At 34.2% G+C, this 288,358-nt stretch overlaps 2 pseudogenes across 2 annotated transcripts; both read left to right on the top strand.

The window, feature by feature from the left end:
* Nucleotides 1–56,458: 56,458 nt before the first annotated feature.
* LOC147069493 (glucose dehydrogenase [FAD, quinone] pseudogene) lies at nucleotides 56,459–61,208 on the top strand (annotated as a pseudogene).
* Nucleotides 61,209–111,080: 49,872 nt separating this feature from the next.
* On the top strand, nucleotides 111,081–255,395 carry LOC147069492 (glucose dehydrogenase [FAD, quinone] pseudogene; annotated as a pseudogene). Of its 2 annotated transcripts, none has more exons than XR_015071164.1 (2): nucleotides 111,081–111,402; nucleotides 253,177–255,292. The product of XR_015071164.1 is annotated as a glucose dehydrogenase [FAD, quinone] pseudogene, transcript variant X2 (transcript). The 2 variants fall into 2 exon arrangements; XR_015071163.1 differs by lacking the exon at nucleotides 111,081–111,402 and adding an exon at nucleotides 251,128–251,236 and having other exon boundaries at nucleotides 253,177–255,395.
* The last annotated feature ends 32,963 nt before the right edge of the window (nucleotides 255,396–288,358 follow it).

The raw sequence follows: 288,358 nt of genomic DNA, 5'->3' as shown, positions 1-288,358 counted from the left end.
TCACCCTTCGCCACTTAATTATAATATAACAGATGTATGTTTAATTTAATAGAAAGGCTTCCCATGATAAAAACATAATACATATACCCTCACTGTAATGTTATCCCGAGTCGAGGCCAATTGCCGCCATATTACAGCACCACGTACCTGTAAAGAAAAAAAAAGAAAAAATTAGGATGTTTAAAAGTTGTATAAAGAATTTGATCAGCGTAAGGGTATGCATGTATCCCCATCTTTTTTGTTGGAATATGCATGCCAAGGTAATATTCAAGTAATAAATGACCCGATTTATAAATTTATTTCGCCTGCGGTGCTATACCCTGGTTGTTCCAGATTCACTATAAAAAATCATTTTTTTAGAATAACAGAAAACATTCACAATAGAAACAAACATCACATGCGACTTTGCCAGCACCACCACCATACAACAGTAATTCTTATCCTGTGTGCCGCGAGGATAACTCAGGGGTATTATTTTCGAAAACTATAATAAAGTGCAAATAATATGTTATTATGTCAAGAAACACTTTACAATTTAAAAAAAACTGTTGCTATGATTGTTTCGAAGGATACTGTTGGTGTCTGGTGTGGTGTCAGAAAAGGGAATAAATTAATCTTAAAATATACTTGAGAGGAAACGTCTGATGTATTCTACTTTTTAGGTTTACCTCTGTTGAGAGGTATGTGCAGGAAGCCTTCATTCAGCAATGGATAGTAAAGAATCGTACATACAACTTAAGCATGATTACACACGTATGATAATTTATTGTAATATAAAATGATATTTAGATATGTATGAAATTAGCTGAATTCAGAAAGTGTTTATGCATGGGAAAGTAACATAATAGGCACTGACTACAAAACATAAACATTAATATACAAAAATAAGAGGTATAAATTATATAAAACTTTACAGATTCGGTTATTGTGGTCAGCAGCAAATTTCTTCGACGCAGATCACGCAATCTATTGGTCAGAATATTTATAATGGTGCCACAAAACAAATGAAGTATAAAAAAATTACTCAAACCATAACAAAATCCTTGCAACCATCAACCAAAACCCACCAGTCTCTCCAAGTTGGCTGCGTCGAACAGTATGTCCAAAAAACTGCAGAATATGTCTTAAAATACCCCGTAGAAAGTCGTTTCTTTAATGCTAGTCTCTGGATGATTGAATTATTCGTCCAGTGCCAACACCACATTTCAAAGGCATTAATTGCCTTCCGCTCCCTTGTTCTCAAGGTCCATGACTTGGCAGCGTATAAAAATATGGAGAACACTAATGTTTGCACAAGCATAAATTTCGTGGCAATTGAAATTTTTCGCAATCTGTGTGAGTCTTCATACCTAAGCTTCACATCCGCCTTTTCCACTAATATATAACTTTATCACATAGATACATAACTCGAAGAAGGGACAATCTTTGGACAGATTTAGTCATCCAGTCGTATCCAAGAGGTACAAAACGTCTACAAGGTAAACCTAGAGGCCGCTGGACCGATGAAATGATAAAGTTCTGCGTAAGTACGTGGCAACGCAACGCACAGGACCGAGAGAAGTGGAATCAGCTCGGAGAGGCCTTCGTCCAGCAGTGGATAGATTCAGGCTGATGATGATATAACTTTATCAATAGCTAGATTGATTCAATGTTATACTAAATTTCAAGTTTGTGATTTTGTCGTTATATATAGGTTGAATGTAGTTCGTGGGTGGCCAACCTTTTCAGCAGCCGGGCCAGATTCTAACTGAGATATCCTACCGGGGCCGCTCAACCGATTTTTTTTTATTATACAAAACAAAAAAGAAATATATTATATATATTAATAAAATAAAACAAAAATGAAAATCAAACATATTTATTAGATTAAACTTTTTTTAAATATTAAAAAACAAACAAAATAATATAAAAATAATAAATTTAAGTGAGAAATTTGATTTTGTGTGGCAGAATTAAGTGCATCAATATCGATATCGAGTGATGTTGTTCCTACACGCAACAGTAATGTTTTCCAAATGCACATCAGTGATTCGTGTTCTCACTCGGGATTTGATATGCTTCATCCGACTAAAAAACTGTTCACACGTGTAAGTGTTCCCAAATAGCGAAGTCATCATTAGAGCATGTTTGTAAAATGCAGGATATTTCTCCTTGTCCAAATATGTTTTGTAAAACTCTTCCAAACCAACCTAATGGAATTTCTCCTTTAACTGTTCATCGCAACATATTTCACAATGTTCCATTTGTACATTTCCCGGTAATAAATTCACGTCTACGGAAAATGGCGTTGCAAATGCAGCAAAAAGCACACGGTACTTTTTAAAATCTTGAGCCAATATCAAATCTCAATTTGCGAAATTAGCACATCTAGCGGCAGCATTTGATATTATTTTTATTTTCTTACTGCTCCACGGGCCACAAGTTGACACCCAGTGGGCCGCCCATGAATTGTAGTTTAAATATGTTTACTTTTTAAATTTACGCGATTTTTGAAACTGAATAATCAGCATATTATGATAAATGAAATGCACTTTCGTTTCAAACCGGTTTAGTAAAACACACTATGAAATTATAGAGCCAGATGAGTTACGTAACTAGAAGCATCTGAGTGCACCAGTCAATAGTTAAGTGGGTAAAGTATATTGAGATAATAATTCTTTCTCCTATTTCGGTGCAGTTATTTCTAAAATTCGTACAGCAAAATCTTTTGTCTTTCCAACACGAAAAGTGTTTAATTTTGCTGTTTTGTCGGTTTTCGTATCAGTGGTTGCGGCTGCTTTTTAACGTTTCCGGAAATTTGCACGTATTCTGTTCGCCGTATCACACTTCATCGTGAAATGTTTTATCGGAAATAATATATGGTCGTATATTAAAGACCTCTTTAGGTCGTATAGTACTGATATAAAATTCATGTCTAACTAAAACATGGTTCTTGTCGGTTTATACAAAGCCAGCGGCAAATAAATTTTGAAAATAGCCGATATATTAAATTATTTATTAGGTTAGATTAGTTTTTTATTCTTGAATTCATGAATTTTGCCAAAATTGGCTATGTTATTATTCATATTGAATCTCACCGTAAGTACCTACGGTTATCTCTTTACGATAGAAAGCTCACGGCGAACTGTATTATGGTGAAATGTTGTAGGTACAATTTAAATGTAACCACTTTTAAGACCATTGCACGTCTTCGATGTTTAGGATTTTAATGTAATATACTCGTAAAACTGCATTAGAAACCATGAAAATACCTGTCTGTGTCTTCTAATATCAGGCGCGTACACAGAAGATTAATTACTTACCTATAATATTTTTTTTAAGGCGGCGGGAGGGTTGTGTTCACAAAATTTTGCAGGTGCTACTGATTTGCGCATTTACCCCGCAGACCCTGACACTTTCCATTGTACATATCCCTTACCTAGACACTCCGCACATTGAGTCTAGCCTACAGCTATAACGATAGGTGCTCACCTACGAGTTATTGCGACCTATCGCATCGCGAGTGGTTATTGAATGCGCGCAGCATATCTATTCTGATTTAAATGTTAAAACTTTGATTATTTAAGTAAATGTGTTTATTTCTTATTTAGTTCAAACAAACTTAGCGATACACAATGAAATTTTACAATTTAACAAATATTCAATGCAGACAATTCTGTTCATAATTGAATTAATGATTAATCCCAGAAAGGGTAAATCGATTATAAGACCCGATAAAGGAATTTTTAATTATGTTTTTATTGAAACAGACAAGGGTTTGCGATGTAATAGAGTTCGCTAAAGGCCTCAAATGGAAATGAGCTGAACACAATAGCTCGGTGGACAAATGTAGACATCCAGTGGTACCCAAGAGGTACAAAACGTCCGCAAAGTAGACCTATAGGGCGCTGGATCGATGAAATAAATGATAAAGTTCTGAGGAAGTACATGGCAAAGCAACGCACAGGACCGAGAGAAGTGGAATCAGCTTGGAGAGGTCTTCATCCAGCGGTGATATCTAAAGAAAAGACCTTTCTACATCGAATACAATTATTAATAAAAATCTTGAAATTTTTAGATGTTTTGCTATGGATTTAGGGTATCGATATCTTGATAAAAGCATATAGATAGGTAAGTAAATATGTGTCGCTACATTCCATGTCCATAATATATGAATAGGAGAAAAACAGCTTTTTGTTTTCTCAAGTACATAGTCACGAGGGTGAAAGTTTATATTATTTCAAATATAATTAATAAGTTCCACATTTCGCTAATCCAGAAATGTTAGAAAGCAGTAGTTCTTCAGCAATTCACAAAAAAGTCAAAAAAGGTGGACTTGGCTGATTTTGAAATCTAGCGAGACATATATTGTGAATATAATCCCATCGTAAATATGGCACAGTATTTTATTAAGCCAGATCTGTATTAATTCCTTTGAGAATTAGATTTTTTTCTTTCAAGGAAACAATGTTCATCCCCTCCGGTATAACAAAAAGGCATATCTCAAAAGTGCTTATATACAAGTGAAAATTGACCGCGTGACTCAGTTATCTATTGCGCGTGGCGGGGAACTATTGCCGGTCGGTCGAGTCGATTCAAACTTTCAGTGTTCGTTTAGTTGTTCGCTGTTTCGTTCGGCTCGTGACCGAGAGAGTGAAAATTATCTATTAACAAGTGCGGAAGTGGTATACACTTATAATACAATAATAGCATAACACTTTTTTATTGTTTTTATATTGAATTGTTAAAGACAGCGGCATATATTTCGTACGGTTGTGATTCGATTTGCAAACTATTGTTTTTAATTTTTTCAATTACATATCGAAATAATATACTGGTTGATATTATTTTAGTCTAGTCAGGCGAAAGGTAGAGATAGGCTGGGAATCCGTGGAAAATAGTGCACACTGTGTTTTTTTGACTGTGACTCGCTATCATATCGCTTCTTCTCTTCTAGAAGGGGATTCTGTTAAAGAACTTTACAATATTGCAAAGCTCTTCCGTCTTACCCACCGCCAGGGCACCTTTCAATTTGTCGACATTCTCAAAGATATCCGCAATTCGCAGCTGTACTGTGTCGTTCATATTTAGGGAATTGTACAGCTATATGTACAATGTCATCCAAAACATCACGTTCATCGCAGAGCTGCGAATCGCTTCTTCCCATGAGGACATCAAATTAGTTACCCATTGTGTGACCTGTTCTTAGCCTCAGTATCAGCTTATGCTCATTTCTCTTCAAATGAGACTCTACAAACCACACTGTGTTAGTGATACTTATATTTTATTTTCATTGAACTTAAACTACAATTAATTTGCAGATGGATTGCTTAAAGCAGTGTTTCCTAACCGGCGGTCCGTGGGCCGATGCCAGTCGAAAAAAGTAGTTGTCGCCGATTAAAAAAACAATAAGAATAACCATCTCTAAGTTACAAATTATTATTCGTATTTAACACTGCGTGTTCATGTGAAAAGACTTTTTTGGCCATGTCAATAAAAACGAAACAGATCAACCAAATGGACGTCAATGCAGCGTTTCGTCTATCCAAAACAATACTAGAGTCACGGTTATCAACTACTCCAGCAAAGAAGTAGCAGCAGATTTCGCACATATTTTTAGGAATTTAAATATTGATTTCTCAAAATTCCATCAAACGATTATTAAACAAACAATACTGATGGGTTTCTGATTAAGTATTTGAACTAACGATAGAATTTACGTATTATATATTTTTTTGTATTCGCAATCAGACTATTACATCTGTTATAATAAATATTATTTTAAAAACTAATAAACAAGATATGTACTATTTAATTAAATAACAGTTTGTATTTATGCGTTAGCGGGCTGCGAAATATTTTGACTATTTTCACCGGTCCGCAGGTATAAAAATATTGGGAAACACTGGCCGCCCTAAGACAGAATATACATAATTTGAAAACATCTCATATATAATATACATACTAGAAAAAAACGAGGCTCGAGGAGACTCGAACTCGCATCTACTGGATTCGCGCCAATGTGTTTTACCAATTGAGGGTTAATTGAATTTAAAAAAAAAACTAAGCAAAACGATCTGCAATTGTCATTCTAAATTCAATGAAAATAAATAAGTATGACTAACAAAGTGTGGACTATTTGTGTATGATCTCGACAGCTCGACAGCCTGCCTCTGATCTTTGCTATTGATTAGGTAGGTACTCAAGTAGGATCAGTGGTCATCGTAATAGCCCCTAATAATATTATTATTAAACATAAATTGATCCTAGTGAGGAAACATAATATAAATAATAGAAAGTGTGTAGCTTTTCGGATGATACCATAAGAATGTTTATATCTTGAGTGTGGAGAAATATTGACGAAACTAATAAAGATACTATCAACAAAATAAAAATGTCACGCGCACGGATTTTATAACTCTGGCTTACACGATGTGACCCAATCAATATTGTAATTAATTACATCTGTGATCCAAGATAGAAATCCACAATGTATGTACAATAAGTATGTAGTCCTTGACTTTCTGACAATAAATTCTAGCTTTCGACAACTTCAGTGACTGTAAAAAACAGATTAAATGCCAGATACATTCATTTCAAAATGTGTGCCTTGTAACTTTCGTAGTTATTGGGATGTACATGGTAGAATTCAATTTTAATGGTTAAAAACAAAGATATAAATTCTAAGATATTTGAATCATTTTATGTTCACGGTAATTAATCATGACAAGAAACCCATCTTCGGGTCGACACTAAGATAGCTCTAAATCTGAACGTTTCAAAATACCATAATCATCACAGAGTCAGTCCTTCACACAGCAGTGGCGTAGCTTTTTTTTTAATAATATTATTTACGTGATTTTACTAGAAATGTTCACTTCCACATACATGAAAGTGTGAAACAGTTTTAAGAGATGGACTCGTATTATGCAAGTTTACATATCGATTCTAGAAAGGAAAAAGGACGTAATCCATAAAAATCAAATTTTACAGGAGGCACAAAAACGTTTTTATTATGATTTTCGGTCAAAGTGAAAATACAAAATAGACATAACTGTGAAATGCGAGAAAATTATTAATTTATGTTTCTAATCTGATATTATTTGTTGAGTTAATTAAATAAAAACCAATAAAAATAATGGTTCAAGTCGTTTTTCCCACCTCTTTTTTTCGCCGCCCCTAAGCAACGATTGACCTGCCGACCAACATGGAAAGTCACTGAAATATCCCATTTTATAGCATGTTTATAAATCGAGCGTAGAAAGGAAAAATTATGACGTAATCCAATTTTACAGCAGGCACAAAAATTTTTGTTATGGTTTTCGGTCAAAGTTAAAACACAAAATAGACATAACCGTGATGTGCATGATAATAATTAATAAATTGGTTTTTATATACATACCTATTCTGATATTAATTAAAAGAAAACCTAAATAAAATATGGTTATGTCGTTGTTTCGAGCACTTTTTTTTTTAAATTGTCAGCTAATTTTAGATAATAGCTCGGCATTTGCAACTTACATCCTTTGAACTGTATTTAGGCATGTGCAACGTTATTATCCAATATAACCTATTTTGAAAAACTGTGGGTTACGTCATTTTTCTTTTCTAAAGTCAATTTAATATTAATCAGTGAATTTATCATGCATTCATCTCAAATTACTCATTGTTACATAAATGAACACAGGTTTTAGTTCTGTTTGCTCTACCACACCGGTCAAGAGATGTTAAATCTTCATAAAATAACTCCGGTCCACATTCCAATAATTATCACCTCATAAGTAAACCGAATACGTAACATTAACAGCATCAAAAACCAATGCAAACATCTTATGCAATATGAATAAATTAATTCCGTATTAATTAATTAATTATCCAAGTCGTTGCTCAATAAGTTACTTAACGGAAATATATTATAATTACGGTGACTATGCGTATAGGAGACAATTCGAACTGTGAATTGATTTTTCTTTGTTGGAATTGGTGATTGAAAATAGGATTTCTAGTAGTCATGGCCCCCGCATCCTGAAGCGTGCCCCCTAGGCTAGGATCTTTGGCGGCCCCCCTACCTATCGCTAAGGATAAAGGCAGTGTGACGCTCTACAGTAACGTTTTCCAAACGGTGTACGCGGTAAAATTAATGTGTATATTTAGTGTTTTTTTGTATAAGTTAATACATCCATTTAAATTATGGAGTTTTTGAGTATCGCTCGCTACACAATTAAAAATTGTATTGAACAAACACATAATTTTAATTAATAACATTAACGCCACAGGCGACTTTTTTTGCTATTAGAGCAAATTTGTGATATGTCTTTATCTTACTTATCGAGCCCGGGCCCCAGGCTAGAGCCCTGTCAGCCCCCCCCCACCCCTTGTGGGGTCATGATAGTAGTTCAGCTTTAAAACTAGTTTAGTTCGACAGTTGCTAAATTATTTGACTACAAACTGTGTACTTTGCGAAGAGTGGAGGTAGGCTGCTGCAATATAAATAGTGTACGCAAAACTTTACCAGTCGCCTGATAAATGAAAGACATATTTATGTTAGAATCCCACTCGCCCAATTTTTGTTTATTCTGAGGCTTTTCGAAGTTTTCGAAGTTATGATTGTTTTTTGAAGAAGTCTTTAATATTTTGTAAATTCAATCTTGATCATCAACATAGTTTAATCACAACGTAATATTATGTCAGTGGCGAAGGGTGGAGGTAGGCTGTTAAGATCCGATATAAATTGTGTACACTAAACTTTGTCAGTTATACGTATTTGTTTTCATTAAACTAAAATAACAGTTTACAGCTAGTGTTGATTAGTTTTTCTATTCGTCTATATACATAAAAATGAATGTTTGTTTGTTTGTCTATCTGTCCCGTATGCGTTCCTATACCATTCTTTCGATTGCGATGAAACTTTGGTGAGTTGTTGTGCGCACACCCGCAAAGGTTTCTGAGTTAGTACAACCATCTTCTTCTTCTATTCATATTTCGTTCCTATACCATTCATCCGATTGCGATGAAACTTTTGTCAGTTGTTGTGCGCACACCCGCAAAGGTTTCAGAATTAGTACAATCATCTTCTTCTTCTATTACATCTTCTTCTATTTGTACGTTTCTATGCTACTCACATGGACAGTGTATGTGGCCTGCTCACGCGTTGGAATTCGTGTACGCATCAGACGAAGAAACAAAAAATATTGTCTATCCAAAAGCACTTCAATAAACAGAATTAAAACACAAACAAATTCTTTCTTTGAATGGCATTGCAACGCATGCCGGGTACTCGCTAGTATAATATAAACCATTCTGTTTTCTATTCAAGTAATTTGTCCTTTTTAGAATTTTCTCCAAAAATCTCCCATTTCGAGTGGATCCGTTATTTGTTTCCATTAAACTATGGTCACCGTAATAATTACAACCCATACTATTCACATAACTCATCAAATAACTGCAAACGTTTCCGATAAATTTCTAGGCTAAAGATCTTTCCAACACATTTTTATGCTACACACGTAAACCTCTACAAGAAAACAAAAATAACTTGAAAAAGTAAAATAATTTGTTAAATATTCATGAGAGTTAAAGTTAATACATGCGTCAGAGAGTGTTTTATTTAAATGTGAGAAAGTTGTGCCAACACACGAACGGCGTTTCAACATATTTATTGACCTACCATTTTTTTTTCGAATTCTTTTAATGTCTGCCAAAACTATTATTTATATGCAACGCGTATTGTTAGGTTGTGTTTTTTTAATTCGTACACGCCTTTTTTGGTATGGAAAGAGGAGCATTGTTGAATCTATTAGCCGCATGTGTGAATATTAATATGTATAAGCTTGTCACATGACAGTGGAAAAGTAGGAGCAAAGCCTACGTGGTATTTTCGCTCTCAGAAGGAACATACAATAGCGAGGGCTGTACGACTGGACAATGCACTCCCGAGAGATGTAGACATTTTTAGCGATGGATTTTGTATTCAATTTTATTGTTTAATATTTTTTTATTTTATTTCATTTCTATAAAATTATGTTTTGCTTTGTACTTTTTCTCTAGTTGATTTACTTGTATTTTTTATTCTAAATGTCACGTTGTGAACGTCTTGAATTAATAATTTGTTATGTGCTCATCGTGTCTTTAATAAATAACGAAATTCCAAGGTGGGGGGGGGGGGTAGAGTTAAGGCAGGGTTGGTGAATGTAATAATCAAACTTTGGCAGAGGACGGTGTATATTTTACAAATCTAGACAATTTACAATATTTCATGTCAATAAATTATTAATGTAAATTTTCGAGAACTAAAATCAAGTGGACTCACCCCGGTTAGGGACGAGGTACGAATGCTCTCAGTTACTACTGCCTGACAATAAGATCTCGTCGATAACAGGGAGTCGCTGTAGTCGCATACAGAAAACTTCTCAGTAACGTACCTGTCATGGCGGCAACGCGTGTTTAAATAATGTATTGAATCTTTTTTTAGGTGCGACTCCTTTTCTTCTTCGCAATAAAATAAAAATTTACTAATAATAATACTAACATCACTTCTGATCGTTTTAGACATATTTAAGTAATAAAAAGCATCAAATTACGTAAATTGAGAGATCCGTACACCACGGAAGCGTAAAATGATATGATAAATTTGGGGGCGTTCCTCGTTTGAAAATAGAAGTGTGATTAACTGCACAGGAGGGGCTTGTTAGTTCGCAGTTTTAACACGTGGACAGGAAGTTCCAGTTCGACAATATTAACGTCGCACAGCGTTACCTGAACGTTGTTTTCTAGGAAAATGGGGCCAGTTCTTAGACTATAGATACATCTAGACGCCAACCATTGCATTGCTAAATAAAACTGAGTGCCGTGCGTTTGGCTTGTGGGCGAGCGAACGCATTCGTATACAAAATAATGTTCGACACCATAGACTATTTCGCTAGTGCTCACCCAGAGCGCTCGCACTAGACGCTCGGAATTAAAATATATAATAATATACAAATAAATTATCACGTACGTATCAACTTACCTAGGAAACGTAATACCATCTTCTTGCTTATCAGTACGGCTACCACATTTTAATACAGCACACAGAACCATCTTTTCTACTTAATTAACTAAAAATATTTACCACTGACTTTATGTTTAACACAAAAAATATCAATTTTAGCAACACGCGCTCGCAGGTTATCTACGTTTAGTTAAGCAAAAAACCAAGATTTGGCGGCTACGCCGACAACTAAATCTTCTACACATCTATAAACCTTTTATCTTACTCTAACGCGTGTCGCAGAGATTATAATAAGGGTGCCGAATACTTTCTCACTCGCACATATGCATCGTTTTTGTTCAGGCCTTGGGCCAGGTAAAATGTTTATTACACAAATTTTATCTAATTATTGACATTTAGAACAGTATCTCAATGCAATGGGAACAATAATTTAGTAGATGTCAGTAGGCACGACAAAATAAACACGTTGAAGTGATTGTTATTTCAACTACCATGACGTATCCCAAAATTAATAACAAGAAAAGATATTATTTAACATGTTGTATAATTTATGCCTTGATACACTAACTACTTACTTAAAGTCAAGAGTCATCTCTGTAAACGTTTGTGGGAATATGTTTAACCATTTTTAAAATTATTATGCATTGTTTTATTAATGTTTACACCGCGTGAAAGCATTTCCCCTGAACAATGATAATTATAATGTTCACTAATTGCTTCAGAAGAGAATCGGCATGCTTTATTAGACAAGAACAAAAACGATTTGTTGAATTGCCGCGTGAATACAAAACGAAGTGAACAAAAAATTTCTTTTGTGATTGCGTAACCTCAGATGCAGTGATATAATATTTTTTCGTGCCTTATTGAAATCGAATTTTGTTATGAATAACGACGCTTTGAAAAAATCAAGGAAAAATAACAAATTTTTGTAATTTAAAAAAACTTAAAATCAATGATCTGTATAATATTTATATTAGTAGGAAAGGTTAATATCATTTTAATAGAAAGTCAAGCTTCATAAATAAAGATTTTACGATATATATTTTTTTCAATAGTTACGACATTTGTACCGTAAATATGCATTCAATTTTGTCGAGGAAGCGAATCGCGGATTCAATATTAGTAATTTATGAGGAGACTCGGCGTGCTTTATGTTTCTGGCGTATTATAGCCTGACCGGTATTAAATAATATAGTGACCCCGGCTTCATTACCTCGTGGTTGCCTGTAAGTAACCTCATACGACTTTTCGGAACATCGTCACAGTTTGCCAGAAAAAATCTCTTACGCCCCTCCCTTCTTTAAAAGAAGTCACATAACGCTTTTGTAATATATTATATATTAATTATATAAAATATATTATATTGTAAACGACGACGTTTACAATATAACATATTTTTACTGCATTCATATTAAGAATGATGAAGGTTCGAACGAATCAGGTCGGGGTCACCACTTTTGCAGTAGATGAGGTGTGTGAAGATAAGATCGTTGTTGCTTGGTTGTTTTGAGAGGAGAATTTTTTTGTTGATACTAAAGATGATAAAGCTGACAGCGTGTTTTTATAATGGGGGAATGATGTACTAGTGAGATCGATGTGATCAAGAGATTGATTATATTAATGAACTGAGAAACTTGATTCGAGTGGAATGACGGTTGACTAGGTCGAGTGAGGGACTCGTGATGGACTCTGAGTGAGTGAGGATTCATGGTTGTACCCCAATATATACAAATGCATTACATATATTACAAGATATCTTATCGCAATTACCAAATCATAACAGACCCTGCTGATCTAGTTATGATTGAGAAAATGCTGATGATCATTATCGCTCTATTGTTTAGTTTAACAACAAAACATATTTATTAAAATGTGTCACTCGTTTAATGCTGACTGGTATGATTGCTACAAATAAATTTTAAGTCCTCATCAAATGTTAAGTTGGAAGATGAGAAAAGACAAGGTATTATAATGACGTATACGTATTTCGTATAAAGACTATAAGTATACAGATTATAAAGATAAAGCTCGAAAATAGCCCAAAGAATTTCTGCTTTCAAGTTAATTAGACTGATAATAATTGTTACTGAAAAACAGTATGAAAAACAATAAGAAAACCATTTTATTTATATACCAAATTGGTGTTTACTTTGGAAAATTCTGCTGCAACAAATTATTAAAGTCAAGTGCAATATAGTCTTATAGTTTATTTTTCATATATACGGCGAAGGTTCAAGACGGATTTCCTTTTACAGTGAAACTAAATATTATTAATAATGACAACAAAAAACGTATTAATGGTCTACTGAGGCCCTACCGCATTTAGAAACGCTAGATATCTCACAGTAAGTAAACCACGGTCAAATTTTAGGCCTACAATATCAATGATACGATAATACGTCAACCAGTGATCATAAGTTTGACGGTAAGTGTGGGGTAGCCAAGAAATAACTTGTGCAAAAACTACGATTATTTGTAATGTTAATCCTTCATGGAAAGTAATTATAAATACATAACTAGCTAATGAGACGTACGTTATCAACAAGTAATCAATCAGCTTTTTTATTCGAATTCTTCAGATCTTTATGAAGTTTAGTTATATTTATCCATCTTCTGGGAGATCTGCTATGCCGACATCCGATAAGTGGGATCCTAGTTTCACCCGTCCTTTCCACGTGTGCGTTTCAAAATATTCTTAATTTCCGTTCTCCTCTGACCACATTCTCGACATTTATTGGGTATGTTCACTATTTATTGTGTTCCCTGGTAATTTTGCTTACCGTCTTGTACAGGGATCGCAACAGTCATTTGGTTTTGACAGTCTGCTCTAACCGGGATCCTATATGTATATGTCATGATCGAGAACAGGATAAATACCCAAGCACAAAAAACCCCTGAATAAACATAAAAAATTACCCAATTAATGGTTTTACAAAATAATGAACACAAAAATTTACTTGAATCTACTTCAATATTTTAAAATATTTTCTTATTAAATAAAATATTTATTTTCTCTCCTCTCTCTATCTCTAATATGTGCATATTAGATGTAAGGCCATGGCCCCCACAAGGGGAGGGCTGACAGGACTTTAGCTTAGGGGCCCGGCGTGGCGAGTCGACCAGATAAGTAAGATAAACGCACATCACAAATTTGCTGTAATAGTAAAAAAGTAGCCTGCGGCGCTATTTTCCTTCAATGATATTATTATTTAAAATTATATGGTTGTACGATACAATTTTTAATTGTATATCGATACTCGACAACTCCATAATTCAAATGGATGTATTAAAATATACAAACACTAAATATATTAATCGTACCGCGTACACCATTTAGAAAATGCCACTGTAGAGCGTCACATTGCCTTTATCTTTAGCGATAGGTAGAGGGGCCCGCCAAAGATTCTAGCCTGGGGGCCCGCTTTAGGATATGGGGGCCATGACTTAGATATAACTTTCAATTTGAATTCATATTTTTCTGTGCCAAATAAAGTTTTGTATCCATTATTGGTTCTGTTAGTGAAGTTTATATTTTTATATGAAGGTTTTAGCGGGGGGGGGGGGTTAATCTCCGGAGTGTTTCCACCCGGAGAGGATTGTTTTATAACCGGGCTTTATTTACACTAGCTTCTTGTCTGGTAGTTTTTTAACTGATTGACTGAGTTTTAATTAAACTGACGATTGATATCAATTTCAATTATTAGGCCTATAAGAATAAGTACTTATTCAATTTTAATAATATTTAATAGGAAATGTAAAAAATCCAATTTGATACTTTAATATAATATAATATTTTGTTTGTAATCACAGTGCACCTGAAGTGAATCGATCAGAAAACTTGAGAATAATATGCAATTTAGAAAACCGTAATGAAAACTTTCTTGGAAAATTGTCCACGGAATAACAAATTGATTGACAATCATAACAAAGACATTTCTGTAATCATCGAAGCGATCGTAATTGATTACGTGTGAAGCGACCCGATAATATCGAAGTCAATGTCGTCTGAAGTGAAACATATCGAGTGAAAAGTGAGAGTACATTTACAATAATTTGTTGCAAGTACCGACGGCGAAAAGAAGACGAAATTGGTATCTGGAGATGACGGGAGAATAGCACATTTTTTCTTTGTGTTGCTGGTGACATCCTGAAGAAGATATTATGACAAAGGACCTCATTATACTCAGGTAATAATTAATAAATAAAACTGTTGACTAAATAAATCACTTAAGGTATATTATACTAGATTGAATTTGAATTTAAAATCTAAATCGTTTTAAATTTTATACTGGGAGGTAATATTTCAATAGTTATGATTAATGTTATTTTTAAAGCATTTTCGTACGTTATTTAAGTGTATTTTATTATAGTATTTTTTTACATAAATATTATTCATTTATAAAGCGTATACTTTACCTAGCTCCACGAAGCACTTAAAAAAAACTACTTTAAGTTTAATTAATATAAAAAAAAATATGACAGGTTAAAATGAATGAACGAAGAAATAAAAAAACAACACTAGTCATACTAGTTTTTTGAATGTGGAAGCAACCTTAAAAAAGTTAATTAGTGTTTTAAAATGCACTTGGTTTGCATGACAGGTTTCGAAACCTAATACTTAGAGTGAAACCCCGATCCACCGTTCTCGCATAAAGCGTTTTCCCGCATGAATCGTTCCCGCCAACACCCATGAGAACAATGTTAAATAATCCTGCACTAACCGTTCCCCGATTTACCGTTTTCCTCGATCTATCGTCTAAATATTATGATCCCGTCACAAATATTATCCCGATTGACCGTTTTCGTTGAATATGTTTCATTTCGCTTTCGTAGAATTGTTTATGATACATACAGACCTTTCAGTCGCATCGCTTTGTTTGCACAGGTCGGTCGGCGCTCAGGCATAAATTCAAGATATCGAAAAAAGTCCAAGAGAAAAACGAGTTTAAAAAAAAAATCATATAATATCCCGATTTTATCGTTTTTAGGGTCCCTTGAAAACGGTAGAATTGGGGTTTCACTGTCATGTGGATTTGAGTAGGTTTAGAATGTGAATTCTGCATACGATGACGTTTCCTTCAATGACTCTCATTGGAAAAAAACAGAACGGTCATTTTTGTTTCTGACGTCATCCAAACACAGAATCCATGACCAGTGTACACAGAATCAATGAAACGAAACAAAAAAAAAATATGTAGGTCTCCATAAGATGAAGGTTCACAATATACTCTGCTGACTGCTAATGAGCGAAAATGATAATTTACTATAAAAAAAAAACAAAACGGCCGTCATTTTATGTGCCAACGATGATTATTGGCACGCCAAAAGTTTCAAAAATTAAAGACAAGGTATTTTCGAGAGAGAAAGTAAGTACCTCCCACGCTCCAGTTAATCGATCACTCAATACATACAGAAATATATCACTATTTTACGGATTGTGAATACATGACGTCACGATTAAATGAGGGGTCTGATATAATATTGTGATGATTTGTGACGTTGGGAATAGAAGGGTGGGTAGGGTGTATAAAATGTGCCGTCACAAAGATTCATTTTCGTCGGAGAGTAAATTAATATTCCTTGAGTATATTATATACTTACTGAAAACATTTATTTTCAACGATATATGTATTGTAGATAGGATAGGGTGGTAAAATATTTTATAACAAAGCTTGACGTTGGGAGTGGGGTGAGGATAAAAAAAATACCGAAAATTACGTTACGTCATTTATAAAGGACTAATTAAAATTGACTTATTAATTAACTATTTCTTTTATTCAACGAATAATTCACAAGATATAATGCGTCAATTACATTGAGCTACTTTACGAACTGTTTGTTGGCGAATTTAATAGCGGGCGATTCAGCTACTACGATTATAATGATGACACACAAAACTTTCCATTCGCTGAGAAGCCACAAGCCAGCGACTATTTTGACAGAACGTAGTTCGTTTTTTTACCGGGGGTTGCTACTGCGCTCTACTGCGCAGACGCAGTAGGCCCACACGCCGGCGTGTAGCGTGCAAAGTTGACCGGCTTTCAAATTTCTCGGTAGAGTGTTTACAATCTGCTTGTTAGCTTGTTCGATGATTACACTGGGCGACTTTCCAGGCAGATTGTAAATTCGCCAACAAACAGCTCGTAAAGTAGCTCAATGTAATTGACGCTTACGAATGTACCATTCTATATCTCGTATTCTATGTTCTATATCTACTCAGGTTCGATCCTGCCGGGTGTCTTACTTTTTTCGAAAAAGATTGTTTCTATTGATTATAATAATATTTTCTCAGAAGTGTTTTTTAAAATTATGTATGTATGTTCAAAATTGACTTAATTTATAAAGTGTGTATTGAAACCACAGAACAGACCCCTGATTCAAACATTTCAGTTAAAACGTAGTTATAAGGTTCTAATAGATTTAACTTTTGTACTATTCCATTTGAATAGTTTTTGTGGAACCCGGGTTTCAGCTTTCGGCATTTTCACGCACCAATGGTAAATACACACTGACAGCAAAGTTAATTCTAACGTATATAATAGATGAATACAATAAAGTAGATAGAAACTTGATCACCTACCTATTAAGTCAAGGATCACAATAAAAAATACAACACATAAATTATGAATAGTTGAAGTATTTGTAACTATATACATGTTATAAGAATTAATTAGCATGAATCATGGGAGGATAGGTAGCTTAAAGGCGAGGGCACTCGCCCGTAACGTGATAGATGTGACTCGAGTCACACTCGCTCCAGCGTAGATAATATTTTTACGGATTATGATACACCAAAATTTTGAACAACATTAAAAAAATTACTTTCAGAAACGAATTTTAGTAAAATATTTTTTTTTTCATAAATTCCGTTAGACCAAATTATCTAAGTTTCCTAACACATGAGGGATAAAATGGTTTGTTAAGTCTTCAGTTTAGAACATAAACCGGACGGTAATATTACTAATATATTGTAGTAAAAATCCATACCTAAAAACTGTCAAAAGAAGACACATTATCAAAGCATTTCAAATGTGGTCATTAGGGTTAATGATATGACAGCTGACATGGCATGGCGTCGCACTAAAACAAAATGCTTGTAAGTAAATTACAAAGTATATTATTACTTCTAAGTGTTTACGCTGACAAAACATTACTAATAATTATTAGGACTTTCAAAACAACATTTAGAAAAAGATAATAATATTTGTATTTATACATGACACAGTTATTTCATCATAACTAAAGAATTTCAAACTAATTCTTCATAAAATGTCTCATTAAAAAAAAAACAATAAACTCAAATGGATTTAAGTTTTGTACTATTACATTTGAGTAGTTTTTTGCGACCCGGGTTTCGCCTTGCGGCATCTTCGGGCACTATATGCACTCACCAAAAGGCAAATACACTCTGACAACGAACACAGTTAATTCTAACTTATATAACAAACTAATACAATAAAGTAATTAAAAACTTTATCACCCACCTATTAAGTCAACGATACACAATATAAATAGAACCAACAAATTATGTACGCGTATAGATACATCCTCAACCCCTAACAAAAAATCATTAAATCATAATCAATAAATACTACATTCAAAAGGTCCAAGAGATTCAACATCGTAAATACTAGGAATTTAATGAAGTTATCAAATGAGATAGAACAATAATACCTATCAGTCTTCACACATAATATTAGACAATTTTTTTACAGGGTTTTAACAAATCCAAAATAAGCACACAAACATACACAAATACATACACTATGACTATATGGGTCTAGGACGATTTGGCGCCGGGACAATTGGATTCCACGCAATTCGAAAATAAATAGACGTTAGGTACTTATACGTACTTTAAAAAAATATTTAATATTATTATTTATATTTAAATTATTATATCATGATTTAATAGTTCGTGAGAATTTAAATTTGCACACATAAATAATGATTAAATCATGGGCATAGTGATTCTCAATCCGCAATAAAAAAAAAACATTATTTTAAGAGTAAACTGTATTAAAACTAAGTAGTATATAGAAACTGATTAAAATTCATCGTCTACGTTCTGTTTGCGTATCTACAACAGTGCGGCGTCCAATTGTCCTGGCGTCCAGTTGTCCCATTCTTTACTATATAGTGACTATACCATATATATACTTATAGTTTTTTACACAAATACATACATACATATAACACATCCATTACCGGGTCCCAAAAAACGACTCAAATGGAATAAGTACAAAACTTAAATACATTAGAATAATATTTGTATTTAAAAATGACGCACAGTTATCTTATCATAACTAAAGAATTTCAAACTAATTCTTCATAAAATGTCTCATTACAAAAAACAATAAACGTTAAGTAAAAATATATTCAAGTTTAAAAAAATACTTGTTTAAATGAAAAATAGAAAACGAATTTGCGCACGCTTCAAGGTACGTTAGCCGCGGTAATGAATACGAATTTGGTAGAAAATTTTGAAGGTAAGAAGTACTATGTAAATGACAGGAAAATAAAAAAAATATGCAGAAAACTAGAATGCACTAAAGAAGACAAGTGACAATGGATCACAGTTCAACTAAGGCCATAAAAATCTTTCAGTTGCATTCATTATAATGTATAAATACACATAAAAAGGTCAAGGTATCCACTTACACACCATTGTTTTATTTTTAAAGTCTTGAATTTCGAGCTGTAATTGCTTCAAAGGAACACAATGTACGGGACAGATTACAATATAATTTCTGAGTTTACTGTGTGAAATAATTTGACAATTATTTATTTTTAATGTTTGTTGATCTGGTGACAATAATACTTATATTTTTTTCCGATCATGTCCGATTCTAATAGGATCATATGGGTCTCCACAAGGTAGGGGTTTGTATTAACAGATTTATTTTTTTACGAGAAATGGTTGTCAGCCACTTGCTCAACCTATTAGGTAAATACCCTGACACACACAAATTGTAAAACAATACGTGTACTTGCCAGACCCAGGATTCGAACCTGAGACCCACGGCGTGATAGTCCAACGCTTAAGCTGCGCGGCCACCGTGGGTGTACTTATGTTAGGTGTTACTTATAATTATTTAGGTATTATCCGATATATCCTTCCTAAGACCGGCGTAGAAACATTTACTCATTATTATTAGTCTTAAATATTAAGTAAGAATGACTATTATTTAAAAATGGTAACTGTCAATTAAGTTGTCAAATGGTGGCTATAAAATGTTCTTAAGTGCTAGAAATCGATCCTGCTCATATTACTGTGAGTCCGCCCGAAAATGGTACCGGCCTCTTATAGGTCTCCAGAGGAGAATAATATAATTTTAGAAAATAAGAAACACTATCTACACGTCTTAGTTCAATGAAAAGAAACACGTTTGACTGATAAAGTGTAGTGTGCACTATGTATGTCAGATCTTATTAGCCTACTTGACCCTTTACCACTCATTTAATATACTCACTGTTCTTTTCACTTCCACATAGTTAGTTTACTTCCTCCAACAAGCATTACCTACACCAGAGTTTCCCAAACTATGTTCCGCGGAACACCAGGGTTCCGCCGAACCTGAATAGGTGTTCCGCGACCATTTGGAAAGGTTTTATACAATGCAACACATTTAAAGATCTTCTACTAAGTAGAAGTAAAATAAGTAAAACTAAAATAATTAAAGAATCTACTTCATATTGAAAGGCAAGTGACGATCAATCTCCACTGATGTTTATGACGTCAAGTATCTAGAAAGGTCATGGCTCCCACAAGGTGGGCTGATAGGCCTCTAGCCTGGGGGACTGGGCTTACGGGGGGCCCGGCGTGAGAGATCGACCAGGCAAGTGAGATAAACACACATCACAAACATGCACTAATAGTAAAAAAATGTCACCTGCGGCGCTGTTTCACTTCAAGCATACTATCATTTAATAATATGTGGTTTTGCTATACTTGCAATTTTTGATTATTGTCGATATTTGACGTGTCCATAATTGTGCATATCAACATAAAAGTGGGTGTATTAAAAATACAAAAAATCGCTAAAAAATACCCTTAATTTTACCTCTAACACCATTTGTTATATGCAACTGTAGATCGTCACATTGCCTTTAACCTTAGCAATAAGTAGGGGGCCCCCCAAAGATGCTAGCCTGGGGGCCCGCTTCGGGATGTGGGGACCATGATCTAGGTACAGGCGGAGGACCATCTTTTCTCACACCGTACGCATGAAAAAGATGGGGTATATTGTTTTTACCTGACCGGCTGACAAGTCCTGTCAGTTTAACAACAGTTGCCAAAATTGGCAGAACGGTTAGCTGCGCTAATAAATAACCTAGAAAACAAACTAAGTGTTCCGTTAAATTTTTCGAGTTTGCGAAGTGTTCCATTGCAGAAAAAGTTTGGGAAACCCTGACCTACACTATAAATCGCGAGACTGTTACGTGATTATCAAGGCACATAACAAAACTGCAATAGGCCTGACCACTCCACTTCTTATCGCTGTCCGCTGTTGTAATTATGATACCTATTACAAAACGTTCTATGTGCATTATCTCATCATCAAAGAAAGGTCTCAACGAAAAAGTCAGTGGTTTCCACAATAATAAAGATGCACAATAAAGGTATAATAGATAAACGTAGTCATGGCAGGTGAAAGGGAAATAATTATACCGCCTCGAAGGTACGATTGTATTATTTTTGCAACAATACGAATGCGTACCTACAATAGTACGTTATTTTAATTTAATTAAATACTTATCGAGCACAAAGGTTTAGTAAAAAATGTTATTAATGAACTTTTTGAAACATTTTACTAAATGTCGATATTTTTATTATCACACGATGAGAAATGTCTGTTGAAAATTCGTGATTATGTGTACAACTTCGTTGTCAACAGTGAATCATCGTTGGAGTCAACTGGTTTTCTAGGAAAGTTACTTACAGTAACCAAGGTGACAACAAAGCGCATCGCCATGTCAAACTAATTTATTTTACCTGACGCTATCAGTACAGTTTAAACCCGTGGGAACATCTATCAACATAAACTAATATAACTAACAATTTCATACGATAATTAAGTACTCGTCACTCGAACTTATCAATATCATAATACTTTGTATTCTATATAATGATGAATCGATATCATACCTTTTAATCGAGCAGTTCAAAACTAATCTCTCAATTGAATTATCGTTCTTCGCATTCTGTGTGTGTCCGAGAATGACGTAAAACTATTAAATACTCAATTCATATACTAAGATAAATGTGGGTTTCATAGTGTGGTGGATGAAGAAGTCGAGATTTGGTGGTTACTCCGATGGATCGAGGAGCGAGTTTTATATGCAGCGTAAATAGTCGGTACAAGAGTATGTTACAATACTTATGATATTGTTCCGAGGTACGAGTCTCAGTAGAATGAGATGTTGTGCGGAGCGATACAGAGACTGAAATACTAACAGACCGGTAACTTATATTTGAGTGAGATGTCTTATGAATTATGATCCGCTATTTATTGACGTACTCACAATCAAAATAATATGTTGAAAAGAATATTTATGATATAATTATTATAATTGAGTCAGCTACTCTATATGGAGTGTACGTCATTGGATACTTATGGCTGACTGTGGAAAAATGGATATTGCGGAAATTATAATTGCAGTAAGCTATTTACTGAGTTTTCCATAATTGGACACTACGGGAAATGGATATTAAGGAATTTATGATTGCGGTCAGCTATTTATTATCGCCGATTAATATGCTAACACGGATTGAGTTGTTTATCCCCATTTAACTAAATTAATATTATTTAATATACACTTCTTCAAAATGTAATAAAGTGTACAAATGCACAATAAAACAAACAATTATGTGTGTATTAATCAAATATATATCCATATAAAATTAGTAGTTGGATATCATGCCAAATTAAAATACCAAGCAACTACAAACAATATTCGTTTTGATTTCTTGTTCGACATTCAACAGTCAATTGAACGATTAAAATCGTTACGCGTAAACGCGAGATTAGCGATGGATCATTTTCAGTATGGTGTCATAGCACGTTACACAGTAAAAATAAATAGTTGTAAACAAAAACCTTCTTCGAAAACCCAATACTTACTATTAGATAATCTGTGATCGATGTGAAATTCTGTTAAAGAGGCTGCACATACACGGCAATTCGATTATAAATTATATACGTAAGAACGTAACATATATTATAATGTATTACATATTATAATTATTATACTATAGGCACGTTGCAATAAACATGTAGTTGTATGTAAAAAATGTTACGCGGAAGCAGTGCAGTGACTATTGCGCAATGGACAGGTTGTAGTGGACTGGGCAGCGCGCCGGAAGTGCAACATGCAACGGCGCGACGCCGGAAGAGAGGAGCACTAGAACTGTGCTAGCGTAAACAGTGAAATAACGCGGGAAATTAAAGCGATATAATCGTACTTCGAATATTCGTTGCGATCAGTACCTATTAAACTTATACTTTAGAGCAGTTATTGTAGTACGTTACAAACCGCTCGCGGACACTGAGGATAACGATCCGTTTGTTCGGTTATAATTCAAAAACTACTAAACTAGTATTGATGAAACTTGCACAATTAATAAATGATATTCTTGGTAAATTTTACCTAAAATTTTGTCAACACATGTGTCTTTAAGCTGACTAAAAAAATTAAGAGCCGAATATTAAAAAGAGTAACCCGCCCAGGTGACAGACGAGATCAAACTGCGAGTGTTTGACGTTCTCTGCGTGGCTATGCACCTACGGCCTTGCCTTCTAGGAATTTGGCCATGTCGCTCTCCATTCGACAATCGTTTACAAAGGTCACAACGAATTTTGACATACATAAACGTATAAAATAGAACGTAACATTATTAAAAATTGAAGTATTCCCAGTTATGAGACTGCCAGAAGCCGGTTCAGGCCTAATGTCCAAAAGGCGTTCAAACTATTCTTTTTCTTTTTCTTCGGCCATAGCCGCTCCTTAGTTGGAGCATATGGACACCACGAGGCGCCTCCAAGAATCCCTGTCGCTCGCCAGTCTTCTTGCATCGTTCCATGTCAAACCAGCATCCTGTGGCGTATACACTCTATAGATAGTATTTAACGGCCTTCCAGGACGCCGGAATCCGGTTGGCTTGAACAGGTAAGCCAGGTTTAAATTCTCTTCTGGTATCCGCAGCACGTGGCCGAGCCAGGTCCAACCTCGCCTCTTCACTCTGACTGTGATGAGAGGCTGCTTGGTGCGATCTCTTATCTCCTTGTTGCTCCTATGACTGCACACCCAGTATCTGTCGTAAACATCCGTTTTCGAAGCTCAGTAAACGGTTGCTGTATTGCTGGTAGTGCATGTCAAACATGTTATTGTTAATTATTGCCTACTAATACACGCAAATACAATCCTGTATGAATGTTTTCAAGCTATGGTATGTGATATAGAATCATAAAAATTATGTTAGATGAAAAGAGAATCAAGAATTGATTTTTACGGCATCTATTTTGATTTGTTTCAAATTTAAAATTAAAATTGCCCGTTCGAAATCAAAACAGTGCGATAACAGAAAGTAAACAAACACTTTTTTTTCGGACCGGTTCGCGAATTGCCATTCGAAGGCGTGCGATCTCCGCTTCCGGTGGGCCAATTCTAAACCGGTATTCGCAAATTTTGCCACAGGCATTTCATAACGCATGATAAAATGAATTCATTAGGTAGGTACACAGCAATGTAGTCATATAACATTCATTGTTTGGTATTGAATATATAATTTGTATAAAATGCTACAGTACCTACTCTTTTTAATAAGCATTTGAGCAAGTATTTAGCCACTGCTGAATGTAGACCCCTCCCCAAAGTGAGAGATAAAATAACAGAGTAGAAGTACAGTGTCTTTATAATCAACATCACTTGACTGTTTAAATCTATCGCTCGATAAAGCCCTCGTCAATCATTCACCACTCTCCTAAATTCCCTTTTCTTCGCTGCCACGTACCTACTACCTAATTATTTTTAAATATTTATATTTCCTTTGTCATTTTTTGTGTTAATTCACGTGATCAATGAAATTTGACAGCTTGTAAGTGTGTAACACAACAATTATAGCTTGACGCGCAGCATGGTGAAGCGATGTAAGTACTAATTTTACAGATCACCGCAATCTAAGTCCTATAACTCACTCTATCTATTTAGCGCCACAGCCATTGTTGGTTGGTTCACCATACTTACGGATCCACATACCAGAATTTTCATAAAATTCGATGGCTAGATATAAAAAAATCTATATTGTGTGTTAATATCACAATCGTAGCTCTGCAGTTTTCCGTATAAATGGCAATACTAGTATTGATAAGACATCAAATTGAATGTGAATCATGTCCATTTTGACAGTTCCTTCAGCAGTATAAAGAAATATTTGCTAAGTACCTACCATTAATTTGCAAATATTAATAAAGCCTGAATATACTTTATGTTTCGACTATTTATTTAAATTGATCCAAGTACTTAAAAATATGGTAAGTATATAGGTACCTACAGTGGAAACATTCCTGAATTTAAAAAAAATGAGTTTTAACTTTAGGTGCAAATATATCATGTTCCATTTTGATGGACGTAATCCATAATTATTGTGAACCACCCATATATTATAGTCAGACTGAGGCAATAAATTGAATTTTTCGATGATAGTGATATTTATTCATTGATTTCAAGGTGGTAACTTGTTCGAAGTAAATGAAGAATTTCGATTGTATATATTGTTCATTTTAATTAAAGCAATCATCATTTTCTAGAAACACTTTACCTTATTGCAATTGAACTATAAACAATGAGTTGTAATTCGATCGAAATTCACTGCTTCTTGCCGCAGTCGGAATATAGTGGGCCTTGGGTTAGCACGCTACTGGGGCTGCCATTAAGAAACGTTAAAATTGAGAGTTCTTATCTCGGGATATTTAACTCTTGGAATGCGAAATAGCTTTTTTATCACTATTATTTCGTTACAGTTACGTGTTATGCTAGAATAAAGCTGTAGGACATTCTTAGATAATGTAGCACTATACGTATAGTAAGTTATTTTGCGCTATCATTTCATATGAGTTAAACTTTTTCCGATGATTTAACTGAATTTCTATAACGCAATGACGTCAACATGCCGTTTCGCCGGCGGCACACGAAGTCCGTTCGCAAATGTTGTAATTCGGAACATGCACCCGATATTGAATCGCTTCAACGCGTCGCGACCGACGAAAGTGGACGCAGTAAGTCGCCGTGACGTAAGACGCAGAGTCGCGAAAAAACATACTTACCTACTCTCGAACGAAAGTGTGACGCGATCGCATTCCGATCGTGATTGAAAGGCGCCAAAATTTTAAACAATATTCGGTAATATTAAATTCAGCCGCCAGGTGTAGCTGGACCACTATCGTATTAATATATTAAAAGGAGAAAATGTGTGATAAATAACACACCAAAACACTCTGGCAATATCGTGTCATACAAAGTAAATAAACAGATAAATGCAGATGAAAGTGATATAAAGTTATGTAACTATATAATAGATTATAATACAAATATAAATGTGAAATCCGATCGCCATGGACAATGGTTATGAAGCATTCATTTTATTACTTTAGGGCTTAGGCCATTAGGACATAACACCAAAAGATACCCCAGCCGGTAGGGAAAGCCAGTTCTAATAAATTTTGTGTTCCCTGGATGAAAATTGTAATAAGGGTTAATTTGCAAGATGTGTAATTTTCAGACGTCATTGTTGTTTTGTATCTGCCAGATGTTTGTTAAAAATAAATATCGTATATACCTACGTACTCAAAACTGAATTTTACCTACATGGCAATACGGGCACTTTTACAGATAGAAGCAAGTAACACAAAAATATTGTTAAGTGCATTAGCTTTTGAATATGGTTGTTAGAAGGTACGATTCCCAAATGTGGAGAAATATTGGATAAACTTATACCTTCGTATATTAGAATATATACACAACCTATCTTATTTTTTACAACGTTTTTCTTAGCTCGTATTCTTATTTGTCCGGTGGTTTTTTGTCCGGTAAAAGTCTTGAAATCTATTTTTAACTAACTTCCCGACTAGCTAGACATTTGAAACTTTTAGAATATATCAGAACACGATACCAATGCATTTTTTAATACTTTTAGCCATCTTTAAGTAGAATTGAATTCATTTTCAGTTAATTCTGTTTTGTATGAAAAGTTATTTCGACACCATTATTGGTTGCTAAGGGTCTGGAGTCCTAGCAACTAAATTAATAATATATACGTGCGTTACTATGGAAATCAATATGCCATGTCAAGTACAATTTTTTTGATCGTTTAAGCTAGTCAAGTCAAGTTTATATGGTAGAACAGAAAATTTAAAAACGTTGTATATAAAAAGTTCTTTTTATCTAGTAATTATTAATATTTACGTCGAAATCATAATATGTAGGTATTAAAAGTTTGTCACGCAAACGCGACGAGAATTATTTGTTGGTCATATTTGAGGACATTCAGGGGATCTCTTATAAACATTGTATTTAATAACATGCTCTTCATTAAATCATATACCAAAACTGCCGTCAAAATCGTAGTCTAAGGCTCCTGGTTTTGGTATCTGTTATGTTATAATAATAACGGTAAATTTGCACAAGTTCGCCATGTTTGTTTTGTTTATGCCCAACATTTCGGTAGTCGAACGCCAGATGTTTATTGTAAAAATAAATATTGTATGTAGGTCGGCTACATTAAATTGAACACTGCCAAAATTGCATTACAAATTTTGAGCATACGTAACCTTTTCTAGAAATAATGATGAAGCAAAGACCGTCCTGGCAGTGGTCGGCCTCTGATAAGGCTTGGCACGAGGACAAACTATAATATAAAAAAAATCTGTGTGTGTACTTATGTACGCGCGTTAGAAGTTATACTTCTTTGGCGTAACAAAACAAAAACAAGACTTGTGATAAACTAGATTCTTTGACTAGCTCTTAATTATCTTGTTAAATTACACACTCAAGAAAAAGGACCGCTTATTGGAACGCCGTTGATTTATTTCTATACACTTTAACTTATATTACTAAATTATATAATAGTTTCTCGTTGTTTTTATTTATAAAGTAGCAACTTTCCTCTGACGTTTAATCGTTTGTTTACGTAAGGAATTGCAAATGGCCGACTATAATAAATTCGCTGCCTAGGCAACGGAACAATTCTATACTATAATATTATACGGTATAATCGTCACGATTGCATTATCATACAGTGGCGTAAAGGCAGTGCGTTCGGCTGATAACCGAACAATCGTGGTTCAAATCCAATCGAGTGCGATTTTTTTCGTGTGAAAAAATAAATTATGTGTTACATGTCACACGCCAAAAATACACTCCAATCTGATTTTCCAAACGCGCCTAAAGAAATATAACTTCAATAATATATAATTTATAATCACAACACTGAGAACGTAGAGAGTGAACGTATCATAATGATATGATGGTAACATCGTGACCAAGTGACCGGGTAACTCAATTTAATGTCTATATTTGAACGAAAATTCATAACAAACTCACTAATCGGGTTTTTCCGCTTACGTAAACATATCAGTGGAATAGAAGTGCATTGGGACGGTATGGAGACATCGACGCGCAGTAAAACGAGCAACTTTCTTTCAATGCTTTTTGTGTAGAGTCCTCGCCACTCTCTCACCGTCACAAAACGACCCACGCAGAGATAGTCCGATGATATATTGTTTTATATTATAATTGATGATATATTAAAAATAATCCAGTTTCAATTCAAGCTAGGCTTTCAACAAATACGGCGTAAACCTAAATAAGTAGGTACTAAAAAAGCAAGTACATATTGATGACAGAATGTGCGAAGAATAATGTATCAGGTAACACTGGAGCAGTGGCAAAGGGAGCCTGTTAAAGGTAGTTAAGCTGTGGTAGGTAACTGAAACAAAATATTATGGTAGACATATTATTATAGGACTTGAAGTTGAAATCAGTATTTTACAGAACAAAAATATTATATTTTACAATTTATGAGTAATAGATGTTTCACGAATAAACTAATGTCCTACCGCGATTCGAACAGTCGAGCATTTTGACAAAGAGATCATTTGGCATCAATTTCGACGTGCGTAAATCAATGTAGGTAGGTACCCATATGCACGTGTAAATCAAAGTACTAAAAAAATCACGTTAGGCTAAAATACCTACAGCCTCAGACCACGCGATAGTATTACACTGGTTTTGACATTTTGTATGTGAGTTTTTTTACAGTACATTTGTAATCGTATGCATGTGTTGTATGCATGAAATTTTCCAAATTACGTGCAGCCTTTCTTTCACTGTATTAGTTCAATTAATGGACACGTCTTGTTAAGAATTATATTTATTTTTCAAAATATAAAATAATGAAGTTATTATTCAAATAAGTTAATAGACGATTGAAAATAAGTTTTCATAAGAATGTAGGCTTAATAGCCTAGTATGGAGTAATAAATTCACTCTGTGACTATAACTGTGACTAGGGATTCCAATCCCGGAATCCCGAGCTATTTTCGATACCTATGAATCTCGGGATTGAAAAACACAATCCCGAATCTTTCGGGATTGTTTTTTTTTATTAATTTTTATGGAAAATAAAATAAAAACGAAAATATAACAGAAAAAATACTTTTAATAACAAATAACTACATTAAAAATTAGCTGAATTTGAATGAATTTTGATTTATACCCATGTGTAAGTTGCCGATTCATTTTATTTTTTCGGTACTGTTCGGTTATACCGGAGCCAGCGGAAAACGCATTTTGAAAATAGTCGATAAACTGGATTATTTGTTAGTTTGGGTTAGTTTAGGTTCGGTTAGGTTGGGTTAGGTTAGGTTAGGTTAGGTTAGGTTAGGTTAGGTTTGGTTAGGTTAACCTAACAAATAATCCAGTTTATCGGCTATTTTCAAAATGCGTTTTCCGCTGGCTCCGGTATAACCGAACAGTACCATTTTTTCACATAAATTAATAAAAATAAGAAAGATTAGAAAAAAACAATTCTTCGCATTATTAACAAAGTAATTCCACCATGATCTCATACGTTTTACGGCAGTTTCATATTTGGCTGACTAATTAGATTTATGAAGCGGAAAGGCCATAAGTACACCATGCTTTGCTTTACTATTTTAAATCTCGCGAACCCATTCATTAAGTCTTTACTATCAGAAACAGCAATCTCATATTAAATTCACAATATTATTTATATTTCAATATTATTTACTCCATTAAACTTATTTATTTCCAAGATTGAACGTATGCAATATTAACAATAAATGTCTTAAATAGTATAAATTATACTAGATTTATTTTTGACCGATTTTATCAATGTTATTTGTAAATATAAAATTTAAAAAAAATGCCAATCCCGGGATTGTCAAATTGTAATCCCGAAATCCCGGGGATCAGAATTTTGGCTCGGGATTGGATTCCCTAACTGTGACCATACCGTTGTACTTGAATGCCGAATGGAGAAGGCCAGAGTAACGGAGGAAACTGAGAATGGTAAGATGTTACGTCTTTTTGGTCCTAATTACTTGATAATAAATATATTAAAACGGAAAAATATTGGCAAATTCATATTATGAAAACATATAAATTTGCCAGATTCGAACCCGAGACCGCCTAGTTCCGCTAGACCACCGCAGGTATACATGACCCACAGTAAAATAAGGGTCTAACGTTATCTATATAACCATATCAACAACAATATATAACAATGTATAATATTCAATTGTTTACTTTTTGTTATAAAACTATGAATAGAGTTTTCATAGTTTGAGAAATATACACAAGATGCAATCACACTGCAGTGATTCACTTAATAACGAGGAAACGATCGCCGACGTGCATTTAAAGATAGCAACGTTATTAATGTTTCGATTGTGTGCAACTAATAACAGACATCGAATTGAATGCACGTGTGCATCTTGAGGTAGGCTGAATGCACATGGCAATCAAGGGAAGAGAGAAATAAACAGCTCGGCCATCCACAGACGGAAACCGTATGTGTTTTGTACCGTGGGCAATACTTAAGTTAAGATTTCTGTTCATGGAATTATATTTACACTAAATTTACAAGCATCTGACCGTATCCGTTTATATACCGTATAAATACACACTCAACAACAATACTACAATAATACTATACAATAGTTAGCATTTACTTGGTAGAATTCCATTTTACAAGAAAGGAAAATATAATTATATTAAATTCTACAGGTTTTTAAAAGGTTTGTCGATAGATATTTCGGACTACGTCTTCGTAATGGTGTTACAACCGAAATAGCTATCGACAAACCTTTTAAAACATGTAGAATTTAATATAAATATATTTTCATTTCTTATACTTATTTGTTTTCATTGAACTGATAATAGAAATTGCAGATGTTGCTAAGTTGGTTTGTCAAATTCAATTAAAGCCTTCCTAACCAAACCATAATAGTTTGGTTATGCTATGGGCGATCCGAGAAAAATAGTGCACACCTTTTCAGTCATACTTATTTGTTTCTGTTGAGTAAAGAATAGTTGATAAATATTGCAGAGTTGGTTAGATATTTAAAAATATTAAGCCCTGCCTTACCAAACCATAATCGATATAGGTATATTCTTATTAAATTAATAAATAACCTAATTCTAAAACTGACGTTTTAATGGCACAATTTTAGATATTTTATTGATATATGGATATTTTATGACTATTATCTATATATATAGTTTGCTTGGTTACACCAACAATATAATCTGCAATTTGTAGTCTTAGTTCAATAAAAACAAGTACTTATGAGTGACAAAGTTTAGTGTGCACTATTCATGTCGGTATTTAGCAGCCTACTTCCACCCTTCGCCACTGGTGAAAATTATAATGACAGCAATTGATGAAAAAAAATACATGTGATAAAAACCCGAAATCAAGTCATATGTGACTTTAAAGATTGAAAAATGAACCTATAAATATCTTTTATTGTGTTACTGTCAATTCATGGTAGAACTGCATTATATTACTGACTAATTTAATAAAACGCAAATTTGTTTTTAGTAGTTATTCCACTTTTAATACATAAATCTGGAACGGTTTCGTCTGCCTCAGAGGGACACTATCAACTGAATAATATTAAACAGGTATTTACCAAAAAGAAATTCAAAAGGCGACACAAATAATCTACTAATACATTTCATTATAAATACGTTGTTAATAACAATTAAATTTAAATGAATGCGATTGGATATTATCTATTTCATACAATATCATTAAGGAAACTAGAAGAAAAAATATTCTAAAATTATTAACATAACAAGAAACAAAATATGAAGCAAAAAAAAATGCGTTTTATTAAATTTATCAAAAAACTATAAAAACATAATGTGAGTGAGCAACTCTCTTTATTTTCGAAAGTAATCGAATTAAAAAAAAAACGATATTGTGGAAAATGTGGGAAAATATTTTTTATCTTTTCTATAAACTTCAAACGCAAGTCAAATAATTTCATAAAAAGAATTTTCCACGGATGAAATTACTTATAGATGCTTGTAGATAATAGGTAGTAGCTACGCTTGCGCTTAAGCCCAATATAAATTCGATTAAACAAATCAATTTCCATTATATTTGCTCCACCAAATATAAAATTTGTAAATCAAATCACCGTTTAGTAATGAGTCTGCAACCGCTTTGTAGTGTAGTAAATAATTACAAACATTCCCAAATTAACAACGACCATTATTAGGTATATTAATAATTAAATGTTTATCTTGCGTGACGTATGAATCTGTCATTCTTAATCCGATACCAGACAAAACTGCACGCGAATTTAAATGCATATTCGATTCTCACTCCATCTCATCGCACTATAACTGCAGCCTAGATGTAACGAGAGAAAAAAATAACTTTGGGAAATGAAAACGTTATGTTCCGAGATAACTTTCGATAAACGTTAACACTTGAGTGACATCATTTCGACCCAATGCGGATGTTATTGTTATTTTCGGTCAGATGTGGGTCATCTCTCTTCTATCACATACAAAGGAAATGAAAGTAAGGATTCGCAAAAATAGTAAAGTAATTATATACGTAGCGATATACAGCTAAAAAGATATATGATTAGAGAATTATAACGTGTGGGTAATAAATACACTCTCGTTTTCAGTACAAAAATTACAAGAAAAGAATAACATTTTATATACAGCGTTTTTAAATTTTCTGTTGAATTAATAAATTATGCTCAACATGCTCAAACTTGTACTTGATATGAAGTAAATAAAAAACAAACAAATATAGAATACTGAAATTTCATTTTGATTTCCATAGTAACGCACGTATATATTAATAATTTAGTTGCTAGGACCACCCCATGCAACAAATAATAGTGGATTAGATTACGGATTTCTTCCGAAATAACTTTTCATACAAAACAGAATTAACTGAAAATGAATTCAATTTTGCTTAAAGATGGCTAAAAGTATTAAAAGAATGCATTAGAATCGTATTCTGATATATTCTAAAAGTTTCAAATGTCTAGCTAGTCGGGAAGTTAGTTAAAAAACGATTGCAAGATTTGTACTGGACAAACAACCACCGGAAAAATAAGAATACGAGCTAATAAAAACGTTATAAAAATCCACTACGTCAGTGAAACTCACAATACAAACTATCATTTAAGACTTAAGTAGTATTAATTGTGTTTATTAGTTTTTAAATTATTTAGTCTTATTTTATAACAAAATGAAAAGATTAATACAGGTATTTCGGTGGTTCACATTGAATACCGGTATCAAAACCGGTATTCCTTAAAAACATATGTTCATAGAACAACTTTTCTGCCCAAAATGAAAAAAAATTCCGTCCAGAAACCGACGTACTGTGCGCCTCTATATATTGACATCTACGTCATGGCACTGTATGCGATTACAGTATTACGCACTGGCGGTATTGCAACGGTTTTAGTTCCAGAAACGACCATTGAAGTCATTTTAAACCAAAACCCGCCACGCACCACAATCGGTCTTAATCGAGCGTATCACGAACGTATCCAGAAACGACCGTGTATGTTTCGATATAGAAACTGCAATCTAGATATATATATATTTGGCTCTTGCCAACTATTGCCGAAAATCAAAGCCGAATGATTTTTCGCCCAAAATAACTCCTATTTCTGACATGGATTAGTGATTCGCTTAAGTTATATGTTGACCGTTTCAACGATGGGTTTATAGCCTGAAATAGCCGTAAACGTAAAAGACTTAACAAGAGTAGAAGAAACAAGAATAACTTTGTTTAAACACCACCAAACTAATTGTTAATTATAGTGCAAAATCTCCTGGTCCGTTTATTCTAGAATAGTTGATAACCATGGCTTCCATTCGGTTTATATATTTAGTTTTTATTACCTACTGACAAGGTTGAAAAAGTAGTCTCACTTGAATATGCATGAAGTCGAAATCCGGACAATAATTTAAGTGTTTGTATTTATAATTGAACACCAGAGTGATATTAGAAGAAGAATAATATTTATATATAATTTTTTTGTTGTTGAATATTTGGTATATGCATCGTAAAATGCAAACACTGTACAACGCTACTTATCTCTACTTCAGCTAGCCACGCTTGGTAGAGATTAAAATATGAAGTGTAATGTTTACAAAAACCGATAAGTCCATAGCCATATTTGTGATAAATGGCGATTTGAAGGCTTTTGCAGACTTTATAATTGGTTGTAAAATTAATTTCTTTTTATATTATATCGTGTAATACCATTTGGAATGATTGAGCAATTTCATATACCTTGGCTCAAGCATCAATGACTCCGGTAGTCGCGAGAAGGAATTTAGGCGAAGAAATCATGAATCGTCTCACTAATAAATCGCAAGAACCACTGAAAATGATCGTTGAAACGCTGATATTTTCTATACGGTATTGAAACCAGCGGCGAAGGGTTGAGGTAGGCTGTTAAGATCCGCCATAAATAGTGCACACTAAACTTTATCACTGAAACATACGTATTTGTTTTCATTGAAATAAGACTACAATAATTTACCGATGGTGTTAATTAGTTTTTAAAATTCAATTAAACCCTGCGAAAACCAAGCCATAATAGATTCTTTTCTTTCTTTTTTCGACCATATCCGATCCTAATAGGATCATATGGGCCACCACAGAGTGGAGGTTTGTATTAACAGATTTTATTTTTACGAGAAATGGAGTCATCCACTTGCTCAACCTATAAGGCCATACTCTGACTCATACACAAATTGAAAAACAATATGTGTACATATCAGACCCAGGATTCGAACCTGGGACCCACTACACTATAGACCGGCGCTTAAGCCACGCGGCCATCGTGGTAGATAGTCAAAAATACTCGTGAATCTATAAAATATCTAAGATTATACAATGAAATCATGCATAACTTTGGATATCTCATAGATAGAAAAATATTTTTAGGCAGGGCTTAATGAATTAAAAAAAAATGAATCGACAATATGTGGGATGTGTATTATTAATCCAAGAAAAACAAATAAGTATGAATGAAAAAATATGCACAATTTTATCGTATCGCCCAAAGTATACCAAAGCTATTATGGTTTGATTTAGGCTGGGTTTAATTGTTTTGAAAAACTAACCAACACCATCTGTAAATTGTCATATTGCAATAAAAACAAATACGTGTGACTTACAAGTGTAATGTGCACTATTTATGGCGGATCTTAACTGCCTACCTCCACCCTTCACTGCAGGTTGAAGCCTGGAATTCGATAGAAAGATAATTGACGCCTTCGAGATGAGGTGCTGGCGGAAGATGTGGTGCTTATATACAGCCACATCTCAAAATCATCTCATAGGTTACGTCGATATATACCACCCATAACGATGTGCAATTGAGCTTGGACTTGCAAGCCGTCCGACATGTCCATGCGGAGGGGAAATACAGGATGCCAATCTGAGTATGTGCTCCGAACGAGAGGAAATGCTCAGGTCGGCCCAACCAGCTGTTGGACCCATCGGCCCGTCCAACCTGGTTGCTACTAAGGTCAATTATCTTGCTTGCAAATAATTTTCGGCGTCTTACTGCGGGCGTGAAGATCTCTTCACATAAATTTTGCTGTCCGTATGAATAGCTTCGTTCTTTTGATTTAATAAACTACGTAATTTCCATGTGCTTTTTCTCTCCCCGGCACTTTGCATTAGCAGGGGTGGGCAAACTTTTTGGATGGAGGGCCAAATTCAAGAATTCAAAATGAGCGGCGGGCCGCAAGTAAAATACCATTTTTAGATATACACTATTTATTATCACGAAAAATAAACATTTCAAAAAAATTAATGAGAAGAATGAAACTGTTGTACATTTTTTTTTAAATTCAGGTGTTAATTTTGTAGTTGATATTCTCAAAACTGTTTGTAAATGGGCATCGGAGATATATGATCGTAAAGAATTTTTATTGAGGTTCATGATCGAAAATGTTTGTTCACATACATAAATTGATCCAAAAATAACGAACATTTTTCTTGTATAATCTTTAAGTTGGTCGAATTTGTCTGAATTAAGGGCATTGTAAAATTTGGAGATTTCTTCACGACGATGCAATTCTCTTAAATCAGTGTCACACTGCAGATCAATAATCTCAAGTTGTAGCTCTGTCGGTACACTATCAATATTTATTGAAATCGATGTTCAACGTATAAAATAGTGGTTGCATAGTGTGAGACGAGACGCAAGGAAGATGTACTGAGATAATACATTTACGAAATAACAAATTCTTCAAATTTTAATCTATTGTCAATATTTTTTAAAAAATTATAAAAAAAGTTATTCGTAATCAGAATGATGATGGCGGGCCGCAAAAAAATACCCGGCGGGCCACATACGGCCCGCGGGCCGCAGTTTGCCCTCCCCTGCATTAGAGTAAACTCAGTCAGAGCTCACTCTGAGCGAAGTCTTGGGCATTTTCTCCCGGAACATTCCCAGGCCAATTTTTAGATGCTTCACATCACCAATTGAAGGGTCCCGTGATACTCTCGATTAAGACCGATGGTGGTACGGGGTGGTATTGGTGGAGGGCTTATAACTTCAATGTTTTAATGACATCATTCAACATTGACGAAAGTGCTCGCAAATAATTCGTACATAAAAAACACGTACTTATATAAAGTAACAAGCTGCATTTAAAACGTACGCATGGCGAACATTTATTACAAAATCAAAAGCGCTAACGGAAAACAAAAGAAGAAAATGCTTTTAAAAATATGAGAGAAAAAGCAAGGCCGCGCCAAGGAAAAGTAATTACGCAACCAAGATAGTCTGAATAATAAATAATATTTAAATGCCAGACGAGCGCGTAAGCATTATGCTCGAGCGAGCAAACGAAATCAAGAGTTGTTATTGAATTTATTGGTCGTTTAGTTCCCAGTCTAACATGGAAGCGCCGATTAACGTCATAACACCCGTAATGCATTAATTCTATCGGTGTTATTATGAAACTTGCGTGAAATTCCGGCGATTGGAAATTCACATACAATTCATGGCTATAATACTAATTATATTCGGGTGGCTCTCCTGTAATTATGAGTCAGGATCTGGATGCAGGGGTGTGCCAAGCGTTGGTGTTAGGGGTGCGAAACGTCTGTATGTTATTCAAACTTACGCGTAATTTCTTCAAATGCCGATAAAACAAACATGTGTTGCCAGATAAAGATGATTTAAAAATAATTTTATTCAATATTGATTAAACACAACATTTAAGAATGTTAAATTCTTGTTATTGATAGAGCAGTCAAACGGATCATCAAGATATGTAAGGTTCGACCACCGGTTGTCCATCAATTTTGTCTAATATAAATGTTTTCTAAGGTATTTCAAAATGATATGTACCTTTTAAATAAATTAAATATAAAACATTGTTAAACTTTGGCAATTTATATTTTCGCATGCGTGTCATATATCTACTATCCTTTTCTTTATTTAGATACTGTTGTACTTATATATTGGATTATATGTTGGAAATTTGATTTTCTCCGTGATTTTCTCAAAGCCTGGTTGTTTGTGATTGTTTAAAATTACTAACAACCACCTTGCACGAAAAAGCAAGGACATGGTTAATAATAATTTATTAAAAATTAACATATCACTGAACCTTAAAATCAGCTATTTATCCCGGGAAAACTGTCAGGCGTGATGTTTTTTAACACGATAACTAAGTGACTGAAAACAACATATCACATTTATTTTATTGCTTTTGGCGTTAAGTAATAGTCCAGAAGTAATATTGTCAAATAAAAATGGTGTCATCGGCTTAATCGAATAGGGGATGATGTTTTCTTGGAAAAAGCAATATACATCATTACAATTAAATCTTGCCTTCTTTTGCAAAATAAGCCTAACTTCAAACGAAATAAAATTTGCTGAAGACAAAATTATCACTTAATACCACGGTAATTAAAGTATAGCTTTACAATATATTTATATTATATAAGAGAGTGGTGGAGGGTAGGCTGTTAAGATCCGACATAAATAGCGCACACTAAACTTAGTCAGTCATACGTATTTGTGTTCTTTAACCTAAGGCTACGGAAGTCAATACCACCCGACCGAGGCATACCTGTTACCCCCGCGGTGAAGCTATGACGCTGTCCTATTCGACAACGCAATCGAGGGCTTTCAAGAGACAATCGGTAGGTTGCATAACAACTCCTCACGCGTTGGTTTGAAAATCAACGCGAAGAAAACCAACGTCTTGTACAACCTGCACCATGGTAAGCACCTGTCCTGATCGAGATTTCCCTCTTATTAGCGACGGACAAAACATCGAGAGCGTCGACAGCTTCAAGTACCTGGGGGCACACATCACGGGAGATGGCATTTTGCAGAAAGACCTCGCTATCCGAATGGGAATGACTGGAGCAACATTCAACTCGATGCGGAATGTCTGGGACTCACGATTGTACTCGGTCAAAACCAAATGCCGCCTATTCAACGCTTGCATTCTGATGGTGCTGGTGCAGCGAATCATGGCACCTTACGAAGGCTCAGAGCAACCGTATACTGAGCTTCGAAAACAGATATTTGCGACGAATACTGGGTGTGCGGTGGGATGACTTTAGGAGCAACGAGCAGATAATAGAACGCACCAAGCAGCCTCTCATCACGCTGAAAGTGAAGAGGCGACGTTGGACCTGGCTGGACGTGCTGCGGATGCCAGAAGAGCTTCAACCTGACTTGCCTTCTTCAAGCCGACCGGATTCCGACGTCCTAGAAAGCCGCTAAATACAATCAACAGAGTGTATACGGTGGAGCTACGGGATGCTGGTTTAACCTGGAACGAAGCAAGAAGACTGGCGAGCGACATGGATTCTTGGAGGCGCCGCGTGGTGTCCATATGCTCCAGTTAAGGGGCGGATATGGCAAAAGAAAGAAGAAGAAGATCCAACACCATCTGTCATAATAATATTATGTAGTCTTAATTCAAGGAAAACAAAATATAAGTATGACTGATCATGGCAAAGTTACAGTATTTATGTCGGATCATACCACCCTAACTACATCCCTCGCCATTGATATTAGATTATATGGGGGCACTAACGTGGTTATAGCACCTGATGGTATTAATTCAGCCCTGCCTGTAAGCGAAAGGACTTTCTTGAAATACCGTATAAGAATGATGAAAGACACTTTCTATTTCCGTTTACACATTTTCGCGGCATTTCTAATTAATTTTATTCTTTTTTTCAAAGAAAAGTAATAAAATTTCATAATTTAGTGTTTTTACTCAATGCGCAGTGTTGTGTTAATTGATTCGACTTTATATTATATTAACGGAAAAAAAACTAACGATAAAAGGGCCATGAAAATGAAATTATTAATCTGGACACAACTACGCTAATTAAAATTAATATATTTGATAGTTGTGTGTAATATCGCCGCAGGCAAAATATGTTTATTTGGACATTCATCATATTCATAACATAACACACCTACCTAATATACCTACATAGAATCTATTTAATAGATCACAGTAGATTGGTTTGTTTGAGTGTTGCAAATAGACATATCAAACAAAATTTTGTCTACATCAGAGAAGACACAACAAGAAGAGAATATTACAAATTATGAGTTTCAGACAGGGGACAGAAAATAATGGGAACCGTCTTAACACTGATAACTCATTTAGTGCTAACACCGTGACTGGCGCGTTTGGAGCAATTGGCCATTAGATATAATTAACGTGTTATTTAAATGTGGTAATAAAAAGGTAATTAAAAGGTCAGCAGTGGTTGTGTTAACCTAGCGGGTGTCGTATTGCAGGATCCAAATCTCGAGTGTGGAGAAAAAATTGGATAACGTGTTAAATAATAATATGCATTTACAAGAAATGAAAATATAATAAATGTTAAATTCTACAGGTTTTTAAAAAGGTTTGTCGATATTTTCATAATGGTGCTACAACCGAAATAGCCATCGACAAACCTTTTTAAAAGCATGTAGAATTTAATATTAATTATATTTTCATTTCTTGTAAAATGGAATTCTACCAAGTAAATGCTAACTCAATTAATAATATGCATTTAAGTTTGTCACGTAAACGAAACACGCATTCAATATTTGAGGACAGCCGGCACGCTGTGTGTTATCGCCTAAATAAAAAAATATAAAAAAAACGTTGGTCCTTGGCGACTGGAGCATGTATTTCAAAATAATGAGTAGTGAGTTGCATTCTGAGTGAGGCTTTATAAAAGTTGAATTAACTTACTTACGTTACTTAGCACGTGTTAAAGAATGTCACATTGTCAATAGTCACATATATCTCAGAATATGTATTAAGGTTCGTCACCTCAACGAAACGCGCATTCATTATTTGAGGACAGTCGGCGTGCTGTGTTCTTCGTGCGTTGTTGTGGCCTAAAACACACCACGAATTTTGTTTCTGAACATTGGTCCTTGGCGACCGGCGCATGTAGCGCGGGATGGCGAAGTGAGTTGCATTCTGAGTGAGACTGTAACACGGTTAATTGCTCGAGTACGGAGAAATACGGGATAAACTTAAACACTTCTTAATTTGAAGTAAGGATTAAAGTAAAGTTTATTACGTAAACAAAATGCGCATTCAATATTTTGAAAAAATTCGGGCGGGTTTTGTATTACTCAGTCGAATGTCCTGACCTGAATTCGTACACAACATTCAAAGCACTGACTGTTATATGAAATTTGAGTTTTTCACTTCTATCTGCAAATACTATACCTACACAATTTTTGTTTTTGACGAGAATAACGAAATTTAAAAAAAAAGAAAAAGAAAAACAGTACAATTATCGAAATAAAAATATTTTTTTATGACTCAACTATAAATTCTATCCAAATGATTTAATTATTAATAAATTTGAAATAAGTACCAGAATCAAAATAAATAAATCAATTTATATGAAATGTACAGTGTAATTAATTTTAACAGCTGGTCTTATATTTTGGACATTAAACTTAGAATTATTATGAAAATAATTCCAATTATTTATAGCCTACCTACGCGTACGAAAAAATAATTTAAATAAAATATTCCAAAAATAAATAACTGATTATAATCTCATTAAAATTCGTAGTAAAAAGCAACTTTCTTCGCTGTTGTATGTTTTTAAGTAGTCGGCGGTGATTCAATATTAGAAATGTTAGAATATTGTTATATGAAACAAAAGATAACAGGTAGTTAGATACTTATCTTATGACATAAATATCAACAGTTTGTTGTACTGACTAATTAAATACCTGCATGTACTTAATAATGGCAACACTTTGAGGCATGTATTTGTTTATAAACGGATCATACACGTTAGAATAACAATAATTGATTTAGTATCAGTAAAAAAGATAATGCCATAACTACTATCACGATGTCAAAATTTGTACCATTATGTTTGAGAGATTTGGCCAAAAACAGTCCGTTTGATTTCTAAATTCAAAACCCCCGCGATTACGAGACAGACAAAAATCGTCAAAATACCGATATATAGATGCCTTCTCAATCGGGGTGGTGATTCTGCCGCATACCTGAATAGGGAATATATCCATAGGGTATTTTTGGGGTGAAGTGATATGTTAGAATAATCCTACTATATTTCAGCCCAATGTGTATGTTGCCCAACACATTAAATTATACCAAGCCAATGGTGAAGCATTATAAATGACCGAATATGTTTATATTTGTCTATATATACACCAGTACATCGAGCTAGTTTTACGGACCCTGCGATTATCTGTATTAATGGCACCCAACTCGAGCAAGTCAGCAGCTACGTCATCTCGGACAGCAGGTGCCCATAGACGGGAGCATGCACGATGAAATTGCTCGAAGAACAAAGCTGGGATGGAGTGCTTTCGGACGTCTGAATAGTATCTTCAAGAGTGACCTACCATTATGTCTTAAGCGTAGGGTGTTCAACCAATGTGTGCTACCCGTGCTCACGTATGGCTGCGAGACGTAGACCCTCAACACGAGAGATGTCCAAAGACTAAGAGTCGCACAGCGAGCCATGGAGAGGTGTATGTTGGGCATCACGCGAAAGGACCGTAAGCGATGGTGCACACAGATCGCGTCGAGCGGGCGAAGTCCGCGTATGCAGAGTTTATTCATAACCATAATCACACGTCTCGTGCCGCGCATTACCCTTCACCTATGTAATAAGCGGCCCAAGCAGCACAAAACAATTATTTTTAAAGCGTCTCTCATAACAAAGCAATAAAAATATTATATTATTTCGGGGCTTGTAATAAATATTTACGACGGCATTATTCAACCAGCGATAAACTTGACACGCAATAAAATTAAAAAATGATTCTCTGTTATTAAATAATTGCTTTTCGCCCGTCGATCGACGAGGCCTCAAGCAGCGTAATTTTGGTAGCCGTGTTCAATGAATGGACTCCATTGTATTTTCTTTCATTCGTATCGCCGAGAAGCGGTGATTCGCGAAAAAACGATGATTCATGCGGCGGGCGCGTATAATGCGTCGTGAAATCCAGTGGGCGCTGGCGTATTTGATTACGTTGTATTTTCGTTGATTTACGCGCCACTTGTAGAAATTTTGCGCGAGCGCCGCACTCGCTGCGTCAATGGGCTTTATGCCTAAGAGAAACGAATGGGTTAGGAAGCAAACAGGAGTACGCGATGTAATAGACGTTGCCAAACAGCTGAAATGGAGATGAGCGGGGCACATTGCTCGCCAAAAGGACGGCCGCTGGTCAAATACCGTCATCCATTGGTACCCAAGGGGCACGAAACGGCCACAGGGTCGCCCTAAAAGCCGCTGGATTGACGAACTGGTAAAGTTCGGCGTAAATACGTGGCAGCGAACGACACAGGACTGAGAGAGTTGGAAGAAGCTTGGGGAGGCCATCATCCAGCAGTGGATTGACCCCGGCTGATGATATCGAGCTAGGATAGTAAGCATATGATACGCATGCGAAAATATAAATTATGTATGCCAAATTGTAAAATATTATAATGAGATAAAAACACAACGCACAGCTAAGCGAATTAAACATTTACTAAAGGCAGGTTGAGTATGTAGTTGATCCAAATATTCATTTACGTGTTATGCTAGAGTGTCTGAACGGAGGTATTAAACATGTCGATAGATGAGCTATTAGCAAGAGAATCAATTCATTGTTGAATAGTTTCCCTAGATATCGGATTCGTTCAGATGATAATTATGGTTACATGTAAGTTGTACGTATGCAGTTCATCGTGGGACACTTATTCGTGCGCCGCAGTACATGAAACATGAGTTCGTATAACATTTTATCAAATGACGAGTTCTCCACTGAACATTTCACCGTGGAATACATTTGTACGTGTCTTACAAAATACGGCGATAGTTTGCAAATAGTACTGTTCCAATTAGATTAACCCTAACCTAACCTAACCTAACCAGTAAAGACATCTCCACATGTTGTAACACACGTACAAATATACTCCACGGTGAAATGTTCAACGAAGAACTCGTCAATTGAATAAATGTTACACGAACTCATGTTTCATGTACTGTGGCGCACGAACAAGTGTCCTGCGGTGAACTGTTTACGTACAAATTTCCGGATACGGATAATTATACACCCTGGACTTCAAATTAAATTAAGGACAAACGTGTCGTATTTTATGACAATTTAATATGAATTTTACGATGTCGTATAATATGATAAATATATTCCGTGCTTTCATTGCATCGGTGGAGTAACAATCGACTTTCTCCTCCGCATAATCGACTGTTTCGAACAAAACCACGATTTGCATTCAAAGCTAAATCCAATCTGAATACTGTACTGTATTAAACGATTTGGACGTCGCCAACGACAGGGTCGGACAGGTAATTTAAATTCAACGAACAACGTTAATTATAATTAACAATTTATAAATTTATCGCAGTTTATATATGTTACGCCAATTGTGCTAAATTGACTATTACATGAAATGGAAATTTTTTTGCCTAATTCATGTAATAGTCAAGCCCGTTGCCTTATTCATGAATTAGGTAAATTATCTGCCGAGTGCGTGAATTTAGAATCTGAGTATGGAATTATTAAACTGTCAACATGACAGTAGAAAAAGTAAATTTAATACGGATGGTTTTATTAGTTATAATTGGACATAATATTATGTTATTATTATTAGGAAAGGTTAGGTTTTGTAATTCTGAATTCAACTGAATGTCCATTTTGAGGTCAGCTAACAAGTGTCAACAAACTATCAAATCATACTATCACAAACAAACAATCGACCATTGCACGATTGATACCCAAGCACGAATCAAATCGCGAAAATACCTTTTAATAAAATTCTCCCATTATCATAATTAATATATTTCTAGATTTTTTGGGCATAGTAAATGGATATTAACGCCGTTGTAGTTATCGATTGCTATATATTTTTATATAATCAATGACATTTGACACATTTGGTTAGTTTGATTAGTTGCAAAAAACACCACCGGAGCGCTACTATCTAATTTGCTCAATGCATGAACTAGGCAGAAAAATTACTGCCGTATTCACGCACGGCTTGCATTTTTCATGATTTAGGCAAAATTTTGCCGATTTCACGTTATTGCACATTCGACGTAACATATACAAGTCCACGTTTATTATAACAGGTAGGTACCTACTACAAGTGAAAATACCCTTTTTTTAGGACGCTATGTTTTTCAAATTCCAGTGAGTGAGAAATTCTAACATTTATATTGTTTATACATCCTCAAATATCGAATAAGCGTTACATATACGTGACAATATTACGAAAATGATATTAATAGCATATTATCACGTGTTACAAACACGTGTTTAAATCTATCCAATATTTTAACAATCAAAATCAGTAGTCTATTATACGAGGGTTTCCCAAACTATGTTCCGCGGAACGTAAATAGATGTTCCGCGAATTTATCAGAAGAGTATCTATCAAAGTGTGTCAAAATACGATATTATTGTTTTACTTTCGTTTACAGGGTAAGACATATTTATACGTAGCAGGATTATTTAAGTATTACATATTCAAAAACGAAGTCAAAGTCCAAGAACAGACTCGACGCCACACCAGCGCATGTATTCTATACACAAGGCAGCTATCGGCGGCTATGGAGGTTTAGTTAGGTATAGTTTATCACATTTATGTATTGGGGTATTATAATTGTTACAGTAAGTAAGTTAAAAAAGTTAGTAACAGCACCTTCTTGGCTGCGTTAACTTTTAGAGCGAGATTTGTCAGTTTAGACAGCTAACTTATTGTAACAATTATAACACCTCAACACATAAATGTGATAAACTACACTGTATAGCCTTCGATAGCAGCATTGTGTATATAATAGATGCGCAGATATAATAAATCTAATTTTTAATATCGTGGCTGATATAAAGAAGATTTGCAATTCAAGTACCTACCTACCCAAAATCATCGAAGACACTAAGAACTTCATTCACGTATACTTACTCTTATTATTATTTTTAAAATAAAAACTAAATAAATAGGTAATATTGTTTTTTTCTCTTTTTTTAATTTATTGATTATGTATTATTTTCCCATATATAAAATAAACAAGATGTTCCGTTAAATTTTCAAGATTTGCGAAGTGTTCCATCACATGAAACGTTTGGGAAACCATTTGTTATACCACACTCAGTAGGATACGCCAGTTCCTATTAATTTTGTTTTACCTGGGTCAGTCCACTGAGTTTATGCATTTTTAAAAACAGAAATTGAAAAACAAATGATTTTGTTTCAGCTACATTACTTACAGGAATTTAAACAATGATGCAATTCAATTTGATTAAAAAAACATCACGAATTAATCGCATAATATGGCCAACCGATAAATATGTTTACATTTCCTTCAGGCCTTGTTGTAAGAACATATTAAGTTAAAAATAATTACAAGATAAAAAAACTTTTTATATACTTACTACGTTTTTAAATTTTCTGATGAATCATATAAACTTGACAATTCTATGTATTAATAAAAACTTTTTATTGTACTTGATAGAAATACTGAATAAATATTATAGAATACAGAAATGCCATTTTGACATTTCATATTGATTTCCATAGTAACGCCCATATATATTAATAATTTAGTTGCTAGGACCCACTTAGCAACCAATAATAGTGAGTAGTAAATATTACTTTTACCGAATTTTTTCCGAAACATACAAAACAGAATTAACTGAAAATGAATTCAATTCTGCTTAAAGATGGCCAAAAGTATTAAAAGAATGCATTGTCGTCGTGTTCTGATATATTCTAAAAGTTTCAAATGTCTAGCTAGTCCGGAAGTTAGTTAAAAATCTTGGATAAACGAGAAAAAATTTCTACTGCACAAGAAAAAATCTTTAACGGACAAACAAGAATATGAGCTAATGAAAACGTGGTAAAATATTTGAAATCTTGGTCAGGTCTGTAAAAAAATAATCGATGTTTTTGACCCATCATAATGACGACTGCATCCGCTCCTGCCTAACAATATAATGGGAACCAATCTAAAGATTATGCTGGAAATGTCACGTACACATAAAACGCATTTTAAGTTTTATACTAATAACAATTTTTCTTATTTTGTATGGTGGCAATATCGTGGTTTCTAAGGCAAGATGATTATATTATATTGACTTGAGCCATTAGTACAACGTGGAAAAACGCGGTCGCAGCCAAAAATACCAAATATCGTAATCCAGTAGGTACCTATTTAGTTTTTTTTAAATAACCATAATATTATGATAATACGTTTTTATGTGGCGATTTTTGTCATTCAATTGTCGGTTTAAGAGAGATATGTTTTTTTTAATAATTTACAATTTCAACTGTATTAATTAATAAAAACAAGACAAAAAGAACTTTTAATATACCACGTTTTTAAATTTGTCAAACAATTCTATGTAGTATTAATAATTTATGACAAACAAGGCAATTGTCAACAAATCATTTTTTTGCTATTTTGCAACATACAAACAAATATAGAATACTGAAATGTCATTTTGATTTCCATAGTAACGCACGTATATATTAATAATTTAGTTGCTAGGACCACCCCCTTAGCAGCCAATAATAGTGGATTGGATTACGGATTTCTTCCGAAATAACTTTTCATACAAAACAGAATTAACTGAAAATGAATTCAATTCTACTCAAAGATGGCTAAAAGTATTAAAAGAATGCATTGGCATCGTGTTCTGATATATTCTAAAAGTTTCAAATATCTAGCTAGCCGGGAAGTTAGTTAAAAATCGATTGCAAGATTTTTACTGGATAAACAACCACCGGACAAACAAGAATACGAGCTGAGAAAAACTTGGTAAAAAATATGTATCTGAAAATATTAAAAAGATTTTTTTTCATATAAATAAAAAGGATTTCAAGTTATACACATTTATATTTTTTAAAACTATGAATTAGTCAAAAATCTAAACCGTAAACAATTGAAAACTTAAAAAATTGAATTTTAATAATAAATATAACCATAAAAATAATGTAATAATAACGTAACCTATGTATCAAATATGTGACAAATTCACATTTTTTTTACAATTGGAAGTTTATCTTTGTCTTAAAAAAACTTTCTTACTAAATTCATTTGAATCTTTTAGGTCAGACTACCTGGCCTAAAGAGTAGTTTAAGAGATATCACAATGTGACCAATTATTGCAAAACGTCTTACGTCGCATGTAATCGATTACACGAAAGCGTATCTCTCCTGAGTATGTATGTCACATCATGTAAAAGTAAATACAATCAACTGGTAACATTTAATTGCCGCGTTGGTAAGATCTTGAGACACCGCGAAATAGAGAAAGAGAAAATTGCAAGCAATATGTTGTAATAAACTCAAGATATTGGATTTGATGATGAAGTTTAGTAGGTAAGAGGTCACTCTGAGAAATAATATTGGCATTTCATATCTATCTATGGCACGCATGTCCGTAGCGTCGATCGTGGAATGGACTTTGTTCGATCGAATTGAATTGTGAAAATTTAAAAAGTTCAGTTTTAATATAAGATGGTTTCATTGTGATTTTAAAGTGGAAGCGATAACCATTACTATTTTAGTACTCTATCCAAGTAACGTCAAAGTCGTTTTCAAATTAACCATGATAGCCCGGATAACTCCGTCGTATCGTATTGATTGATTGAACTTGATTCGAATTGCATAGCTCACGTCTTACCGCAGGAGTGAGAGGAAGAAAATAAGCGTTTTAAACTGATGCGGAGTTTTCCATTCATATTTTATTGCCCTAACCATATTACGTGAAAGTCGTTTTAAAATGAACCATGATGAAGCCCGGGTATCTTCATCGTGTCGTATTGATTTATTGCACTTGATTCGAATTGCATAACCCACGACTTGAAGAGAACATATGAATCATGCGCTTTAAACTGATGCGTAATTTTTCCGTCACGCTGTAGGCTCTTTGTATAGTAGAATAATAGTTGGACGATGCGTGCCCAAAAGAAGACCAACGCTGAATTAAGAAGGTATTTTTTTGAGATGGTGTTGTCTAAATTGTAACGCCCCAATGTCTTCAGTCAAATAGATTACTTCCGCATGTTTGTGTATGGATGACGATGGAAGAGTGTGGTAGATCATAGCCTATTTTGATATTGAACAGTAGAGTGTGTGTTTCACAGCCTATTTAAGTTGTAGGAGAAGAGTGCCATGAAGGAAATACTTTTGTGCAAATTAAACATATTTTTTGGCTCCAATTTGGCGTTTAAAAACTTTGTATAAAGACATACGCTATTTGGGTATTTGATTCACTATGCGTTTAAAAATAGTTTCAGTTTAGTCATTTCATAACTGAGAGATTATAGAGGGGACAAGATCACATTGAAAGGGCCACAGAAATTGTTCATAAAAAATATTACAAAATAAAATATTATACACGCTATTACCTCTCTTATATTCAAAAATAAATCTGAATTGAGTACTATTTTCATCGTATAATATGGATATTCATACTGTAACATATTTTAACATATTCTTACGACAAATGATGTTAAGGCGTTCTCTTAACCCACTTTGTCCACGATATTGAATGAAATAAATATGTGAATTTGATCCACCGGTATGTAAATCAGAAGGCAGCGTGTGTTGCGGGCGTTAGTGGCATATCTAAAAAACGTTACTGTGTCAGGGTTAAATACCAGTGACGAAGGGTGGAGGTTAGCTGTTATGATCCGACATAAATAATAGTGTACACTAAACTTTGTAAGTCAAACGTATTTGTTTTCATTGAACTAAGACTACAATGTATCTCTTTTTTTAAAATTCAATTTAACCTTTCCTAATCCAAGCCACAGTAAGTAATAGTCAAAAAATATTCGTTTATCTATAAAATATCTAAAATAATGCCATTAAATCATACATCATTTTATAATATATATAAGCATATTATTGTGTTATCGATTATGGATTAGATAGGCAGGGCTAAATGAATTTTAAAAAAAACTAGCCAACACCATAATTAATGAATGTATTCTTAATTCAACGAAAACGGATATATATTACTGAAAAAGTGTGCACTATTTTTGTCGGATCGCCCAAGGCGAATCTAAAGTATTATGGTTTGGTTTAGGCAGGGTTTAATTACATTTTAAAAACTAACCAGCACCATCTGCAAATTATATTCTTAGCTCATAGAAAACAAATAAGAATGACTGTAAAAATTTTAGTGTGCACTATTTATATCCAATCAACAGCCTACCTTCACCCCTTACTACTGCTATATTGTAATCGTATCATTCCAAAACGTTTACACGTACACGCGGTGGCGTCTAGTGGCCTATGATGCCGGAACCCGATCAGTTTGAAGTAAAGGCAGGTTAGGCTACGACTCTCTTAAGGCATTCGTAACATTTTCTACCAGTAGATTACTCTAAAAACTGTTGTGTATAGCAGTAATGACCAATTTAAATTCAATTCAATGAAGGTATTGCCCGACGAAAATTATGAAATATTCAATGATGCCAACCGATTATTATGAAATTATGCAAGAAAATGATTTCTTTGCTTTTACGAAATTAGATTCAGATCTGGTCGGCCTTGGGAGAGAAACGAAACCGTCAATACAATCTATCTACATGAAATAATTATGCACAATAGTGGTGTACAACCTTTGGTAATATGCGAAACGTCTTGGCTCCTCAAACGCACTAAGAATCTGAGAATTTCGCGTTATTCACACGAGCAATGTAATACAATATTATAATTTGTATGTATTTAATAATTGTGTCGCCGAGTTTTAAGACCAGCTCAGGAAATTTTGAAAATCCGTATTTCAATATTTTAAAAACAATGCATAACATTAAGACGGTACTTCAGAGAAACGGCAAATAATTTTCAACTATAGGTGCGACGAAATTCCGGACTGGCTGGCATTCGGAGAGCAAAAGTTGAGCTGTGAACACGTCAATTTGTTTTGTGATGGCGACGGGGGAATTAATTCTTAAATTGTGAAAAGATGACTAAAAAACGTTACCCATTTACTTGAAAAAGAAAACATGTCAATGAATATATTATTATTATTAGTAATAGAACAATAAACATAACATTAAATGGACGCATGTTGACTTTTTATGACAAATTATGTTTTGTTCTGCACGCGACATTTGCATAATCTGCGCGTCGTGTAGTCACGATTGTTTTAGACCGTGCCCCAGCTGAAGTATAGCCTTAACTTGCAAATTGGGGGCATACGGTGAAAAAATAAATTTATTTAATTGACGTGGTAGGTATGAAATATTTTTTTTTGTGAGTTTCTTTAAAGTAGAAAAAGTCGCCATAGCAAGATTTATGACTCGCATATTTTTTTATAACAGACAAGCGATATCATGAAACTTGATCCGTGCGAAATACGGAAATAATTAGTAGGTATATAGATATACAAAATAGAAATTGGGATGTCTTATATACATTTTGATCAGCATTTTGACTACACTAATAACTATATACCTAAGAACAAATAGGTATTAAACTATGTATTTATTATCAACATACAAACCAATCAATATTAACGAGACTTGAAAAAGACTTTAGTTGCATAACTATTTGCTAATTTCGTTGTAATTAAGTATGGTGCGGATGGCTAAATCGATAATCACATTGGACAGAATCCGATGGATTCCTGCCCAGTAGCTATATTTTTTAAGATTCTTTCTAAAGGGCGTGTTTATAATGTTTCCTACCTTTATATACAATATGTAAGTATTTTAAGTTTTGTTTGTCAATAGCTATACGATTGTTTCGTTATAACTCAAAAACTACCAAAATAATATCAATGACTCAGTTTATAGTCTACATTCCTTATATCAAATTACTAGAGTTTCTCATAAGGATTTGAAGTTACTAGATAAAGCTTTTTGAAAAGAACTTGAAACCATTCATCACGAGTATTTTAAAGATAGCTAGAGTAGAAAGGTGGGGTGCGGATATAAAAGGGCGTATACCTATATTCAACCGTTGTCGTTCGCGCGGGTTTACTCGAGCTCTGGGTCAAGTGTGAGACTAAACATACAAAATCGTCTCGACTGCATCACGGTCATACATCAAAACTACTGGCAATGTTGCAACTCTCTTCCACGTTCTCCTTCTATACGACTTGTGCTGAGTAAAATTTGTTCTAAGCGACAGCAAATGTTCCATCCACACTGTGTGCGTGATGGCACATTAGGTTAGATGTGTTTTATGAATGCCATCAAAATCGCATCGATAAATTCAGTCGAAACCAAATGGTTTAAAATGCTTTTTTGATAATTCACATGCCTCGTGTTCCGTACAACTGTTTTCTCGAGAGTTTCGGTAATTTCCCCGTGTCCGAGAGTGGGTAAGTGGCGTCATCATTACGCGTGGCCCACATTCACAGAACCTGATCTGATCGACGCACGATCTTACTTTGCCGACCGTGCCCTAAAGTACCGCCTTTCCTCTTTCTCTATCGGCACTTGCTCATACGCAGTCGAAGTGTTCTACAATGAAAGTTATAAATCATTCTTGTAAAGGTTATGTACAAAACATAACAGTTGTTAATAGTACACTTGACACTAGCCAGATTTGGATTAGTGTTGCTTGTAGTAAGACAGTAAATTATGATCACATTGTGATACTAGTGTTTTCGATGCCTTCAAGGGTACCCATCGTCTACTAATATAGAATCTTTTGGGACTTTGGCACGCAAACTACTCTACTTGATGCTAATTTAAATTATCAATAAACGTGCCTCTAGAAAAAATATATATTATTGAAAATAATTCGTCCGACCCCGTCGAGTACTGGTGATTGAAATTCGTCTATGATCTATGAAACCACTTCGCAAAAACCCTGGAGCGGAGGCGATAGTGATACTGATAAATATTTTGTAATCACCTGATAATCGTATAGCAATTAAATGAAATGTAGTTTAAAAATAAACGTTCATTTCGACTGTAGAAAGGAAAAAGAAGTAACCCTCAGTTTTTTATTAGAACGTTGTACACGACTAAATACACGTTGCGTCGAAAGGGTGTAAGCTGCAAAAATGGTGATTTATTATCTAAATTCAGTTGGGAAAAGAAATTAAGTGGGAAAACGACTTAACCATCATTTTTGTAGGTTTTATTTTAATTAATATCAGATTAGGTATGTATATAAACCCAATTTATTAATAATTATCATGCACTCAAGATTCAGTATGTCTATTTTGCCATACCAAACCATACCAAAAACTTGTGCCTGCTGTAAAATTGGATTACCTACAACATTTTTCTACGGTCGATTTATAAACATACTCTAAAATGGAATATTTTCCGTATGGGTAGGCTCGTTATGCGTTGCTTAGGGGCGGCAAATGAAAGAACGAATACGAATCGAAAGCGGTCGTGGTAGACGATGCGGTCTTAATTTTTGTTTTAAATCATAAGGGAGCCTCCAAACTTGTCAACGCCACAAACCGACATGTAGATACTTAAAACCACCGCTGTATGAGAGTACAATTCGTGTAAAATCTCTTAATCTTCAGTAGATGATATCGTCGGTGTTTTGTAAAAAGGGCGAATCAACCATTTTGGCAAAATCGAGATTTTAATGAAAATACAATATGTACCCCACTAGCTTTGTTGTGTAAAAACGGCGAATTTTTATCTCCACAGGAAAGTACTTAAAAATGATAATCGACTAAAATTAAATTAATTAAAATTACGAAATAAAAAGCAAATGTGACATATTAGGCCTTTTAAAATATTATATAATAATACCTATTATAATGACAGTATTCTTTCTAAGCTTTATTATAAACTTGTTAAATATTTATAATCATCTACAGGTAAAAAACAAATAAATGTTAAAAGTTAAAAACCCTCCTCCTGTAAAGTAGCATTTTGGTTAATTCGCCCTTTTTACAAAACACCTACGATATGTATGTAATTTTTAAAATATTACTGTTGAATTTGTCAATTATTAATGGTATGTAACAACTTTGCTTGCAATATGCACTCAAGGACGTCACTGGATATGTGTCACGGTATTATAATGTTATGTTACATATTAATAATAGGCCTGATAGCACAATAAATAAAATACGAATAAGATAGAAAAATGTCCATTAAATCCCCATTATTTGAATATTCTTTACTATCGTATGTAGCCAGAATTATAAACAAGTAATATAATATCCGGAAATACACTAAAAAACAGACCATTAATCACTAAGAAAGAAAAATCGAAAAGAATATTATTACAATATATTTTATAATCCATTGTAAATTAATTTTTTTTTTATAATACTGGCCAGTTACGTACACAGTGCGTAGAGTTATAATATTACCTACTAGAAATCGCTTTTTAATGTCAGAATAATATTGTTAGATAAAATAAAAAAAATACGGAAAATTTCACAAACACACGGCATGTCTGTATTATAATATGTAACGTCTGACCGGCCGTAAGGAAATTCGCAAAAAAACTCGTTAAATATGTATGTAAACATTTTACAAGAATGCAACAATATAATAATAGTTTAATAATGCAGTATGCATGCGTTTTATAACCATAATATGATAAACGACTAAACGTGATGACATGAAAAATTAATACCCACTTTAGTCATGTACTAGGGTAGTGTTCTTCAACCTTTTAAAACACCTGCGGCCCAGCGAAAATATATAGAATTTCATTTATTATATCTTATGTTATAAGATTTTTGGTTAGTGAGATATCTGATTGTGGTACTTTGTAAGCAAATTTGATAAACATGGTTGCAATTTCTATATATTGGCAAAAAATATAATGAAATTTCATTATACATGGCAATGCTGATTTAGCGGTTTGGGATATGGGAATTCCCCGATTCCCTCGGTTCAAGAACACTGGATTAGAGCATCCGTGTACAAAACCGTACTAGACGTATTATGTTGTGTATAGGGTACGTTTGCACGCGCTGCGTAGCCAACGTCGACCACGTGCGACAAGGTCTGTCAAAAAGGTGTATATACTTTTTTACCGATACTTACATTACTATACACCGCGAAGGGTCTAGGACGATTTGGCACCGGACAACTGGACGCCATGGAATTCGAAAATAAATAGACGTTAGGTACATACATAGGTACTTTAAAAAAAATATTCAATATTATTATTTATATTTCAATGATTATATTATGATTTAATAGTTGGTGAGAATGTAAATATGCAGACGTAAACAATGATTTAATTGTGCATATGTTTAAATTACAACGAAAAAAGAGTTTTTTATTTTATATAAAGCCTTAGGCACGGTAATTCTCAATCCGCGATAAAGAATACATTATGTTAAGACTAAAATGAATTTAAACTACTAAGTAGTAGATAGAAACTGATTAAAATACCTCGTCTACACGTATCTACGACAGTGCGGCGTCCAATTGTCCGGAGGCCAGTCGTCCCATTCCCACCGCGAACGCCAAGCGGTAATGCGTCGGTTTATAATATTTATTAATATCTATTTCTCGTAAAAACAAAAATCTGTTAATACAACCTCCACTCCGTAGAGCCCCAAATGATCCTCTTTGGATCCATTTTATGTGTACGTCTTAAATAAATTTTAATTACCCTAAAACAGAATTAAGTGTGTTATTTCAAGATTTCTCCACATTTTGTTCACTATTTACATACATTAGCAAGATAAGGAAAATATTATTTAGTATACATATTTATTATTGATTTGTGAATTTCAGGTGCCGCAAAGTTAGTCGCCTCGAGTGGACTGGGGCCGCTTTGTGAGCAGGGGTGCCTGATGTAGGATGGTGAGACGAAGGGGGTTGCGGTCGTTACGGCAGGGAACCGACCACGCAGACAACAGCACAAGACCGCCCGATATAGCAGTTGACAACATCTGACTTCTGGTGACAGTTAATGAAAAATGAAGAGAGAAATATAAAAAGTGTATGATTGTACAACAGTCAGTAGTGAATAAGTAAGAGGTGTGGTTATACAGAAGCTATAAACACTAAGAAAAGAATAATTTTAGAAGACAGAAGATTAAATATTTAAAAAAGTGAGTCTCATATTTAATAAAAACCTCAATATTCAAAAGAAAATTTAGCAAGAATTAAATGAAAAACTTGAGGTTTTATAGAAAGCGTAATTAAAATACATGTACTAAAAAATTATAGACGAACTCTACTAAAAAAACGCAGCAAGACAAGAAAACCTTAACACCAGATTTAATGAACCAAATTAATATCGGAAAGAAGCGAAATGATCAATCGATGTAAGAGTTTAACATAAAGAAGTATTGCGAAAATCTCTAGCAAAGAAAAACAGGTCTAGACAAAAATTGTACTGAAGAAAAACGTCTAGTCAAAAAAATGAGACGTAGAATTTGTTTACAGAACGATTGTATACAACGCTAAAACACAGACAGAATAAAATTATCCATAATGGGTGTGGGTATCTTGATAGCATCGACTGCTCTGAAGACAGTAGGAGTGACCAGCCTCTGGTTAATACCTCTTCTTCTCGGAGCTCTGACGTTTCATAACTACGACAGCCACGATCCTGAGAATAGGGTCATTGACAAGCAGCCTCTTCTGGAGTATGACTTCATCGTCGTCGGCGGTGGATCAGCCGGCGCAGTGTTGGCGAACAGGTTGACTGAAGTGCCGGATTGGTCAGTGCTGCTGATGGAAGCGGGTAGGTTCATTTTTTTAGTATTCTAATACTTATTAGGTGATGTTCCTCAATTAAATCAGTGTTGGCTAAATGCTTTCCTCTACCATCTGCACCCTTCAAATAGTGTTGGAAGTATCTCAGAATAAACTGCTCTAGATACTGGTTGTGAATGACGTACACATGATTGCTGGTCCTGGTTTGACTTAAATTCTTACTGCTTCGGTAAAGCCTAGTTAAGAATAGATTTTCTGTCTCACTATACGAAGCCGAAAATTTACTAAAAGCGAAATAATTTCCTCTCGTAAAAATTAGATCGCAATAGTCAAAAAGCCTCTCTTCAGGTTCATGCGACATATGAGAACACTTCTAAATGATGTGATCAGCACCCTGTGATTCGCTACTACGTGGATGCTTTATCTTTCAAACCCCCCCCCCCCCACACCTCGCTCCATTCGCAATTTACAATGATGATAATATTACTTATAATATACACAAACAGAAGAGTTTGGTACGTACATTTGATAAAGTTTACTAGAGAACAAGGACGTGTCATTTCGAATAATTAATGTTCATTAATAGAACATTCTCTTTACGAAAAAAATAGGGCACAAAAAACCGATAGCCAGAATTAACGCCATTTCACGTAAAAACTACTACGCCGTAATTATATAGGATTCCCGTAGTTTAATTAGTAAAGCACATTGACGCGAATCCAGTGGTTATAGGCTCAAGTCTCATCGGTCGTCGTATTTTTTCAATAATTTGAAAGATCAATATAATGAGTGTTACATTTTCAAATTTTGTGAATTATTCGTTGAATAAAAGAAATAGTTTTTTCATTGATAGATTTAATATTTAATTATGGCGATTGCCGATAACCGTCGTGGGTCCCAGGCTCGAATCCAGGGCCTGGCAAGTGCACATATTATTTTTCAATTTGTGTATGTGTCGGAGTATAGACCTAATAGTTTGAGCAAGTGGCTGACATCCATTTCTCGTAAAAACAAACCTTCACTCTGTGGAGGCCCATATAATCCTATTAGGATCGGACATGGTCGGATATAATATTTACAACAAAAACTTGAAAATCATAAAACCATAACGTCCAAAGCATTAGGCACCTGACAAATCTTAAATTGTATTTTTCAGATAGTACCTATTCTTTACACTGGCTTCCGGTACAGATACAATTCCAATTTATTGTTTTTAAGATGCTAAGCATTTCGATAGACTTTTTTCATAATATCTAATCTTGTTCTCTAAGTGCATCAACCTAATCGACCTAGCACTTGTGCCCAGTGTAGTTGAACGGCATTGGATTGGTTGTCCGAATTTACGACATTTTTAAAATTCGTTTACCAGAAACCGTAACCAATGAATTGTTACAACTAAGTAAACGTTAAATTTCTTGAAATGAATTTCTATTGCCGATTCCTGTGACTCACGTGGTAGAAACTTACCAATATAGTACTTACAGTAAAGCAGTACAACACTGAATAGGTAATTCGATTTGAGAACAACATTAAAATTTGTAGATGAACTTTAGCTTAACAAGAAGTCATTACATTTCAGTAACAAGGTGCGGATGTAGGCTGTTAAGGTGACGCATCAGTGAAACGCCAAATAATTTTCAACTGTAGGCGCGACGAAATTTTGGACTCGCTCGCATTCAGTGAGAGAATGTCGAGTCAGAAACACGTCACTTTGCTGCGTGATGGCGACGGGTCAATTAATTCTAAAATCTTGTAAAGATGACTAAAAACGTTACCCATTTACTTTAAAAAGAAAACATGTCAATGAATATATTATTATTGTTACTAATAGAACAATAAACAGAACATAAAATGGACGTATGTTGGATTTATATGACAAATAATATTTCGTTTGACAGGCGTCATTTGCACCCGCGACCCACAATCCGCGCATCGCCTAGCAACGATCTTTTTAGACTGTGCCTCAACTAATGCATGGCCTTAAGATTCGACAAAAAAAGTGCACACTAAACATTGTCAGTAATAATACATCATTTCATTGAACTAAGAATACAATTTTTAGAATGTGCTAGGGTTAGATTTTAAAATGTTATTAAACCATAATTGCATATGTATCTGTCAAGAATAGTGCACATTTTTTCAATGATACTTGTTTGTTTTCATTAAATTATGAATACATATTACAGACGGTGTTAGTAAGTTTTTTTTTCAATTCGTTATACCCTGAACCTACACTAAACCGTAATCGATAAAAAATATTCTTTTATAATTCTATAAAATATCTAAAATTATGTATGGTTTAATAGCACAGTTTTAAATATTTTATAGATAAACGAATATTTGTTTACTAGTATCGACTGTGTATTAGGCAAGGTTTAATTGAAATTTAAAACTAACACTATCTACACAAATTATTGTAGTTTTAGTTCAATGAAAACAGATACGTTGAACTGACAAAGTTTAGTGTGCACCATTTATTTTTGTTGGGTCTTAGCAGCCTACCCTCATCCATCGCTTTGGGTTGGCCGTACTTCTTTCGACATTTAGCACATTAGCAAAAAATGCTACATATTGTGTTGTGAAAATCTTGATTTTGTAATAATTTGTAAAGTTCAGTATATGTAAATAAATAAATTTGAATTTAAATTTGAACGCCTCTACCAGTGGAATACATACGTCACTCATAAATGGATACAATCATCTGGGGAATGAAATCTTTGCTTAATATTATAATTATTCACTGTCAGTCGTTATCACAGTGTCACATGTACCTACCTACTATTACTATATAATATTGTATAGTAGGTAATAATTACCGTTCCATAAATTATCTGACCTTCCTAAAATATATTTAATTACTTCTATATCTCATACATAATAAAATATGGTTTCAGGTCCAGACGAGAACGAGGTGTCAGATGTCCCATCACTGGCAACGTACCTACAGCTGACCAAGTTGGACTACCAATACAAGACAGAGCCTACAGGAAAAGCCTGCCTTGGAATGAAGAAGGGGAGATGCAACTGGCCTCGTGGAAAAGTCCTCGGAGGATCGAGCGTCCTTAACTACATGCTTTACGTGCGGGGAAACAGGCACGATTACGAACAGTGGGAGTCTTTCGGGAATCCTGGATGGGGATACAGAGACGCCTTGAAGTACTTTATGAAGTCTGAAGACAACAGGAACCCATATTTAACAAGGACCAAATACCATGGCAAAGGTGGATATATGACTATACAAGAGTCACCTTGGAGGACGCCGTTAGTCGCAGCGTTCGTCCAAGCAGGGACAGAATTAGGTTATGAAAATAGAGATATCAATGGTGAAATCCAAACTGGATTTATGATAGCCCAAGGAACTTTAAGAAGAGGTTCCAGATGCAGTACAGCAAAAGCTTTTCTTAGACCAATTAGAAGTAGAAACAATTTACATATATCTTTGAATACTTTTGTTTTGAAGATTTTAATTCATCCAATGACTATGCGAGCATATGGAGTAGAATTTGTGAAGAATGGTAGAAAACAAGTTGTAATGGCAAGAAGAGAAGTGATATTATCGGCTGGGTCGATTAATACTCCTCAACTGATGATGTTATCAGGATTAGGTCCAAAGAAGCATCTTCAAGAGGTTGGGATACCTGTATTAAAGAATCTAGCAGTGGGTGAGAATTTACAAGACCACGTGGCTATGGGAGGTCTTTCTTTCTTAGTGGATAAACCAGTATCTATCATTCAAGACAGATTGCAGGCTTTCCCTGTCACAATGCAGTACGTTTTGAGAGAACGCGGCCCGATGACAACATTGGGAGGAGTCGAAGGATTGGCGTTCGTAAATACGAAATACGCCAACGAGTCTGGTCTTTGGCCAGACGTTCAGTTCCACATGGCTCCAGCTGTTTACAGTTCAGATGCAGGAGCACAGGTCAGGAAAGTATTAGGCCTGACTGAAGAAATTTACAACGAATTTTGGAGACCGATCACAAATATAGACGCTTGGACGATAATGCCACTTCTGTTACGTCCAAGAACAAGAGGATATGTCCGTTTAAAATCATCAAGTCCTTACAGGAGTCCAATAATAAATCCGAGATATTTTGAAAACGCTTTCGATGTAGCTACGCTAGTTGAAGGAGCAAAGATTGCGTTAAAAGTAGCTGAAGCAAGCCCGTTCAAACAGTTTGGTTCAAGACTGTACATGAAATCTTTACCGCCTTGTAAAAAGTATAAGTTTCTTTCAGACGCTTACTTCGAGTGTCAAATGAGGACAATATCCATGACGATATACCATCCAGTTGGAACAGCTAAAATGGGACCATCTTGGGATAATACTGCAGTAGTAGATCCAAGACTCAGGGTATACGGAGTAAAAGGACTTCGAGTTATTGACGCTAGTATCATGCCAACGATTGTGAGCGGGAATACTAATGCACCAACGATAATGATTGCCGAAAAGGGAGCAGATATAGTCAAAGAGGATTGGTCGCGATTGATGTCATACAGAAAACTAGAGAAACGGCAGTTTTGAAAGTGTAAATAAAACAATTTAATCAGTGCCAAATCGTAGTTAATAGGGCAGAACGGGTCTCGAACTAAATGTACTATTAATTAGGGATTGCAATACCGAATGAAAATGTGAATACCGGTTTTTCGGTTTTTATTATTGAATACCGGTATTTTTTAAACATTAAAAAAACAGAAGTAGGTGCTTATCAATAAATTTCGCTATTAAAATGTTTTAAATATAAATTTATAGCAAAAACCTACATTTATTATGTTGACATTTAAAATACATATTGATCATAATTGTAGAACTAGTGATTTTTTTACAAATAATTTGAATATATTGATAATTTTAACTAAACCCCTCAAAAGTTCATCAAGCGCAAATAAGTCCGGCTGCAGGAAAAGCTTCTTAAATTCAACGATTGTACAGTCATCAATAATTGTAGAATAATTGAACAATTTTGTCACGGATGTTTTATATTTCGAAATAATATTATGATAATTCATCGCGACAATTACTTATATAAATATATATTATGATGAAATATGTTTTATTCACCTCTGTTGGATTCACTCAATATATTTGCATTTTAGCAGCACATAACGTATAAGTAATTCATTTTCAAAAACGTAAACGAGTGTGCTTTCTTAATACCGACATTTCCGGTATTTCGGATTTTTAAAATCGGTAATTCGGTATTGATAAATACTGGAATACCGATATTGCAATCCCTACTGTTAATCAATTGGTTTCGTGTTTGGCTAAAAACGTTTTTTGAAGACAATAACAATTCATTAAGAAGCAAAAACTGTATTGCTACGTGTGGGAATCTAGTTTTTTCTTGTCTTTGTTTTTAATTGCTGTTATATAATTACGAAATGTGATTCGTGTATGATTTAATAGAACTGAAGTCACGCGGTCTCGTGAGAAAACTGAATTGTTGAAACGAACGATATTGAAGTGAGTGTGAGTCAGACAATTAAAAAACGTGTAATAAAATTATTGCCAGTATGCCATTGGAATTAGGTGTAATAAAAATTTAAACCTGTTTAAACAAAATATGAACGATAAATCAACGAAACACTGTGTAATATTAAAATATTTGTATGTATTTTTAGAATAATTATTAGTAACTATGTCAGTCAATTCTATAATGTAAGTAAGGGTTCAATCAATAATATAATCGTCACTGTTCTGGCAGAAGACACTAATTCGAAAAAATAACAAATTGAATTAGTTATACCAAAATGTTCCTTATTTCAAACATTACCGTCTGGAAACCTTCTTAATAAATAAACAGTCTTTATTTTAAAGTTATCCTTTTTACGATTACTTAATAAACTCACATGATAGACCATTTCAAACATTTTAACAACTTCAAAGTCAAATTACTCAAAACTAGTATTCTCCAGTTAGTGTGTTCTGCCAGAACAGAGACGGTATTCAACCCTCGAGAAAACTCTTCACTCTCGGTGCCCGCGGGAGGCAAATCTGCTGACGGTGCAAAAAATTGCGGTATTTAATTGAGATTATCTGGTACCCACTATTATTATAGTCAGTCTGTGACACAAAGCTGTAAACTTGAATAGTATTACTTATTATCGAAGGGTGGAGGTAGGCTATTAATATCTGTCATAAATAGTATTTGTTTTTGTTGAACTAAGACTACAATTTACAGGTGATGTTGGTTATTTTTTTTAAAATCAATTAAGCCCTGCCTAACCATATTTTGGGCGATACGAAAAATTTTTGCACACTTTTTCATTCATACTTATTTGTTTTCTTTGGATTAAGAATACATATTACACATATTGTTGGTTAAGAGCATACAAGCAAGTGAAACGGCAAATAATTTTCAACAGTAGGTGGGACGAAATTTTTCACTCGTCACCAATCGAAGACCGACAGTCGAGGTGTAAGCACGTCAATTTGTTTTGTGATAGCGTCGGAGGAATATATTCTTAAATCGTGTAAAGATGAATAAAAAACGTTACCCATTTACTTGAAAAAGAAAACATGTCAATGAATATACTATGATTATTACTAATATAACAATAACATAACATTAAATGGACGCATGTTGAATTTTTATGAAAAATTATAGTTCATTCGGCTCGCGTCATTTGCACAATCCGCGCATCTCCTAGTCACGATCTTTTTAGAACAAGCCTCAACTGAAGTATAGCCTTATTTAAAATTCATTAAGCCCTGCCTAAAACAAACTATAATGGATAAAAAATATTTTTCTATCTATAAAATATCCAAAGTTATGTATGATTTAATTGCATAATTACTATAGATATTTTATAGATAGACGAGTATTTTTTGACTCTGATCTATTATGGCTTGGCTTCGCAGGTTTTAATTGAATTTTAAAAACTAACCGACAGGATCTGTAAATTGTAGCCTTATTTCAACGAAAACAAATAGGAATGACTGACAATATTTAGTGTGCACTATTTATGGCGGATCTTAAAAGCTTACCTCCATCATCATTACTAGTTATTGCTCATACTTCGAATCCAATAATATGGTAAACTGATTGTAGAAAATTATGACTGTCATATTAAAATAAATAATAAAAATTTGAACGAAATAATATGCAATCGAAAATCTTTATTTATTGCGAACAGCTTGGTTATTGCATTCACAGATAATCAATAACTAGTAACTTCGTAATTCGCAATTCAGTACTGACAGTGAGGCGGCCCTCGTAGTCTGTGGCGCTACTCTGGGTTCGAGTCTGAATATGTGAGGTCACAATAAATGTATGTGTTTTCTCAAAGTCGGCGTGTTTGTGATTATTGTGTTATATTACTAATTACACTACTGTCATTGGGCCTCGTGTCCTGTTGAAGTGTATAAACAATAGTGAAATGATGATTTCAAAATCTGCTTTGATAAGTAACTGCTTGTTAGAATTTACCAAACACTATAATTGTATCATTGATTAATTCACTCGCTAGTGGTGTTATGTATACATCTCTGTGCAAAAGAAAACGGCAGATAGGTCTAAAATCATAAAGACTATTTTAAAATATATCGCACCCCCAGACCTACACTGACATAAGTCAAATCTAGCCATTTTCCAGGAGAGCCGAAACAAACTTTTTGAACCGTGTTTATGATACTTGATTTAATGTCTAATGGCTTTACAATGTCAATTTTTTTTTTGTAGAATTGGAAAAATATATTTATTTCTAGTGGCATTAATTTTAGAGTATCAGAGTTACTGGAGTGTTCTTCTCGATATTTGACTCAATTTATTTAAAATAACACTGGAATTAGGGGTATATCACGTTAAATATTTTTTTAGAGATACGCCAGTGTTCTCCTGAGATAGAGAAAAATAAATGTAATTGAACTGTTTTCATAACTCAAAACAGCAAAATTCAGACTGACGTCAGTGTAGGTCTGGGTGCGATATGGACTGCTATGTTCCTGTGTGAAATTTACCAATTCATAACATTGGTTCAACTCTTTCTTCCATTTATACATAATAATGGTAAATTCAATATATTCAATTCGTTGCACAATTTTTAAGAATCATTTCCATTTATTATTATATTAAATTATATATTAAATAATCTAATAATATATTAAATTATTTTTTTTACACACCGATATGTGTATTTACTATCTAGAATTCTAATCGCCAGCATTACCGACACACAGAAATTGCAGATAATTCAACTTTTATTGCTAATGGTTTCAACCTCCAAGAACTTCTCATTTTTTGTAACACTATAAAATGCCATGATATCCAATTATAGTAATGTATCCAGTGATATATAATAGTAAAATTAGTGAGCCACTCAGAGAAACACTCAGATTTAAGAAAAGCACACATATGTATTGTGACCTCACAAGGGAATCAAACTTTGAACCACCCAGAATGAGATGCCAGTGCTTTACGCAGTGTACTACGACTCGAGGGTCGTATTTATTTGGTCGATCAGAGATCAAAGAGCTGCTTCCCAATGGACTTATTGAATTAAGGAGGTCACGGTATATTCACTAGCACAAACCCTACGTGTCGCTGAATGCCAAGATCTATAAGGTCGCAAACCTTGGTCACAAGGTCCCGAAGAGGTAATGATTCAATTGGACTGGATTTATATAAAATAACTTAATTAGTATACTGCCATTACGAATTATTCATAACAGTCAAAAACGAAGATACATTATAATATCGTCAATTGAAAGTTGAAACTCACATAACTTAAAAAAATATCTTCATCAAAATTACAATTTGTGTTCACTGCATTAACTGCAATGTTAATACATGTCATAAATATGAGAATCACATATCTATTCACTACGATTTTGGACTCACATACAGGAGAAAACCATTAATTACTTTATTTTATATAAACCTACATGAGGAATAAAATAATGATGAATCAAGATTTCTCCTAAACATGAAAACACCATTAGATATAACGTGAGTTTTATATTTCAGTTGACGATAAAATGATAACTTGACAATGTCTTTGAATAATATAGCTACTGCCAAGACAAAGATTATATGAATAACTTCACCATTTCTAATTGTTGACATAGCTGCTTCAGTACAACAGCAAGACAAGTCAAAATATTTTTTTAAGATTTATTAAGTACTATAAGATGTAGTTTTTATTATTTTACTTACTTTAAGTGCAATATTTAAATATGCCAAAATAATTGTAAAAAGTGTTATTTTGTAAAATTTATTATATAACAAGCAATTTATTCATGTTATTTCTTGTTATATTGTTAGATTATCATCGTGCGTTCTTCTGCCTTCTTTTCACGACGTTTCGGGCAAGTTGCAGATCCATTCTCAAGAAGTCCTCTGCATCGAGCCGGAAACGGCAATGAGAGAAGGAGGAAGACACACAACTAATACGAAAATAAACAACTCTGAAAGTATCAAACAATACACAATCATATGTCGTGTTTGTTTTAATTTAGTTCATTGAGAAAACTGTCAAATTTTATGAAAATTTACGATACCAATCAAAAATAAATCAAAGGTAACTCTTATTAAAATTGTGTGATTAAATTTCTATTCTATTTTGACTTTTGTTAGTATTGTACCGAGGCAACAATATTTATTTACTTATTATTAGATAATAATATTCCGAAGTTCTCAAATTATATAATAATAAATTCTTCGATAAAACCTTTTTTTGACTTGTGTTGGTATTGCACCGAAGCAACGCTATTATATATTAATACTATTATATAGGTAGTTATTGAATTTTAGGGAAATGAATTCTTTAATAAAGTATAGCTCTTATAAATATGGTAGACGATGGCAGAGAAAAGATGTAACAACAATCATAAGACCTATATCATAAAATAGAAAAATATGTTAACAGTTGTATTTATAAAATATATGAATAACAATGTAAATATTAAATTGTAAATATTGTACATTAAAGGTGATACAAGTAATAAGTCAACTACTTAGGCTGTTTAGAGCTCCTTTGAACTATGTCATATTTTGTAAATAATTGATTATCAATGTTATAAAATTATCAAAAACACTGACTATCCATCTTATATAAATTTTAAAAGGGCGGTGTATTATATAAAAAAATGATTTCACGTGACTTGTTTCTATTGATATTACGTATCGTCGCCGCGCTTGCAAAATCCGCTATGTAAAAAAACACAACTGTTCAGGAGAAGGAAAAAACTGATTTATTCAACAATGACTCACGTTTTTTTCAAAGTAAGTAAACCGAAAATTAGATCCCTACTTCGGATTCAGTATAAATGATATTTTATAATACAATATTTAGCACTTTGGTCGTAATATTTTTTTTTGTGGCTGAAAGACACATAGCTGATTTTATTTGGGTCTTTTAATCCGCTTTGTGGTTGGGGCAGCACTTAGCGGATTGTAAGTACTTACGTGTATTTTAGACAGCGCATTTTACACCGGGTTTTTACAATGATAATTCCATAATTGAATGATGTTTGACTTTATGCGTAAAACATCTTTAACAAAGCCAATAGTCTGTTTTGAACAAACCTTTATCTTCCCAACCAAAATTTGACATATAAATAAGTAATTATCAAGTGAAGGGGGAATAAAAATATGTGTTCAGAGTGGGATGGATAAATAATTAAACAAATTTGACAAATGACGTTTTATTTATCGAAATAAGAAAAAAATGGTAACTAGTATTACAAACCAAGTAATATTCTTAAGCAACACAAGATACATAATAATCATCTTAACATTTTAACAAAACAAATCAACCTCTTAATAATGCCTATTAATAAACAGTCATAATGCCTACCTACTAGTAAACTAAACTTTATTCTTATAACTATTGTTATATTTTAAAAAAATAAAAAAGGTAAGTAGGTAGGTACCTAAGTTATTAACAAAATTAGTATTTGAGATTATCGTAAAAGAAATGATAATCTCGATGCATAGATAACTTTAGGGATTGTAATTTTTCAAACTTAGACTTGTCAATTTTTTTCGGTTCTGTGTAAATTCACACTGTTTTTATAGCTTAAATATTATTTTTCGGCGAACGTAAATAATCAACTATAATGCACTAGTGCTGCAAGCACAGAAAAGATATGAGTTCCCTGGCTGCAAATCACAACAAGACTGACCATAAAACGCGCGTTTTGAAGCAAGACTCGGCACGCAAACTCCGGTATGTGTCATTAACAGGCGCAATAGTAAGTTGTTTTTCCTTTAATTTAAAATGCGATATGTGAACGGACTCTTCATAGAGTATTTTGAAGCCATTTTTTAAATGAAAATACATAGCTTGTTTTGAATTTTTCTAAACTAGCTTTGATATTAGAAAACGGGTTTTACGGGCCTATCCGCTGTGTGTTGTTCTATCACATAGCGTAAAATACCAATTTTCGCAAAAAAATGTTTGTCGGATTTTGCAGGCGCAACGACGGTATGTACATTTTTTGGTCCACTAAATTGCAAAATTATACTTAGGTAACTAGAGCTCTTTAGTACCTACCCTTAAATCCTTAAGTAATTATACTACTGCGTTAAACTTATGCTGACCTGCATATGTAGAACGCACTTGTAGTAAGTACACGATACGGTTGTGCGTATGCGTTTTACAAATACGCAGATCGCATGCGTTGGACGCAATAAAGTAATTTTGTTTTCGTATCTGGGTGGGTAGGTACTAAATATTACATGCCCCTACATGAACGCCATGGCACTGACTTGGATAGTAAAACTAGGTATTCAATGGAATACTTAGAAATGTGCGCATTTGATATTTTTTAAAACAAATAATGTATCAAATAAAGTGTTTGTAAATAAAGTTAATAATTTTGAAGATAAATAAAGAATAAATATTTTTTCATGGTTATTTTATTTATTTATGTACCTATTATTTTCCTTTACATATTATACTTACTGTGACAAAATTATTAAAAGACTATATAATAATATATTAGGTTTGCAAAAAGTCGATATGGCAAGCAAAAATATTACTTGTATTTTTTTGTAATATTAATATTTGTAATTTTATCTGTAAATGTAAATAATAAAATACAAAATACAATCTACTGCGAGACAGTGACATCTGTGGACTCGGATTCAAACAAATATGAACGCACCAAAAACCTGGTGGACAAAGGCCTAACTAAGCCAATAAATAACGAAGAACAATTTTATTATTATGTCGTGATAATTTAAAATTTACATTTTATAAGTGTTTCAATTAAGGGGGAGAGGCATGCTAGCAGAGAACCTAGCGGAAAAATACAAAGCTTGCAATTTGAGATTTTTTTTTGATAATTTACAATTTTAACTGTATTAATTAATAAATATTATGCAGGATCTGAAAACATTAAAAAGATAAACTTACAATTGTAAAAAATGTAATGAAATGTGAATTCGTTGCGGGGTCACATCTTATTACATTATATTTTATGGTCATATTTATTATTAAAATTTAGTTTATTAAGTTTTCAATTTTTTGTCGTTTAGATTTTTGACTAATTCATCGTTTTAATATTTTTTATATTTATTTTAAAAAAAACATCGATTTTTATAAAAATATAAATGTGTATAACATGAAATCCTTTTTATATACATCACACATTTTAGAAACATGGATGATAATGATAATATTGTGATCACACCAATAAATAATTTCAAGCTACACCCATTTTCATTCTTAGGAAAAATCAATGTTTTTTTTTTATTTTGAATAAAATACATTTAATAAGATGATAACTTTTAATGAATGCAAATTTCATGACCTTTTTAATGTAAGTCTTTTTTTGACCATGTCCGATCCTAGAAAAATCTCATGGACCTCGTTTTTTTCAACATATACCTATTTGTTTTTCACGAGAAATGGATGTTTGCCATTTACTCTAAGGTGACTAAAAACAAACATTGAAAACAAGATATTTATTTGCCAGACCCAGAATTCGAACTTGGGTCCCATTACATTATAACATGGCGAGTTAGCCACTCGGACATCGTGGGTGTGTTAAGTAATAGTAATTTTACTTTAAAATGTAACAAATAAATACATTGCATTAAATCGCAAGTTTCTTATTCTGTCGTCAGAAGCCCATATAGCAGGCAGATATTTCTACCTACCAGCTACCTACCAGAGGCACCAGTGGGTCTATTCTATACTTATCGAACACTAAATTGATAAATAGTATCAAACTTAGGGTAGGTTTGTATCAAAATATTAGCACTTATTGTAACAATTACACGAAGCCGGTTTTTATTGTTGCAATAAGTGCGATATTTTAACAGCAGCAAGATAGGTGCTGTTAAAATATAGCACTTATTGCAACAATAAAAACCGGCTTCGTGTAATTGTTACAATAAGTGCTAATATTTTGATACAAACCTACCCTAAGTTTGATAATATTTTTCACTTTATCACTTTAGCGGTCGATAATCATAGAATAAACCCACTGGCGGAAAATACGAAGCTTGCAATTTGAGACATTTTTGGATAATTTACAATTTCTTTAAGTCAAAGATAAACTTACAATTGTAATAAAAAATCTGAATTTGTTACACATTTATGTCCACAGTTACGTTATTATTACATTACATTTAATGGTCATATTTATTATTAAAATTTAGATTATTAAATTTTCAATTTTTCCTCATACAGATTTTTGACTAATTCATAGTTTTAATATTTTTTATATTTATTTTAAAAACATCGATTTTTATAAAAATATAAATGTGTATAACTTGAAATCCTTTTTAAATCCTAAATATAATGTAATAATAACGCAACTGTGGACATAAATTTGTTACAAATTCAGATTTTTTTACAATTGTAAGTTTGTCTTTGACTTACAAAAAAAATATTTTTCTTTTTAATGTTTTCAGATACATATTTGTTAATTAAAATCTACAGTTGAAATTTAAATTATCAAAAAAATGTCTCAAATGTCAAACTTCGTATCTTTCCGCTAGGTGCCTCTGGTAGGTAGAAGCATCCCCCTTAAATAACATTGCGAATAAAAATTGGAGTATTGTAATCAGGGAGAGGGTATTATACTACGTAGTACAATTTAATGATATTTGGATTCAAATCAATTGGGTTTAAAAATAAATAAAATATGATATTCTATAGACTGTCAACATTGTGTAGTTTCGGTAACCCAATCAGTTGTGATTCAGAGGATATGGTTCTATCTAATATTTTTAATATATATTATTGACATGACATAAACTACCATTAACGCAGGTAGTAAGTAATATGATATTTATATTCAAAATAAAAAAAAGTTATAATCGTAAATAAGTAGCAATTAAAAGCAAAGATAACGACATCCTAATTTATTGTATATCGCCCACATAAAGAAATCTTTCCTAATAGCAGGTAATATATTTGCTAATTATAATATACATACGGAAAAGTTTTGTTTTTAACAATTAATGACTACATAATGATTATCAAACTTGTTTACTTAGGAATTTTGTCGTTATATAAAATAAAATAAATTTAATAATTCGTATTTCTGGTTTCGTGTCCGAATTAAAGACCTTAAAACGAGGGACATTGTGACATATTAACAACCAAGCTTATTATTTCGTCTGATTAAGGATGATTGTTTTAAATAAAGAAATAGGTATTTAAAATAGCCGAAATCCGGTTTGAGATGGTTTTTAGACTTTGCTTCTAGTAGCATCAAAAATAAACTATGATACAAAAACACGGTGAGTATTGGGGGTTACATCAGAAGGCTGGAGTGGACCCTTTTTGAGTTGCTCCGCTCCAGCTTCGCTCCGGGACCTGATAATTGCTCCAGCTCCGCTCCAAGGTCTGCTCAGCTCCAGGCAAAAAGTTTTAATATGTATTATATCGTCTCTGTTCTGGCAGAACACACTAACTGGAGAATACTAGGTTTCAGTAATTTGACTTTGAAGTTGTTAAAATGTTTGAAATGGTCTATCATGTGAGTTTATTAAGTAATCGTAAAAAGGATGACTTTAAAATAATGACTGTTTATTTATTAAGAAGGTTTCCAGACGGTAAAGTTTGAAATAAGGAACATTATGTCATTTTTTCGAATGAGTGTCTTCTGCCAGAACAGTGACGATATTATGTAAGTACACAAATGTTAAAAAATAAGTAGTTTTTAAACAAGGTTCAATAATGGTCCTTTTCATTATTAATTCTATTAAACAAAATTGTCAACAGCAAATCATCTTTCACTATCTGCCTCTTCTGTCAAAAAAGTGGGGTTATTTATCACTCGGCAGTGTTGCCGTATTTCAAATAATTCCAGTGTTGCAAAGTGTCGAATATAATATCGTCTCTGTTCTGGCAGAACACACTAACTGGAGAATACTAGTTTTGAGTAATTTGACTTAGAAGTTGTTAAAATGTTTGAAATGGTTTATCATGTGAGTTTATTAAGTAATCGTAAAAAGAATGACTTTAAAATAAAGACTGTTTATCTATTAAGAAGGTTTCCAGACGGTAAAGTTTGAAATAAGGAACATTTTGGTATAACTAACTCAATATGTCATATTTTCGAATTAGTGTCTTCTGCCAGAACAGTGACGATATTTTCATTGGATTTGAGGACGAAAACTTAGTACTTAATAAAAAAAAAACAACCGGGGCAGTGGATCACTACAAATTTTCGGCGCTCCGGCTCCGCTCCTTGCCCCGGGTAAAACCCCATTGCCAGTACAAATCTTGCAATCGATTTTTAACTAACTTCCCGACTAGCTAGACAATTGAAACTTTTAGAATACACCAGAACACGATGCCAATGCATTTTTTTAATACTATTAGCCATCTTTATTGAATTCATTTTCAGTTAATTCTGTTTTGTATGGAAAGTTATTTCAAAAATATCGGTAAAAAGTAAAAGACTCTTATTGGTTGCTAAGGGGGTGGTCCTAGCAACTAAATTAATAATATATAAGTGCGTTACTATGGAAATCAAAATGAAATGTCAAAATGACAATTCAGTATTCTATATTTGTTTGTTTGTTTGTTTTTTGTTTACTTCTTATCAAGTACAAGTTTGAGCATATTGAGCATAATAATTCAACAGAAAATTTAAAAACGTTGTATACAAAACGTTTATTTTTATCTTGTAATTTTTTATTATTAATTTAATTTAATAAAACGCAAATTTGTATAGTATGTACATATTCCATTTTTATTAATTATATTTGGACCGGCTTCGTCCGTCTCAAAGGGAAATTTTCAACGAAATCATCTTTAACGCAACAGGCCCAAATATAATTAATTAAAGTGGACTAAAAGTAGGTACTACAAAAATTTGCGTTTTATTAAAATAAATTAATAATACAATGCAATTCCACCATGAATTGACAGTTAACAGAATAAAAGAAATTAATTATTTTCTTGTCTGGTAACAACTAATAAATAAGAAATACGTAATTACAAAAAACAATGCAATTACGAAAAGATACATAAATATTGTATTTATTTATATTATTGGAATTATTACATTCTTTAGAAAAGTTCGGCATGATGATTTTGAAGCAAATCTGGTGTACTAGCTATTTGTGAAAAGTTTTAAGCTGTCAAAAAATGCTAGATTTGATGCCATACGCCAAATGCCAATTCTGCAAACTAGACGCCTGTTAATAATCCTATATCTGGCCAAAAAACGCTATGTAGGTACTAATACCTTTTTGAACTCACGTGTGTTGCGGAGTCCTTCATTCGGGTAGGTACTTCGATGTATTGGGGAGTGAGAGACAATATTATAACGGGCACAAATTGATAACACAGATATTTGGTTGTATACCGGTGAAAACCATTGGGCATTTACACATGGGGGATGAATATTGATTCAGTATAACTAAGATGATTGCGATTATTATGGGGCGCGTTTTTGGGCTAAAAAGTCTTTGTTTGTCGCGAATTATGGACGACGGTTATTTAAGGACACATAATAATTAATTGGTTTACACAGCACTGTCACTGAGGGGTTAATTAACCTTTGAGCATGACACTGGGCCGCACTTAATCGGGGTAGCACTTTTATTTATTTCGCTCTTGCGTGGTAGGGATTATACGATTATTTATTAACACGGTAACACTACAAGGGATATACCGATTTATAAAATCGATACAGGTGGAGTTTACTTTTTTTTGGTGACCCCCTCCGCAAAGACACAGGGGCGCGGGGGACGTGTCTTCTGGTTTCGCAGGCGAAATCGTACTACTCAGGGGTGAATTTCAGACTGACTGATTTTTCAAAAAGCGTCTTCCCGCTCGTAAGGTGCGTGAGAGGGGCTGACGGGGTGAGGGATAGACTTTGCAACTTTTTGGAAATCTAACGGTAGATTTTGGCTTGGTCTGTCAAGTTCGGATGTATCTTGCGAAGGGTACTCAGGTAGTTTGGGGACGCTGAGAAACCTCATGTTCGTTTGCGAAATATTTATTTTATAATATTTATTAGGGGTTGAAAACTGTTGCAGGGCATATAGTGATTTTACGGGATAGTAGTAGTCGTTTTATGCAAGCTTTCTGATATGGGATTGGCGACGTCTCTTCGCGAGGGATTGAATTTGGTATCAGTACCTACTACTTAGTATCGACCCGTACCTATCAAATATCTGATAATAATGGCGTTGTTATTATTGGATATTTGAAACAAATCAATGTTTAATTAAAGTTTTCATTAAATTTCATAAAATTGGAAAATTACTGTCTGCAATGATCGCAGGCGTTATTTTTATCTCAATGCTATACAGCCGTTTGTTTCCAGTACGAAAGCTAACCGTGAACTGTGATATGTCGAAATGTTAAACGTACAGTTTACATGTAACTTATTGGGATGGGAAACCACGCTACGTCAGAGGGCGAAAATGCATTAAAGCAGAAGTGAAATCACTTTATGTGCTTCAAGACAATGAAAAACGACTGATATCATAGCGTTTTCCACTTCCTTCCTTCGTTTCCTTATGCATTGATAAGGATCCACTAAATGTATTAACACTTATCAATTTATGTTAATTAAATAAAATCCTTGCAATTTGAAATATAGATAACTAACATAATCATGCAGTCACTGAAATAAATGAACATTTTTATATTAATGATTACTGTCTCGATCATTACATCAACACGAAATAATCACAGCAAAAAATGTGCAACAGACACATTATTTTAAATATGGCATTACTAAAAAATAGAATTTTACGCAAAAAAATATAATTAAAAATTTAAGGTCGGACAATGTGCCACATTGCCCAACAACAAGAAATAATTAAAAATGTTTAAAAACACATCTAAAGAATTACTTCCGAAAGAAATTACATATACAATACATAGATGTGCAGGTACTGTAAATTTATATTACAGATAATGGTTTGGTTTCAAAGGAACATCACAATTATTGTTCAGAGCGGATTAACCAAGCTGATAGCGTAGATTACATCGAAAGGGAACCAATATCAAAATATAATATAATATCATAGGGTTACTGTTGAAAGTTGATACGTGTCGAAATCGCATTATGGAGTAATTGCAATTTCAAAGTTTGACATGCCCTCTACAATCAGGGATAATCAGGGAACTTAAAAATAATGGGAACTGAAATACCTAACGGGTGTGGAGTAACAGGCAACCGATTTCGAGTGTGGAAAAATATGGGATAAATTTTTCATGAATGCACGTGTTAAGAATACGACATTCTAAGCTTGTTTTTCGTTCTAACACCTGCTCTTGGTTTATAGACTGACGCTCATTCAATATTGGTGTATTTGAAGATTGCAACACACACTGTTGCACGTCTATAATGTGTGTTTAATATTCATAGGATACTGACACATTCAAAACCCTGCTTCGAAATGTAGTAATGTATTTGAGGTTCAGCCTATTTGAAATCTATTTATTACTCTGTTCTGTGGACATAATGCTAATTTTTTTGTGCTTTATGTGCATGTTTTATTATCATATAACCCTGTTGTTTTTAGCATTTATATAATATAGACACATAATCGGTTTTTAACTCTAAATACCTAAATTATCGACTTAACAAGTTTTGGCAGCAAAAAATTATTATTCAGTATTAATCAGTAATGTTGTGCATACAACTGTTCTTAGGCAATACGCCACAATACGTCAAAACATTTTTCAGTGTTTTGTAAAAAGGGCGAATCGAGATTTTAATGAAAATACAATATGTACCCCACTGGCTTTGTTGTGTAAAAACGGCGAATTTGTATCTCCACAGGAAAGTACATAAAAACGATGATCGTAAGGGCGAATATCCATTTAGTATTACGAATAAAAAGCGAATGTGACATATTAGGCCTTTTAAAATATTATATAATAATGCCTATTATAATATAATGACAGTATTCTTTCTAAGCCATATTATAAACTTGTTAGATATTTATAATCATCCACAGGTTATCAACAAATAAATGTCAAAAATTAACAATCCTCCTCATGTAAAATAGCATTTTGGTTGATTCGCCCTTTTTACAAAACATCGACGATGTGGACATAGCGATAGCGTATAATTACATGCGACTTATTTTACAATTACTTGCGACATGACATCCATAGTTAATAATTTGAATAGAACCCAACCTGCAGACCATAGATAATAGACAACATTATTTTAGAAAATACATAATGCCAACCGCTAAAAACAAAAAAAACGTGATATTGACATGAGTCGTAGGCGTAGGCATGTCGAAGATGATTAAAACGTTCATGCAGGTGTCGATGCAGTGCAGTTCAATCAACGTGAGGTGACCTCATTGTTGTTCTGGTGATTTCGACAAATTTTGCTAACTGACAATGTTCGTTTAAAGGTTCAAAATGTGCTACGGGATGATAACATTTTAAATACCAAGAAAAACGACATTACACACTTTTTCCCGTAGTGGCAGCTGTGCCGTCACGTGATAGTTCGCGACATGCACCATAATATATTTAGCGCTTAAGAATCCTATCTAGAGTGCAAATTCTTTGAATATAGCCAATTCTAACGTGTCATATTTTATAATATGTACCTACTTAATATTAAGTATTAAAATGTATATTATAGTTTAAGTATTTTCAAATACTGTGTCTTGGCATAGCTTTAAATTACCTGTGTGTAAATGATAAATTAGCAAAACAAAAAAAATACCATAAGATATCAAACATGTTGAAGATAACCTGCAACAAAGATGGAGCATTAACACAAGAAATTGAAGGAAGAAAGGACCTCTACTTGTACAAAATTCATACAAATTCTGAAAAAACGGTGAGTATAGTCATTGCTTCATTTAAAAATGACACATAATATGACAAAATGAAACTTGCTTGAGCGTTGGTATGTGAAAGGCAAACCGCAGAACTTGAAGGCTCTCTATCTGGCAGGATTTCCTGCATGGCTCCTACAGAGAGGGGAGGGGTTGGGCCACTGGGTTTTAGACTAAGGGCCCGGTTTTAGGGTCGGCCAACTATAGCTACATAGCAACAAACAGTGACTTTATAAAATATTGACATAATTTCATTTTGGAAACCAGAACTTAATTTTTCCTTTAATTTACACCACCGGGAAACGCAAAACATCATACTACGCTCCAAAGCAGCTCTCAGTGCGTAAGGCTGGCTGTCACTAATATATTATGTATGTGATTTTTCACAAAGTTTAGGTGTTTGTGATCGTTTCACTTATATTAATAAATACTCTACTACTGTTTTACGACACTACTAACTTTCGTTGGGCGTCTTAGTATGTTATAGTGTTATAAAGAATACATGCATAATATATATAAGTATGTATATTTTTTATGAAAAAAAAAGCAAAGTATATTAAAGTCCTAATCATGGCCCCCACAAGGGGGGGCTGACAGGGCTCTGAAGGGGACCCGCGTGGCGCAACTACCTTATAAATGAGATAAAACACATCACAAATTTACTCTAATGGTCAAAAAGCTGCCTGCGGCGCTATTTTACTTTAAGAATAACATTTTTAAATATGTGATTGTGTGATGCAAATTTTGATTATTGTATGTCGATATTCGAAAATTTCAAAACTCAAGTGGATTGAAAAATACAAAAAAATGCTAAAAATACACTGAATAGGTACCCTTAATGTTACGTGGAACACCATTTGGAATTTTTTTCTGTAAAGCGTCACACGGCTTTTACCCCGGCGATGGGTAGGGGGGCCCGCTTCAGGATATGGGGGCCATGGTCCTAATCTAGGGTAATGTAGGGGACATGATGTACTGTTTACTAATCATTTTAGGAAGTAAGTCATCAGGGGGGCCCGCTTCAGGATATGGGGGCCATGGTCCTAATCTAGGGTAATGTAGGGGACATGATGTACTGTTTACTAATCATTTTAGGAAGTAAGTCTACAAGACGGGAATTTTTCAATTTCGGTATCATCAAAATTCAATATACATCTATGGTGTAAGTGCCAAATGCCTCAAGATGCCGAAAGGTGGAAATCGGTTCGCAAAAACGAATGTTTATGGAAAAGTACAATGTTCTTGTAAATGAAATTCGTCAGAATAAAGATGTGTAGAAGACTTTGAAAACGTCGAGAAATTGAAATGTGTGCTGACATTAGGGAAGACAGAAGAACTAGGTGAAACCATAAAGTTCTTTGACAAAATTGGAGGGAGTACCTGAACAACGGTTCCTCACTCGGAGGGTAAAAGGCGATATGACAGCAAGATCAAAGCCTCAGTAAACGTATTATATATCGTCACCTCAATGCTAGCTACAATACTAGGTACAACTAGATAATTCTGATTTGGTCATTGTTGGGAAAATGAAATTTAAACTTTACTTGATTAACATAAATCTAGGCTATAATTAATATTTAAAATAGAAATATAAAAATGTCCTTCTCTAATTGGGAACAATTAAATAATGTTCAATTGTATGAAAAAATATTTAAGATATATTATTTTATTTATTTAATGCATTTATGGTTTTAATGTTATCTTAATATTTTCAAACACAAAATTAATACAGTTCGCATTAACTTCGGACTTAGTTTTATCATTTTGTAGAGAAGGAAACGGAGAATCATATTCAATAGCTAACTCAAAAACAGTGAAAATAAGTTATCTAGTTGTAGTATTGGGGTGACGATAATATATATGTTACGCCGAATGTACGAAATTGACTATTACATGAAATGGGCTAAATTTTGCCTATATCATGAAAAATGCAAGCCCGTTGCCTTATTCATGAATTAGACAAAATATCTGGCGAGTGCGTGAATTCGGCAGTAATTTTTCTGCCTAGTTCATTCATTGGACAAATTAGATAGTAGCGCTACGGTGGTATTTTTTGCAACTAAACTAAATGTGTCAAACGCTCATGCATTGGTCAAAATGTACGTATATTATCTATGGTCAAAATAGATGGTCGCGCTCCGGTGGAGTTTTTTGCAACTAATCAAACTAACCAAATGTGTCAAATGTCATTAATTATAATATAAAAATATACCAATCAATAACTGACGTTCATATCCATTTACTATACGCAAAAAATCTAGAACTATAATATGATAACGGAAGAATTTTATTAAAAGGTATTTTCCTATTTGCTTCGTGCTTGGGTATCAATCGTGCAATGGTCGATTGTATGTTTTGTGATAGTTTGTTGACATTTGTTAGCTAACCTCAAAATGGATATTCAGATGAATAATTCAGAATTACAAAACCTAACCTTACCTAACCCAACCTAACCTAATAATATTATTATATTATGTCCAATTATAACTAATAAAACCATTAGAATTAAATTTACCTTTTCTACTGTCATGTTGACAGTTTAAGAATTCCATGCCCTGGCGAAGTCACGCACTCGGCAGAAAAGTTACCAAATTCATGAATAAGGCAACAGGCTTGACTATTAGGTATATGAATTAGCCAAAATTTAGCCCATTTCATGTAATAGTCAATTTCGCACATTCGGCGTAACATATAGGTATACGTAATACAAAATATTATTTGCATGATTGAAGGAGTAGGATTTCAACACACGAATCAACACGTGTACCTACTTCCAAACGTTTGCTCTACGGAAGGCGAAAATAAATAAATTTGAATTTTAATGTCCCAACATATCATCATCGATTTCGAAGGCGATGATGATCTGACGATGAAATGTCGAAGTCAGCGTATCGGTTAATCTGCAAACTATTTATTCACAAGTTATTTTCCAGAAAAAGACGTTAAACTACATTTTTGGGTTTTCTAATAAAAAAGGCACGCATGTGCGTAAATATGTAAACATAAAATCGAAAAGATAAAATCAATTATACAATGCAAATAAAATTTTAAACGGGTATGTAGATTGTATGTAATAAAGATAGATGTCAAGCTGTTTGGCCAAACATATTTTTTTATAAATTTATTGAAATATTAGGTACTTCAAAATAATAAATATATGTTGAGGAGTTCCTTCATAACCATTCCGATTAAATTATAATTAGTAATATTATATACAAACTTAGTGAAGCTAATGCGACGTCTATAGGTGGATTTTATAATGACATTTTACGACGATTGCTGTTGGTCAATTTTTCAACGTATTGCCCGTTTCAGACGGGACACAAGTGTCGCGCTCGAATTAATATGGGAGGCCTTTGTATTCGAATAAAGGGGTCGTTGTATTATGTTTATGAACGCCCCGTAACCTCTCAAAACGTATAGATATTTGGATGCGGCGACCGGCGATCCGGTATAGGAATGACCAATTCGTAGGTTTGTGTGCACTAATAGTGCTGTGATTATTGTTCACAGCACTATTAGTATATAGTTATAGTAGTGAGAACACGAGAAGAAAATAAGAAAATTAACTTAGGGCGAGGCACCCCCTTAGCCCTTTGGACAATCACCGTTCTATCAATGTCACAATCGAATGTTAGGTTAGGTTAACTAGTTGGACTGGCCAGATCAAGAATATCACAGGTATTTCACTAACAGGCATTGCATGTCACTGAATCTGAAGAGGGGTGGAGCCAAGACGTAGCTGATAGACACGACCCTTAGTCATAACGTCCCGACGAAGAAAAGAATAGTTATTAGACGTTTTGAAAAAACTCAATAAAAACATTTTCATACTTACTAATCAAAGGGCGAGAACAAAACGGTTATTTTGAAGTTCATATCGGGCATTTATTTACCTGAAACAAAACAAAAAACAGAAATTAGTACTTTGTCAAATGTGTGTATTATAATTATCAACCTGATGAGTGGTGTCCTACGGAAGTAAACCCTGGATAATATCGGTGAAGCTTGCGGTTTAATATATACTTTTAAAAGTAAGATTCTGCAGCACATCTATTTAGTTCTGAGATTCAGTGTGTCTTCAGAGACATGTTAGCATAAGCGATTCTGAGGCAGGGAAAAAATGTGTCTGCATGAGAAGCAATTCTAGCCACTAAGGGTCTCTAAGAATGGATAATACCAGGAGATCTCCCTCCCATCCAAAGCCAGTGATAACTAAGCTGTAAGGTTTTAAGGCCCGAAATGTCAAGGCAGTCATGGTAATCTCCTTAAAAGTGCCAAACCTTTTTCCTGATTTTTTAGCTGAACATTTTAGCTGTTATTATTGTTCAAAATTGATGATAAAAATATAATTATTAAATACATATTTTCTACAAAAAGCCAGTTTTTTAAAATTATTTTTACAATTATAGGTTTGCCAAATCATTTGCGCCACCCCTATATGTATAAGATAGTTTTTAAAAAAAGAACACAGTGTAATAATAAAAAATGTAGTATAATTTATTGTCTTTTGTCGTAATGACCCAAGACGTTCTCGATTAGTTCATAATTTTAAAATAAGGCGTGTCTGGAATTTTAAATAAAAATACAAAAATAGAACAGGAAAAATTCTTTCGCAATGAATAAAGATTGTGAAATATTTTGAGGAAAATAACCGGGAATCGCCACATAATTTGTCGCAGAACTGGTTATTCCAATTTGAATAAAATATTATTTACATTTTACACCATCAGTAAATCATTTGAAATGTATGTTTTTACACCCAGAACATATATTAATAGGTATATTGTGATATTAACAATGAATTACGATGACAGTAATTGCATTAATTTCACCATGATGTATAAAAACCAGATACGTACTTATATCTCCTCTTACTGGAGTGTTCGGATGCTACAGACTAGAGATGGGAAAACTGGTCGATTTTGAATACTAAGTATACTTACTACCGGTATAAAAAACACTTAAATAGAAAAAATACTAAAATACTAGTATAGAAATTTATTTCAAAATACTTACTAGTATTTGGAATACTATATAGAGCGTTTGGCGTGCGTATGCGACAAAAGTTTCATACTCAACTGAAACTAAAACCAACTCCTTATTAGTATTTGAAATACGTATCGACTCCGGGAACTCAGACTGTGTATCGGCTTCAATAGAATAGCTAAAAATACGCTAAGCCCCGCTTGTCGAAAAGTCCCATTTATCATAAAATTTTAAACACATTTTAAATTTATGAGTTGTTTTTCTATTAGGTTATAATATTCTTGTTAACAAAAATTAGTAACAGTGATTTTTTTAAAATTTTAAACATGTTTTGAGCGGTCATATAACAAGCCTAAGCCTGTGCGTCATCTCACCACTGTGCGAAATTTATGACCTATTATTCATACATTCGAACGCAATAGACTAATAAATTAAAATATACATATATTCAAGTGCTATCACTAATGTCAATAATGTTAAAAGTTTACCAACTGGAGAGTGCACAGAACAGCGACTCGCGATGATATCATCACAAGTTTTTTGGAATAAGTTTATTGGGCCACATATACTGAGTATTGGTAGTTTCATCCGAAACTTGAGTACACAAACTGGTGACAGTATTTCCAAATCACATCTAATTCAAAGCTGTTAGAGGCACCAAAAATTAATACTTTGAAAACCCTAAGTGGGTTTTTAGTGGATATCAAAATTTATCGAAAGTACAGTGTTCGAGTGCTTTGGTTATTTATTGACATTATTAATCAATTTAAATATTATTAGTATAATTGCACATTTAAGCACATAATTAACACAATTATACTAATAATATTTTAATTGATTAATAATGTCAATAAATAACCAAAGCACTCGAACACTGCACTTTCGATAAATTTTGATTTCCATTAATAACCCACTTAGGGTTTTCAAAGTATTGATAATATTACAATTAATAATAATTATACAAAGTCATAATATTGTTTGAACGAATAAGAAAATGTATTCTGTCTCTATCTATACATATAGTATTTAAGCAAACAGCCTATCTGAATAGTCTTGATAATGGTTTTTCAACCGAAATAGCTATCGATAAACTTTTTATAAAACCTGTAGCTAGACTAGTAAAAACGCCACAAAGTAGATGCCTATCGAAAAATGCTAGATTTGGCAATACAAACGTCAAATTAGCAACGCTGGAGATATCCCAATATATGGAAAGGCAGTTAGCAATCAGCATTGCAAGAGATTGAAAAAAATAATTGCCCTATCAACATTACTGATCAAATACCAAAGAATTTTGACAGTAAATAGAAGTAACCTTAAACGTTATTTTTGACATGACATTTGAAATTATTTAGCACACGCATGAGGCATATTGAAATTGGCATTTCAATTTTGTTACTCACAATGGCTGCGAATTTTTTAAATGTTCATTGTGATTACTTACTCGAGTGCAGTTATAAATAGGTTTATGTAAGTACACAACTTTTATAAGATTTTTCAACCGAATAATAATGTCCAATTATTATAATAATATTTCAATTCTAATGGATTTAAGTTGTGTACTATTCCAATACACATACACAACATAATACACGCAGTGGCGAAGACTCCATACTAGGCGATTATTTAAAGCCTACCTTCTTAATAAAATATTTTTTAATTGTTTATTGACATATTTATATAATCACTTCATTATTTTATATTCTATAAAAATAATTTATTATTAACGAGAGATGTCATATATGTAGGAATGTATTACACAGATTACAAAACAATCTGCAAAGGTTAAAAAAATATACCAGAGCGCACCATCCGTCTTGACGTAAAGAAAGGTCGGATTATGTGTGAAATAATTCTGATTTTTTTTTCATATGGACGCCACGCAACCTTCGCTAGTCTGTCGAATTGTATGAAATAAGGTAAGTTCCTATCGCAAAGCCTAAAACATTCGCGCATAATATTGTTGTCATGACTGCACTTTGTTCAAAATAATTAATAATTAGATTAGAATTAATAATTTTAAAAAAATATTTTATATGGCTTTTAATCAAATATTAATAAATATAGATTGTTTTTTAAAAATAAAAAGAGATTTTAACTTATGATTTTTGATGGGTATAAATGTTTTGAAAAATACGTCATTTAAACACATCGCTCAACTTTATGTCGTCGGTGAGTTTTTTAAGTTTCGTTAAATTAGTATGTCGTTGTCATTAGTGTGTACCTAATATCGTATTATCTTCTTATTATATCTGACATGAGTGCTCTTTTTATCAGATCTCCACCTCTTTTCAAAAGTCACCCTTAGCCACTGAATACACGTATATACATCCACATAAATGTTTTATATTAATGGCATTGCACCATAAGTCTCGCATGTAAACAATCATTTTATATGATTTAGTAATGGGCTATTAGGAATGGTAAGCTGATCATTCAGGATAGGTAGGCTCTGTAACTGTGATCTATTTATCTTTAATATTTTCTTGGAAGAATAATTATATTTGTTGTCATTGTGTCCATCCAATGCCACCGAGGTACACGGTGAAAGAACTGAAGAGTAGCTCTTGGATAAATGGTTGGAAATCCGTCTTTAATAATTAGCAATTCAAGGATATTCATAGATAGCTCAATGAAATCTACATCTAATTAACATTCGTACAGTGAATATCACTGTTGCATTACGAGAAATTTAAACGCCGATAGGGTAATTTTATCTGCACTTAAATAAATTAAAAAAAAACTAATATGTTACTCAATGATACTTTGTAAACAACATTGCCAGTATACTTGCCAACAATGAATACAAATAATCTAATTACTCAATTACAATAGAATACTGGCACAAGTAATGATTTCACATGCAGTTCCAATAAGAAGTAACATTGAGAATAATTGTCTTGTCGATTGCTATTTAATAGTCTTTTTTTATAGAACAATTATATTATATACTTAGTAATAACACTTAATAATGAAATATGTTCATTGAAATAGATTAACTCTAATCAATAACAATCAATGATCTAGTAAGTAATAATATATATTATATATGTTACATCGAATGTGTGAAATTGCGTATTACACGAAATCGGCAATATTTTGCCTCATTCATGAATAAGCCAACTGGCTTGGATTATTCATGAATTAGGCAATTTATCTGCCGAGTGCGTGAATTTGGCAGGGTATGGAATTCTTAAACTGTCAACATGACAGTAGAAAAAGTAAATTAAAATGGATAAGTACTAAAAAACAAATTAGGATTTTACAATGGAATGCCAGAAGTATGAAGCAAAAAAAGAATGATATAGAACTTTACTCAATAAGACGAAAAATAACAATAGCATTAATCTCAGAGACTTGGCTGAGGTCTGAATTAGACTATCTGAAATTCAATGATTACTCGATGTATCGAAAATACAGAGGGGATGGATACGGAGGAGAGCGATTCTGGTGCATAAAACACTGCGTCTAAAGAAGAAAGAAAGAAAGACGGAAGAGCTAGGCAAAATAATTATAAAGCTATTTAACAGAATAGGAGTGAGGACCTGATCGACGGATCCCCTTCTAGAAGAGAAGAGGCGATATGACAGCGAGTCGCAGTCAAAGCCTCGCTAAAATCACAAAAAAAAGTAAATTTAATACGGATGGTCAGGTTAAATTAGGTTAGGTTTTTTAATTCTGAATTCAACTGAATGTCCATTTTGAGGTTAGCTAACAAGTCTCAACAAACTATCAAATCATACTGTCACAAACAAACAATCGACCATTGCCTGAGACCCAAGCACGCATCAAATCGCGAAAATACCTTTTAATAAAATTCTTCCATTATCATAATATTATAGTTCTAGATTTTTTTGGGCATAGTAAATAAATATGAATGTCATTGTAGTTATTGATTGGTATATTTTTATATAATCAATGACGTTTGACACATTTGGTTAGTTTGATTAGTTGCAAAAAACACCACCGGAGCGCGACCATCTATTTTGACCAATGCATGAGCATTTGACACATTTGGTTTAGTTGCAAAAAATACCACCGTAGCGCTACTATCTAATTTGTCCAATGCATGAACTAGGCAGAAAAATTACTGCCGAATTCACGCACTTGGCATATTATTTGCCGAATTCATGAATAAGGCGACGGGCTTGCATTTTTCATGATTTAGGCAAAATTTTGCCCATTTCATGTTATACTCAATTTCGCACATTCGGCGTAACATATATAAGTATAATACCTTGTAATTATAAACATAATATATCAAAATTAGACATTATAGAAAATATGCCCAATGCATGAACTAAGCAGAAAAATAACTGCCGAATTCACGCACTCGGCAGATATTTTGCCTAATTCAAGATGAAAGCAACGGGCTTGCATTTTTCGTGAAATAGGCTAAATTTTTCCGATTTTATGTAATAAGCAAGTTCACACATTCGGCGTAACATATACAGTAAATCAGGGATTCCTAAATGATTTTTAATCTGGAGCACATTAATTATAATAAAAAAGGAAGAGGCAGGCGGAATTTTTCCAATATTCTACGCAGGGAACTGAAATACCTAACGGGGAGAAGCAGGCAACCGATCTCGAGTAAGGAAGAATACGGAATAAATTTAAACAGGTGTCAAGAATACGTGATACGTCTAATACTGACAACTGCTCTCGGTTTATGCATTGATACTCATTTAATATTGTTGTATTACACACACTATTACACGTATATTATGCGTGGTTCATTTTAGTACGAAACTCACACATTCAAAACCCTGCGTCAAAATTTACTGTATTGGTATATAGCCTATCGGAATCATATTTATTATCTATTCTGTGATTAGACGTATCGGGTTAGAAGCAAAAGGATCACTCATTGAAATTTAATGTTCAAATTAGACCAAATAACTTTATTATTGTTAATTTAAATAATGTCCAAAGTAGCTCTGTACACTCTATTAGTATAATATAATACTATAACTGTAAATAAAAACCCCTAAAACTGTGTCATAATTTTTATGCGTATACCTCAACCTATAAGTAGTATAAGTGATGGAGAGAAGCTGTTTTGACTTACACACATGATGATTTCAGCATAACATCATTTAATAGTTCAATATGATAGCAATACTAATATGATCATTAGATGGTGTGCAAACATATTTTATGTGAATGAAAACAAAAATGGTAAATAAATGAATTTGCGCCGCAGACGACTTTTTATTTTCTGATTTTCAAAAAACTTTATTATCACGAATGCCAAGATTTAGGACGAAAAAATTAAATATCTATATTGGATGGTGCAGTTTCCGTATAATGTACATAAAGAGTTAATGTATTGAGGCTTTGATCGTAATCAATAATTTCCCACGTAGTTGCACCTAGTTGTGAACATACTTGAAGAAGCCGGTCGTGATCAATAGTGTAAACGGTAAATTTAAAAGACTGTAATTAATAACACTCGCATGAGAAACCTATCACATCGCGACATTAGGAATGCGACAGGATCTACAAAAGTTCATTGGTATCGTCAATCCATTCACCTGAGTCTAGGGACGACTATAGGGATTCAAGGAACTAGAAACAATATGCAAGTGCTTTACCTTCGGCGTATATTAGTAACAAAGTTTAATTGTCGAGTGTGGAGAGATATATGATTAATTGAAACATGCATTGGATAAGTTATTTTAAAAAACAGTCACGCCGATGTATATGGTCACGCCTGTATGAATTAAAGTTTGTCACGTAATGGAAACTCGCGTTCAATATTTGAGGACAGTCGGCGCGCTTTGTGTTCCTTAGTTTTATAGCCTAAAGACCCTAAAATAATAAAACGAACCCTGCTACCAAAACTGCCAAGTCCCACTTCAACGCTTCAGAAATCTCCATGCCACCCCTATCAAAAACTAATTCTGAAAAAAATGTATTGCTTCATATAAAAAAATGCACATAGGCAATAATATTTTTAATTTAACTTTCTTATGAAAATATGTACTTATATTACTTTTTGCCCCTTTTGCCCCCCCCCCCCCCCCCCCAAAACATTCAAATTGCCCCCCGGTGGGGTGTACGCCCAACGTTAGGAATCACTGGTCTATGACGAATCGCTTGACGAAAAATGTCAAATGCCAAACAATAATAATACGTCATCACTATCAATTTAGTTAGATATTTAAGAAAATTTCGGAAGATTTATAGGTCCAGCATTTTATAACCGGTCCGTCATTAAGTCATACAAAACTCGGCTTCGAAATTTTAGAAAAAGCGGAAACCCATGTCATTGTGAAGACTGAATAAAATAAAATCTAAAACATCTGAATAAACTTGCATCGAATCGCTAAATTCTGACACATACCCACACCACCGTTAATTTAACATAATGTTAATATAAATTAAGAAATGTCTATTGTCATCTATCAATAGTTTGTTGCGGACACGCCGTTGGGAACTGTTGCACTATGTATCTACCTACTAACACGTTCACTGTGCAAAACATAAGACATTAATAATAGGTATCTTTGGCAAATGTCAATGTTCATTATTATAATTTCATTATGTATCAGGTTGTTTTGTTATAAATCAGAAGTGTCTAATTATAAGATAATTTGTGGTTTTCATATTTTTACTTGGAAGCTGCAGAATTGCGGGTAAACTGCGGTTTTTCTGGATTATTTATTGATCAAGGACTACATACAGATAAGGAGGCAAACAACTGCAATTGTTATCGTTATTAAACATTAACAAACTAGCAAATAATACTAGGTAGCATATCTTCTCCCTATCTCAGTCTATATCATACGTTTACGTATATATTCTGTCTAACTGTCTTTGTTCGAGTGTTTCAGATTCAATTATTCGTCTGTTAGCTGCTGCATCAGCCTAGCGGAGATTTTATAGTGTCCTTACTTTACCGAGCACGCCATCGCTGAATTCGTCCATTTGTCAAACGACGTCGCTTAGCTGATTGTTCTACCTCATCAATAATGTTTCTATTTTTTGATTGAATGTGTTTATTTCCTAATGTTGCGGTAGGTTACAACAAACTACCCCTATTATAATTACCTACACTTAAATCTATTGGATAACACACTAATCACTCGATATGAGAGCATCATTTTTATTTCTTTTCACGACCCAATTAAAATAAATGATTCATCCGATTTTCAAAATTTAGAATTTGCGTTTATGTTTAATATGTCTTCTCCCTGTCTCGCTATCTCTTACACATTGTTATGTAATGAGTTCTTTCGTGCGTTACAGATAATTTAATACATATAATATAAGGTAATATTAATAGATTCATTGTTAAAATTAAAAATAATTACAAGATAAAAAGAACTTTATATAAACCACGTTTTTAAATTTTCTGTTGAATCATATAAACTTGACAATTCTATGTATTAATAATTTAGGACAAATAAGCCAATTGTCAACAAATCATTTTTTGCTATTTTGCAACAAACAAACAAATATAGAATATTGAAATATCATTTTGATTTCCATAGTAACGCACGTTTAGTTTCTAGGACCACCCCCTAAGCAACCAATAATAGTGGATTGGATATACGGATTTCTTCCAAAATAACTTTTCATACAAAACAGAATTAAATGAAAATGAATTCAATTCTACTTAAAGATGGCTAAAAGTATTAAAAGAATGCATTGGCATCGTGTTCTGATATATTCTAAAAGTTTCAAATGTCTAGCTAGTCGGGAAGTTAGTTTAAAATCGATTGCAAGATTTGTACTGGATAAACAACCACCGGACAAACCAGAATACGAGCTAAGAAAAACGTGGTAATAATAAAATTATTTGTCTATATTTGAAAATTACTTTGAGTGACTGCTGTTTATTTAAAAAATGGAAAGAAGTCTTTTTGTTTCTAAACTATTCGATTAATATATTACACATTAGATATAATGTCAGAAAAAGGTTATTGACCATACTTGCCTTTTCCTTTAGTGATATCTCGTGAAATATAAACCGGGTAAGCCGGCTCGCACATCTAAACTCATCTCATCGTCAATACAGCCATAAATCAAGCTTTGTAGAAATATCGCATTCGTGTTGCATAGTCGACCGCGCCTAACGCCAGTGACTTTCGCAACACATCGAAACGTCAAAGTCGTCAACAAAAATTAATCATCATTGCACAAAGATGCCATCAAATGACGATACAGCGATTATTATAAACCGCATAAATCTTTTGGACTAGTCTCACCTGATATAATCATATGCACGGATATTTTTCAATCTCTTGGGACGAAGTAAATATTGGTGCGTTCGTCAGTCATTTTGAACGCAGGTAGGTAGGAAATACGCCGACCGATTAGTTTGACGCATATGCGTAACTGGAACACGGAGGACCAATGACATTAATATGGACGAAGCATCTAGAAAATAAAATGACACTCACTTTGTGTCGGGTCTGCCGGATGGCGAAATTCATATTTTAATATCGGTATCCTACGCTCAAATGAACATTCTGCTTGCAAGCGGTCTCGCGACACCGCTGGGTCTGCCCATACAAAATTTCTGACTGTCAGGTTTCGACTCCACCGTTATTATTGTGTTACAAAATGCCAATGTGCCAAGTTAAAAATTGTAAAAAAATCTACTAAACACTCCAAGAAAGATGGGATATCACTTTGCATGTGTTAGTATTATTTATTATTTATAAAATGCCATTTTAAGATATTGATGAATGTTTATTCAATGCAATTGAATGACAGGAGCCATTGGACAGTCAGTCGCCTGTGATTCGCTGCGCTCACTTGCGTCTAATCTCCGAGAAGTCGTAAGTAACCGAGAATCTGTTTCTAACGCAATGAGTCATGACACTAATACGCCATTACAATAAAGGTCATATTACTATAAATTCTCGAAGCTTGTATCGCATAATGGAAACGGATACGTCAATGGTCACGTGACATCTACCTATACATCTGTGAATGACTTTCATGCACATTTTCTCGTGCGCGCCGGGTATGAAGTGAGTCGTCCATTTAATATGTCATTGCGGAGGACAAACGACATGCGGCGCGAGTCGCGTGAAATGTGATTTTATCGACACCAGCGGGTCTATTCTTAACAGTTATCACTTTAGCGCGTTTATATTATTTTCACTAGTCCAAATTAACACGGAAGGCATTCCATACGTAAGACGGTTATCGACTGCTATCTACAATAATTGGTAAATTCATATTACGGCGAAAATTTAGGTTTGTAGACATGTCGGTCAAACTCGGGAATGTTGTATTGACACGTCAGACATATTAAGATAATGACATACACTTAATTTTCTAATTAATTTTAATTAATAATTAGGAGTAGTGCCTCCCAGCCGCTCGATCTGATCCTGGTAGTCAATGTACCACCGGTTAGATGATTACGACCCTCGACAAAGCAGAACAATATTTAATATATGTAGAAGTCCCGCAGTTTGCTCTGACAAGTCCCACCACTTCTCAGGGTGAACTGTGGAAGAGATAAGTCGGTCACAGACCATGTACATATAGGTAATAAGATAAAAGGATTAAATTTTGACTAAATATCATATGCTTAGGTAAAGGGTTAATTAAGATAGATTAGATATAAAATATGATTTGGTTGTAAGATAATTGGTAATGTATAATTGTAATATAATGGTTAATGAAATGTAATATGCAATGGGTTAGCGAAATAATAAAGTGGGACATATGGACGGGCGTAATAGTATATGGTAATTAATGTAATTTAAGTAATATTAATATTAATCATATTATGTACATCGATATCACTATATGTTTGGTTGATAGACTGACATCCGTCAACCTTATATAAATGTGTAGCATATGGCGGTATCGGTTTGAATGGGTAAGAAATACGACCACCCCTAACGGATAAAAAGGCAAGGTTCTAAAATCCGATCTTCAGTCTGTCTTGTGGATTCCGGGGGTCGCTTCGGCGACGCTTTGTTGCCCCGGGACCCACGCGATCTCGTCTGCATAACTAATTAGAAATAATTAAGTCAATGTTAAATAATTAGTTAATAATAATCAAGTTAATTTTAAAATAATTAATTAATAATATTCGAATTAATTTTTAATTAACCAGTAATAAATGTGGTTATTTTTGTGGACTTCGAGATATAAATAAATCGGACGTTTTCAAATTTTTTTTTTTAATTTCGAGATTTAAATAAATGACTTTTCATAATTTACTTGTGAATTTCGGATGCGAACAATTCAGACCTTTTCCTTTTGGATAATTGTGGCTTGTAGACGTTAAATAATTTCGACATTCGACTTATTGTGATTGTTTAACGAGAATCTAATTACATATAAACATTATTTCACTGACATTTGATTATAAACTTTTGAATAAAGGGTGACCATAAGTTAAATTGTGTAACAACATTGATAATATACCAGTTATGAAGTGTAACCAGTGTTTTTCTTGAGTTATCGACTTTCTTTCTCTACCGTAACTTCTTGGTTACTCCACGTCTATGAGATTCCTGCCTGTTCCTCCACATTAATGAACCTCCACTTCCAAGTGCCTGAGCTAGTCAGGAAGTCGGAGGCCTTCAATAACCTACAATTTTATTACTCATGCCATTGCGATTGCAGCACAGAATGTAATTGCAGTAAAACAAATATTATGTTACTACTAGCTGCTACTAGCCACTCGACATTTGACGTCTTGCGAGAAACTATAAAATAAGACGACGGCCGTGACGTAATCATATTTCAAAACAGTCGGACCTTGCATCTCAATTGTCATTATGTAAAATTTACGTACTTCTCGCTCTACAAGTCAACACAGTCGATAGAGGGACTATTTTTGACAGTTCAGATTAATTAAACGCCTGAATACGTAAAGTGATATCTATATTTATCACAATTAGCTCTTTTTGGATGTTAAGTGACATGTTAGAATAGGCCTACAGATATTTTTTTGGAAATAAAATATTTCATTCCAGCAGTATGCAGAGATCCATTAGCTGGCTCTCACATCTAAACTCGCGTCGTCTGCAACGTGTCGAGCCCCGAATATTGGTCGAATGCGACTGTTAAGTTTGAAAAAAATATTTAGTGCTGCTATCAACAAATCGCAGGTTTCTCGGGCTGCGAGTCGAAGACGCCAGAACGCATACGAACACCTACGAATTGGTCATTCCTATACCGGCTCGCCGATCGCCGCATCCAAATATCTATACGTTTCGAGAGGTTACGTGCGACTGTCGCTAGGTAGATGTGCGCGGTCTTAATATGCAACACCGGATTGACGTTTCTAGAAGGTTCGATTTATGGCGGCAGACGAGGCGAGTTCAGGTGTCAACAAAGTCGCATCGACACATTCGACGTTTTACAGTTGCGAAGAGTTTAAATGTGCGAGGAGGCTAAGCGCAGCTTAATATCGACGAATTATGAAGAGAGGTTATTCTTATTACTATAGCGACAATAATTGCACAAACCATATAAAATTACAACACGCCAATATCCGTCTAGTTTCAAAAAACGCGCCAAAATCGAAACAAAAAAAATGTATAATGTCGACATGTTATCACAATATAAGACGTTATAATTTATTATTAATAGTATTATAAACAAATATTTTATTTACACCTGAAATGGATGGATGTTGAAAGGATTACACCACGAATCGTGTATTTCAATGATAACTCATCCGGCGGATATGTGCAGGGGCGCTGCGGCTTTCCGCGCGATGTGTCCCGCATACGCGCAATTAAATTAAGAGGCCAGTCGAATATTATTGGCAATCATCGCGAATCTGAATATCAATATTAGTTATAAATAGGTTATTATAACACAAAGGACACCGCAATTCAATACAAACATTCACAAAATGAAAGTAAAATTTATCAACACGGTTGTCTCTTGTGAATTATTACACAATTAAAAATTTTAATTAACCTCTCGATGCTGTTAATATTTTTATTGATTTCTATGCATTCGTACTAATAAATTTTAGTCATATTTTATTCTAGCAATGAAGAATTTTAAGATTCTAACATTTCATTAATTAAAATGTCATAAATACAAGGTGGATTCTTTATAAATCTATAGCAGGGTTGGAGAACTTTTTGTGCTTACTTGCCAAAATATTCACAATAAGTGGCGTGCCAATGGCTATTCAGCATCATCATCATCATCAGCCTGAATCTGCTCCACCGCTGGATGAAGGCCTCTTCAAGCTGTTTTCACTTGTGCGGTGCGTTTCCACGTACTTCCGCATAACTTTATCATTTCATCGATCCAGCGGCCTCTAGGTCTACCTTCCGGACGTTTTGTACCTCTTGGATACCACGGGATGACTAAATTTGTCCAACGATTGTCTCTTCTTCGAGCTATGTGTCCAGCCCATCTCCATTTGAGGCTTTTAATTGACTCTATCACATCGCAAACTTTTGTCTGCTTCCTTATCCACTTATCCGATAATATTATAGGTAAATTTTAAAATAGGCACCACATTTTTGTGCTCATTACAAGTATTAATTAATTGATTATTATAAGTTTCCCCCCCCCGACCATTTCTGATCCTAATAATCGGTCATATGAGCCTCGGACAGCGTGGAGGTTTATATGCACGCATTTTGTTTTTACGAGAAACGGATGTCAGCCACTTGCTCAACCTATTACATACTCTGACGCATACACAAATTGAAAAACGATATGTGTACTTGCCAGACCCAGGATTCGAACCTGGAACCCACGACGCTATAGACCGACGCTTAAGCCGCGCGGCCATCGTGGGTGTACAATTATAATTTTACGGAAATATATTATTATTTGTTATTTCAGCGCCGCCGTCTCCATAAAGTGTTTACCGGGTTTACGGTCCGTCGCATTTACCAATATGCTACGCACAGGAGATGTAGGGTTCGATTCCCGGCCGGGGTGGCTTACTTTTTTCAAAAAAAGATTTTTTCTATTGGTGATAATATATTTTCTCAGAAAGTGTTTTTCAAAATTATGTATGTTATATATTTTTTTATTTTCTTCCTGCCGTCTCCATAAAGTGATTTAAAAACAATTTTAAATGCGATATTTAATGACATATTGGTGAAATTGCCGCGCGTGCCATAGGTACGCCACCGCTGCCACATAGCCCTAGTTATCGTACACTGTTTCAAGGATGGGTTTGCAGTCTGAAACAACCGTCAATATAATAACTCTAACATCATAGAATAAATTAAGGAAAAACTTTAGTTTTAATACATAGATACTTTATATATATATACATATTTTTCTTGAATCAATTGTAACGCATTAGAGTAAACATATGACGAGACAGGCAGAAGGCCCATTAAACATATAAAGCAAATTCTAAATTTGAAAATTTAAAATAAATGAATTGTTTTTTTTCAATCGGGTCAAGAATAAAAACAAATGACACTCATAATAGAAAGACAGATGCAGAGAAGTGCTATTTTATTATACCTACGATCTTATAATTTAATTAGTGACAGATTGACGGAAAGGTATAAAATGTCGGATTGTCGGATACGAAAGACGTTTTTCAAAATGATAATATATCCCCGATAATGTCCATTTCTATAAATGTATACTCGATTCAAATAGAAAAGATTTTAGGAGTGGATAAATAAAAGTGAAAGTGAACAGCAAAGTGGCGTTTAGATAAAAAAAAATAGTTTGTTATTGAATGCACAAGAAATAGAAATATTATGGATAAGTGTCAGAGTGGAAAGTTCAGCAAAGTCAGGCTTATACAGGAGTGCATAGACAAATAATTTAGTCATACACGTAAACGCACACGTATAAGAAAGAAGGAGATAGGAAGAAACGCATGAACATGTTGACAGGTGGTAATATTTTCCAGTTCTAATATACTTTACTTTGTCGTCGGGACCTTATCTGATGATCGTCACGCGGATGATTTGGTCGTCTGACAACATACTTTAAGGCTTAGCTCCATCCATATCGGCATTCAGCTGCAAACAGGCCATGTTTCAATGGAAATTTCGAACCATCGATCTGACCAAATATCAGGCGTTTTATCAGACTCCTACCCTGCAGGCTATATAATTTTAAAAAAAAAGGATAGTCCAGCGAAGGCAAGTCGAGGAATCTGTATCGAATCTGTAGTCAACTGTTTATAGAATCCTTGCTACGTTTTGCCGTCCACGAACCTCCAACACCACATACATTCTAGCCATTTCCTTTATCTGTCCTTTATCGTGCAAGACAGATGATCTTACTAAACGAATTTGTTCATCCATTTTTGCACCCAGCAGTGTATCAACCCTGGCTAATGACAATGCAATGTATGATATGTGTAAGTGCGTGTCCATAAACTTGTACGTACGTAGGAACGTGACATGTATTGGAAATATAATATTATGGCAGTGTATTAAAGACCGTCCAACCTCTTCGCGTCGTATTTCTTTCGACCATGTCCGATCCTAATAGGATCATATGGGCCTCCACAGAGTGTAGGTTTATATTAACAGATTTTATTTTTACGAGAAATGGATGTCAGCCACTTGCTCAACCTATTAGGTCCATACTCTGACTCATACAGAAATTGAAAAACAATAAGTGTAGGTACTTGCCAGACCCAGGATTCGAACCTGGGACCGTCGACACTATAGGCCGGCGCTTAAGCCACGCGGCCATCGAGGGTCGTATAGTACTTACAAAAAATTCATGTTTAAATAAAACACGATTCTTGTCGGTTTACACCTAGGGGCGGCAGGTTATATAAAAGAATGGTGAAGCAGGCAAGTATGGGGAAAAAGTATGGTGAGGCAGGTTGGTAATCCATTTGCGGCTAGATTTCCACATTAACATTAGATATATCATATGATTACGTTATAATGACCAAAGTAAATCCTCTGTGATGCCCTGCATCTTTTTTATCGGGTCGCTATTTCTCGTAAGTTGTCGGCTATTGTTGGCCTGCTTCATTTAGTTGTATGAGAAAGCCGATTACTTGCCCCTCTTTATATTTAATACCTCTATGGTTTACACTTTAGAGAGATCCAGTGGCAAACAAATTTTGAAAATAGCCGATATACTGGATTATTTGTAAGGTTGCGTTATGTTAGGTTAGGTTTTCATTCTTGAATTCATGAATTTTGTCAAAATAAACTATGGAAATTGAATTAATGTTCATATTGAATCTAATAAAATTGGAGACCGTATGGTATACGGTTATCTCTTTCCGATAAGAAAGCTCACGGTGAAATGTTGTACGTACAATTTACATGTAACCGAGTAAGTGACGCATATATTATTACACAATACACTTTCAAGGATAACAGGTAAACACGTGTCTTAAAAAGAATTTCATATTTTTTTATGTTCTAAATTAAATTATAATTATTCCTACAAATAGCTAAAGCCTGTTCTGTAAAATCACAATGTTACAGAGCATGTTGTCAATTATTGAAGACTTCTGCGAAGGCTCTGGCCTCTGAGTACGTCAATCTCATTATGTTGGAACTTCGCGCGAGCAATAATTATGTAATTGTAGGTGCAATCATGCAGAATAATTATTATTGTTCACCCCGTGTTCACCGATTGACCGGTGACGTGACGCATCAAATTATGGTAAATTGGATGGAAATAAAAATATATATTCGATTATTAAGAAAAACATGACGTAAAACATTTTTTCGTAACTAATGATCCTCTAAAAACGCGACCGTTTAAGTAGTTATAATCAAACTTAGGCATTGTAAATATAGGGTAATAAAATACGAAATAGAAAATTAAAATAAAACGGGTCTAGGACGATTTGGCGCCGGGACCACTGGACGCCACGCAATTCGGAAATAAATAGACGTTAGGTACTTATAAGTACTTTAAAAAAAAATATTTAATAATATTATTTATATTTAAATGATTATATTATGATTTAATAGTTGGTGAGAATTTAAATATGCAGACGTAAATAATGATTTAATCGTGCATATGTTTAAGTTCCAACGAAAAAAGAGTTTTTATGTTATATAAAGCTTTAGACATGGTAATTCTCAATCCGCAATAAAAGAAACACTATGTTAAGAGTAAAATGAATTAAAACTACTACTTAACGTAGATAGAAACTGATTAAAATTCCTCGAGTACGTTCTGCATACGTGTCTACGACAGTGCGGCGTCCGATTGTCCTGGCGTCCAGTTGTCCTATTCCCAATAAAACGGTGTAAGGCATAAAGCCCATTGACGCAGCGAGTGGGGCGCTCGCGCAAAATTTCTACAAGTGGCGCGTAAATCGTCGAAAATACAACGTATTCAAATACGCCAGCGCACACTGGATTTGACGACGCCTTGTGCCCCGCCTGCCGCATGAGTCACCGTTTTTCGCTTCTCAGCGATACGATTTAACGAAAATACAACGGAGTCCATTCATTGAACACAGCAAGCAAAATCACGCTCCTCGAAGCGTCGTCGATAAGACGGGCGAGAAGCCATTATTAAGAACAGTGTACGCTTTGTTTAGTTATTGCGAATCCGATATTTAATTACAAGCCCCGAGAAATAATATAATATTTTTATTGCTTTGTTATGAGAGACGCTGTAATAATAATTATTTTGTGCTTCTTGGGCCCCTTATTACACAGGTGAAGGGTAATGCGCGGCAAGAGGCGTGTGATTATGGTTATGAATATACGCTTCTTACGCCGACTGCGCCCGCTCGTCCGTCTTGATGGGCTTTATGCCTAAGATATCAATGTTATATTTGTGCACCATCTTGTCGGATGGAACCACATATCGTCCAAATCAAAATCATCTAATTCATGCCAGAAAAAATCTGTACTTAATCATGTTTCTTTAGCGTTTGACCTATCACAGTAATAATTGCATTGCCATTTTCGTTTTAAAAAATAAATACTGCCCAATTACACCTCCAGACCAGAAACCAAACCAATTTTTAATTTTTGTGGATGTAAATGTTTTTCAAGAATAAGCATGTGGGTTTTCTTTACTCCAAATGAAACAATCGCGATTATTTATGAATTCATTTAACCAAAAATTTGCTTCATCGTTGAAGATGATTTTTTCATAAAATAATTAATGGGTCTGTTTCAAATTGCTCTTAAGCCCGATCAACAGAATTTCGACACATCAAATAAATGGTCTTTCGGTTTAAGTTCTTGTATTATCTGTATTTTATGGGCATTGAAAGCAAATCTCTAAGAATATTATTCCTTGTAATAAGTCCAAAAACGACCTGTAAATTGATTGTTCTGGATTTTCATCCACACTTTGATTAACCAAATCGATATTGTCAGCAGTTGACGCGGTTTAATTTGCGGCGTCTTATTGCGGACGTGAAGATCTCTTCACACAGTTTTGTATGTCTTTTAGTGTAGTGTTGTTTTAGCTTTATTTTTATATTATATATACTTAACATTATATTTATTTATTTGTATGTTACTTATCCGTGCTTTTTTCTCCCATTGAAGTTCTTATTAAATAAAGTCAACTCAGTAAAGTCAGTCAAACCTCATTTCTTTTATTTTGTTAACTGTCAATTCATGGTGGAACTGCATTGTATTGTTGTTTTTATTTTATAAAACGCAATTTTTTTGTAGTACTTATTCCGCTTTTAATCAAGAGATTAGGATCGGTTTCGTCCGCCTCAGAGGGACATTTTCAACATGTCTACAAAAAAAAAATTGCGTTTTATTAAATAAAAACAACAAGTCAAACCTCACTTGAGAGCGTGGTGACCTCATTCTTGGGTATCTGCTCCTGATACAATATCATACGTATGTCGATGCTTCACACTAAACGTAGGACCTCGTGATACGCTTGAATTAGACCGAGTGTGGTTGCTTTAGAGGGGTCAATTTTTGTGTTGCAGGATGAAGGCTTCCCCTAAATCCCTTCACTATTCTTGGTTCTTCACTGCCACGTATATCCACCGAACTTTATGTGCTCTATCCAGAGGGTGTTAGGGCGTCCCTGTTTCCCTTGAATTAATCCAACGGTTATCCAATTCATTTCATTGGCGATCTCTATCACATTGCGTACTCTTGTCTGCCGCGTTGTCCGTTGATATTTATTATATTTTGTGGACTTTCCGCGTTACGCCCAACATTCACTTTCCCATACATCGTTGCGCTTCTTGAAATTTTTCCATGTCTCATACATTAAGGGCTCATGTTTCAAATGTATACTTGTGGGCAACAAACAATGGTTGAACACTTTACACCTAGAGCACAATGAGTCACCTTTGAAGATACTATTCAGGCTCCCAGTAGATATACCGGATACAAAATCATATGTATTTAATTGCAACATTAGATGTAATCAGTTTGAGTATGTTTTGTTGATTAAGTAGTAATTTTTTATCGTTTCTTCAGAACAGGGATCGCGAACGCAGCATCTAGTGCGGCCTATGAGGATATTTCATGTGTTTTGACTAGTCGTATCATTTGACAGGAAAAACTACAGATTTTATTCAAATGTTTTTGAAGTTATACTTCTTTTGGCGCGTTTGGGAAATCAGATCAGAGTGTTTTTTTGTGGGCTATTTGCAACTCCTTACGTAAACAAACTATTAAACGTCAGAGTGGCAGTTGGTAGTTTAGAAATAAAAACAACGAGAAACCATTATATTTTGTAATATAAGTTAAAGTGTAAAGAAATAAACCAACTGCGTTCCAATAAGCGGTCCTTTTTCTTGAGTGTGTAATTTAACAAGATAATTAAGAGCTAGTCAAAGAATCTAGTTTATCACAAGTTTTTTTTTGTTACGCCAAAGAAGTATAACTTCTAACGCGCGTACATAAGTACATACACCGATTTTTTTCTTAAAATACTGTAAATTTTTAAATAAAATTCTCTAATTTAAAAATATTTTTCATTTAAATTTCTCCTAATATACCTACACTTAAACTTAACTTAATTGAAGAAAAATATAATTATATAATGACATAATATGCATATGGCTATTTTCATATATTGCGATCTCCATGGGGAAAGGGTTTTAGATTTCAGGCTTTGAGACCACATGTATGATTTTTTGTGTAAGACCTGACCTATCATGCAAAAATCACTTTTCGCGTGCAAGAAATAATCGGCAGGTAAGTTTGCGCCCTCCATGGGGAAAAGGTTGCCAATCTCTAGATAGACTTAGTGACTAGATGTATGTTTTTTTTGCGTTTCTGACCTATCATGCAAAAATGATTTTCTGCGTGTAAAATATAATCGGCAGGTAGGTACTTACCTGCTCTATCTCAAGGTAAGTAAATAATTATTTTTTTGAGTAGATATTTGAGTATCCGCAATAATTACCCACTGTTCCGTAATAATTGGAATTAAGAAAAGCTTTTCTTTACATTTTAGAATAATCTGATTATTTTGATAGTAATATTTCGTATTTTATCAACACTAAACAATCGTAGAACGTATTAACAGATACATTTTGGTACGGATTATAAAGTCTTTTTTTTATATAATTATCTGATGCAGTAGTTCATAAACTAAACAACACATTCAAACGGTCCCACGAAGGGCTTTGACGCACAGGGAGGTCGGTGGAATAGTGAGTTTTACCCGCACTGTAGTTCAAAAATCACAGCACTTAATAAGTGATATAATATACGATATTATTATAATTTACTTACCTACTTAATTTCTACTGTCCTTCCCTTGTATTCCAGTAGTTTTATTGCGTATTTTGAAGTGTTATATTTATAGATTAATTTTTAACTCAATATTATACGGTTATATATTTAGGATTCAACAGCTCACGATAATCTCTATTTCTAATACGACTAACCGTAGAGGTAAAAATTCCAGACAGACATGCCAAAATCTATCCCGCGATCGACGTCTTTACGAATTGCCTGGGCTTATAGTATTGATACTGAAAATGAAAGTTGTCGGTAAAAAAAAACAATTATTAACATAAAAATAAAAAAAATGTTCAACTAAGTTTAACTTTTAGAAAATAATAATATATTACCGACACAAAATAGACACATGGGAGGTGTTTTATTAGACGCCTAATTCTAAGGTCGGAAGTATCGTTTTACAAAAAAGAAGTATATTTCACTGTTAGGCTCCCACAGCAAACCCAAATCCGTCAAACCGTCATGGCTCATATGCCGCTCGTGATGATTGGTAACATGGATACCCACCTCCGCGTTAAATATTCAGGATCGTTAGTGGGACGGGTGCCTGAGCTGGCTATTATGATGATGCAGTAGAGAGCAGATTCAATAATCAGAATTTTCTTGCGGGGAACGATATACATTTTACGACGGAAGATATACATTATAAACCAGACGTGGGCAAATGCGGCTCTTCGTTGGGTAAAGTGCGGCTCCCAATATATCTTGATGAAAATATAGGTAGGTACATATTTTCTTTCCGCATTATACATGTATTTTTGAGTTTTCTTTTCTAAATGTTGTAAGTGACAAGATGCGCGTATATGTATTTAATTTAATACTATGTGAGAACTTGAATATGGTGTGGCTCTTTATATGTATGAAAATCCAGAACGTGGCTCTCGTTGACTTAATGTATGCCCATTCCTGTTATAAATAAAGACCCTCCAAGCCAAACCGCCCCCACACAAATTGTTTATGCCTGGAAATATCTCAGGAGCAGTTTGCCATGACTGCAGTCACCGCACACTCAAGTATAATTTGACTGAGTTTACATATTATGTTAAGGGTATGTGCATAAGGGCGTAAATATCAAGGACACCAGATGAAAATGTATCATCCGACCATCTCCGATCCTAATAGGATCATATGGGCCTCCACAGAGTAGAGGTTTATATTAACAGTTTTTTTTTTTTTTACGAGAAATGGATGTCAGCCACTTGCTCAACCTATTTGGTGCATACCCTGACTAACACACACAATGAAAAACAATATGTAAACTTGCCAGACCGAGGATTCGAACCTGGGACCCACGTAGTGATAGTACAACGCTTAAGCCGCGCGCCCACCGTGGGTGTATAAGATATCAATATAAAACAGCCGACCGATCTAAGTGACATCGTCACTTAGTGGTAAGACGCCGAATTTTTAATAACAAAATTGGACTTCGTGACGACCTGGTCGGTCGGCCTAGTGGGCCCAACAGCAGATCGGACCGACTTGAGTAACTTGTGCATATTCCTAACAGAAATGTCCGTCCACAGTACACCGATTGTAAATTTTAAAAATCAACACAATATGCCAGCATATCTATCAAACTAAATGCAGTCGGTAAATTTTATACGGCACAAGTTTTTGCCCTTTTTGCGAAAACCTTAAATTACCACCCAAAGATGGCCACGTTTACTTGTTTGTAAGTATTTTTGCATTTAAGCGTATTTAAGAATCATTTATGTTCGTGTATGTAGACAATGTATATTCTTCGGCGCACATTATATTATATATTATTATCTTGATCTGGAATAGGCACAAAATCTTCGCGGTCTGAAGGTTGGAGACCGCTCATACAGCCGAATTATAAGTAAAAACTGGTAGAGGTTATAATTATTTTTTTAACTAACCATCTCCTAGTTATATAATCATATTTTGACACTCACGATACGTGTATTGGTAGAAACAAAACACTTAGGAAGAATTGTTAAAAAAAAAAAAACATAAACACTGACATAGTGCAGGATCCCATAGACTTGTCGTATACATAATATGCGGAACACATTCTGACAATTGGAATAGGTTTTAGGGGTCACCAAGATATATAATGTCGATGTTGCCAGGCGATATTAGTGGTCAATTTTTTTTTATTGAGGTTTTAATTTTTTTTCTTATAACCCACCAAAAATTGTTCTGAGTTCTTCAATAAAACCAATACGGGATCAGGGATTGATTGAAAATGCAATAATTGTACCATGACATCGGCATGGTCGTAGAACGGTCCGTCCCGTTTAAAAAAATAAAAATAGCGGGTAGTGAAATGTGTTCAAAATTATCGATTCTTAGGACCCTTCTTGGCTTAAATTATTTTATTTAGTAGCATTTTTGTATATAATCACCTAAATTGGTTTCTTTACTATATCTATGCATATGACATTCGTTTTAGTATTATGGTTAATCCAGAAACAGTGTAGGTTGCATATATAGGTAGGTGAATAAATGAAATAACGATAACCACTGACCACACTAAGTACCTACATATTTATTAAAAAAAAAGAAACAACAAGTCAAGTGTTCAAACTCCTTTAAGTATCATGATCACAGTTTTTACAAACACTACTTACACATTTGCACAATGATATACATGTCAAAGCCGATTTCTTATAACTACGTGATAATGTACGGCAGTTAGAATTACATTTGCATGGTTTAATTAAATAATTTGGTAGAGGTTCATTCGTCATTTGTCTTGGATACGAATTATTTTCTCGTAACTCATAGTCAAGTTGTAGGACATCAAGAGGCTCAAATAGTGGAACATATGAGCTTTCCCGTAAATAAACTTATGCTGAAGGCTTTAAACAGTGTAAATACAATGAATCATATGTGCCTATCACTCTTGACAAATTTAAACTAAATTCAATATTTTGGGAAATAAATTTATGCCGAAGCTCATTCGCTATTGGTTTTTGTTTATATAATAAGTAAGTGCAAACTTTTTCCAGGTCTTGAAACTGCTGTGGTCTCCAATAAACCATTTCCTAAAGCTGAAAGTGCATCCTGAACAAAACTCGTTGACGAGATGGTTAAAGCTTGTTTCTTTGTACATATGCAGTCACTAGTGGTGTCGCAGCCGGTTAAACAATGTAATGCTGGTATAATATTACAAATATTTTCGCCAAGAGGTTCAGCTGCCAATTGGCATTCTAAAACATGGAATTTCTTCTGAGATCCCTCAAACCATAATCCATGGCAACCAATCGTTGCAAGCTTATTCCAGAAATGAATGCCTTAAATTAAAACATCTGTATTGGGACTGTGATAATCTCCAAATTTTGCATTTTTACAGCATGAAATATATGACAGAACATTCTAGACTCCAGAGTCTGCTTCTAAATGATTTTGATTTTAAATCAATGGCGTCAGTGAAAATTGATCCCTGCAATTTAAACCATTGTGTGGGGTCGTCAAATCCACCACAATGTACAGCTCACTTTTTCCGTTGATTTTTGCAAATGTGGGAGCATTTTTGCAAATACATTTAACAAGCTGTAATTTATTTTGAGGGCTCACAAAAAAATCTTTGCAATTAATCCACCACATACCTACTACATACACTAAGGGACAATCTCCAAGGCTTAGATATTATAAGCATTTACACTGTTTAAGGGCTGCAGCACAAGTTTATTTATGGAAAAGCTCATCTGATCCACTATTGAGCCTATTGATTTCCTACAACTTCTAACAATTATGAGAAAATAATTTGTATCCAAGACAAATGACGAATGAACCTCTGCCAAATTATTTGGTTAAACCATGCAAATGTAATTCTGACTGCCGTACATTATCACGTAGTTATAAGAAATCGGCTTTGACACGAATATCATTGTGCAAATGTGTAAGTATTGTTTGTAAAAACTGTGATCATGATACCTAAAGCAGTTTGAACACTTGACTTCTTGTTTCTTTTTTTTAATAAATGTGTAGGTACTTAGTGTGGTTAGTGGTTTTCGTTATTTCATTTATTCACCTACCTATATATGCAACCTACACTGTTTCTGGATTAACCATAATACTAAAACGAATGTCATATTATGCATAGATATAGTAAAGAAACCAATTTAGGTGATTATATACAAAAATGCTACTAAATAATATAATTTAAGCCAAGAAGGGTCCTAAGAATCGATAATTTTGAACACATTTCACTACCCGCTATTTTTATTTTTTCAAACGGGACGGACCGTTCTACGACCATGCCGATGGCATGGTACAATTATTGCATTTTCAATCAATCCCTGATCCCGTCTTGGTTTTATTGAAGAACTCAGAACAATTTTTGGTGGGTTATAAGAAAAAAAATTAAAACCTCAATAAAAAAAAATTGACCACTAATATCGCCTGGCAACATCGACATTATATATCTTGGTGACCCCTAAAACCTATTCCAATTGTCAGAATGCGTTCCGCATATTATGTATATGAAAAGTCTATGGGATCCTGCACTAACAGGCGTTTAAGATTTAAATGCATTGATTAAAAAGTCAACAAAAACCATACACATCCTACATTGCTAATTAAATTCGTATAAAAAGTTCAAGAAAAACATAACGAATTTTACCTACTAACAATTAAAAAAATGAAAAATGATTAGAATTATTTGTTTTTTTTTTGTTACCTACTGTGTATTGTTCCATTTTTTCCAAACGTTTCATATTGCTACAGAGACAGTGAGCCCAGGACGATTTGGCGCCGGCGACAGGATGCTAGGACAACTGCACGATGGACGTCTGGGCGGCACACAAGCGAATGGAATGCGGGAAGACATACACGTACATTAGCAGCGATTGTATATGATGCAGATGACGCAATCGATTCATCATAGGATTTCAAAGGGGGCCTCGAAACAGTTAAATCCAGTCATACCATAATGAGAGTATACCAACATTTTAAAAAGAAGCGTATTTCTCACAAACTCAATTTCAATTATTATTCTGTATACACCCACTTAACATTAATAGCATAGCAATGATAAAATTGCAAAATTATTTTGCGATTACTATTCTAGGCAACTAAAATATCTACATTTATAAGTAGGTATATAAATAAACAAAATGTAAGTAATCATTTAAATATAAAGTAGGAAAAGGTAAAATAAAATGACCATACAGGCGGTCCTCGACTTTCGCACGTAATTGGTTCCTGAAAATATTGTGTTCGAATGTTGGATGTTCGAAAGCAGAGGGATGTAAAACAAAACATCGAAAAGTGTACATTAAAATAGGTAATCAAGTGTTTTCTTTTTAAACCTGTCAAGGGATATAATACCACCCTTTTACATATTTCAGAAGGTGGCGGGGATCGGAGGAGATAGCAGTGACTGCATGGAAGCGCACAGTTTTTGCCAGGGAACACAGAATTAATGGGAACTGAAATACCTAACGGATTTGGAGTAACAGGCGACCGATCTCGAGTGTAGAAGAATATGGGATAAACTTAAACACGTGTCAAGAATACGTCATTCTAAACTTGTCCTTCGTTCTGACAACTGCTCTCGGTTTATGCACTAATGCTCATTCAATATTGGTGTACTTGAAGGGTGCAACACACCATCGATGTATTACTAGCTTATGACCTATCTGATATATATTTATTAATCTGTTTTGTGTATAATTTTGCATTATTAAAAAATGTAAATTTTAAGAAACGTACAAAATAACGAATTGTGCGAAAGTAGAATGTTCGAAAGTCGAGGGCCGCCTGAATCAAAAATGAGTATGTAGGTACCGACACAACAAAAACGATAGTTTACTCTAGTGCTTCAGTGGCTGGACGGAGGTATTTAGCATGTCAATAAACGAACAATTTGAAAGTGAATGAATCCTTGGTATTAAAAAATGCACTGAAAAGTTTAGATGCATTTTATGTTATAAATATTCTTCACTTTTACTTTATATTGGAAACGAAATGCACTATCGAAATCTAGAATTAAGTTATTTGAATGAAACTCGTATTATTTAATTCAATTAATTATTTGAATACGGGGTCAACCTTTTGATTGCGGAATAAAATAATTTTTATTTAAAAACACACCGATGTATAAAGACAGTGAGAAACACTTTCTCTATATAGACGGCAACTATATAAATATATATTCGATTAACACTACAACAGGTCATGAGGTTCAATGACAGTAGTGTAATGAAACAATCACAAGTAAAACTAACTAAAAAATGAAATTCTACCTTTTGTCTGTCTACATTTTGGAAATATACGAGTAGATATCAGTAGCGAGGGGTGGGGGTAGGCTATTAAGATCCGCAGTGACGTCCCGTGGGGGTATGCAGATTGAGCGTCGCTTGGGGGCGGCAGATATTCGAAGGGCGGCAAATCGAAGAGACTCATTTGGTGTACTTATGTAGAAATAACTAAACTTATTTTGTTTACGAGTTGTACAATAATAGCATGGTAAAAATGGTGTGAAAATAATTAATCTGTGTATTGCTAAATGGTACAAACCAAACGTGTCAGAAATATCAACCAAATAAAACCTCAGCTCTGTTGATTTGGGTAAATGTCTAACTTATATTATGTTTATTTGCTTTTTATATCTAAATTTAATTTTGTATATTTTAGTGGTAATTAGGTATATATTTTGTTAGTATTGTATCCATACAACACATTTCTTAGATATTGGAGTCATGAAATGATGATAAAAAATACTGTATGAAAAATGGGGCAGCATTAATTGGCGCTGCCTAGGGGTGGCATTTTGTCTAGGGACGTCACTGAAGATCCGACATAAATAGTCCACACTATACTTTATCAGTCATACTTAAGTATTTGTTTTCATTGAACTAAGAATACAATGAACAGATGGTGCTGGTTAGTTTTTCAAATTTAATTAAACCTTGCCTAAACTTAACCATAACAGTTTAGGTATATTATGGGCGATTGGACAAAAATAATGCACACCTTTTCAGTAATACGTATTTGTTTTCGTTGGAATAAGAATACATAATATTACAGATAGTGTTGGTTAGTTTTTTTAAGAGAACGCACCAAGCAGCCTCTCATCGCATCGAGAGTGAAGAGGCCACGACCTGGCTCAACCACGTGCTGCGGATGCCAGAAGAGAACTTCAATCTGACTTGCCAGTTTTTCAAGCCAACCGGATTCCGGCGTCCTGAAAGGTCGCTAAATACCATCGTTAGAGTGTATACGGCGGAGCTATGGGATGGTGGTTTGAACTGGAACGAGGTAAGAAGACTGAGATTCTTGGAGGCGCCGCGTGGTGTCTACATACTCCAACTAAAGGGCGGATATGGCCGAAGAATAAGAAGTCCTACTTAAACCAAACCATAGCCGATAAAAAAAATCTTTTATCTATAAAATATTTTAATGGCATAATTTTAGATATGTTATAGTATTTTTTACTATTATCTACTATGGCTTGGATTAGGAAGGGTTTAGTTGAATTTTAAAATCTAACAAAACACTATCTACAAACTGTAGTCTTAAAATTACGCGTTTGATTGACAAAGTTTGGAGTGCACTATTTATGTCGGGTGTTAACAGCCTACCTCCATCATTCTCCACTGGAACATCATGTTTATCCTTCCAATAAACGTGATATCGAAAAATAACTACCTATGCTCGTAAAAATAAGACACATTAACAGTTTTTGTATGATTGTTGAAAAAATATGTCGACAATGATTAACAATAACATATTTATAGTATGTACTTATTAACCTGGCATTCAATCACGTACGTTTGATAATGGTATTAGGAATGTGTGGTTTCATTATCTCTTGATAAAAAAAAACTATTTAAAAGCCTATAAATAAGTCAATTCATTAAATTCATGTTTTATTTCGATAAAAAAATAATGAAAATGAATACGTGCGTGCTGATGCCCACGAACAGGTCGCAATCAACAGGTTAAAACTCGTAGGTTTTCATTTGCAAAACTGGCGCATAAAAAATATTCAATAAAATTAAGAAGTTTAAAATGTATTTATTTACATTCCAATATTTAGTCATATAGCTTCATCGATAAAATTGAAATGAAAAACAACATTGAAAAAAACAGGTACTTACGTAAAATAGAATAAAGGAAATGATGTGAAAAAATCATCATGATAGTATAGTGTTCCTGAAAGGAGAATGGGCAAATAACCTATTTTAACTTTAACTGGAGATGTAACGTTAACTATAGATTCACCAGTATAAGTTGTCCGCTGAGTGAGGGCGCCACATGCAAACATTTGGCATATCATTTAATACTTTTTATACTGTGGTGCGCTTAATTCTTAATTCGAACACCCGGCGATTTATGGTGGTATATCAATAGTAGTTATTCTTAGAGCGAAGAATAACTCATTGGGAAGGGCTCATAGTCGAACGCTGGGCTGCTCAATATAATACGATGTGTGTTATGTATTTTTAAGATGTCAAAGCTTTTACTTGTAGATGAACAAACATCGCATTTTAAATATCTTGTTTTATAAAATAAAGTTTATTTTTTATGGATTTAACGAGTCGTTGAGAAAATGTCTGCTCTAAAATATAGCGGTAGGCCGTAAAAGTTTGTTGACGCGATTTAACACCGCACACATTAGTGATGGGTGTCTTTCAGAAAAGTACCTATATAAGGGGTCACATTGTCACCTATTTCGTTTGATCTGTCCACACATCACTAGACACCAATGTCAATCGTCTCTTTAGATTTCCCATGTTATATTTTGAATGGCGGTTTCAATTTAATAATCACCAGTGAAGCTATTCTATAGGTACACAATGCGGCTATCGGTGGCTATCGACGCTAGTTTATCATATTTATGTATTCCCGACCATGTCCGATCCCAATAAGATCATGTGGGTCTCCACGGAGTGTAGGTTTGTATAACCAGATTTTGTTTTCACGAGAAATGGATGTCAGCCACTTGCTCAACCTATTAGATCCAAACTCTGATTCAAACACAAATTGAAAAATAATATGTGTATTTGCCAGACCCAGGATTCGAACCTGGCACCAACAACGCTATAGGGCAACGCTTAAGCCTCGCGGCCATTGTCACCAACGTTCACCGTCTAATAAAACTCTCAAAAAGTGCTAGGTATGTTTTAACAGCCCTTCTCTTGGCTGTGTTTTTAGAGCGAGATAGATAGTTTTGTCAGTTTAGACGGTTAACTTATTGTAACAATTATAATACCGCAACGAATACATATGATAAACTACCCTCGATAGCCGCCTTGTGTATAGAATAGACTCCCAGGAACGGTATTGTCCGCTTCAATAGTACATTCCCAATTAGACAAAATATATATGGTTGCCATATTGTGTAATTAATAATACATATTTTTGTATAATGTCTCTCCTAGGGGGTTCCTAGAGGATTAAATACTTGAACTAAAAATTGCATCGTAAGCCTTCGATGGTATGGTTCTCATCTGAACGACTCTGTGAAATATGTCACATTTCAATGCCAAGGCTGGACGATTCGATGAATCCGCGTAAAGGATCACGCACTAGACTCCTCGCTTGTTGGGCAACGTTATCTCGACTGGGGTGGGAATCAATCAGATCAGTGCGACGATGTCCACCACGCCGACAATACCTAGATGCGTCTAATTCGCCAAAATCGAACGAGTTAACGAGTCATCGCGAAAGAGCCAATTCGGCACAGCACTAATGATTAAAAATCCACACAATTAACCACACAAATGAGTGCGAACTAATACAATTGTCATTGTTGTTAATTACGTTTATTAAAAAGTGATTCGTTCATTTAATTAGGTAATTCAAAATTCAAAATAAAATCGATTTGACTACCGGTTATTGGAGTTTTTAGCGCCATTTTTTTAATGGCTGTGTTTTGAAAAGAAGTGTTAGCACGGATATTGATTAGGTGAGTAAACAAACATCCAAATAAAACTATGTACTCGTACCTACTTAAGTTCTTTTATTGCTAACATATTATTATAATAATATTAGCAATAAAAAATATAATATGTAAAACAGTGGCGTGTGATGGTTTATGCTTATAAGGTTTTTTTTTTAATTTTCCTATTTTTTACAAACACGTAGGGTTTTAATTTTAAATAAAAGTTATCGTACATTTATGAAATAATTCTTAAATATAATAGGGGTATGCAACAGTTTCATTTTTAACACTATTTTAATTAATAAAATAAATAATATTGCTATCCATTCGCATCATATACTGAAATAATATTTATTAATGTAATTCTACATACATATTATATAGGGGTTGTTCTTAAATCAATGGGGATCGTTTTGTAAAACATTAAAAAAATATTGGAAGGTTTTTGAAGATATTATGACCATTTAGATAACGTGTATTATTTAAAACATATATAATGGGACTTTAGACAAACTTATTCTGTTATTTATACACGAGGCACGTCCCTAAATTATATATACTGGGATACAGTTCCTAATAAATACGATAATTAAGATAGTTTGCCGTTCATCTTTGGATGGGGTTACCACCTGGCATCCAGTGACAATATAATCAGTTGTTTGTTCTCCCAAGGTGCATAAGTAACCTGCCACTGGTAATGCTAATTTGGTCGCCGATAATTGTGTTCAACCAAACCGCTTCGGATACTGATATATATTGTTGTTTTTATTTAATAAAACGCAATTTTTTTTATAGTACTTATTCCACTTTAATTAAATATTAAAGTGGAATAATTACTATAAAAAAATTGCGTTTTATTAAATAAAAACAACAATACAATGCAGTTCCACCATGAATTGACAGTTAACAAAATAAAAGAAATATATAAGTAGATATGCCACTTACGTGATGATGAGTTTGGGTGGACGTTGTTTTTATACTATTTTTTTCCAATACTAAATTAGTTCCATTGATATATTTTTTAAATACTGTCTTAATACAATTTCTTTATTTTTCAACCTCTTGGTTGCGTAATTTGTAAAGTTCACTACGTCATGTAAATACATAAATTAGAATTTGAATAATATTATTATTATTCATAATCATAATAATCATCACAGCGATCGAGTGGAACGGTTTTGTTCTCTTACTTCCTTTAAATTAAGTCGCTGCAAAATTAACCAGACATTCTAACTGGACGACTATATTATATTAGAAATTAGATTGTGACATATACACATGTGTTTTTTTATTTTTCAATAGCTATTCAACGTATTTTTCATAACTGTATTTAATATTTGATTATGCTTTCTGAGGCTGCCTGTTATTGTACATGTATAATATCACATATTGTACATATTATTTTGTGATTAATCCTGTTGGTTTAACTAAATTTAAAACAAAAATATATTTTGTAATTTATCGATTATATCTGGAAATGATCCACATGCACGCAAGCACGCTACTGGTGTATAATATGTAGTTAACGTGTAACTACTATGAATTGCAATATTATTCTATGCTAAAATTAATATAATTGCAAGATGTCGTAGGTATATGAGAGTTAAAAATAGATTTTAAAGACAACATTATAACATAACATTTGAAAACGGCAGTAAGATAAAAAAAATAATTGGATTTTTTTGCTAATTTGGTAGGTATATAATGAGTAATTACATATCATTGCTCGTGTCATATCATGAACACGGTAGCTGTGTGACAGATGAAGTACTTTTTTTAGAAATACAATTAACATTGACATTGTAATAAGCACAAACATAGTTTTTGAAATGTTGTATTGTTAAATAACTATTTTAATGCAGCATATCCGAGTAGAGTATATTATATTTGTATATTTTTTTTTTTGACCATGTCCGATCCTAATAGGATCATATGGGCCTCCACAGAGTAGAGGTTTGTATTAACAGATTTTGTTTTTTTACGAGAAATGGATGTCAGCCACTTGCTCAACCTATTAGGTCCATACCACTCACAAACAAACTGAAAAACAATATGTGTACTTGCCAGACCCAGGATTCGAACCTGAGACCCACAGCGTGATAGTCCAACGCTTATGCCGCGCGGCCACCGTGGGTGTTGTACATTGGTGCAATACTATAGAATGCTTATTATTGGCGCCAAATTTAATTAACCCCCGTTACACACGCAGTGAATATTATCGATCAACGTAAAGTCGCGCGCATTTTTTACATATTAATTATTCACGTCAGCGAACAATGGCCTCGCGATATTGCATGATAATAATTTAATAATATTATGTTCTACTACAATGATATTAATAATAATATATATTATAGCAATAAAACTCTTTCGAATCATTTTCATTCATCTGAGCAGTCGCTATTATGTATCTATCTATCGTCACTTTCGTGCTGGGATAACTATACACTATACATCGTAATCGTTTATTTTTCGAGTGCAAGCATAGAGTTTTTTAGTACGTAATATCTTTGAAAAGTACTTTGAAAGTTTTCAATTAAACAAACGGAAAACAATGCCACAGACATGCTACCACTTCGGCAGACTTACTCCGACTGCGTAATTACGCTATCATTTTCGTAAAGAATAAAATGTATAATGTCGATCATATTTTAGGTAGCACACATAGGTACCTACTTACTTAAATATTATTACGATAAAGTACCTATGTATAGTAAAAAAATATCCGATTAAAGCTTTCATTTCTTCAATATTTTGACACAAACTTTTGATATTTCGTTTGACATGACTTTTAATAAATTTTAATCATCAAATTTAAAATAATATTTAGCTTCTATTCACAGAAATGTTTTGAAAGATTAATAATTTGTTTTACACATTAGACGCGTTCCATGTGACAAGGGATTTCGAAATTTGGCATTTTTTTCCATTTTCCCATAGTGATATTAACAAGGTAAATTACAAATATCCACAGAAACAAAACAACAAATCACATCGTCAAGAAACGGTTAAGAATCACTAGAGAGGCACGCGGTAGAGCCTGAATCCAAGGAAGCTCTCTTTCTTCAGCTTGTTGGATAGCAAAAATCACCCAGGAATGGCACACAACACAAAATTATCAGAGGTTTTTTTTATTTTATTTTCCGCATGCGGAAGAATAGAGCAACTTATGCGCTAAGTGCGCATATCGGGTATTTCCGCAACGCATGCGGCTTATGTCCTCTTAAAGTAAATAATGTAAATCCATATTAGGCTATTGTGAGATATTACTCTAAGATTTATTGATAAATAAAGTTCATATGCTGCAAATACATTAATAAAGTGATGTATTAAATTATAATAAACATGTCATTATTTTTAATAACATACTATTTATATAGATAGTGGTTAAACTAATTCGGTAACACTTCTTGAAAAAATATGGTTACGGGCGTTACTCGACAGTGCTGTTAGGTTAGGTTAGGCCAAATAGGCAGGTACCTTGCTTGGTGGCTACGTGCTAGGTGGCATATCCTAGTGAACGAACGCACACTATTCTATCGCAATGGCCACACTGCACGCTTTGCGCCTCGCTACCTGAGTCTCCCGGCGAAACAACGAGTTGGTTATTTTTATTGTGTCACCTGGTGATTTTGCCATTGTCTATGGATTTTTCAAGATGGCGGATGTTTCTTCAGTATGACAAACGTCAAACAACGTATATTTTGAGGTTATGAATGGGCCGTAGTATGCCCATAGACGACAAAATATTGCGAGGCAGAGAGATGCAAAAGGATTTAACCACATTAATGTTACAACCAGTTCTTCCTCATGTGTTATTGAGCATCTGAAATGCTCATCTACCTTTCGTAACGTCTCTTTTAATATGATCAACAATAGATCAAATGTTTCTTGGTTCATCTTCAAATAACCAAGAAACATTTCATCGTACTGCCGCAATTCTTTATAGAGCAGTTGAAACTCTCCAAGAGTACTTCGAGATGCATTGACATCATGCACCCAACAACTTCGAATTTGCGAGTTTCGAAATTTTAAACTTAAATTCTCTGTGAGAAGTAGCTTTCTGGTTAGTTTTGAGAGTGACATATCGATGTTGACTTGAGCGCTTCCAAATGTCAAATGAATTTTTACCTAAGCAATGTGGCAGTAGTGCTAGTAGACAAGCATAGCATTTAGCTCAGGACTAGCGAAGCACCTGCCTATTTGGCCTTAGCCTTAACGATATAATATAATATATATTGTTCAATATATCATGTTATATTTTGAAATCTTTGGAATTATTCGTTGAATAACAAAAATATATGATACAGTAGTTAATTCGAATAATTTATTTACGATCAAGACCGGTTTCTTCCGCTGAGAAGGACCATTATTTATAATTTATACAAATAGGAAAGTAATACCATATACTGAGGATACTAAATGGAATTTGAATTTAAATTATAATTGATTTAAGTTTTGTACTATTCAATTTGGGTCGTTTTCGAGCGACCCGGGTTTAAGCATGTTTAAATAATTTTAACCTTCTTAAAACCTGACATTTTGATTGATGTATTCAATTTACAGATAATGGATTATACTTTAACATTGTTTAACTGTGATTTTTTTTATTTAGTAGATAGGTAGTGACATTTCTCATTATTAGCTAATTTTATTAAATTTTCAACGCGTTCCTAGTTCCATTATTTTACTATCTAACGTATCTACTACGGGTTTTTACAAACATTTCAAATATTCATAATTTGTTCATATAGGTACATATTATTTTATCTTTACTTAGTAGGTAATAAGGTTTCTACTTTCGATGCCTGTGTGCATTTACCATTTTTTTAGAATTATTATATTATTAATAACCATGTCCTTGCTTTTTCATACAAGGTGGTTGTTAGTAATTTTGAACAATCACAAACACCTAAGCTTTGAAAAAAACACATCAATAGTTTTTCCTGACCGGGAATCGAACCCAGAACTATCGGGTGGAAGGCAAGCGCCATACGCACTGCACCGCCATGAATTTACCATTGGAGAACGCGCATCGTGCACGAAGGTAAAACCTTTGTCGCAAAAAAGCGACTACAATGGAATAGTACAAAACTTAAATCAATTATAAAATACAAATAAAAACATTGTTATTTTTAGTAAGCACTAATAGAAAATAACAAGTTTCTAACATTAACCCAATTTTGACATAGATAAAGTAAAATGAACAGATGGAGTATTGTCACATACCTTTGAATAGTTTGCCAGATATTTTAAGCCAATTCCAAGAATCGTAGACGCTGAACACACTATGCTACTTACTACTTAAATTATTTTTTCAAAAGAGACGAACCGTCTTACGGCCGTGCTAGTGGCATGGTAAAAGTTACCGAGTTTTAATCAATTTATACTTCGGGTCTGAATACGGCTATAAATTGTTAACTATACTTGATCTAAATGACCACTTATTTTGAATTTTTGTATAGATTTTTAAAAATCTTATTTATTGATATCCTGATTCCCAAAGGTAAAAATAACGAAAGCCGATAGTAGGGATTCCAATCCCGGGCTATTTGTGATACCTATGAATCCCGGGATTGATAAACATAATCCCGGGATTTCGGGATTGATTTTTTTTATCAATTTTGATGGAAAATAAAATAAATGCGAAAATAAAACAGAAAAAATACTTTTAATAAAAAATAACTAAGTACATTAGAAATAAACTGAGTTTGAATGAAGTTTGATTTATACCCATGTGTAGGTTGCCGATTCATTTTATTTTTTCACATGAATTATTAAAAATGAGAAATATTGGAAAAAAACAATGCTTCGCACTATTAACAAAGTAATTCTACCATGATATCATACGTTTTACGGCAGTTTCATATTTGGCTGACTAATTAGATTTATGATGCGGAAAGGCCATAAGTATGCCATGCTTATTTGCTTTACTATTTTAAATCTCGCTAATCCATTCATATGTCTTTACTATCAGAAAGAGCAATCTCATATTAGATTCACATTATTATTTATATTACAATATTATACTCCATTAAACTTGTGTATTTCCAAGATTGAATGTATACAATATTAACAATAAATGTCTTAAATAGTATAAATTATACTAGATTTATTTTTGACCGATTTTATCAATGTTATTTGTAAATATAAAAATTTTATGTTAACAATGGAAAAAAATGCCAATCCCGGGACCAGTCCCGGGATCCCGGGATTGTGAAATTGTAATCCCGAAATCCCGGGATCAGAATTTTGGATCGGGATTGGATTCCCTAGCCGATAGGTACTCCGAAGGTCGAAATCCATACGATATGTGTACCTTTTGTCTGTCTTTACCAATATTACAGGAAACAGACTCAAAATATTCTGTTATTTTATTATAGTCTTTTATAAAATATATGTTTTTACAATAATTGGTAAATGCTTTATTGTAATTAATAAGTAATTAACCGCGCCATTTTAGAACTACATCTATCACCATCTTCATCTGCACTGTAACCGATGTGGGTCTTGGCAGACTTCAAGAAACGTCTCCAATCCCATCTAACTATCGTCGATTCCGTGTGTCTTTCTACACATCCCACACAACCTTCTTTTTCCTTCTAATCTATGGAAGATGTGTTTCTTCGTTGGTTGGTAGTCCTCCATAATTGAAAAATGTTTCGCCTAACGGAGTCGCTTCACTCTCAATTCGCTACCTATCAGTTACAGTGAAATTAAACATTAAAATTATGCATGCAGAAAAACCATGAAAACAATAAAATAACACATGCTAAAAATATTCGTAGTAAATTATTATGTAACATCAATCAAACAATTACAATAAATTAAATAATGAATCATTTAATTACTAACGTAACACGCAATAAAAACATAATTACACGCAAAAAATAATTAATACCCAATGAAAAAAATGTTTGATTTCGGTATTTATATTTTTTATATAAAAAAAAACAATGATTTCCTCGTTTATACACATATTATAATAATTGTAGTTGGTAATAATTAGTACATAAGTTAAATGCAAGTGTATAAAATTCTGGTTTATTTCATTGTCCTTCGCGGCAGATTCTGAGCGAAAGGGTACAGTGACCGATCTTGTTACCGACAAGGTTGGACCTTCAATGCGCTCCGACGAGTTTTGCAATAAGCTCATCAGCTGACCTTCGATAGGGGAAGGAAGCAAAAATTTAACTGAATAGTTAGTAATAGAATTAAATTAATGTCAATGTGAAAAAAACCGAAATATACAGTTGAATCCAGACGGCCGGACTCGGACAGATCTTGGGATACATTCACGGCGCACAAAAATAGTAGGTACCTACTGTACGAAAACATTTTCTTGGCTACGTGTTAAAACTGTGAACTAACATGTTCCGCCCATTTTAACCGCAATTCCATTATCAGCTCATCCCATTTAGTAAACAACAGCGCCTGGAAACGTAGCCAAGAAGATATTTTCGTACAGTACATACTTTTTCAGTCAGACATTTGTTTTCGTTAAATTAAGAATACATTTTATTACAGATGGTGATGTTTAGTTTTTTCTTTTTAATAACTCATTAAGTACTATCTAAAAATATAAAATAATGTATGCGTTAATGGCATAAGTTTAGATGTTTTATAGATAGACAAATATTTCTAGACTATTATCTATTATGGCTTGGATTAGGCAGGGTTTAATTGAATTTTAAAAATTAACAAACACTATCTACACTTTATAGTGTAAGTTCAGTGAAAAAGAATACGCTGACTGACAAAATTTTGTGTGCCACACCCTACCTACACATAGGAAATATGTAAGTATTCATCCTGATTCCTTCCGTCAAGACTTTTTTTAATATGTATGTTTGTTTTTTACGGTGCGTTTACATTAGGACAGTTCTATCGTGATATTTATGTTTTGTGTCTTGACACTAAATTTCATAGACTATTTACACCTACATGGTGTCTGACATAAATTCGCGTAGGTACACTTCTTTTACAAAATTAGTCTGCGCATATCTCTCAAAGGTAACAATTGCGATAATTATGAGTGGTATTACATTATGCCAATGCAAGTTATTTCCACACTAATGACGTACCTATACTTTCCACACATTGTGTCTCTACTCACTATGGGTTCAAAAAGGAGTCGCAACGAGTGCTATTAGAGAGTTTGTTGTCAAAAAAGGGAGAGAAAGGGTATATTATTGCATCAGTTATCAAAACTATGTTTTATACTCTTTCAAATTCACGTCCCATAGTTCCGATTTGAAATGATATCGTTCATTTAAGTCGTGAATGTCTGCCTTAAAAGACTCTTTCTTCATTATACCTATACTTTTCACAAAACAATATCAATATAAACACTCCTGTCAAACTGGCGAACCAAACAATGTGTCAAAGATTTGATATAAAAGTAGACGGTGGCTCACCTTTTGAAATTTACGTTTGCAAATTTGAACTTATTGCAGTCTCAGTATTGACATTTGAGCGTTAGAAGTGGTGAGACAAATATTAGGCAAGCGTCTGACACATACGATACAAGTGGTAGATACTAGACAGTGTAACTACAGTTTACACTCGTTGAATTCGGTGGCGAATGTATCAAAAACATACTTAGTTTATAAAAAAAAACAAATTATGTAAAATCGTCCTCAATAAAGCGCACTATTTGATAGAAATATGTGCCATACTAAAAACTTTATATAATAACTAGCTGACCCGGCGAACTTCGTACCGCCCCAGAATCAATAATCTTGTGTTAATTTATTAGCTGAATTGTATTCAGTTTTTTATTAAGTTAAAATGAATACTCAAAATGAATAAGTTCAATATATGTGCAAAAATCAAATCAAAATGAAAAGTATTTTAATTACATTGAACTGTACACACTGTATACCCACGATGACCGCGTGGATTAAGCGCCAGTGTATAGTGTCGAGGGTCCCAGCTTCAAATTCTGGGTCTGGCAAGTTCACATATTGTTTTCAATTTGTGCATGAGTCAGAATATTGTCCTAATACGTTGAGCAAGTGGCTGACATCCATTTCTCGTAAAAATAAAATCTGTTAATGCAAACCTCCACTCTGTGGAGGCCCATATGATCCTATGAGGATCGGACATGGTCAAAAGAAAAAAAAAGAATGAAATTCACGTGGCAGCAAGGCATTTGCTTTATTGCAGCGAATCGAAATAATTCGCGTAACATCTTGCAAGACGAATTGGAAATTGAATTCGTTTAATGGCATATCGGTTGGGATCATCGAAATTCTCCGAATGAGAACTTCCTCACCTTTGAACATTCCTTTGATTATCGTCGCGTGAATCAAATTTCCCATGAGTTTTCTCACCACCAAACGCGTTCCGTTACATAGTTTTGGTTGGTTCAGATTTCAAAGCATGATGACTACCGAGCCAACCTTCAGTTGTTAATTGTGCGGTGGCAAGCCAGGCAGATCCAATGAGTTTAAAAATTCAGTTGGATAGTTGGTTGCTTCGTCTTCGTTTGTTACACAGTCGATAGATTTTAAGGAATGCAGTGGATCAACGATTTCATTTTGAATTGTCAAGTTTAAGTGATCCACATCTTTGTTCTTTGCCGCAAGACTGCTCGTTCACTCAACCAATTGTAATTTTTGTGGTTAGCAATGATGTTTGGTAACACTTTGTTGATGAGTTCGACCTTAGTTGAGACGAAATTGCAAAAATTCAGCGGAAACGAAATCAATCCGTTCGATTCATCAACAGAAACACGGCCGTTACCGATAGGCAGCAATTGCTTGGAGAAATCTTCGGCAGATGGATCGTTTAGCAATACAACTTGCATGTTTGTCGTCAGTTAAAGTTTCTTCACATAGCACCACAGAGTTGATGATTTGAGGCAAGCATTTATTTCATCGGCAGCGGTCGATCTTGGAATGACTGGTAGTGTTTGGCTGAAATCGCCAGATAGTAGAATCACTGCGCCTCCAAAACTTCTTGAGTCATTGCGTAGATCTTTCATAGTTCGATTGAGTGCTTTCAATGCGCGTTTGTGCGCCCTTGTGCATTCATCCCAGGTGATGATTTTACTTGCTAACAAAACTTTGGCCATTACTGAGTGTTTCGCAATGTTGCATGTCGGTTTTTCAGACGTTGGCAGGTTTAAGGGCAATTTCAACTTTGAATGAGGCGTTCGGCATCCTTCTAGCAACGTGGCCGCTATCCCAGAAGAAGCAACTGCTACAGCATTTTCGGATCTCGCACGCTAAAATCAATGACATGAGGAATGTCTTCCCAGTTCCACCGAGCGCGTCGAGGAAAAATAAGCCACCATTTCCATCATTAATTGCCTTCATTAATGTATCGTACACTTCTTTCTGTTGGGGGTTCAACAGTGGTATATTCGTTCGAACTGATTGGTTCAATGCATATCGATCATATTCACGTTCACGTTCCAATTCTCGATTGAAAGCGTCGTTCAATCCACGATGTGGCGTTGGCATTCCTAAATTGACTAACAAACTGCCGCACATGAGGTAACACATATTATATTCGATCAAAAGCAAAGCCTGGTTATGTATCTCCTCATTCACCTTGAGACCGGGATTCCCTGAACTGACACGAATTCGATGTAAAATGTCTTCTGACATGTCATCCTTGTACTTGTTTCACAATTCAAGTGGATTCGATGGAAAGCATGTCGAAATAATGATAGCAAATAATGTGCGTATCTGATTTGAAGATGTAGAAACAATTGCTTCAGCGATTGTCATATCCCAATGAGTATCGTTTTCAAGGAAATTGAGCTGTTGACATGAAGCACAAAATGTTGGGCACACTACACCATTGACAGTTAGACATTTCGACTATCATACTTTCTTTTGTTTGTTTGTTTCTTGTTTATTGTTTCTGTCATGTATCAGAGACGGCGTTGTATATGGATTTAATTTTTTTGTGATTTTCTTTTATTTTCGAATGCGCGATTTTCATTGTTCAAAATGTCAAAATGTATGAGAAAATTAATTTTCTTCATAATTTATTTTTTCCGTGATTTATCCGATATTTTAATAGTTATTCTGCTATTCCGGGCGGAGACAAATCTAACAAAACAAAGATTATAAAAATCTGTCCAGCCGTTCTTGAGTTATAAATGGTGTAACTAACAAGACTTTGTTTTATATATATAGATAATAGGTATTATGCTGAATACAGTGTGAAGAAATTTATTAATACATAATTATAGTGCATTTTAAATTTAAATTTAGAAGAAATATTCTTTATGGCATAAGAAACAACTCTTTTGATGTACTAAAGAATTAATTAAATATTGCAAAATTCAAAATAATGGCAAATTATAAAACCAGTTTCATTATTATCTATTTTTATATTTTAATATTGATAAAGGTCAAGATCTCTTTCATCAAAACAAAACAGATAAATCATCATGCATGACCTGTCCACCCATCACTCATTCATCATCATGAATATGCCAGCTCACCTCATTTTTCCTCATCTCGGTCTTAAATGATAATGAATCTGAATATAAAACTGAGGATTTTAGGTGTGTATATACTATAAACAATTTTAGCGTAAATTAACTAAAGGTGAAGCCTTTACTGAGCCTTTTTTAAAGACGCACCTAGCGGAAAAATACGAAGCTTGCAATTTGAGATTTTTTTTTAATAATTTACAATTTAACTGTATTAATTAATAAATATGTACTTATCTGAAAACATTAAAAAGAAAAATATTTTTTATTTCAAGTCAAAGATAAACTTACAATTGTAAAAAATGTAATAAAATGTGAATTTGTTGAATCGGACCGCATCTTATTGTTACATATATTTTATGGTCATATTTATTATTAAAATTTAGTTTATTAAGTTTTCCAAGCATCGCCTAAGAGATTTTTGACTAATTCATAGTTTTAATATTTTTTACACTTATATATTTTAATAAACATCAATTTTTATAAAAAATATTAATGTGTATAACTTGAAATCCTTTTTATTTATATCAAATCAAATTTCACATTGTATTACATTTTTTACAATTGTAAGTTTATCTTAAAATAAAAAAATATTTTTCTTTTTAATGTTTTCACATACATATTTATTAATTAATACAGTTGAAATTGTAAATTATAAGAAAAAAATCTCAAATTGCAAGCTTCGTATTTTTCCGCTAGGTGCCTCTTTAAAAACGGTTCAGTAAAGGCTTCACCATAACAAGCTTTTTAGAATGATCAATTTTTGAGCATTACCACAGTCCCATGTCTTCAATACTATGGGGTGTCTTATCCAAAGATTGAAGGCACCGTGTCTGGAAATTTGTACGTATGCAGTTTTTCGTATCACACTGCACCGTGAAATGTTGCATCGGAAATATATGGTCGTATATTAAAGAACGTCGAACCTCTTTGGGTCATAATATAATACTGAGATAAAATTCATGTCTAAATAAAACACGGTTCTTGTCGGTTTACAAGAAGCCAGCGGCAAACAAATTTAAAAAATAGCCGATATACTGGATTATTTATTAGGTTAGGTTCGGTTTAGATTATAATATTACTGTCTGCAATGCTCGACGAACTACGCGTATTTTTTCATCTTGGTGCCATAGAGATGGGCGTATGTTTACGGTCATCTCTTTCCGATTAGAAAGCTCACGGCGAACTATGCTACGTGAAATGGCATACGTAATCACTCATTATTTCCGAAAAGTAGACCATTCCTCGGTACTTATATAAATATCGTATGTTTAATAATCGTGTCTCGTATAAAAATAGATAAGAAACAAATTTTGATGAAGAAACAAAAACCACGAACTGCCTTGAGGACAACTTTTTAAGGGGCTGCGGTCACTGAAAACTGGATATTTTGCGATGCACATTTTGCACATATAGAAGATGCGGCCCTGCTAAACTGCTAAATAGGGTGTACCATTGCCTAATCATCCTGAAACGGGCCCTCTGGCCACGATATTTGGAAGACCCCCAACCTATCGCTAACGTCAAGGGCAGTCTAATGTTTTTTCCCCAAATGGAATACCGCGGAACTCCAAGGTTGCGTGTATTTTTAGCGATTTTTGGTATTTTTAAATAATTCCACTTGAATTGTCGGCACTTCGCATCATATTATAGAGCATTGATCGCGATTTTCTTTTGTGATAGACTAGTTCTAGTAGAATGCAACCCTTCGCCATATTGGATAAACAGTCATTTTTAATAACACTAAAAATAATTAAAAAATAATTACAAGATAAAAAGAACTTTTTATATACCTACAATGTTTTTAAATTTGCTGTTGAAGCATATAAACTTGACTTGACTAGCTTAAACGATCAAAAAAATGTGTACTTGATAGAAATAATACTGAAATGTCATATTGATTTCCATAGTAACGCACGTATATATTAATATTAATAATTTAGTTGCTAGGACCCACTAAGCAACCAATAATAGTTTTACTTTTTACGGATTTCATCCGAAATAACTTTTCATACAAAGCAGAATTAACTGAAAATGAAATCAACTCTACTTAAAGATGGCTAAAAACATTTAAAAAAAATGCATTGACATTGTGTTCTGATATATTCTAAAAGTTTCAAATGTCTAGCTAGTCGAGAAGTAAATCGAAAAAGAAGAAAATCGATTGTAAGATTTGTACCGGACAAATAAGAATACGAGCTAAGAAAACGTTGTACTGTAATGTAATGTAAAATAAAACTCCATTCGTGAAATAGCGCCGCGGGCAACTATTTTTACTAGTAGTGCAAATTTATGGTGTGTGTTTGTTTATTGGAGTCAGTATCGAATGCCGTTTAAAAATGCAAGTTTAAAGCTCTAGCTAAACTAACATACCGAAAACCAAAGACCGCACTATTGAAGTTGCTTAATCAAAATTATTTATGTGAACATTTTGGCGATAAGAGTTTGAAATAAACAGAGTTAGCCTATCTGTAATAATGTTTCAACTATCTTTTATTAGGGCAAAAAAATACAAGTTACGAATTATCAATTAGAATCATTTGATTTAAAAAATCTATAAGGTGAAATGGGGGATCACCGATGCCCATAAAATACTTCAGCTAAGTCTTCTTAGTGAGTAGTAGGTATCAATCCGCCCTCGTGGCTCAGCGCAAATACTGTATTGAGGAGGGATTGCTTCAGGATTAACACTGATTATACAAAACTGAATAGTACCCTCAAAAGTGACATCCTATTGTGTCTTAAGCGTATAGTGTCCAACCAATGTGTGCTACCAACGCTCGCGTATGTTTGTGAAACATGGACTATTAATGTAAGAGAAATAAAAATATATGAGCAGAGCAACGTGGCATGGATATGTGGTTATTGGGCATAATGCGTAAAATATACAAAAGAAACCAATGCATAAGGAAGCAGGCTACGCAATGTGATAGAGGTCGCTAAGCAGATGAAATGGCAATGGGCTGGACAAGTCGCTCGACGAGTGGACAAGCGATGTATTAATGCCGTCATAGAGTGCTATAAAGGGCCACTAAAAGCCGACAGGGACGCCCTAAAATGTTGGTCAGGTGCCTCAGGAGGCAGACAATATTACGCGATGTGATAGAGGTCGCTAAGCAGATGAAACGGCAGAACAAACTCCGTCATACAGTGGTAGGTACCATGGCCCCCACATCCTGAAGCGGGCCCTCTATCAATCGCTAAGGTTAAGGGCAGTGTGATGTTCTAAATCCAACTGGTATTCCGTGGAACCCCAAGGTTTCGCTAGGTAAAATTAAGGGTATTTTGTCTATTCTTAGCGATACTTTGTATTTTTAAATAAATCTAGAATTTTATTATTGAGTTGTCGGCACTTGGCACCATATGAAGCATAGACCACGACCCCCTTTTGTTGTAGTCAAGTAACTTATAATATAAACGTTCATCACATTGGAAAAATAGTAATTGTCATTACTCATTAGTCATTAGCCAGGATATAGGTACACTAAAAATAACTGTAAAATAAAATTTGACACTTAATTATATTAATCATCATATTACACTTAATTGCATCGCAGTCATTTTAAATGTCAATATTATTTATGAATAATAGCTTTAACGACTTTTTTTCAATATGACAGCAAATTTGTGGTGTTAACTGGTCGAATCACCACGCCGGGCCCCCTTTAAGCCCGGCCCCCTAGGGGCACTTGACTAAACGATCACAAGGACGCTGTAAAACCCGCTGGATAGACGAACACATGAAGTTCGGTGGATGTACCTACGTGTTAGCAAAAAAATAGGAACCAAAAAGAGTGGAGGTCTTCATCTAGCAGTGGATCGACCCCGACTGATGATGATGCAAAACTGAATTATTGACGTACGTTAAAAATTACGAAGTTACGTATAATATGTGGTGTATTATAGTGTGCCCTCAAAGCGTGTGGAGACATAGGTATTAGGTACGTTAATAACACGCCTTATTGCTTATATAGGGATGGTGCACTGATTTCAGCACATTTAGAGGGAATTATTGAAGGGATCAAAAAATGCTAGTAAAAACGCCGCAAGCCAAATGCGTTTTTGCAAGCTAAAAGCCTATCGAAAAATGCTAGATCTGGCATGAAAACCGCTAAACTGGCGAAGTTGATCACAGAAGGTGCGTAATATGCCATACTTATTTATCGAACTGTTATATCCCTCGGGGAGGAATGTAAAGGAAACAGGTAGATTGGGTTGACAGGAACCTGGTGTGGCGTGATGGTATTACCTTTCCTTCGTCTCCTTATCAAAGACAATTTTGTGCAACTCCTGATGCAATACTCACTGATGTTACGTTTAGAGGCCGTCGTCTTGAAGGTGGCCGTAAGGTAATTTTCCTTCAAGGATGTATTTAGACTAGATGGCGAGAGTATGATCGGGAAACAATAAAGCCCGTTTCAGACGGGACACAGGACCTTTGTGTTATGTTTATGAACGCCCCAGAGCTAATGAGTCAACGCGTGTCCGGTACACTTTTCCGTCGGCCGCTACATTCTCAAGCCGCCGATACACTTGTTTTTATTACCGCAGCCAGTTTTATGTTCTAATTTATAACGCGAAATTATGCGTTGACTCATTAGCTCATAAACATAATACAAAGGCCCCTTTATTCGAATACAAAGGCTTCCTATATTATATCGAGCGCGACACCGGTGTCCCGTCTGAAACGGGCCTAAGCTTTGCTTTCACGGAAATTAAAACATAAATATTATTCAATCGGAAATGCAAGTAGATAAAACGGCGGACAGAATAATATGCGTTACAAAGACCTTGAAATAAATGACAAGAGCGCGTAGTGCTTGGCCCTTTTTATACATTTTTGGTGATAACATTTTAATTAGTTTATTGACGTCTCGCGTGGGAGATTCGGCGTGGGTGCAATGTCGAATGACTGTCTGGTGCCCTTTACATTTGTGTTTTTCAAGTTAGAATATTATGTAAGTAACTGTATCATATTAAATAGTTCATTAACTCACAACTTGTAAAGTTTAGTAGGTATAATAAATACTTGTATAACAGAACGCACGATTAATACAATAATTCAATCAAAAAAATCTAAGGTTATATTAATATTAAAAATAAATAAAACGATGTAACTGTCATGATTCGCAAAGAATACAAACTCCTACAGTTCGAATTTTTTCACCAATGCCAAAACGATCGTCAGAACTGAATGTGGTCGTTTTATTGACATTGTTTCAAATGGCAATATGATTGCGAAACAGATTACTAGAATGTGTGAATATCAATATTTTCTCGGCAAAAGAAATTTACATACAATATATCGATTTATTTTATATTAATTCACAAAAGCTGATCGATCAAAATATAACAGTCACATTAGGCATTAAATAAATATATATTAAATTAAATTATTATTATTATTTAAACAAAATACTGACGTTAGTTATTCATAAACAAGTATTTCGCATCAATTTGTTGACAGAATTTGTATACAAAAAAATATCAAGGTTAAAAATTTCTATGAGTTAAGTTTGATCTTTATTACTTACTTAAAATATTTTTTTACCAATGGATAAGTTCACAGGATTTAAGACGATACATCAGTGAAACGGCAAATAATTTTCAACTATAGGCGCGACGAAATTTTGGACTCGTTGGCTTTCGGAGAGGAACGTCGAGCTGGGAATACGTCAATTTGTTTCGTGATGGCGACGGAATTCTGAAATCGTGTAAAGATGACTAAAAACGTTACCCATTTACTTGAAAAAGAAAACATGTCAATGAATATATTATTATTATTGTTACTAATAGAACAATAAACAGAACATTAAATATACGCATGTTGGATTTATATGAAAAATTATATTTCGTTCGGCATGCGGCATGCGTCATTTGCACCCGCGACCCGCAATCCGCGTATCGCCTAGCCACGATCTTTTTAGACCGTGCCTCAACTGAGTTATTGCTTTAAGGTGTTGAATATTCATAATTTGGAATACCTCAGTAAAATACCGATCAATCATCATCATTTATGGCAATACAACCTTAGCGGGTCTTGGCCTCCTTCAAAACTTCCATCTTCCTGGACGATCCAGGCCGACACTCTCCAGTTGCTTTGACCGAGCATTTTTAAATCTCCCAACAATCTCAGTTTCGGCTATCCAGTCAAAAAATAACTAAATTATTGTTGATATCGCTATCTGAAAGAAACAGTGGTACAAGTCAAAATTTGTAGTTCCGAGATAATTGAACTTTAATGTTTGTTTCACACAAATAAAATCGTTAAATAAATGTTTATTTTGATTTTCTGTGGTTTATAAAATAAATACATGATAATATTAAGATTTGATGCGATTATCGCAATTGATACGCATAATTTTGACTTCGTTTTTTCTTTTCAGTGAAAAAGTTCTCTTTCTTGAATACTTTTTTTCATTGCAACTTATTTTTTATTGTAATAAAAAGTTGTTAAATTACAATAAAAAATATTTTTATTTGTGGAAGTATTTTGTATGAAAAAAATCATTCAAACTCAGTCAATCTCACTAAAATTAAAACGGAAAAAAAAACTTTATTTTTTCAAGTATCAAACAAGTACGATTATCAATCAATAGGGCATATTATTCTCCACAATTATTTATTATAATATATATCTCTAAAATGAATATCAAAGAAATGCACGACATGGTGCAAGAGCTGTTTTGGCCAAATTTGAAAATAGATCTGTCTGTTCATCGTGTATTTTATAAAGTTACGTAATAAAAATAAATAGAAAATATTTTTTTACTACTTAGTAACCTTTAACGGTGTATGAAAATACACGTTTTTGTTGGGAGAGGAAAAAACAAACCCAATGCCCTTAAGAGTGAGTTTGTTTTAAAGTTACATGTCACTTTTTTTTAATAAACGCAACATTGGTATGTTTCGTTTACATGGGGTATTACAAATTTTTTAAAAAATCAGTGATTCATTATAATATTATAATGAATCCTATATTTTACATATACTATAGGTAGGTTTATGCATAGTTTCCAGCAATTGATTGGTATAGTAATCTATATAATATGTATACTTATAAGTATAAAATCGACTTTCTACACAGTGAACTGTTGCATCTAGGTAGCGATATTGGGTCTAGGACGATTCGGTGCCGGGACAACTGGGCGCTCCACAATCGAATGAAATACGAAAATAAATAACTTTCGTTAATTATAGGTACTTTTAAAATACATGCTTGATACTTATTATTATTTATATTTAAATTATTACATTATAATTTAATACTTGGAGAGAATTTAAATATACACACGTAATTAATGATTTAATTGTGCTAAGTTCCTACGAGAAAAAAAATATTTTTATAATATAAAGCGTCAGGCCATTGCCGATTGGAGTAGAAAGCCGATACATTCACAACGACTGGTCCTACTTTTCCCGCCCCTCCCGTTGTTGTCTATGGATGACGTGTCATTGCCTGTTATTGTTGTCTGTCGTATTCACACAGGGAATAGTTTGATTTCAATAGATGAGTTACATGATAAATAATACACTAGCATTAACACACCTTCTACAAATGTAATGCATAGATCAATGCTACATATTTTTTGGAAATCGATATTACCACCGGTTTTTCTGTGAAGGACTAGTTTGAATTTAACAGTTGATGAATAACAGAAATTTATATTATGTATACTTAAATAATACTGATAGTCAATATGTTTGATTTGAGAATTTTATATAATTCAATTTGAAACGAGAAAGGGCGAATCAATATGTCAAGCAATTTGGATCTGATTTTGACAGCTGAAGAATGGACCACTCGTTGCTTGTGCAAAAAGTTATACTCAGGCTTTATTAATCTAAAGATGGCGCTAGTCAGGCACGATAATTCTCAATCCACAATAATGAAAAATACTATGTTAAAAGAAGAAATAGTAGATAGAAACTGATTAAAATTCTTCGTCTACTTTCAGTATAAAATCGTAATGAACATCTATTTACTTCAATCGATAGTGCGGCGCCCAATTGTCCTGGCGCCTAGTTGTCCCGTTCCTGCGATATTATGAATTGTATGCTGTTATTTATAATTCAGGAACGTGTCACATGTAAAATAGCAGAAAAAAATCCCTTAAGTCTCATTATAAAGTTCCTCGTAAGTCACTAAACCCGCCACTGCCCACATAAATATTCAAAATTGATATCTGTTTCGATATACATAAGTAGGTATTTAATTACATATATTATTTTAATTATATAATAACAATAACAAACAATTTGATAGATAATACCTACATAGGTAGTATTGCTTACTTAAATAATTAGGTTTGTCCTTATCGATGTTAATTCATTTTATACAGCTAGGACGCTAGATAATTGAATTGTTATTGGCAATTATTCTTAGAATGTGTATTAAATAGCTTTATGATTGGTTTTAATGTATTATTAATTCAAGTTTGATAGAAAATTAACTATCTACGTGATACTGGGGTTTATATAGGTACTTTGCGAGGAATGGCAAGAACTGGACACAATCTCGAATCGAGGGCTAGGTAATTGACAACCGCCACTTCATTTTCAAACAAACACATTTATTTCTATACTAATTAATTAATTACACATTTACAAAAAACATTCATTTGATAATTGTACAATATATGCGGTTATAGATTTACCATTTATTACTTATTGAAAAAATAAAAACCTAAGAAAGAAACATTTTGAAAGGAATGCCTGTTCATATTCGCGACAGTGACGGTCAATTGATCTTTTTTCCAGATATCTCAATCAATGTCGGAAATTGGAAAGTATATTATTTGATTTTGCATCAAAAAGCGTGCGTATTGATAGAAACGAAACAATTTTAAATAAAATCAAACCGGCTCTGCTTTGGTCATTCGATTACATTTATGATCGACGATTGTAACAATACTTTATTATAGTATTTCGGTACTGTGATGGCAAGCGGTTATAACTGCTGTTTATACAATTTTACAGGAGAGTAAAAACAAAGTCAGTCTGACAAAAGTTTTGAAGTATTTTATATCAAAATAAGCGAAATTAGCATCCCAAAACAAACCTCAAAACTTTTCTTTTAAAATAATTGAAGTTTTATTTATCATGCATTTTAAGCAGATATTTATTTTGCCATATCAACTTTTTTCACATTTGGTCAGATGCATATATCTTTTAACGTTACTCTATGAGCAATAAAGTTGCATATTTTGTAACATCGAAGAATATGCGATTTGGAACATTTATTATGGAAGAAAACTTAAAAAGTGAAAAAACTGCAATTATAACTGTCTGCCATCACAGTACCACCGATTTACTAACTCGTATTCTTATTTGTCCGGTGGTTGTTTATCCAGTACAAATCTTGCAATCGATTTTTAACTAAATTCCCGACTAGCTGGACATTTGAAATATTTTAGAATATATCAGAACATGGTGCCAATGCATTCTTTTAATACTTTTAGCCATATTTAAGTAGAATTGAATTCATTTTCAGTTAATTCTGATTTGCATGAAAAGGTATTTCGGAAGAAATCCGTAATCCAATCCACTATTATTGGTTGCTAGGGTCTGGGGTCCTAGCAACTAAATTATTAATATATACGTGCGTTACTATGGAAATCAAAATGACATTTCAGTATTTGTTTGTTTTTTATTTACTTCATATCAAGTACCTACAAGTTTGAGCATATTGAGCATGGCCCCCACAAGGGAGGGGCTAGCAGGGCTCTAGCCTGGGGGCCCGGGCTCAGGAGGGGCCCGGCGAGGTGAGTCGACCACATAAGTGACATAAACACACATCAAAAATTTGATTCAATATTTAAAAAAATCTATTTTCGTTCAAGAATATTATTATTTAAAATTATGTGGTTGTACGATACAGTTTTCAATTGTGTCAATACTCGACATCTCCATAATTCAATTGGATGTATTAAAATATACACATTATTTTTTCCGCGTACACCATTTGGAAAACGCTACTGTAGAGCGTCACACTGCCTTTATCCTTAACGATAGGTAGGGGGGCCCGCTTCACGATGTGGGGCCCATGATATTGAGCATAATAATTCAAGAGAAAATTTAAAAACGTTGTATTTATAAAAAGTTATTTTTATCTTATAATTATTTATACAATAAGTATAGTCAGTGATTTTAACTGTTTTTTTTGTAAATTGATGTCCTTATGTGTAATATTTCCTGTCTTTTAGTTTCGCTTCTCACACTTACGGTTTCTCCGTTAAACTTTTACCGAATATACACAATGATTCAGGACTATTCGTATGACCTCTACATACTATCACGTTTAAGTATAATAATTAAGATACATTTTAAATTAAAGCAATGAAAAACTCATCGGAAACACTCGGTTCCAGCGTCGATTGACATTGAAATGTCAAATGTGTCTGGTTCTCCGGAAAAGTTTATCACTCTAAAACAGGGGCGGGCAAACTTTTTGGATGGAGGGCCAAATTCAAGAATTCAAAATGAGCGGCGGGCCGCAAGTAAAATACCATTTTTAGATATACACTATTTATTATCACGAAAAATAAACATTACAAAAAAATTAATGAGGAGAATGAAAGTGTTGTACATTTTTTCAAATTCAGGTGTTAATTTTGTAGTTGATATTTTCAAAACTGCTTGTAAATGGGCATCGGAGATATTTGATCGTAAAGAATTTTTATTGAGGTTCATGATCGAAAATGTTTGTTCACATATATAGGTTGATCCAAAAACAACGAACATTTTTCTTGCATAATCTTTAAGTTGTTCGAATTTGTCTGAATTAAGGACATTGTAAAATTTGAATATATCTTCACGACGATGCAATTCTCTTAAATCAGTGTCACACTGCAGACCAATAATCTCAAGTTGTAGCTCTGTCAGTACACTATCAATATCTATTGAAAATGGATCGCGTACCTACTGTTGCTAAACTTGTCTCAAGTTTTCGGAAGTCACCAAATCTTTGTAAAAAATCGTCATTCAGAGCTTTAATAATTTTACCATATTCTTCAAATTTATATTCTGGCAACTTCAAATTTGGAAAGTGGTCCACGTTCTTATTCGATATTTGTCGAAGGAACAACTTGAGTTTTAATTGAAATCCATTCAAACTCTTCACCATATCGTGGGCATATATTTTTTTTCCTTGCAACGCAGAGTTAAAAGTATTTAAATGTGTCACGATGTTCAACATAGAAGATAGTGGTTACATAGTGTGAGACGAGACGCAAGGAAGACATACTGAGATAATACATTAATGAAACAACAAATTCTTCAAATTTTAATCTATTGTCAATATTTTTTAAAAAATATATAAAAAAGTTATTCGTAATCAGAAGTACAATTAATGATGGCGGGCCGCAAAAAAATACCCGGCGGGCCACATGCGGCCCGCGGGCCGCAGTTTGCCCTCCCCTGCTCTAAAACATGGGTCGCCAACCTTTTCAGCAGCCGGGCCAGATTCTAAAAATGAGATTTCCTACCGGGCCGCACAACCGATTTTTTTTTATAATACAACACAAAAAAAGAAATATATACTTATTAATAAAATGAAACAAAAATGAGAATCAAACATATTTATTAGATTAGACTTTTTTAATAATAAAAAATAAACAAAATAATTAATTTTAGTGAGAAATTTGTGGCAGAACTGAGTGCATCAATATCGATATCGAGTGAGGTTGTTTCTACACGTAAACAGTTTTCCAAATGCACATCAGTGATTCGTGTTCTCCTCGGGATTTGTGATGCTTTATCTGACCAAAAATCTGTCCACACGTATGTGTTTCCAATTAATAGCGAAGTCATCATTAGAGCATGTTTGTAAAATGCAGGATATTTCTCCTTGTCCAAATATGTTTTGTAAATCTCTTCCAAACCAACCTGATGGAATTTCTCTTTTCACAATGTTCCATTTGTATATTTCTCGGTAATGAATTCACGTCTACGGAGAATGGCGTTGCAAACGCAGCAAAAAGCACACGGTGCTTTTTAAAATCTTGAGCCAATATCGAATCTCAATTTGCGAAACTAGCACATCTAGCGGCAGCATTTTTTTAATATTATTTTTATTTTCTCACTGCTCCACGGGCCACAAGTTGACACCCAGCGGGCCGCGGGTTGGCCACTCATGCTCTAAAAGTAATCTATTTACCGAGGTTTAATTATTGCACGCACAATGACTATCGGTTTAAATTAAAATTTACTTTTTTTTTAGTGTTAACTCTACGAACACAAAGTGAACGCATATATTTACGGAAAAAAACGTCCCTCAGTCAGGCGTGTAATTGACAAAACTTAATTTCATAAAAAAATGTAAAGGTACTTACAATAATTGCAATAAATACATCCACATATTTACAATAATTGTTTACATACTCCAATACACAAAAAAAAATCTTACCATGATATTTTAAATATTATTTAACAAGTTAATAAGTGGGTAGCCTTAGAGAAGGTTCGGCATAATCTTTAATATACATATTATAATATGCGAAAAGTAAGAACCTACTTCCGCGCAACGCGTATTAATAGTTAATCAATTTTCTTTGCGTTTCGGTTAATAAAATTTAGTTCACACGGATCTAGTATTTTTCGATAGGCATCTAGCTTGCAAAAAAACGCATCTAGCTTGTGGCGTTTTTACTAGCATTTTTAATGCCTCTAATAACTTTAAATGTGCTGAAAACACGCTATAAAAAAGTTTATTTATTTTCATGTGCATCAAATATCTGACTATCAGATACGTACTTAATGCAGGTAATTTAAGTAGCATGAGAAATAAAACAACCTAATTTGACAATTGAAACAATAGGAGAATTCATGGCCATTTAGTGAAATGCTATAGTGCGTGTAATACACCAATATTAAATGAGCGCCAATGCATAAACCGAAAGGAGTTGTCAGTATTCGTCGTATGACGCATTCTTGACACGTGTTTAAATTTATCCCATATTCTTCCTTACTCAAGATCGGTTGCCTACTTCTCCTTACCCGTTGCCGTTAGGTATTTCAGTTCCCATTATTTATGAGTTCCTTACGTAGACCCCTAAAAACCAACCCGTCCCCCACCACACCTGGTTTTAAATGAGCGTAACACGAGGCCCTACGTTTGGGTGTGAATCGGGAGCAGATGTCCAAGACTGACATCGCCACGCTCTTAAGTGAGTTAACTGAAAGACGTACTTTAATAAAAAGTACCATGGGAGAGAAAGGCACGGAGACTTTACAGAAATAAATGAATTTAATGATATATAAGATACCAAAAACAATACGGACAAAGAAAACTATGTGAAGAGATCTTCACGTCCGCAATTTTTTTATATAATCGTAAACCAAAATCGGGCGCAATGTTATGTGCCAACTTTCTGCCTGTGCGCACAGGCGAAGCCGTGACGAACAGAGACATTCGCGGCTAGCCAAAACGAATGAAAAAGCAGCTGCTGCACATGCGCCAATGCGGTACTTTGCAAATTATACCTGAGCTATAATCGAGTGAAATTTGTTACACGCGACACCATCACCAGACGTTCTTGTCACACAGTGATCGCCTCTTGCCTCCGTGCGTTCTACCAAAAATGTCCCAACTATGCTACGTGATTGACAACAAAATACATCGACATATTCGACGTGTTCTAGTCGAGATGAGTTTAAATACGCGACCGTGCTAAGGCAATGCCCGACGTCTGTAGCACCTGTCACTAGAGTTGGGATTCGGGAATTTCCCGACGGGAATTCTCGAGAATTTTTCGAAATTATCCATCCCGAATCTCGAGAATTGAAATTTTTAACATTTCTGGAAATCCCGGATCTCCAGAATCTCTTCTCGGGATTCGGGATTTCTTTATTATCAAATATTAAATGAAAAAAAAACGATTTTCTATATGATAAAAGTGGACAGAAAACACAAAATGTTCAAACACTGATCGGGGCATTTAACACAATTAAGCGAACGTCGACTCAAAATGAGCGCAATTTTTGGAACATCGGGGAATTTTGTGTCTCAAAAGCGTACGCGATTGTCATACGCAGCGATTGACAGTCTGTGTTTTTTGAAATTCCATTTTAATAATGTTTTGAATTATTTTAGTTTTCCAACTTTTTATTTGTCTTCTTACATTATTAAAAAAAAAACATATTTTTTTGGAATTTGTTTATTTTTACACTGGTTTTAGGATTTTTACAGGTTTTTTAAATTTCCCGATATCTCGAGAGTTCCCGAGAATTCTTTTCTGGAAATCCCGAATCTCGAGATTGAAAATTTTATCATTTCGGGAAATACCCAACTTTACCTGTCACTGACGCTTGGATAGTAAATACTGATATTAATTAGTGTATCTAACGTCATACTTCTCTCTTCTAGCTAGTTAGTGTATTCCGGAAACCGCCTATTGAGCAAAAGTGACGTCGATCAATATAAAATAATGCACGATGCAATTAGCTCGATTACCTGGCTGCATCCACGTAACACTTCCCGTACGTGTCATAATGATGCACCAAGTCCACTGAGTGCAGGGCAAGGTCGCGAAAGGTGTTCTCGGATATTGATATGATATTATAGATAGAAAGATAGTATACGCTTAATTATAAAATCACTTCATATAATGTGACATTGGCATTGTGGTTAGGTAATAAAAACAAAGGTGATGTGATATTTAATTTGATGTCAACCTGATAATAGTAGTTATCTTAATTAATTTGTTTACAAACAGCGCATGCGCTTTGGCAGTAATTTATAATTTATAATTATAATAAACATTTTCAATTTTTTTCTATTGCATTATAAACGTAAGAAAATATGAAGATGTCAGAATTGCTCATTAAACGGTGAAACAGTGACAAAACATAACAACGATAAATTTAATATAACTATGACCTTTCAGGAAAATATAAATTTAATATTGGATTTTTAATAGCACAGATTTTCAATACGCCATAATAAATCAAACTATATACCTAATTTCTGCATTCCTAATCACTAGAAAGCCTCAAATAAACGGGACTTTGCCGGCAAGCTTATGATACTCGTATCTCATCTTAATCAATATAATATGTTCAAAATGATTGGGTGACTAGGTACAACGAAATAATGATTTAACCTAACCTAACTTAACCTAAATAGATTGCACGAAAATTAATGTTTCATTTTTTCCCCTAGCTGTTCTGTTTTGTCCGGTTACCGCAACGCGACGCAATGGCCCATAAGCCCTGTCGCACATTGAAAATCGTCTCGTCTAGAATATAGTCATAAGTCAAAATTGGACACAATGCTGTAGCTGTCTTTCGTGCACATGGGCGTATCATGCCGGGGCTGAAACGAATGAAAAACCTGCTTCTGTACGTGTCAGTGCGCCTGTTTAGTATTATACTCCGTCCCAAGTCGCGAAAAATTTGTTGCTTGCGACATCAGCTACTTTTTTAAAACGCAAATATCGCATTCGACCACTGTACCTACATTAGGTTACATGTGTTTTGTGAATACTAAGAAAATCATACTGACATATTTGAAGTGCTACAATCGAGATGAGTTTAAATGTACGACCCGGCTAACCACCAGACATACCGTGCGTACCTTACCGCATTTTTATTATTCCTGCAGCGGTACTCCCGCTTTAGTCCACTCAATCTCTATCATACCCAAACAGTACACGATCTACATGGACTGCTTGTCGTTATGCTCACCGACCGACCGACGTCATGGGCGGTGGCTCTAATATTATTTAGCTATGATATCATAAGCGAACTAATAGGGTTAATGTATTCAAATATAAAGAACGCGTCAATTTAAATGAATATGGATCGGTAGGTATACATATCCATAAAGCCAGTAATGAATGAATGGATTAAGAAGTGTGATACGTTTAGTTTATTCCAATTGATGAAACTTGCTTCTATTTTTTTTTATAAAATATAGCATTGATAGTAAAAACTATAAAAAAACAAGAGATAACATCTTTTTATTATAAATTTGTATTCGTCATAACAACAAAAAAAAACAAAAAAACGTCATAAGTTCGCGACATTTAATTGCCATAACGGCACAAACATTTTAGCGTATATTATGACACATGCTGGAAATAAAATTATTTAAAAAAAAATGTGAAAAAAGCTTTTAGTTAATTAACGTAATTTGAAAGAAAAAATATTTTATTATAAAAATAAAAAGGGTAAGAGTTGAACGATTAAATTGCGATTCAAGGCTTAAACAAAAACGAACCATAAGTGGAGTAAGAAAGCATTCGGTACGCTTATATCTCCGTAATATGCGTTAGATAGAGTAAGATGGAATTTCTACGGCTGAATTAAATATTTTTTGTATACGTCGCTGGTAAATATTGTTTTGAATGACTCCATTCATTCAAAAACTGCGAGCACGTATCGCTGAAATGTATTGTTTTTGTATTAAATATAAAGCCAGTAATAATTAATATTTTTAGTAAATTTAGTAGAAAATATCGTCAACTATGTTGTGTTTAAATTTGGTAGCCGTAATGATAAGCAACATAATGGTATAACGTTTCATAGTAACTGTTAAGTTAATAAAAATAAAATTGAGGTTCTAATGTGCGTTAAGCGCGAATTATATTATGGTGCACGTAGCGCACTATCATCTGGCGTCACGCTACTCTACGCCACGGGAAAAGTGTGTAATGTCGTTTTTCTTGATGTTTAAAACGTTATCAGGCTGATGCTCCCATCCCGTAGCACATTTTGAACCTTTGAACGAACACTGTCAGTTAGCAAAATTTAGCCGAAATCACCAGAACAATAATGAGGTCACCTTACGTTGTACCGCACTGCATCGACACCTGCATGACTCATGAATGTTTTTTATCATTTTCTACATGCCTACACATTTTCGACTCATGTCAAAATCCACGAGTTTTTTGTTTTTAGCGGTTGGCACTCTAAACCATAGACTAAATTTTTCGCCATGACAGCGTGGCAGTACACGACGTGCATCTCAATATAATCACAACTTTATACGCAAGCAACACGGCTTCATTTTGGCGAACAATACCCACTATCTTTACATTATTATTATTCTGAGATTAAATTGCTTATTTTTGATATTTTTAGAAACCTTGTACTTAATACACATAGCGTTATTGTGTGTTATCTTCTAAAACTGTAAAAGGCATTAAATGCCATTTAAGGTAGATTTTATTAATTTTCATAATATAAAAATAACAACAAGATAAACAAAAATAATATATAATATTGGATATTTTAGATACCTTGTACTAAATACACACAGCGTTAATGTGTGTTATCGTCTAAAACTGTAAAAGGCATTAGATGCCATTTAAGGTAGACTTTAGTAATTTTCGTAATATAAAAATAACAAGGATAAACAAAAATAATATACTTAATATTTTTTATTGAATCATACAAATTCTCTTTTAAAATTTCATTCAAACTTTGACATTTAACACTGAAATTCAAATCGTAAAAAAAACTATTTAAAAAAAATTAAAAGTACTTGATTTTTATTGGTTTAAATTGCCGGTTTTAAAAGTTAAATAATGGTTAACACGTCATCTAGAGAGATAACGGCATGTAATATGCGAATTGCACAGTGTCTAAATATGTAGATATTTTATTAATGCATATCGTCACCTCAATACTACAACAAGATAACTTGATTTGCACTGTTTTTGAGTTAGTTATTAAATATGATTCTATATTTCCTTCTCTATAAATTGGTAAAACTAGGTAAGTCAGAAGTTAATGGGAACTCTGTTAATTTTGTGTTTGAAAATAGTCGATAACTTTAAAACAGTAATGCACTAAATAAATAAAATAATATATCTACAATATTTTTTCATAAAATTGAACATTATTTAATTGTTCCCAATTAGACGAGCACACTTTTCCATTTTTATTTTAAATAATAAGCGTAACCTAGATTTATGTTCAAATTAAATTTAAATTTCATTTTCCCAACAATGACCAAACTAGAGTAGATTATAATTAATGTTTGGACCACCATACCGCCCGCAATAAGTCACTGAATAAAACGTACGTCATCTGGTATGGTCAGTGAACACGAAAATATGTAAAGAAAAGGGGTTGCCTTCTGGGTAAGGATGTAATGTTTAATTCTCTAGTGTGGATAAATATGCGATAAACTTAAGCAAGTGTTAAAATATGTTATTTGCGTTGAAGTTTGCCACATAAACGAAACGCGCATTCAATATTTATAACAACTTTTATTTTGTTAACTGTCAATTCATGGTGGAACTGCATTGTATTGTTGTTTAATTTAATAAAACGCAATTTGTTTTTTTGTAGTACTTATTCCACTTTTAATCAATAAATTAGGACCGGTCTCGTCAGCCTCAGAGGGACACTACGTGGTAGCAGTGAACTAGGGACCGAAAGGAGTGAAAGTAATGATGAAATTCAAAATTTAAAAAGGCACTTAAATCTCCAATACTAATAACTATATTTATAATAAAAATAAATTGGTAAATACGTAGACAATATTTTAATTTACATGATACTGTTATACCACAGTTTGACCAGGCTGCTATAATTAGTTCAAAAACGATGCTATCTTATTAAAATACTTTAATTGATTCATTTATTTGACAACTACTGTGTTAACAGGTATTTAACACACGTAAGTTTGGTATGAGATCTGTAACAAATAGTCCATCCTAATAGCACGGCCCAACTATATATGTTACGCCGAATGTGCGAAATTGACTATTACATGAAATGGGCAAAATTTTGGCTAATTCATGCAATAGTCAAGCATGTTGCCTTATTTATGAATTAGGTAAATTTTCTGCTGAGTACATGAATTCGCCAGGGTATGGAATTCTTGAACTGTCAACATGACAGAAGAAAAAGTAAATTTAATACGGATGGTTTTATTAGTTATAATTAGACATAATATAATATTATTATTATTAGGTTAGGTTAGGTTAGGTTTTGTAATTCTGAATTAAATTATTCAACTGAATGTCCATTTTGAGGTTAGCTAACAAGTGTCAACAAACTATCACAAACATACAATCGACCATTGCACGATTGATACCCAAGCACGAATCATATCGCGAAAATACCTTTCAATAAAATTCTTCCGTTATCATATTATAGTTCTAGATTTTTTTTGCGCATAGTAAATGGATATGAACGTCATTGTAGTTATTGATTGGTAGTTTTTTATATTATAATCAATGACATTTGACACATTTGGTTAGTTTGATTAGTTGCAAAAAACACCACCGGAGCGCGATCATCTATTTTGACCATAGATACTATATGTACATTTTGGCCAATGCATGAGCATTTGACACATTTAGTTTAGTTGCAAAAAATACCACCGTAGCGCTACTATCTAATTTGTCCAATGCATGAACTAGGCAGAAAAATTACTGCCGAATTGACGCACTCGCCAGATATTTTGTCTAATTCATGAATAAGGCAACGGGCTTGCATTTTTCATGATTTAGGCAAAATTTTGCCCATTTCATGTAATACTCAATTTCGCACATTCGGCGTAACATATATATATATATATATAATATAGTAAGTTTCACAATACATAGACATATTTTATTGTAACTGCGATATATTCACATGATCAATACACAAAGCATCCTAAATATTGACCCCAGGATATAACTTCACAATTTATTATAACTTCTCACAATAAAACTTGTTGGAACATGCCTACTCTAAAAACTCTCACAATTAATCTTAACTATAATAGGCACTTATTATAAGAGGTATCCCTTATTTATTGATTGAAAAACATCCCTTGCGATATTGACAATGTAACATAACATAACTATATGAATCTGGTCAGTTATTGACTTACATTGTAACATTTATTAAACAATCATATTGGTTCACATTTTATGCCTAATAATATTTCCTAACAGTATATTTATCTGTCGAGATCACACTGTGGATATGTAATAGTTTTTTTAATACGGTTGTGAATTTATCACTGCGGTAAATAGTCATGGTAGCACGTGATTGTGTAATTTGAGTATATCGACGTATACAGAGCTATCGGATGAGTCCGAATACAAAGAAAATGTCAGACTAGCCATTACCAAAACTATATTTTTTTATGATTTTATGTAAATATAATGTTTGGCATTCAGCCTTCGTTCCGGTGTGGACCCATTGTATTAAATAAACCTTGTTAGATATTAGATGTATCAATATTTAAAATATTTACACGTCTGGACGACCAAAAGTCACTCATCGGTGGGAAAAAAATATTTGCTCATTCGATGATGTGATGCAACCAGACATATTTAACAATATTATTATGCATACGAGGAGCGTTCCATAATTTATCTACGTCACAAAAAAAAAACCGATGATGAATCAGAACGATTTTTATGTGGGGTAGAATGAATCCGGTTGATTTGTACCAAAAAAGCATTCACATCCTATTCGAAAAGAGAAAAACGTAAAAAAATCTCTGGGTAGAATCGAACTACCAAATGCTCTACAATTAAACTATATCTCTAGGATCAGCCTGCTTTATACATACATACTCCAAAAAACAAACGCACATATCAAAAAAACTAGTCCCCTGACATTACTATCCACTTTGTCAATATATTGCGCAAACCAGACGCTCACGACATCTTTCACTTCTTCGTCAACCAAAAATTTCTTCCTCGCCATAGAAGACAGTTTCCATGACATTGCCATTAATTCAGAGCAGCGTTTTTCAAACCTTTTGAGATAGCGACAAATTAATCAAGATTTCGCGATACTGACTTGAAAATCTATATGTATCATCTCGTCACCGCGCATTTTTTACGACGTGGGCTGTCAACGCCTGTCAACACTACATTTAATTTGATACCCTGTAACTTTTGCATGTCTGTATCAATTTCAAACAAATATTCGTGCACGCATTGTGTTTTTATTTAATAAAACGCATTTTTTTTTATAGTACTTATTCCACTTTTAAATAGTATAAGAGTTTTATAGTACTTATTTCCACTTTTCGTGCACGCAAATGAAAAAAAGGTTAAGACATTTTTTTTTAATTCAGTCAGAATTAACCTGGTAGAATTCGATACCGGTTCTATTTCGGTTGTAATAGCTTAAACAGACGGTAGCTTTAAAATGGTGTTGCAACCGATTATAAAACAATCTGTGAAAATTAATATAATTTATAATATTATTATCATTTTATAATGTTTTGTTGTGTGTCAGGCGCGAGGTAGATGAATTAATGAACGTCCCACATAAATGGTCGATGAAAATCAACAAATTTTTATTGATATTGAATAATTAATGGCGATGTCAAGGCCGTTTGGTCTATGAAATGGTTTTTCGGTGGAACAATATCGTTAAAAAACCAGTTGAAAACACAAAAATTTGATATCTTTTTTTTTCGCTGTTCTAAATACTATTGATGAGGAAAATGATTAATAAACTGCGAATCAATTTTATCAAAATGATGTCAGTTTTTTTTTGATATAAGTATTACACCATAATAAATACGAGATACTGGAATGAATATTTAAGAACAATATTACGGAACACCGGGCTGAGGATGTTGTGATTTGATTTGTTTTATCGTTTCTCTACTTTGCTTGACCGTGTGTAGACTCTGATTCATGACTATATTATATTGTACTTTGAAGATTATAGCATTTGGAGGTGTAGGTATAATGAGAATACAGTTTATGGGTGCGAATGGTATATTAAAATGTTAATACTGCACTGGAGCGGCCACGTGCATGGATTGCCGTATGAGAAACCAGACGAACGCAACCCCCGAGGGTATGGATTGCAATACCGAATGAAAATATCACTACCGGTTATTCGGTATTTTTTATGGAATATCGGTATTCGTTAAAATATAAATATCGGTAAATATAGCTATTACAATCTCTTTAATTTACATTTATTATGGCGACATTTGTAGAATATTGTAGAATTGGTGATTTTTACAAATAATTTGAATATATTGATAATTTCAACTAAAACCGTCAAATAGGCTAGTTGATTAAGTGTATATAATCGCGGCTGCAGGAAAAGCTTCTGCAATTCGACACTATTATTGTACAATCATCAATAATGTTATTATAGAATAATTGAACATTTGTCAAGGATTTTTTTTATTTCGAAATAATATCAGTATGTTAATTTATCGAGACAATTTTATAAATGGGTATATTATTTAATGAATTGTATTTTATTGTTATTTTACCTATGTTGGATTCAGTCAATATTTTGCATTTTATTAGCATATAACTTATACACTCAATTGAATATGAAATACAGTACAAAATAATGAAGAAATAACATTGAATTCATCGTCAAAAACGTAAACGAGTGTGGTTTCTTAATACCGAAAATTTCGGTATTTTGGATTTTTAAAACCGGCATTTCAGTATTGATAAATACTGGAATACCGGTTTTTAAATACCGGTAATATAAGACCTGGCCGACCGAAATTGAGATGGCTGGACTGCGCCACAAAAGATTTAAGAATGATAGGTCAAAGCAACTAGATAGCATCTATTATACGTTGGATCATTCAGGATAGAGGAAATTTGTTAATGAGGCCAAAACCCGCCAAGGATTACAGGGCCATAAATGATGATGATTAGGTATATTGTATTGAGTAGGCATTAATAAAACTCTTAAAAAGTTACTTTTGGGTAATGTTTGTATTAGAAAATGACACTCGTTTCGGTGTGGTGTGACGTTACAATTACCCTGTTGTCATAGTTTTATTGTATAACCAGTTATCCCCGCGATATTGACCCCCAAGAGATAGGTATGTAGCATTCTTCGCTTAATTGAACCATCGTGTAGGCAAGTGTTTCTCAACCGGGTGCCGCAAAACATGTTAAGAGGCCCACAGTGATACAATATGCCACATAATAATTACGTACCTACCTGTTAAGAAATATATAAGAAATTTAAATTAAACACTGCAAATTCTAATGTTTATTGTTTTCATTTTTCACCTGAATAGCTATTGGGGGGAGGCTCAGAAAAAAACTTAGACTAAAGAAGGTCACATGCCAAAAAAGGTTGAAAGACGACAGTGTAGTCTGTAGGTGATCTTTCTCTACCGCGACGACCCTGGGAGAATGGAGATAATTTCTCTAATATTATTATACAGTGTCCATGGGATTCCAGGAACTCCACTCGTGACGTGTATTTTTGAAGGACCTACATAATAATATTAGGTAAAAATACATAAAATAAACCTAATGTCATTGAAATCTTACATGATTCTTTATTTTTACCCCCTCCGCTACCTATCGGGCAATTTGTCAGCAATCAAAAGAAAAATAACTCTTATTTGAATGGTCCCATATAGAAAATTTTTCCTACTCTGTTAACGTGTCCACTCTTTGCAAGTGTCGTGTATAATAGCGCATATACACGTGTATTTACTGGCACCAATGGTGTGTAAATTAAACTATCGCGATAATAACTGTTTACATGTCAACTCGGAAAACCAGGGATAAACTTAAACACGTGTTAAGAATACGTTATACGTCGAATACTGACAACTGCTCTCGGTTTTTTATACTGGTAGTAAGTAGGTATACTTACGTCTTCAAAATCGACCAGTTTTCCCATCTCTAGTATACGGTACAGTATAATGTTTAAAAATCAACTTAATGGGTATGTTATCATTTGATCATATATCGCAGTCCACATATTACGCGGATTTGTCTGACCAAAATTCACCGACCATGCAGAAAAAGAAAAAATATTCGGTTGAGAAACTAGCTGCCTGCATAGAAATCATCGCTATGTTAATAATAACACGTGTCACCAAATTTAATATAACTTAGGATTACAATATTTTCCAAGGTTGCAAAGGCCATCTTAAAAATTCAACCGAACCGAAACGAGAAGCATTATTAAACATTATGCAACCAACCAAATGCTTCCGAGAGATTAGTTCACGGATAAACATCAATTACAAATCCGGCAAACTTATATAAACTCATCTTATATTTAATTTTACACCTTTCACGACAGATTATAGTAACATATTATATCGACATAAAATATAACTAACGACCTCAGTCGAACTTATCATATTATATTGTAGAATATATTATAATAAGTAGTCGATGTCAAACCTTTCAATCAAGCAGTTCGATTTTCCACTGGAACCTAATCCAGCTCATGGCGTCAACACGGATTACCTGTTTTATATATATTTTTTTAAATACACAATGCGTTGATTGAAAGAAAGTGAAAATGTGTGTGCAGAAATAAAATACCGTTTTGCTATTTTTCAAAATACTGAATGCAATATAGGTAATTTGTAATGTTATATGGCCATCTGTTAAAACTTGCAAAAAATAATAGGTATATTTAATAAAACTCTGTTTATTGGTTTGCATCTATAACAGTTTTATTCTCAAAAAAGTGAAGCACACGTGCTCCCAACTGAACGGTAGGTATATGCACCATTCCTGCCCGCTGCTTTTTTTTTGTTTGTCGGGTAACTCATGATGTTTTTTGACACAGCATAACGTTATTCACTCTCCCAGTTTTCTAATTACAATGTGGCGGCGCTTTTTAGTGGACTGTGAGAAGAGCGTGATTTGGATGCTGGGGGAAGGCGGTTACACAGGGATTCTATCCAGACACTGACCTTTGATATTGAGATGGCGAGCGCCTTGGGCATATTCCGTCTTCACGCACACACACAATTTGTCGGTCACTAGTACTCTCACTATCACAGTTACAATGACGGATGGGTGGGTAATGAGTTTATGATTGTTTAATTTGCGGCGTCTTACTGCGGGCGTGAAGATGTATTCACATAATTTTTGCTGTCCGTATGTTTAGCTTCGTTTTCTTTGCTATATACACAACGTAACTTCATTTTCTTTTCGTAATTTACATGTGCGTTTCTTTCCCTGGCACTTTCCATTAAAGTAAACTTATTAAAGTCAGTCAGGGCTCACTTGGAGCGTAGCAACCTAAGACTTGGGCATCTTCTCCAAGGACAATTCCAGTCCAATTGTTTCAGATGCCTCACATCACCAATTGTAGGGTCCCGCGATACGCTCTATTAAGACTGAGTGTGGTGCGGGGCGGGTTTCGGTGGAGGACGCTTAACTTCAATGTTTATGAATTACGGTGATTGACGCGGCATTGGTCGAACTGTAACTCGTAATTGTATTACTTCTTTGATGACACTAAGGTAGTCAAACTAGTGCAAGTCAGCTTTGATGGTCTAAAGATAACTGTCTGTCATTTATTTATTAATGTGGCTGGATAACGATTATATTATGAGACGTAGGTAAGGCAAACATAATGAAAGAATGTGTATATGTTACGCCGAATGTGCGAAATTGACTATTACATGAAATGGGCAAAAGTTTGCCTAAATCATGAAAAATGCAAGCCCATTGCCGTATTCGTGAATTAGGCAAAATATTTGCCGAGTGTGTGAATTCGGCAGTAATTTTTCTGCCTAGTTCATGCATTGGGCAAATTAGATAGTAGCGCTACGGTGGTGTTTTTTGCAACTAAACCAAATGTGTCGAAATACTGATGCATTGGTCAAAATAGATGGTCGCGCTCTGGTGGTGTTTTTTGCAACTAATCAAACTAACCAAATGTGTCAAATGTCATTGATTGTATAAAAATATACCAATCAATAACTACAATGACGTTCATATCCATTTACTATACGCAAAAAAAAAATCTAGAACTATAATATGATAACGGAAGAATTTTATTAAAAGGTATTTTCGCGATTTGATTCGTGCTTGGGTATCAATCGTGCAATGGCCGATTGTTTGTTTGTGATAGTATGATTTGATAGTTTGACACTTGTTAGCTAACCTCAAAATGGACATTCAGCTGAATTCAGAATTACAAAACCTAGCCCAACTTAACCTAACCTAATAATAATAATATATTATGTCCAATTATTCTAATATATAAAAAATAATATTTGTTTGTGTGTTTGTTTGTTCGTATTGAATGCGCAGCCATACCGTTCATCCGATTGCGATAAAACTTTGTCAACTTATTGCTTGCACTTGCGCGAAGAGTATAGGCTATACTAATATATAAAAATGAATGTCTGTCTGTCTGTATGTCTGTCTGTCTGTCCCGTATGCGTTCCTATACCATTCATCCGATTGCGATGAAATTTTGGTAAGTGGTTGTATGCACACCCATGAAGGTTTCTGAATTAGAAAAATCATCATCTTCTTCTTCTTCTTCATTCTATTTTCTTTTATTCGTATGGTTCTTATACCATTCATCCGATTGCGATGAAACCTTCGTCAGTCATTGTGGTTACACCCGTAAAGGTTTCTGAATTAGTACAACCATATTCTTCTTCATCTTCATTCTATCTTCTTTTATTCGTATGGTCCCTATATCATTCATCCCATTGCGATGAAACTTTCGTCAGTGGTTGTGCCAACACCCGCGAAGGTTTCTGAATTTGTACAACCATTTTCTTCTTCTTCTTCATTATATCTTCTTTTATTTATATGGTTCCTATACCATTCATCCGATTGCGATGAAACCTTCATCAGTAGTTGTGGTAACACCCGCAAAGGTTTCTGAATTAGTACAAATATCTTCTTCTTCTATTCTATATTCTTCTATTCGTATGCGTTCCTATTCCATTCATCCGATTGCGATGCAATTTTGGTAAGTGGTTGTATGCACACCCATGAAGGTTTCTGAATTAGAAAAATCATCATCTTCTTCTTCTTTTTCATTCTATTTTCTTTTATTCGTATGGTTCCTATACAATTCATCCGATTGCGATGAAATCTTCGTCAGTCGTTGTGGTTACACCCGTAAAGGTTTCTGAATTAGTACAACCATCTTCTTTTTCTTCTTCATTCTATCTTCTTTTATTCGTATGGTCCCTATATCATTCATCCGATTGCGATGAAACTTTAGTCAGTGGTTGTGACAACACCCGCGAAGGTTTCTGAATTTGTACAACCATTTTCTTCTTCTTCTTCATTATATCTTCTTTAATTCGTATGGTTCCTATACCATTCATCCGATTGCGATGAAACCTACATCAGTTGTGGTAACACCCGCAAAGGTATCTGAATTAGTACAAACATCTTCTTCTTCTTCTTCTATTCTATATTCTTCTATTTGTATGCGTTCCTATTCCATTCATCCGATTGCAATAAAACTTTCGTCAGTAATTGTGCCAACACCCGCGAAGGTTTCTGAATTAGTTCAACCATCTTCTTCTATTCGTATGCGTTCCTATACCATTCATCTGATTGCAATGAAATTTTGATCATTGTTGTGCTCACGCCCGCAAAGGTTTATTAATTGATACAACTATTTTCTTCTTCTTCTTCTTCTATTCTACCTTCTTCTATTCGTATGCGTTCTTATACTATTCATCCGATTGCGATGACATTTTGACCAGTTGTTGTGCGCACGCCCGCAAAGGTTTCTGAATTAGTACAACCGTCTTCTTCTTCTTCTATTCGTATGCGTTCCTATACCATTCATCCGATTGCAATGAAATTTTGATTAAGTATTATGCTCACGCCCGCAAAGGTTTCTGAATTGATACAAACATGTCTTCTTCTTTTTCATCTATTCTATCTTCTTCTATTCGTATGCGTTCTTATACCATTCATCTGATTGCGATGAAATTTTGACAAGTTGTTGTGCGCACGCCCGCAAAGGTTTCTGAATTGATACAAGTATTTTTTTCTTCTTTTTCTTCTATTCTATCTTCTTCTATTCGTATGCGTTCTTATACTATTCATCCGATTGCGATGACATTTTGACCAGTTGTTGTGCGCACGCCCGCGAAGTTTCTGAATTAGTACAACCGTCTTCTTCTTCTATTCGTATGCGTTCCTATACCATTCATCCGATTGCAATGAAATTTTGATTAGTATTATGCTCACGCCCGCAAAGGTTTCAGAATTGATACAACCATGTCTTCTTCTTTTTCATCTATTCTATCTACTTCTATTCGTATGCGTTCTTATACCATTCATCTGATTGCGATGAAATGTTGACAAGTTGATGTGCACACGCCCGCAAAGGTTTCTGAATTAGTACAACCATCTTCTTCTATTTGTATACGTTCCTATACCGTTCATCCGTTTACAATGAAACTTTGGTGAGTTGTTGTGCGCATGCCCACGAAGATTTCTGAATTAGAAAATCATCATCTTCTTCTATTCGTATGAGTTCCTATACCATTCATCCGATTGCGATGAAACTTTTGTCAGAAGTTGTGCGCACACCTGAAAAGGTTTCTAAATTAGTATTATATAAAATACAAAGTTTGTTGTTTGTTTGTTCCATCTAATTTTGGTTTTTCACTGCATATTAATAACATTAATAACGTTTGCATATTTTGGATTCGATTTTAATTTAGTGTTGTTTTGTTTGACCTTTGCTCCTATTAGAATTATTTTCATATTGCCATATTGTATTACACAGATATTTTAATATTAAAAAAATAATTACCTCTTATTATTTTTTAAATATTCAAGATAAATATAACCACGAAGCGATCCTGTGCGAAGCCGGGTACTTCAGCTAGTAACTAATAAAACCATCCGTATTAAATTTACTTTTTCTACTGTCATGTTGACAGTTTAAGAATTCCATACCCTGGCGAATTCACGCACTCGGCAGATAATTTACGTAATTCATGAATAAGGCAACAGGCTTGACTATTTCATGTAATAGTCAATTTCGCACATTCGGCGTAACATATATACAAAAATCAAACAAATATATTTTGAACCCGATCCAGGTTCAGTGTATGATTATTGAATACCACGTTGTGCTACTCTAAGTTTCTAGATCTATCTTTTACTTATGATCCATGTTTCATGTGATTACGTGATTACGGGAAGCATACACTGGTTGAACACTTCAGGCACAGTGGAAAGTCACTTTTGAAGACATTATTCAGGCGGCCAAAAGTAATTAATAATACATAATATAGTAAAATAAATGTCTCTCCTAGAGAATTCCTATAGGATTGAATCTTTTTCTTCTTCTATGGCCATATCCGCCCCTTAACTGGAGCATATGGACACCACGCGGCGCCTCCAAGAATCCCAGTCGCTCGCCAATCTTCTTGCTTCGTTCCAGGTCAAACCAGCATCACGTAGCTCCGCCGTATACACTCTGTAGATTGTATTTAGCGGCCTTCCAGGACGGCGGAATCCGGTCGGCTTGAAGAACAGGCAAGCCAGGTTAAAGTACTCTTCTGGCATCCGCAGCACGTGACTGAGCCAGGTCCAACGTCGCCTCTTCACTTTCAGCGTGATGAGAGGCTGCTTGGTACGTTCTCTTATCTCCTCGTTGCTCCAAAAGTCATACCACCGCACACCCAGTATTCGTCGCAGACAGCTGTTTTCGAAGCTCAGTATACGGTTGCTCTGAGCCTTCGTAAGGTGCCATGATTCGCTACCACAAAGCAGCACCGTCAGAATGCAAGCGTCGAATAGGCGGCATTTGGTTTTGACCGAGTACAATCGTGAGTCCCAGACATTTCGCATCGAGTTGAATGTTGCTCCAGCCATTCCCATTCGGATAGCGAGCTCTTTCTGCAAAATGCCATCTCCCGTGATGTGTACCCCCAGGTACTTGAACCTGTCGACGCTCTTGATGTTTTGTCCATCGCTAATCAGAGGGAAATCTGTATCAGGACAGGTACTACAAGACGTTGGTTTTCTTCGCGTTGATTTTCAAACCAACGCGAGAAGAGTTGTTATGCAACCTGTCGATTGTCTCTTGAATGCCCTCGATTGAGTTGTCGAATAGGACAGCATCATCGGCGTATTCCAGGTCGCATAGCTTCACCGTGGGGGTAACAGGTATGCCTCGGTCGGATGGTATTGACTTCCGTAGTATGAAGTCAAAGAGAATGATAAAGAGAAAGGGTGCAAGGCCACAACCCTGTCTGACTCCGGTCGTGACCCCGAACCATTCCGTGACAGTGTCTCCAATTCTGACACAGCATTCGCTATTCTCGTGCAGAGTTTTGATTATGGCAATGACCTTGGGAGGGATCCCGTATGCTCCCAGTATCATCCAAAGGGAGAGGCGGTGCGGACTGTCGAAAGCCTTCTCATAATCCACAAAGCAGCAAGCCATCGGACTGTTCAACTCATGGCTCTGCTGGAGAAGACATCGAAGGTTGTGGATTTGGTCTGCACACGCTCGACCAGGTAGAAACCTGGCTTGGTTTTTCCAGAGGACGTGCATTATTGGGTCCCTTATTCTCATCAAAATGATGTTTGCCAAAATCTTTCCCGGAACACTGAGTAGCGTAATGCCTCGGTAATTGTCGCAGCTTAGAGGGTCACCTTTTTTAAGAAGTGTGATGATTTCACCGTTCACCCAGTCCCTTGGGCAGCGCTCTTCTTCCCACACTTTTGTCATCAGATGAAACATAGGGTGCAGGATTGCGCTCAAGCTGTACTTGAGGAATTCAGGATGAATCCCGTCTCCCCCCGGTGCCTTTCCGTTCTTGAGCCTTTTCACAGCCGAATTTATCTCGGTGTGCGTGGGCAGGCAATCGGAAATGTCGGTCGCTCGGGGAATGTCCAAAAGTAAAGCTTCCGCAGATATGTCAAAGGGATCCAAAGGGGGTGGGCGGTTCAGCACTCCGCAGAAATGATTCTTCCAAATCTTCTTAACGCATTCTGCGTCAGACTCTATTGCTCCACTGGGACCACGAATGGCTCCGAGAGTCGGTGGTCGCCTGCCGCAGACTTCACGGGTGATTCGGAAGAGTTTTCTGGTGTCATTTATGCTTGCTGCCTCGTCTGCCGCTTCAATTTGCCGGTTCATAAAATTGCGCTTGTCCAATCGCACGGATCGTTTGACTACGTGTATTGGGTCTGGTAGTCAGTCCGGCGGTCCTTGGTTCGGTCGGGGTCTGTCTCCTCGTCTCTCAGGGCTTTAATTTTGGCTCGTTCACCAATTTCAACCCACGTTTCGTCAGACATCCATTTTGGCTGCTCACTCCTTCTGGTACCAAGGACGGTACGAGCCGACGACACAATCGCACTCTTTATGAGGCTCCAACCCGCCTCAATGAGGTTGGATTCAGATTTGTGCCACTCGAAGATACGATCTACACTATCTCGTAGAGCAGTTTCGAAGTCGATCCGAATTCTTCGGCGTCGGAGCTTCTCAACGTCAATTCGTTCGCGCTTTGGAGGCCTCGGCTGGCGACTGAGTTTTACTCGGATGTTTCCAATAAGTAACTCATGATCGCTATGGATATCGGCGCCTTTGTAAGTACGCACGTCGAGAAGTTCCTTTCGGTGCTTCAAGCTGTACAATAAGTGGTCAATCTGCGTCCTCGTGCGTCCATCAGGAGACGTCCACGTGTATTTATGAATGTCTTTGTGGGGAAAAAACAGAGCCTCCAATTGCAAGCTCGTTCAGAGTGGCGAATTCTACGAGCCGCTCACCATTATCGTTGGGGTCACCGAGGCCGTGTCGTCCCATCACCGTGGGGCCAAGCACCGGGTCTGCTCCTACTCTCGTATTATAATCCCCCATTACAATCACGGGGGATGGCGGAGACTGCCGCGTGGAGAGAATCGTAAAAATCATCCTTAATTAATATAGAATAACCTCTTTGGAATATAAAATGCTCTCCTGAATTGAGATGATGGTAATATTTCAAGTTCTCTTAGTGACACGCTCAATCTGTGGTTGAAGGAAAGATGTCTATTGTAATAGGTAGTTACATCATCAATTACAATAACTAAACTAGTTTTTTTTTTATTTAACGAATAAGACACAAGATTTGAGATTGTAATATTCTATATATTGAATATCCATAATTTGAAAACATCTCATGCATTATATATATATATACACTAGAAAAAATCATTTTGTAGAAAAAATACGACACCGACGGGACTTGAACCTGTATCTGCTGGATTTGTGGTTTTTTCTACATAATTACAAAAAGATTCTTTCTAGTGTGTATATGCATGAGATGTTTTCAAATTATGGATATTCAATTACAATTACATCATAATTTAACTTGTCCGGAAATCAATGATATAATAGAATCTAATAAAATCAAACTACCAAATTAATTATGATAATAGATACCTCGACTGTTTTACATATAAATAATTGCCAAAAGCACTTACATAGGTCAACGATTGATTTTGTTATTTCAATACAAAATATATATAATGCGTGTGACAAAAAATCAGGATTTAAAAAGCAACTATATTATAATTTTGTCTAAGTAAACAACAATTATAAAAATGTCACCGTGCAATAAATTATATAAAAGTCAAATATTAATAAAAAACGTATGTTTAATGTATTATTATTTAACATACATAATTAGATAAATACTGAGAAAATATATCGGATCTATTATATGGAGTCCTCATGAAAATTCCTACAAGCTTATTTATTTTTAGAGCACGTCCAGAAGAAATTTCTTCGGTGTCTTTATTTTAAGTTAAAGACATGATATAAGTAAGTACTCACTTTTAACTCTCTTGAATTTCGTAGGTCACATCTGCTATTGAAACATTTTTGCCTGCTATCACGAGGGATAGTTTCTAATCCTGGCGTCGTAAAGGGTTTTAATTTATATGCGCCTGTCAATTACCTACGTGGTCACAAGCCATGCCCTATTATGGGTCAGAACTGTTTCCTCTAGTCAAGCATATCAGGCACCATTAGCGAGAGGTGCAAGACTAGTAAATGCGCTCCTTTTTTTAATTATCATTATTATTTTCTTCTTCTCTCTTGTGAGAGTAATATTTGTTATAATGTAAATCTCATGTTGTAAACGTCTTGAATATTGATTTGTTATGTCCACAATATTTTGTTATCTTAAATAAATATAGGTAGGTACCTAAATCAATAGAAAAAAAATTAAAACAAAATACGACACCCAGCAGGAATCGAACCTGCATCTCTCGGGATTCGCGCCTACGCACATTGACCACAATAGTATATGCATCATATCTAATTGCGACAAATTTTAACTAATGGCTCTTACAATACTCTCTGAAGCGCTTTCTAAATTGAGTTACTATTGGCAATCGGCTTTTGTATTTTATATCAAAATACGTATTAATTGCCTTATTAATTACAAACTGACATCACGGATCACTCCGATATTTTTTGTTGTAACTTACTTAAGAATGTAACATTATTTTTATTGAACATATAGAATTTGAATAAAAAAATAGTTAATTGTATTATAATTTGTTTTCATCCAGTATTTAAATTAGTTCAATTAAATACTTAATTCAGATTTAAGAATGTAACATTATTTTTATTGGAAAATACAGAATTTGAATAAAAAAATAGTTACCTACTTAATTGTATTAGTATTTGTTTTCGTCCAGTATTTGAATCATTTCAATTAAATACTTAATTAGAACAGGACACGATAAGCAACATCTTAACACCCCAGGCACCAACCAGTGCTAAAGGCTTGTTAATCAGCGATTATTTATCGTTTACCTCGACTCATGTACCTAATTAAAACGCAATAGAATAAACCACTACTTTTATTAAACGAATAATTCACAAGATTTGATAATATAACATTCTATAATATATTGATCATACATAGTTTGAATACATTTCATGGATATTATACCAACGGTTAACCGATAGCCAACATTAACGCAATTTGATAAGCATTTCATGTAAGAACTACTAGTTAAAATCGTCGTAATTAAATAGAATGCCCGTAGCTCAATTGGAAAAGCACACCGGTGCGAATCTAGCGGTTACAGGTTCAAGTCCCGTCCGATGTTTATTGGATTTTGGATAAAATGGATTTTTTAGTGGGTATATATCGTCTCTGTTCTGGCAGAACACACTAACTGGAGAATACTAGTTTTGAGTAATTTTACTTTGAAGTTGTTAACATGTTTGAAATGGTCTATCATGTGAGTTTATTAAGTCATCGTAAAAAGGATGACTTTAAAATAAAGACTGTTTATTTATTAAGAAGGTTTCCGGACGGTAAAGTTTGAAATAAGGAACATTTTGGTATAACTAACTCAATATGTAATTTTTTCGAATTAGTGTCTTCTGCCAGAACAAAGACGATATATGCATGATTTTTTTTCAAATTATGCATGTTCAAAACACAATACATTTCTAAATACAATACATATAAAGCAATTACCAGGAACAGCATGCATTTCTATTAAAATAATTTAATTTTTTATCTGCGCATTTGTCTGACCATGTCCATCTGAGCGCACTCTTACAATGTTTGTTATATGCATTTTTATGAAGTGGCTGAACATTGACTTAATTTTCTTTCAACTGGTATCAAAATATATTAAATGTATACCTATATAACTTGACGTTTCATGTCTCAAGTTAATGTCAATAAGTCAATTAGTTATGTTAAATATGGCGCGAAAATTACTGTAATGTAGAGTAATCAATAATTTACAAAATTCGTTTGAATTTTTCTGTTTTTTTATTACCCTAAGGATAACACGCGAACTAATACAGATAATATTAATTTAATAACTATGAACCGTAATGGAATAGTATATATTTTACAGTACTTCTCAAACTTTTCGATATGTGACCCCTTAAATCTAACAAAAAAAAGAATTCAATGTTTATCTAGAAAATTAAATAAGTATAAAAATACATTTAGGAAATATTCAATTTACATTAATATAAAATATAATTAACAAAATAAAAAAATGCTAATACATAATAATCGAAAATGTAAAAATATGTAAAGAAGTAGATCGTCATTTCGCGCAGTTTTTACTGTGCACAGTGACAAAGGCGTACAAAAATAATTCGTTTTTAATCCCTGTTAATACACAATATAATATAAAGGTAAGGGGAAGAAATTTCCTTTTACTTTCTCCCATTTCAATTTCTAAAATTTCCCAGTATCTGTGAGCACTGCACTGATGTAATAATGAAAGAGTTATGATACATAACGTGCAGGGTGAATCTACCGAATGCAGAGAAGCCGCATTCATTTTTTTATGTGGTTGTCTTTGAGCATATAGACCAAACATAATAAACACTTACATACCTACATATTTTCTTGTATTACTCCTAGTATACATAAAACGGAAGAGGCTGACGATCTCTTACATTTTCTTTTTGGGATCTGGGAACACTGGACTAATGTTTGGTGAGAGAATAAGATTCTATATTATAAAGGGGGAGGAATGTATTGTTAACCACGTGGCAATATTAAAATCCATTTTACTTCCGATATAAGTAGCTTTCATTGATCATAAATCAAAACAATAAATAATAAAAGAATTGACTGACTTGCCGACTTATTTTATTTTAAATTACAACATTCATGACCGTCCACGATGGCCGATCAGACAGCAAAGATTGACATATTAATTGAGTTAGAATTTACTTACATTCAATTTTACAAGAAATGAAAATATGATTAATATTAAATTCTACATGTTTTTAAAAATGTTTGTCGATAGCTATTTCGGTTGTAACACCATTATCAAGACTATTAAGATATGCCGTTTGCCTTTGCTTAAATACTATACGTATAGATAGAGACAGAATACATTTTCTTATCCGAGTGTTCGAGTGCTTTATTTTGTAATTGCTAAATTTTGTTAATTTGGATACCCATTAAAAACCCACTTAGGGTTTTCAACGTATTAATAATATTACAATTAATAATAAGTATACAAAGTCATAATATTGTTTGAACGAGTAAGAAAATGTATTGTGTCTCTATCTATACGTATAGTATTTAAGCAAAGGCAAACGGCATATCTGAATAGTCTTGATAATGGTGTTACAACCGAAATAGCTATCGACAAACCTTTTTAAAACATGTAGAATTTAATATTAAATATATTTTCATTTCTTGAAAAATTGGCATGTTTGTTTTCAAATGTGTATTTAGACCCAGAGTATACTGCCTTGCTGAGTAAAAAGACAGTGTTTTTGGTTTTAGTGAGATGGTAACCCAAGTTTTAAACTACCTTTTCTCTTATATTACGTAAAATTATTGGATTGTTTTGACATACCTAATCTCTAAATGGATACTGTCATTTGTCACATTATGTGTTTAGTACGTATAAAATCTCCCGCCAAATGTTCTAAGTAAAACTACCAAATTACTGGACTACATACTGCAGCGATTTCCAAACTGGGAGGCGCGGAGTGTTGCGAAGGGAGACGCGAAAAGTTTCACACTATTAATATAGCCACAGGTTTGCAGTTTGCAAATGCTTATTTTATAAAATAGCCGCTAGATATAAACTACATAAAACAGTCCTATAAAAGATTGTTTGTAAACCTATCTGAAAATATGGAGACTAATTTTATAACACCTCACTTCTATAATATATTGTGAAGCGCGCTGGCTATCTCGTGAAAAAATTAAATAAAAGGGTCAAATAATGCTGATATTTGAGGCAAATTTGTTCAGGAACGATAATTTTGTTGTTAAACTATTTGGTTGAAATTAAAAAAAAAAATGAGTGAATAAATCAATGCAAGGACCACTAATGCATTCACTGATTTAAAAAGACGAAATGAAGGCTTTCATAAAATATTGGAGCTTTGGAAATCAAAATTACAAAAAAATAAGTTCGCCATGTTTCCACTTTTAAATGATTTGTGCGCCAGATACATTGAAGCAAACAAAAATCTATTTGCTGAGTTCTTGGTTAGTTTGCTAATGCACTTATCACGTTATTTTATACTCGTAGTAGTAAAAAAAGTCGCTCTTTATTTCAAAGCTTTTAAATATGTGGTTATGCGTTGCAATTTGATGTGATACCTATATGATGATTGATATACTTAAATGATAATTTTTAAAATTTAAAATATGATATTTAAAAAGGTGTCTGTATTATTTAATGAAATAAAGAGGGGGGGAGGCGCCAAGTTTAGATTTTTTTAAAAGGGAGGCGTAGTAACAGTAAGTTTGGAGACCACTGACATACTGAATAACATATGTTATAGCACCGTGAAAAAAGCTTGGACGACCGCCCTCCAGTTTAAAAAGCACTAAGAGAGAACGCATTATATATAACCTTCTTGGAACATTGGTAATGCTTTTATTTTTATAAATGACATAGCAATGGTCATTAAAAATGCTATGTTTTTGTTGTTCGCTGATGACCTGAAACTCTTCATGGAAGTTGTCACCTTGGACGATTGTCGTCAACTCCAACTTGATATAGACAATATATTAGATTGGGGCAGGCGTAACAAACTGGACTTCAATATTGAAAAATGCAATATTTTATCATTTACCAGAGCCTCGCGAGTATTATTTTTCCAATATTCGATGAATGGCAGAGTTCTTTCGCGAATACCATCTGTAAGGGATCTTGGCATTTCGTTTGACAGTAAGCTGTCATTTAGTGGTCATATAGCTATCATTTGTAAAAAGGCGCTACAAATGTTGGGCTTCGTCTTGCGTACTTCCCGGGTCTTTTCGGATGTTACTGTATTAAAAATTCTTTATAATTCCTTAGTGAGAAGCCGGCTTGAGAGTGGGTCGATTGTTTGGGCCCCGCATCAGTTGAAATATGACCTTATGGTGGAGCGAGTTCAAAAGAAATTTTTGAGACTCCTTTATTTGAGGTTATATGGATACTATCCGTGGCTTTATCCAACTGACTTTCTCTTAGGTATGCTAACATACTGTAGTTTAAGTGCTAGAAGATATCAATATTTGGCCACGTATTTTTTTCGACTAATACGTGGTGTGAATGAGAAATCTGCCATTCTTGGTAATATTGACTTGTGTGTCCCTGATAACTATCTTAGAAATCGGGAGCATCAGTTGTTTGTTCTCCCGAGGAGCAGAACTAACCTGCCATTGGTGATGCCAATTGGTAGAGCAATAACTATGTTCAACCAAATTGCTTCGGATGTTGATATATTCCATCTACGTGAGAATGAGTATAGGTGGACGTTATTTTATAAATTCTTAAAATAGGGTCTGCTTAACTCATCCGGTGTACTTCCTTGTACCTATATACTTCATATTTTTTGTATTTACACATTTATACTATAGAATAACTTAATATTGCATAATTACAATATTACATAATACTTTTTTAATAATATTTATTTGTTTCTAAATGTCATGTTGTGAACGTCTTAAACTTATAATTTGTAATGTCCACAATATGTAAAATAAATTAAAATTGAAAATTAGTACCACTTACCCTAAATTATATCGACAAGTAGCATGCAATTTGTCAATTATATTCAATCTCAGATGCATTAGGAACCCAATTAATAAACCATTTTCTGATTTAATGCAGACAGACTTAACAGAAAACGTACACATTCATTGCCTACTACAGATACCTACAAGCCGATACTTATGGAAACTTGTCGACAACGATTGGTCCTACCTCTTCCGCTACTGTCTATGGATATCATATAATTGCTATATAAAGTGTCTTTAGTGACGCGTTCACTTGTGGCATTATTTTTTTTATTTTTTCGTTAAAAACGTATTATATTAACATATCCTGGAGACCTCAGCGTTCATCTGATTTAGGGTACGAAATACGAATTATAAAATGCGATTGCAAATCAATTTTTCCAGCTGTCTTGAAATAGGGAAATGTTTGATATTTATAGATGAGTTACATTAACACATCTTTCACAAACGTAATGTATAGCTCAATGCAGCATAAGACATTTTTTTGAATTCAATAGTACCACCGGATTTTGTATGAAACAATAAATTGACCTTGACAGCTTATGCATAATAGGAATGTAATTTATAAATAACACTGATAATACTACTATAGTATTTGATATGCGGATTTTTTATAATTCAATTCGAAATGAGAAAAGGCTTATAATTAGGTGTTTCTTCAAATCAATATGTCTACCGATGAGTTTTATAGCTGAACAGTAGGACCACTTGTTTGAGAAATATGCTTGTGCAAAAATATACGTTTAGGCTTTGTTTCAAGAAGGCAGTGAAACATTCCATTAAATTTATCTAAACAATTATTGTGAATACTTTATACTTATATTAGTTATTAGCTTATTAGTTATTATACTGGTAAACAACGTGTTTTTTTTAATAAATTAGATATTGACGAAATCGTTCACTTTGTGATTATGATCATCGTCATTCTGGTTAGTCGTTGTTCAGTCAGCCAGGTATAAATCACTTCAACTAGGCAGAGATTACAAAATAAGCAATAATTATTTATAGTCTTTCACCATGACAAATAAATACTTAACATGTCCTTCGTCTTGAAAATGATAAGTTTTGAGCTTCTTTTGAGCACTCATCGTCAAACTATTCTCCATCTGTGCGAAGGGCTTACTGCGCTACGGTAAGAAGAAACTACGCCTCAGTGTGGAGAGGTTTAGTACTTACTTACTTACTCAAACTGCTGCTACAAACCATTCAGGTCCATGGCCGACGACACAACCGTCCACCAGGACCTCTATCACAAGCTCAATCTCACTCAGTCACTCAGTCAGTCACTCACTCACTCAGTAAGTCAGTCACTCAGTCACTCGGCCACTTAGTCACTCACTCACTCACTTAGTCAGTCAGTCAGTCAGTCAGTCACTCACTCACTCACTCAGTCAGTGGGTCAAACTCAGCAGACGGGTGGAGATGGGGTAACTGAAATCATTATCGGTATCCGCCCATCTGAGTCGACGCGCTCTCAATACATCGACTATATTGGGTTTAAATTGTTCATCTTTGGTTATCTTTTTGGCCCCAGAATTCTTAGACTATAATGGAAAACTATGTCGGTATATTATGCAGGTCTTATCGGTGTATTATGCAAAAAAAATTACACAACAACTTTGACTTTATGTTGTATGTTTTACCAGGAATAGCGTAATAAAAGTCACATTGAGAAAATCATAAGACACAAAAAAAGTAAATAGTGATTTGAGAAAAAAAACAGATTAACTTAAATTGTACATTGGAATTTAAATTGTTATCTTCTTACGTTATTAATGTCATCAACCATGCCTAATGTATAGTCAAGCCTGGATTTAGGTACTTTGCCGGGCCGCTATATATTGAAAACCCAAAAAACTTTAAACTAAATTTGAAAAAAATATTTTATTCGCAAAATTCACAGAATGCAGTCGATCGAACGACTGTAAGGGCGGATGTCCCCAAATAAAACCTTGTTAAGGGTCATCTGGTCTTCGGCTACTGGCTAGACAGTATTCGACCATGAGTCCGCGAATCGATGGTCAAAACAGTTTATTAAATGAAATATTAATACATTTCATTAAAACCGGTCCTCGTGCAAAATTTCATACTTCATCACTAGGTATATGCTCGTTTGAATAGTTACTGTCCAAGTGGGAACGAAGTATGAGTAAATAATAAATTCACGATTTCTCAGGATACTCAAACCGACATTAATTAGAATTCTCATTTACACCAAGCTCCGCTGAGGATGTCCCAAAGTTCTACTGATACTTCAGAGAAATGGCGAAGACTCAGTTATTTAAAGCCAAGCGTAATGAGTCATTTGCATTTTTAATGGCATCCCCGAGCTGTGGATTTATCAGAAAACGTGAAGTAAACTCAGGCTATGATTGCGGGGCCCATTAGGGCCCCTAGCGTACGTTTACAGAAGCTCAGCGTAATCGGAGCATTTCGGGCCCCCGCGTCAAGTTGGGCCCAATTCCAATTTTAGGGGCCAAAAATTCAGCCCCGCGATTTCATCTTCCTTAATTTAAATTTTGCGCAATCACCTCTGTGGACGCTGAAAGGTCGTTTTCCACATCGAAACAAAATACTGACATATATCCGGAAAAAAATAATGGCAGAGCACAATATTGAAAAAAAATATTGTAACTTTTTTTGTTCTGACAAAAAAAAAACAGTAAATAGTATTTAGGAATAGTTAATTGTGTCGTTTTTGTTTTTTAAAGTTGCGCTTAGTTTACATTGCATTTCTTATTCAATTATTTGTACTTGTAAACAAACTATTTTGAAAATTGTAATTGATTAACTTTCTATCGATTATTTGTGTTTTTCTGTTAGTGTATTATAATATATTGGATAAGATTATTAATTTGTTATTCGATTTTGTATCAGTAATATTGGGTGAAGTGAAGCGGGTATTTACAATTTTTTCCATAAAAAATGAAAATTTTTAACTGCATATTTCTTTGGTTTTAGTGCATATTTTAATGATTTTAAGTGCTTATGTCATATAATCATGTTTTTTGTTGCATATAAATCCACTCCCTAGTAATGACAATGAATTTTATATTATATTATCTCAGTAACAAACACTTCGATTAGTAATATAGTGTAAATAGTTATCGCAATATAATTTATTATCTAAATACAGTCGTATATTAATTACGCTTAGAGAAAGAGCTCGCTATCCGAATGGGAATTGTTGGAGGAATATTCAACTCGATGCGGAGTGTCTGTGGGTCTTTGGGTCTTTGGGTCAAAATCAAATGCCGCCTAATCGACGCTTGCATTCTGATGGTGATGCTTTACGGTAGGGCACTTTACTTAGGTTCAGACCACAGAACAGATAATAAATAGAATACCGATAGGCTATATTCAATACGCCACATCTTGATCCAGGGTTTTGAATGTGTGAGTGTCCTACGAAAATGAAGCACGCATTATGCACGTGCAATAGTGTGTGTAATACACCAACATTAAATGAGCGTAAATGCATAAACCGAGAGCAGTTTATTCGACGTAAAACGTATTCTTGACTTGTGTGTAAGTTTAACCCGGATTCTTCCTTACCTGCTATCGCCTTACCCGTTATGTATTTCAGTTCCTATTATTTCTGAGTTCCCTGGTTCAGACCAACCGTATGTACGAGTATACTGAGCTTTAAAAACAGATGTAGGCGACAGATACTGGGTGTGTTGTGGTATGACTTTAGAAGTAATGAGGAGAAAAAAGAATGTAGCAAGCAGTCTATCATTACGATGAGATTAAAGAGGCGACATTGGACCTGGCTCGACCACGTGCTGCGGATGCTAGAACAGAACCTTAACCTGAATTTATAGTGCATACAGGGGTAGTCAACCTAGTCCCTACCGCCCACAAGCGGGTGTTTCAGCTTTCATGGTGGGCGGTAGGGGTTTTAAATGTTTTCATAAAATTCCCCGTGACAATTTAAATTTCAGAAAATATACTATATTTATCGCTCTATAAAAGAATGTCTGTCTTATATCCAAATACTTATATGGAAAATGACATTCAGTTTATTTTTACCTTTTTCTACCTCATATCTTGTGGAATCAGACTTTAGATATGATTAATAAATCATATCATGACCAGTGGCGACCGGTGAGTTATTTTACTGGGAGTTCACTTTTTTCACCTTTTGACTGCCGTAAAAAGGCATTTGCCTTCATCAAAACTTCACCAAAAAATAAAAAATAAAAAAAACTATTGGTTTTTTTAATTTAGTACATTTAAAAGAAATCATAAATAACTCACTATTTATTATTTGTTGTACCTCTTAAAACAGTTTTTCTTGAAAAAAATGGATTTTAAACTTTAACACAAACTGGTTGACACGAACTATTTTGTTTTGACCGAATTATTAGTACTACCGAAATATCTCGTATCTGGCAGTGACCGGGATTTATTGTTCATTTGTATGAGAAATCCATTCTTCTGTTTTTCATCGACACAAATTTTTCAATTACGCGTTTGTTGAAGTCAGGAATCTCTTGTACCATTCTTTTTTCGATACTGAGTATACATAATGCGTTCAATCTTGATTGCGCGATGGTGTTTCTACTAAAACACTTGATCCGTTTGAGTGTGAAAAAACATCTTTCGCTTTCCACTGATGTCATCGGAATAGTAAAAATTTAATTTAATAGTAAAACCGTTTCCGTAAATGTGTCAGCATTATAAAAATTATCCAAGCTGTAAATAACAGACAATTCATTTTTGAGTTTATTTTTATCTAAAAAGTCAGACGTATTACAGAGCTAGTTTGGAGAGATATCATAATTGATAAACATTGTGAATTTAGTTATCAAACTGAAAAGAAACTTGAAGTTTATTTTTAAATTGTACTTCGCCTAAATTTGAGAAATGTTGTCAACATGTGTGGAAATTTAAATGCGTACTGTGAAAAGAAATAATATTGAATAAAAATTGTCAAACAATAATTGTATGTGTAATACGGGCTGTATTGTTTTAAAACCGATGAATCTGCGTTCGGGCCGAGAGCGACTGAAACTGTCGCTCCCGAGCACGTAGAAAAAATATTTATGTATTGCTATTCCACGCGACAGACGACGCTCTTTCTCATTGCAAAGAAATCGAAATTAGATTACTGGGCGCTTTGGTCGAGCGATGGCGAATATCGCTCCCATCAACATATAATATTATTATTTAAAATAGCCGGTTAAAAACACATATTAGAATTTGTTTTTGTATATGAATTAATGACTATGGTAATAGATCAGAACACTTTTAATTAATCAAATATAAATTAAATACTCATTTAAAAAAAGTCTTTTCGCATAAATTGAGTGGGTGGGTGTGCACCGCTCCAGCGCTCTCAAGGGAGAATCGCCACTGATCATGACCAAAGAAAGAAACCGCCTGAATATTTCTGAAAGAGAAGACATTCATTTGTTATTCACAAAAAAATAGCCAGATACTTATATTTTAGTTTCGCAGCATCAGCCTCAAGGATCTCATTAATAACTTAACTAATTACTTGTAATTTCATCAGACTTCAGCTTCTATTAATTAAATTAAATTTATTTAAGTATAAATAAAAATATAGATTTCACTACAATTGACACAATAGCTCTGGGGCGTTCATACACATAATACAAAGGCCCCTTTATTCGAATACAAATGCCTCCTATATTCCGAGCGCGACACCGGTGTCCCGTCTGAAACGGGCCATACTCTACTAAGGATCCACCTGTTTTCTGTTCATAAATATCATTTAAGAATTTAAGATGACCTGAGTTGACATTTCCATAAAATCGGCAAAACGGCACCAGTCGCATAGTTGGCTCAACAACTCATGGTAAAATAAATGATGACAACATTTATTAGATGGACAAACAACCTACGTATAGTAAAGATGTAAGCTGTGGGTGTATTATGCAGATATTTTGAAAAATACCCCATACCTACCATTGTTTTTAAAACTCCGGTCCGCGGTAATTTTCTGTGAGTCCGAGGAAAAGTCATTATGGATTAATAATACCTTGAAGGAAGTTGTTAACTCACTAACTCCTAATGAAGAACTAACTCAACACAAACACTTTGCCAATCACACATAAAATATATTGAGAATCACTGGATAAACAATATATATATCTCTAAGTTATGGAGCGATCGAAAAGTTCATCATATTTTACGATTTCTGTGAGAAGACTTCTTCACCCTGGCTAGTGGAATCCGCATCGAGGTCAAGGCTGTATTTTATGAGGACCAATTATGTCGTTTATTCAACGCCTGTAGGCTACTTATGACAATCGATGTCTTCACCGAATCTTAAGAGTACATTGGTACGACGGTATTACAACATCTCGAGCTCGTGAGCGGACACGGCAGCCCTGGCAGCCACGCTGCACATGTTCGGGATGCCGCTTGAGAGTGCCATAATCCGTACCCTCAATGGTTCCGCCGTTGTGTGCGTTGGGTGCTGCAAAAGCGCTGCAGGTCTCACATGACGGAAGGTGTTAAAAAAACAAATTTAGCAACCCAGTGACATCAATGCAGCCATTCGTCTCTCTGAAACAATGCTGTAACCACAGTTATCAAATATTATAGTAGAGAAATAGAACTAGATTCGCCACTAACATTATCATCATCAACCCTTGGAAGGTCTTGAACGTCTTCAAAAACTTTTTCCATCCTAGGCGATACAGCTCCGACACTCTCCAGTCTGAGTAATCTTAAGTTCCTACATTGCTACATTCCAGTCATTTCAATTTCGGTCTTCAAGATCTTCTCTTGCGTACATAGCCCGCCTAACTGGAAACTCCTCTGACATTCCATGCATGTGGCTTATTTTCATATGCAATGTGGATCTTTTTGTCCACATTCTCAACGAATGTACAGCAACAAATTATACCTCAACTACCAGATGACACCCTCTTGAACAACTTCAAAGATCATTCTCAAGACTCTCCTCCAAAATATATCCATATTTCTCTCATTCTATTTGCTGATTGTACCACTTTTTCAACTAACACTGAGTGAATAAAATTTAATTTACCCTTGTTAGTTTATTTACTGGTCGGTGAACCTGTGTATATTTTAATATTTAAGAACTGTGGAATTTTCATTTTATAATATTCGATTTTAGAACTAGTACAAAAAGTATAATTAGGTATAAATCAGTTTTTTTTCTGCCTCAGCGGTCCGCGAAATATTATTCCAATTATCAATGGGCAGCAGGTGTGAAAATATTGACACCTACTGGCCCCATAAGACGCTATAATACCTAGGTGCTTAGAACATTGACGCAAGGAAGACAATTATTTGACAGCAGGTGACCTTGAAGACAGATGACAATAATAATAAAATTATGTATAACACAAAAACTCTTGCTCGGGATTTTTCGTAAAAACAGGTTATTTTAATCTTAGCCACATGTGTATTTTGGATAGAAAAAAACAAAATCGTAATACAGGCATGTGGTCGCTTTTATCATCACCAGCGCATCTATTACTTACACAAGAGAGAGTAATTTATAATAATTATAGATTGAGGTAATATAATTGTTACAATAAGTCACTTGTAATATAAGTGAACATGAAATGTACCTATATATTATATTATGTACTTTTTTTGTTAAAAAAGTAAATGATGCTCGGATTTTAAGATAGCTATTAAATTGCAATTTAGTATTTTTCCCAACAAAATATAAAAAAGATGACGTATCTACCTATATTATAATAATGAGTAATTCTACATTTGCGACGCTTCATTTTTTATAACAATTCTGAAAATTCAAATTACTGCATAATAATTATTGGGGGTAATAAAACTGGTATCTTATTTTAATATCTCAGTTAATAAACGTCCAAACAAGGGTCACCTTTTAGGTATATTGTTTGGAACAGTAATGCACGACCTTTTATGATTGAGGTCATTTTATCCATGTTTTGAATTTAAACTGTTTGCGTGCTACACGGGGAACAATGTGTCATGGATAAACCTTTAACTACGTAATAAGAGCATTAACTTAAATATATTAGTCTTCAACAAATTATTTGTAAAGCGTGACAGAAAATATATAAAAATATGTATGAGAGTAATTTTCTCGCAAGACTCAGAAAACCTCCAAAGCAGAATGCAGGAACTCGCTGGAGTAAGCAACAAAGTAGGTTTGAAAATAAATGTAACAAAGACGAAAGTCATGTTCAACTGCTTTGTGGGCCAAAAAGAGATCCTCATCAATGGCAGTCAGCTCGAACAGGTGAAAAACTATATCTATCTGGGACAACAAGTGTCTATAGATGGATGTATAGTTGATGAAATTGTTCGCAGAGTAAAACTAGGCTGGAGTGCTTTTGGCCGCCCGAATAATGTCTTCAAAAGTGACCTTCCACTGTGCTTAAAGCGCAAAGTGTTCAACCAGTGTGTGCTTCCCGTGATCACATATGCGTGTGAAACATGGACCCTAAGTACAAGAGAGATCCAGAAACTTAGAGTAGCACAACGTGGTATGGAGAGGTGCATGCTGGGCATAACGCGAAAGTACAAAAAGACGAATGAGTGGAGAATAGAGGTGGGAAAACTGGTCGATTTTGAAGACTAAGTATACTTACTACCAGTATTAAAAAATACTAAGTATCGAAACTTGTTCCAAAATACTTACTAGTATTTGAAATATCGGCTATAATAGAATCGTTAAAAATACATCCGCTTTTCGGAAAGTCCCATTTTCGAGACAGGTATAGCTGGAACTATGGCACTAGTCACTCCTGTTTCAGTAGAAAATACTGGAGCATTAAAAGCACTGGTTTCATTTATCTGTAAAGCATTTTCATCTACAGGTGGAGCTATATTTTGCCTGGCAAATTCAATATGAATAGTTGGGTGCTTGCGCTGTAAAAGTTTCTTCAAATTTGACATTGACATTTATTTTACAAACATTACAGATGGCATAATTTGTAACTATTTCTTTGGAACGATTCCACACGAAACTTAACCTTTTAGTAGCCATTTTTACACAAATTGTTTATTAAGTATAATATAATTATTATCCATTTATACAATCACGCATACAATTTGAATTCAGTTTATGTTTTATATTCCGGCTTGCGACTGACGTCAACTCGATGTAAATGTCTTACTCAACTGAAACTAAAACCAGTCGCATACTAAACATACGCGAGTCGCGACGCCGAGGTGTGATGATTTCATACGTAGCAAGACTACGAACTATCTAGCGGACGGCGAGATCACATACCATGCGTCGAACTACGGAACTCGATAAAGTCTCATACTCAACTGAAACTTAAAACTCTTAAAACTAAAACTAAGGCGAACTCAAATAGTATACTATAAAACGAGTGACCATTTCTGTCCTTCACTATACCAACTTTACAACAGAGGAGAAAGGGAGAACAATGACAGTTGAGTATAATATCACGGTTAGACATACGTGTATCATAATATCTCGCTCGCGCGCATTTAATATCAATAGCGTTGAAAGTCAACCAGCATTACGCGAGTCACTGCGATGACATCATGATGATGATGAAACAAGTTTATTGGGCCACAAATACTTAGTATGGATAGTTTCATCCGAAACTTAAGTACACAAACTGGTGACAGTATTCCCAACTCACCTCTAGTGGAGAAGGAAGCTGACAAGGGTTTGAGATGTAATAGAGCTCATTAAAAGCCTCAAATGGAGATGGACTGGACACATAGCTCGAAGAAGAGACAACAAATTTAGTCATCCAGTGGTATCCAGGAAGTACAAAACGTCCGCAAGGTAAACCTAGAGGCGGTTGAATCGATGAAATTATAAAGTTCTGCGGAATTACGTGGCAGCACAACGCACAGGACCGAGAGAAGTGGAAGCAGCTTGAAGAGGCCTTCATCAAGCAGTGGATAGATTCTGGCTGATGATGTAAGAGGGAGAGAAACAGGGAGAAGATGTATATAACGTGACCATACGTCCCGTTTTTAGGAACCCTATCCCGTTGACCCCAAGCACAGCTTCGGGACGTCGAAATATCCCGTTTTCAGAAAGAGAGCAACCCAAGGAAACAATCAGAAACATTTGAAGGGCGAATTTAACCAAAATACCACATAACAGATAATAAATAGAATTCCGATAGGCTATATTCAATACGCTACATTTTGATGCAGGGTTTTGAATGTGTGAGTGTCCTACGAAAATGAAACACGCATTATGGACGTGCAATAGTATGTGTGTAATACACCAATATAGCGTCAATTCATAAACCGAGAGCAGTTGTCAGTATTCGACGTATGATGTATTGTTTACACGTGTTTAATTTTATCCCGGGTTCTTTTTTACTCGTGATCGTTTACCTGCTATTCCTTTCCCTTCAGGTATTTCAGTTCCCTTCCCATTATTTTTTGAGTTCCCTACAAAATATCAACGTGGGAATAAATTCAAAGTGTAATGGATGTACCTATTGATTGAAAATGGATTTATTAATACAATTGTAACCAAGATACACAAGTATTTAATGCGTATTCACTTATTTCTAAACCAGAAAAAGTGACAAAACGGAATACTGGGAATGTTTCAACCGAAAGTTGTTGGGTGGATTTTGAGTTTCACACCAATAATTTGAATCATATGATCTTTCGTATAATTATTATTGAATACATTCTATGTCTGCCCGGCACTAATCCACCGGTAGAAAGGGTCTTTTCTCTTATGAATAAGTTGTGGACGATCGAAAAAACGCAGTTGCAAGTCGCAGTTCTTGAAGCAATGTCAACTACCAAAGTAGATTTTAAGAAGTTCTGCCAACAATTCCATTCTTATTTAAAATCAAAACCAAATACACTTGAGCAAATTTGTTCAACTCCGGAGTGACGTTCCTAGAGGGTTTGATTCATGGCATTTAGGCGATTTGACAATGGTTTGGTTTATATGTGAGAACCGGCTAAAACAGAATATACACGTAAACTATGAGAGAGAGGGGGAGGGAGAAAAGACGTATGAGAATGTTGATAGGTGGTAATGTTACATATCAACATGGTACCATGTTTAAGGAAAAACTTAATCTAGATCGATATTAAGAAATGCCAGGGGAAAAAAGTTCAATTAGATGTCGGGTAAAAATAAATAATTTTGAGGGTTGTTGACTGCTGGTTTTGCACCACTACACCAAAATATTCTTTGATTTATAGGTATCATACATAATATAAGGCATACCTACGTAATTATTTAATATTGTACAGGATTTAAGAGTGCAGGTAGCATTTTTATTGTAAATAATTTATTTGTAATAGGTGGCGTCAGGAAAATAGTGTTCTCTAATTCATCTGCTTCTGAGTTAAAAGTGTGCAGGTTAAGTGCCCAAATGCGCCACGTAGGTCAAAATGGAGATTTTATGGTATTTTCAGAGCGTAAGCCTGGGCATGAACTTTTGAGGGCTTTAGTTAAAATTATCAATATATTCAAATTATTTGTAAAAAAATCACTAGTTCTACAATTTTATTATTATCAATACATATTTTTAAATGTCAACATAATAAATGTAGGTATGAAGATTTTTGCTGTAAAATAATATTTTAAAAAGATTTTAATAGCTATATTTATTGATAAGCACCTAGTTCTGTTTTTTAATGTTTAAGAAATACCGGTATTAATACCGGTATTCAATAATAACTACCGAAAAACCGGTATTGCAATCCCTATACATGAGAAATAAATTGTTTTGATCATCGATGTGTCATCGTTTTCCTGAAACCAATAGGAAAAGCTAACTGGTTGATACCAGAGGCGGATGAAAGAAATTTGAGCAAAGTATGTGCGGTGAAAACGATTTATACTATCCGATAATTTAACACTTGTAACTGGCGAGAACGATATCCCAATTACGTCAATTTGTAATAACTTCACTTACGAATCGAATGACGAAGAATCAAGGTTTTTATGAACAGTTGACAGCTTGCATTTATTTACCTGAAACAAAATAAAACATATATATTAATACTTGGTCAATTATTATGAATTAAAATGACTACAAAATTTAAGTCTGCCTTACGTTTACTCTGCCAGAATAATTTCTTAATATTTTTATTCTCTCGTAATAAAAAAATAAAAATCAAATATACTCTACCTGCATTGTAATAAGATTATCTAAATTTCTAAACTGCGAACATATGAATACGTAATTTATTTGTTATTTGAACTGAAAATAAGTTTTAAAATAACACTTTGAATAGACATATCTAAAACATTTTGTATAGACATATCTATTGCGATACGGTTGATTCATAAAGATTTTTCTCTACAAGCTTTTCTGAAGAAAAAAAAAACAATTTTTCTGTCCAGATATTGTATAAAATGGTGAATGCTGGAGATATATCAAGGCAGTTAGGTACAACAATCAACATGAAAACGAATATAAATAGTATTTAACACAATATTCCAAGGCCCCCAAATCCTGAAGTGGGCCCCCAGATCAGGATCTTTGGCGGGGTCCTCTACCTGTCGCTAAGGTTAAAGTCAGTCTGACGTTATACAGTGGCGTTTTCCAAATGGAGTTCAAGGTCAAATAAAATTCAGTGTATTTTGAGCGAGTTGTCGAGTATCAACACATAAGAGCCAAAAATTGTATTGCACAACCATATTTAATAATTACAAGATAATTCAAAGATAAAAAGAACTTTTTACATACAACGTTTTTAAATTTTCTGTTGAATCACATAAACTTGACTAGCTTAAACGATCAAAAAAAATTGTACGTGATAGAAATAGGTACTGAATAAAATATAGAATACTGAAATGTCATTTTGACATTTCATATTGATTTTCATAGTAACGCACGTATATATTATTAATTTAGTTGCTACGACCCCAGACCCCTAGCAACCAATAATAGTGTTTTACTTTTTACGGATTTCTTCCGAAATAACTTTTCATACAAAACAGAATTAACTGAAAATGAATTCAATTCTACTTAAAGATGACTAAAAGTATTAAAAAAATGCATTGGTATCGTGTTCTGATATATTTTAAAAGTTTAAAATGTCTAGCTAGTCGGGAAGTTAGTTAAAAATCGATTGCAAGATTTGTACTGGATAAACAACCACCGGACAAACAAGAATACGACCTAAAAAAACGTTGTTAAAATGGTAATAACCCTGAAGTCATTTTTTTTTTTAACTATTAAAGCAAAATTTAAGAAGTGTGTTTATCTCGATTATCTGGTCGACCTACCACGCCGGGCTCCACCTGAGCCCGGCCCCCTAAGCTTAAGCCCTGTCAGCCCCCTCTTGAGGGGAACATGCAATATTCTATAATATATTAAGTATAATTTCTATCTCTGTATTACACTTTAATATTTTTGAAATAGACTAGCAGTGAGCATGTGAGCAGTTAATTTTGTAAAAAAAAATGTGCAAATAGTCACCATTTTTGTGTAGATAAATGAACCCGTCAAATTATTATGACGCGCAAGGCGAAAATATCACGACGTTCGCCTCGTGAGAAATGAGTCTGTGACCAATGTGCTAAATTTGTTGGGTATAGTAAAATGTTGGTGATTTAGGCAAACCAAAAATCTGGTATCGTATACAAATATCTACAAAATTTCTGTATACAGAACATACGATACAATACGCATACCTTAGACCGATTGTTGACATTGGGTATAGCTTATCATATTATATACATAGCATGGAAGTAAACAAATATTTCGTGCAAAACTAAATTGAAATCATATATGGGAAATTTACGTAATACAAGGTGTTTAAAAAATACTTAACTTTTATAACTAATTTATGCAATCTATGTTTACACAAAATGTACTATTCGTATTTATGCTAGGCTGTTATTTGTGAAACGTGGTTTTATCAGCATTTTCCTGCCAAAAAAAATAATAATATCTATTTCAGTAGCTTTCGTTATAAAAATTACGGAAATTACATACGATTATTCATATTATATTGCCATTATAATGATAATGATATTGAGTTGTTCAGTGGGATTTGACTTGTTGGCTCAGAATTTAGATGACATTTGCGATAAGAAATAACGCAATACAAAAAAGTCTGCAACAAATCTTGAGACAAATCTGGAGATCTTAGCCCCGTCGCACATTCAAACCTGTCTCTAACACGTCGGATTTGTTGATATGATTTTGTTGTCATTCACAAAACACGTCATGTAACCAAGGCCTGAACAAATACGAACGAGAAGTGCGAATGAGAAAGCATTCGGCACCCTTATATCTCCGCAATATGCGTTAGAGTAAGATAGAATTTCGATGGCTGAATTAAATATTTTTTGGAAACGTCGCCGGTAAATATCGATTTGAATGATTACACTCATTTAAAAACTGCGAGCACGGGTCGCTGAAATTTATTGTTTTTATGTTAAATATAAAGTTAGTAGAAGCGGAAGATCGAGAAGGATGGAAAGTCTTGGTCGCTCAAAGGATGGCGAAATTTAAATGTGGTCACGATCCTCAGCCATGAGTGCACGACCAAGAAGAGAAGAGAGAGATAAAGTTAGTACTAATTATTTGTAGTTATTTTAGTAGCAAATATATTTGACTACTATTACTATGATTATTAAAATTGAGTATTTATACTATAGACCGAAGGTACTTGATGAAATTTGAATGATTTCACTCGACATGGGCCGCAGGTGAAATTGCAAAATGTTGTGTGCGCTATGTGCAGATGCTGCATTTTCCTTCGTTTTGCGCCTGTGTGCGCGGAAGAGAGTTGCAACATTGCAGCCACGTTGATATAATACCATTTTGCAGTCGTGACGGTTTTGTATTTGCGACCGGGGTTAGTGGACAGAGGATGCACCACATCTTGACATGGATATAATATATTTGGAAGATTTCGTGAATTTTGGCAAATAGTACTCTGGAGCAGTGCTTTTCAAACTTTTTCATACCACGGCCCCCGAAATCAGAAAATAAAAATCCAAGGCTCTCCTCCCCAAAATTTTTAGTCTTTAGTAACCAGCAGTACTTTATTTACCATTAATTATTATTAAAGGTACATATTTATTAAAAATAATAGAACATTTTATTTACTTGCTTGTACCTAATAACAAAAATTATAAAAAAAATAACCAGCCTACAAACACAATTTAATGAGAGGGGAATGATCGCATATTTTCACATTATAAATCTATATCCGGTACCTACGTACAATGTTTGAAATGATAATTCGCAGGGTTTGCTGCAACGTCACCGTTCAAAGACACGTCCTGTGTTTATTTTTTATTAGGTATCAGTTATCATGAAAATGCTGTTTCGCGTAGGTATGTTGTCGCAATTAGGTCAATATAAATTTTGTATAATATTTTGTTTAACTGAAAAATCAAAATATTTTATAAATATTAGTACTTAAGTAGATTATTTATTTATCCATATCGGAAAGAGTATTGTGATCGTTGGTAACCGCTCTTGGCCCCCCGAGCGGGCCGCGCCTTCCTGTTACAGAAGTACTGCTCTAGAGATACTTTTTTCAATATCATAGGTATATCACTTCGGCAAAGTGGTGATTAATAAAAATCGTCTTAAGGGCGGACGTGCTCAGCGTGGGTCAAAATGGAGCTTTTATTCTATTTTCAAAGCATGATCCTGGACATTCCTTAAACGTTGTAGATAATCTATTTATATAATTTTGAAGACTTTTTATCCTTTATATTTATTTTAAACACTCGATGACTGCATAAAGTATTTTTATTATATAAAATAGTATTCTTTTAAACCTCTCGCTCTAATGTTTTAGAATATAGTCATATTTCAGAACATAAATGTGCAGTGGTGTTAAGATTTTTTACATGTATTAATTTTTAAACGCATTTATAAAACCATCAGTATAATTTATGTCGACATTATTATAGTGAAATATTTACGAAAAAAAAATATATTGATTATCTCTGTGATCCCAAATTTGACAAGAACTAGGCATTTTATTATTCAAAAAATGGGCAAAATTAACACATTTGAAGATAATTCTAAAGATACTGATTATAAGCTATGTCTTTAACCATTTAAATGTGATAAACATCCTACGAATAATGATTGCTTTATAATAATTATTGACCTAAGAATAAGGTAGTGTTTTTTTGAAATACGCCATTTCTTTGCAGTCATCAAATATTTAAAATAAAAATAAAGGATAATAAGGCTTCGAAATTATATAAATAGATTATCTACAACGTTTAAGGAATGTCCAGGATCATGCTTTGAAAAAAGAATAAAAGCTCCATTTTGACCTACGCTGAGCATGTCCCCCCTTAAATTTGAATGGTGTTCTGCCATTTGTGAATCGGCGTGATGGTTTCAGCCAATTTCCTTCATACCGGACACGATAAAACAACCAAATGTGAATCGTCGAAATTACAATTTTGAAGTTCGTTTTTAACCACCCGCACCCAATTACTGTCTACATACGTTTTATGTGATTAATCGATCTTCATAATATAATATAGTATGATTAATATATTAACCACGATTCAATTACAAATATTGCAATAAAAGAAAACACGGCGAGACTCTTTAGTGAGACAGGTAAAATAAATTAACACAAACCGAACATAAAAAAACTTACAACAATATTTACACAAAAAATTAGAAGCCAACAATAATACTTACTTGTTTTTAAAGTGTTTTTCTTTAAACCCGCCAAGTTTTTATACACCCCAGTCAATTTAAACGTACATTTTAGACTAACATTACAATGATTAATTTTTAATTTGCCAGTGATAAAAAAATGATTCAATGACCTGACAACAATTATCTGATTTAATAGATTAACATCAAAACCGATTCATATGCAGTAAAAAATGTGTCCATAGTGTGCTAGATGTACGAGGTAACCTGACGTTGAACCTGTCATATAGCATATCTCACGAACATTGGTAATGGACAGTTCAATGCATGAACAATCAACATCGCACATCGACTGGGTTTGTCCAGAAAGGCAATTGACGAATAAAGCAGTGAAAAATACCGCTTTTACTGAAGCACGTAAAATTTTTAGTTTTACAGGAGATATTGTGTGTATAGAGTTTCGAACGAAATGGATACGTGCGAGTGAGAAAGCATTCAGCATGCTTATACCTCATGTCCATGCGTTAGAGTAAGATATAAAGTAAACATGCCAAAACGGAACGTTTGTGAATGTCATGGAAATTAAACAACATTTTTATCCATTTTGGTAATAACTTCATATTTAATCAGTACTTACCGTTAACGTTGCATGATTAAATCATTCATTGTTGAAGTACGTAGCCAATTAATCTTTAAACAAGCTAGTTACGTCTCCAATATAACAATATTACAACAAGGAATTTCCGTTCTATTGTGCGGTATACGTGTGTTTCTGTATTACAAAATCACAATAAATATTTAAGTGAGAATTTAAACACAAACTAATACTTTCAGCGGTAATAGTTATGTAAAAGATAGAAAAAAAAAGAATAACAGCCTGTTCACTACGTAAGAATTTTTGACGTTTAATAATATGTCAAACGGAGGGTTGCTAGCGCCTCTACCGGCAAAGCGTGTATACTTAAATTGCATACTGTACTCGACACTACCGGTCGACTTTTAATATACTACGTTGAAGTAGGTTTGCGCTTACGTTGTGCAACCGGTCATACTACTTCATTCGTGAATCGCCCTCCAGAGGCTGTCTAGTCACCGAGCGACATGTCCGGCCCATTGCCATTTCATCAAACTCTTTCTCTCGTAGTCTTTGTCTACTTCCTTATCTGTTGGTTTCTTTTATAGTTTTTCCCGCGTTATGTCCATGTTCTCTAAGCCACGTTGTGCTACTTGTCAATTTTAGAGGTCTCTAAGGTTTAAAGTGTCCAACCAATGTGTGCTACCAGTGCTCACTGCGCATGTGAAACATGCGCTCTTAATGCAAGAGAAATTCCAAAATTACGAGAAGAGCAACGTGGCATGGAAGTGTGCATGTTGGGTATAACGCGGAAAGACCACACAATAAATCAATGGATAAGGGGGCAGACAAGATGACAGTGGACTGGACACGGTAATACCTAAGAGAAACTGAACAACTACAGGGACGCCATAAAACCAGCTGGATAGACAAACTCATAAATTTTGGTGGATGTGCGTGGCAGAATAGAACAAGGGACCGATAAGAGTGGAAGGAGCTAGCTGAGGCATTCATCCAGCCGTGAATCGACCCCGGTTGATTATGATGCTGAGAGGAGAGTCAGCTATCAAAATTAAAACACGAAATGCCCAGGACCATGGCCCCTACATCCTGAAGCGGGCCGCCAGGCTAGGATGTTTGGCGGGCCCTTCTATCTATCGCAAAAGGTGAAGGCAGTGTGACGCGCTACAGTAACGTTTTCCATGGTGTACGCAATAAAACTAAGGTGCATTTTTAGCGATTTTTTGTATTTTTAATATGTACCTACATCCATTTGAATTATGAAGTTGCCGAGTATCGGCACACAGTTAAAAATTGCATCGTACAATCAAATATTTTACTTATTAATAATTATTGAATTGACTTTTTAAAACTATTAGAGCAAATTTGTGGTCTGTGTTTATTTCACTAATCGGTCGACTCGTCACGCCGGGCCGCTAGGCTAGAGCCCTGTCAGCCCCCCTTTTGGGGCCCATGCCCAGGACACATAAGAAAAATCAATGTTTATATTGATTATAGGTATAGCACGATATAAACCGAAACGAGAAAATATTTGATGAAGAAATTTTCACAAAAATATAGTTTATTTTTATTTTAGACAAATGATAAAGATGCGAGGATATTCTTATTAAGACAGCTTAAAATTTAAATGTAGGTAGGTAAGCACTTAGTTCAAAAGTTTAAAAAAATCATTTTAATATCACGAAACTAATATTTAAAAATATTAAGTTTTCTTGTTGAATATTATGTTAAATCAATATTGACAGTTACATATAAAATGATACGTGAAAAAATCCCGGAAAATGATATTAGGTAGGTATGTAATTATTTAATGCCAAGGTACTCGTAAGTAAATAAAATTGACAAAATTATTAAATAATACACGCTAATTGCCGATTCGTTTGATAAAACCGCATTACTTAACTTTAAAAAAATTGAACCACGTTAGATCAGGGAATATAAGTAATATTTTTTTTTTGACCATGTCTGATCCTAATAGAATCATATGGGCCTCCACGGAGTGGAGGTTTTTATTAACAGATTTTGTTTTTTTTTTACGAGAAACGGATATCAGCCACTCGCTCAACCTATTAGGTCCATACTCTGACTCATACAAAAATTAAAAAACAGTATGTGTACTTGCCAGACCCAGGATTCGAACCTGGGACCCACGAAGTTATAGGCCGACGCTTGAGCCGCGCGGCCATCGTGGGTGTATATATATACCTACATTCCGACCAAATCCGATCCTAATAGGATCATATGGGCCTCCACAGAGTGGAGGTTTGTATTAACAGATTTTGTTGTTTTTTTTACGAGAAACAGATATCAGCCACTCGCTCAATTTATTAGGTCCATACTCGGACTCATACACAAATTGAAAAACAGTATGTGTACTTGCCAGACCCAGGATTCGAACCTGGGATCCCACGACGTTATAGGCCGACGCTTAAGCCACGCGGCCATCGTGGGTGAATATACCTACCTACATACTCTTCGCAGATTAATACGGTTTGAACATGCAACGAACGCCCTTCGTACCGATCTGGTTTTGTACTTACACACCTGTATATTATATTCTCAAGTAATTTAATACTTGATTGGAGACACCCCACAGAACAGAATGCAGAACTATTGTAACTCACATTTATTTGAAATATTTTACAAAAGTGTAGGTACTTTTAAACATCCTATTTAGGTTTTCTTTTATTTATATAGACACATTTATGCATCATTATTTCATAAATAACTTTTTGAATAAAATAAAAATTTGTACAACTAATAAATAACTTAAGTAAGTTGTTTCAAAGAACTCCCTTATAAAAAAATCAAATGTGAGTTAGAACAGAATAGTTAATAATAACAATTTGTTATGCATTAGTATTATCATCATTCAGACGTACCTAACTATTGACAATAACATATTCTTTAACATTTATATCAACAAAAAAAACTTATGAGTTTACCTGAATTTTAAAAACAAACCGATACCTGCATTTTGTAATCTTAGTTCAATGAAAACAAAAGTATGAGTGACAAAATTTATTATGCACTATCGGATATCCACAGCCGACAATATCGGGGTTGCCAGATAATTATTTTTGTTCAGGCTCCAGAGCCGCTGGGCTTTATGTTATGTAAACAGAATGTGTGAAATTGCGTATTACATGAAATAGGCAAAATTTTGCCTAATTCATGAAAAATGCAAGCCCGTTGCCTCATTCATAAATTAGGCAAATTATCTGCCGAGTGCGTGAATTTGGCAGGGTATGGAATTTTTAAACTGTCAACATGACAGTAGAAAAAGTATATTTAATACGAATGGTTTTATTAGTTATAATTGGACATAATATAATTATAACATAATATTATATTATTAGTATTAGGTTCAACTGAATCTCCATTTTGAGGTTAGCTAACAACTGTCAACAAACTATCAAATCATACTAGCACAAACAAACAATCGACCATTGCCTGATAGCTGATACCCAAGCACGAATCAAATCGTGAAAATAACTTTTAATAAAATTCTTCCGTTATCATATTATTATAGTTCTGATTATTTTGGGCATAGTAAATGGATATGAACATCATTGTAGTTATTGATTGATATATTTTTATATATTTATATATTCACATTTGATTAGTTGCAAAATACACCACCGGAGCGCCAATATCTATTTTGACCAATGCATGAGAATTTGACACATTTGGTTTAGTTGCAAAAAACACCACCGGAGCGCCACTATCTAATTTGCCCAATGCATGAACTAGACAGAAAAATTAATGCCCAATTCACGCACCCGGCAGATATTTTGCCTAATTCATGAATAAGGCCACGGGCTTGCGTTTTTCATGAAATAGGCAAAATTTTGCCGATTTCATGTAATACGCAATTTTATAATTCGGCGTAACATAAATATATATATACGCTCTAGGCCAGTGGTCGGCAAACCATGGCTCGCGAGCCACACGTGGCTCTTTGGTCCCTTGAGTGTGGCTCTTCCACAAATGACCACGTACGGACTAAAACAGTGAAAGATAAAACAGTCAAAATGTCTTCGAATATAACCAACCAGCAAATCGAAGATCTTAAATTGGTTTCAGCTTTATTAATAGTAGTTGACGAGTTTTGTGACATAAATGATACAGGAAAAATTTGTACAATTTATTTCATCTACACTATCTACATGTAATAAAGAAGAACTTTCAGGATTATTGCCACTCAAAGGTCAAACACGTGGAGAGGATATTGAAAATGCTGTAATTGAGTGCATGGAAAAACATCATATTTCACTTGATAAAATTGTGCCAGTTTCAACAGATAGGGCGAAAAGTATGACCGGTGTAGGAAAAGGGTTTGTTACTATTTCGAAAGAAAAAAATAAGCACATTGCATCATTCGTCAAAAAGCGCTTTGTGCGCAGACATTTCCAAAGAAATTTGCAAAGTTAGCTCTTAATCATCGCCAATTTTTTTTTTGTTAGTTTAGTACGCAGATCTTCTACTGCATCTGTACGTTGGTTATCTAGAGGAAACGTTTTAAAACGTTTCGCTTCCTTGTGAACAGAAATTAAAGCATTTCTCATTGAGAATGGTGTTCACTATCCAGAAATAGGTAAGGGATAATCAGTTGATCCAAAAATTTTAGTTCATGGGAGACGTTACGTCTCATCTAAATCAGCTTAATCGTAAACTGCAGGGGTAAGGAAACACATTGTTTTCGATGTTAGAAGAAGTTATTTCATTCGAAAACAAATTATCCCTTTTTGCTTGATTTCGTAAGAGAATCTTCGATTCACTTTTTCAGTCTGCTGAAACATCGCTACGAAAATAATTCTGATATTGACATTTGCTATTTCAAAACAACAATTTTAAATATGAGGGAAGCTCTTCATAACAGGTTTCAGGAATTCAGAAACAGCAAAGCGACGTTAGTCTTTGATAAAAAAAAACCACTAAATGCTACGGTAACAGAATTAATTTTTTCTTCCGTTAATGCTGACATTGGCAACTTTGAAATTTTGAAATGCAATTGGTGGATTTAAAAAATGAAGAATTATGGAGCTCTAAATTTCAACGTCTCTGTGCTGATATGGACATATTGGAGAAAAAAAAATATGAATATGGTTCATAGCACAAGTAGCCTACTTTAAAAGACCTGGAGAAGGAAGACATGATGATTGACACCTGGAATAGTATTCCGAAAAAACTAGCGTTTGATGTTCTTTCCCTTTCCGGTTCTACATATTCACGCGAACAATCTTTTGCAAGCATGAACCTTATAAAGTAAGAGTAAATTGAGAAGTTGTCTTATTGATGAAAACCTGGAATCGTGCCTAAAATTAAAAACAACATCATACAATCCTGACTTACCCAAACTTTTCAGGGAGATGGAAGGCAATTGTTAATTTAAAGATAATAATAATATATATATAAACTGTAATATATAATCAATTATTGATGTAATTTATATCTCTATAGACTTTTATATTCTTTATCGATTTAATTTTATGAAAGTATACCTTACAATAAATAATATCATTATTAAGTAAGACATCAAGTTTTTTTCAGTGTACCTACCTATAGTTTAATTAAGACTTAAAACTTTAATTAAAGTTTACTAAGTTAATAATCAGTGTACCTACATATATAGTTTAAGTAAGAAATTTGGCTCTTTAAAGAAATCGCAATGGTTGTACTCTTGATATTTGGCTCTCTTGACTAATGAGTTTGCCGACCACTGCTCTAGGCTATGGTAAATGCGGCCCTGCCCGTAAGCATATGCAACAAAACACTATAAACGTGTGTTAATGAAAAGATTTTAGTTTAGATACATTTTGAAACAACTGAAATATAAATTTGGTTGTAGACGATACCGTGTATCTATCGGATTGTGAGTCAAACTTCCACCGGAAAAGAAATCTTATCTTCACTGTTGCAATATAGCCGTCCTAAGTCACTAATAGGAAATCGTTCGAAGTGGCTTAATTCAACTAGGAAAACATCACACAAAGAATTAATTGGGAAATCTGGCAAGGTTAAACTAAAACGAAAACTGATAACCTTCGATCCATATAGGTACTTAAAATAGATCAGGATTCTTATCTTAGCCCTTCTAAATAGTTACGTTTTTTTTAATAAATAAAGCGTAAACAGAATAAAAAAAAAGTGTAAAAATAATTAACACAAATTTAATAAATTTTAACAAATATTAATGCGCCATTTTTTTTAAAGATTACACAATATTCTTTAAAAAAAGTCAGTCAACCTTCACTTTGTGGAGGCCCATATACTTCACGTAGGAGTGAAATTAGCATTTCGTATTAGTAACCAAAGGAAACGTTAAAACACATATCATTGTAAATACAAACAGGTCAATGTAACGCGAATATTTGCATTTAATACAATTAGTAGGTACTACGTATACGGTAAAATTTAAGAATGTAGCATAGCCATATAAATATATATCAGTAGTGAAGGATGCCTGCTGAAGGTTGTGGTAAATGAAAAAAATCCTAGAATAGCTATAGAAATTGAATTTGATTCTTAATCATCTTCTATTTTACCTGTTTTTATAATAAATATAAAAAACAAGTAATGCCCAACCACGATTCTATCTAAGACTTGAAAAATCGAATGTGTGGATAGTTGAGCCTTTTAACCAAGATACCATTTGCCATTGAATCCGCCGTGCGTTCATGATGTATAATGACAATTGAGCGTAGTTATGCGCAAAGCAGCCAAGCCACAATTTTGAAAAAAATGAGTTATTGTGATTTCTATAATCTCACACGTTTGTTTTACGTTCTGCACAAATCAGCCAAGCTGCTGTCATACAAACATCTCATATAAATGCGTTTTAAAGATTTTGCATATCGCAGAATATGACATTTTCGATTTGCATAAAGCAACCAAGCTGCTGTCATACAAAAATGTCATATAAATGCGTTCTAAAAATATGCAATATTCGTTTTGCAAAAAGCAGCCAAATGATAATATTATGTACTTACGTAAATTTTTAAAATCGTGACTGTAAGGTGTGTTTTTCTACATTCAATTAATAAACATTATTTTCTCAATTACATTATATTATGTTTTTCATTTTATTATTTGTAATATAATATACAGATTTTTCATATAAAAAATAGTGCCAAGCAGCTAAATATTGATGTATAATTTACAAGTTTTTCGAATTATTTTTAGAATTTTGAAATTCCCATAATAATTTAGTAACTTAGAAGGCTAAGAAAATAATCAAAAATAAAGATTTTTCTTACAAAAATAAGAGATGGCTGCATTCTGCAGAACGCACATTCTAAAAAAAATCATTTTACTCAAAACACCTGGACTGCTAAAACACCAAAATTTCATAGATTATATGCTTTTATCTCTTCAAAAGTTATACAAAATCATATATATATATATAATATCTATCATTCAAAAAGTATACACAGTATACAGAGGCTTTGCTGATTTAAAGAAACACAATTTACATAAAAGTGCTTCTATCTCTGTTTGAGGTTTGTGTGGCTCGGCTGCTTTGTGCATAACTACGCTCAATTATTACATCGCTGTAAAAAAAAAAATCAACGTTCACATAGTGAAAACCGTATAGGTACGTTATATTGATTTGAAAATACCATACATTTCTTCCCACATACATAGTCCAATATTTCTGATAAACGCGTTAGGCTAAAATACCTGCAACCTCAGAGCACGCGATACTACGACACTGGTTCTGGCACTGAGTGTGTGTGTTCTTTAACAATACGTGTGTGATCGTATGTATGTGTTGTATGCATGAATTGACACAAATTCGTCGCAGCCTTTCTTTTATTGTAACAGTTTATTCGATAGCTAGACACATCCGATTGAGCAAACATGGCGTCTCATAATACATAGAAACTATCATAAAGGTAACAGCGAGAGTGACACTCAGAACTATCCTAGTAGGACGTGAGTGCATGAATTTTGGTACCTGCTCCAGACAAAGAGCCGAACATCAAGATTAGTGGCTGGACCGACTCCTGCTTTCACCGCCCTCCCCCAGCATCGACATCCACAATCATCCCAAATTACAGTCCACTAAAAAGCACCGCCAGTTACATTCTTAAATCTTTTTCTTCTTCTTCGGTCATATCCGCCCCTAAATTGGAGCATGTGGACACCACGCGGCGCCTCGAATCCTTGTCACTCGCCAGTCTTCTTGCTTCGTTCCAGGTGAAACAAGCATTCCGTAGCTCTACCGTATACACTCTATACCTAGACAGTATTTAGCGTCCTTCCAGGATACCGGAATCCAGTCGGCTTGAAGAACAGACCAGCCTTCTTGAGGTTCTCTTCTGGCATCCGGAGCACGTGGCCGAGCCAGGTCCAACGTCACCTCTTCACTCTCAGCATAATGAGAGGCTGCTTGGTGCGTTCTCTTACCTCCTTGTTACTCCTAAAGTCACAGCACCGCACACCCAGTATCCGTCGCATACATATGTTTTGGAAGCGTATTATACGGTTACTATGAATCTTCGTAAGGTGCCATGATTTTGGGCACATCATTCATGGCATTTGGTTTTAACCGAGTAGAATCGTGAGCCCCAGACACTCCGAATCGAATTGAATTTTGCTCCAGCCATTACCATTCGGATAGCGAGCCCTCTCTGCAATATGCCATCTCACGTGATGTGTCCCCCAAGTATTTGAAACTGTCGACGCTCTCGATATTTTTCCGTCGTTAAGGGCGGACGTGCTCAGCGTGGCTCAAAATGGAGCTTTTTTTCTATTTTCAAAGCATGATCTTGTACATACCTTAAACGTTGTAGATAATCTATTTATATAATTTCGAAGCCTTATTATCCGTTATATTTATTTTAAACATGTGATGACTGCATAAAGTATTTTTATTACATAAAATAGTATTCTTTTAAACCTCTCGCTCTAATTTTTTAGAATATAGTCATATTTCAGTACGTAAATGTGCAGTGGTGTTAAAATTTTTTACATTTATTATTTTTTAAACGCATTTATAAAACCATCAGTATAATTTATGTCGACATTATTATAATGAAATATTTACGATAAAAAATTATATTGATAATCTCTGTGATCCCAAATTTGACAAGAATTGGGCATTTTAATATTAATTGACGATAAATTGATATCATGGATTGTACATAATGGCACATAAGTAGACGATAATATGCTTCACGGAAGTGTTGAATGAAATATGCTATTTGTTTATATACGAAGTACATTTATTAATTTATTTTATTACCCTACCAAATGACATAAATTTAATTAATTAATTAATTCATAAAACACTGCAAAGCATACATTGACTCTATATTGCTTCGCTCCCAGCAGTAAGCAACTACAAAAAACATTTAAGTAGGTAGTTAAACCATTTTTTTTAATTCAACAAATAATTTACAATATTTGAGAAAGAAACATTCTTTATTGAACAAGTGCAACCGCGTTAAGACAGTACTTCAGTGAAACGGCAAATAATTTTCAACTAGGTGCGACGAAATTTCGGACGGGCTGGCAATCGGAGAGTGAAAGCGAGCTGTGAACACGTCAATTTGTTTTGTGATGGCGGCGGGAGAATTAATTCTTAAATCGTGTAAATATGACTAAAAAACGTTACCCATTTACTTGAAAAACAAAAAAAACATGTCAATGTATATCGACTGTGTTCAGGAAAAAGGGCGTAACTCTAGATTTTTGGAAATGTGCTTTTATTAGATATTAACAATGTATACAACTAAATACACGTTCTATAAAAAGGAAGTAAGCCGCAAATGCCGAATTATTATCTAAATTCAGATTTAAATTGAGATTAATTAAGTTTTATAGATTTTTCTGTAATAACTTCTTTAATTATTATTAGATCGAAAATATATTACACCAAATCATCAATCATCATGCACCCAATGTCTGTGCTTAATTTTTAAATATTAAACTAAAATCATTCAAAAAACGTTATTTGCCCCTCCTGTAAAATTTGTCCTGTGTGGGTTACGCCCTTTTTCCTAAACATGGTCGATATATTATTATTATTAGTTTTATAACAATAAACATAACATTAATTTTTTTATGACAAATTATGTTTTCTTCTGCACGCGTCATTTGCACAATCTTCGCATCTTTCGCGTCGCGTAGTCACGATCGTTTTAGACCGTACCCCAGCTGAAGTATAGCCTTAAGAAACAAATTTGGTGAGACCTTGACGTCGACTAGGAACCAAGGTGAGTGATCGGTACCTTGATTCATACACAAAAATCACATTGCCAATTTGAACGCAATTTGACAGCTTCGGTTGTACCTATGTATTGTAGACAAGACGCAGCATTTCATGTAAAAACAAAACACTTAAAAATAAGCCCTCTAAAATACAAGAGAAAGACAGTAGAAAAAATACGTAAATTTATATAATCATATCATATATATTTATATTTATATAAAATTCTGAACGATTCAAAGGTAGGTAGCTCCACGATTATATATATGATCATTATTCGTAAGATGTTTATCACATTTGAATGGTCAAAGACATAGCTTATAATCAGTATCTTTAGAATTATCTTCAAATAACACATTTTTTGAATAATAAAATGCCTAATTCTTGTCAAATTTGGGATCACAAAGATTATCAATATAATTTTTTATCGTAAATATTTTACTAAAATTATCTCGTCATAAATTATACTAATAAATTTATAAATGCGTTTAAAAATTAATAAACGTAAAAAAAATTAACACGACTGCACAGTTATGTACTGAATTATGACTATATTCTAAAACATTAGAGCGAGAGGTTTAAAAGAATACTATTTTATGTAATAAAAATACTTTATGCAGTCATCAAATGTTTAAAATAAATATAAAGGATAATAAGGCTTCAAAATTATATAAATAGATTATCTACAACGTTTAAGGTATGTCCAGGATCATGTTTTGAATATAGAAAAAAGCTCCATTTTGACCCACGCTGAGCACGTCCGCCCTTAAGAAAAGAGCTAGATGATTTTATGTACTATAAAAATAATTTTAATTTGCCAACGACATCTGTATATCGTCGCTTAAAAAACAACACCGCGGAAGTCAATTAAATAAAATTTTCAGGGGAAACAAAAAACGTCTCAAAAAATTGAAAATTGATACCTTTTAACTTATTTTCAATTTTTTGAGACGTTTTTTGTTTCCCCTGAAAAATTTAATTAATTGACTTCCGCGGTGTTGTTTCTAAAGCGACGATATGTAGAAATATATTATAAATAAAAACATATTACAGAACAATCTGTCAAAGGTTAAAAAAAATATGCCACTGCGCGCCATCTGTCTTAAACGTATTTATCGGATTATTCGTTGAGGAATGCTGATGTTTTTTTTTATATACGTGACGTGACCTCAATCAATCTATCTATCGCATTGTATGAGATATGGTAGGCTTTGATCGCGAGCCCTAAAACATTTGCGCATAATATTATTGTCTGTGACTGCAGCTTTGTCTAGAATAATTAATAATTAGATACATTAAAAAAATAATTCTTATGGCATTTAATCAAATATTGTTTTTAAAAATATCAAATGATTTTTGATGTGTATAAATGTTTAGGAAAATACGTATTTCAAACTCATCGCTTAATTTTATGTCGTCAGTGAGCTATTGAAATGTATCTGTATTATTTTTTATTTCCCGTAAGTATACCTGACAAGTAGTGTGCTCTTTTTCTCAGATCTCCAGAGCCTACTTCTTATAAAAAGTCATAAAAAATAATATATATAAATATTGTATTTTAATTAATTATTTGTTTAAGTAATAATGTATTAAGTCGTCGCTATCAAATTAATGCTCTTATCGAATCTAATAAAACTGGAACATAACTGTCTACAATGCTCCACGAGCATCGCGTAATTTTTCTTGATAACTTTTTGTGATACTGTGATATGACGAAATGTACAATGTACGTGTTACCAGGAAAATGTATGGAAAAATCATAAGAAACATGGCCAGGTACTACAGTTCGTGAATTACATTATTACAGATAAGCACAAATTGTATTATATAAGGCTTTTGCATCCAAAACTAGCATTTAACACAGTAAAAGATAAACTTACCCCACATTACGTATAAAATAGGGGTTTATAAATATCTAAAGTTAATTGACCACTTTTTATAGGTCAATTAAACTATGTTTTAATTTAAACAAACATCGATGAATTATATATAATCATGATAATGTGTTACCGATTACTGCTATATAGGCTTTTAATACTCTAACGCATTTTTCGTGTACAGTAGGCTGCAAACAATATACAAGTTATTAACTTGTTACTAGAATGTAGTCGTAGTCAAACCGTGGGCCGCGACTCACTGGTGCATACGAACCAATTGCAATGGTGACTTTTGAAGGTGAATATGCTATGGTATATAACTTAAAACAAGTACTAGAACAGCCATATTTACGGTAGATACTTGAATTTTGTTCGTATTCAATATTTTATAAAAATTACGTTATAAATACGTTCTCGACCTCCTTGTTAAACCAATAACACACGTACTTAATCTAACACGCGCGTTAACATGATCTTACTCCCTACTTCATTTATCATTTGTCAATTTATGGCTACGGCCGTATGTTGTAGCTTAACCACTGGGAAATGCCAATAGAAATGGCGTATTTCAAAAAAATACTACCTTATTCTTAGGTCAATAATTATTATAAAGCAAACATTATTCGTAGGATGTTTATCACATTTTAACAGTCAAAGACATAGCTAATAATCAATATCTTTAGAATGATCTTCAAATGTGTTAATTGTGCCCATTTTTGAATAATAAAATGCCTAATTCTTGTTAAATTTGGGATCACAAAGATTATAAAGTATATTTTTTTATCGTAAATATGTCACTATATAATGTTAACATTAATTTTACTAATGGTTTTGTAAATGCGTTAAAAAATTTAAAAATCTAAAAAATCTTAACACCACTGCACATGGACGTACTGAAATATGACTATATTCTAAAACATTAGAGCGAGAGGTTTAAAAGAATACTATTTTATGTAATAAAAATACTTTATGCAGCCATGAAATGTTTAAAATAAATATAAAGGATTATAAGGCTTCAAAATTATATAAATAGATTATCTACAACGTTTAAGGAATGTCCAGGGTTATGCTCTGAAAATACCATAAAAGTAAATTTTGACCTACGTTGAGCATGTGGGCCGTTAAGAGTAAAATGAATTAAAATTAAGCAGTAAGTAGTAGATAGAATTTGATTAAGATCCCTCGTCTACTTTCTGTATAAAATCGAAACAAACGTATATTTATTTCATTCTACAGTGTGGCGCCCAGTTGTTCCATTCCCGCAGTTCCAAGCCTTATCCATACGGAGACGAAAAGGGCGGATTATTACTAGGTATAACTATGTTATAACTTGCGAGTTGTAGTCGCCCGGCCGACATGACGTCATATGACATCATTGTGACGTACTACCGGAGTGATAATAGCATTCGAGAAAATAACGCTACTAAAATAGTGGCGTTATCCATTGTCCACATACACAAATAGGTGTTTCAGCATAATAATATCTATGGTGAGCCGTGTGCGTTGGACGGTTTGCCTCGAGCGTGTATTGTCACAATTACGTCATGTCGTCGGGTGACTTCATAGCACTAGTTAGAACATAGGGCTGCAGACTACAATATATAGTGTTTAATTCGATACCGAGAATAAAGAATTAGGTCGCTTTGAAACGAAAAAGTTTGAAAACCACTAAATTTGAGTACCTACAATGGAGAAATGCATTTGCCTGTTAAACATTGCATGAACATTGGTACTATTACAGATAATAATATGTTATGTTAAGGTCTCACCAATCACTATACAGTTATGAGTCATTTAATGAAGAGATATTCAACTAATAAGAAGGTGAAGGTGAATAATAATTGTGTTTACATTGTTACATCATGCACTTTGAACTTTGTCTATAATCGCTTGCTCCATGTAGTGGGCGTCCAAGTGAAATAGAATCGAATCGCGAATACCAAAAATGATTCAGCTCAATAACGGCAATATCAGATACTTAGGTACTAGATTTTTGCATAAGTCTATCTATATTCAGCAGGGTTGGCGAACCTTTTTACGTACGCGTGCCAAAATTTCCCAAATATTATTTTTCGGCTGTCTAGTTTTAGTACCTACTGATAGGTATGGGTTTACGTAGGGTGTTGATTTATACTTTTCCACTTATTAAAAACACGGATTCAGGGACATTAAGTATTACGTAAGTATATTTCGATTGACAAGTAACAATTAATTATAAGCAACATTTTTTTGTAAACCCACGCTTTGGCGGTTTTTTGTGGCAAATTGTTTAGAGGCGACGTTCAAGGCTCAAGGGTAGGTTACCGACTGACTGTAACAGAAACAGATAACGGTAACTTTCTTTTTGTTTGTTTCGCTGTGCATCCTGGTCTAGCCTTGACTCATTTACAGTTACAATAATATTATCATTACATTCCCAACACTGTTGATTGGAGGATTTTTGATGGGGGATTTAGGCATTATGATATTTGGTATCACTACCCATGGTTTTTAAGAATCCCATTAAATAAATTATAATGTTCTAGATACCACTCATATAACATAGTACGCATACAGCTTTATCACTTTTTTCAATTGCGCTATACATTTCGGTCTACCAATTTTGAAACTGCCGACCAGAATAATTACTAGCTCCACCAAATTTTTGTTTTTTTGTTGGTAGAAAGGAAATTGTTGGTTAATGTAAAAATTAGTCTGGTTCTCTACGAATAAATTGATACCAGAATTGCTCCGATCAGATGAGGCATTCTCTCGCTACTACAGTGGTCTCAAGCATTTTAAATCGCTCAAAATAAAAGATTCGCGGCGTGGCATCCCCCGCTGCCTGATAAGGCCAATGCGATAATAATATACGTGACAAATAAAGCCTAAAGATCAACATATTCAATTATATATTTACATTAAACGTAATGCCTATTCTTGAAGATTATTGTCCTGCTCATTTTTATACAATGCGATCTGTCATTAATTATTATCAGGTATTTTTTTCTCTTCAAACGCGTGCCATGCAAAATTATCTCGCGTACCATAGGTTCGCCACCACTGTTCTATAGTCCAGTGACTGCCAAACTTTCTTACCTGACGGCACACTGTGAAGGGGAATTTGATTCGTGGCATACCAAACTGCAGATGGTGCTCAAAATCAATTAAACCCTGCCTAAACCAAATCATTATAGTTTAGGTAGGTTTGCGATGGGAGATCCGACAAAAATAGTGCACACCACATATTTGCTTTAATATTCTGACGTGGGTTTTCTAAAAGACAAGACAGCGCAGACGACACTAACGGACACTAATGATTCAAATAATTATGACTATCGTGGAAGCGACAATAAGTCATATGTTAACACCCGCATTGTCTTTGTAAGAGAAATGCACCCGGAAAATTGAGAGGGTTCGCTGTTGAAACGATGAGAATTCATAAGTTGCAGGTGGGCATTTTCGAAGATGACCTTCTTTACATAATGTTACGTACAATTTACAATATAATATTTACGTTAACAGTCTATTTACTTAACTTGGTCACCGGAGCACAAAACATAGTCATACCAATTCATCACGACTGAGAAAGTCTGTGTAAGAACAAATATTCTCCCTCTTTAACATAATATAGAGCTTTGTCTCCGACCCTAATGGCATTTATGCAATTATGATTTTAGAATACCTAGTCAATTGATTTGTTTCCTTTTTTGTTTAAAGCAGATGCCTCCTGCACCAATGAGATAAACCACCAGGTGTTAGAGTCTATTTGAGAAACGTTGGCATACCAGCGCCAAACTTAACATCAGTAAAAACACGATCAGGACTTTTTTCTATATTTATACTAATCAACTTGACACACTCAATATATAGACACTGCAATTTTTGTACATCGGTAAAAAATTTACACTCACATTTTTTTATACTAACTAAGCTGTCAAAATTTTATTGATTTTATGCTAGGAAACAAAACAAACCTAACACACAACCAGACGAAAATAATCTCTAATACTTGTTGGTTTTTAGCGGTAATGTAATTTATAAATGTGTATTGGTATGTTTGATTAAGAGCATACTACAGTGAAACGGCAAATAATTTTCAGCAATAGGTGGGACGTAATTTTGCATGCGTTGCCAGTCAGAGAGCGATAGTCGACTTGTTCGCACGTCAATTTGTTTTGTGATGGCGTCGGCGGAATTAATTCTTATATCGTGTAAAGATAACTAAAAAATGTTACGTATTTACAATAAAACATGTCAATGAAAATATTATTATTATTACTTAAATAACAATAAACATAACATTAAATGGACGCATGTTGAATTTTTATGACAAATTATGTTTTGTTTGTCACGCGTCGTTTGCACAATATGTGCGTTGCGTAGTCACGATCGTTTTAGACCGAGTCTCAGCTGAAGTATAGCCTTAAAGCCCGCACCAAGGAATTACGACCCCCACAAGGTTAAAATACACACATAGTTTTTTTTTTACTTATGTATATGTTAATAATATAGTGTTTTCACCCACGAGAGCCGAGCGCATGGCCCCCACAATGGGGGGGTGACAGGGCTCTAGCCTGAGGGCCCGGCGTCACCAGATAAGTGAGATAAATACAAATCACAAATTTAAATTAACATTAAAAAAAGTCTTCCGCGGCGCTATTTTCTTCGAATAGTAGTGGTTATGCAATGCAATTTTTTATTACTGTGTCTATACTCAACAACAACGAATTCAAGTGCATGTATTCATAAACACAAAACATCGCTAAAATACACTGAATACCCTTAATTTTACCTCGAAAAACATTTTAAAAATTATACTATAGCGCGTCACACTGAATTTAACCTTAGTGATAGGTAGGGGGGCGCCAACGATCCTAGTCAGGGGCCCGCTTCAGGATGTGGGTGCCATGGCCGAGCGGTGGGTGGCGTGTAGACTTATAATGTCGTGGGCACACGGTTAAAAAAAACTATAAAGCACATATTGTGTTCGTAGTGTGGGTCATTCCTCAAGATCTAAATGTTCTGTATAAAGCAGTGGTATTACTAGATTTTTTTCCTTTATGGCTTTATGGACAGGCACCCTTAATGTACTATCAATATTTCTTTAAAAGAAACCAAGGACGCTTATTTTTAAATCAACTAAGCCATCAAAATTTACAATATGTATAACGTTAATCATACTGGAATTAAATTGTTTTTAACTTAAATATTTGTATGTACGAGGGTGGGTCAATAATTCCTTAGAAAAAAGCATTAAAACAGTTTTGATTTTTGTATTTTTTTTTATTTCTCAACATAATCTCCTTGGAGCTCAATACACTTGGTTAGACGTTTCTCAATTTTTTTTAAACCGTCAGAAAAATAAGTTTTCGGAAGGTCCTCAAAATAAGCATTTGTCCGATCGATGACTTCTTCATTTGAAAAAAAACGTTGTCCACTTAGCCATTTTTTTAAGTTTGGGAAAAGGAAAAAGTCACTGGGGGGGGGCTAAATCTGGCGAATACGGTGGGTGGTCCACCAATTCGAACTTCAATTCTTCAATTTTAGCCATTGATCGTAAACATGTGTGAACACGGGCATTGTCCTGATGAAAGAGGATTTTTTTCCTGTTTAAATGAGGCCGTTTTTCTTCAATTTTGTTTTTTAGCTGGTCCAATAAAGATGCATAATAATTCCCTGTTATTGTTTTTCCTTTTTCCAAATAGTCAACGAAAATAATTTCACGTGCATCCCAAAATACAGTAGCCATAACCTTACCAGCTGATTTTACGGTTTTCGCCTTCTTTGGACATGGTTTGCCTTCGCAATCCACTGCTTTGACTGTTCTTTCGTCTCGGGAGTATAGTGGTGTATCCATGTTTCATCTACAGTCACAAAGCGACGAAAAAATTTATTCGAATTGCGTTGCATGAGCGACAACAGGGCTTTAGAGGCCACCACCCTATTGCGTTTATTGTCGACTGTGAGCAAACGCGGCACCCATCTTGCAGAAATATTTTTCATGCCCAATTTGTCATGTAAAATAGAAATGACGCTACCTTTTGAGATCCCTGTAACCTCAATTATCTCACTCAACTTTAATCTTCGGTCACTTAACACCATATCGTGGATTTTATTGATCATTTCTGGTGTAGTCACCTCTACAGGACGTCCTGAGCGTGGTTCATCCTTTGTTGATGTACGACGACGTTAAAATTCATTTAACCAGTTATAAATAGTTGCAAGTGAAGGAGCAGATATGCCGTGAACTAAATCCAACTCATTTTCTATTTCCTTTGCTGTTAACCCTTTTATATTAAAATGTTTAATAACAGCTCTAAACTCAATTTTGTCCATTTTCCATTTTTCCATTTTCCACAAGCAAATTTTTTTTTTAAATGTACGAGAAACACACAACAACCCGACCAATCTGATTGAAACTTCGCAGCATACTGAATCGGTAGTGCCGCTGCATGAAAACAAACCGCTTACAGTACTAGTCGCGCCACCTGTCGGCTTTTCTAAGGACTTATTGACCCACCCTCGTATTAAGAGCGTAGGTACATAAGTGAAACGGCAAATAATTTTCAACACTATGTAGAACGAAATTTGGGCAGCGTTGCCATTCGGAGCAGTGATGCCAACCGTACTATAATTATAGAACAATACTATAATTTTAATTACCCTAAAAATGTAAAATACTTTAATTGTACGTCAAATATACCAAAATACTATAATTTTAAAAGATTCAAGACGAAAAATGTTCCTGTATTATATATTTTTCAGAAATACTATAACTTTTACGCCTTTGTACTATAATCAGTATAGAAAAAGATGGCAACACTGATTGGGAGAGGGATAGTGGACCTGTTCGCACGTCAATTTCTTTTGTGATGGAGTCGGATGAATATATTCTTAAATCGTGTAAAGATGACTTAAAAACGTTCCGCATGTACATGAAAAAGAAAACATGTCAATGAATATACTATTATTATTACAAATATAATAAGAAACATAACATAAAAAGGACCCATGTTGAATTTTTATGACAAATTATATTTCGTTCGGTTCGCGTCATTTGCACCCGCGACCCGCAATCCGCGCTTCGCCTAGTCACGATCTTTTTAGACCATGCCTCAGCTGAGGTATAGCCTTAAGAGCATACTTCAGTGAAACGGCAAATAATTTTCAGCAATAGATGGGAAGTAATTTCGGCCGCGTTGCCAGTCGGAGAGCGATAGTCGACCTGTTAGCATGTCAATTTGTTTTGTGATGGCGTCGGAGGAATTAATGCTTAAATCGTGTAAAGATGACTAAAAATGTTACATTTTTACTCGATAAACAAAACATGTCAATGAATATATTATTATTACTTGAATAACAATAAACATTACATTAAATAGACGCATGTTGAATTTTTATAACAGATTATGTTTTGTTCGTCACGCGTCAGTCACGATCGTTTTAGACCGTGCCTCAGCTGAAGTATAGCCTTAATTTTTTTTGGATACTACATGGCTCAACAGTTTCTTTTACCTTGATTTTTTTCATGAAACGTGGTGATAGAGATCTGGCTGAAAAATATATATCAAAAAACATATTAATGCAACATGAAGAATGGTCCAAGGATAATAATTCACTTTAGCCAGGAGTTTTTTTACCAGTTATTCAGTGTCTTATATATTTGCTGCGGGAAAGGATAACAAGAAAATTTAATTCGCATAACTAGATTAGTAAAATCAACATTCAAAGACTTTTCAAAGTCCAAGATTTTGAAGTCGAATTGCATGTATGATTTAATTAAGTCAAGCCATAAAACACTTGCAATACAGAGCTTCCGGAATATCATATTGCCAATATTAAATACGTGTTTAGGTTAGGTGAAAAATTTCAATGCATACAGACGTAACTATTGAAAACAACACATCCTTTTAATATATCAACTATTTTTTTTTATTCAACGAATAATTCACAAGATTTAAGAATGCAATATTGAACATAAGTACATAATTTTGAAAACAGTTGTGAGAAAATATATAACCAATAGAAAAAACCTTTTTTGAAAGAAGTAATGAAAAGTAGTAAAGAATAGTAGTAAAGAAAATAGTAACTCAATTTGGAAAGCGCGCAATTAAGTATGGTACCTATAGCATAGTGGTATATGTGCATAGGCGCGAAACCCGAAAGATGCAGATTCGATTCCAGCTGGGTGTCGTATTTTATTCAAAACGGTTTTTTCTATTGCTTATATATTTTCTCAGAAGTGTATTCAAAATTATGTAACTATGTTCTTGTAATATGTGTTTAAATAATATATCCCATGTCTTGAGAATTAAACCTTGTTACTACCACATTACGTCTGTGCTATTTAGATACAATTAGGGCTAATCAAGAAACCATTCCCTTATAAACGGAGACTCAATGAATATATGCATTAGAGCAGGGTTTCCCAAACTATGTTCGGCGGAACACCAGTGTTCCGCCGAACTTGAATAGGTGTTCCGCGACCATTTGGAAAGGCTGCAACACATTTAAAGGTCTTCTACTAAGTATAAGTAAAATGAGAAAACTAAAATAATTAAAGAATCTACTTCATATTGAAATGCGATCGATGATCAATCTCCACTGATTTTTATGACGTCAAGTAACTAGATAGGTCATGGCTCCCACAAGGGGGGGGGGGGGGGCTGACAGGCCTCTGGCCTGGGGGCCTGGGCTTACAGGGGGGGGCGTGAGAGATCGACCAGCCAAGTGAGATAAACACACATCACAAACATGAACTAATAGTAAAAAAATGTTTCACTTCAAGCATATTAACATTTAATAAAATGTGGTTATGCCATGCTTATTATATCGATATTTGATATGTCCATAATTGTGCATATCAACATAAAAGTGGGTGTATGTGCCATGATCTAGGCACAAACAGAGGACCATCTTTTCTCACACCGTGCGCATGAAAAAGATGGGGTATATTGTTTTTAACTGACCGGCTGACAAGTCTTGTCAGTTTAACGACAGTTGCCAAAATTGTCAGAATGGTTAGCTGCGCTAATAAATAACCTACAAAATAAACTAAGTGTTCCGTTAAAATTTCCGGGTTTGCGAAAATTTCCATTGCAGAAAAACTTTGGGAAACCCTGCATTAGAGCATTCAATAATAGTTTACAGTAAACCGGTTAACCGGTAAATATAACTAAATTGTATTACTTAACGGTTTTTCGGAAAATTAAAGATATCGTATTTTTACTTTGAAATTATCCCTCGCTGCAACGACAGTCTTATAAATCGTTTTGACCTATTTTAACAGCACAGAAATCAGGTACGGGATACGGATACGTAGTCAAATATATCATATATCCATCAACTATTTTGTAACCAATAGATATAGGTTTTTTTTAATACCTTAATGACATAATTACAATATTTTAATGCGTTAATAAATAGAGTATAATATGTTGTATAACTTTGCACATTTTACTACACTGATACGCCTCTTTGCTTGATTACCTCACATAAAATAAGATCAAATAATGATATTCACGTATATTTGTAGTAATGAATAAATAAAAAGATAATAGGTATATGTAAAAAATATTTTTTTAGAATATAATACATTATTTTCATCCCAGAGCAGAGTACAAAGTTATGAAGTATACTGTACTTAGATATAAACCGGTATTTTCTTAATATTTTTACCGATTCACCGGTAATATATTTTCCCGGTAATTTAGAATGCCCTAATAAGTATTTAGTAAATATTTAATAAAAAAAACAAGGCGAAATCAAATTATCTACTTATTTACTACTTACTGACCGACCAAAAGTCTTTGGCAGTTCCGGCAGCACCGCAAATCCGGCGTCCGAAGTGCCAAATAGTCCTGTCAGAATTTAAATGTGAGGATCAAGGTCACATACTTTGTTCGGGTAATTCGCTTTCTACTTAACAAAACAATTAATAAGAATTAAATCATCACCCATTAAAAAAATCCTTGTGCGCTTATTGCAAAAATTTGGCACCACCGGAACAAAATTTTGATGGTTAATTAATAAGTACTTAATTATCATTGAGTGCGATTTTTAAAAACAGGAAATATACAATAATTATTGATAAAAATAAAAAGATTCTTCAGGTGCGAATATTATAAACCAGGGTGCTCATTAGCGAGTCGTATGCATATGCATATGAGCAATATGTATTTTCTATAAGAATGTTGTCTATTATATATGGTCTGCAGGCTGGGTTCTGTTCAAAATATTATCTATGGATATAATATCGCAAGTAATTCAAAATACTAATACATTAGAGTAGGCACACTCCAGCATAGAATTTACAGAGATGGTGATTGTTCAAAATATTCTGCAAAATGACGAAATCATAGACTATATTTGTTGCAGTGACAGTGTGACAGTACGCGACGTGCAGCTCAATATAATCACAACTTAAGAGTTGTCGATGAGGATCTGTTTTCGGTCAGCGAATAAATAATAAAAAAAAATACCATCTTGACAATGTATTGGCAATTAATGCTACCATGAAACATAATTAGGTAGTAAACGTGTTAGTATTTTTACGATTTTAAGCGTATAATATCAAAACTCACATAAAATCTAAATTCATATTTCGGTAATAAATATTTTGACTATTATTATTTAATTTTCATTACGAATTACAATAAAATAATAATGTCATAGGGATTTTTCCACGGATGTGTCAAATAAATATTAATTAATGTTTATTTGTTTTCATTTCTACAGCAGTGCCGTGGGTAAAAATGATTTTTTTTCACCATGCAAAACTCAGGCAAGGTGGCTCTTGGAAATTATGAAAAAAAAATTTAGTCCAATTTTTTTTTATTCTCTAAAATCAATGTCGAGAGCCTTCGTTTAGCTTCCCAGTCATTTTACCACGTTTTTATTAGCTCGTATTCTTGTTTGTCCAATACAAATCTTGCAATCGATTTTTAACTAACTTCCCGACTAGATAGACATTTGAAACCTTTAGAATATATCAGAACATCGGACAATGTATTCTTTTAATACTTAAGCCATCTCTAAGCAGAATTGAATTCATTTTCAGTTAATTCTATTTTGTATTGAAATTTATTTCGGAAAAAAATTGTAAAAAGTTAAACACTATTATTGGTTGCTAAGGGGGTCCTAGCAACTAAATTATTAATATAGACGTGCGTTACTATGGAAATCAATATGAAATGTCAAAATGACATTTCAGTATTCTATATTTATTCAGTATTTTTATCAAGTACAAAAAAAGTATTTATTAATACATAGAATTGTCAAGTTTATATGATTCAACAGAAAATTTAAAAATGTGGTATATACAAAGTTCTTTTTATCTTGTAATTTATTTTAAGATTAATCTATATTTTATATTGTGAACAGTAAAATATTATAAAATATAACATTCATCAAAAACTTTACACTTCACCGTGGAATGTTGTATCGGAAATATATGGTCGTATATCAACCTCATTGTGTCGTATAGTTTTGAGATAAAATTCACATCTAAATAAATTACGGGTTTACAGGAAGCCAGCGGTAAACAAATTTTGAAAATGGCCGATATACTGGATTATTTGTTAGGTTAGGTTAGGTTTTCATTCTTGAATTCATGAATTTTGAAAAAAAGGCAATGAAAATTTGGCGCAGTTCCCGCCTGGCTTCCTGTAAACCGTAAGACAGTAGAAAATAGGTATGTAATCACTAATTAAATTATAAACACAGAAACAAACGTGTAATTTTTTCATCTCGGAGCTATAGAGATGACCGTATAGCAGCGAACTGGGAAGCGCGGAGTGTTGCAAAGGGAGGCGCGAAAAGTTTAACACAATTAATGTATCCACAGGTTTGCAGTTTGCAAATGCATAGTTTATAAAACGGCCACTAGTTGTAAACGACATAAAAACAGTCCTATAAAAGGTTGTTTGCATACCTGTCTGAAAATATGGAGACTAATTTTATAATACCTTAATTCTATACTAATGTGAAGCGTGCTGGCTATCTCGTTGGAGCTTTAGAAATCAAAATTACAAAAAAAAAAACGTTTACCATGTGGAATTATTTTATGTATGACATTATTTTATTAATAATAGTAAAAAAAGTCGCTGCTTTGTTTCAAAACTATTAAATATTTTAAATGTGTGATTGTGCGTTGCAATTTGATGTGATACCTATATGATGATTGATATACTTAAACGATAACTCCCATGTATGATTTAGGAAACACTACATTAGAGCACCACACTACCCTTAACCTCAGCGATATGTAGGTGGGCACGCCAAAGATTCTGGCCTGGGGGCCCGCTTCAGGATGTGGAGCCCATGATAGAATCCATTTGTCAATTAACGATGACTAATTTGGAGAGACTACTACTGAAATTGATTGTGTTAGCACATTCATCGCATGAAAAACAAATTAATTTAAAAATGAGTAGTAGGTATAACCTTTATATTTTTATATATATTTTTTTCATTTTTGTAATAGTACATTGTTGACTATTTAAAAAGGTGTCCGTATTATTTAATGAAATAAAAGGGGAGATGCGCCAAGATTAGATTTTTTGAAAGGTAGGCGTAGTGACATAAAGTTTGGAAACCACTGCTCTATCTAGGGGGCGATATCGCTGACTTTGATAATACTGCTGTAGATATAAATATTTAATACACAAATTTATAGAAAAAAAGCAATACTTCAGTCCAACTCCCTGTGACACATCATATCAAGAATATCGAACTATCGCTCGAAGAAGAATTGTGGCAATAACTGGAAAATCAAGTTCGTAAACAAACTCTTGGGCTACGTTATTAATAGCCAATCAAATAATACAAACATTAAGTAAAACAGGAACGAGCGAGAAAGTCTCAACGAGCCTTGAGGTTCAAAATAAGCGTTGACCTTACATTTTCAAAGTCAAAAATATCAAGAAATGCCTACGTGGTCACAATTGGCAGTCGGACAGGTCGAAAGGGCTGGAATTTGCAAGTAAATCGTCAAGTTTTTTTTTTGTAAGTATCAGATCGGATAATGTGAGTTGTTGAACGAAATTTTATTTTTGCCAGTGTTCGGAGTGTCTTAAAGACATTTAGAACGATCGTCGTCAAAGTTTTATCATTTGGTATTTACCTGTTACACTTTGGATAAATTTGTGGCTTCTTCTTCTTCGACCATCTCCGATCCTAATAAGATTATATCGTCACTGTTCAGACACTAATTCGAAAAATGACATATTGAATCAGTTATACCAAAATGTTCCTTTAAACCAGGGGGGGCAAACTACGGCCCGCGGGCCGCATATGGCCCGCCGGGTATTTTTTTGCGGCCTCATACCATTAATTGTACTTCTAATTACGAATAACTTTTTTATATTTAAAAAAAAATATTGACAATAGATTAAAATTTGTTTAGCAATAAAACGCGATCCATTTTAAATAAATATTGATAGTGTACCGACAGAGCTACAACTTGAGATTATTGGTCTGCCGTGTGACACTGATTTAAGAGAATTGCATCGTCGTGAAGAAATCTCCAAATTGTACAATGCCCTTACTCCACACAAATTCGACAACTTAAAGATTATGCAAGAAAAATGTTCGTTATTTTTGGATCAACATATGTGAAGAAACATTTTCGATCATGAACCTCAATAAAAATTCTTTACGATCAAATATCTCTGATGCCCATTTACAAACAGTTTCATTCTTCTCATTATTTTTTTTGTAATGTTTATTTTTCGTGATAATAAATAGTGTATATTTTAAAATGGTATTTTACTTGCGGCCCACCGCTCATTTTAAATTCTTGAATTTGGCCCTTCAGCCAAAAAGTTTGCTCCCCCCCTGCTTTAAACTTTACCGTCTGGAAAACTTCTTAATAAATAAACAGTCTGTATTTTTAAGTCATCCTTTTTACGATTACTTAATAAACTCACATGATAGACCATTTCAAACATTTTAACAACTTCAAAGTCAAATTACTCAAAACTAGTATTCTCCAGTTAGTGTGTTCTGCCAGAACAGAGACGATATGGGCCTCCACAGAGTGGAGGTTTGTATTAACAGATTTTGTTTTTACGAGAAATGGATGTCAGCCACTTGCACAACTTATAAGGTCCATTCTATGACTCGTACACAAATTGAAAAACAATATGTGTACTTACCAGACCCATGATTCGAACCTGCGACCCACGACGTTATAAGCCGATGCTTAATCCGCGCGGTCATTGCGGTTCCCATTACAAGTAGGTAAATTAATTATTGTATCTATTTTTCTAATTAATCTATAATTTCTTTTTTTCTTTTCATTTGATAATGTCCGATCCTAATAGATGGGCCGCCACTGAGTGGATGGTTGTATCAACAGATTTTTGTATTTACGAGAAACGGGTTTTAGCCACTAGACTCCAAACATAAATTAATAAAAAATGTGTATATGCCAGACCAAGTATTCAAACATGGGACCCACGACACTATAAGACGACGCGTAAGCCACTTGGCCATCGTGGGAGTAAATCTATAACAACTAATATAAAATAGAGTAACAGTGGTTGTTTCGGTTAGGTATAACTTAAAAACCACTCCACTAATATTGATGAAACGTGCACAGCTTATTACAGTTTTATCCTAAGACGTTATAAGATGGAAATTTATCAAAAATAACGCATTTGCAACAAATCATCACGAGTAGATAAAGTGGTTAGATAGTAGCGGTGGAGTGGTGAAGTGAAATGTGCCTACTTTAAAATGTTGTCGATGACGCGGTCTCACTCGAGTAAGATACAGAGACGTCAGAGACTGAAGCTTTTTCTCGACTTTTTTCATTTCGTTTCGAGAATTCTTGAAATCGATATTTGTTTCTTGTAAATTCGATATTGCATTTTCAATATCTCGAGAATCCTTCTTGACTATAAACATTTCTTTTTTTAGTACTTGCGGCCAAAAAAAAAATTCAGCGATAAATTCTATTCAGAATCAGAATTTGTTTTTTTTGCTTTTCTTATATGACATGAGAATTCTCGAAATTTTGTAAAATATAATTTCTCGAGATTCTCTAGATGAGATTTTTCGATTACAACGTATGTGTCGAAAGGCACTGACTAGATATTCATAGAGATGGGACAACTTGGAAACTGATGCACGCACGTTGTATACGTCATTTTTTTGAAAAAAAAAGTTTATTTCTTCATTTCACATGACTGTCTACTCTACTAGTTATTAATATAAGCAGTTATATATTGGTAAATAGGTACCTATAATACATGGTGGTATCAATGAAAAACTCGTCCAGCGAACAAAGTTAGCCCGGAGTGGATTCGAACATAATTTTCAAGAGAGTCGTTCCAATATGCCTCAAATGCAGAGATTTTCTCCGATATGTGCTTCAAGTCCTCACGTAGGTATGGAATATGGATGTACACCTTGCTATATTTAAAAATAACGGAGAAATGCAGAAATTAAGAGTTGAGCGGTGCAACTCTTTTTTCAAAGCAATGTTTTTTTGTCTACTACTCGTACAACATTTCGTGAGCCACAATCTTGGCCCCCACATTGGGGGGTTGACAGGGCTCTAGTCTGGAGGCCCTGACTAATGGGGGGGCCGGCGTGGCGAGTCGACTAAATAAGTGAGATAAATACACAATTTTGTGGTTAGTAACAAGATTTCCAAGAGAGGAAATCAAGAGTAAATTAAGAAATCGATTTATTGATGAGAACCTGGAATCGTGCTTAAAATTAAATCAACAACATACGAACCTGAACTTTACAAGGAGATGCAAGGCCATTATTCACATTGAGTTTGTCAGTCATTGTCATGATTCAATTTTATTGATACCTGACTTACAATTTAATTTTTATTAATAAATAAGATCAGTATTACGTATGATATTCAGTTTTATTCAGTGTACCTACCTATAATTTAATTAGGACTTAAAACCTTAACTAAAGTTTATTAAGTAAATTAGCAGTGTACCTACTTACTACCTACGTATATAATTTAAGTTTAAGAAATTTAGCTCTCAAAAGAAATCTCAATCGTTGTACTGTTGATATTTGGCTCTATTGACTAATGAGTTTGCCGACCACTGGGCTAGGGTATTTGACGGGCCCCCTATCCACCGCTTAGATTAAAGGCAGTGTGAAATACTACATTAACGTTTTTCAAATTGTGTTTTAGTTCAAATTGAGGGTATTTATACAGTGAATTATTGGCGATTTTCAATACATCTACTTTGTAAAAAACTACTTTCTAAAAGTAAAAAGAGTCGCCTGCGGTGCTATTTTCCAATAGTTATATTTTTAAATATGTGATGTGCGATGTAATTTTTAATTGTGTCATTATTTGATTAACTACATAATTCAATTGGATGTAAATATTAAAAATACACTAAATACCATTAATTTTACCATGAACGCCATTTGGAAAACTCTACTGAAGAGCGTCACACTGCCTTTAACCTTGGCGATAGGTAGGGAGGGCGACAAAGATCCTAGCCTTGGGGTCCACTTCAGGATGTGGGGGCCATGACCTCAATGACACCTAGGCTTTGCAAAAATCACATAAATATATTGTGACCACAACGAGAAATTCAATTTGGGACCCTGGATGAAAGGGGGAATTGGACAACCGGGCGCCAGGACAGTTCGGCGCCGCACTGTCGAATGAAATAAATAGACGTTTGTTACGAGTTTACACAGAAAGTAGATGAGGAATTTTAATCAGTTTCTATCTACTACTTAACAGTTTTAATTCATTTTACTCTTAATATAATGTTTTTTTATTGCGGATTGAGAATTACCATGCCTGAATATTTATATATAAATAAAATAACTCTCTTCTCGTTGGAGAGACAATTAAACTATTATTTATGTGTGCACATTTAAATTCTCACCAAGTATTAAATAATAATACAATAATTTAATTATAAATAATATTGAATATATATTTTAAAAGTAATCAATGAATGATTACAAAAAAAAACGTTTTTGTTGCCATTTTTCCAAGATGGCGACGATTGTAAAGGTGTGACTAAGTTGCGCCATTCGTAATCAAAAATAGTTCTCTAAATCCCAAAGTTCCCAAAATCAAACGCATTTCAGGAAAGAAATGTGTAAAATCAAACGGGCTCGGCGTAGGTCAAAATTGAGTTTTTATTGTATTTTCAAACCATGATCCTGGACACTCCTTAAACGATGTAGATAATCTATTTATATAATTTTAAAGCCTTATTATCCTTTATATTTATTTTAAACATTTGATGACTTCATAAAGTATTTTTGTTACATAAAATAGTATTCTTTTAAACCTCTCGGTCTAATGTTTTAGAATATAGTCATATTTCGGTACATGAATGTGCAGTGGTGTTAAGATTTTTTACGTTTATTAATTTTTAAACGCATTTATAAAACCATTAGTATAATTTATGACGAGATAATTTTAGTAAAATATTTACGATAAAAAATTATATTGATAATCTCTGTGATCACAAGAATTAGGCATTTTATTATTCAAAAAATCGGCAAGATTAACACATTTGAATATAATTCTAAAGATACTAATTATAAGTTATATCTTTGACCATTCAAGTTTGATAAACATCTTACGAATATTGATTGCTTTATAATAATTATTGACCTAAGAATAAGGTAGTGTTTTTTTGAAATACGCCATTTCTTTTGGCATTCCCCAGTGGTTAAGCTACAACATATGGCCGTAGCCATAAATTGACGAACTATAATTAAAGTAGGGAGTAAAATTATGTTAACGCGCGTGTTTATTTAATGGATTATTTACAACGTTTAAGGAGTGTCCGGGATCATGGTTTGAAAATAAAAACTCAATTCTGACCTACGCCGAGCACGTGTGCCGTTAAGAATTCAGAGAAGTACATATTGTTATCAATGATATTCCATTTAATTGTATTATTATACAACATCTATCAAACTTGTTTTTAAAACTAAAACCTTACGATAATTTTCTTTCTCGTAATAAATACAATGACTCGTCTAATACATGATACACATTTACATTATGCAGACGACATTTTCAGTCAAACATAAAAATATCACATATTATATTATATTCATTTCACAGAATTTTTACGATTACCTTAATATTAAAATATGTTATTTTGTTTACATTAATATTCACAAAATATTTATAATATACAACAGTTAAAGCGACGAGCACAATAATTATAATGTATTATTTGCAATTTAAATAATTTATCAACGACCTCCAGTGGATAGATATCTAACAGTAGAAATAAGTGTCCTTGTGAATTCCAGTCATCTCTCTTCGTGGTTGTTCACCATATCTTAGGATCGAGACCACTATGAAATCCAGGTTACCTAAAAACACCAGTCTCTACAGGTTACCGAATATGTCTAAAAAAACTGCAGAATGCTTCTCAGCTAGGGAATCCAATCCTGGGATCCCGAATCCCGGGATCCCGGGATCTCGAGCTATTTTCGATACCCATGAATCCCGGGATTTCGGGATTGATTTTTTTATCAATTTTTATGGAAAATATAACAGAAAAAATACTTTTAATACAAAATAACTACATTAGAAATAAACAGAGTTTGAATGAAGTTTGATGTGTAGGTTGCCGATTGATTTAATTTTTTCACATAAATTATTAAAAATGAGAAAGATTGGCAAAAAAACAATGCTTCGCACTTTTAACAAAGTAATTCCACCATGATATCATACGTTTTACGGCAGTTTCATATTTGGCTGACTAATTAGATTTATGAAGCGGAAAGGCCATAAGTACGCCATGATTATTTGCTTTACTATTTTAAATCTCGCTGATCCATTCATTATGTCTTTACTATCAGAAACAGCAATCTCATATTAAATTCACATTATTATTTATATTACAAAATTATTTACTTCATTAAACTTGTGTATTTCCAAGATTGAACGTATACAATATTAACAATAAATGTCCTAAATAGTATAAATTATACTAGATTTATTTTTGACCGATTTTATAAATGTTATTTGTAAATATAAAAATTTTATATTAACAATGGAAAAAAATGCCAATCCCGGGATTTTCAAATTGTAATCCCGAAATCCCGGGATCATAATTTTGGCTCGGGATTGGATTCCCTATTCTCAGCTATATTGCTAAGAGCCGTTCCTTTATCTGTAGTCTCTGATGATTGACTGGTTCGTGCTGTACTCTGTCCAAGAAATACGAAACATTCGGCGCCAATCTCAGAGTAATGATATAAAGAGAACGCCTATTTTTCGGCAAAATGAAGCCGTGTTTCTTGCGTATAACGCACAGTAGAACCTCGATTTTATTATTATCAACTCAACTATGAAACGTTGTACCATCATGTTGCTTCTCAGTACGGCTACCAAATTAAAACAGAACATAGTTAACAATATGTTCCACTAAAATATATACTACTAACTTTATTTCTTTCATTTTGCTAACTGTCAATTCATGGTGGAACTGCATTATATTGTTGTTTTTATTTAGTAAAACGCATTTTTATCAAGAGATTAGGACCGGTTCAGTTGAAAATGTCCCTCTGAGGCGGACGCAACCGGTCCTAATCTCTTGATTAAAAGTGGAATAAGTACTACAAAAAAAATGCGTTTTACTAAATAAAAACAACAATACTAACTTTATATTTAACACAAAAACAATAAATTTCAGCTACACGTGCTCGCAGTTTTTAAATGAATGTAATCAGTCTTATCCATATTTAACGGCGACGTTTTGAAAAAATATTTAATTCAGCCGTAGAAATTCTATCTTACTATAACGCATAGTGCGGAGATATAAGGGTGCCGAATTCTTACTCACTCGCACTTTTTTTGTTCAGTTCAGGTGTTCAGTCCTTGGCGCCAATACCTCATTTCGAAGGCACCAATTGCCTTCTGATCCCTCGCCCTAAGGATACATGGAAATATGGAAAATACTAATTTATGCAGAAGCAACATTTTCGTAGCTATAAAAAATCCTTACATACGGTGGATTCTAATGTAAAACCACATCACATTGTGATGTAGGTCTCTGGCATCTCGCCTAAAATGTAAGTGTTTGATTTTCCAATGTAAGCCATGTACGTAATTGTTCCTGTAGATATGTAAAAAGTGTGCATAAATGTTACCGCTTTTGATTTTCTTTTAATGACACCACTCACGGCCAATAGTTTTCTGCCGTCAATAAGAGAGTAACCAGGGAACTCAGAAATAATGGGAACTAAAATACCTATTGAGTAAGGAGAAGCAGGCAACCGATCGCGGGTAAGGAAGAATACAGGATAAATTTAAACACGCGTCTAGAATACGTCATACATCGAATACTGACAACTGCTCTCGGTTTATGCATTGACGCTCATTTAATATCGGTGTAGTACACACATTATTGCACGTGCATAATGCGTGTTTCATTTTCGTAGGACATTCACATATTCAAAACCCTGCTTCAAATTTTACTGTATTGGTATATAGCCTATCGCAATTCTATTTATTATCTGTTCTATGAGAGTAACCAAAGATCTAAGGGTCGCAATAGTTATATGTCGGACGCACGATTTGAACTCGCGACTTAAGTTTGATATGTCTTTAGATTATTTAAATGTATATTTTTCAAGAAGCTCTCGCGCTGCAGTTTGTGGGACGCCGGCCTTCCATCTGGGAGTTCCGAGTATGATTCCCGATGAGGTCAAAGAATATTTACATAATCTAATATGTCTACTCCTCAAGCCTGTGAGTTTTGCCACTGGAATTGGGCTTCACGGCCTGTTGTGCCTAACCTAACACAATCACTGCTGACCTGTTAATTAATATTTAATTACCAAATTTAAATATCATGTTAATTATATCTAATGGCCAATTTACGCAAAAGCGCCAGTCGCGGTGTTAGCACCAAATGAGTTAACAAAGTGACATTTTTTTTTTAAATTAACTAGTATGAAGTCGTCGCCACTGCAATATACAATACTAAAATATAAGTAGGTATACATAGAGACTGAAAATGTCAAAAGGTGAAACCTTGATCGATAAAACTGGTCCATATGGAATGGAACAAAATAATCATCAAGTAGAATCTAAATAACTTCCAATCCTGCTTTTTTTAATTGAAAACGCATAACAATTAAAGAGCTATGTTTTACGAGTTCATTTTATGTGCATGTTTATAAACATTAGATAAAATTTTACATAGTTTTAACATTACAAGAAAAATAACATAATGTGACGCATACTATAACGTGACCATACGTCCCGGTTTGAACGGTACTGTCCCGTTTTTAGATGGCCTATCCCGTTGTCCCCAAGCACAGCTTCGTCGATATAAAATCGATATAAAGGCACAGATAGAAAGGGTTTTTCTTCTTCTTAGTAAGTTGTGGACGAGCGAAAAAACAAAGTTGCAAGTCGCAGATCTTAAGAGCGTACTTCAGTGAAACGGCAAATAATTTTCAACAGTAGGTGCGACGAAATTTCGAAACGACGATTTGTTTTGTCATATAATATAGAAAATATTTTTAAATCGTGTAAAGATGACTAAAAAACTTTACGTATGTACTTAAAAAAGAAAACATGTCTATGAATATACTATTATTATTAGTAATATAACAATAAACATAACATTAAATGGACGCATGTTTGATTTTTACGACAAATTATATTTCGTTCGACACGCGTCATTTGCACAATCCGCGCATCGCCTAGCCACGATCTTTTTAGACCATGCCTCAACTGAAGTATAGCCGCCTTAAAGCCAATGTTAATTACCAAAGTAAATTTTAAGAAGTCCTGAAGAATTTCATTTTTATTTGAAATCAAAACTAAATATAGGTACTTACTTTGTTTTTCAGAAAAAAATGTTCTTCAGAAAAATAATATATTTTCACGTGTTCATTCCTGTTCTTCTCAGTAATAAATAAAAACTATAAAGAAATATGCGTTCTCTTGAACACATACGATTACATAAAAATTAATAATATCCCGTTTTGAGGAAAAAAATAAATGGTCAAGTTATGTATACACGAAGAAACATTATAAAAATAAAACAACATTTATTACAAAAAAATATTAAATAAAAACAAATACATTTATATTATAATGAACCTAATAAACAAAATATAAATTCGATGGTCAGTCAAAGTATGCAGTCTGTATATATTATTATTTTAACAAATAACTAATTAACTAAATGCCTGAAATTAATGCATTTTGATTGACTACCTTATCGTGACGTCGTCCTTAATGTGGCCAATTGAAATTCACCAATACCCCACCCCACAGAATCCACACATTGATTTCCCACGATATAAACTACTATGTCAACATATCTCAGTGTGTTTATTGATAGCGCGTTCTAGCGAAGCTATCTTGTAACCTAGTTCGGGTTATAAGAAAATAGCATATACGGAAAATGTGATAAGTTTTAGTCTGTTTATGGAATATTTGGATGAAAATTACTGGCCCGATTAACAAATATTTGGAATATAAAGTGAAGTGAACTGATTACAGGTAGGGGTGTGTTTTATATGAGATAATATAATAGACCAAAGTATTCCATTATTCGCGGCATATATTTATAGGATATTTTATTATAAAATTGGACGCTTAGCCTGGTGGAAATTTCGAAAAGTGTGACAGTGAAAATAGTTATATATTATATAGTTATACTGTTCTGGCAGAAGACACTAATTCGAAAAAATTACATATTGAGTTAGTTATACCAAAATGTTCCTTATTTCAAACTTTACCGTCTGGAAACCTTCTTAATAAATAAACAGTCTTTATTTTAAAGTAATCCTTTTTACGATTACTTAATAAACTCACATGAAAGACCATTTCAAACATTATAACAACTTCAAAGTCAAATTACTCAAAACTAGTATTCTCCAGTTAGTAAACAGTTAGTAAACTATTATGATTCGATTTAGGCAGCGTTTAATTGATATTAAAAATTAACCAACACTATCTGCAATTTGTATTCTTATTTCAATGAGAACAAATAATAATTAGTAACAACCTTCTTCCAACCCTTGCCACTAATATACAAAATTTTGTGGTGTAAATATACTATTCCGTCCTAAATATGTGTTAAGAAACCACTTTGTAAAGCAGTTGAGCTATAGATCGGATTGTGGAAACCCAATGAAAAAATTATAGAAACGTGTGACATAAGTACCTATTCACCTAAGCGCCATTAACCTGTTCCGTCGATTAATCGACAATCAATCTCAATCTTGAAATTTTTTAAATCTTTGATTTAGTGTTTACGATTCTGATCAACAATTTTCGATTGGTTAATTAATTATTAAATACTGTTAATTTTATATTTTTTATAATCTGACAAAACTCTTTTTCAAAATCATCATGAAATTCCATAACGTAAATTCCGGTTAAAAATAACTAATAAGGTTTAATGTACTATAAACATACCACATAAATGTGAAGTTCGATAGCTTTGACGAAAGATTTGATGTAGTTAGAGTGACGCAAAATAATAAATAACGCGAAATAAAACGATGCGATAGGGTTCATGTAAGAGCAGTCGGAAATAAAAATGGTAAAAAATAACAAAATTTAACCTACTTTAATGTTATTCGTGCGCAGTAGAACAATATGCAATTTGCGCAATTTCAAGGTTAAGTTGTTCTATAAAATTGTATTCTGATCATTTAGCCAACGATTCAATTATGCTCGGGAAATGTAATATAAATTTAGCTACAAATCTATCGATGGATATGGCAATTATCATATTATCGTCACCTCAATACTACAACTAGATAACTCTGATTTGGTCATTGTTGGAAAAATGAAATTTAAACATTAGGTACTTGATTAAGATCTAAGCAATAATTATTACTTAAAATAAAAATGGAAAATTTACTTGTCTAATTGGGGACAGTTAAATAATGTTCAAACACAAAATTAATACAGTTACCATTAACGTCTGACTAGCTAGTTTTATCATTTTGTAGAGAAATAAATGTAGAATGATATTCGGTAGCGATCTCAAAAACAGTGAAAATCAAGTTAAGTATCTAGTTGTAGTGACGATATAATTAACAAAAAATAATTTAATTCTCTGTCGAATATAATGACAGAAATGGCAAAAAGATTACTTATATAATATGTGTGTTATAATACTTATCGTCACTGTTCTGGCAGAAGACACTAATTCGAAAAAATGACATATTGAGTTAGTTATACCAAAATGTTTCTTATTTCAAACTTTACCGTCTGGAAACCTTCTTAATATATAAACAGTCTTTATTTTAAAGTCATCCTTTTTACGATTACTAAATAAACTCACATGAAAGACCATTTCAAACATTATAACAACTTACTCAAAACTAGTATTCTCCAGTTAGTGTGTTCTGCCAGAACACAGACGTTATATTTAATTAATCAAATTAATTACAAAATTGCACCGACTAAAACTATTATGTCAGATTAGTAGATGTGGCTAGCTACCCATGACGAAATTATTAATACGAAATTTAAATTACGACCTTAGACTATGGTTTTCACGTTCACGATAATTGACTTAACCGGACATGGTAGTTTTGCGAAGTCGAGTAACATCTGCAACCCGCTAAAAACCGTGTAACGATCAAAAATTAAGAATTTAGAATATATTCATAAAATTGCTAACTGAAGTACCGCGCTTCGCGGGAGTTTGCTTTATTGATACATTTATCTATACTTAACAAAACAATAATAATCACATACTTCAATATTAAAATATCTGTATCCAGGCATACAACATGTAAAGGTGAAAATAATTCTGGCAGCTAAGTCAAACAAACGAATTTAAAATCGAATTAAAAATATGCAAACTTTATCCGTCGTGAAAATTCAAAAGTGGAACTGACACACAAGGTTATTCGAACAAACAAACTCTATATTTTATATATCGCTACCTGAAAGCAACAGTGAAACAAAGTGAAAAAAGTCGTTTCTGAGATAAATATGCACATCGAATGCTGAAAGCTATACCTACCTACATAATGAATTAAATTTTACTACCCCATTTAAATGAAAAAAAAACAATGTTGCATTTATTAAAAAATGACCTGTAACTTCAAAGCAAGAGTAGGATAACCGAAATAACCGTTAATAAAATGTTTTACATAAAAGCTTTTCATTATCATCTAAATAATCGAAAAAAAAAACAAAATAAACATATAGTAGTTAACGATTTTATTTGTATGAAACAGACGTTAAAGTTTAATTATCTCGCAACTAATATTTTTGACTTACCCCACTGTTGTTTTTATAGATGAGTTAACTGAAAACAATTATCAGATGTTGTAGGAAAGAAATGTATGTCATTATTCCTTCTTTTGACAATGTTCGATCCTAATAGGATCATATGGGCCTCCACAGGGTGGAGGTTTGTATTGACAGATGTTTGTTTTTACGAGAAATGGATGTCAGCCACTTGCTCAACCTATTAAGACCATACTCTGACCATACTCTGACGTAGTTTCCAGACCCAGGATTCGAACCTGGGAGCCACGACATTATAAGCCGACCCTTAAACCACTCGGCCATCGTGGGACGGCTACATGTCATTATTATGCTTAGTATTTTCTCATTAAATAAATCAATGTTTCGCGATTACATAAACTAGTATTATTGTGAAAATAGTCGTTTTAAAATTATCGTCTCAATTTTAAAACAATTGAAACAATGTAGTCATATTTAGATACATAATAAATTTAAATCGTGATAGATAACTAGCATTTTGTCAAAACGTGCATTATAGATATATGTAATAATGTTTACTTTTCATGAAAATATAGTAAAGTGTATTCGGTAAATTTTCCAATTGAGTTTTCTTTGAATCTGTACTTTTTTTTTTTTTAGAATTATTAATAACCATGTCTTTGCTTTTTCGTACAAGGTGGTTGTTAGTAATTTTGAACAATCACAAACACCCAGGCTTTGAGAAAAACACATAAAATGTTTTTGTCATGACCGGGAATCGAACCCAGAACTCTCGGGTGGAAGGCCAGCGCCTTACCCACTGCACCACGAGAGCCGCCTTGAATCTGTACTTGCCATTCTATATTATAATATATTGTATGAAAGTCGAATGTAATATTATTATTATGATAGCCCCCACAAGGGGGGGCTGACAGGGCCCTAGACTGGGGGCCCGGCGAGGTCAACCAGATAAGTGAGATAAACACTCAACACAAATTTGCTTTACTAGTAAAAAAGGCGCCTGCGGCGCTATTTTCCTTCAATATTATTATTATTTTAAATTATGTGGTTGTACGATACAATTTTTAATTGTGTATCAATAACTCCATAATTCAAATGGTTGTATTAAAATATACAAAAACACACTAAATATACACATTAATTTTATCGCATACACCATTTGGAAAACGTTACTGTACATCGCCACACTGCCTTAATCCTTAATGATAGGTAGAGGAGCCGCCAAAAATCTTATTTTGGGGGCCCGCTTCAGGATGTGGGGGCCATGATTATTATCGTAATGTTCATTCTTTTGGATTGAAGAAAATGTCGACAAACTCTATAGGTCAATTGTTAGGGCTTGGTTCCCAAAGACAACTCAAAACTTATTACTTTAGTTGCAGGTTGTCGGTCACATCCTTTGGGAGTATATCCTCAAAATATGCCAATTGAAAGGGAAAACCTTCTCGAGTCGGTCTGATTCTCGATTGGACCGATGACAGCTTTTTAAACATTAATTATTATTATTTAACGAATAATGTTCATGCGTTTGGGCCAAAATACATACTGGCACGTTTTGTGCCATTTTCGTTACAATATGACGTGGGCTATGGTTTTAGGCATTTTGGCAAACCTTTCTTTGTGTGCGATTGTGATCAGGAGTGGACTAGTGAGGTCAAACGAGTCAATCGATCGGACCCCACGGTTGAACCGGTTAAGACTCGATTTTTTGAGGAAAATGTTTTCAGCTGTCAAAATTTATGATTTCGTGCATACGCTGTTTCACTTTTCGATATCTAAAAAATAACATTAAAAATAATTGCGTTGCAATAGTGCAAAACTCTCATAATACAAATTAAATCAGGCATATTTTACGTAACCCAACCAAGGTCTTGACATGTTGCTGCCGGCACAACTTTGAAGGTCGCCCAACGTCCATTGCGCCATGGTACACTCCCGCATAGCGTAGTGGCGAAAATGCAAGGTCACACGCAATGGCATTATAATCATTAGCGATGCTAATGATATCGCACATAGCTTCGTTTTATTAATTTCAGCGGTTTACAAACATTATATAACTGTGGAACCCCCTTTTGTGCACTAGAATTTAATTTAGACAGGCGCTACAATCAAGACGCATTCATGCTGTGTACTTCGAAATATGTTCCTTACGACAGCAGGCATCTTTTACAACAAAAAATGCAATCTTTATGGGTGCGGTGGTACATTAAGTGACATGTGTATGTAATTGCAAACAAAATCACACTTTCGATAATTTCGATGTGCTGCAGTCGGGACGAATATGTATGTGCGATGCAGCTAACAGTACCTCATGTATGAGCACTGAACCGATTAATAAAATCAATTCTGATAGGCTATACGCCATTACACTACATTTTGACGCAGGGTTTTGAATGTGTGAGTGTCCTATGAAAATTAAACACACAACATAGACAACAGTGTATATTACAATCTTCAAATACACCAATATTGAATGAGCGTCAGTGTATGAGACGAGAGCAGTTGGCAGAACGAAGGACAAGTTTGAAATGAAGTATTCTTGAGATTTGTTTAAGTGTATCCCATATTCTTTCATACTCGATATCGGTTGCCTGTTGACAGGCAATGGTGGGTTCGCTGTTGAGCTCTTTGAGCTTGAACTTGCTACCCGACCAACATGTCCATACGGCGGAGAAAAACAGGATGAAAACCATATCCACTGAGAACGACCGAGAGTGTGCTCCGAGGGAAGAAATGCTGAAGTCGATCCAACCAGTTGGGTCCATCGAGCCGTCCGACCTGGTCGCCACATAGGCCAATTATCTTACTTTTAGACAATTTGCGGCGTCTTACTGCGGGCGTGAAGATCTCTTCACATAATTTTTGCTGTCCGTATGATTAGCTTCGTTTTTTTGTTAAGTATATAAATTCATTTTCTTTTTGTTAATTCTCCGTGTATTTCTCTTCCAAGGCACTTTTTATTAAATTACGTATTTCAGTAAGCTCAGTCAAAGCTCACTTGAGAGCGTGACGATCTCATTCTCGGGTATCTGCTCGTGGAACATTGCCAGGCGTTCACAGGCTTCACATCAAACGTAGTGCCTCGTGATACGCCCGATTAAGACCGGGTGTTGTGCGGGGCGGGTTTGATTTGGTAGAGCCATTAACTTCAATGTCCACACCAGTTAGGTATTTCAATTCCAATTAATTCTGTGTTCCCTGTGTATGAGTTAAATTCACACATTCGATCCATTAAATACGTCAGTGTCAATATCACATCACAAAGTTTGTAAGCCGCTGATGCATTATATATACATTATAACTTATAACATAACTAATGAGTAGAAATAATTACCTTTTTACGTGTGTTTAAATATCAAATAAGATTAATTATGTTTGTTACACATCATCACTACTAGACGATTTCAATTTGATTGGACGTAAACATAATATTATTAATACATTCAATAGTTTTCCGGCACATTAAACATATCGACATATAACCAACACATTAAGATTATGTTCGTGTTTTTAAATAATATTTATATTCTAATTAATATAACGATATAATGAGAATATCGTCTCTGTTCTGGCAGAACACACTAACTGGAGAATACTAGTTTTGAGTAGGAAATCCAATCCCGAGCCAAAATTCTGATCCCGGGATTTCGGGATTACAATTTGACAATCCCGGGATCCCGGGACTGGTCCCGGGATTGGCATTTTTTCCATTGTTAATATAAAATGTTTATATTTACAAATAACATTGATAAAATCGGTCAAAAATAAATCTAGTATAATTTATACTATTTAAGACATTTATTGTTAATATTGTATACGTTCAATCTTGGAAATACACAAGTTTAATGGAGTAAATAATATTGTAATATAAATAATAATGTGAATTTAATATGAGAATGCTGTTTCTGATAGTAAAGACATAATGAATGGATTAGCGAGATTTAAAATAGTAAAGCAAATAATCATGGCGTACTTATGGCCTTTCCGCATCATAAATCTAATTTTTCGACCATGTCCGACCAACCTGCAAAAACTAATTAGTCAGCCAAATATGAAACTGCCGTAAAACGTATGATATCATGGTAGAATTACTTTGTTAAAAGTGCGAAGCATTGTTTTTTTCCAATCTTTCTCATTTTTAATAATTCATGTGAAAAAATAAAATGAATCGGCTACCTACACATGGGTATAAATGAAACTTCATTCAAACTCAGTTTATTTCTAATGTAGTTATTTTTTATTACAAGTATTTTTTTTGTTTCATTTTCGCTTTTATTTTCCATAAAAATTGATAAAAAAAATCAATCCCGAAATCCCGGGATTATGTTTATCAATCCCGGGATACATAGGTATCGAAAATAGCTCGGGATCCCGGGATCCCGGGATTCGGGATCCCGGGATTGGAATCCCTAGTTTTGAGTAATTTGACTTTGAAGTTGTTAAAATTTTTGAAATGGTCTATCATGTGAGTTTATTAAGTGATCGTAAAAAGGATGACTTTAAAATAAAGACTGTTTATTTATTAAGAAGGTTTCCAGACGGTAAAGATTGAAATAAGGAACATTTTGGTATAACTAACTCAGTATGTCATTTTTTCGAATTAGTGTCTTCTGCCAGAACAGTGACGACACAATATATATAACGATTATATATTATATTCCGCTGGCATCAATTCGGAACCTCTCTGCAAAGTTATAAATTTATATCAGTGGATCAGACTACATACTAGTGGATCATTCAAATCAAAGCCTGCCCTTTTAAGAAAAATGGATTTTAATAAACTAAAGACATTTTAAATTTAAAAATACCAATAGATCCATATTGTCTCCAAGTAATATATCTTGATTGAAATTATAATTCACCTACACACAGATATCAGTGGCCAAATTTGGAGGTAGGCTGTTAAGATCTGACATAAATAGTGCACAATTAAACTTTTTTAGTCATGTATTTGTTTTTATTGAACTAGACCAATCGATTAAAACTCTGCCTGAACCAAACCATAATAGTGTTGTATTTTGGGCAATCCGACATCATTGTGCACATTTTTTCATTCATATTTATTTGTTTTCGTTGAATTAGAAATACATATTACACATGTTGGTATTTCGTTTTTGCATTCATTAAGCCCCGCCTAAGCCAAAAAATAACAAATAAAAAATATTACTCTATCTATAGAATATCAAAAATAATGATGTATGATAGAAATGCATTTTTGACTGACAAAGTTCAGTGTGCACTATTTTTAACATTGAAGTTAAAGTCCCTCCACCAAACCCGCCCCGTACCACCCTCGGTCTTAATCGAGAGTATCACGGGACCCGTCAATTGGTGATGTGAAGCATGTAAGAATTGGCCTGGGAGTGTCCTGGGAGAAGATGCCCAAGACTTAGATTGCTACGCTCAAAGTGAGCTCTGACTGAGTTTACTGAGTTTACTCTAACGCAAAGTGCCAGGGAGAGAAAAAGCACATGGAAATTACTAAAAAGAAAATGAACCTACTTGTTTTTTTTAAATTAAAGAGCGAAGCTAATCATACAGGCAGCAAAATTAACTATTTTTAACAGCCTACCTCCACCCTTTGCCACTGAATTAGGTATACTGTATTAGAATTATTGAGGACACACTCAAAAAAGACCTGTGATAATCTAGCCTTTATTGTATTTATATTTTGACAATATTTGTCTTTGATGATATATTTTGGTTTGTCTGGCTCGCTGTATGAAACGAGCCATGCTATATAAATTATATTGTCTATGATTATGTCATTTTACGCGCGATGAACTCTGTATTCCCAACCGACGGTCCGCAGGAAACTTCTGCTGGTGCGCAAAATTTGTACGTATGCAGTTCACCGTATCACACTTCACCGTGAAATGTTTTATCGGAAATGTTTGGTAGTATATTAAAGACTGTCCAACTTCTGGGTAGTATATTACCGAGATAAAATTCATGTCTAAATAAAACACGGTTCCTGTCGGTTTACAGGATGCCAGCGGCAAACAAATTTTGAAAATACCCAATATAATGGATTATTTGTTGGGTTAGATTAGGTTAGGTTAGGTTTTCATTATTGAAGGAACATTATTGTTTGCAATACTCAACGAACAACGCGGACTGTGCCACAGTGAAATGTAATACATACAATTAACAATTATAAGGCCAGTGGTCACTTATGGCTGTGAGACTTGGTGCTTAACTCAAAACGAGGGGAAAAAATTAGGTGTCTTCGAGCGCAAAATCTTTGGACCCACGTTGGAAAATGGGAACTACAGAATAAAAATGAACCAGGAGTTGGAAGATCTGATTGAACAGCAAACAATCATAAGATACTGTAAGTCCCAAAGACTACGATGGGCGGGACATGTGGAGATAATGCCTGAAGTTAGAGCGCCAAGGATCATGACGAAGTGGTTACCCCAACGGAAGAGACCCAGAGGCCGTCCAAGAAGGAGATGGGTTGACGCCGTAGAAGTGGACTGGCTTCATATAGGAAAACCCGGTAAATGGAGAAGTGTGGCGAGAGACCGGAGTGAGTGGAGAGCGGTTGTGGAGGAGGCCAAATCCCACCCCGGGATGTAGCGCCGTGGAAGAAGAAGAAGAATGCCAACAATTGCCAGCAAATAGTCAATTCAAAAAAAAATATACTCATATTATTATTCTTAAAATACCATTCTGGTATTCAGAGATAAATATAGACATTTCCTTAGTTTTGGATAATATCATTAAAATCACTTGGTGATTATTACCTAGTTTAATTTGCTAAGTACATCTAAACAACTCTCATGCGTTGGTTTTATCTTTTATCAGTGTGGTTTCTGGCCTAGTGCTTTTTATATTAAACAAAATTATCTCTATTCTACACAATACGTAAAATAATCATTGCACATTTATCTTCAGTTATCTCGAATCTATGACTTTACACATACTGCAAACTGGTCAAGGCGGCGATTTATACTGAATATTACACGAATTATCCGCCTACCACTGGTTTACAATCGCTGAGATTAGGCATTAAAATATATACAGCCGTGACCTATGGGTTAGGGTAGGGTTACCATTTTATCATCAGTCGTATTACTTCTTCGTTGTGTGCAGTCAAACTAAACGAAGGTTGGCAATTATTGTTCCGGGGACTCCGGTTTCGAATCCCTTTGTATTCTCTCACTTATATTAATGCATAACCACTGTAGAGCTAAAAAAACATAATATATTGTGTATTTTTATTTGTTCTACAATATTTTATTACCACGTTTTACTTAGCTCGAATTCTTGTTTGTACGGTGGTTGTTTATCCAGTACAAATCTTTCAATCGATTTTTAACTAACTTCCCGACTAGCTAGACATTTGAAACTTTTAGAATATATCAGAACACGATGCCAATACATTCTTTTAATACTTTTAGCCATCTTTAATACTTTGGACGCGGAAGACGCACACGGTGCGTAATGACCAGGCGGCCGATCGATGTAATTAACGTGCATTTTAAAGGGGGCAATTAAAATCTCATTAGCTATTCAGCAGCGAAAGCGTTAACTAGAATTGAATTCATTTTCAGTAAATTCTGTTTTGTATGAAAAGTTATTTCGGAAGAAATCCGTAATCCATTCCACTATTATTTGTTGCTAAGAGGGTGGTCCTAGCAACTAAATTATTAATATATACGTGCGTTACTATAGAAATCAAAATGACATTTCAGTATTCTATATTAATTGTTTGTTTGTTGCAAAATAGCAAAAAAATGATTTATTGACAAGTGCCTTATCATAGAATTATCAAGTTTATATGATTCAACAGAAAATTTAAAAATGTGGTATATAAAAAGTTCTTTTTATCTTGTAATTATTTCATTCAAACTTGTAATCGATCAAAGATTGTGTTAAAATATTGAAACCGTAGATATATTTTCTAAATTATCGTCCGTTGTATGACAATTTATATTTAAAAAAAATAATATCCTTATTGGAAAACCGATTAGTAAGGATAACAATCATATAATTACAACTTATATATATATATATATATCTTCAATACAATACATACACATATGTACACGGTTTTTTAAAAAAAATCCTCGTAGCATTTTCATAAGCAAATGAAAAATAGAAATGTTAATAGCATATTATTAAAATATGTGATTCAAAATATTTTGTTTTATTCATTAGATACTCGTACCTATTTGTTATGTAAAACGATTGTGTTTCGTTTCATCAAAGTCTTGTCTTGAATGATCAGCCCTTGACAGGAGATGCCGCGAAACTGCTTTTTTCAAAATGCGCGACCTCATTCAATATAATGTCATTTAAATTAATGCATTTGCAATAATTATTTACACGAGGAGAAATATTACAAAAAGTTTATTTGTTCTTTAAAAGTAAGTTTCCATGACGACAAAATAATAACTAATATTTAATTGATAATTAATACACATCTAATGACGTCATGAATATAAACAAAGTGATATACAGTACACCTAATGAGTAAACTAAACAGATCTAGGGTCGTATGCATGAGATTCCCAAATACTTTATAGGCTAAATACTGCTCATTTGTATGCATGAGTGCAAATATAATCTGCTGGTTAGCAACATCATAATGTGTCATGGCGTCCGTATAATGGCAAACCTTTAAAATTTCATTCCCCGATCATTAATTTAAAATTTTGAAATTGTAAATGTGTCTGAAAGTGTGCGAACGGTACCATATAAATTTAATAATCATAAATAAATAATTATTATGATTTTTAAATAATTTATCAGTTATTTTATGACATTTATTTTATAATTCTACTGTACGAAAGGATAAAGTATTCCCGATAAACATTTCTATTTGATGGCAATACATACAGTTATATTATGACTAACTTCACTTCAATCACTTATATTATTATGAGATGTCAAAACGGAATAAGAAATGACAGAAATGAAAATGGATTTAGTTTAGAATGTAATGTAATGATCTTTGTATAATATTATACAGATACAGCAGTAGGTACCTATCTTTGCGGTCGTTTAGCGGAGGTGTTTTATCGTAATCTTACGTAAATCCATATTATCCTACTATCTATCTATCTATCTACCATCCTACTATCTAGATTATAGACTATGGATCAAAAGTATACGTATTTTGTAAAAAGCACGACTAGGAACAGTTTTTAAAGTTTGCAAATGATTTACAGAGTCTACAAAATGAACGAGGGCCTCAAGCAAACGTTTGCTGTAATGAATGCATTATTCAAATGACATTTGAAAGTGACAGATGAAGCAGCCATTTTGAATGACGTGTGACGTCAGATTGCTTACGTCACAAACAGTGCTATGCGCTATATGGTGGTAAAATCGGTTAAATAGCTTATAAAGAATTTGGGAATCTCATACATACGGCCCCTTCACCACAGGTTACACACTTATTTTTGTTCACATTCCCATTAAATTCCCAATACGTTACCATTGTTCCCAGAATGGACGATTTTACACCAAGATCTATTATTAGATTTTGACGATTTATATGCTTATCGAGTGTATTATTAGTGATAAGGTAGGGGTTTTTTTACAAACACTTCAACTATTCATAATGTGTTTGATACTTCCTTTTATTGTGACCCTTGACTTATAAATAAAGTGTTTACCTACTTTATTGTATTAATTTGTTATAATAAGTTATAGTTAACTGTATTCGTTGTCAGTGTGTATTTGCCTTTTGGTGAGTGCACATAGCGCCTGAAGATGCCGAAAGGTGAAACTCGGATAAAAAAAGCGACTCAAATGGAATAGTACAAAACTTAAATGCATTAGAATTTAAAATACTATTTAAATAAAAGTTTGTATGTGTTAACGGTTCGGAACATATTTCTACCATTTTCATCGGTCCGCACGTTTAAAAACTTTGGGAAAGACTGCTTTATAGATTACAATAAAAATACCCGAGATGTTTCAGATACGAAAAATCACTACGTCATCAATATGGACTTACCGTAGTTTAGCTCTCGGGCACAGCTTTTTGTCATAATATAATATAAAATACGTAATAAAAATAAATGTCCCATTATAAAGTATAAAATACCCCTAGGAAAAATTAACATAAAGGTCAGTTAAGAAAAATTTGCACTGCATCCAATGATAATGGAATTAACGCGTATCGAACAGCCTTGATAGTCAGATAAAAAATCGTGTACAAAAAAAAACTACTTTTTTGACATATAGCCCGTTTTGTTTTGAAAGAAATTAAAGTTTGCTCGCTAACAGACTATGAATAAACTTGAAAATTTATTACATGACAAAAATTACTCATCTCTGAGTGATGATAAATATTTCCTGGTGAAATTACTGTCATTAGCAAGTACAGGAGCAGACGTTGATAATTTTATTTTATAGGTGAATTGAATATTTTGATAATTTCATTTAGCAATCAACAGACATGTTTTTATATTATACAATGGCGAAACTCCGTGACGTTATCCGCGTAAAATACGGAAATTAATAGTACGTAGATAGATATACAGAATGAAAAAATAGACTTATTCGAATTGATATTTTCAAATCAATTCAATAAACAACGGTTGGATTGGTTGACATGACTTAAGTTAAGAGTGCACATGTCAGAGCGGACCAGTCAACGCTTACTCTAATTTTAACAACAGAGTACTGTGCGATTTTAATATCAAGTTTACAACGTCACTACGGTCGTTTTTGGAACTTAACATTACCGGAAGCAGACGACGAACATTATTTCGAATGTATAAGTCAGAGTACTCAGAAATAATGGGAACTGAAATACCTAACGGGTAAGGAGTAGAAGGTAGCCGATTGCGAGCGAGTGAGAATCCGGGATAAGCTTAAGCACGTGTATAGAATACGTCATAAGTTGAGTACTGACAACTGCTCTCGGTTTTTGCATTGACGCTCATTTAATATTGGTGTATTAAACACACTTAGAATTGGGTATTTCCCGAGAAAATCTCAATCTCGAGATTCGGGATTTCCAGAAAAGAATTCTCGAGATAATGGGAAATTTAAAAAAACCTGTAAAAATCCTAAAAACAGACAAATTACAAAAAAAATATGATTTTTTTTATTTATGTAAGAAGACAAACAAAATAGAAGCAGGAAAACAAAAATAATTCAAAACATTACATAAACAATAATTTCAAAAACACAGACTGTCAATCGCTGCGTCTGACAATCGCGTACGTCTTTGAGACACAAAATTCCCTGGTGTTGCAAAAATTGCATTCTGCAAAAATTGCACTCATTTTTAGTCGACGTTGGCTTAATTGTGTTAAATGCCTCGATCAGTCTTTGAACGTTTTATGTTTTCTGTCCACTTTTTTCAAATAGAAAATCGTTTTTTCAATTAATATTTGATAATAAAGAAATCCCAAATCCCGAGGAAAGATTCTCGAGATCCGGGATTTCCCGAAATGTTAAAAATTTCCATTCTCGAGATTCGGGATGGAAAATCTATAAAATTTCTCGAGAATTCCCGTCGGGAAATTCCCGAAACCCAACTCTACACGCTCCGCATTACACGCACGTGCATAATGCGTGCTTCATTTTCGTAGGACACTCAACATTCAAAACCCTGCATCAAAATGTAGTGTATTGAATATAGCCTATCGGAATTATATTTATTATCTGTTCTGTGATGAAATTATCGTGAGGGGGAAAAACCGAAAAGGAAGCTTTTAATTCCTCTAATAGTGCTAGAGGAGTATCTGCTATGAAAAATATAGTATAAAAGTTGCACTTTTTTCGCTTCTGCACTCACAAGCCGGTTTTGTTCAGGCCCTTTGTTATAATTTATAATACTAACAAGTCTCCCTCTAGTTACGACAACATCATTACATGTACATCAAGTCTTCAAAATCATCACAGTTAATTACTATTGATTCCGGACGGATGAAGCGATACGTCTAATCAGTCACATCTCAATCTGATCCGTCAATCTGATGGATCACGAGTTAATGTTATTTGTAAGTAGGTTTAGGTCAGAGACAGAGACGACACGGGGTCACTGTCCATTGGCCCTAAGCCCTTGATATGTTCACATAATGGCCAGATAATATGTTATGTAACTTTAACCAGTTTGTGCCTACCAGAAATCACGAATCTTTTTCGAACAGATACGGAAATTAAAATTTTACGAGCGGGTAAACAAAATGTTGTAACTATTTAATATCGAGTTAAGAGAATATTCTTCTATCTACGCTTCTGCTACCTTATGGCGTAAAACCCACTTAACGCAGCGAGTGGGGCACTCGCGCAAAATTTCACAAGTGGCGCGTAAATCATCGAAAATACAACGTAATCAAATATGCCAGCGCACACTGGATTTGACGACGCATTGTGCCCGCCCGCTCCATGAGTCACCGTTGTGTGGCTTCTCAGCGGCACGAATTAACGAAAATACAACGTAGTCCATTCATTGAACACGGCAAGCAAAATCACGCTTCTGGAAGCATCGTCGATAGACGGGCGAGAAGGCATTGTTTAATAACAGTGAACTCATTGTTTAGTTATTGCGTGTCCGATATTTCGCTGGTAGAATGATGTCATCGTGAATATTAATTAGAAGCCCCGAGAAATTTAATAATATTTTTATTGCTTTGTTATGAGAGACGCTGATAATAATAATTATTTTGTGCTTCTTGTGCCCCTTATTACATAGGTGAAGGGTAATGCGCGGGTGGGAGGGGGCCTACTTCGTAGAGAGCGCACCGAGCGCCGCTTTGGTGGGTATCATGCCTATGAGTTTGATAAAATTGATATGGGTTTACGGATATTAAAACGATAATGTTCATATATTTGAATCCACTACGTTATAACATGATATTATAATCACATATTAATTTTATAAGTAAGAACTAAGAGATAGAATGCAATATAACGGTTGCCGGAGCTACATCCAACACAGCTTTAGATGTCTGCTTCTTATAATAATTTGCAATAAAGATCTAAATAATCTTAATAACTTAAGTCAATAGTGAGATATGAGCAAAAGAATTTTGAGTGCTTCCTTACGGGGAGAATCGAAGGTTGATACAGTTGATTCACTTAAATAATAAGGAATATATGGCTGAATTATGCAGTTTTCTGCGCTTGATTGTAGCTATAAGTCAGGGGTGTCAACTAATTTTACGATAAGTTCTTCTTTATCGTGTCAGTGCGAGAGATACACCTAGGCCTTCCAATTTCTCTTTAATTTCATGAAAAATAAAAGTACAAAAGCTTGTTAAACTAAAACATGAAATATAAAAGTTTCTTGTATTGTAAAAGTGGTCTTGTCGCATGGCTAATTTTATTTCTCCTGTTCTAATTTGATATCAGTCACCGTCAGTCATTTGAGGGCAGTTCCAGCCTCAGATCATAAATTTATCCCAGATGATTTGATCTGGGTCGAACAGCGTTTGGGTCTACGGAGATCGAGTTAAAAATGCACGTTGCACGCGACTACGGCATCCAATCAAGACTATCTGGTTTGCCTTTTTTTTACACATTAAATACAGTCAAATTTGTAGTTATAAATATTGTTGCTTCAAATAATAACGTCAAAATTATTGTTTTTAAATATTTTATACTATACAACTACTTATATAATAATTATTATTAATATTTAGTTAATTTTGTACAGTATAATTAAAAATTATTATCTTAATTAAATAAAGGTAAATAACCTGTTTTCTATGTAAGTACCTACATATTAAAAAATATTTCACCGAAGGCATATTAGTGCAGGATCCCATAGACTTTTCGTATACTTACATAATATGGGGAACGCATTCTGACAATTGGAATAGGTTCTAGGGGTCACAAAGTTATAAACTATATAAGCATTTACACTGTTTAAGGGCTTCAGAACAAGTTTATTTATGGACAAGCTCACCTCATCCACTATTGAGCCTATTAATGTTCTACAACTTGGCTATGAGTTACGAGAGAATAATTTGTATCGAAGAAAATTACGAATGAACCTCTACCAAATTATTTAGTTAAACATGCAAATCTAATTCTAACTGCCGTACATTCTCATGTAGTTATAAGAAATCGGCTTTGACATGTATATCATTGTGCAAATGTGTAAGTAGTGTTTGTAAAAACTGTGATCATGATACCTAAAGCAGTTTGAACACTTGACTTGTTGTTTCATTTTTTTTTTAAATAAATGTGTACTTAGTGTGGTTAGTGGTTATCGTTATTTCATTTATTCACCTACCAATATATGCAACCTACACTGTTTCTGGATTAACCATAATACTTAAGCTTATGTCATACGCATAGATATAGTAAAGAAACTAATCTAGTGATTCTATACAAAAGTGCTACTAAATAAAATAATTTAAGCCAAGGAGGATCCTAAGAATCGATAATTTTGAAAATATTGCACTACCCTCTAGTTTTGTTTTTTCAAATGGGACGAACCGTTCTACAACCATGCCGATGGCATGGTACAATTAATGCATTTTCAATCAATCCCTGATTCGGTCTGGGTTTTATTAAAGAACTCAGAACAATTTTTCGTGGGTTATAAGAAAAAAAATTAAAACCTCAATAAAAAAAAAAATACCACTAATATCGCCTGGCAACAACGACTTTATATATCTTTGTACCCCTAGAACCTATTCCAATTGTCAGAATGCGTTCCGCATATTATGTATACGAAAAGTCTATGGCCTGGATTATATAGGCTTATTATTAGAGTAAGTACGTGCGCATGGGTTGTGAACCATCTCAGTAGTTGCGATTTTGGGAAATTCAATTACCTGCGTACATTTCAAAAAGATTTTACTACCTACTTGACTAGCTCTTAGCAATAATTATAACGATTATAAGTTAATTGCAGAGTAGTAAACACAATTAAATAAGTACGAATTTTTTTTATAATACCGCGCTGCGCAGTTTTCGATTTTTATTTTTATATAATTCATATGTTATATTATAAGGTTACATGTAAATTGTACGTAAAACATTTCATCGTAGCACAGTTCAACGTGAGCTTTCTATCGGAAAGAGATGACCATATACTATACGGTCTCCAATTTTATTAGATTCAATATGAACAATTAATTCAATTTTCATAGCCGATTTTGGCAAAATTCATGAATTTAAGAATGAAAACTTAACCTAACCTAACCTAACAAATAATCCAGTAAGTATATCGGTTATTTTCAAAATTTGTTTGCCGCTGGCTTTCTGTAAACCGACAAGAACCGTGTTTTATTTAGACATGAATTTTATCTCAGTACTATACAACCCAAAGAGGTTGGACGGTCTTTAATATACGAGCATATATTTCCGATACAACATTTCACGGTGAAGTGTGATACGGCGAACTGCATATGTACAAATTTCCTGACACGGTTATATAATACCAACAAAGAATTTGATGGTTAACCGAGTAAAATTAACCGGTTTTAGATTATTTCATAAATGCACAACCGGTTTAGATGCTATACAAATAACTATAGATTTTTTTTGCAGAAATAAACGCAACAGTTAACTGTTAAATGGCCGCTGATTTAGGTTAACGTATTATAAATACCTTTTAGAAATGCGTGAATTAAAATCGAGTTAAACACGCGATTTTAATTAGGTATTGTTTTTAAATAATTATATACATATTTGTGTTATTTAATTTTAACATGCACTTAACCAAACATCACGATTCTCATTTTGTGATGACTGATGATAACCTGCTTATTTTAATTGTAGTTTTCAAGACGAAGGTAACGAAAAAATCGGTTACGCGTACCTACCTATCACGTTATTTTATTGATGATTATCACATAATTACCTTCAAAATTTTGTCATAAATATGTATGAAATGGCTGCAATGGTTAGATATGTATATGGTTGAATATTTTATCCTTATTATCCCTGCGTTTAAATCACAAGGGAGGTCACTTGAAGACATCATTTTGAGAATATCACAAATGTACGTTGTACTTAAAACATTTCACCGTGAGCTTTCTATCGGAAAGAGATGACCGTATAATATACGGTCTCCAATTTTATTAGATTCAATATGAACGTTAATTCATTTTTCATGGCCGATTTTGGCAAAATTCATGAATTCAAGAATGAAAACCTAACCTAACAAATAATGCAGTATATCGGCTATTTTATTTTTTTTTGCTGCTGCTTTGCTTCCTGGAAACTGAGAAGAACCGTGTTTTATTTAGACATGAATTTTATGTCAGTACTATACGACCCAAAGAGGTTAGACTGGCTTTAATATACGGCTATATATTTCCAATACAACATTTCACAGTGAAGTGTGATACGGCGAACTGCATAGGTACAAGTTTCCGGATACGGTTTGTCATCGTATTTGGTTAGTCACTGTGTGTTTTTCCTTCTTATTTCACTGAAATTTCTGACGTATTGCAGGTGAAATTTTCAAGAGATAGTCTACTGTGCTCCGTCTACATAAATACAAACGTAACGCTAAGGGTATTTATCCACGGTCCAATTCGAGTATTTTCTATACGGAAGTAAATGAAGGACAACGTATGTCCAATACGTCCGACTTCGTAAAACCAATAATCATAGAATTACCCCCGTTTCAGACGGAACACCGGTGTCGCGCTCGTATATAATAAGGAGGCATTTGTATTCGAATAAAAGGGCCATTGTATTATGGTTATGAACGCCCAGAGATAATGAGTCAACGCATAATTTCGCGTTATAAATTAGAACATAAAACTGGCAGCGGTAATAAAAACATGTGTATCGGCGGCTTGAGAATGTAGCGGCCGACGGAAAAGTGTACCGGACACGCGTTGACTCATTAACTCTCGGGCGTTCATAAACATATTACAAAGGCCCTTTTATTTGAATACAAAGGCCTCCTTATTATATACGACGCGCGACACCGGTGTCCCGTCTGAAACGGGCCTTAGACGAATCAGTGTACTGCTACCGTTTTCTTTTGCTGACTATAGTATGAAAGTCCAAAAATTACTGCATATCTGAAAAACTATAGTAAGTATATGGAACATGTTTTGAATTCTTCAAAATTATAGTATTTTTGGCACATTTGACGTAAAATAATTAAAATATACCTAAATTACTAGTTTACATTATTCCCGCCTTTTTTCTCAAAATTTTATCCCACGAACCATTATATGAATGTAATATCTTAATAACAAAAAAATATTGGGTCGCAATACCACCTGTCAATATTATTGTCGATGCTGTCAATAATACTATTGTTATAACATAATCAAAGATTTGAATACCAATATAGATTCTTAGATATCTATTTCGATAAAGCCGGTGTATTTTACGTGAGTTTCATTTGGTATTGTCTTAAAATATTTATTTTTATTTATAAAAATTACGAAACTTTATTGGAATAACGTTTATAGGTTAAGAAAAGTATGAGCGGAATGCATATACGTGCGTGCATGAGAGGGATGCAAGAGACAAACTGTGTATTTATGCTATGCAACGTTACAGGCAGATAGACAGATAAATTTAAGCGCAACAAACTTGGCTTATTTTCCACAAGTTACATGAATGTAAATAAAATCGTAATTAACGATATTATAATATATCATAGACAAATCACGTATATTCGACAAATTACGGACAAATCAAGCAGTTCATCCGATATAGCAAAATTATGTGAACAAATGAAGATGGCAACCACACCGAACTGTCATCTCGGATAACGGATTCGGAAGTTCGGATCGGACAGTGGAAAAACGCCATAAGCATGTCGAAAAGCGATATTATGCTCATAAAACCGCGAATAAGGGTTTTAAAATCATTCGAAAACGTCCGAGTGCTACGTACATTATACGTATCATTTGTGTTGAGTATTCTTGAATATTCCAGCATTATTTGAAGTACTAATAGGTCCATCCACACAATTAAGTTGGATTGAGTCCACAATAGATTAATTAGATTTCTCTACTTAAGAACATACGGGTTCTTTCCTTATGACAATGAAAATAAAATGAATTTCCCGACTCGTTCTGGGTATGCTATCAATGCAATCCCTGTCCACCCGAAGAGTGATTGCTCTTTTAAAGCATTTCTTTTTACTTCTTCGTGGGTTCATTTACAATCCGTATATACTGGCAAATATTAATTTTCATGTTCCCAGCAATATCGCTCGTAACTCTACGGTCTTCAAGATACCCCGTCGCAGGACAGATGTTATGTTTCATGATGCTGTGTATCGTGCGATTAACTTATTTGATGGTACCATAAAGGTTGATTTATTTTTTACTAACCATATAATGTTTGTGGACGTGTTAAATAGGTTAAATTTATAATTGTATATATTATCATGTTTCTTTAATATTTACATAAACACATGCTGTCTTTTCTACTTTCTTGTTATATTAGTTGTTATTTGTAATTAAGATATTTTTATAATTTTGTATTTATTATGTATTATGGCGCATTGGCCAATCGCTGTAATGCCGTAATACTCTTTTTCTAAATAAATAAATAAATAAATACTGCTTATAGTTAAAAGACGGTTTAGTCAGTTTAACTATCAGTCGCTTTTTTACTTTGTCAATAGGCAAAATAAATACGGTAGCAGATCATGAATTTACAGCAAATCGTAAAAGCGAGTGTTTTTTAAAAGCTCTGAGGGGCGACAAGTCAAATGTCAAAGACTTATATGGTCTCATTATATCGCTGTCGATGGAAGCCTGTATCCAGCAGTGGCGAAAAGTGGAGATAGACAAAAACCGACATAAATAGTGCACACTAAACATTGTCAGTCATATTAATTATTCGTTTTCACTGAACTAGGAATATAAATTTTATTGCAGATGGTGTTTTTAAAATTCATTTCAACCCTGCCTAACTGAAACATAATAGTTTTACACGTAGTATGCTATGACGATCCGACAAAAATATTTCACACTTTTTCAGTCATACTTATTTGTTTTCGTTGAATTAAGAATACACATTATTAAGGCTATACTTCAGCTGAGGCACGGTCTAAAACGATCGTGACTACGCGACGCGAAGATTGTGCAAATGACGCGTGCAGAACAAAACATAATTTGTCATAAAAAGGCAACGTGCGTCCATTTAATGTTATGTTTATTGTCCGATTACTAATAATAATATATTCATTCATTTATTAAATGAATTAATTCCCCCGTCGCCATCACAAAACAAATTGACGTGTTCACAGCTGAACTTTTGCTACACGATTGCCAGCCAATCCGAAATTTCGTCGCACCTATAGTTGAAAATTATTTGCCGTTTTACTGAAGTACCGTCTTAATTAATGGTGGTAGTTAGTATTTAGAAATTCATTAAGCCCTGCCGAACCAAACCACAATAAACAAAGGTTATTGTTCTATCTATTAAATATTTAAAACTATGTATGATTTAATGGCATAATTATAGATATTTTATAGATAGACGAATACTGTTATATTATATATTATTATGGCTTGGTTAACGTGGGGTTAAATTGAATTTTAAAAACAAACGAACACTATCTGAAAATTGTACACAAATAAAGTTTACTGTGCACTATTTATGTCAGATCAAGGCCTGAACAAAAACGATGCGTAAGTGCGAGTGAGAAAGTATTCGGCACCCTTATAATATCTGCGACACGCGCTAGAGTAAGATAAAAGGTTTACAAATGTGTAGAAGATTCTGTTGTCGGCGTAGCCGCCAAATCTTAGTTTTTTGCTTAACTAAGCGTCGATAACCTGCGAGCGCGTGTTGCTAAAATTGATATTTTTGGGTTAAACATAAAGTCAGTGGTAAATATTTTTAGTTAATTAAGTAGAAAAGATGGTTCTGTGTGTTGTATTAAAATGTGGTAACCGTACTGATAAGCAAGAAGATGGTATTACGTTTCATATGTAAGTTAATACATGTTCGTGATAATTTATTTGTATATTAATATATATTTTTGACCGTGACAGTGACCGTTTTTCATTAGAATAACTTAAATTATGGATATTTTTACCTAATGGTTGCATTTTGACCACTTAAAAATACTATATAACGTAAAAAAAAAATAGAAAAATTTATTTTAATTCTGAGCGTCTAGTGCGAGCATTTTGGGCGAGCACTAGCGAAATGGTCTATGGTCTCGAACATTTGTATACGAATGCGTACGCTCGCCTACAAACCAAACGCACGGCATGCAGCTTCATTTAGCAATGCAATGGGTGGCGTCCAGATGTATCTATAGTCTGTAAGTGTCAGATCTTAACAGCCTACATCTACCCTTCGCCACTGGTATCCAAGATTGGTGTTTGGCAATGGAGAAGAAAACAGAGCGTTGATGATAATGTTTGATGTTTGATGACAAGTTTTTTATTTATTGCGGAATTTAAAATATCCGTTGGTAATGAAAATTGGATAACACTCGTTAAAATCATTTATCACATATGTAACTATACAAGGTAAACAACCTAATAGATCTCTCATTAAATATTAATAACGTGTTTTTATTACATGATGGTAAGGTGGATACACTGTAGAAAAATATTGATCTCATATTATAAAACAATCAACAAATAATAATTGGAATGTCGTCATCAGTGGCGGGTTAAAATAAAATAACGTTAGGGGCGATAAGCCCAACATTATATGTAAAACAAGTAAGGCGGCTCTCATATCAAAAATCGCCCATTCGACGTGACCAAGTTCCGAGCCGCGTGAAAAATTGTTGCACGTGACGCACGCGCACATCTACCAGCGTCACTAGCGACACTCGCGTCTCGAAACGTCAAAATAATAATATATTCCCAGCCAGATGCCATTATGCAAAATGACATCAAACGCTGAAGCAGAGATTATTATACGTAGGCACCGCAGAGATTTAAGTAGAAGGCGAAAATATTGGATTCAGTCATAATGTTGAAGCGTTTGTCTGCCATTTTTGTTTGTTTTATGTGTCTGTTTGATGTGTTGTGTGTGGAAACCGTGACCGGTGACCACTGACGTCTAGCTAGTACAACAAATGGCATCAACGAGCGCGTCGCGCAATCTCGGCGGACGCGACCGTCAACATGCTAGAAGAGTCGATCCTCGACATGTTGGATTTGTTGTTCTGTCGCATTCGACAAATCTGCGAAGCTCCATTTGACAACGCTTGTTATGTGGATGACGATAACGTCACATCGACGAGTTCGACATGCGGCGCATGAAGCGAGTTCTGACGTGCGAGCCGGCTAACGTCATCCTGGTTAGCATAATTATTGTTTACCTATTATTGTCATTGTGTTATTCCGATACAATATTACGGTCTAACTAAAGAATTCTTCGACCTAAACCGATGAAGTTTGATTTTATTCATTTAAAATTTCCGGCCCTTTCGGGACAAAACTCGTCAAAAGTCAATAAGGGAAGAAAACTTTTTTGTCAAGAGAAGAGAGTGGATTCACATGCGGGCTTGACTATAAACCCATAACGTAAAGTCGTGTATTTTGTAACTGCGATTAAAAGTGAATGGGATAACTGGGCGTCAGGACAATTGGGCGCCGCACTATCTAATGAAATAAATAGACGTTCATTACGATTTAATACAGAATCTTCTACAAATTCTTAAGATAATGAGGATCCCCTGTAATTTAAACAAATATGCGATCGTCGTGATCTTCGGTAATTATTTATTTGGATTGGTATTTACGCGGTAGAACTCTATTATAAGAGTCTTATAGTATGGTTAAAGTCGAATTAACAAGAAATAGTTTTGTTTTAAATCCAGGGAAAAAATATTTATTGCAAACAGGTCACCGCATTGTATTCCAAGATAATCAATAACTATCACTGCTGTCCAACAAGAAGATTTAGGCAATAGCCAGATGTCGCTGTTGTCGACTAAATAGGAGGAGCTTGTTAGTTCACAGTTTTAACACGTGTACTTCTTGTTCTTCTTTGGCCAAGTCCGATCTATTAAGATCATATGGGCCTCCACAGAGTGGAAGTTTGTATTAAAATATTAAGTTTTTACGAGAAATTGATTTCAGCCACTTGCTCAACCTATTAGGTACATACACTGACTCATACACAATTTGAAAAACAATGTGTACTTGCCAGACCCAGGATTCGAACCGGGGATCCACGCCACTATAGGCCGACGCTTATGCCTCGCGGGCATCGTGGGCAACTCTTCGCCAACCGGATGTTGCTATAATCGAAGTGCGATTAAAATGGGAGGAGCTTGTTAGTTTACAGTTTTAACACGTAGCCAAGAAGATCTTGTTGTACAGTACCATTGTAATTCGCAATTCAGCGCTAAAATAGTCGGTGGAGGGACGCGTGGCCCCGTGCCCCCACCCGCCCCCGATAAGACCCGCCAATGCGAGCAATCAATCAATTATGTTATTTAATCAAAAAGCGTGTTTTATGGTCATGTCGATATTAGTATAATGAATTTAATGACGGTAACTTCAGGGTCATCATAGTGTACGTATGTTCCTCCCAGAGCTGTTTGAATTCCTAATGTTTTTACATTTTTATTTTCGGGTTCGCTTCCAGTGTAAAAATCGAATTGGGTTCGGATCTGGAGTTCGGTTCCATCAAATCAAAAGTCGGAAGTAATTTAAAATATTAATAGCAAGGCCGACCATAACGAAACTTTGAATTTCGAACATGGTGCTAGTTATTAGTCAAGCTTCAAATGTAATATAGTAAAAACTTTGTAGAAAATTGGTAATTATAGGTAATTAATTTGAACGAAATATTTAAACATATTTATTCACTGTGAACGGATTACCATACTGCAAACCATTAATAACTTGCACTACTATTGGAACTAGCAATTCACTGCTGCGGCCTAACTATAGTCGGCATTTAACACATGTATGCCTAATAATAAGAACCTATCAGCGGCGACGAGTGGAAGAAAGCTGTGGATATCCGACATAAATTAATAGTGCAAACTAAACCTTGTCAGTCATACTTATTTGTTTTTATTCATCTAAGAATACGAATTGCAGATGATATTGATTAGTTTTTAATATTTAATTAAACCCTGTCTAAAGCAAACCATAATACAGAGATACTAGATATAAAATATCGTTATGTCTATAAAATATCTAAAAGTATGCCATGAAATCATGTGTGCATAACTTTGGATATTTGTAGATACTTAGAAGACTATTTTTTATTACAACGTTTTTATTAGCTCGTATTCTTATTTGTCCGGTGGTTGTTTATCAGGTACAAATCTTGCAATCGATTTTTAACTAACTTCCCGACAAGCTAGACATTTGAAACATTTAGAATATATCAGAACACGATGCCAATGCATTCTTTTAATACTTTTAGCCATCTTTAAGCAGAATTGAATTCATGTTCAGCTAATTCTGTTTTATATGAAAAGTTATTTCGGAAGAAATCCGTAATCCAATCCACTATTATTGGTTGCTAAGTGGGTGGTCCTAGCAATTAAATTATTAATATATACGTGCGTTACTACGGAAATCAAAATGACATTTCAGTATTTCTATATTTGTATGTTTGTTTGTTTTTTATATAATTCATATCAAGTACAAGTTTGAGCATATTGAGTATAATAATTCAACAGAAAATTTAAAAACGTTGTACATAAAAAGTTCTTTTTATCTTGTAATTATTATCTATTATGGTTTGGTTAGACAGGTTAAATCGAATTTTAAAAACCATCCGCAATTTGCATTCTTAGTTCAATAAAAACAAATAATTATGACTGACAATGTGTGTATTATTTTCTTGGGATTTCCACAACCTACCTCCACGCTTTGCCACTGGTACCTATGTATATTATGAATATTTAATTTTAATTTAAAAACTTAAACATTAGGTTCTAATGGATTCAAGCTCTGTACTATTCCATTTAAGTCGTTATTTGCGACCCGGGTTTCGCCTTTCGGCATCTTCAGGCGTCGTGTACACTCACCAAAGGCAAACACACACTGACAACGAACACCCTTAACTCTACCTTATATAGTAAATCAATACAATAAAGTAGGTAAAAACTCCATTACCTACCTATTTAGTCAGAGGTTACAGCAAAAAATACAATAAACAAATTATAAATAGCTGAAGTGTCAGTAAAAAACCTAATTAGTAAAAACCCTATCTTATTAATAATAATAACAATACACTGGACAGCATATTATTATAATAAATCGTCAAACCTAATAATAGGTCAAAATTCTTTATAACAATAAAAATACTACACTCAAGGGGTGTAAATCGTCAATTCTAAGAAAAATAATAAATCGAGTTAACTAATGAGATATTAGTCTTTAATAATACTCTTACTAGGTACCTACATTTATTTTACCGAAAGGCGAAACCCGGGTCGCAAATAACGACTTAAATGAAATAGTACAGAGCTTGAATCCATTAGAATTTAAATTCAAATTCCATCAAGTACCTTCGGTCGAAAGTATTAATATTATAAACATTAGGTGTTTATACTTTTTTTTAAACATTTACCGGATGGAATATAATATGTATAATTTGTAAGCAGGTGAGGTAATAAATATTTTGCAAAATATTTCGTCGAATTTCGACAACACAGCTGGTGATCGTATATGCTTAGTTATAATATCCCTCCAGCGATCATTGAGTTATTAGCGTGACTGAAGAAATTGTAAAATCTGAAGCGTCCTTCACTTGGTCAAGCCATCGTGTAGGTAATCCTCCAGCATCCTCCGCGGAGATTATAGATTTTATTTGACTCTTATCAGATCGAACAATTAGCAAAAAATATTGAATATAGAACATAAATATTGATTACAAAAAATATCTTCCGGAACCCTGACATTTTCCAAGGGTTCCGGTTTTAAAATAGCTACAAGGTTCTCAGTGCTTAGGTGGCTATTTCAATTACAGGTATTTTTACTTTTATTTTAACGATGGCGTCCGTAACATTTAGGCAAAGAACAGTGCGTACGTAAGGATTCATATTACCGGTTATTAAAACTATTTTATTGGCCTGGTTTTTTCAGTGGAAATTCCGAACTGTCTTAAAAATAGATTAAATAAAAATTCTATGTTCTTTTTAAGTGTGATGACTAATGATGATAAAATTATCAAAAAGATACCGAAAAAATTTGTCCAATAGTGACATATTATGTATCCAGACGAGCACACGGGGAGTCCGGACATAAACCTTACCAACGTATCTATTCTATACATAAGGATGCTATCGGCGGCTATCGTCGGCTATCGACGGTAGTTTATCATGGTTATGTATTGTAACCGTTAATTGTTATAACAAGTTAACCGTGTGAACTGTCGAAAAATGTTGTTTTAACAGCCCCCTCTCTTGGCTGTGTTAAGTTTTAGAGCGAGATAGACAGTTTTGATAGTTTAGACGGCTAAGTGAATGCAACAATTATAATACCTCAATACATAAATATTATCAACTACTCGCGATAGCAGCCTTGTGTATAGAATAGATGCGCAGGGACAGAAAAAGTGCAAAATATTTACGTAAATGGAACATTACTTCTTCTTCCTCTTCATCAGAGCCTCACGAGTGACCCGGATGATTTCGCTGTCGAACAGCCTTCTGAACGGGTGGCTCCCACTCCTCTCGGCATTCTAAAATACGATGGTGGCCACTGGAAGATCCGTGGCAGTGATGAAATGGTACCACCCAGGGAACACAATATTAATGGGCACTGGCTTATGGGTGTGGTATAATAGGCTAAATATCTCGTGTGGAAAAATATGGGATAAACTTGAAGACATGTTAAAGAATATGCTATTTTCAATAGTAAATAATATGCAATTTTGACACGTTAATGTAACGTGCTTTCAATCTTAAGGAACAGTCGACGCGATTTTTACCACATTTTTCTTTGCTCGTATTCTTGTTTGTCCGGTGGTTGATTATCCAGTACAAATTTTGCAATCGATTTTTAACTAACTTTCCGACTAGCAAGACATTTGAAACTTTTAGAATATATCAGAACACGACGCCAATGCATTCTTTTAATACTTTTAGCCATCTTTAAGTAGAATTGAATTCATTTTCAGTTAATTCTGTTTTGTATGAAAAGTTATTTCGGAAGAAATCCGTAATCCAATCCACTATTATTGGTTGCTAAGGGGGTGGTCCTAGCAATTAAATTATTAATATATACGTGAGTTACTATGGAAATCAAAATGACATTTCAGTATTATATATTTGTTTGTTTGTTGCAAAATAGCAAAAAAAAATGATTTGCTGACAATTGCCTTATTTGTCCTAAATTATTAATACCTACATAGAATTGTCAAGTTTATATGATTCAACAGAAAATTTAAAAACGTGGTATATAATTTTTTTTTATCTTGTAATTATTTTACTTGGGTTTTATAGCAGTCAGGCCATAAACTACCCTGCTTTAGAACTTTAGTCCATGGCGATGGCTTTATCTTTCTATTTATTAATCGGTTCTGTGGTGTCACCTAAGACATCCAATGTTGGCTTAATAGTCTGATGCGGCATTTCAGAAAAGAGAAAACAGCGCGGATGAAACAAGCGGACACTAACAGTCCTTACAATCATTTACATTACAATTATGGGGTAAATTTATGAAAGTCACTGGTAACTTTTAGATTTTGTTAACGCCCTCCTCCCCCACCCCCGCCGTCAATAAATTCAATAATTTATTAGTACTTAATTAATATTTTTCGAAATGGATCCCTCCAAACATTTTTTCGTAACGTGTCTTAACTTATGAGGTCCCTTATTATGTATAACTAAATAAATAACCACCCATGGTGGTCGCGCGGCTTAAGCGTTGAACTATCACGCCGTGGGTCTCAGGTTTAAATCCTGGGTCTGGCAAGTACACATATTGTTTTTCAATTTGTGTGTGAGTCAGGGTATGGACCTAATAGGTTAAGCAAGTGGCTGACATCCATTTCTCGTAAAAAACAAAATCTGTTAATACAAACCTATTAATCTGGTAAATCTGTAAATCTATAAACCTATAAATCTGTTAATACAAACAAGGCCCATATTATCCTATTAGGATCGGACATGGTCGAAAAAAAAATATGAAACTGATCTTGACCTAATATCAATAGATTAGATTCCGAACAAAATTTGGGTGATAGGTACACCACACCGATTTTATTGATATATTTTGAAGTGATAAATGTCCAATCGATTTTAGTGCCTAATTATTTAATGGTACCATAATATGTAAAATGCTTCGGCCTACCCATTGTGTTCCAATCATTTCTATGACGTGCACCTTGCTCTCTACTTCTAAGCCAGTGGTGTATAATGTTTCGATCGCGGGATGAATTTTTATAATGTAAATTGTAAGTAAAATATTTCACCGTGGCACAGTTCGCCGTAAGCTTTCTTATCGGAAAGAGATAACCGTATACTAAACGGTCTCCAATTTTATTAGATTCAAAATGAACATTAATTCAATTTTCATAGCTGATTTTAGCAAAATTCATGAATTCAAGAATGAAAACCTAACCTAACCTAACAAATAATTCTGTATCTCGGCTATTATCAAATTTTGTTTGCTGCTGGCTTCCTGTAAAGTGTAAACCGACAAGAACCATGTTTTATTTAGACATGAATTTTATACCAGTAGATAGATACTATACGACCCAGAGAGGTTGGACGGTCTTTCGTAGACGGACACGTAGACACATAAGAATTAAATTGTTAAACCATTTGTGTTAGTGAATACAGTTTGTTTCCACTTTCTATACCGAATATATCGGTATTGTCTTATTTTTAAAACCGGTATTTCGGTATCGAAAAATAGTGAGATAACGGTTTTTTAAGAATGTTATTGCAATCCCTAGCTTCCTCTTCAAAGTCTCAATGAAATTATATAATATTACAACTGATAATCCCCGACTCCATTCCAACCCATACCGCGATCGACGCGTTCGTCATGCCTGCTATAAACTAGAATCTATATTCTATTATATTATTGTGATTGTGATTTTCGGTTTAAATTATAATCAAATCATATTGAATATCGAGTCGTATAAACACCATTAAAATGTGTGATCAAAATTTCAATCAATAAAACTGTGCTAGATCATTGGTCGAAAACCTTGTAAGGCCGTTTGGGTGTTGATTGCAAATCTATTAATTAACGATTAACAAAAAATGTTGAGGCCACCACCCAATTCGTAGATTTTTAAAGTAGATATCGTGATTTATAATGATGACATTAGAGTGACAAAACCTGAAATCATACAGTCAACAGAATGCACGGCTGGGAAATATCAATCAGTATTTTAATTGAGTGTCGTCACAGTATAATTTAATATTAATAATTTATAACTAATAACATTACTCAGTGGCGAGGGGTGGAGATAGGTATATAGATAAACTTTATCAGTCATACTTAATCGTTGTCATTGAACTAAGATTTCAATTTGCAGTTAGGGGTGGTTAATATTTAAATTAAATTAAAGACTGCCCAAACAAAAGCATAATAGTTTACGTGTGATATGGACGATCCGACAAAAATATAGCACACCTTTTCACATATACATATTTGTTTTTATTGAATTAAGAATACATAAATTAGGAAAGATGGTGCTGATCAGTGTTTAAAATTCATTAATCCCTGCATAACCAAAACATAATCAATAAAAACTATTCTTCTATCTATAAAATATCTAAAATTAAGTATTTTATAGATAAACGAATATTTTTTCACTATTATCTACTATAGCTTGGATAAGGCAGGGTTTAATTGAATTTTAAAAACTAACAAACACTATTTACACACTGTAGTCTTAGTTCAATGAAAACAAATACGTTTGACCGACAAAGTTTAGTGTGTACCTACTATTTATATCGGATCTTAACAGCCTACCTCCACCCTTCGCCACTGGTATGATTGCACATCCAGAATTTGAAAATATCTCATGCATATGCACTTAAAAATTATTTTTTGAAAAAAATACGACACTTCACGGTACTTGAACCTGTTACCATTGGATTCGCACCAGTGAAGCTACGGGTATCCTACTTAATCGCGACGATTTTAACTAGTAGTTCTTGCATGAAGTGCATATCGAATTACGTTAATAATATTGTATATCAATTAAATTCCGTAATTACTAATCTACGTCACGGATTTTTTTTAGTGAGTATACGCATGAGATGTTTTCAAATTATGTATGTTTAATATTATAAGAATGTTACATTCTCAGATCTTGTGAATTATTCGTTGAATAATTAAAGAGGTTTAATAACTATATAATGTAAAAAAGCTCAATGAAGCGTCAATCCGAGGTGAAAGATCTTGGCATAATTTTTGACTTTTCGTTATTTTTTCAGTCTCACATTACTTACAGGTCTACGTGTAAGTAGGGTTCTAATGCTTGTTTAATGCGCTGCGGTAACAATATTTGATTGCTTTCATTGTGTCTAATGAAAAGTCATGTTTGGCTGAATTTAATTGCGTTACAATGTTTGCTATCAGTTTTTGTAAATTACATTAAGGTAGGTATCAACTAATTCCTTAATTATCAACCGACGTCACGTATCACTCCATCATTTAGTTTTTATAACATACTAAGGTTGTTCAGGAAATAGAAAAAAACTTAATAATTTAACAATCTAGCGGAATTTAACAATTCCAAAAATACACTTCGAAACGTTTTTTATTTTCAAATAAGCGGCACTACGAATTAATACTCTATTTTAGCTGTCCTTTTATATATTATAAAGAAAATTTATATAATTACAAGATAAAAAGAACTTTTTATATACAACATTTATAAATTTTCTGTTGAATCATATAAACTTGACTTGACTAGCTTAAATGATCAAAAAAAATTGTACTTGATAGAAATAATACTGAAATGTCATTTTTACATGTCATATTGAATTCCATAGTAACGCATGTATATACTAATAATTCAGTTGCTAGGACCTCAGACCCCTCGCCTAGCAACCAATAATGGTGTCGAAATAACTTTTCATACAAAACAGAATTAACTGAAAATGAATTCAATTCTACTTAAAGATGGCTAAAAGTATTTAAAAAAATGCATTGGCGTCGTGTTCTGATGTATTCTAAAAGTTTCAAATGTCTAACTAGTCGGAAAGTTAGTTAAATATCGATTGCAAGATTTGTACCGATCTAAGAACCACCGGACAAAATATAAGAACACGAGCTAAGAAAAACGTTGTGATAAATAGCGGAGTTGTTCAATTTACGTTGTTGGAAATTTGGCACGCATTGATTTATAGGTTTAGGAGTTTGAAATTTTATGTGAGCATAGAAAAAATGCTTTATACTTATAGCATAATTCCATCAAAATCTCACTTTTAGTCAAAAGTGGAGTTAGCTGGTTTGCAGATTAAAAAGTCGATTACTTAATTATATAGCAAAAACATCTGAAGGTTATAATATAAGTTGGAGAAAATTTTATACATGTATCGCCGGACAACGATTAATGACATGCCTGCAGAATTAAATAGAACGAACGCATTACATACCCCGAAATGCATAGAATGTCGAGTTACATAAATCAAGATAACGTAAAAATTACATGCATTGAATGACAGCTGCGAAAGTATGCCGATAGTGAGAATGTTGCCATTTTTTAAATGTCGATTTCCCGATAATTATTATTAAAATAATTTTTCATTGTCATGCAATGGTAAAAGTATACCTACAAACGGCACAATATGAATTAATACTTAAAATAATTTAATAGTCAATTTATCAGTGACATAATTGCAATTTCACGGGCGGTGATAAAGTATACCCAGCAGTGTTGCCATCTTTTTCTATGCTGATTATAGTACAAAGGCGTAAAAATTATAGTATTTCTGAAAAATATATAGTACAGGAATATTTTTCGTCTTGAATCCTTTAAAATTATAGTATTTTGGTATATTTGGTGTAAAGTTATAGTATTTTACATTTTTCGCAGAATTAAAATTATAGTATTGTACTATAATTATAGTACGGTTGGCATCACTGATACCCAGTGTCATGTCACCGTAATACATATGTCACATATTTTAAATGACGTATTTTTTATTGACAGCAATCAAATAAATGAAATAAAAATACCGTAGGTAAAAAAAGGAAATGTCAACAGCGTGATAATATAATATTTTTTTATCTAATACACTATACAAACGGCACACTATAAATTAATTGTTAACATAACTAGAAATAATTAAATAGTAGATTTATCAGTGACATAATTTCAATTTCACGGGCGGTGATAAAGTATACCCAGTGTCATGTCACCGTATGTCACATATTTTAAATGACGTATTTTTTATTGACAGCAATCAAATAAATGAAATAAACATTTTCTTTCTTCCGTTCGACCATGTCCGATCCTAATAGGATCATATGGGCCTCCACAGAATAGAGGTTTTGTATTGACAGATTTTGTTTTTTACGAGAAATGGACTTGCTAAACCTATTAGGTCGATACCCTGACACACACAAATTGAAAAACAATATGTACTTGCCAGACCCAGGATTCGAACCTGGGACCCACGGCGTGAAAGTCCAACGCTTAAGCCGCGCGGCCACCGTGGGCGTTGAAATAAAAAAATACCGTTGGTTAAAAAAGGAAATGTTAACAGCGTGATAATATAACAATTTTTATCTAATACTGCTAGTCTTTCGTATTTGCGTATATAATCGATACTGAACATAATTTTCACATATTAGAAATCTTACGACATCTATAGTGAACCGAAATTGATGTGCATTGTATCTTGCGTATGGGTCCTGACCAGTGGCGGAGGGTGGATGTTGGCTGTGGAGTTAAATAATAAGTATCAGCCGCGTGATAGTATAAGAAGACGTATATATTACTGCTAGTCTTTCGTATTTCCGTAATTAATCTATACTCTAAATAATTTTCATTTATTGGAAATTTTACGACATCCATTTATAGTGAACCTAAACTTTAATCGAAATTACGGTGCATTATATCTTGCGTATGTGACCTGGCCAGTAGTGAAGGGTGGAAGTAGGCAGTGGAGTACCGACAAATATTTTTTCACGATTGCACATTTTGTTAGTCATTACTTATTTTTTAATTAACTATTTCTTTTATTCAAACGAATAATTCACAAGATTTAAGAATATATCATTCTGATTATTGAACATTATATAATTTAGAAAAACACTAACTGAGAGAGTATATCACAACCAATAGAAAAAAAAATTTTTTTGAAAAAAGTAAGCCAACCGTTTGGGAATCGAACCCGGCATTTCCAACGGGTAACGCCCCAAACTCGTCGCATTCAACCATTATGCTACGGAAGACATACTAATGACGACAATATTTAAGCTATTGGCTATTAAATACCTACCACCCGTTGGAAATGCCGGGTTCGATCCCGACCGGTTGGCTTACTTTTTTCAAAAAAAAAAAGTTTTTTCTATTGGTTGTGATATACTCTCTCAGTTAGTGTTTTTCTAAATTATATAATGTTCATTACTTATTTGTTTTCATTGAATTACTTATATATTGATACTAAACGACTAGAGGAACGCACTCACCATATTGGTTTGAGGAACCAAAATCAATCGCCATCAATGGCACTCAAAGTGAGTGGGTCAATAAAACGTCTATCTCGGGCAACACTGTGGTATGTATGCTTAAATTGCTCGCAGAACCAAACTAAAATTAAGCGCATTTGGGCGCATGAATAGTATCTTCAACATTGATGTTCCAATATATTTCAAGCGTAAAGTGTTCAATCAATGTGTGCTACTAGTGCTTTATGGCTTCTTCATGTAAGAGAAATAAAAAAAAAGTATCACTAAAGAATATGTTGGGCGTAACGCGGAAAGACCACAAAAGAAACCAATGAGTTCCTGGGTTCGATTCCCGGTCAGGACACACAATATTTATGTGTTTTTCTCAAAGCCTGTTGTTCAAAATTACTAACAACCACCTAGTACGAAAAAGCAAGGAGATGGTTATAATAATTCTAAAAATGGCTAGATACTATCGTACATTGCCGCTTGGGGCTGAATCCACGAACTCATAAAATTTAACGGATTTACGTGGCAACGAAGAATTAGGAAACGAGAAGAGTGCAAGAAGCGAGAAGAGGCATTCATCTAGCAGTGGATCGACTCCAGTGTATGATGATGATACTATTACATTAACTATGAGAATTACTTAATAAAATTAAGTAGGTCCTATATCATTGGAATTATTCTATTGAATGTAAATGTCAATTCAAAAAGGCATATATTATTACTAATAAAAATATTCGCATAACAATTAAAAAAAACTGTGTTATACCATTGATCGACAACCTTGTGAGGCCAGCTGTTGAGATGAGATATGATTCAATAGTTTAATAATTAACCGCTAAAGAAGAAATGCTGAGGCCATTCCTTACCCCAGTTAAAGAGATTTTTTTACAAATGTATCCTTATAGGCGTCAGAGTCGTGAGTAACGAAATATCATAAAAGCCAACGAAAATAGAACTCATAAAACATATCGCAGGAGTTCAAATGGCAATCAGTACGTTAAAACATCTCTCGGTGGCGTTAGAACATAATTAAAAATTAATTCTTCATTGACTAGCGTTCATCCGCGAATTGGTCTGCGTGAAGTACGGAAAAATGAGACAGGTATAATACACCACGTAAAATAATATAACGGTTGGAAATAGACGCACCTCACCTCACCAGTCCACCGCTGCTCGCTACTGTGTGACCAGTTTACCTACCAGCTTTTCATTTTTATTATTTTCGTAAGCGCTGACCTAATCTGCCCCCATAAGCAAAAAGTCAGCTATTTGCCAAAGTCACATTTTGAGATAATGAGACATTAACGTTTTTTCAACTTTTCTTAATAAATTTTTAAATAATGTGGATGAATCATTTGATATATGGTATAAGCAAAAACCAGTATATTTTAAATCGATGCTGTGTTTTTGCTTATAAAACTCGTTAAAATGTCTTTTTGTTTACAATAACTACCGTTTTTGTGAAGAAAAAAAAACGAAAAACAATATGTCGATTATTATACTGAAATAAATTTTATACCACTTTTGACTTTTTTTTTCACGTAGAGCATTATCTGTACACTAACTCAATTTGTGAATTTAGTCGAAAAGCTGCCTTTTGCCTTATGAGGGCAGTAATAGTCTCAGCACCACATCCCTGTTACCTGACCACTTTGCCATCGCGTGATGAATTGTTGCAAGGGCGTTATTTTACGCACACATGAATTGTATAGAACACAGTACTCGATACCAGACTCGCAGATTCTTCACGGTTTTATTACTACCAGAAAGAATGACGTCGCATTACCTATTATATTTTAGATTTTGCAATTTTTGGCGCTGGACACTGGAATTCGCGCCCAAGTGCTATAACCACCACGCTATGTGTGTCTTGTCTAATATCTAGTGGTTTTTACAATGCTCACTGAAGTGCTTTCCAAATTTCGTTATTACTTGGCAGTCGGCTTTTGTATTTTAAATCAAAGTATTATAATTACCTTACTAACTGGTGTCAAGATCGCTCCAATTGTTATAACGTACTTGCACTTGTTAATGATTTAATAAATTTTTATTTTTATTCAATAAAAAATATTCCAAAGATTTATAAATCAAAGATTTAAATTATGTAATACATACTATGTTCATTCTTAAATATTGTGAATATTATAGTGAAGCAGCCCTAAATGTTCCTGACGATTATTTGCGATTATCTCAAAATGGCGAAATATAGAGGTTACCAATTAACAACCTCATTAATCGTTTCAGCGTTTACTAAAGCCTCACGAGTATTATTTTTCGAGTATTCGATGCATGGCAGAGTTCTCTCGCGAATATCATCTATACTATATATAGCATTACGTTTGACAGTAAACTGGCGTTTAGTGGTCATATGGATATAATGTTGAGCTTTCTCTTGTGAACTTTACTTCCCGGGTCTTTTCGGATGTCACGGTATTAAAAATTCTCTATAACACCTTAGTTAGAGGCGGACTTGAGAGTAGATCTATGGTGTGGCTCCGTATCGGTTGAAGTACGGCATTATGGTGGAGAGGATCCAGAAGAAATTTTTGAGACTCCTTTACTTTCAACTGTATGGATGGATATAATCCGTGGCTCTATTCGACTTACTCTTAGGTATGAGTTTAGAAGGGCTCTTTATTTGGCTACATATTTTGTCCTACTTATACGCGGCGTAAATGCAAACTGCCATTCTTGGTGGCATTGGCTTGTGTGTCTCTGATAATTATCTTAGAAATTGCAGAACTAACCTGCCATTAGTAATGCCAATTGGGAGGGCAATAACTATGTTTAATCAAATCGCTTCGGATATTGATATATTACACTTACGCGAGGTGAATTTAGGTGAATATAGTTTTATAAGTTTTTAAGATAGGTTTTTTCACTCTGTGTGCTTCCCATGTACTTTTATTTTTACCATTTTATTATTGTATTATTTACTCATATTACCCTGTTTTTTATTTGAAAATTGTTAACACTTACTTTATGTCAGTCGTGAATGCATAAAATTTTTAATTTGTCATGTTTATTATATGTAAAAAAATAATTTTGAAACTGCAAACAGATTTAAATAAGAAAAAGAATAAACAAATTTAGCGCAATCGTCATTCGGTTTCTTCTTTAATTTGTATATCATATTATGTGGGTAAATCCGCTAGGACTAATAAATCGGTTTGGACTGAACTATAAATATAGATGAATTCATAAAAAAACTGACCATTCTTCGTTTCATGTTGTAGTCGGTGTTGAGTAGTAAAACAGGTAGTCTTACCTGGAAAAATAGAAAAGCAGCAATTAAGAAACGTACGAGTATTAAATTGCAGGTAATAAATACAGAACATTTAATAAACTTATTATATAACTACTCGAAATCAGAGGTCGGGATTTTTTTTGGTTATTACCCGAAATTCAGTCAAATTAAATGATTTTTTACACCATCCTATAGTGTAAATAAAATTGCCCCACATGCCGTTATAAGCATCGCGTCCGGAAACTTGTACGTATGCAGTTCGCCGTATCACACTTCACCGTGAAATGTTATATCGGAAATATATTCTTCTTGTTGTGCGATCCCCTAGCGGAGGTCGGCCACCATCAAAGCGATCTTTGTCGTCTGCTACCCGGAGCATTTCAGTGTAGCTGCACTCGTACCAATCACGGAGGTTCTTAAGCCACGAAATGCGGCGCCATCCTCTGGTACGCTTACCATTGATCTTTCCTTGAATGACAAGTTGGGGAATACTGTACTTTTGTTCTCTCATAATGTGGCCGAGGTACTGCAGTTACCTGGTTTTGATACTATGTAGAACTTCTCCGTCCTTCCCCATTCGATTGAGAACTTCAACATTTGTCACCCGGCCAGTCCAAGGAATTTTGAGGAATATATGGCTGTATATTCAAGACCGTCCAATTTCTTTGGGTCGTATAGTACTGGCATAAAATTCATGTCTAAATAAAACACGGATCTTTTTGTCGGGTTACACTTTACAGGAATCCAGCAGCAAACAATTTTAAAATAGCCGATATACTGGATTATTTGTTAGGTTACGTTTTCATTCTTGAATTCATGAATTTTGTAAAAATCACCTTTGAAAATTGAATTAATCTTATTAATTGAGTTAGCATTTACTTGGTAGAATTCCATTTTACAAGAAATGAAAATATAATTAATATTAAATTCTACAGGTTTTTAAAAAGGTTTCTTGTAGGTAGTCTTGATAATGGTGTTACAACCGAAATAGCTATCGACAAACCTTTTTAAAAACCTGTAGAATTTAATATTAATTATATTTTCATTTCTTGTGAATTAATCTTCATATTAAATCTAATAAAATTGGACACCGTATAGTATACGGTCATCACATTTTGACAGAAACTGAGCCACGGTGAAATGTTTTACGTACAATTTACATGTAACCTATAATCATACCACCCGTACCTATAGAAAATGTAAGAAGGATGTCGAGTCAATACGTACCTAATAAAAACTACCGGAATACAAGGGAGACGAAATAAAAAAAATATATAAAAAATACAATCATAATATATAATTTAAAAAATAATAAAAAGTACCAATCAATATCATTTTTTTTTCTTATTAAATGTAATAAAATTGGAGCATAACTGTATGCAATGCTCCAGGAACAACGCGTATTTTTTTATCTAAATGATATACGGCCATGGCTTTCCCGGTAAGACATATTACGATGAACTGAGTATTAGTACTACATCGTCTCTACTGTTTATACTCTCCACTGTTTGCCCGCACCGCACACTCCGGTTTTTGACCACAAAGCCCTGCCTAAGGATCGATTTACGTAGCGTTGTCTTTTTTGAGGAGCTTGGATCCATTGACCCCTTAGCGACCCGGTGCTATATTCTAGCACCCCCCCCCTCCCTACCTTTGGAATCACTGGACTAAACTATTTTTTTTTATTCAACGAATAATTCAAGTTCAATAATAAGAATATAACATTCTAATTATTGAACTTAATTAGATTTAGCACTGTTGTCAATGTACGTGGGAGCGATACTCGAGATATGCAGGTTCATATACTTACTTTTTTTAAAAGGATTTTTTCTATTGGTTATAATATTTTCTCAGAAGTGCTTTAAAAATTATGTAAACTAAATATATTAGCTGCTCGACAAAAATTAAGTGCATAACACATAAAGCAAGCATTACTTAATAGTTAGATGGTTATTGGTTATATTAAGTACCTACAAGCATTTGTGCTAAAATTTTGATTTTGTTTGTTTGCAGAAGAAAATACGATGGCCCGAAGAAAATCCAACGCTGTGAGGTTTTCCGTGCTATGCCTGCTTCTTCTCGTTGGCCAGAGCTCCTCCCAGGTCATGCAGATCTTGGACTCCGTTAGCAAATTCCTCCGCGACGGAGAAAACCAGATCTCGAATGAACCGGACGACAAGACCAGCATATTCAGAGAGTACGATTTCATTATAGTCGGCGCTGGAACGGCCGGCTGCACCATTGCGAACCGTCTGACAGAAGTCGGACACTGGAAAGTTTTACTCATCGAAGCTGGATACAGAGAGAACCTAGTCATGGACATACCGATGATGGCAAACTTCCTCCAATTCACGAAAGCAAACTGGAAGTATAAGACTATGCCTTCGAATACTGCTTGTTTAGGCTTTGAAAAACGCCGATGTAATTGGCCACGAGGTAAAGTCATGGGAGGTTCGAGTGTTTTAAATTATATGATATATACAAGAGGAAACAGGAGAGACTATGACAAATGGGCTGAAATGGGCAACGAAGGTTGGAGTTGGGACGACGTATTTCCTTACTTTAAGAAGATCGAAAACATGAAAATTCCAGAGTTTAGACAAGACCAAGAATATCACCGCACCGACGGCTACTTAGATATTTCAAATTCTCCGTATAAAACAGTAGTAGCTGATGCTTGGGTCAAGTCTTCAATCGAGGCTGGACATAGACCAGTCGACTATAACGGGCGAACACAGACAGGAGTATCACGTTTGCAATTGTCGCTAAGCAACGGTACAAGGCACAGTTCAAACAGGGCATACTTAATGCCCATTAAAAACAGAAAGAACTTGCACGTTATCAAGAATAGCATGGTGACAAAATTATTAATAGATGACAACAAACGAGTAATCGGAGTAGAATTTCAACGGGCCAATATGAAACATAGAATATTTGCAAGAAAAGAAGTGATAGTATCAGCCGGCGCCATAAACTCTCCTCAATTATTAATGCTCTCGGGCATTGGACCAAGAGAAGACCTGAGCAGAATGGGCATACCGGTTGTCCAAGATTTGATGGTTGGATACAATCTAATGGACCACATCGCGGCAGGCGGTTTGACATTTACGCTCAACCGACAAAATATGACACTGTCTTCAAGACAGCTCATACAAAACCCAAACTACATTTTCGATTGGATGAATAATCGAGGAGGACCACTGTCGATACCAGGAGGATGCGAAGCTTTAACATTCATCGATTTAAAAAATCAAAAGGCTATCGACGGTTGGCCAGACATGGAACTGCTTGTAATCGGCGGGTCTGTCAACGGAGATCAATCCCTTAAAAGAAACTTTGGCTTCACTGACAAGATCTTCAACGAGGTTTACACAAAACTCGGAGATACACAAGCCTTCATGGTATTCCCGATGCTAATGAGGCCCAAGTCAAGAGGAAGAATAAAGCTAAAGAGTAAAAACCCATTCTCGTATCCACTGATTTATGCAAATTATTTGGAGTATCAGGAAGATGTGGACACCATTGTAGGCGGAATAAAGGCTACGATTAAGATAACCCAACAGCCCTCACTCCAGCGGCTGGGTACTAGATTGTACGACGTACCGATTCCGGATTGTGAAAAGTTCGGTTTTGCCTCCGACGAATACTGGGCGTGCCACGCTAGGTACTTCACTTTTACGATTTACCACCAGAGCGGCACGTGCAAGATGGGTCCCCAGAGTGACCCCACGGCCGTCGTGGATCCTAGACTGAAGATTTACGGATTGAGCGGTGTGCGAGTTGCTGACGCCAGCATTATACCAGAGATTCCATCGGCGCATACAAACGCCCCAGCGTATATGATCGCGGAAAAAGCTGCTGACATGATCAAAGAAGACTGGGGTATACCCATTTATAGGGTTACATAACCCAAAAAAACTAGACTGACATTTGGACAACCTTTACGTATTAGAGACAAAAAACAATAAAATAAAGTAAACGTTATTATTTTTAAAAGCAACTGTGAATAGTGAATTCATAACAAGTATAAACAAGTTTATTGTTAAAACAAGAGTTTATTTTGATATATTTTTTAATACAAAAAATATTATTAAAACATTTTGTTATTCAGAATTTGTTGTGTCTCAATTATTACGATGTTGTAAATAAAACTATTAATAAGTTGAAAATACAATGTTAACATATTATGGTAACGTATGAAATTCTGATAAATTAAAACTTCATTAACTAGTACTTAGCAATTATAATGTTGTAATACCGTATAACTGATGTACAAAATTATATTTGAGGCGATTAGTTTCAAAGATGGTAACCTCAATTTTAAATTTGTTTGATATTTTTCTTGAATGTAATTCAACTAATACTTTTCTGTCAATTGTTTATATTCATTAAAATATGAAATTTAGCTGTTTGTTAGTTAAATATAATTAAAGCGGAGTGCAAAGTCATCTAAATTAATCAGCCGCCATTTTTTTTCACGACTAACTTTAAACATGATTCTTTATTAATTTTAATGACATAAAGGACATTTTATTTCGTTATTCGCTTTTTGTAACAGTTAAATCATATAATATTATATTTGCAGTCCTGAATATGCTTGGGGGTTTTTAGCGATTATCTCAAATATGCGGAACATGGAAGTTACCAAATTTGAAACTAACAGCATCATTTATAACCTTTGAAATAATATAGGTACGTGTGGACTTACCTAGTTCAAGCTGAACAAAATGTTACCGGCATACTTGTTAAGTTAATTTAGGATAAATACAGGAGCTCGTTTGAAGAGAAACGTAAATGCTAAAGTGTAGTTTTGACACGTCTTAACACGTGGGTGTAGTTTTTTTAGTTAAATGTTTCCTTATTTGACTGTCATTTTATTCCACAATTAATTTTCTACATAGAAAGACAATTTCATTAATAATATTTATTGATTTAACTTTAAAATATAAAAAATAAAACAACAATGATCACTAATTGCGCCTTTTCTACAGAATTATTATATGGTGTTACCACATAAGTCCAAAACATCATTAGAATCGTTTCGATGAATACAGAAAAACACCATGAAATCAATTGTCATCCAGTATTACAACATTCCAATGAATATTTTTTTAGACACAATTTCAAGTCTGGCTTGTATTTTTCCACCCATCTTTTCAGAAGTATATAACTTACGTGATAAAGAGTGTTTGCAATATAATATATTCCAATTCATTATTGACTTATTGGATCCGGTAATAAAACGGAAAATGCAATTTCAGGACTCATGCCCTTTTACCACTTTGAACACATATCATTTGCGTGTTCATATACATATTTAGTATAATATCAAAAACATATCTAGGTCCATTCGGCGCTGGGACAACTGGGCGCCACGCAATCGAATGAAATTCGAAAATAAATACACCTTCGCGATTTATAGGTACTTTTAAAATATTATTTAATGTACATTTATTATATATTTAATAATATTATTTATATTTAAATTATTAAATTATTATTTAATACTTGGTGAGAATTTAAATATACACACGTAAATAATGATTTATTTGTGGCAAAAAAAAATAAGTTCAAAGACATGATAATTCTCAATCCGTAATAAAAAAAATCACTATGTTAAGAGAAAAATGAATTAAAATTACTAAGTAGTAGATAGAAACTGATTAAAATTTCTCGTCTACTTTCTGTATAAAATCGTAATGAACGTATATTATTTCATTCGACAGTGCGGCGCCCAATTGTCCTGGCACTCAGTTGTCCCATTCCCTCAGAAACACACCTATTCGAAAGAAAAATTGAAAAATCTTCAATAAATAATGCTATATTAAATCATTTGAATTATTCGATGAATAAACAAATAATTTAGTTTATACATAACATTTATAACATGCAGATGTAAACTAATAATGAATATATGTAAAAAAAAAAAAAAATTTATTCAACGTTTGTCAACATATTTTGAAGGCTGACAAAAAGAATTATTTTAAGGTTAAAAAATAAATAATTCATAAAATCACTGTCATCTGAAACAAAATCAATAGCTATTTAATGTACGACGATATAGACACTGAATGTCTTGAAGAGATTATCGATAGCCATGATGATTGAATATAATATCGATCTATAGAATAATAATCTATAGAATGTAAGTATATTTACATTTTATGAATAGCGGCTTCTGCATTAGTCGGATCGACATGACTCTTAGTATTAATGTAAAGAAATCGAAAATTTAAAAAAACGACCTAATTTTACTTAGACCCTTCTTCAACCAAATTCTTCAATTAATAAATATATTATAGAGAGTATATATAATAGAAACATTAGTACATAATAAGCAATAAATGACAAATGAAAGAATTTAGGAATAAGTCTATTACGGGCATTATTAAAATAATGGTGAAATTATCGCTAATCGATTATTTATTTATACTATAATACACGTGGTGTGACAATTTAATTCCCGGGATAAACCTTTAGAAAATATACGTAAGGAACTGTTGATTATATTGGCGTATTGTATTGTATTGTACATGTACACAAGCATTGCCAGATAATTATTTTACCAAATCGGGATTTTTACTATGTGAAATAAAACAAATCGGGAATTAGGAGCAAAAAGCGGGACAACCTAAATAAAGAACGCATAGTTTAATATTTCTATAATATCAATAATAAATGGCGCAAAATAAAACTACAAAACTCTTTAACTAACAAAATAATAATATTAAACAATATTTTTCCCGACACTAGCCTATTTGTACTTGGCTGAAGATTTTACTTCCTGAAGAGTTTCTTTCTGCTGCTTAATGTATTGGTAAAATTCAGCACATGAGTATATCAAGTAATTCTGATTTTATCAACTCAATATAACATAATATTCTGTTTCTTGCATCTGACCATTTTAAATTCATCTGAGAAAATACCCGTTCAGTAAATAACAATTAGATTTAGGTGTGCTTAAAATAAATTAAATTAGCTTGAAAATATTGTTAGTCTTTTTTTCCGTGAATAACTTGAATAACTAATACCAGGAATGTCCAACTTCAAGTAGGCTGTCAGCTACTATCCAGAATACAAATAAAAACTGGCAGTGATCTAATAAACTCTACCACAGTCATTGTTCAAATTAAACAAACAACCGTGCAAAGAGCCTACTGCGTGACAGTAATCAGCACCTACGTCTCGGGTTGATTTAGTATTTTTCTCTCACGCATATGAATCAAGTGGTTACGCTTGCTTCATCAATAGGAATAGTTAATACTTTCCTTTTAAAATCTCAATTAAATTTGATTATATTATTATATTTACGATATTTTCCATCGGTCTATGGTGCGATCGACATGTTAGATAATATGACTGTCTAGCTTGACTTATATAACTCAAACATACTAAAGTTTTCCTAGTACCTTCATCATATACCAATTTCAATAGTTCTAGCTTTCTCAGCTTTTCACATAACATTTAAATTTAATAGAATTGAATTGCCTAGAGTCATAACTCACATATTCCAAAAATCGAGTTTTGAGATATCGCAAAAAAACACCAGAGCACTGTTTTTGTAATTCGAAGAAAAGTATTGAACTCCTTTGAATATTAATGAGTGAGTCGATTTACATTATTTTTTTAAAAATATATAAGTATAATACTCTTAAAGCTGCAGACACACATCACACTATGATAAATAGAGCTCCCTGATTATGAGTTATGACACCAACAGTCAACTTTGTCAACAATTTTCATATGGTTTACACTTACAGTGACTTTTGATAGCCAACTATTTTACTTTATATAGATTAATGCCTATAAAATCACTTGGTATATTTAACTCAAAAATTACAAAATTGTAAAATGTGAGTAATGACTCTAGGCGACTTAGACGCACTGCTCTAATTTGTAATTGTTAATTTGAATGCTAAATTGCAAACACAGATATATCTTACACAGAGTACAGTTGCGAATTTCGGATATCTATGAGAATGTCGGCGAATTGAAAGGTGTCCCGGCGGTGGGTAAGACGGAAGAGCTAGGCAAAATTGTAAAGTTATATAACAGAATAGGAGTGAGGACCTGATCAACGGATCCCCTTCTAGAAGAGGAGAGGCGATATGGCAGCGAGTTGCAGTCAAAGCCTCGGTAAAATCACAAAAAAAAACTTGCTTAAGTATGAGTTTGAAATGTACACATACATTAGTTCGAACATGTTCAAACACGAATATTCGCGATTTTTTTACACAATTTCGTCATGGGCGATAATTCTGGGAATTAAATTGTCAAATTAATAGCTAAGTAATATAATTGACCAATAAACATAATTTAATACCATAGTTCAATAGTGAAACAACTCAAAGAGCCTTGTTCCAAGATAGAGGAAAATGTATGTTTTATATTTTTAGTTGAGTGGAATTCAGCAATGCACAGTGAAATTTTACAATTAAATAAGCAACTAACCAAGAAATTTCAGTACATAACTGAATTAATGATTAATCTCAGAAAGGGTTTTTCGATTTTATAACATACTAAAGAAATTTTTGACGCTTTTTGTTTACTGAAATGTGAAGAGAAGGAACCTTTCTACATCGAATGGCATTATCAACTAAAAATGAAACTAACTTGAAATTTTGAGTTGTTTCCTTATAGTAATGGGGTATAGATATATTAGACACAAATAATCAATATTGTAAACATCCAAAACAAAGCTAAAATTAATTTTGGGAGATCCCTGAATGTTGGGAGTGAGGTGGAGTGAGGCGGGAGGTGGGTAGATTAGTAGCTCAGTAATAAGTAGTGTACCCAGTACATATTACACCGTTACTTGAAAGCTGAATTAAACGATCTTTAAGTTCGATTTTGTTGTTTCATTTTTTTATTGTTCCAAATGTTCTATCAATTTTCCCATCCTTGAGTAAACCAACCTAACTACAAACACAATTACAACACAATAAAATATTAGAAACACATTTTCGTTGAAAAATATCCAACAATAATAATTGTATTGACACTTACAAAAAGGTCTTATTGCATTTAAAGATTTGTAAGCACATAGACTTGTGAACAAGCATTATTTTTCTGTTAATAGAATATAATATACATGCTTTCAACGTGTTTGTTTCAACTAGCCAGCATCATTCAAATCCAGATATCCGTATCCGAGTGCGAAATAAATATAAATAGTTTTAAAAGATTTACTTATGTTGACAGCTGTTTTTGTTAGAAATTGAAAACTGTCTGCGGTGTCGAAAAGCACTGGATTTAACGCCATAAGCCAGATGTGTATTTTCCAAATAAGATGCCTATTCAAAAATTCTACGTCTGGCAAAAAAAAACTGTGTATGTGTAAGTCTTTAGTTATTCATGTCAGTGGCGAAGGGTAGAGGTCGACTGCTAAGCTCCGACATAAATCATGAATATTAAGCTCTATCAGTCAAACGTATTTGTTTACATTGACCTAAAACTACAATACGAGAGGTAAACAGCGCATTTCATCGAGTAAAATTCCAATGAACTTGCGATAAAACAACGATCGCCCTGATGGTAGCTGACATTCAATGTGATATATCACGAAAAGATATTAAGAATTGTGATAATTTCATGATCTGCTTCAGATTCAGAGCAAGCTGGAGGATACCTGGCGATGTGACTAGCGTGAGTAGAGTTGGGTATTTCCCGAGAAAATCTCAATCTCGAGATTATGGATTTCCCGGAATGATGAAATTTTGAATTCTCGAGATTCGGGATTTTCAGAAAAGAATTCTCGAGAATTCTCGAGATATCGGGAAATTTAAAAAAAAACCTGTAAAATTCCTAAAAGCAGTGTAAAAACAGACCATTCCAAAAAAATATGTTTTTTTTTATTTATGTAAAAAGACAAACAAAATAGAAGTAGGAAAACAAAAATAATGGTACTGTTCGGTTATACCGGAGCCAGCGGAAAACGCATTTTGAAAATAGCCGATAAACTGGATTATTTGTTAGTTTCGGTTAGTTTAGGTTCGGTTAGGTTGGGTTAGGTTAGGTTAGGTTAGGTTAGGTTAGGTTAGGTTAGGTTTGGTTAGGTTAACCTAACAAATAATCCAGTTTATCGGCCATTTTCAAAATGCGTTTTCCGCTGGCTCCGGTATAACCGAACAGTACCAAAATAATTGAAAACATTACTTATTAAAATAGAATTTCAAGAAACACAGACTGTCAATCGCTGCGTCTGACGATCGGGTACGCTTTTGAAACACAAAATTCCCTGATGTTGCAAAAATTGCGCTCATTTTGAATCGATGTTGGCTTAATTGTGTTAAATGATCCGACCAGTCTTTGAACGTTTCGTGTTTTGTGTCCATTTTTTTCATATAGAAAATCGTTTTTCAATTAATATTTGATAATAAAGAAATCTCGAATCCCGAGAAGAGATTCTCAAGATCCGGGATTTCCCGAAATGCTAAAAATTTCAATTCTCGAGATTCGGGATGGGAAATCTCGAAAATTTCTCGAGAATTCCTTTCGGGAAATTCCCGAAACCCAACTCTAAGCGTGAGGAACTCACATTAAATTGTGGATAAAATGGAAAACTTTAGGTATCCACGCAAATGTGGCGTACACGTGTGCAATGTGTATACCAGGTGTGCTTATAATAGGACACATTAATTGGATCCTGATGTCGGTAGTGTTAATTATTTTTTTTAAATTCAATTAAACTTAGCATAATCCAAGCCATAGTAGATATTAGTAAAAAAAAAATATGCCATTAAACCATACATAATTTTTAATATTATGGTTTCATTTAGGCAGGGTTTCATAAGTATGACTGAGAAAGTTTTTTTGTATTTAACGAATAATTATTGAAAAGATTTAAGAATGTAACATCCTTTATTAAACATACCGTCATTGTACTGGCAGAAGACACTAATTCGAAAAAATGACATATTGAGTTAGTTATACCAAAATGTTCCTTATTTCAAACTTTACCGTCCGGAAACCTTCTTAATAAATAAACAGTCTTTATTTTAAAGTCATCCTTTTTACGATTACTTAATAAACTCATATGATAGACCATTTCAAACATTTTAACAACTTCAAAGTCAAATTACTCAAAACTAGTATTCTTCAGTTAGTGTGTTCTGCCAGAACAGAGACGATACATTATACAGAGGCATCTCAGAAACATTGTGCCGGTGGTGTCCTGTCCCATACCATATTTTTTACAGGATGTTTTTCTAAAAGGTGTGTTCCTGAGGTATTTCCAAATTAACTACGTTAAATAATAGTCTGTTAAGAAATTGCATAACTTTTAACATAATCCACCTATCAACACTTCACTATAATTTCAAATTTACCCATGTGGCTAATTACATACATGATTCAATATGCAGATATTGCCAAAGTAAACTTTGAATACTGGATTAATGGACTGACTAATTATAGTATTGTATATAAGGTATAATTAAATTCAAATTCAATTTGACATTTATCACGCACCTCACATATTGCTGAATCAAAGCAGAGATTTGAATAAAAAATATATCTATAAACAGTGATACCGAGTAACAGAATAAACGCCTAAATCCCCAATGAATAATCCTGTATGCGACAGAATTATGAAGAAAAATACAGTCGAACTTGGTTATTACGAGGAAGATGGGACCTACTGAATTTGCTCGTCATAAGCGTTACTCATTATATCAGAGAATAGGTATTTTTAAATGAGCGGGTTCACATAACACAAAAAGAAGTTGTTTATTTTACCTACTGACTTCACATTATTTCAACCATATGCGTGGATACTTTTCCAATATTGTCCGCGAAAACACCAATTAGGTAGGTACTTAGACACTTAACTAGTGTCATAAACGTAATGGCGGCATCCTGTCCGATCGGATTTTATTGGTTAGGGTCGAAATGTTTTTAAACGAACGACACATGGACAGTTTTAAGAAAATTTTTGCTCGGTATATCCGATAAGCTACTCGTTATAACAGTGAATAAATATGGAGAAAATCATAAACTAAAATGTCAACGAATGTTTCCTCATTACATCCGAGATCTCGCTATATCCGTGATCGTAATAACCGAGTCCGACTGTATTACGTCATCTAACTCGAACGTAATAATAGTTGTAACTTTTTAATGAGACTATCAAGGAATAGTAGACCAGGATGCACAACAAAACAAAGAACTCCACGAATCGTGGCAGAGTGCACAAAAGTACCGTTGCTTGACACTGCAAGGGTGGAAGGACAGAGGGTAGGTATTCGAGAAGTAGCTCTTGAAACAGCCAAAACTAATTCGCTACATTTTTTTCGCGCCAAAGTAGACATACCTAGTTTTAATAAGCATTAAGCCTTTAATTAATATTATTAACCAGTGGATAAACTAAGAAAACATTGGTTCATCCCTAATGATGACAAATTGCCCATGACATATTGATAATCATTATTAAACAAAATTTTAACTGGGTTTTGTTAGTTCAATCAATATTTATCTTAAATCTCGAATGAAAGCAAAATATACTTACTTAAAATTTAAGTTCTCCGAACAGGCGAACTCAGCTAAAAACGAATCCTTAGGCCTTCCGCTCACGCAGAAACTAAAATCTGACGAACTGGTTGGTGATGGAACTCATAAACTGACCAGTACTCTGATGCCTCGCACACAGCGCTACTGAAACCTAATAATCTCATAACCTCAAACTAACTCAAATTGTCTTTCCTACTTCATTCTAAGCTTTTTTCGTAATAACTTTACGGGAATATTCTGGCAGCCAGTAATTATACGGTCAGGAGTATTTCTCAACATCTGCCACATATTTTAAATTAAAAATCGGTTCGCCCATCTTTAACTTTTACGTCTTGACTTGTTATTACATGTTTAGTTCAGTTCAGTGCATGTTCAGTGCTTCCAATTTTGGTAAGAAAATATGATTTTTCATCGAATCTATTGATATTGGTACCACTGCTTTATGGTTGACTGTAAACTGAGAGACTGGGAGCGAGCCGCCATTGAAATACATTAGCTAGATACTGAAGTTTCAGTCTCGTCTTTTTGAGTATTCCTTAGTAGTGGCCTTAGGCTTAGATTTAAACAATTCCATATCAATAGATAGGTACCTGCGCAAAGATGCTCAGTCCTTTATTTGTTATCCATGTAGCTAAAAGTAATACACAGACCATTTTTTAAACATGAACGTCACGCAAAAACCGATAAATTCGTACATAATATATAAGTATATGTGAACAGACTTTAAAACAGGATTGCAGGGGATGCCAATAGAAGAAAAACAATAATGAAATTGTTACCAATACAACGACGCAAATAATTATTATTTCAAATCGAAAATCTTACAACCTTCAAAATTCTTAATACGAAATACATATAAGTCTCATAGTGTATGTATATACAATATGCATATAAAATGCATTATTCATGTAACAAATTTTTAACATAATATTATGTAAAATTATCGGCAAAACACAGTGACATTTTTATCAAATACTTATATTATTTTTTTTTTCAATAAAAATATGCAGCGCAGAATTTTCCAGATTCTTAGGCGTAAATAATTGTGACAAAATAGTTGTGGGCGAAGAATGATCATAGACACGGTAAATGTAATAAACGGTAAACGCTTTCGTCACTCTCATTTTTTTTTCAAACATATTTTTTTAATTTTTCCTCAAACTATATATTCTAAAGCCTCCAAATGTAATCGGCCTCGAAAGACAAATCTAAAGTTTAAAAAAAATACTTAAGTTATTGTGATGGAAATATTTATTATAATTCTTTTAAATGTAATAAAAATATTTGATACAGTATAAAATAAAAAAAAACGGCGCTTAAATTATTTGAAAGGCTAAAATAAAGGTTATTTTAATGTTTCTCTTTTATAGGTGAGTGTTAAGGAGGATCGCAGTGTTAGATGATGTAGATTTCATTAGATAGTGACAAAACGATGTTTCAAAAAATAGTATTTATTTTTATACCTGATCCTTTACAGTTTACATATTAGGTGCATAATAGGGGTTTTACCTTATTTTATTGTATTATATTCATAAACAATATTGAAGTGTGTTCATTGTCAATGTGTATTTTGCCATTGTGAGTGCGCGTAGTGCATGAAGACGCCGAAAGGCGAAACCCGGGTCGAAAAAAAAATACTCAAATGGAATAGTATAAAACTTAAATAAATTAGAATTTAAATTCAAATTCCATCAAGTAGGTACCCTCGGTAGAAAGTATTAATTTTCTACATTTTACTTTCAAAATTTCATAAAATACGATGTACCCAATGACATATCATTCTTCTTCTTATTGTGTCATCCCCTAGCGGAGGTCGGCCACCATCAAGGCGATCTTAGATTTGTCGTCTGCTACCCGGTTCAGTGGAGGTGCACTGGTACCAATCGCGGAGGTTTTTAAGCCACGAAATACGGCGCCGTCCTCTGCTACGCTTACCATTGATCTTTCCTTGAATAACATGTTGGGTAATGCTGTACTTTTGTCCTCTCATACCATTGGATGTCCCAATAAAATGAGCCTTCAAAAGGGGGCATATTCTATATAGGTAGTTTTTTATGTTTAAGTAAAAACAATAAAGATATTTTTCTAAAATAAATTGATCAGTCAAATGTAGCAAATTGTAGGTTTGGTTATAAACTAATTTCGAAGTGAATCTAATTCTAAATAATTACAAGATAAAAAGAACTTTTTATATACCACGTTTTTAAATTTTCTGTTGAATCATATAAACTCGACAATTCTATGTATTAATAAATACTTTTTTTGTACTTGATAGAAATACTGACTAAATATAGAATACTGAAATGTCATTTTGACATTTTATATTGATTTCCATAGTAACGCACGTATATATTAATAATTTTGTTGCTACGACCCCCTTAGCAACCAATAATAGTGTTTTACTTTTTACGATTTTTTTCCGAAACATACAAAATAGAATTAACTGAAAATGAATTCAATTTTACTTAAAGATGGCTAAAAGTATTAAAAGAATGAATTGGCATCATGTTCTGATATATTCTAAAATTTTGAAATGTCTAGCTAGTCGGGAAGTTAGTTAAAAATCGATTGCAAGATTTGTACTCGACAAACAACCACCGGACAAACAAGAATACGAGCTAATAAAAACGTTGTAAAAAATAATGGAGAGTGTGGGATTTTTCTATAATAGTAGGTACCATACGATAATATGGTCGAGATGAGAAGTCGTGTTCTGATATATTCTAAAAGTTTCAACTAGTCGGGGAGTTAGTTAAAAATCTTCAATCGTCCAATACAAATTTTGGACAAACAAGAAAAAATTTGTACTGGACAAACAAGAATACGAGCTAATAAAGACGTGGTATAAATGGTAATATTATTATGATACGATATTATGATACGATATTATGATGGTAATATTATTATGATACTTATTATAGTATATATGAAAAAAAAGATGACCGCTTTCATTTCTTCAATATTTCGCTCTAGAGTCTAGACTATGCCTATGCGAGAAAGTGTCTCAAATCCCAGCGATTTTTTTTGCGTTGCATTCATTGCAAATGTAAAATTTCAATTTGTTGTATTTAATTTCAAGTTTCATAATTTGGTCACAGTAACCCTACACTACCCCCCTTAATTCTTACAATATTGCACACACTATTCCATATTCTGTGATATCTATTTTCGATGTGAATTGTAATGGACCCGTGTTAAATCAACATAAATTCAATTCAAATCACATAAATAATACTAAAATATTCGCATAATAACAATCAAGAATTCTATGTTAAATCATTAATCGAAAACCTTGTAAGGCCATTTGAGTGATGATTGCAAATTTACTGACTGACAAAGGTTGAGGCCATTCCGAATTTTTGAGAACATATTATCGTGATTTATAATGATGGCATGAATGACAAAATCCATGAAAAATTGCAATTAAAATAAAATGCATAACGATTGGAGAATTTGTCAGATGAAAGTCAGTTTACTTTAGACACATTTCGGTGTCTATAGAGAAAATTCAATAATAATATTTTATCGTTTGACATGACTTTATTAGTTATCTTAGTTATCTGTTTGAGGAAAAATATCAAGCTTTCATAATTCTCATTCATTATTTTGTTTTATTGAGTCAATGTTTGCTATGTAAAAAAACTATAATTTTATTCAAAATACCTTCACGTGACAGTGGCGAGGGGTGGAGGTAGGCTGTTAAGATTCGACATACATAGTACACACTAAACTTTGTCAGTCATAATTATTTGTTTACACTGAACTAAGAATACAATTTTCAGATGGTGCTGGTTAGTTTTTAAAATTAAATTATGTCAGGGACGTTCAGGGTATTCAATTCAATTTCAATTCAATTTATTTATTTTTAACATATTGTGGACATTACAAATTATAAGTTTAAGACGTCCACAACATGACATTTAGAAACAAAGAAATATAAAACAGTATTACAGAAAAAAAGAGATAGATAGTAAGATATTAAACAGTAGAAATGTGATTACAAAAATATATAAATTAGATAAGTAAAGGAAGTAGACCCATGAGTTACGCAGACCCTATTTTAAAAATTTATAAAACAACGTCCACCTATACTCATCCTCACGTAGGTGGAATGTATCAACACCCGAAGCGATTTCGTTGAACATAGTTATCGCCCTCCCAATTGGCATTACCAGTAACAGGTTGGTTCTGCACCTTGGGAGAATAAACAACTAATGCTCTCTATTTCTTTAGTTAGTCATCAGGGACAAAGAGGTCAACACTGCCCAGAATGGACCTAATAGGTTGAGCAAGTGGCTGCCATCCATGTCTAGTAAAAACAAAATCTGTTAATACAGACCTCCACTCCCATATAATTATTACGATCGGACATGGTCGAAAAAAAACCAAATCATAATATTTTAGGTATAATATGGGTGATCCGACAAAAATATTGCACACCTTTTCAATCGTATATATTTGTTTTTATTGAATTAAGAATACATATTATTACAGATAGTGTTGGTTAGTTTTTTTAAATTCATTAATCCCTGAAGAAACCAAACCATAATCGATAAAAAATATTTTTCCATCTACAAAATATCCAAATGTATGTATGGTTTAATGGCATAATTTTAGATATTTAATAGATAAACGAATATCTATATAATTATCTACTATATCTTGGATTAGGCGTGGTTTAATTGAATTTAAAAAACTAACGAACACTATTTTCACATTGTAGTCTTAGTTCAATGAAAACAAATACTTTTGACTGGCAAAGTTTAGTGTTCACTATTTATGTCGTGTCTTAACAGCCTACCTCCACCCTTCGCCGCTGTCACGTGATGTATTTGAGCAATGGTATTGTTTCATGTTTCATTTATTAATCAACACAGAAAGCTCAAATTCAAATGATGGGTTTCTTCTTATTATTGTGCCATCCCCTAGCGAAGGTCGGCCACCATCAAGGCGATCTTATCTTTATCGTCTGCTACCCGGAACAGTTCAGTGAAGCTGCACTCGTACCAATCACGGAGGTTCTTATGCCACGAAATGCGGCGCCGTCCTCTGCTACGCTTCCCATTGATCTTTCCTTGAATGACAAGTTGGGGAATGCTGTATATTTGTCCTCTCATAATGTGGCCGAAGTACTGTAGTTTCCTGGTTTTTATACTACGTAGAACTTCTCGGTCCTTCCCCATTCGATTGAGGACTTCAACATTTGTCATCCGGTCAGTCCAAGGAATTTTGAGGATGCGTCTATACCAATGACATATTAAATGGACAACTCGCTTCATACCGGCGCGCACGAGAAATTGTGCATGAAAGTTATTCACAGATGTATAGGTAGATGTCACGTAACCATATGACGTATCCATTTCCATTATGCGATACAAACTTCGAGAATTTATAGTAATATAACCTTTATTGTAATGGCGTATTAGTGTCATGACTCATTGCGTTAGAACAGATTCTCGGTTACTTACGACTTCTCGGAGATTAGACGCAAGTGAGCCCAGCGCATCACAGGCGACTGTCCAATGGTTTCTGTCATTCAATTGCATTGAATAAACATTATCTTAAAATGGCATTTTATAAACAATAAATAATACTAACACATGAAAAGTGATATCCCACCTTTCTTGGAGTTTTTAGTAGATTTTTTTTACAATTTTTAACTAGGCACATTGGCATTTTGTAACACAATAATAACGGTAGAGTCGAAACCTGACAGTCAGAAATTTTGTATGGGCAGACCCAGCGGTGTCGCCAGACCGCTTGCAAGCAGAATGTTCATTTGGGCGTAGGATACCGATATTAAAATATGAATTTCGCCATCCGGCAGACCCGACACAAAGTGAGTGTCATTTTATTTTCTAGATGCCTCGTCCATATTAATGTCATTGGTCTATACAGCCACATCCTGAAAGCTTCAAGTCTCCGTGACATCTCTTGGATGGGTTCTTAATCTTCCTATATTGTACCTACCCACGTCCAAAAATTAAATTTAATTAATTTTCTCTAAATTTTAGGATAAAATTTGACGACGTCTGAATCATAGATGGTTTTACGTATATCATGATAGAGATTAAGCAATAAAATATATTAGTTTTTTGCACTACCTCCAAATTACTTTTATATATCCAGTACGGAAAATGTCTTTCATAGCCGTTTCCTTTCGATATATGTATATAAAAAACCAGTAAGGTCCATAAACCATTTTATTTAATTTTTATTATTCTACTGGCCTTCCACCAAGGATTGAAAGAAAACAATTGTAATTGGGTTATCAATAATATTATTTATTATTATACATATATATCTGGGGTCAAAAACTTATGAATTGTCCATGTAAAATATATCAATAGGCAATTTTATACTAAGTTTCTCATCGACAATACAATGATAAATAATTTATTATCAATATTATCATATTTCAACATATACTACTTACATAATGGTTATAAAAATAAATATTTAGAGTTTAGTTAGTTTAATATATATCAAGACATCATCACTGAGGATAGTGACCCAGGTGAATTGGTTTTCTTACATTCTTTTTTATATTTTGTCACGTTGTGGATACGTACCTATACGTAATTTGAGAGTAGGTAAATTCTCACCGATAGAAGAGGAAGCAAGATCGATTCTCTTTCACACAAACCCCCACCCTGCGGCCGGAGCTGATACCTACTTGTACTTTGGCGGACAGGAGGGTTGCACTTTTATCGATCTCGTTCACTTTTTACCCTGACTTCTCAACTGGATGTCGAAGTCGGATACCACGAAGGAAATACTCAAAAAGGCCTTCGACCCCAGGTCTCTTGGAGTACAAATTACGGGTATCCGTAACATAAGGAACGGAGGTGTCATTGTTCACCCCCGTTCTGAAGTCGAGGCCAAGGCTCTCATGAAAGCCCTGGAGACCTCGGAGGCTGCCCTGCGAGCCGAACTCGCCGGGAAAAAACAGCCTCGCGTCATAATTTTCAACCTTCCATCGACCCTTACTGAATCACAACTCCGGGAAGCCATATTCACCTCCACCAGGGAACAGACCGGCCTGCCAGAAAAGGCATACAAAGACATCAGACTGAGCCACAAAGCCGGGCCAAGAACCGGCAGATGCCACTTCGTCGTCTTCGCCCCGGCGGCTATCTGGTCTGCCCTAATTGCAGAGGACAGACTCTACATGGGGTGGGAATCCTTCCCCCTTAGGGATTACGTTGGGGTAGTTAAGTGCAATATTTGCCACCTTTTTGGTCACATGGCCAAAGGATGTACGAGCAAAACTCCAACGTGCAGCCACTGTGCCATAACCGGCCATGACCGCGAGGACTGCCCCAACAAAGGAAACCCCCCCAAATGCGTAGCCTGTCACAAGCACAAGCAGCCGTCGGACCACTCCACCGGCAGTCTTGACTGCCCAGCAAGGCTCCACGCTGAACTGCGTGAGAGGGCCATGGTGGACTACACTGCCACGCGATGATCTCCTTCGCTCAGTTGAACGTCAACCTGAGCGACGCCGGCTCGGCGGAGTTAATTGAGACTATGCGGGCCAAAGGCCTGTCTCTGGCGCTGGTACAGGAGCCGTACCACTGGGCCACTGAAAAGGGCCCAAAAGCCACTAAAAGGGGACTCGGGTGTGCGGGTCTTGTCGTCAGCGCCAGGGGTGCTGAGCCGAAGGCCTGCGTTTTCGCTCTTGACCCTCGCCTTGGCGTGCTGTCGCTCTCGCACCTGTCAACTGAGTTAGTCGCGTGTGCAGACATAAGCTTTCCCGGAGGAGGCAGCGTGGTGGTTATCTCCGCCTACTTCAGCTTTAAGAGTACAAAGGAACACGTGGCATCAGTGCTCGACGGCATCCTACGCGCAGTTGGTGGCAGGGATGTCATCATCTGTGCGGATGCGAACGCGCAATCCCCCCTCTGGGCGCCCGTGGATACCCCCCTGTGCGACGCGGACGTCATCGAGGAGTTGGTTCACCAGCACAACCTGGTCGTCCTCAACGACCCTAATAGCGTGCCGACTTTTGTGTCGCACGCAAACTCCGGAAGTACCCACATCGACATCACCCTGGCCACTGAGTCCGTCGCGAGACGTATCAGCGGCTGGAGAGTCCATGAGAGCGCTTCCATGAGTGATCACCGGTTGATCACTTTTGAGCTGGCCCCTGACTCCTCGCACGATGGCGGCTCTGACGTTTCCCCAACCCCTCCCGCGCGATTTAGAACGCGCGACGGGAATTGGGAAAAGTTTGAAGAGGCGCTTTCCAAAAAGCTTGACAGGACATCCAGAACCCGATTTCCGGACCTACACTCGGCCGCCTCACGACTGACTGCAGACATCACCGGATCAGCCGAAGCTTCACTCGGACGCTGCAAGCCCAAACCACCAAGCCAGTCGCCGTGGTGGACGCAGCATGTTTCTCGCCTGCGTGATCTTTTCAGAAAAGCGCGTAAGGCCCATCAACGTGCACGCCTGCGCAAGCAACCACCTGCCTCCATCGATCCCCTTGCAACCATGGCCAAATCCACTCGAACGGAATACAAGAAAGCGATCACTCAAGCCAAGAAAGACTACTGGCGTAATTTCGTCACCATTGAGGGAGGTTCGGACCCCTGGGGTCCTCCATATCGCGCACTGAGGCTGGGACTCAGACCGACGAGCCTCTTGTGCGGCATCGAGAAACCGGGTGGCGGATTCACCAGTACCGAGTCTGAAACGGCTGCGGTCCTACTCGAGGCCCTCATCCCCCTGGATGATGAATCCAGGGACGATGACGCCATGAGGATGGCCCGCTTTGAGGCTTCTCTTCCCATCGACACGGATCACTCATCGTTGCCTTCCGAACAGGAGATCAACCACATCGTGCGTTCGTTGATTGCTGGCAAGGCCCCGGGCCCGGACTGCATTGACAATTTACTTGTCAAACGCACATGGGCCATCGCCGCGCCAGAGATTACAGCCCTCTTCAGTGACTGCATCAGAAGCGGCACGTTCCCCGACTGCTGGAAGAGGGGCTTACTTAAGGTAATCCCCAAAACTGGCAGCCGAGAACCGTCTAGCCCCAAAGCCTACCGCCCTCTAACACTTCTGCCCGCTCTGGGCAAAGTGCTGGAGAAGCTACTGTGCCACAGGATTGAAGCCCACCTGGAGACACACTCGCCGCTTTCCGATAAGCAATTTGGATTCAGAAGAGGCAAATCAACAGTCGACGCCATTAGGAACGTGATTGCCATTGCTGAAAATTCTCGCCGTAAATACGTCCTAGGAGTTTTCCTGGACATTGCAGGTGCGTTTGATAGTGCGTCCTGGCCTCTTATACTTCGAAAGCTCCGGCTGAAGAGACTACCAGGAAATTTGTTCGCGTCAATTCAAAGTTATTTCACGAATAGATCGATCGAGTTTCGTGTTGGATCAACAACAATAGAGAGGAAAACCAGCATGGGATGTCCCCAGGGCTCAGTCCTCGGGCCCCTTCTCTGGAACGTACTCTTCGACGATCTCCTTAGAATTCCGCTTCCAACCGACTGTACTGTCATTGCCTACGCAGACGATGCGCTGCTGCTGGTCGAGGCCGACAGCAGGGCGAAGATTGAGAGCACCGTTGGCGAAGCTTTAGCATCAATTGAGGCTTGGGGTAGATTAACTAGACTATCATTCGCACCTTCCAAGACAGAAGCCATTGTCCTTAAAGGACCGAGACGACTTAGCTGTTCGAGACTACCCACAGTCCGATTCGGTGACACGAGAGTGAAAGTGTCGAAGATCGTCACCTATCTAGGCGTCAAAATGGACACAATGTTAAATTTCCTACACCATGCCGAAACCCAAGTCCACAAGGCTGGGGTGGCCTTCCAGAGGATCGGCCGCATGGCTGGTGAAGGATGGGGCTTAAAAGTAAGGGCGCTCAAGATCGCCTACGGCGCCATTTTTATGGGAATAGCGGCTTATGGCGCCAGTGCCTGGTGCCCGCGCATTCCCAAGAGTGTCAAACTTAGAATCTCTCTTTTAAGAGGACAGCGCAGCGCGCTCCTGTCCATTACCAAGGCCTACCGTACGACATCAACCGACGCGCTCCCGGTCCTGGCCGGTATTCTCCCACTTGACCTGCACATTCAGGTCAGCGGCGCTTCAGTGTTGCTCCTCAAAGGTGAGGAGGCCGACGTTGGTGATTTTCATCTCGCCCCCCCCCCTCGACGAGCCGGCGAGGGATTAGCACTACTGAAGCGCAAAATTAGACTCATGTCGCTAGATGCGGCCATTAAGACCTGGCAGCGAAAGTGGGACGAATCCACCAAGGGCCGGCACACATACAGCTTTTTTCCAGACATTCAGTGGCGAATGGAGATAACCAAGTATTTGACTCCAGACCATTACACCAGTCAATTTGTGACTGGTCATGGTGGTTTCGCTGGCAGGCTCTTTGAGCTTGGACTTGTAAGCCATCCGACATGTCCATGCGGATGGGAGGTACAGGATGCCAATCACATCCTATGGGAGTGTCTGAGTATGTGCTCCGAACGGGAGGAAATGCTCAGGTCGGTCCAACCAGCTGTTGGACCCATCGGCCCGTCCGACCTGGTTGCTACTAAGGCCAACTATCTTGCATTCAAAAAATTTGCGGCGTCTTACTACGGGCGTGAAGATCTCTTCACATAAATTTTGCTGCCTGTATGATTAGCTTCGTTCTTTGTTATATTAAAATAGTAGCTTCTTTTTCTTTAAAGTAAATTCCATGTGCTTTTTCTCTCCCTGGCACTTTGCATTAGAGTAAACTCAGTAAACTCAGTCAGAGCTCACTTTGAGCGTAGCAACCTAAGTCTTGGGCATCTTCTCCCAGGACACTCCCAGGCCAATTTTTAGATGCTTCACATCACCAATTGATGGGTCCCGTGATACTCTCGATTAAGACCGAGGGTGGTACGGGGCGGGTTTTGGTGGAGGGAATTTAACTTCAATGGATGGATCTTTCAACTTAACCTACTTTTTGTACATGGCCGGACGGACGCCGGCCACATAAAAATCAGTTTTTCTTTCACTTTTATTGAACTTTTATTAACATTAATTTCTAAAATTCAGTGTCTACAATTTGAAGGGATGCAGAGCAGATGAGTACCCTATTATTTTTATTTATAATGTTTTTTTGTAGAATAGCATGTCTTCGCATAAAAAAGATCACCGAGTCTCCTTAATTTCAATTGTTATACTTGTCAAAATAAATTTAATGTTTTTTTGCCTATAATAAACAACTATTGTTATCTCTAAATCTAGTGTTTTCTGTATTTACATGGTATTTAATTATGTACACACTTAGACAGCACTTGGCGCCCTTTTTATCAATTCAATTTTATCACACACTTATAAGTCTCTTTTATACATAGTTTTCTCAGTCTATTTAAATTCCTTTTTTTACATATTTTATAGATGCTAGTTCTCTGTTAATCACATACAATTGTCAGCGCGATCTCATGGCCCTGAATAATTCAATTATCCGATTTTACTATTCACGCTTAAATCTAATCATGCTCTACCTTTAACTTGCAATTTCTACAATTTATATTTTTATTCACACATTCTCTCCTCTATTTTATTCACATATTTATAATCCATTTCATCGCAAATCACAATTTATTAAAAAAAATCGAAAATACAATTATATAAAAAATGTTAAAACTATGAATTAGTCAAAAATCTTTTAGGCGATGCTTAGAAAATTCAATAAACTAAATTTTAATAATGAATATGACCATAAAGTATATGTAATAATCAAATGGGGTCCAATTCAACAAATTATATTTACAATTGTAAGTTTATCTTAGACTTTGATTATTTTTCTTTTTAATTTATTTATTTATTTAAGAATACAACACATTGTGGACATAACAAATTTAAATTCAAGACGTACACAACATGAGATTTACATTATAAGTCAAATATTACACAGGAGAGAAGAGAATATAGAAAAAAAATATATAATAAAAATAATAATATTAATAATTACAAAATAATTTCAAGATAAAAAGAACTTTTTATATACAACGTTTTTAAATTTTCTGTTGAATCATATAAACTTGACTTGACTAGCTTAAACGATCAAAAAAAATTGTACTTACTTGAATAATACTGAAATGTCATTTTGACATGTCATATTGATTTCCATAGTAACGCACGTATATATTAATAATTTAGTTGCTAGGACCCCAGACCCTTATCAACCAATAATGGTGTCGAAATAACTTTTCATACAAAACAGAATTAACTGAAAATGAATTCAATTCTACTAAAGATGGATAAAAGTATTAAAAAAATGCTTTGGCATCGTGTGCTGATATATTCTAAAAGTTTCAAATGTCTAGCTAGTCGGGAAGTTAGTTAAAAATCGATTGCAAGATTTGTACCGGTCAAAGAACCACAGGACAAAAACCCACCGGACAAATTAATAAGAATACGAAAAACGTTGTAAAATAAAATAAAATCGAAACATACTTAAGTACAATTTAATACAGAAAAATATTTTTTTTGAAAACAAAAAACAGATAAGTATTATATTTATTAATTATTAACACAGTTGAAATTCTGAATTATTAAAAAATGCCTCAAATTGCAAGCTTCGTATTTTTCCGCTAGCCATCGCCTCAAGCCATGGCTGTCAATGTATGTCACAACTGTTTTATACATAAATATTGTGTACGTAATATACTTGTCTTTACTTTAATATATATCATTATTGATTAATTAAAACGCAAATTTTTTAGTATATACTTATTCCACTTGTTTTAATAAATAAATCTGGACTGGTTTATTTATTAAAAAAGTCGAATACGTACTAAAAAAATTTCGTTTTATTAAATTAATCAATAATACAATGCAGTTCCACCATGGATTGACAGTTAACACAATAAAAGTAATATGTCAGTCAAGTAGAGGTTAGGTACTCGAAATTTAACAAAATGCAACAAGGGATCTGACCAGGGAACTCAGAAATAATGGGAACTGAAATACACAACGGGTAAGGCGATAGCAGGTTACCGACTCGAGTAAGGATGAATCCGGGTTAAGCCTACACACGTGTCTAGAATACGTTTAACGTCGAATACTGAAAACTGCTCTCGGTTTATGCATTTACGCCCATTTAATGTTGCTGTATTACATACACTATTGCACGTGCATAATGCGTGCTTTATTTTTGTAGGACACTCTTTCCAATCTTGGGACCCACCTCTTAGCTGTTTAGAGAAAAGAGGGCATAAATATTGGTAATGCTCAGATTCCCTAGTGGCGAGTCGTGGAACTACTTAATGCTGTCTTTTTTGTTCTAATTGAAATTTAAAAAAATATTTTTTTTAAGTGTGTTACCAATATGAATGAAAGACCGTTGAAATAAGAAACACAACTTAAATAAAAAAAAAATATTACTTAAATACCTACGCCTGCAAGATTTTTTTACAAAGTTATTTCAATGGGAATGATGTATTTGTTTCTTATTTTTCATCATTACAGTTTTAGCATCAACTTCAACTTTAGTTACTTTTAATCGCAGTGAGTTTGATATATCCAATTTATTTCGGTATTTAGTTTTAATGTTAACCATAGCCGAAAATCCGACCTCACATAGATATGAGGTAGTAAAGAGGAGGAGGACTTTCATAGCTTCATCGAACAGGCAAGGATAATTATCAGCAACTGAGAGCCAGAATTTCGTTAACTGTTTACGATTGAAACTATTTTTCAGTGACGTATCTTCTGATAAATTAATGAGTTCTTCACTTGCTTTTGTTGACATACTAGTTGGTAAGTCGTCTTGAAATAGGTTACAAATCCAACGCAACGAATCAAACTTTTTCATCTCTTCCCCGTGCAGTGTATAGTGCATTGGCAATTCAAATTATTATTATTTTATCACAATATTTTCCGTAACTTAAGTTTATTTCAATTTGTATGAATTATAAATAGCTGAATGAAATATCAAATTTATCACTACCTATTTTTTTTATTCATGTATACAGTGGCGAGGGCTCACTCAATATTCGCTCGCGACCCACTGGTGGGTCGCGACCCATAGTTTGGGAAACCATGGCCAATTGGTATTATATTTATTATCTGTTCTGTGGTTCTGACAATCGAAATAAGTTCCATGCCATAGAAAGGGATTTGGATAGCATAAGAATGAACGATACGCGATCTCGTGTCTGGGTTAAGGTCATGATTGTTAAAGAGACGTCTAATTTTATTAAGAAAGACACTCCTTAATTAATATCTCAATGTTCATTTATGCATACTGCGTTTAACATTCTACAGCTAACAGAACATTAAAACTTAAATATTAACACCATTAAACAAGCTATGGGATAATAATTTAGGGTGTAAGTGGGTCAAACATGGTCAAAATTAAAAATTTTGATCACCCTCTCGATTAATATTTAATAAAATCTTATAAACCTGATTTATTGATTTGCGATTGTACCGATAGAGGCCGTTGAATGTCTGAGACAAGTTTTATTATTTATTGTCCATTAATCAGTTTATGTTACGGCATTATTTCACTAATTAATACGAAACATGCATATATCCTGTCAATATAATATATCAATGGCGAAAACTGCCAGTTAAACGGAGGTAAACTATTATTATACACACTAATATGACTAATAGTAGGATAACAATGTATTTGACCAGTCGTCGCCAAACCGACGTATTTGTTTGCGAAATTTGTCTCATTATTATTATAATGTTTGAGACTTTCACGGTTGTTTTTTAACGTAATAGATTCTTGGGTTTGCACCGCGTGTACTTCTTCCTTCTTCCCTCGACATTTCGATGTGTAGAGGTTTTACCAAACTGTCATACGCTTGTCTATGCCCATGCTGGCGCATAGACAACCGAGAGACGGATACCCAAATGACAGGACACAAAATAACTCGCTTCCGTCAGTAGAGTTCGCCTGGACGCACCTGTCCGCAAAAGCGTTGCACGCAAGAGTATTGTACAACGTTATAATGTAAGATGTGCATACTACGAGGGTGGGTCAATAAGTCCTTAGAAAAGCCGACAGGTGGCGCGACTAGTACTGTAAGCGGTTTGTTTTCATGCAGCGGCACTACCGATTCAGTATGCTGCGAATTTTCAATCAGATTGGTCGGGTTGTTGTGTGTTTCTCGTACATTTAAAAAAAAAATTTGCTTGTGGAAAATGGAAAAATGGAAAATGGAGAAAATTGAGTTTAGAGCTGTTATTAAACATTTTAATATAAAAGGGTTAACAGCAAAGGAAATAAAAAATGAGTTGGATTTAGTTCACGGCATATCTGCTCCTTCACTTGCAACTATTTATAACTGGTTAAATGAATTTAAACGTGGTCGTACATCAATAAAGGATGAACCACGCTCAGGACGTCCTGTAGAGGTGACTACACCAGAAATGATCAATAAAATCCACGATATGGTGTTAAGTGACCGAAGATTAAAGTTGAGTGAGATAATTGAGGTTACAGGGATCTCAAAAGGTAGCATCATTTCTATTTTACATGACAAATTGGGCATGAAAAATATTTCTGCAAGATGGGTGCCGCGTTTGCTCACAGTCGACAATAAACGCAATAGGGTGGTGGCCTCTAAAGCCCTGTTGTCGCTCATGCAACGCAATCCGGATGAATTTTTTCGTCGCTTTGTGACTGTAGATGAAACATGGATACACCACTATACTCCCGAGACGAAAGAACAGTCAAAGCAGTGGATTGCGAAGACAAACCATGTCCAAAGAAGGCGAAAACCGTAAAATCAGCTGGTAAGGTTATGGCTACTGTATTTTGGGATGCACGTGAAATTATTTTCGTTGACCATTTGGAAAAATGAAAAACAATAACAGGGGATTATTATGCATCTTTATTGGACCAGCTAAAAAACGAAATTGAAGAAAAACGGCCTCATTTAAACAGGAAAAAAATCCTCTTTCATCAGGACAATGCCCGTGTTCACACATGTTTACGATCAATGGCTAAAATTGAAGAATTGAAGTTCGAATTGGTCGACCACCCACCGTATTCGCCAGATTTAGCCCCCAGTGACTTTTTCCTTTTCCCAAACTTAAAAAAATGGCTAAATGGACAACGTTTTTTTTCAAATGAAGAAGTCATCGATCGGACAAATGCTTATTTTGAGGACCTTCCGAAAACTTATTTTTCTGATGGTTTAAAAAAAATTGAGAAACGTCTAACCAAGTGTATTGAGCTCCAAGGAGATTATGTTGAGAAATAAAAAAAAAATACAAAAATAAAAACTGTTTTAATGCTTTTTTCTAAGGAATTATTGACCCACCCTCGTATATTAGCAATTAGTAATGTGTGATCGTGCGATGAATTATAAATACTACGAAACGACAATCAAGTGTTTCCTTAATGTGTCGATAATCCCTTGTTACACACACGCGTAGAAGCAACCTTCTATAGATGGATACAATTTGACTTCGAAACCAAGATACTGGGTCGGAATAAACGATATTTCTCACGATTGGTAAAGGAGGGCATCGAAATTTATAAAAACCATGAAAATATTAATGGGGATGATGGGTTACGGTTAAAAACGTCATGGCTTCCGGCACTGTCAGCTAAATCCAATATTCTATCCGGTATCTCTAGTCGTAATCATTGACACATTACTCTGACCAACGTTGCTCTTAGCTAATCGGATTCATATTCCGAATCTATTAATTACGTCCTAATATATGACTTACAGTTAAAGGGAACACACAAAGCTGCTACACCGAGTAGAGGAAGAGGGTCGCAAATGCCACATCCTTATTAATAAGAATAAGACCCGTACTGTAGCCCCCACATCCTGAAGCCATTTTCCCAGGCCAGGTTGTTTGGCAAGCCCCATCGCTAAGGTAGGGCAGTGTAATGTTTTACACTAGTGTTCCCTAAATGGTATTCCCCAGTGGAACCCCGGTGTTACGCAAGGTAACATTAAAGGCGTTTTGTGTATTTTTAAATTATTGGGTTGTCGGCACTTGGTATTCTATTATAAAGCACTGATCACGATCCATGTTAGGTGGTAATCAAGCAACATGTGACCCTCCAATATATTTGATAAATAGCCATTTTTATTAGTCTGGAACACTAAAATAATTAAAATAAATTATTACACCTGAATTATCATCAATCATAACAATATCACATTGAATTGCACAACACATCCACATATTTGTAAATGTTAATATTCTTCAAGTAAAATAGTTCCGAATGTAACTTTTTTTTTATATTAGAGCAAATTTGTGATGTGCGTTTATCTCACTTAACTGGTCGATCTACCACGCCGGGCCCCCTTTAAGCACTGGCTCCAGGCTAGAGCCCTGTCACCCCTCCCCCCTGGCTAAGTAACTAAAATACTGAAGTTGTAACAACCCTATTTGTGTATTTATTCTAAAGAATATTTATCATTTTAATGTAAAAATATTCACGATAAACTCGAGAAACATGTTGATTTGGTAAGTATGCACAAATATTTATCATTCTGTGCCTTCATATCATATTTTAAGGCTATACCTCAGTTGAGGCATGGTCTAAAAATATCGTGGCTAGGCGATGCGCGGATTGTGCAAATGACGCGTGCCGAACGAAATATAATTTGTCATATAAATCCAACATGCGTCCATTTAATGTTCTGTTTGTTCTATTAGTAACAATAATAATATATATTGATTTACATGTTTTCTTTTTCAAGTAAATGGGTAACATTTTTAGTCATCTTTACACAATTTAAGAATTAATACCCCCGTCGCCATCACGAAACAAATTGACGTGTCCACACCTTGACGTTCGCTCTCCGATTGTCAGCGAGTCCAAAATTTCGTCGCACCCATAGTTGAAAATTATTTGCCGTTTCACTGAAGTATCGTCTTAAGGGGGGACATGCTCGTCGAAGGTCAAAATTGAGTTTTTATTGTATTTTCAAACCATGATCCTGGACACTCCTTAAACGTTATAGATAATCTATTTATATAATTTTGAAGCCTTATTATCCTTTATAGTTATTTTAAACATTTGATGACTGCAAAAAGTATTTTTGTTACATAAAATAGTATTCTTTTAAACCATGTTCAAACACGCGTGTCAATATCATTTTACTACCTACTTCAATTATAGTTTGTCAATTTATGGCTACGGCCGTATGTTGTAGCTTAACCACTGGGGAATAACAAAAGAAATGGCGTATTTCAAAAAAACACTACCATATTCTTAGGTCAATAATTATTATAAAGCAATCATTATTCATAAGATGTTTATCACACTTGAATGGTCAAAGACATAGCTTATAATAAGTATCTTTAGAATCATCTTCAAATCTGTTAATCTTGCCGATTTTTTGAAAAATAAAATGCCTAATTCTTGTCAAATTTGGGATCACAGAGATTATCAATATAATTTTTTATCGTGAATATTTTACAAAAATTATCTCGTAATAAATTATACTAATAGTTTCATAAATGCGTTTAAAAATTAATAAAAGTAAAAAATCTTAACACCACTGCACAGTTATGTACCGAAATATGACTATATTCTAAAACATTAGAGCGAGAGGTTTAAAAGAATACTATTTTATGTAACAAAAATACTTTATGCAGTCATCAAATGTTTAAAATAACTATAAAGGATAATAAGGCTTCAAAATTATATAAATAGATTATCTACAACGTTTAAGGAGTGTCCAGGATCATGGTTTGAAAATACAATAAAAACTCAATTTTGGCCTACGACGAGCACGTGGGCCGTTAAGGGATTTATTTTATTCCAAAATTAGCCGGACTACAAGTGAAAAAATGGTTGGCAGTGATAAGGTTTTAACTAAATTATTTACACACAATCCCCATTCATAAAATAAATACTGATACTAAACACTGAAAGTGGGGTCCTGTGATACACCTGATTAAATCCGGGTGTGGTAAGGTGGGGCGGCCATTAACTTCAATGTCGCCCTTTACCAAATAATAAATGCACAGGTCAGAATATTATTAAACATCCAAACATAGCAAGGTCAACAGCCTTATTAAAGATTAAGCAATCATTATTTTTATATTAATTAAAAATGCAATAAAATAATATTGCACCTCGCAGTTAATGAACACATTGAAACGTATTCTTAATCCACAATGGACTATGCGGTTAGTAGATTGAACATATTTTTAAAGCAGTTCGAACAACACATTTAGGAACCGACATTTCATGGGCACCATGGTAATATATTTTTTCACGCTTGTAAAACTATCCAAAAACATATTACTTTCGTATTATCGATAAAGACAGCCTGTAGATATTTTATATTACTCCAATGTATTCTAACATATCACTTAACATCCATACATAAATATATCACTCTATGTATTCAGGCAGTTAATTATTACAATAAGTTAACCGTCTGAACTGTCAAAAAGTGTTATTTTTAACAGCCCCTCTCTTGGCTGTGTTAACTTTTAGAGCGAGATAAAGTAAGTCAATTTTACATATTGAGAATTGAGATACAAAATCCGCCTGCTTTGAAATATAATTACATCATGGCCGCCGTCTTAATTTATAATTCCCCGCGAGCTGTAAAATATCGAGTGGCTAGTGGCAGCTAGTAGTAACATAATATTTGTTTTACTGCAATTACATTTGTGCTGCAATCGCAATGACATAACACATAACTAATAAAGCTGTAGATTATGTTGATACGTCTGACGTTTCAATACAAAATTCTTGCGTTCGGTTGTATCCGCCAGCACGAACATACCCGAATTTGATCGACATGTCTACCAACCTAAATTTTATTACGAAGTTACCAATAATTATTGTAGATAACCGACGATAACCGCCCTGCGTATAAATGCCTTCGGTGTTAATTTGGACCAATGAAAATAACAAAAACGTGCTTAAGTGCTAACTTCTAAGAATATCTGCTAATGCCATTTGATAACTTTTCTCTAGACGTTTACTATGCACTAATACACAGTGTTTCCCAACCGTCGGTCCGCAAATAGTCGTCCCCCATTAATGATAATAAGGTCATTCTCGAGTCACTGCTGAATAAAGGCCTCCTTAACGGTCTCCACTGCTCTCAATCCTTAATCTTTAGTTGTCACGTACCTAATTCCATTAAAATTTACGTCATCCATCGAGCGGGCTATTTATTGGTTATCTTTTAGACTTAGAATTCTCAACCCTTTACCCGCGAGCATTTTTGTGTAGAGGGTTGGAGCAGAGATCGTAGCATGAACACAGGGCAGTGGAGCAATGGGGTTTTACCCCAAGTACCGAAAATTTGTAGTGTTGCACTGCTCCGGATGTTTTTTTATCATTAATAAATTTTCGTCCTAAAATGCAATGAAAATATTATAATTGACACTTTGCAAACTGGAAGTATTTAAAATACGGCAACACTGCCGAGTGATAAATAACCTGACTTTTTTGACAGAAGAGGTAAATAATGAAAGACGATTTGCTTTCAGTATTTTTTGGTTTATAATGAAAATGTTGTTTAATAGAATTAATAATGAAAATGACGATTATTTTAAAACTATTTATTTTTTAACATTGTAAATAATAATATATATAAAAACTCTTTATCCAGAACGGAGCAGACCCTGAAGGGAAGCTGGAGCAAGTATTAGCGGAGCAACTCAAAAAAGGGTCCGCTCCAACCTTCTGTTCTTGTGTGTGCTCACTGGCACATTTGTGCATTTAATATTTTTTCTTTAAACAAAAATATGAGATTTCAAATCGATTAATAAAAATAATTGCGATACCTAATTGAACTTATGTAATGGTTGATTGGATATATTAAATGTATCTTCGTCGTGTCATTGAAGAAACATTGCAAGCAATTAACATAATAATATAATCGAAAAACAGATTGCAACTCAGTAATTCGAATCTAAATGACTGCTTAAGAATAGAAATATGCACATACATTCCTTAATATAAAAAATTGTTTTACGAAATCCTATACTAAAGATCCTACTAGTGAAATTGTTATTTTTTTTGCATATTATGACGTAGGTATCAATAATATGATAAGAGACATAATTACATATTTCTAATTATCTGTTTCATTATATTTCGTGGGGTTACTGTCAAAACTTAGTAAGTTTCGAAATCATGTTATGGAGTGATTGTGATTTGAAGTTTGACATGCCCTTTAAAATCAGGCATAATTCTAATTTCTTTGTGTTTTATATGGGGTCTAGGACGATTCGGCTCCGGGACAACTGCAGGCCTATGTTATAAGTGGTGATATGAAGTCACCCGACGATATGACGTAATTGTGACGTAAGCCAATACACGCTCGAGGCAAGCTGCCCAACGCACACTGCTTACCATAGACATTATTATGCTGAAACACCTATTTGTGTATGGGGACAATGGATAACGCCAGTATTTTAGTAGCGTTATATTCTCGAATGCTATTATCACTCCGGTAGTACGTCACAATGATGTCATATGACGTCATGTCGACCGGGCGACTTTATACTAGCAAGTTCTAACATAAGGCCCCTGGCCGCGAACCAATCGAATGAAATTCTAAAATAAATAGACGTTCGTGAATTATAGGTAAGTATCTACTTTAAAAAATATATATTTAATACTTTTTAATCAACAATTTCTTTTATTCAACGAATAATTAACAAGATTTAACAATGTAACATTCTAATTATTGATCATACATAATTTTGAAAAACACTTCTGAGAAAATATATTATAAACCAATAGAAAAAATCGGTACAGTTCGCTTATGAGGAATACAGCGGAAAACACATTTTGAAAATACCCGATATACTGGATTATTTGTTAGTATGGGTTAGTTTAGGTTAGGTTAGGTTGGGTTTGGTTAGGTTAAACTAACAAATAATCCAGTATATCGGCTTATTTCAAAATGTGTTTGCCGCTGTATGCCTCATAACCGAACTGTACCAAAAAATCTTTTTGAAAAGAGTAAGACACCCGGCAAGAATCGAACCTGCATTTCTTGGGTTTACGCCCCGTGCGCATTGTCCACTATGTCCTTATGGTGGAGCGAGTTCAAAAGAAATTTTTGAGACTCTTTTATTTGAGGTTATATGGATACTATCCGTGGCTTTATCCAACTGACTTTCTCTTAGGTATGCTTACATACTGTAGTTTAAGTGCTAGAAGATATCAATATTTGGCCACGTATATTTTTCGACTAATACGTGGTGTGAATGAGAACTCTGCCATTCTTGGTAATATTGACTTGTGTGTCCCTGATAACTATCTTAGAAATCGGGAGCATCAGTTGTTTGTTCTCCCGAGGAGCAGAACTAACCTGCCATTGGTGATGCCAATTGGGAGGGCAATAACTCTGTTCAACCAAATTGCTTCGGATGTTGAATATTTCATCTACGTGAGAATGAGTATAGGTGGACGTTATTTTATAAATTCTTAAAATAGGGTCTGCTTAACTCATCCGGTGTACGTCCTTGTACCTATATACTTCATATTTTTTGTATTTACACATTTATACTGTAGAATAACTTAATATTGCATAATTACAGTATTACATAATACTGTTTTAATAATATTTCTTTGTTTCTACATGTCATGCTGTGAACGTCTTAAACTTATAATTTGTAATGTCCACAATATGTAAAATAAATTAAAATTGAAATTGAAATTGAAAATTGAAGGTGACATACTAATTAAGACAAATTTTAACTATTGGCCCTTAATACCTGCTCGTCAGCGCTCTTCCAAATCAAGCTACTATTGGCAATCGGTTTTTGTTTATTAAATCAAATAGACTTGGTATTTCGGTATTTTTACCCATAATGTTGTTTAAATTTTATTTCTTTATTATTGAGTATTCGCGATTGCCCCAGATAGATGCATACATATTAAAAACCGTCTTATAAAATATTTGTAGATACCGGATATGTCGACAACAATCAAAGTTCTTATTTCAAATTTCGTTGATATCGGCGACCATAATATTGTGTAATTTGAATGAAAGTAAGTACAGCAGTAGCACAGATGGCGGTGTCCGTTGGATTAAGATTTAACCCTATGTTCATTCAGTAATTTTTACTCACAATCCTACAGCCAGTCAGTCTAGTCCAGGGGTCGGCAGTTTTTCAAGTGAGAAGAGCCAAATTGTCAAGTAAACAGGATAACAAAGGTACCAGAGAGCCGCATATATGTAATATACATACTATGTATATGGATATGGATTTTAGGGCAAAAAAGTTCAAGATTTTTTATTAAAAACATCATAGAACGGCGTCCATGCATCGCTTTTGATAACTTTACCATATCTGGCAAATAGCTAATTTTTTAATTGAATACATCGATACCTCAGTTCAATAGGGGATCAACTCAAAAATCTTTGTTCCAAGATAATGGCGTTTGAATTTTTTTGCAGAAATTCTCATTTTAATTTTAAAGCCTTGATTTTGACGAAAGTGTATGTTTTTTATATTTAGTTTAGTGTAATTCAGCAATGCACAATGAAATTGTACAGTTTAATAAGGAATTAACCAATAAATTTCAGTACAAAACGGAATTACTGATAATCTCAGAAAGGGTTATTCGATTTTATGACACATTGAAGAAATTTTTGACTCTTTTTTTTGCCGAATTATAAAGAGAAAACTTTTCTGCATCGAATGGCATTATTAACTCAAAACCTTTAAATTTTGAGTTGTTCCCCTATTGAACTGAGGTATCGACATGATTGTAAATTTTCATCCGTTATTCTGCTTTTAAGTTTATTTTTTATTTGATTCATAGATGAGAATGTATGTTCGCATATATATTATGTAGGGCCAAAGATTATGAGAATACCGAAAACTAGTTTTTTAACGCGTCATATATTTCAGGCAGTTGTTTTATAGCTGTCCACTTATTATGAGAAATCAAATTGGATTTCTCTCTTTCGAGTTCTTCCAAGCGGCTGGTCAGATATGCGAATTTGTTGCTCCACAGTTCCTTGCTTTTAAAATCTATTAACTGCATCTGGAGTGAACCAGCATTACTGTGTGGAACGATGTCAAGTTAAGTTCATTGAGATTTATTTTGAGAGGACTGGTGAAAACGTTCACCAACACTGTTCTTCATTGTTCTCTATCTCATAAACTCATAAATTATAAGGCTGCTTGAGAGGAGGTGAAATTGGAGTTTGTGTCTGAAGAGCCGCAAACTTATATGCAAAGAGCCGCATTCGACTCGCAAGCCGCTTATGCCGACCACTGGCCTAGTCTGATTAGCTCTGACCCTTTTGATCATATAGGCCCTATATTTTAAAACTAAGCGACTTACAATATCGAAACTTGTTTGTAGTGTTAAGTGTGGTCAAATTCGATACCTACCTGAACTGAGCTAATTCTTTGGTAAGTTCATCTAGTTATTTGAACGAGCGAGTCAATCTATTTTCGTAGTAGTAAGTTTTCTCTGTTATTATAGGAAGTGTTTCTATTTTCTAAATAAACCGTCTTATACGATTAAAATATGCAGATATTATTTTTTTTAAATATTACATGCAAATACAATTAGTGGCACACCCTGGGTATGACTTGAAAATTAACAATAATTTTTCAAAAAATCTGTTTCAGCTACCATGTCATTTTTTTTTTAATAATAAAAACTATAGTGTTTTAATTTATTGATCATATTAAATAATAAAAGAATAACCTTTATAATGAATTTTATTAATGATATACATGT

Source organism: Rhyacophila brunnea, unplaced genomic scaffold, assembly GCF_057557595.1.
Source record: "Rhyacophila brunnea isolate RB1 unplaced genomic scaffold, BYU_Rbru_1.0 scaffold_23, whole genome shotgun sequence".
NCBI lineage: Eukaryota > Metazoa > Arthropoda > Insecta > Trichoptera > Rhyacophilidae > Rhyacophila > Rhyacophila brunnea.
This window is presented reverse-complemented; position numbering and strand designations above follow the sequence as displayed.